Here is a 263,829-nt window from a genome sequence, read left to right on the forward strand (position 1 = left end):
ATAAACTATTTACAATACGCAGCATCTCTCACGCTCCGTTACCTGGCAACACAGGTAACCCCAGCGCGACCTCTGGAAGACTCCATTTCTGACCAAATGCTAGGGGTGATTGGGAAAGTCCATGTATTGGGAATATAATTTCTACAGTCTCAGCAAGCAATTTTGCCTTTAAAATATGACTAATAGCCGTCCAAACACAGCCCAGACGTGTAGGCTAAAATTTAGACTTTCAGTGAAAATTTAAAAGACGTCTGAAAATAAATCAATAAATGAAAGCAAACTGCTTGTAATCAATGTTGACTTTGCTTACATGATGTAATATCATATAATTATTTTGGCATACACAAATTATAACCACATAACCAAAGTTTATTTTGGTAAGTCTTAGCTGGACTATATTGAGTCTCTAGTTAACCTAGTCCAGGGGTGGCCAAACTCAATCCTGGAGGTCCTGTGTAGGTGTGTTTGATTAGGGTTTTAGCTAAACTATGCAGGACACCGGCCCTCCAGGACCGAGTTTGGGAACCCCTGACCTAGATGGTGAAACTACAGCTGTATAAAGACATCACAATAATCACAATACAACAATGATTTACATTTCTTTGATGTGGTAACCTGACAACAAGCTCTGTCCTTACCATCCTAATGCTAGGTATTAATAACTATCTACACCTGACCTAAAATCCAGTGCTGTCACTGTGTCTTGAAATAGCATGACTTGTAATATAAGTGAGCCATATGATGTTTTTTATCAAAGGGATTCAAATTGTTTGAATATATGATCTGTGGTGTATTTTGATCTTAAATTTCACATTCTGTGTACACCTGAGACAGGTGATAAAGAGGCATAATTGGACACCAATACAAGACACATGTATCTGTAAATAAATGCTTTCAATTTGACACAATTTTAATAGACAATACAAACATTAATAGGAATACAAAAATAACGAAATAGTAAATAATATAATAAATAATAAATAAAAAAGAATAAATAATTAGCCACTGTATGTTACATTTATACATTTGGCAGAAACTATCATCCAAAGTGCTCAGTATGTTTTTCTAGCAGTCTGGATGATTCTTGACAAAATCTAAATAGGAGAAACAAGAACAAGAACACTCAATCTTACTACTCTACATAAATCTAACTACACAAAGACATAAAGCACGTCTCTCTTACAAATGTAGTTTCCTAATCTGTCTGTTACCTCACACTGTGTATCTGATGGACTGAATCCATTTCACTGCCTTTCTTTCTAGTCCATCTTAAACCAGTCATGATCTAAGATCTCCTGGATCGTCGGCCGTTTAGCTGGATTCATGTCTAAGCACCGTTTAATCAGATCACAGAGTTCTGTACAAGTTTTAGGAGAGAGCTTGTTAGTCATGACACACAAATGACAATAACCCAAAGAGCTGTCATATGATGATAATATTGTCCATCCATCCATGTTTAGTGACCGATGTCTTTCACGGATACTGTGCATCTGATCAGAGATGTTCTGCCTCCGTTTGTGCTTTTCACTCACCCTTTGAAAAATATTTCTTGTTAAGCTGAAGCTTGTGAGATTTTGTCGCCTTTTTCTTCAGATAAGGGTAACGTTTATGCACCATGCAGTACAGCAACACTCCTAATGCCCAGACGTTTGTTTGCATGGCGTGGTACTTGGACTTGGCGTGCGCCTCGGGTGGGGTGCAATGCACAGCTCCTGTAGGCAAAAGTTATTTAGTAAAAGGGTCACATGATCAATAAGTCACTAACAGCAGAAAAACTCCAGCTCACCTTTAAAGCCTTTTGAATCATAGCCGTCGTCCGTAAGTAGATTTCCAAGGCCGAAGTCGATCAAGGTCAGCTTCATGTTCACTTGGTCCAACAAGAAGTTTCCTAGATGGACGTCAGAATGGAAAACGCCATGATCCAGACAGTGTTGCACTGCTTGGACAGCCTGGTACATCAGTGGTCGTGCTGTTGATTCACTCAGTGGTGTACGGCGCGAGTTCAAAAACTCCCAGAGTGTCTGACTGGGTTGAGGATACTCCAACACGAGTGCGATCATGTTGGGATCCTCGTACCAGTCATACATTTCGATGACAAAGGGGCTGTGGCATTCTTGCATTTTAAGAGTTAACCCCACTTCTGTAAGGAGCGGTTCGGTGTATCCAGGCTGGAGAAAATGAACAAATGACAGTTAGTTAGCAGAAGCTCTTGCTTTAGTATTTGTAAATATGATGATCTTTCTGGTTTAATAGTTTATTGGTGCGTATATTTATATTTAGTTAGGACAACTTACGATAAAAAGATATTTGTCGTCTTTATTTCGCTCCATTCGTTTGATGGCGACCTGCAAAGAGCAAAAAACACCGAGTTTATTTCTCCTCCTGACACTGCACAAAACTTTAAGGTTTGAGGATCTACAATCTTTAAATGTTGTTTTGATCAAGCGATTGTGTGTTGTTCTTGTGTGCATTACCTCTTTGCCATCAGACCTACGCGTCCCTTTGTACACCTTGCCAAAGCTGCCCTCGCCAAGGACATTACACAAAGAAAACTCATATTTAGACAGCAAAGATTCTGAAAAAAACACAAAAATAAAAACATTGAAGTGGTTAGGTTATGTTCACATAGCCGAAAAGGGATTAAATATACAATATGTAGATAAAAAGCAATGACAGACGAATAATTAAAAAAGGAAAACTACATCCTTGTTTTGCTCGTCTACGATAAGATTTGCTATCAGAGAAAATGGTCAATTGTGTTTTCTTACACCACTGACAGATAGCTTTTGTAGGAAATAGACATATTTCTTACGAACATAAGATATATAATTTATATAATGCTGACATTATATTCACCTCTAATAGTGGCTTTCTTTGGGCCAGACACCAGCTCGGCAACGGCCGGATTGATATCTTTTTCGAAAGAAGCCGGATTAACGTCAACCTTCAGCCCAGGTTTTCCCTCTTTTGGTCTTTGCTTTTTGGCGACTTTTGGTCCAGGTTGTCCGGCATCTTTCGGGCCGGGTTTTCCGGCATCTTTCAGCCCGGGTTTTCCGACATCTTTCGGCCCGGGTTTTCCAGCTTCTTTCAGACTGGGCTTTTCGGCATTTTTTGCCCTGAAAGTTCTGGAATCTTGATTCCTTGCCCAGAAGTGGGCTGGAATAGCACTTGATTGCAGCTCGGCACTGGCTGCAACTGTGCGGCTGTGAGCCATAAACTCACGAATGGCCGGATCCGCTTGGTCCATGGCAACAGGATTAGCTAGATCGGCGTTGAGCTGTTGCGTTCCATCAACAGGCTTCAAAGTTTTTTTCCGGAAGTTGTCAAAAAATTGGCCCTTTGAGGCCTTCTTTTTATTTTTCTTCGGACCAACGTGTGTCTTTGACTGAGTTGCAAGATCATCAACTTCCCTAACATCAGGGATAGTTGGACCCGCTTTAAGCTGTGGGTTCGGCATCGCTTCCACTTTGCCCTTCCGGAAATAGTCAAAGAACCCCTTTCGTTTGTCCGGTCTGATTGATTCCGGTCTGGCCAGATCAGCTTCATCCTTTAGATTAGGATTAGCTGAATCGGCATTAACCTGTGGAGAAGACCAGAGATAAGTTTAAGTAAAAGTACAAGCAAGTATAGGATCAATATTGCATTTGTGTATATAAGAGAGAAAGGGGGATAGAGAACAAATGATCGATGGGTTGGAATAAACTACACATTTCATAATGCATTAAAATATAGTAAAGATCCAGTGTAACAAAGTAAAAGACCTGAAATGTACTTTAGTAACCATCCTTTAATTTACTCCTAAAAATATCTCTTTTCTAAAATGTGACTTAAGTAAATGTAATGATGTAACTCACCTTTGAAGGAATCAATGTTTCCACTTTATTATTTTGAAGAAACGGGCACCTTGCAGTGCCAAACGTCTTCTTCAAAAATTTGCGGAGTTTGGATTTTTTGGGTTTGTCTTAACAGAAAAAAACAAAACATTATATGATAAACTATTAGAAAATTCATTACGACAAAGAACCGTGGTCAGTGATAATGCTTAATAAACACATTTGAAAAACTGTGGAGGTCAGTGTGAGATCTACAAGAGCACAGATTTGGTTTACACATGATGCCATGGGACAAACATAAAAACTTTTTAAAAAGTTTTAGTTTCCATCGTACCTTTTGCGCATTGCGCCTCATCATACACATCATCATTCATCATACATTCTCCTCCAACTTGCAAATTTGAACTACCGGCGCCCCCGAATTCTGACAATAATCCGATGTGAGGGATGATGTCAGAGCTCAGCACGGCATTCGGTAGACCAAAATGCACAAATCCATCATCATCATCATAGTCATCATCACTGAACTCAGTGATGACCAACTCCTCCTCTCCTCCTGCAATTACAATTCAATAAATAATGTTGTAGAATTAAAACGATTAAAAGATTTAACCAAATTAATATATTTTAACTAAAACTGGTCACTTTTTAAATCAATGTTTATTAAAGTATATAAAACAAACATTATATGTGCACTGTAAAAATGTCTGTAGAAATGACAGTATCACCGCAGACATTAAGTAACAGTAAACTATAAACTATAAAATAATGATATATAGCATAGATTTGATTTATTTTAAATTTAAAATACTCACATTACTTGTAGATTTGTTAACTTTGATAGTAATACCCATACGGCAATTAATTTATTGTAAAATATACAACAAACATTGATATTAAATATATACTTCAAAAACATACTTTATAAAATGAGCTTGTATTTAGCAATATATATGTTAAAACCAGAGCTTGGCATAGATTAATCTAGATTAATCTCATACAAAATAAAAGTAATTTTTTGCATAATATATGAGTTTGTGCTGTGTATAATTAGTATGTATATATAAATACACACACATTCATGTATCTATTTAAAAAACATTTACATGTTTATATATATTTATTTACATTTTTAGATATTCTAAATTATATATAAATTAAAAAAGGATATTTAAGAAATATTAAATATTATTAATATATATATATATATATATATATATATATATATATATATATATATATATATATATATATATATATATATATATATATATATATATATATATATATATATATATGTTTGTGTTTAAGTATACATACTATTTACACACATCAAAAACTCATATATTATGCAAAAAATTACTTTTATTTTGTATGAGATAAATCTTGATTAATCCATGCCCAGCCCTAGTTAAAACAAGACCTCATATTTCTATCTTAAATCCTTATTTTATTCATATTAGTTTATTTCTTAAACGGATGCAGGGCTGATGCCAAAATGGGTAAGAAAGCTGCCTGTATTGCCAAGAGAAAAAATGTAACACGAGCTCCCCCTGGTGTCTATCTGTAGACGTGCATTTACATATATACGTAAACTGTATGGATGTTGTTGAACTTTTAGCATCTTACCTGCTTTGCATTTCGCCTTAGCAAATGCAAGCGAAACATCCACCTCCTTCTCCTCCTCCACCTCACTTCCTCCACACGGATTTAAGCCACCGGCAGCGCGCCTGGTTTTCGACCGTAGTCCGGTGTCAGGGACAAAGTCGAAAACCGGCACAGCATTCGGAAGGCAAAAATCCGTGTTTTCGACATCTGCTCGTCTTGTGTCCTTAACGGACGATGTTAAAGGACGAAACATGATGTCTAAGAATAACTGAAGACTTAACTGTGCTTAGATTCGGTTTACAGAGGGTTGAAATCTAAGTAAACTGTCTGTCCGTACACAGTGCGTCAATCAGCTTAAAGTTGCGAACTTTTGGAAAGTCTGCAAAATTCACTTGGTAATCTGTACAGTAGCGTTCAGATCAGTCAAATGATACCGGGCTCTGTTTGCTGAGGCTTTTATAGGCACCGAGTGTGATGTCATAATGCTTCCATGACAACGACGCGTTCTATGAAAACAAAGCGTTCTATGTGTGTGCGCGCGCTGTGTGTGTGTGTGTGTGTGTGTGTGTGTGTGTGTGTGTGTGTGTGTGTGTGTGTGTGTGTGTGTGTGTGTGTTTATGTATTTATTTATTTAATGTAGATTCTTTCAATCCCTGCCACTACTTATTATAATAAAAATGACTTTGTTTTGAGTGTTGAGTGTTTTTCCAAAGCTTTTGCTAAAATGAGAGGTTGGAATGTTAAGAAGCTGCTTAAAATCTTTTGATATTAAATGATTTATTGTGATATTGCACTTAATTATTTTATTTTATTTTTTCTCAATATTAAAGTACATTTAATTTATGATTCCAGATTTGTATTTATTTATTCTCTTTTCATATAATATGTTGGCCTCTTATGAATATGTATGTCTCTTCATGTAAAATAAATACCTTTCCATTGTTGTATGTAAATTTTTATACTCAATAAAAATAAATCCTGAGACTCTGAATGTGATCTGTTCATATTGAGGATATTTAGTTTTAACATTCATGATATCTATCTATCTATCTATCTATCTATCTATCTATCTATCTATCTATCTATCTATCTATCTATCTATCTATCTATCTATCTTTTAGTTGAACAAATCCTGTAAACTACTTATTAACTCAATAAATGTGAGCTTCCAGATTTCAGGGTTTATCTGACAGTTATTTGAATAAATCCTGTAAACTGCTTTATAATTTAAAAAATGTGAGCTTTGGGTTTCAGTTTTTAGGGTTTATTTAAAGTCGCAATGAAATTGAAATGAAAAACTATATATGTATTTTTAATAGTGTGGTATTATTAACAAATGACTTATCTGTGAGCTTCATTATTTGTTAAAAATTCGTGTGTGCTCATAATCTTTAATCAAAAATGCAAATCTCCTCCCCTCCTTAAAACGATCTCTCTTCACTTCCGGTCAAAAGTATGGCAGGTGGGCGGGGTCCGGGAGAAGATCGCAGTGATTAGCAATTAGCAACACGACCCAACTTCAAACGATCCAATCAGATCTCGATGGACAAATTCAAATCCAGCCCTGCCTTATTTCATCTCAAAAGCCGTTTCATTCGGATATACGTCACCACGGGGAAAATAAGGCAATCGCTACTTCCGTTTCATGGCGACTTTAACTGTGTTTCTCAAACATTCCCGTCCCCTGGCTTACTTTCTGTAAGAACCATTTGTTGTAAAGTTCCTTATTGTCCACTAGATGGCGCTGTGTGACTGAATATTAATTGAGGAGCCTCAGAGTAAAGATTGACAGGTGCGGTTGTAATAGGAAAAAACTTTCTCGTTGTGTAACTTGGTCTTAAAAAGTAAAACACGTATATTAAAAAATAAATAAAACACGTTAAATAATATACATATATTTATATAACAACTCGGTGGGCCTGTTCGTCACAGTGGGCGTGGCCATGTCTGTCAGGCCCATCTGCACGGGTTAAAAAATAGGGCTGGTTTTTGATACAAATGTTTACTATTTTAACTACCCACATGTTGTTTAATTAATTTAAATGAAAACAAAATGTATTAGTATTATATATAATATTGACGTGTCAATAATATGATTCAGTTTAGCCAACCGGGTTCAGGGATTCCTGCCCAATCAGATTTCACGCCTTGTCAGCGGGCTCCTAATTAAAGGGATAGTTCACCCCAAAATGATTGTATAAAACTGTATGTATTTTCTATTAAACCTGTATGAATTTCTTTTTTTTTCTGATGAACACAAAATAATATATTTTGATAAATAATGGTAAGCACACAGCTGATAGTAACCATTGACTTCCATAGTAGGAAAAACAAATACAATGGAATTCAATGGGTACCATCAACCGTGTGCTTACCATCATTTATTAAATATCTTCTTCATCATCACAATACTTCCATCATATTTGTTTTCTTTAATATTGGCTGAGTAAGGTCATGTCAAAGATTGAAATCAATGAGTCAAATTAAACTTTCATGCTCCAAATTTCTTCATCATTATCATTCATTTTCATTTTTCTATAAACCCAAGGCAATATTAATCCTTTTGACAAACTGGTGTTAGCATTTAGGTCTTATGAACACTATAGGTTGGCTGTAAGGATGTGAGATGTTGAACAGGTGGTAAGAAAATTAAGCAGGAATCACAGAGAAACCAGATGGATGAACGCCACTGAAAACTCTCCTGCGATTTGTACAGCGAGGCAGCGTAAACCAGGAAGAATAACAAATTACTTAAAATCAGTCAAAATCCAGCTACCGCTTAAATAAACGTCCACTGGGGTTATCATCACTTTACTGTGGTCCATAAAAGAAACTCTCAGCTTGTAAGATATCAGATTATCTTTGATATCATGTCGTATGATTCCCTCCTCCAAGGAAGAGGTCAAATTTTACATCTTTAAACCACGGAAATGAGAAAAGAGGGCAATTTGGGTTCAAACCATAGTTCAGACTGAGTATATTAGCGTCTGTTTAAAGCTATGTCTGAGGTCGCTGCCATATTCGATGAATGAAGTGATTGAAAACTGCCAGCAAAGGAGACCGTCCCATGAGATGTGACCCACTTTGAGTCTTTGACATGAGCTGGAATGAGTTTATTTCAAGATTTTTGGAGAGATAAGCATATTTAGACATAACTACACTGGTACCCTGATGTGTGGTGGTGCAGAGGTTAAAGATTTGGGGTTCAATCCTCCGGCTGTGGCAAACCACCGACCCAGTTGCTGAGTTTCTAAATACAGTTAAGATGACTTTAAGGGTTCATTTAATGCACTTTTATAATCATTTTATTTATTTTCCCTCGAGTACATTTATAGTTATATTTTTGTATGCCAAACCAGTTGTAATTCAGTTTCCTCCCTTTTCAGCCTCTCTTTGACCCTTTAAACAGGCCACACTTTTAGGATTTTTATAGGCTACTGTACCCAATGCATAGATGCTATACACTGCATGATATTAATATAGTTAGTTTTATTCAGCATTTAGGAATAATGATATTTATCTATAACTGTATTAGCTCACCATGACCAAGCCAATAGGTGTTAATGTTTCTGGATGTCTGACGTCCAAGCAAGAAGACATTTTTGCAACTCAGTCTCTTTAGACTAGAGAGAAAGTTTTAAAATGCAATATATTTTCATTAACATTCAATTGTTAAGCAGATCCATAACAATATGACCGACCTCTTTTTTGCAAAGAAGCATAAACATTATGTGCTTAATGACAAATAAAGTCATGTTTTCATATACATGAGCATTTTTTGATCATGCTCTTATGTTTAGTTTCAGAAAATTTCACTTTAATGCCAATCGAAAGGTTATTAGTCAGTTATTGAAATGTCTAAATTTGTTGCTTTAGTTATTTTATGCTATTTAACAAATGCATGCAAGCTTTTTGACCAAAACCCTTAGGACAAGACATTTGCAAAATGTATTAAAGATGCGACCAGAAACATTGCAACAGGCCCTGTGATGCATGATGAGACTGCCACACGTTTTCAGGTCCAAGTATTCACAAGGGACTCAAGTTTGTCATTTCACATTCGTGTTTTGTGCCTTTGAGGACAACATTGACCTGGTGGTTCATGGATTTTGCCAACAAGCGGTACTTCTGAATGCCCTGAGGCCAGGATTAAGCGGATTTGAAGTGAAACCATTTGACGAACGTATAATGCGTGCGGAGAGCATTCGGTTATTATCATTATTAAAATTTTGACGGAGGTGACATATAGTGATGTTTTCATCTGAGCTATTGATTTAAGATTCATGGGAAAATTGATTTCCAAATTCACCACCTGTTCTGTACAGTACAGTGGCGGGTGATAGATATTTGAATTCTCTTTCACCTTCTCATGAGTTGTAACCTAAATATGACACCTTTCACATCATAAACCCTGTTGTCTATAAATCAGGGTAACACCAGTGCTTGGAGCGAGATATAAACCCTCTGCATCTCCCAGAACAACACACGGTGCCAAACGGCTCCACTTCACGGCTAGTTCTGGCAACTTCAGCCGGCAGCCCGGTTCATTGACTTGGATACTCTGCTGTTTTTTAATTCCCTCTCCGGTTCAACTTTACTGCCTAATTGGGTCATTTTGTAGTGACCACAGTGAAAATAGATCTGTGTTTAAACAGCTGTAAACTACAATTGAGCATCTCAAGAGCGCAGTGAACACTTTCAGAGAAAAGGTGCATGCGGACTGCCACAGTCCCCGTCATCTAATCAAAACTGACCGGTTTGTAAATCAGTAAATTTGATCTTGAAATGTTTAAAGCGGTGGTATAAACCACACACTTTCTTGGACTCATAAGCCCCTTTTATTTGGCCTTTCTCACCTTCGTATTTCTGTCATTGGCAGGACAATAATGTTTTCATTTTCTTGAATTCGCCAGTTTTGTCCAAAAGCTATTATTTGGGTTTGCCCGGAATGTGCCGAGATGAAGTCTAGCTCCATTGTCAGTATCTGTGACATCATTTTGATTACCACAGAAAATAATAAGATTCGTCATTCAGTAAAAAAAATATGGTTACCATACAGTACAATAGAAGTGCATGGGCTAGGCAATAAAAATAATAAAAAAGTGACAATGCATGTTTCGATAAACACGAAACTTAAAAAAGTGACAATGCACGCCATTTCAAAAACACGAAACTTTAAAAACAAGTTACAATCACTAACATGTCTGCCTAAATTTTATACCTAATTGTCTTTTTTTAATATTTGCCTCTCTATCGCCATCTCTGTCAAATTGCAGGTAACTTATCTTTATGCAATTGAAATTACATCAAACTAACATTTCTGGCAAAATCGTACCCAACATCCATCATTATTATTGGTAAGAAACAGTCTGAACACTAATTTTTATGTATTGCTTCATTTTTTACGGACTGCAAGATCAGAAAGTCTCAGAAACTACGAATGCCAAACATTTCAGGTATTAAAAATGGGATGAATTTTATTGTTCAACAGAGAGAACGCACATTAAGACATTTCATCCTGTCACATACACCGACCTCCTGTTTGTTATTACTTTCGGTTGACATTTACCATTAACGTGGGACATGGAATTGAAAGCACATGTGCATTAGTGTCACACATTATTGTTTTGTTAACATGAACGTTTCTACTCATTTTTCCCATGAATTGCATTTTAAAGACCTGTGATGTTGTGCTACCTGTACCGCCCCACCCAGAGGGTCACAGAGAGCCAGTAGACGATGAAGATGGATTGAGGGCCGTCGACAGCACGGGGAATGTCAGCGTGGGGGCAAACATGAGAGAAAATCTAATTATTGAGCCCCGTAGTGCTGTTGAAGACTCTGTGGCTTTCATTCTTCCGCTGTTAAACGGTATCCAATCTTTTAAAAGGAGCGAGAGGCCGCCGTCAACCCGGTATCCCTTTCAGTCCGGCCCATAACGGAGTCGAACGCATTCGGTTGAAATGTGAAGCAGCCAAGGTCGTCTGAATGTGTCTGAGTTGCAGAAAATGATTGCGTCTGGCCTCTGTGAACTTCAAGGGTTGTTTATGAATCAAGTCAGTTTGAGGACCTGCATATAACACACACATCATTACTTCAACAGTCAAATATAGATCAAAACAAGTGAATTCGTCAGGAATCGACAACAAGGATTTTTTTAATGAAGGTTATGTGTTGGGATGCACCGATACAACATTTAGGTGCCTATACCGATATTTGATCATTAAGATTGACATCTACCGATACAGATAGTTTTTACTGTTTGAATTACTATCCGCCCAATTCGAACTAATCACACTGATGCATTTTACAGTCCTGATCATCATTTTTAACAAATCGACCGATAGTGAAAAAGCGTTTATTTGCACATACCGATTATATGCCGATATATCGGTGCATTCCCACTTCTGTGAATGTTGAAGGTTCTTTATAGAACCATACAACCTGACAAAGACGTTTCCACAACTTATTTTTTTAAAAACGTGCCTTGGCCGTCAAGAGACCCACAGAAGCAGAACCGCAGGCTAGGACGTCTCGCCGTCTTCAGTGAAATAACAGCGAGGGTGCAGCGCACTGACAGATTTAGGTTCACATTTGTATCCAAAAGCACTCAAAGGAAATAAAGCCTATACTCGCACACAAACATCTGCCTCCCATTTAACATGTTACCTTAAACTGGACCACCTTAAGTGTCATAGTCTCTCTTTAAAAGCTCTCCGAGGGCCACGGCTCGACTTCATGACTCGGTTAAAATGGCCAGATTGATTGCATTCAATATGAATTGTATTGGGTTTAGGCATACATGAGGTGTTAGATTTCCACAAGGGTTTATGACTGTAGAAAATGGATATAATTGTTAAGATATCACTCTCTGTTTTTTTTTTTGTAAAATTGTGTAAAATGGATTGTTATGGGTTTTAAAGCTGAGGGACCATAAGTGTGAGAGAATGAGATTGGAAAGCTGTGTATACTCCATACTAAAGACACTTCATTATTTCTGAATGATTTTATTGGTTATGTAAATTAGGCAAATGGAATAAAACTTTATATAAAATCTTTTATATAAAAGGTTATTTTAAGGTTAAAATTGTTTTACGGTTTTATTTTTGAAGAAACCCATATTTAAGAGTTTATAAGCAGAGAAAAAATATAGATTTTGTTTTTTTTGTTTGCATATGGTTTGTTTGAAAGCAGAGAGTCTGTTCTTTCATTTGATATATTTGTTTATTTATATATTTTTAAAAGAAAATTTTCCTTGAAGGCTTTTTGTGAAACTTTTGTGAAAAAAAATGCTGGTGGCAACTTTTCAAAAAAGGCTGGCAGGGAATGAGTTAAAGTTATACAACAGGTCCTAAATATTGTACCCCAAAATGTACAACAGCAATGTGTTGTATAACCATAAAGGTACAAAAATTAACCTTTGAGGGTACCACTTTTTCCTGACAGTGTGGGGCGAAACTAAAGTATTTTTTAACAACAATAACGCAAGCTAGGCCAGGAACATCCAAGGATAAAGTAAATGCCTGATAAATAAAATCACAGATGAACACAAACAAATGCTTGGCATCACACTGCAGTCATGTTGTTATCTTTTAGTCTTTCTCATACATTTGCAGTTTTTCTTCCTCACAGCGGTCAATTGAATCTACTGTCTGGAGACTCTTTTGCCAAAACAATGATGAGATAAATATTGAGCAGAACCTCTATAATTCAGCGCACATGGATTTTCTTTGTTTTATAAGAAATACGAAATGGAAGCTGTCCAAATAACAACAGCAGAAATAAAATCAGGCCGGAGTTTCTGAATCCATTCACAGACGTACTGAGGAGAAACACATGTTAGATGATGATGACCTAATGAAGGGATCAACGTAAGGAACGGAGGAACCTGCAGATGAATTCCTTGGAAAACTGAGTCGTGACTCATTTATGGGAAAATTAGACTTACGGCTCTTGTCATTATGCAGTTACATCCACTTACTCGAAGGGAGAAAAACTCTGTGAGGTCACAGAAGGACTCGACAGATGTGGGATCTACCTAGGATCTGATCAGGAACTTGGTAATGATCTAATTGGATCATTATTTTCTCATTGTCCAATAGGAAATCAGATGATTTAGCACAGACAGAGGTCACATACACCGCCGTTCAATGTGAATGTGACACTTGCTGCTTCTTCTTTACAGACAGAGTTGGATTATTTATAACAGGTGAATTCACTTTGGGAAAATTATTTACATAAAATCCATGTTGTATGCACAGAATCGACCTGAACAAAAGTCACTTTCCGTGTTTATGCGTGCTTCCTATTCACAATCATCATATATATTGCGATATATGTATCATTATTGCTATGCTCATCAGTGTCGACCATAGACTATAAAAAAGACGGACGATGCGTCTCGACAGACTTCCGTTGTAAAAATGATGGGCAATGATGGACACTGACATCATCGATGATGTCATTTGGAGCCAAGTGATCGTGAAGTTGAGGTATCAAGGCCCTGCTTTTAACAGTTAAAAGTACATCAGCGTGGTAAAAATAAAACAATCTTTGGAAAAATTTATTTGAAGTGTAATTTAAGTTTAGGTTTGGCTCACATCCCATTCGTTTACATGGAGAGGGTGGAGTTTGCAGCCAGGCACCAGGGGGCGATCAAAATGTTTTGGCTTCGCCTTTCAGGACGTGTGTGGCCCTCCTTGTGTTCAAGATCAATTTTGTAATGAACAGATTGATTGCCAGATATACATGTGACTCTCAAAATCAGCAGTGTGTACGTGTCCATTATGACATCAGCAAGCTCCACCCCTCTACTCGCTTTTATTATGACGGGCCCTTTTTCCGTCAACCCTGTAATTACAGGCCATCTGAAATTAAATCAAGCTAATGCACAACAGACAAGCAGCTCCTCGCGGAGCGGTCTGACTGCTCGCAGGCGGGCGTCCGTGCCCGGCTCAGAAGGGAAACGATCTTCTCAAGCCTCCCATTAACTTATTTTCTTACAGGCGGGAGAGCTGTGGTCCAACAAACGCACGCTTCATTTTCAATGATCCGCCTTAAGCCCTGCAGGCTGTAATCGGTGATTGACAGCAGCGTTTTCAGCCTTTACCCTACACCAGTGCTTCTCTTTGCTTCGGGTTAACATCATAGTTGGTATATCAAGTAGCGATCCGACACACAATTGCTTATTTTACTAAGGTTAACAAAAATGACCCGAATAGAAAATGAATCTAATGAATCCATCTCACTGCAGGTTGTTTATTTTAAGTTAGGCCTATAGCTTAGCTGTCTCAACTATTCATAATCGTATGCATTTGATTATTTGCATCATCAGAACAGACCTGTGACCAATTTTTGAGTGGCGTTGGCAAAGGGTTCACTGAAGAAAAACAAACTAAAATGCATCCTCTCTTCCTTCACATACAACATTAAGAATCACGACCCTGCATGTCATGGCCATTGGGATTATACCACTTAACCCAAGACAACAGGGGTTACCCACAAAACAATGCAATGCAATGCAATGCATGAAGACCTTGACCAACAATCAACGACAATAAAATAAAAGCAAAGAAACACTTTTTAATGCTTCTGTCTGAATACAAATGATATAGTGTGCATCAGAGAAATGCACACTCAAGGATCACATCGCCCCATGATCCCAAACATCCACCCCCAGTTTCCGGCAGGGAATGTGCGTTCTGAACACTGTCCAGGTAAGGATTTAGGGGTTCCGATTTATGATCCAGGTGGGAGCCCACAGCTGGGGTCGGGATTAGACCCTGGACCGGAGCAGGAAGGTTTTTTAGGGAATAAATCAGAGGGACTCACATCAGTTGAGACCGCAGGAGAACACAAAGATAAGAGCGAGATGATCATCACTGAGAGAAATGAAACCATCAATATTATCAGATTTCGAGGTCTAGGGTCACATATTTGCTATCCCTAACACAAACATTAGTATTTGTGAGGTGTTTTCAAAAATCTGCTCTTAACAAGTTTAGTGAAGCATTTGATTTGAGTCCCTGTAGTCGAGCAGACTGATGGAGAGGAAAAAAGTGAGCACTGGTTGCCAAAGTCACTCCACACATCCTGTTTTCAAAGAGATGCTGATGTCAATGTAATGTTGAATTGGTGCTTAAACAGGCGGCGTGACCAGGACGCGGGCACAGAGGCATTTATATCATCTGTTGGCTTACACTTCAACGTAATGTATCCCTGACAAACCAACAGCAGAAACATCAAGAGCTCCGTGTTAAAGGTTTGACTTTAAAGAGACAAGATATTTATCTAACATCCACATGAAAACGCACACTACTGGGGAATCATGTTATTGGTTTTAGCGCAGTATGAATGAATGTAATTTAATCCAGAGTCACGAAAGCTCTGTGAAACTACCGTATAACCTTAACCCATTTAAAACTGTGCTTTATATGTCAGCATGTATTGCAGACACATCTGACTGATCTCAGTACTGATCCCACTGGGGCCGTATACAAGACTAAACACTAATGATGTTCGGTTACCGTGGATTAACCCCTGCGTTATAATTTACTAAACCCCGTGTGGAGAATTTCGCCAGCGTACCCAAATACTGCTGTATACACAGCGGGCAGCACATTTACTATTGTAGAAATTGGCTTACATGAACAAATACAGAGGTGAAGAGTCTTTATGAATACAGAAAGAATGTAGTCATTTAAACTTAAAGAGCTTGTATATTTTGCAATGTTGTGAGTCATCTGTTGGTTGACTTTTTGGAAATCTCTTAAAAAATAAGTGGGAAAAATACAAAACCGAATTTGTTGAAGAAGTGGACAGGTGTTAGTTGCATTTTAATTACCCTTGGAATTGCGTAAATTACGAATTAAAAATATGCCCAGTTTCACCAAAAAGGTTTTACGCTGGCATTAGGTGGTTTTGCAATGCATCCATCATGATCCATCGGCATGACTTTTGGAAGGACTTATCACCAGTGTGGGTAAAAAAGTAATCCATTACTAGTGACTAATTACATCTTTAATCATGTAATAAGATTACTGTACAAATTACTCTCTCCAAAAGTATTTAATTACTTATTACTTCTTTCTAAGCCCTATTTAGTAAATAGGTAAAAAATATTATAAATAATTACTGCTTATGAAAACTTAGTAAAGTAGTTGTTAGGTTTATATATTGGTTGGAATTGGACAGGATTAAGGTTTGGCAGAACCAGGCATTAAAATGTGCTTATAAGCAGTGTTGGGGGTAACGCATTACAAGTGACATGAAATACATTATAATATTACTTTTCTGAAGTAACGAAAGTAACGCAATACTTTTTAAATCTACACATTAATATTTGTTACTTTTATAAAAAAGTATAAAACTCCAACTGTTCCCGCTCATGCACGCATGCATAAATTGTGTAATTCTACGTGACTACATTCTGTTTAATTCAGTCAATTTTTTTTACCATATTAACTCTATGGTAAAAAAAATTGACTGAATTAAACTGAATGTAGTCACGTAGAATCACACAATTTATGCATGCGTGCATGAGCGGGAACAGTTGGAGTCAAAAACGTCAGGCCAGAGCTGGACATGTTTGCAATAGAAATATGCAATTTCTGAATGTAGAACTTTTCTCAGTCATAAAAAACACATGCAAGGCCTGAAAGAGATCAAGCCTCTGCCAAGTAAGAAAAAGTAACAAAAAAGTAACGCAAAAGTAACAGAAAGGTAACGCAAAAGAAACTTTCCATGAAAAGTAACTTAGTGACGTAATTAGTTACTTTTTGGGGAGTAACTTAATATTGTAATGCATTACTTTTAAAAGTAACTTTCCCAACATGGTTTATAAGTATTAACAGCCAAATACTGTTAATAATACTAATATTAATGCTAATAACCAATCAGTTAATAGTGAGAATTGTAAACTACACTAGCGTGTTACCATTAATCTTATTAACTCACCAAAGTATTTAAAGTAGGACACATAAAAACATGCATTTTAACCTTAGACTTTATTATGGGGTGCTTTCCTGGACAGGGATTAGTTTAAACCAGGATAGGCCTTAGTTAAATTAGGAAATATATCTAGGTTGAACAAACATGTCTTACTAAAAACATTACTTCTGTGCATTTTTGGGCAAAACAAAGGGCACTGATGTATTGTAAGATATGTCAGTACAAGTTGTTTTCAGTTTGGACAGTCCTTATATTTATTTTAGTCTAGGACTAGTTTAATCCCTGTCTGGGAAACCATCCTTAAATGTTGAAGTTAAATCCACTATTCTATTATATATAATTGATCTACAGTCCATACACAAGATTTAGTTCAATTACATCAGAAGTAACTGTCATTAAATTACTGGTCCCTTACTTTACTTTTCAAGGAAAAAGTTATTAAATTACAGTAAGTAACTAGTTACACCCAACACTGCTTATCACAAGAGAAAATAACATCCGTTAATAGAAACATTTATAAACAATATTAGAAAATATTGCAAAAGTTTTATGCAAATCTGTAATGGAAACCAGTTCAGAAAGTGAACAGGGCTTATGTTTACATTCATGCATTTGACAAACGCTTTTATCCAAAGCAATTTTCAGTGCATTAAAGCTATACATTTATCAGTATGCATTATTTCTGGAAATCAAACCTTTGACTTTTGGATGGCATAAGGAATGCTTTATCAATCTACAGGAACACAATTTAGTTAGATGACTCCTAAAAATAAAGAGGATATTTCAGTGATGTCACAGAAGAACCATTTTTGGTTCCCCAAAGAACCATTCAGTGTTTAAGAAGCTTTTACACTTTAAAAATGTCTGGGTTATTTTTGACCCATAATGGGTATATATTGGACAAAACACACCACTGGGTTAAAACTGCCCCAATGCTGGGTTATAATACCCTATGGTTGCATAACCACAACCCAAAATTGGGTCATTTTTAACCCAGCATGTGTCCAATATTTACCCATTATGGGTCAAAAATTTAGAGTGCATATCTTTTTGTTTTTATAGTCTGTAGATCCTTTCTCCATTACAAAGAGCCATTCAGTGTTAAAAGAAATTTTATATCTTATGCTTTTATGGTCAAAGAGCCTTTTGTTAACTCTTCTTTATGGTTTTTATTTGGCGTTGTGTAGCACTTTTTATTTAAGAGTCCGCATGCAGCATTACAGATACAGCAGGTACGACAAGAATATCCTAGATGATCTACTCCCTAGAATCACATGAAAACAAAGTGAGATGTCGTCTCGACACGCACAGGAAACCAGACTGATGAGAGCCAGAAGAGGTGTGAAACACATACAGTATATGTGAAGTGAAGGAGGTGGACTCGTGTCCCCCCGCCCGCCAGCGTCTGACTCGCCTTCAAAGACTCGACTTTCATATCAAATGTGCTGCTTAAAGTAACCAGAGAGCGGCCTTTTACTTTTCTCTAAATTAACCCAGGCAACTCAATTTCAGTGCGGTTTACTTCCACCACCGTCTGCACGGCCTGAGCACATGATGTCATCGCGGGGTTGCGAGCACATGTGTGGGGAAAATGAATAAGGTTCCTCTATTTAGCGGTAATTTGTAACAGATCTGAATGAAGGCGGGCGGCAGGAGTTCACAGGACTGTTTTCCCTCCAATTAAAAGACTGTAAACTCAAAACGCTCGGCTTTTTTGCAGGTGCTGCAAATTGGGGTCGAGGAAACTCAAATCCGACCGGTCTGCTTTAGTTTAGTAGAAATATACTCTTTAATAGTCTAAGTCTGAGGTGTAGTGGTTACCGTAGTACAATGACACACACTGAGCTTTGGTGCTTATGTGGGTAGTGCAAGTTCAAATCCGACTCAACGTTCTTCAGATTATAAAAAGGTAGGAAAGATTGAGAACTTTTGACTGAATGGTTCCAAATATGATTCTTCTATGGCATCACTGTGAAAAACCTCATAAACACCTTCATATAGTGATGCCATATACTGTAGAAGAGCCATTTTCTTTGTTAGCAGGGCTGGAAAGCTGCAGTCTGGCCGGTGGAAGTTGGATGCCGGGGCTTTGTGGCAACATCTACCATCAAGCTGCTAAAGCAGTTGGGCATCCATGGGCAAACTCTGCACCAGACCATCAAAAGAGTGGCAGATGCTGCTAAATACCTCATCCTGTGACTATGGTTAAGAAGAAAAGACCACCTGGCCACAGGATGATATCGAGGCTGTTTACACCTGCTATTAAGATGCGTTTTGGTCAATCGGGTCACAAGTGGATGACGCTAAAGACAGGTGTAAACGGGGTGTACGGTTTGAGCTTGTTCACTTTCGACCACATTCAGAGATAGTCGAAAAACAAATTCAACTGGATTGCTTTTGTGGTGTAAACGCGCATGTGGTTGAATGTGTTCGAACAGCCACAAAATATTGCCTACTGTCCGCCTATTTATCTTATGTGATGTACCGAGCACAATGTTTTACATCGTTTCTGACTTCTAGCGGGAACACATGGTAAACAGCGCTATCTTTAAAGGATTTCTTAAAAAAATCCAGATTATTTACTCACCACCATGTCATCCAAAATGTTGATGACTTTCTTTGTTCAGTCGAGAAGAAATTATGTTTTTTGAGGAAAACATTCCAGGATTTTTCTCATTTTAATGGACTTCAATGGACCCCAACACGTAATAGTTTTATTGCAGTTTAAAATTGCAGCTTCAAAGGACTCTAAACAATCTCAAATGAGGCATAACGGTCTTAGTGAAATGATTGTCATTTCTGGCAAAAAAAAAAAAAAAAAATACACTTTTAAACCACAACTTCTTGTCTTCCTCCGGTCCTGAAACGCGCTAGCGCGACCTCACATGATACGTCATCACGTCAAGAGGTCTCAGAGGCTGTTTACACTTGGCATTAACATGCGTTTTCGTCGATCGGATCACAAGTGGACGACGTTAATGCCAGGTGTAAACGGTGTTCAAAACGTTTTGAGCTCGTCCACTTTCGACCACTTTCAACCACATCCAGAGGTAGTCGAAACCACTTTCGATCGGATCGCTTTGGAGCTGCGGAACGCAATGTGGTTGAATGTGTTCGAACAGCCACACGCGACCGCCTTCTCGCCGCCCATTTTTCTAATCTGAGGTATTAAACACAAATTTTACGTCTTTTTTTGACTTCTGGCGTGAACATACGGTGAACAGCGCTATTTTTAGCCTTTTATTGATAAAACTACGGCGGGTGTTCTCCGTAGTTTCGTTTTGAAAGCGTGAAAGTTGCGCGGTCCTATTTCATCAATTGCGCTGAAAATTCTGAGAAAGCTCTAACATACACACGTACAAACCTCTGTGCAGCACGTTTACTTGCTAAACAAGCAGTGGACTCCGACATAATATTAGTTTGCATCCATATAAACTCATAATTACTCCCGCTCGCGTTTGAATGACAGCAGAGAGACTCGCCCACCTCACAGTATTCAGGACAGAAGTGGTCGAAAGTGGACAAAAGAGATGGATTTAAATACCAGGTGTAAACGTAATGTGTCTCTCTCGTCCACTTGTGATCCGATCGATGAAAACACATCTTAATACCAAGTGTAAACAGCCCCACAGATGACGTATCGAATCTACTCCCCAGTGTTTACAAGTGTAAAGAAAGAGGACCGTTCAGATGTTGTTCTATGTTGAATGATACTAATTAATGTCTTTGTGTCAGTTTATTGTTTAAAATAGTCCGCAAATGTGCGTTTAATTTATGTAACACAAAGTTGTGGTTTAAAAGTGCATATGTTTTTATTTTTCTTGCCAAAAATGACATTCGTTTCGCTAGATAAGACCCTTATGCCTCGTTTGAGATCGTTTAGAGTCCTTTGAAACTGCATTAAAAGTGTTGGGGTCCATTAAAGTCTATTAAAAAGAGAAAAATCCTGGAATGTTTTCATCAAAACATCTCGACTGAACAAAGAAAGACATCAACATTTTGAATGACATGGTGGTGAGTTAATTATCTGGCTTTTTTTTTTTAAAGAAAATGGACTAATCCTTTAAGCCACCATTCCACTGTACACGACATTCGGACACGACTGTCAGAGTTCGCCCCCTAGTGGCAGTCATAATGAAGTTTCAGTTTAATCATCAATTGCTCTAAAATATTTTAGAGAAAGCTCTTAAATACAGTGGAAAAGAAAACTTTTTGGAGTTTCATAGTTTTCTGAATAAATGTGTCATAAAATGTGATCTGATCTTCATCTTAAGGGCATTGACAAACATAAAGTGTCTAAAATAATTACACAAAAAAGTCTGATCTTTTATGTCATTATTGAGAAAAAAAATAAAATAAATAAAACTCAGTGCTTGTGGAAAAAATATGTGAATCCTTGAGTGAATGACCTCAAAAAAAAAGTTTTAGCACACCTGGAGTCTGGTTAAGATAATAAGTTTGGAGGTGAGGACTAGAGCTACTTTGACAGATAAAAACCCCTCAAACTTTTGGAGTTTGCTCTGCACAAGAACAACAACACCACGCTTATGTGAGCCATGCCTTGCCAAAATGGAGACGCTTGGGACTGTACAAAGAAGTGGGCGTCCAGTCAAAATGGCACCAAGAGCACAACGAAGACTCATCATTGAGGTAAAGAAATAACACGGAATGACAGCCAAAGAATTGAAGGCATCACTGGACCTTGCCAACATCTTCATTCATGAGTTTACAATATGTTAAACACTGAACAAGCAGGGGATCCATGGCAGGACACGACGAAGGAAGCCACTGCTTACAAAAAAGGATATTACTGCACGCCTGAAGCTTTCAAAAAAAGCACATTTACACTTCACAGCGGTACTGGCTAAATATTTTGTGGATGGATCAAACCAAGAAAAAAGTATTTGAAATTATAATATGAATAATATTTTAATATGAACCATTTGGAAGAAAACACAGCGCTATATCTGGCAGAGAAAGGGCACGGCGTATTATCATGAAAACATCATCCCAACTGTAAAGTATGGTGGAGGAAACATGATTGTTTGGGCCTGCTTTGCTGCATCAGAGCCGGGCCAGCTTGCAATCATTGAAGGGAATATTTGGAGAACCTGATATTGTTCTCCTATAGAAGAGGTCTTCATCATTTTTCAGGCCTTGATAGACGGAGAAGCAGGGAGCCCCAAGTATACAAAAGATTATGATAGTTACGTTAAAGATATTAAAATAAAAAAAATTGACACACTGCATAACATTTTACTGTAACTGAATAGTTTTTTTACGGGAACATTTTGAGAAAAATTGTTAATTTTTTATTATTGGCCTATATGCATTTTGGTTTGATGCTTATGTTCACTGTAAAAAAATTCCGTAGAAATTACAATGTTATTGCAGCTGGGTTGCCGGTAATTTACCGTAGATTTACATTTATGTTATTTACTGGGAAGAATTTGTTCAAAGTTCAATCAATTTTAAATATTAACAAGTCTTTATCTTTACAGAATCAAACTATACAATAACAGCCTCATGCAAAGCATTCTGGGAACCAGAAGTCATCATCAACCTTTTTCTGTTTTTTGCTTCAGATTTTGTTTCCCAGAATGTTTTGCTTGATGCTGTTTTTTTAGTTTTACTCTATAAAGACAAAGACTTGTAAATGTTTAATGTTCATTTAACTTTGAACAAAATGTTGCCAGTTAAAAACATAAATTTAAATCTACGGTATATTACCGGCAACCCAGCTGCAATTTCTACGGAATTTTTTTACAGTGTTCTTTTTTTATTATTATTATCAAAGTATTTTCATATCAGGGAACATGTTTTTAAATGTGTTTAACAAAGTTTGAAAATGCTGTTGGAGACTTGATGGTGATGACGAGCTACCATGGTGTAGTTAGTTCACTAATAGTCTGAGGATAGCTTTTAATTTTTAGTAAACGCATTTAGACTTTGAAATTCATAAGTTATGTTCATCTGTGAAGATTATCTTTTAGGACAAAATGTGCAAGTGCCAAAACCTTTTGTAAAACATTTACATAATGCAAAAAATTAATGACATTTTGTCGAGAGAACCAGTGTTCCACTAACTTCCGGGTTGGCCTAAAAAAAAACACATCATCCCTGTGGAAACCAGTAGCATTGCTGTAAAGAACCATTTCTAGCACCTTTATTTTTAAAAGTGCAGGCCCCAAAACCTTTAAATAATGAAGTGGGCTGATGTATGTGAATGAGCAAATGAAATAACAGCAAATAAAAGTTGATATCTAATAGGATAGGTCTACTTAATATGTGTACTCTTTCTCCTGGCTTTTGTAACCAAATTAAAATGCACAGGAATGCCTTTTCTTTTTTTGCACCATCTGCCAAAGTCTTCAAAGCAGAAGAAGGGCTCTATTGTCAGTATACAGACAGGACGTATAAGACAACAGTCTCAACGGCTTCTGGATTTCCTCTGTTGGCTACTGTGATGTAGAACAAACCTGTAAACAAGCTTTCAAACATCTTAAAAATAAGGACAGTCAATAATGACGTAAAACTTAGCTTTACTAGCCTTGTGAGTAAAAATGAATAATTATTTACAGTAAGTGTAATAATGGGTTATGAAGATGTTTCATGGAGGTGTTTATGAAGTTTCCAGCCTGAATCGGTCCATATATGGGTAAAAGTTCACAACGGTTTGAAATAATGCGGTAGGGTTCGGAGGAGATTTAAGATGGTTTATTTATATTTTGATTTCTGCATCAGCACCAGACCCTTTAAAAACCACTTGGCTAAGACTCACAATCCTGCAGATTCCTCGGAGAAGAGCTCATCTGCTAACTGTGGTCAAGATGAGACAGAGGAATCCTGGAAGATTTAGAAAAGAAAGATGGAGAGTGAATAAAAATCCTCAAATGGGATGCTTGGAAAATATTAATGTGCCCTTACTGTGTCAGTAATGTGTTTGGCTGCTACCGTTTGGAAAGACTCGACGATTGAAACGCAAAGCACCGCCCATTATATTTGGATTGTATGTTGAAAGCTCAGGGTTGGACTTTTGGTCACGGCCAAACTTCATCTCTGCTCACCTTTATAAGTCCGAATGAAAGTAACCCGTCATACTTATGAGTATAGTTTAGCAGATTCATGTGGGTAAAAGTTTGATCTTTATATGACAGTGACTTGATAGAGATGATAAAAGACAGAAGGAATCGTATTCATCTCCTTGTGTTTTACACGAATGCTGTTTGCAACCCATTTTACTTCTGTCACATTATTCTACTTCGACAGATCAATCTTTTCAAGACCAACATAAAACAGTTTTGTGTTAACTCAGATATGCTTTCCATAAACTATCATAATGAATTAGGTCAAAGTGTATTAGATGTTTGAAATGGGACACAATGTTCAGCCAGAATAATAAAACTAAGTTAGTCTGCCGGTAGGACAATCGGTCATGAGTTTTCTCCATCTGTAACAAACCTCATTTATTTAAAAAGTACAGTAAAGCTCTTTGTCTGAAGATTAGCATTTTAAATGACATTTTCAGCTATAAAGGGTACTTTAACACAACAACGTAGTGATAAAATTATTTAAATTATTTTCGTTCAGATGGATCCACAAAGATGACTAAAATGGCTGTAATCCGTGTGACAGGCCAGTAGATGGCAATCTTACTTTGTAAAGAAACACTACAGGCCTGCACACATATACATCCTTTTACAAAGCTATAAATACAAACAATTAAAGAAATATTCCACTTTCTTAAAAGAAAAAATTCAGATAATTTACTCAACCCCATGTCATCCAAAATGTATATGTCTTTCCTTGTTCAGTCGAGAAGAAAGTAAGTTTTTTGAGAAAAACATTCCAGGATTTTCTTCAATTTAATAGATTTCATTGGACCTCAACAGTTTACAATGCAGCTTCAAAGGACTCTAAAGGATCCCAAACGAGGAATAAGGGTCTTATCTAGTGAAACGATTGTCATTATCGGCAAAAAAAAATAAAAAGTTTAAACTTCTCGTTTTGCACCAGCCATGTGACGTGCCAGCTTGACCTCAAAAAATGTGAAACACACACTTCCAGATCATTTTAAACAATAAACTGACACAAAGACATTAATTATTATCATTACAACTACAACAACGTCGAAACGGTCATCTTTCTCTACACTTGCAAACATTGGAATGGTAGTTTTGCATTCGCCATGCGTGACCTTTCGACATGCTTATGCATTACACGAGGTCGCGCTGGCGTGTCACACGGCTCGTGCAAGACCAGAAGTCATGTTTAAAAGTGCTTTATTCTTACCAAAATTTTCTCTCGACTGAACAAAAAAAAAGAAAAACATCTTGGATGACATGGGGGTGAATAAATTATCAGGATTTTTTTAAGAAACTGGAGTAATACTTTAAGATTTAAGATACTTTAAGATGAATTTTGTTTTAACTAACAATGAGGTAGGTTTATTATTACTACAAGTGACCAAAGAGTATAAAGCAGCAACATTTTGTAAACTTTTTCAGGAAAGTATCAATAAACATATGCCTATATTTACATATTCGAGTCTTTGACGATTACATAGAAACAATAAAGGCAGTCTAAAAAATGTGCATATTAAAACCCATTTCAAAAATTTGCGTTTCCACTGCCCGAAAATAGTCCCCTTTGTAACTTTCAATAGCAGGGGACTATGTTCGGGCACTGTGCAATATCATTGCGCCTTTTGCAGCAATGTTACGGCAGCAAAGTCCTTAATTATTACGCCAGAATGAGAGTATAGTTCCTAACCAAAATCACAACTAAATTTTCTGTTGGTCTTAGTACACAATGTAACTACAGAAGATTCAAGTTTTAAATAGGAAAAATGTCGAAACTCTTTGGTTATTTTTGAGTGCGATGCTAATGGTCTAATCAGATTCAATGGATTATGCTAAGCTATGCTAAAAGTGCTAGCGCCAGACCGAGAGATCAGCTGAATGGATTCCAAAACTGTAAAAATCTAAAGTTTAACTCTAGGGAAGCTGGAAAATGAGCATATTTTCAAAAAAGTGGAGTGTCCCTTTAAAATGATATATACAATGTATACTGTGACTGCAAAATATCGACTTTTTGAAGGGAATAATGTGTGTCATGATTTGAATGTCTTAATCAGTGGATTACTTTTAAGTTATAGACCTGTTTGTAAAACCTGCACAGAAGCAGTTCAGGTAGTCTGACGGGGGTTTGGGTCAAACCGGTCTTGACGTGAGGGCATTCTGATGAAAAATCACCTGACAACACCTCTATTCACCAGCTCGAAATCCTACAGCTTTCCATAGCTCTCCCAAATGAACTTAGTGAATGAATGTTTCAGGGAGCTTCGGGTCTCCGACAGGGACTCTAATTTTTTCCACTTATGCGGGAATGTGGCCTTCAAATGCCCAGTCTCTCAACACCAACTATTTGCTGTTTGTTTTGACCATTTTCCCTGTGGGGAAGGGTGAGCAAAAGAGGGAAACGATTTAGAGAAAGCAAATGGAAACACTCGCCGTCTGCCAAGACTGCATCCATTTTCTCCTGAAACTATTCAAAATGATGCAATGGGACTGTTATTGGGTTTCACCGACAGGAAAACCACAGGTACACACACACACACAGGCGCTCGTACGGAGTCCAGGCTTGCGGGCGAGACGCGGCGTGATAGACATCCAGAGCTTTTTCTCCAGACAGTTTCAATGCCACCGTCTGAAGTCATACTCCAATTACAGAGAGCCGTGACGCAAAAAACTACAAAACACTTCATGATATTTCTCTGCGCATAACCTGAATATAACAAAACCCCATTCACTGTCCGCTGTCCAGCAGACCTCGTAAAAGATCACTTTCACGGCCGGGTAGACGCTCTCTGATGTCTCCTCAAGAAAGACCTTCTGACATGAGGCCGATTGGAGGAAGTCATAATGAGGTCATCCAGTCTTACCGACCGCTTATGATGTCATCTCGCAGACTGAAGGTTTTTCCTTGGAATGCCATTTTTGGTTTGGAGTGAGTGTGTCGCGTGTGTCTGGCTGGTCGTCCGTCTGCATGCCCATTAATGGGGCACCGTGGCCTTACATCCCCAAATTTTCGGGAATTTAAAGAAATCCTCTTTTTGCATTAAACGTAATTTAATGTTTCCTAATCTTATAAGAACGCAAGGGGAATAATGCATGTGTGTCTATTGTACACTTTCCTGCACTACTGTCGGTGTTAATTGATAACTGTGGGTTAATTTCAAAAGTGGAAACGTCAAATAATGGAGAGATGTGTGTTTTATGAGCTGTGATGTTGTCAAAGGACTTCTGGTTTATTAAGACATCCACTTAACATTTTGGTCTAGATGGACTTTACTGTATGATAGCCTGAAAGTGACTGCATGGAGATCAATGCTTAAAGGGGACATTTCACAAGACTTTAAGATGTCAAATAAATCTTTGGTGTCCCCAGAGTACATACAGTATGTGAAGTTTAGCTCAAAATATTATATAGATAATTTATTATAACATGTTAAAATTGACATTTTGTAGGTCTGAGCAAAAATTTGCAGTTTTTGAGTGTCCTTTAAATGCAAATGAGCTGATCTCTGCACTAAATGGCAGTGCCGTGGTTGGATAGTGCGGTATTATCCCCTTCTGACATCACAAGGGGAGCCAAATTTACTACCAATTACCTATTTTCACATGCTTGCAGAGATTGGTTTACCAAAACTAAGTTACTGGGTTGATCTTTTTCACATTTTCTAGGTTGATAAAAGCACTGGGGACCCAATAATAGCACTTAAACATGGAAAAAGACGGATTTTTTATTAGATTATGGCTCAGCTTCCACTTTGACATTTTGAACTGTGTTAACATAGTCAAGGAAACCATGCAATTGACCGCAAGGGTCTTAAATCTTTACAAATGTAATAAAAACAAAATGTTTAATGTAAAAGGGATTTTCTTAATACAAGCAAATCAAGGGGTCAAAAATATTTGACTGACGGCGAGCATGAAGCTAAAGAGTTTTGAGGTGTAATGATACTCAGAGGTGTCCAGACACACTTACTATACCAGTGGTCTCCAACATGGTGCCCACAAAGAGTCTGCCCGCCAAAGCACATTCTATTAATAGCCTTAATTTTAATATTTATGTATTACATATTTTTATATTAGCTTGGTTACTTTTATGTATGTTAACATTTGAAACAATATTAAAACATTTTTTTAGTAGACTATATCAAAAATAGCCCTCCAGATTGTTTCATCCATTCTAGTAGCCCTTGCTCACAAAAAGGTTGGAGTCCCCCGTACTACATTATATACTAATTTATTTACTATACACTACACTATACTAACTCATCCTAACCGTAACCCTAACCTAACCCATTAGCATTACCTTTAATCTGAGTTTAGCAGACCTTTATTTTATGTTTCCAAAAATAATCAGGCAACATTAAAATATTGAATCATCTCTCGTCCACTCAGGCATGCATTTTTTATTGCGATATATCTGCTCTCCATCTATTTCCATGAGCACAAGAGACATGATCTGCTGAATTACTGCTACCGCACGAATGTTTTCATAGCGTTGAGGGAAAACCACCGGAGCGCAGACCACGATTCCAAGTTATTTTTAGATATCTGACTCTCCTCCATAAAACCCAAATGTGCCGGGCATAATGGAAGCTAAAAAGATAAAAACATGTACGATACTATCCAGACAAATGGACCACTGAACTGGTCTATGGATAAACTCAACATTGACTAGTTAGATGAGCTTGGCAGCAAGTCACTGAGCACAATAATAATGTTTGGAAGCGAGCCGACAGTATTTGTGAAGGCTGAAGAGTATGATGGTATACCGTGCAATGAACGAAACATGAGAATGATTAAAAACATTGAGTTATAAGAAAATAAAGAGCTGGATGTGTCTGAAATAGACAAAGATGAATACGTTTTGCGTTGTAGCATGAAAGTTGCTATAAACATTGCCACTTGTTGTGGAAATGTCTTGAGTTTCAGCTGAACTACATCAGATGCTAAATATAATGCAAGACTGTTCAGTAACACTTTAAAATAGGGTTGTTTTTTTAACATGAGTAAATGCAATAACTAATATGAACTTACAATATGCTATATCATTTTTCAGCATTTATTAATATTTGTTCATGTTAGTTATTACACGGTTCAGTGAAATGCTTGATACTGATCGGCCAGTCGCAAGATTTACAGCTCACAGTTAACCACTCAAGTTACAGTTTAATATTACACAACCACTAAATATTCATTATTTTTTATAAAATATATGACGTTATACACTCACCTAAAGGATTATTAGGAACATCATACTAATACTGTGTTTGACCCTCTTTCACCTTCAGAACTGCCTTAATTCTACGTGGCATTGATTCAACAAGGTGTTGAAAGCATTCTTTTGAAATGTTGGCCCATATTGATAGGATAGCATCTTGCAGTTGATGGAGATTTGTGGGATGCACATCCAGGGCACGAAGCTCCCTTTCCACCACATCCCAAAGATGCTCTATTGGGTTGAGATCTGGTGACTGTGGGGGCCATTTTAGTACAGTGAACTCATTGTCATGTTCAAGAACCCAGTTTGAAATGATTCGAGCTTTGTGACATGGTGCATTATCCTGCTGGAAGTAGCCATCAGAGGATGAGTACATGGTGGTCATAAAGGGATGGACATGGTCAAAAACAATGCTCAGGTAGGACGTGGCATTTAAACGATGCCCAATTGGCACTAAGGGGCCTAAAGTGTGCCAAGAAAACATCCCCCACACCATTACACCACCACCAGCAGCCTGCACAGTGGTAACAAGGCATGATGGATCCATGTTCTCATTCGGTTTACGCCAAATTCTGACTCTACCATCTGAATGTCTCAACAGAAATCGAGACTCATCAAACCAGGCAACATTTTTCCAGTCTTGGTGAGCTTGTGCAAATTGTAGCCTCTTTTTCCTATTTGTAGTAGAGATGAGTGGTACCCGGTGGGGTCTTGTGCTGTTTTAGCCCATCCGCCTCAAGGTTGTGCGTGTTGTGGCTTCACAAATGCTTTGCTGCATACCTCGGTTGTAACGAGTGGTTATTTCAGTCAAAGTTGCTCTTCTATCAGCTTGAATCAGTCGACCTCTGACCTCTAGCATCAACAAGGCATTTCCACCCACAGGACTGCTGCATACTGGATGTTTTTCCCTTTTCACACCATTCTTTGTAAACCCTAGCAATGGTTGTGCGTGAAAATCCCAGTAACTGAGCAGATTGTGAAATACTCAGACCGGCCCGTCTGGCACCAACAACCATGCCACTCTCAAAATTGCTTAAATCACCTTTCTTTCCTATTCTGACATTCAGTTTGGAGTTCATGAGATTGTCTTGACCAGGACCACACCCCTTAATGCATTGAAGCAACTGCCATGTGATAGGTTGATTAGATAATTGAATTAATGAGAAATTGAACAGGTGTTCCTAATAATCCTTTAGGTGAGTGTATTTACAAATAATTAAACCAAATAGTGTGTTCATGACATTTAAAGTCTTCTGTGAAACCGAAAGAAAATGTGTGTTTTGTTAAAAACGTATAAAATATAAAATATTTCAAATCAATATTTAATGATCCTTACCTTACTTAAGAGAGATAAATAGCCGTGTAATAAGCAGGATAACGTACAGGCAGCTGGTTGTTATCGTGAAATAAACCCAGACAGTGTGAACAGGACCTGATGCGAAGCAATAACAACCGTCTGCCTCCACGTATCCCTTACTTAATAACAATACAATTGTTTATGTTAGTACATTGTGTATAACAGTTCCAACTTTAGATATTGAAAATGTTATGGTAAATACTGAGATTAACATGAACTAAGATTAATAAACGCTGTATTGCTTTAAGTTAAAATATACAACCTTACTGCTAAGTGTTACAGATATTAGCAATAATTTTATTTTATTAACTATTCAACACAAATAACTATAGACAGTTTCAACGGACACACGTGTGCTGACGCGATACACATCTAGATCCGAACTTTACTTTGGTTTCGTTTTTTTTTTATGGTCTGACTAGTTGCTAAACTGATCTCTTGAACAAATGCCTCGTTGAAAATAACAAATGTTTTGGTTTCCTAGGTAATCTATGCGTTTTTTATGCTTGTTATATAAATAAACTACGTTTAAAGCACTTTTTTGTTATTTATTCTTAGCGGAGTTTACCGGAAGTTACGTGCGGACCACGACAGCTGCTTGTTTATGTTGTTACTGTTGAAACAGTCTATACAATTAGAGAAGATATACCGAAATTGCAGTGAATAACACAATGATTTGCAATAACGAATGATTTTAATCTCTCAAAAAGTTATGCATGGCGTTTAATGTTGATGTTATATCATTTTCAGTTTGATTATTCACAAACGCAAAGCACTATCGTATCGCACATCATATAATTAGCAAGTTATTGAAGTTTTCTTCAATATTGCGAATATCAATAAACTAATATAAAAAACGTTACCTTGTAAAGATTTTGGTCAGACCAGTTATTCATCTACTAGGCAATAAAGCTATGTTAAGGTAACAGTACTTAATTTAATGCTTTAATGAGAAATGTGATCAAACGTGTCACCTCTAGAGAGATATTAGCAAATTAAGATTGAGCTATAAACGCTCTTAAGTCAGAAAGGCAAAGACAGACGTCTAGAACGAAGAGAAAGACCCGCAGGTGGACGGCCTCCGTGAAATCTGATCTATAACACACAGAGCCGTCTGATCAGCGACGTCTGGGCCTCTCGACGGAGGAAACGAAACCTATTCCCAAACGCTGCCTGCGTATAATTCAACAGAAAACCCCCTCGCTGACCTGAGGTAAAAAAACACACAGAGCAAATAGTCTTCAAGAAACACCATGTTTAATTAAAACCCAACAGGTCTTTGAAATACAAGTAAAAGTTTCACAAGTCAATACTTTGTAAAAAAAGAAAGACAGCACATCTGGTCGTTGACACGGCTGGGTGGACGCTTTGACAGGTAGCTTTAAACACTACAGGAGGTGAACTCACAACAAGTTTGTATCTTGTGTTGTTTGCTTTGGCGAGATCCGTCATCAACCGTTTGTTTCATTTCAAATTCTTCTTTCTTGTCCAAGGATTAGCGGTCGGATTTGATTTGCTGTGAGCTCGATAGGGAAACAGGCCTTCCCAAGGTTTAGGTTGTGAAACAGTGTCAGTTATGATAGACTACAGTCCTGTGGGAATCTAGAAGCAGCTGGATCTATTTTCTCCTAACATAAAGCAAAACATGGTTCGACGGCATATTACAATGCCATGTTCAATATCAGACCAGGCACTTGATTCCTGCCAGCAACGTTTTGATGTCCCCAGAGAGCGGCGAGACGGATTTGTCTTGAAGCATTTGAGTTTTAAAAAAACCTCACCGGTGTGTAATTTCTATCTTCGAGCTCCCGGCGTAGGGATGTTTTCTTTAGCCACGAACGCCGTCTCTAGGTGAAAAGACGGACCGTTCCGTCCGCCCCCGAGGAGAAAACCCAGGGCTGAGTCGGGTGAAAGGTCACATCCAAAACTCCCAGGTCGTGAGTGACGGTGTGTCCTTTCAAAACTTTAACAGGAACAATCAGAGGATTCTGCAACAGATCACTGTGAAAGAGAAACACACGTCAGAAACTTCAACTAGTTGGAGATTTCTCTGAATGACTAGTCAGTTGTAGTGGAAACCCTCTACTGTACATAAAAGAAATAGTTGTTCTCTCATGATTAATACTTTAAGATTGTTTAGCAAAACTGAAACCATAATTAAACATCTGAGTGTTAAATTAAAATATGGTCGCACACCAATAACTTCAAATAAGCTGAAAATATGTTTTTCTCTCACTTATGTATCATTTATTTATCCACTGGAGTCATCTTTGATGGATATATGAAGGGGTGAAAACCAGGGGGGTGTATTTATATTTCTCCATTTCACCCAAAGTATAATTTACGCCCTTTTGGTACCCAGCCCTTGATATGTGCTTTATGGAGTTTCAACATTTTGGGAGTGAAAGGAGGTGTTTTTAATAAAAACTTTTGTGTTCAACTGAAGAAATAAAAAGTCATCTGAGACGGCATGAAAAGGAGAACATTATGACAAAATTTTTAGGGATGCACCGAATATTCGTCCGAAAGACACTGAAACAATACGTCCAGAATGTTGTGATGACGCAAACAGAAACCGCGACCTGCATGTGCTTGTCTGAAGCAACATGTCTGCGGTGTGGGCGTATTTCAGTATCCCTGTGTCTCAATTCGTTCCATAACTCCCGAGGTCATGAATAAGTATATCGTATATGCAGGATTGGGCACTGATAACAGTTTACGCTGCGCCGTTCGAACTCCGTCTGTGTGCGCACGCACAGTGCATACACAGAGAGACGCGTTTCAAAAAGCAAGCAAACATAAAATCTTTCTGTTCTTGACAGGGCACATACAAACAAAATGATCTTCACAGTATTCTTTTTCTAATGAAAACATTTGTTTATGTATATTAGATTAAATTACAGTCAGAAACCGGTCTGTGCTTATTTGGTCTTAAAGAGACAGTAACCTCAATTAACCTACTTAAGTCTGTGTCATTAATGTTAATCCAACAACCCAAGACAAAGACAAAATCTCTTCTGTAGCTCTTAATAATAATAATTATATTTAATTTATACAATAAAGACAGTGTTACGATTAATTTAATTTGATTTCTGTAACTCATGCTAATTTCAGACTTTTCTTAATGTGCAACTTTGTTCTTTTTTATAATGTTTGTAATCTCTTTATTTGTTATTCCAACCCCTTTTTTGCTGATCCGAAAAAACTGTAATGTGATCCGAACTTTGATTTTTGTGATCTGTCACAAAGGTGAAAGTTAGTACACAGTCATAGACATGAATACAATGGTACTAATAATTGGCATAATTTATTTCGGTGTTTCGGTTTCCTCTTTTTCGGTTTTCGGCCAAGAATCCATAGAAATTATGAGAACCTATGACGAATTAATAATTGAAAAAAAAAACGGTGTTCAACCAAATAAGTGAAAAGACTGAATAAATTTGATTAAACAATAACGTTGTTGATGACGCAATCAAATAGTAACCAGCGTTGGGTGACACACCCGGCAAGAAGCGCTGCGTATAGGACAACTCGCAGGTATCGCACACCGGACGAGCACATTAAATAGCGCAATCTTAGTCAGAAAGAGTCTACATCAAGATGCAAAATATGCATTAGCAGCGTATGGATTTTGATCAAATACGATGTTATTTAATGTTAAACTATGAGTGGCGCTCTGCGGCACGGCAGGGATTTGAGCAGCATCCAGTCACGTCGGACAGCCGCCGTCAGAAAATAAAATGACATTCATAAAAAATAATGTGTTTGATTTTTAGATATATGGCGCGCCGCAGCACTTCTCGTCTGGTGTGCCGACCTCTTTGAGACCAGTGTGGAAGATTCTTTTGCTATTTTTGGCCAAATAGTTGTGACTGCTGCACATTCGGTGCTAATATGTAGTATCGTAAGAAAAGTACAGTAAGTGAAACAGTACAATATAAAAAATAATTTACAATACATGTTTTAAACTAATATGCCATAGTTTATTCTGTATGCTATCTAACCCCACGGTCACATGACTAACATATGAATGAAAAATTGTGGCTGATATTATTCTAGATTCATCACATTGGAAATCAAGGGTCAAACAAAAACATTGCATTGTGGGATACAGTTTGAAATGCTGAAAATTCAATTGTATTCGGCTTATTTCATCCTACACACCAAGTCAATATTTTTTTTTAAATAAATTAAGTTTTTTTTTTTATCATTTTGAGAGAGAGAGCGAGAGAGATAACAACTGTACTCACTTGTAGACCATCCCATGACAGACAATAACACTGCCATCATCAGACGCAGATGCAAACAGTGGGTAGTGCCTGTGATAGGCCACGCCCCTCAGAGCCTTTTTGTGGTGTCTGGTTGGACAAAAAACAAGACAGAGCGGGTTAGTGTCCCGACAGCAGAGGGATGTTGTGCAGAACCGCTGCAATTCCCAGTAGATGACATCCATTTAATAAACAGGGCCAGCATAAGCAACACTTTCCCCCGAATTCTGCCCCAGACCGTCAGAAACCCACACTGACTCACCGGAGAACTTTGTAAGGTTTCGTGGACAGGTCCAGATCAAACCAGGCCAAGCGAGAGTCGTAGCTCCCGCATATCACATTGTCGCCTGTGGAAAAATGGGTAAGACAGAGCGACTGCGTTAGGAAACGCATCAAATATGACTTCCCGAAAATGCTAACTGATGTCAGATGTCTTTCTGAACAACCAGAAAAACTCCAAAAACACTTAAAATTATGAAATATATAGATTCAATGCACAGTTTGTCACTTGGGAGCTTTTGCCAAATGCATTAATGCATATTTTCTATCATACGGCTTTAGAGGACTTTAAATACAGTGCACAGGTCATATTAAATATCATTACAAGACTTTTATGGCCTTTACATTTTTGTCCTTTCTGACAGTAAAACATCAACATGCAAACTCACCTCCTGGATGAATGGCCATGCTGGAGATCCACTTGCAGTTGGCCATCAGTTTCTTGGTAAGCTCCTGTTTGATGAGGTTGTACACCCGTACGTAGCGCTGCGTGGCCACAAAGAAATAGGGCCTGATGGGGTGGAAGGATACGCACTGGACCAGGCCTTTGTTCTTACGGAAGGGGTTCTGTGTCCGCCGTTTGCTCACCTGGTGGATAACCACCTGCAGATTACTGCTGTTGTCAGGCATAACGCAAGCCAGGTAGTCTCCTTTCCCATGCCACGTCACCTGCCTCACAGCCTTTAGAGAGAGAGAGGTCAGAGGTCAAAGTCATTTTGTGGTAAATGTGCAGAAAATTAATCCAATTATAACCTCAAAGACACGCCGAGACGAAATTTACAGCCGTTATTAACGCCGGCTTCGCCTCTACCAGTCTGCCAACCCGTGTCACGGCTTCTCCTCTTCCAGGAGTTTTAATTGGACACTAGAGGCGTCTTAAATTTCTTTCCATCTCAGGAAAAAGACGACCACAAGCTCGTGGGTTTTGCCAATAGTTAAAAGTCTCCTGGCTGCAGCCCATCCAAAATTGTGATTGAAAGAAAAGGTTTTTATATATACAAATAAAATATTTATAAAAAATATAAAATATAGTGATTTGGCTATTAAATAATATACAATTAATTTATTCTAGATGGATAACATTGTGTTATAATTAATTGAATAATTATTAAACATTTTAGTCGAAATCAACTCTTAAACCGAGTCCAAATGAAGCTGGATCAGTGTTAGGTCTCAAACTGTTTTCAACAGCATATTTGCAGATGTTTTTATCACCTTGGGGTGTTTTAGGGTGAGGCGGTGACCCTGTTCATGACCTTCACCCTCCGAGACAGTCCACTGAACCGACTGATCTCTCACTTCTTCTGGTTCCTCATAAGAGGAGATGAGCTGATCCGTGGCATTAGACACCAGCCGGTCACCCAGAGCAGGATTTATGAGGAGCACGGTGTCATCACTACACACACAAACAGATAATTTAACACATTTATCCATCAACAATATCCATCAATTTATCATCCAATCCATACATGACCTCTCAACCCCATGTACTTACCAACCACCCAGTCCTAGAGCGCCATCACTACACTATTACATTATTTTATTTGTTTGAAACGATTACAAAAAGGTCTTGAAAATAGCTCCTAGTACTTCATTTACTTTCATTTATTAATAAGGCACACCTGTCATTTCTAAAATATGTCTAAAATGCATCAAAATATATAAAAGGAGGCGGGGCTCTTACTAGTTGACAGCCACCAGGCAGATGGCAGGATTGGGGTTCCAGGCCACGCCCTTCACTGCTCCGCCCACCTCCATGGTCTTCAGGCAGCGCGCTGTACTGACCTCCCAGAAACGCACGGTGCAGTCATCGGACCCTTAGGACAAGATGAAAACACATTTATTTAGTGAAGTAAAGGATGTCATGAAGGCAAGTGTGACTGTTATACTAACTCCGCATTTGTGACTTTCAACAAACCACTAAGTTTTAGTGCTTTACTCATACCACTGTGACACATACACACAGAGATGAGCATAGATTACAGTAATAATATAACATTACTGAAGAGATACTATATTATTATTATACTATAAGAGAAAGAGAGAGAGAAAACAACACTAGCTGTTTTCCATTACCCTTTAAATTGCCCAAATTGACATTGCGAATTGAAAATACAGCCAATGGAAACACATGAAACTCGCAAAAAACACCCATATATCGCAAAAAAGTTTTTACACTCCCATGAGGTGTTTTTTTTTAGGCAATTCGGAAAAAGGTGTATTTTGCAAAACAGCAGTGGAAACAGTTTATTCATATTTCCAAACTACGTTGCAAATCGTCAATTAATGGAAACAACGTTATTTTGCAATAGTTTTTTGACATTTAGAAAATAACGCTTACGTTTTGCGCAAACCTGCAATGGAAATTCAGCTAGAGATTGAAAATTGCGAATTGAAAATACAGCCAATGGAAACTTTTCAAATTCACAGAAACTCCCATATATCGCAAAAAAGTTTTTACACTTGCATGAGGTGTTTTTTCAGTCAATTCCGAAAAGTTGTATTTCGCAAAATGGCAATGGAAACCGTTTATTCATATTTCCAAACTAAGTCGCAAATTATCGATTAAAATAATGCTTAAGTTTTGTGCAAATCTGCAATGGAAACTCAGCTAGAGAGGGAAAGAAAGAAAGAAAGAAAGAAAGAAAGAGAGAGAGGCTATATTTTTAAAGGTGAAAAATTGAGAGAGACAAAACATCACTAGCTGTGTTTTCAATTACCCTTTAAATTGATCAAATTGTCATTGCAAATTGAAAATACGGCCAATGGAAACACATCAAATTCACAAAAACTCCCATATATCACAAAAACGTTTTTTTTTTTACACTCGCATGAGGTGATTTCCAGGCAATTTGAAAGGGGGGTATTCTTTTTTTATTCACATCTCCAAACTACGTTGCAAATCATCGATTAATGGTAACTCCGTTATTTCACAATAGTTTTTTGACATTAAGAAAATAATGCTTAAGTTTTGCGCAAATCTGCAACAGAAATTCAGCTAAAGATGAGAAAAACTATAGGTGAGAAAAGAGAGAGAGACAAAACATTACTAGCGGTTGACATTGTGAATTAAAAATACAGCCAATGGAAACGCATCAAATTTCACAGAAACTCCCATATATCGCAAAAATGTTTTTACACTCGCATGGGGGGATTTCCAGGCAATTTGGAAAAAGTATTTCGCAAAATGGCAATGGAAACTACGTCGCATATAATTGATTAATGGAAACGCTGTCATTTCGCAACAGTTTTTGTTGACATTTAGAAAATGCACTGCGTTTTTGCAACTTAGCGTAGCGCGTCAAATGACGTCACGGGTGTTTTTACAGAAACTGTCATGTGAGACAGAGGTAGTGATAAACGCGATGTGTAAATCTATTTGTGATGCTCAATTTTGATTTTGTGGGGGATTGATAAATGAATGTATGGGAAACACTGCATTCCAACGATGCTCGCTTCCACACAGCGCAAATATAACAACATGCCTATAATCTCTCCCACTTTGAAGTGGTACTAAACTCAATGGAAAAACTAAAGCCAAAGTTAGGTGAGCTGACCCGACCTGACCCGTGGGGTACAATGCAATAGAAAAGCGCCATTAGTAAACCTACCAACCATCAGTCGACGTGATGTTTAAAATGACTTATTGCGAGATGAAAACTATGTTTCAGTCGTACATCATCAATTGTGTAATTTTGCAAGTCTTTTGTCGACATTTAGAAAAAATGCTAACATTTTGTGCAAACTGCAATGGAAATGCAGCTACTGATAATGTGTAAGAGATGGGGGGGGAGAGAGAGAGAGAGAGAGAGAGAGAGAGAGAGAGCAAGAGACCATACATTTCTAAAGCAGAGAGACAGAAGTATTGAGTTTTAACAAAATAACATTTGTGTTGTTGCTCATGAGTAGTTGACCATATGATTAGAAACTTATTTTGTACAGTAAGTATTTATAATCCTGTGGTTGCACAAAGTAAAAAACTTACGATGTTTCATGAAGGCATATACAATATAAATAGATGCATATATATCATAGTATGTGACACTTAAACGCATTATTTATCTACTAGAAGTGTAAAACGGCACCTGCTTCAAAGGTGACCCATGGAAAAACCTCATCCTGATAATAATAACGTATAATCTCATATGAACTTTTATACCTGGATCATTTATAAAGTCAGAAGTGGAAACGGGTCAGACTGGAGGGTGGAGTGTAATAATTCTCAAACCCATAATCACTTTTTAAGTATTGAGCAGTATGGTGACAGATATAGCAGTGAGGGACGGGCTGTGGCCGACTGAAGTCTGTCTGGACTCTACAGCTGTGGTGTCCTGTACAAAATCTACCCGCCCGCTCGCCAACACAACACACAACATAACACACAACATAACACACAACATAACACACTGCTGCATGTATGTGTGTAAGCGGATCGGTTTCAGGGGACACTGAGATTTTCCTGCACACATTTGAGCAGCAATGGTGACCATAAATATTGTAAAATGGGGCTGTAAGATTTGCCGTTATGAAAGGAAAAAGCAGCAATATAGCAAAAATTCATTATATAAGACAGCAATGATGGAAAATTAATACGTCTTGAAGCAGACATGACGTTCACAAACCATTTTTCTCACATAATGTGACATTTTTTGAGTGAAACAACATAAAAAAGGAGAGACAAAACACTACTAGCTGTTTTTCCATTACCCTTTAAATTGCATACATTTTCATTGCGAATTGAAAATACAGCCAATGAAAACGCATCAAATTCGCAAAAACTCCCATATATTGCAAAAATGTTTTTACGCTTGCATGAGTTGTTTCTCAGGCATTTAAGAAAAGGTGTATTTAAATGGAAACCATTCATTCATATTTCCAAACTACATCGCATATCATTGATTAATGGAAACGCCATCATTTCGCAATAGTTTTTTGTCGACATTTAGAAAATAACACTAAAGTTGTGCGCCATCCACAGACTGACAATCAGGAACACCATACCAAAAAAAAAAAGTTCAGCAGGAGTTGATTTAAACTTTCATAAATAGTGTGTTTAAAAAGGATCTTTATCGTGATTTGTCTGTACTAAACACTAACCTATGTTTCTTCCAGATCTTTGATTCCCGTCTTGCACAGTAAAGACGACATTAAATTCAAAATTGTCATTATATTTAAAACAAAAAAATTATCAACTAAAAATTTTTTTAACTCTGGAGTGTATAACAGCGTTGTGAGGCATCACGCAAAATGTGTGCGTCGAATTTATTTATTTATTTATTATTATTATTATTATTATATATTATGTTGTTTTTTTACTTTTTGTTATAGATAATATATAAAAAAAGATCCACACATCTTGTATCTAGTATTCTAAACAATTGCAGTTTAACATTGCAAGGGGCAAATGTTAATAGCTCAACTATGAACATTGCAGGTGCAAAAAAATTGCAAGTGTAAATAATCAACACGTGTATTTTTGTAATGCAGAGCTCTTAAACTTATTTAACTTTTATAAATTGTTTCATCTAATAATAATAACAATAATGCATTTTATTTATAAAGCAAAAGTAATTTGGGTCATTTCGTGCAGGGTACCTTTCTGTCGACTCAAGATGACCTGAATTTCAAATATCGTAATTACAATGTTAAAATTTGCTGCAAATCTGTATTAAATCGTATTCTTGTGAGAGTCCTGATTTATAGTGTGCTTAAAAGCATATTTTTTTTAAATTTTGGTTTCCTCAAAACGCACAGTGCATCTATATATGCTAATATTATAACGTAAAAAACAAATTGAGCCTTTGAAACACAACAAACAAGAAAATGCAAAATTGACGAGCAAGTTTCTTCAAACATTTCTTCTTTTATTACAAATTCTCCCAGGGTTTTTAAAGCCACTGGCTGTACGTTCTTTTCAATAAGTTTTTCCTACTGTGATTTCTAAATCTGCACTGCAAAATAGGAAAAACCCAGCAGTCGAAACAAAGACTTGGAACAAAAGAGCCACTACTGCTTTGTCAAAGCCCAACCCACTGATATGGAAGAAATTATCTCTATTAAACATACACACAGAAAGAAAGGAGGTCGTCAACCGCCATTTTAACTGTGGGAAAAAACATTTTATTACTGGTTTAATATATTTTATAGCTACACAAAAGAGCAGCCCCGTCTGTAGTGGTTTTGCATATTGGTTTAACAGATATTGTCACTGAACTGCCCTCCCTGATTTCTTTTTGCATAATTCTAACTGTGTTTTATCATCTAACTTTAATTTACACCAATGTGATGGATTTCCCCTGAAGCGACTCTGTGCAAAGCATTCTGGGAAAGCAGCAGGATCATTCTGCAGTGGTATTGTTACCTGAAGCACCTCATTCAAATGAGACGGGCAAATTCAAGCGTATTTTCATACTGTATGAATATCATTTGGTTTCTGTGGATTTGGCTGGTTCACTAACATTGAGTGAAATTGACTGCGTGCATTATTAAAACGATTCTTTCGTTCGAGTAATTTATATCCCCGAGTTAATAGCAATCAGATGGCCGACCCGACCGAGGGAATATATTCAGTATTATAGCGTGCATTATGTATCTAAAGAAACCCCGGACGCAAAATACAGATAATGATCAACAGACCATGATTGCACTCGAGAGGTTTTCCTCCATTACCGACCAAATCTTTTTATACCTACACACATTATTCTCACAGTAACGTGTCTTGGAAACCCTCTCGTAAGTTAAATGGGAATCAGATTTTCTTCTTAACGGCAAAACAGTTACGATGTTTGTCCAGGCTTCGAAATAACAAATAGCTGGTGAAGATGGACACGACCCATACAGGAGTGACTAACAATAACACTCGGCTAGCCAAAACCCATAAAAACGAGAAATCGAAGTCCGTCTAGAGGGTAGGAAAGAGATGGATCATAAGCACATCGTGATTGATTTATTTGTCGTTTCAGGCGTGTCTTCGCTCATCCTGGCCCTGCGAAATCTTGAATCGCTCTCATCTCTCGCTCGGCCTTGCAAATGTTCGCCAGGACTCATGACATCATGACGGGTAAGCAAGGAACGATTTTAGCAGCTTGTTAGCTACCGCTGAGGTAAGAGAGCTAAGACAGACCTTACCTCACACCTCAGATGAAAACCAGGACCCTTTTTATACAGACAAATCAGTCTGAACGTAAACATACAAGATTCCTAAACGCGATGAAGGATTTATAAACTATCATTATGTACAGGAAAATCTCTTTTGGTTCGCAAATCATCTTTATAATGGCTGCTGAGTATCACTGCTGAGTTTAAAGATAAAATCTGCATGCAATAGTGACGGAACTTACCAGATACAATCCACTGTCCTCCAGGTGAGACGCTGATGCTTCGAACCAAACTGGAGTGTCCACGATACACCTGTCCAACAAAACACACACATCAGATAGAAAAATAAGTGTTTCTGTGAGATTAGATGAGGACAGGCTAACTTGTTTTCCAGCGTGAATCGATTATTTCACATGCATCTGTAACTACTATGGGTGTGCAACATACTAGACTGATACAATAACAGGCTTAAATATCCCAAAACACAAGTCCACTTACAGTTCTCACAGACACGTGTTTTATCAACTATTTTATCAACTATCAACTAAGCTATTCTCCAAGATGTTTTATCAACAGGCTAGTTATCCTCCAGACAGTGACGGTCCGGACCACGTCTCTCTCATTTCAGCTGTGTGGGGCGCGTGCCTGCTCGTGGTGTGAAGAGCGTACGGCCTATTTTTTTTTTTGAACGACCTAGTTAAGGCGGTACAGTTTCCCAGCTAAGGTGGGCCACCCGAACTGAAAAGTGCTGCGGGAAACCCTGACTTGCTTTTCAAAAACCAGCCTTCAGTGCCCATGCATTCAGTTTGCATGCGCTTTGCGGCGTATATATGGCTTGTAAAAATCAGCGTCATACAAATTTTACAAACACTTTCACAAACACATTTTTGAAGGATGCAAAATATCGGCTGTTATCGGTATCGGCAATATATATATATATTTTTTAATGCCAATATCGCACACCCCTAGTTACCACCAAAACATTTTAGGCTTGTTTATTTCATTTGTTCATTATTAACTCTTTCCCCGCCATTGACGAGTTATCCTGTCAATCTGCAATACCGCTATTATCCACCAGGTGCACTTCCGCAACTTATAAAACCCAGGAGTATCCCCCTAGGTCAACCAGCTGCATGTCCGTCTAAGTTTTGAGGATCTCTGCATGTGATCTCTATCAACAGTCGTTTACAAAAATGGAAATATCTAAACTTTTTGCTCAAAATGTGGTGTTTTTGAAGAAACCTACCCATATTTGAGAGGTAATAAAAAGAGAACTGATGAAGGTAGGATATGTTCTTCATAGGTATATATGAAGAGAATCCATTTTGACAAATTTCGGTAAAAACGTGTTTTCTATACCAAGAAAGTGTCAAGATGAAAACCACTATTTTCTGTTACAAACTTTCACATAGCATCTTTAGGTTATAAAAACATAAAAAAATTCAAATCCATAACTTGATTTTCAAAGATTTATTATAAAAACGGATAATTTTTTATTCAAAATGCTATAAATCTATTGAATCAATATATAAATGTGCATTCATCTTTGCCATGTTATATTCATTTAGTTGACTAGTTGTACACACTAATTAAAAAAATAAACATTAATGTCATTAATCAAAACACTTACTTTGTCATATTAAGAACACTGTCATTGCTGCGGTTATACTTGACGTCGGCGCTTAACGTTTTTCACATCGATCAGCTGTAAAATGTTTTGGTCCTGCTCGATTTTCGTTGACTTTGAGTAAAATTATGGACAGTTTTTCATAAGATCCCCTGGGGTCAATGTGTTATCATGACAGAATCCTGATGCTGTCGGACCGGGCAAACAAGCACCCGTCTCCCGAGTGCCTCTTGCGTAAATTATTAGATGTTGATGGCTTACGTTTCTTTCCCGTCCCAGAAAACCACCACAGGTTTATCAATGCTATTAAAGTATTATTTTATTTTTGTTTGTTGATCACAAAGTACAAAGTAGATGAGGAAAACTAGGACTCTGTGCACTCAGTGCGCCGCCATTGTTTGTTTACATTGCGTGAATGGTGCGCTGGAATTTCTGGAACGGATTTATTGCGTTTTGTAAAAAAGGAGGAGTGGCGTTTATTGCGTTTTGGGAAAAAAGATGACAGAATAACACGGCGGATATTGGATTTTGCATAAAAATTAAGAATTTACTTTTTAATACTGACCTGATATAATACTGATTCTGGCAGTAACAATTTTTTTTCAAAAATGGCGTTTATTGCGCTTTGGAACTAAACTCTTCATATATATATCATGAAGATAGTAGAGATCATGTTACATGTACATTATATTTTGTACATTTCCTACCATAAATATATAAAAACTTTCTTTTTGTGAGTGGATGCAGTTCTAAGGACTTCATTTGGACACCTTTAAAGATGATTTTCTCAATATTTTGATTTATTTGCACCCACAGATTTTAGGCCAAATATTGTCCTATCCGAACAAACCATATATCAATGGAAAGATTATTTATTTCACTTTCAGATGATGTATAAATCACAAGTGACCCTTATGACTGCTTTTGTTGTCCATATGTACCAGCAGACATGAAAAATACTGATCACAGACCAGTTGACTTGACGTACCAGAGACTGTGTGGTTGGGAATGGCTGCAGGTCTTTTGGTTTGGGGAGTCTGGGGATCAAATCTTCTGGGTTCACATTCACCTAGAAGACAAAATCTTGTTAATATGAATAATACTTGTTGAAATTAAAACAAAGAAATGTATCTTCTTTATTTGAGATGTTTGTGTGGTGAAGACTCAAACACTTTTGTGACTTAATATTGGCTTAACAAATGGTACACGTTTAAGGGGGCTGAACGTGTCTCTCAAACAATAAATGACAAGTTTAAGTGATTATCTCTGAGGGCGAGGATGTCGCTGCGTCTCACCCTCATCTTGCGCTGACGTGGACACAGGTACAAGTCGAGACAGCGTTCGAAGCGTTCGTGAATGAAGCGCGAGTAAGCGGGAACGGCCCGCAGGCAGGCGAACTTCTTTGGCAGGAAACTCAACTTCCTGTCTTCGGGATCTTGTTGCTCCCATGCCAACCTCTGAATGAAACATACAGAATAAAAACGTTAAGGAACAAGTAAACCTTCGATGACAGCTGAACTAAAGAACAGGTGCAGTCAAAATTGGGGTCAAAATTTGCTTGTATAAAAAGATTAACATGCAGAAAGACTGCACGTGTTCACTACAGCATGTAAAACAAAATGCAAATGACTTATAAGCAAATTGTACAGGCCTAATGGAGACGGGCCTGGAAACGCAGGTGTGAATGTCCGGTTTGGGCGTGCAGCCACAATTTCACACAGCAGATGAACACAGCATTATACTTTCCTTCATGTTCACGTATGCTGTTGTGTTTTCCATGGTACACAAAACTATCTACAGTATATGACCTGTGTGTTATAGTACAAGTCATCCGAGGTCAAATATAGAGTATTTCTTATGACAAATGTTTATTAGGTTTCTTCAGACGATTACAGGTGCTTTCCATTGCCCTTTCGTGAGCCGTAATAGCCCGACATAAACCATGACAGTGCTGTTTGTCTTTCACGCACCTCTTCCTCGGACATCAGATACTCTGGAGGAGGATTATACGACTCCTCGTGACCGGGAAGTCTTATCTTGGGTGCGGGGATGTGCATCTTGTGTCGTCCCAGGATGCTGTTTGGGTCTTCTTTGGCCCACAGGTCGTAGTATTGCGGGGTGGTATCGACGGGTCTGCGCGGCTTGATCCAGCCCATTTTTATGGCATGGACCAACTTCCCGACCTAATACAGGCACAGTTATGAGTAAAAAACACAAGCATGTCAGCTCAAAGACACATAACACATCATTATTGTGATTGAAAGCACGTGTATACGGTCATTACACAAAACCCTATAGAGAAACACACATTACACCATCAGCAGTTTACTGCAGGAAACAAACTCCATACAGGGAATGGAGACGAAGCGGGCGGCATGCCTCCTATTTTTACAGTAACGTTTGCGGGTCTGATTTCTTTCAGCTTCAGAAGGCCATTATCTCGAGGTTTTAGGACTCTTTCCACTTTAAAAACCATGTGGGATCATTATTTGTAATGCAGCACAGCTGGCAGCGGTTACAGGACGAAACACAGCTATACCCGTGCCGATGTATGCAAATATATATTTTCAAATGTAGAAGGTAAAAATTTGTGTTTTGATGGAAACTCACCTTCTCTTTCTCAATGAGGGACGGGATGAAGCTTCGCTTGTCTTCAGGCCTGTTGGTGACCGGATGAATCATCACTTCACTGGAGAAATACTCAATCGCAGGCTGAAAAGATATAGAAATAAATAAAAAAAAGTAAAGTTGACAAAAACATTTAGCAGATTCTGTGTTCCTGTATCTTAACTGGTAGATTAAGGTCATGTGTTTGATTCCAAGGAACACACATAATGATAAAATTAGGGATGCAACTAACAATCAATTAATCAGGAGATTTTTTTATTAATAGGGCGATTATTAATTTATTAATTTTTATTAATCAGGCAATTTCTTTTCCCAATTAATAAAAAAAATCGCCTGATTAATCAGAAACAATATTATTATATATATCATTTGCCTGAACAATTGAAATAAAAAAAACCAATTTATAGAAAAAATACATTAATAACAATTATTATTATTTTGATTAATCGGGTGATTATTTTTTTCTCGATTAATCAGGGAGATTATTTTCCCCAATTATTCGACTAATCAGATAAAAACAAATATTATTATATATAATTTGCCTGAACAATCGAAATAAAAATAGCCCAATTTATAGAAAAAATAAATTAATAACAATTATTATTTTGATTAATCGAGTGATCCCCCTGATTAATTGGGTGATTATTTTTTTCTCGATTAATCGGGGCGATTATTTTCGGATAATCGGATAAAAACAAAAATTAATCAATTCGATTTTTTCAATAAGGCATTAAATTATGTTATTTACGTGTAGAAGTGCACTTTTAAAAGTGCAAAGGCCACACACTACTACTAGAGTTTTACTAATATAATATTTTAGATTTTAATATTTTACGCTTTACATAAAACGTTTTTAAAAAGTAGCTTTTAAAAAGTAAAACGTCTTAAAATGTAAATTCAGTCTTCATTCATTCATTTTAATCTTCAACTTTAAACCTTGATGAGTATTAACATTATTCATTAATAACAAAATAAATAAGCTATTATGACATGAAAGTGACAGTAATAAAAACCTGGATTTCCCCCTTTAATACAGATGCTTAGTTTGTGGTTCAGTACTATTTTTATGAAAACCCAACAACAAATAAACAAATACAAACTCACTAATATTAAAGGACAAAATTAAACCTTTATTAACCAGCGTTCTTTGCGCTTTTGCTTCCATCATTGTCAGGGTTGCCAGATCCCCATAAAAACCAGCACGGTGGACATTCAAAATTTGTCTAAAAGTATCCCAATGACTTTTCACAGCCAAACACCAACAACTAATAAACCAACTCCTTTAATCTCTAACCCGCAGAAAACCTGCAGAAACTCTTTAAAAGTAGCCCAATTTAGAACTTTGCAAAAGGCAGAGGACCTGGCAACACTGCCTTGCTTTTAAATAAGCTGGTTGTGCAGTGAGAAGCAGCAACGCCTGAAAAACGTGCAGCTCGCCCTGTATGAAGAAACAACATCTGACTTTAATTATAAGCGCACAGTTCACGCTGTATGAAGCGTGTCAGCACGATCGACAACTTATTTCATCAACGATTTTTATTAATTTTATCGATTAGTTGTTGCAGCCCTAGATAAAATGTACAGTATACCTTGAAAACACTGTAAATCGCTATGGATTAAGTTATCTCCCAAATGCATAAAAATAATCAAAACTAGTAATATTCAGTATTTAACTTGATGTAGAAAAGATTACACACTACAGACAGCATGCACACTTTAATGATCTTCTGCAGTAAAAATAGTATAGTAATATTTCATCTGAACACAGCCGATTACAATACTTTGTCGTTTTGCCGTCCTGTGTAGTTACCCAAAAACTGCACCGCTAAATAAACTTCTACAGTATCCGTCTCAAACAAAACTGTTTTCAGTCCCATTAAAACTAAAAAGCGAGCCCTGCAGTGTAAATGACAACATCTGGTCTATCAACATCACCAGACGCAACACTTGCGACGGGTCCCGGTCAGATGACAGGTGGCATTTTCACGCATATGAACTTTAAAGCCCTTCTGAGGTGGACTGTTGATCACACACAGATTCGACTCTGGCGTGACTCACTTCCTGTTTGCACCAGAACACACAGCGACGCACAATTAGCACTAACGCTTGTAAAGTCAAAGCCGTGTTTGCTAAACGGTGGCCATGACATAATCCAACTTTACGACCTCCTGCGTAGGTTGTTACTTCATCTGTCGGCGGTGAGTTTTTTTACCTACTGTGTGTTGCAATTATGATGTTGAGGAGGTGACTGACATGAAAATGTTTAAGTGTATAAAACCACATACCTCGTATTCATTGAAGTTGACGTCTCCAAATTTGCCCTCTTGCAGACGGTGCACGAGGTCCACCTGCTCATCCGTCAGGCGAATATCTGTGCCCGTCATCTTGTCCTTAACGGTGCGCCTGGACGTGAGCGAGACAATGTGTTAAACTTATAACATCATTCATAAAAAACTTATAAATGGAGCGCTCCTCACCAGTAATCTGGGTTTTCCATCTTGTCCAGAAACTCGTCCAGCTCATCCTTGTTTCTAATTGGCTTAAAGATCTTTTTGCCATCCAGGTCGTATCCGATGTGAGGATAATCTTTATACCACTCCATGGGAATGTTGCCGACGGTGTTGCGAATGTCCTGCGAGGAGAAAGAAAAAATATGAGTTCATCTGAAACACCACATCACCATCAAAGTTTACTTTTCCCTTCTCTAATAGCTGTAAAATAAGACTGGTTAGTAAGTCTTATTAAAAAACACTTACGTTTCCATTATGTTTTTTTATCTACATGAACAAAGAAAAATGGAAATTTGCAAAACTGTTCAGACCAAGGTTACATACAGGAGGCACCAAATGTCGGTGTAAATCAATTTTTTCGTAATTTCTAGAGCAGGTGTAATAAAAAAACAACCCGACCAATTTTCTCATCCCTACCCATGTGACAGGTTCTTTAACTTATTTAACTAGCAGGCATGCTGGAGTAAACGCAGAGCTCATCGCTCGCCCACTTTACAACGCACCACAATACCATTACACATCCTGAACCGCTAATAAACCAAACACAGCTTTGCTCTCAAAATAGAGATTTCTTTGTCTGGGAAAGACGACTGTGCCATACACACACGCGTGCGTAAGAGCAGACAGCTGAAAGTTCTCAAGGTTTGTGAGCGCCACTTTAAAGCGAGGCTTACACCTGTGAGCGATCTCTATAAAAACACCCCTACCATATCCAATTAGGTCCGAGTGGGCAACCCTGTCACGGTCTCAAACACAGCCGACAGCAGCTGCGCAGGCCACGCCCACACCCGACTCATCATCAAAGGCTCACACCCTGAACTCTAATCTGATTGGTCGATGGAGAGAATCGTGTCGATGTGATCTGGCAGCTTATTGGTGCAGATCGATCATAGGGATGTTCTGATTGGCGCCATTGTGATCAATCTGATGGAGACAAATCCACGGAAAATTCAATGTCTGGGAATTTTAAGTGTCTGGTGTGAATGGTAATCGTGCCAACTGGAAGTCAGCGCTGCCAAATCGGCAAACCCAACAGAAGCAAAGACAGACTCGCTAATCTGATATTTCCTGTCTGCAGGCGTCACGGATTGTCACTCAACCTTGGCAAAGTTTTCCGGATGGAGAAATCAGGAACGCTGACATAATATTTTAGTTGTTAACACAAGTTTTCTGAAGCAGCAGAACGGTGGCACTTTGGTATAGGTTTTTTTCTTCTGTCGAACACAAGAGAAGATAAATGATGGTAGGCCCATTGACTTCCATAGTATTTGTATTTCCTACTATGGTAGTGAATGGGTATTGTCAACTGTGTGCCTACCTTCATTTATCTTCTCTTGTGATCAACAGAAGAAAGAAACTCATACAGGTTTAAAACAACATGAGGGAGAATTGTCATCCCTTTAAGCCTCGTCTCTTTTAGCAGTTTAATGTAAAGTTTTCCTGTAGCTCAACTAGTAAAGAGTTGTGTTAGCAGCACAAAGGCGGCAGGTTTGATCCCAGGGAACACACAGAGATAAAAATGTATAGATTTAGTAATAAATTGCAAGTCAGCAACGTGACATGAACGCGTAACCTTAACAGATATGATTAAGTTACAAAGGTTTGCATATGGTGGTCTGTTCTGATGACAGTTTACCTAAAATTAACCTATTCAATTCCCAAAATAAGAAATATCCAAATATTATGCCTTGTTTAAAGCACCACAAAACAACAACGACCTGTATCGTGATATTTACCACATCGTCAGAATACACAGTCCTAGCAGCGAGATATCGGATTGAATCAAACATTATAATGACATAATAATCAGAATGGAATCAAATCAGACCACTGACGATTCGCAGCCATAATATTTATGACTTCATCTATACATTTTATCAGTTTGTGTTCCCTGAGATCAAATCCTTAACCATTATGTTGCTAATGCAATCTTCTACCTATCGAGCGCTACAGTAGTTTTGCCCCTATATTCACACCACCGGTTGAGCCAATATTGCTAGTCAAACATTCTCACACGCCAAAAAGTCTTGTGAAATCAAACTCACTAACACTCGACTCTGCACGTTAAGCCAAAAAGAAAAAGGTATTACAGTATTTTAAAATGACACACTTGACCTTTAACCCATGCAGATAGTTAAAGGCTGCAGATCGGTTCACTCTGTAGGGTGCACGCAGGGTCAGAGGCGGCCTTAGCTATGTTTCAACCGTTTCAATTGAAACGGGCCCCGCCCTAAAGGAGGGCCCCAGCCCGGCGCAAGAATGTTTGAACGTGGGGCTATGATTCCTGCACGGGGGAGCTCACATTGTCAGTGCCTGTGGATGTTAAGCAATCACATATCTTTCATTTTAAATCAATTAATTTCTGCTCTTTATTTTCTCTCGGACGTTCATACGCGCTTTAGCCTGTAGAAATCGGATTATTAATATGAAATGAATGTATTTTATAAAAAAATATATAGAACTGCATTAATATTTATTATATGTCATTTAAATTATTTTTAAAAGTAATTTCTTTCATTTTTATAAATCAATGTAGAATCGTTTACAGCAGCATCACAGTGCTTCATAAAAACTCTAAGAAAACGTGCACATGTGGATAATTCTAGAGGTTTAATTATTCTTTAGCATCGGGATCACTAGACGAGAGCTTAATAGCCTTATTTTTGTGAAAACCGACATTTCTTAAATGTGTTACCTGTCGTATTCATTCCGACAAATTTTCCGTCACAAATGGAGAAAATATCAATTTGAAGTACTCATCGCTATATGCCCTATTTATTCCCTTCAAATATCAGAGCTGTGCAGAGAGTTGCGCAATTGTGTCTCATTGCGTGACTGTGACCGCTAAAATACACTTGGAGAATAGAGCAATGAAAGCAAAGTCATTTTCATTTTATCTGGAGTGAAAGTTTAAGCGGCTCTATTCCCGCAAAAACGCAGTTTTGAATTCGACCATGCTCTCTCTCATCAGGCTTGTCTGTGCAAGTGCGATTCCAGGTTTTTAATAATACATTATTTTAGGGACTGATTTCAATGGTTTTTTTTTTGAATAATATTATTGGATTTTATACTAACCTTAATGCAGTATTTAATTGTATTTAAAATATGTGTATAACATCTGTGTGCATTTACTGACTGCCTTTAATATATTTTGTGCATGACGGCATTTTCCTCTAACGCAACATCCACACAATGTTCCATTAAATGAACATAATGACCAAGAACTTTAGATAAATGAGGGGTGATTTTTTTTTTACAGTGGCTTGGAAATCGTCTATTTTTGTTTTGCTCCCGCATAACAATGTAAACTGTTTTTATAATAGCCTATTGAACATAGATGCCGTCAGCTCTCGTTCAGATTTTTATTGAGCACGAGGTGACAAAATCGCTGGACAAAGATAAACTTATCAGGGAATTCTCAGCACCCAAACACAGAAAGGTGGATTTCTAATAAGGTTTAGGTGAAATCTACGCTCGCCGCCAGGTGAGCTGTCTACGGTGCTGAAAAAACGCGGAGCCCATCCTTATTTATAAGTTCGGTTCAGTGTCAGTCAGACACTTGTCTTGTTTGCTTTTGTTTAATAATTCAAGTTGAGGGGATGTTTGAGATGTTTTTTTTAAAGTCAGCCCAGACAGCTGAAAATATACTGCGCAAATCAATTAAGCAGAGAATTTAGCGTCCATGAAAGGGCGAGGCAACTATAATTGTATAGTTGTAATTAAATAAGGTTGGATAATTTCTTTTGAGCTGCCTAGGCTAAAAGTGCACGTAATAAAATAATATACCATTGATGCAAACCAACAGGAATCCTTGCTTTTTGCTCTATTATGCTTATGTTTTATGTGGGTAGGGCCTCCTATTAGTTATTGAAACGGGCCACCAGATGCTTAAGGCCGGCTCTGCGCAGGGTCAATGAGGTCAATCTCTGTTCTCTCAGTAGGACTATCCACGAGGCTAAAGCAACACTCACCTCACCTGCTTTCAATTCGGTAACTGAACACGGGCTTTATTAAACGTCAGTCAGGCCTGTCAGGAGATGTGGATGGAGAACGGTGTTCATTTGGACGATAAGCCTCTCACCACACGCTCTTATCTTCATACAGCTCAGACGGTGCTGGAGACGGTGAGATTAACTCACGAGTGATGGAGGATTGAGATCGGCTGACGCGTGTGCGTTCATGACAGAAGGTTCGAGAAGATGGTCAAACATCTACACGTCTGATATTTCCACACATCGTTAAACTCCCAAAGACTGGAAAAAATGCTAACCACCTGAGAGATTCAGACTGTCAGTCAAAACGTACGTGCACGATGCTCGAGAAGACAATCTACGTGACATTTAACCGCCTTGGAAAACTATTTGGCTAAACACTCGTATTGAAAGCACATACTTCCATACAGAATATACGCCAGTTTGAGAGATTATAAACTTACTTCTTTGTTGCATAATGGTTCACATCTGCATGCACTTGTTATCATTTATTTTTTATTAAAATAACTCAATGTTTTTGGTTCACAAACTACCATAATGGCTTTAAATGTTTATTTCATTCTGCAGTTAAGGTTATATTCATGCTTTTTTTTCCTTAGGTCTGACAAAAGATTAATTGAGATTAATCATGTGCAAAATAAAAGTTTGTTTGCATAATATATGTGTTTGTCTAAAAATGTATATATAAATACACACATACATGTATACATGTATTAAGAAATATATATTATATTATATACATGTTTCTTAAATACAAAAATGCATGTGTGAATATTTATATATACAAAATAATTACACACATATATTATGCAAAAAAAAAACTTTTATTTTGCATGCGATTCCTCTTTGACAGCCATAATTTTTTTTTACAACAAAAATGTTAGCAAGACGATGCCTGAAAAAGCTGGGGATAATATAATCACAGTGTTTCCGCTATATACATTCAACCGTGGCGGCCCGCCACTCCTAAAACATCCCCGCCACGCCTGCGGTTGTGGATAGAAGGGATACAGCAAACGAAATCTCGTTGGATGAGCACTGTTTTATCCTAATCCTTTAACCAAACCCAACTCTAAACACAAAATTTCACACGATTGTAGGATGTATTTGTATCCAATTTAGCCAGAACCGCTGTTTTCATCCTAATAATCCTACCTCCAAATCTAATCCTTAACTTTTCGGCATTTGCTGTATCCCTTCTAGACAAAACCCACAGCGTCAGCTCGCAAAAAAGCTACCGAAATGTCCGTTCTGCGAGACTGGCTGTCTAGAAATAAAATATTTTCTGGATTTGCGTTGTTCACTCATTTATAAATAAATCTCCTAAAATATCATAATTTCCTCCATGGGTTTAGTTTCATGCACAAATAGATTTAAATCAACAGAGGATTATTAAGCTACGTTTCTGTTTTGAGAAATAATAATAAATAAATAATAATAAGCCTATACGAAATATGTTGCACTTAAATAATTATTAAATTGACAAAACGAATAAAAAAGTATTTGAGTTTCTGTTCTTTTTTTGTGACGCGCTTTAAAACCAAACCAGCTTTCTGCACGTCATGTTTTTAATGATTATAAATAAGCACAAGGTTTTCTCCTTATTGTGAGTTTACACAAATAAAAATACATAATTTGAAGTTTCGAATGTTGTTTTACTTTTATCTTTATGACTATAAATTTAGGGTAATTTAAGCTGCAAGGTCATCACGCATATGATGTTCACCGGCGCATATCTACACCAACACAGCGCAGGGCTGCGAGAAAAGACATTATTAAACTTTTGATTTAACATATTACGAGTTTTTTGGACATTCATTTGGAATCACTGTACTCATATTATCAACTTATCTGGCCATTAGTTATTCAGTATAGGCTATAAGCGCAGCGCACTGCTGAGCGCTCAGCTGTCAGTCAATCGTCTGTGCTTTAGATCGACACTCACAAAGTTTCACATTAAATGATAAGATATTTGTCCAAAAACAAAAGGCTAAATACTGAATACTACTTATATGCAAGACATTAATAGTCAAATCTGTTTGTAAGGAAACTTACATTATTCCCGTGGAAGAGAAGAACGTTGGTAATAGAAACTTGAGGCAGACGGTGAGACTGTTTTATCTGTTTTCAGACGAAACAGCAGGGTCGGGGTACCCGCGGGTGAACCGCATAATATTTGATCTAACGGGTGTAATAGGCTATTTGCGTGTCATTTGTGTTGTAGATGCAGGTCGGAACTCAATAGACGAGTAAAATGCGGGTCTAACATCCAAGACCAAAATTTGACTCGTTTTTAAATGTCCCGTGCTTATTTGTGTTTAAGATCTGTCTGAAGACCGGTAAAGGTTTATATTTAACTGCGCGATTTGCGGTGTGACCGGCTCGGGGTCACAGTCTTTTTGTCAAATGGTACGGGTGTGAAATAAAATTGCTGCTGATGTCGGATAACTGGTCGGTTGTTCTGTCAATCACAGCGGTGCGGATTATCAAACAGGACTGCATGACTTTGTAACAGCTCTGTACGCTAAACACGAGGACGAACTTGCAATGCACACTACATTAAAACTACAATGAAATATCCGAACTACGTACGTAGCTGTGTAACGTTTTTTTAAGAAAATACAGTTTAGATCAAACATAGAAAAGCAATATGCTATAAATATAAGGAAAAGTAAATGACAGCATGAAAATTTTAAAAAAATACATGTTAGTTTACTGTAGCCTATATTCTACATTAATTTTTTTTACATTTATAATCCTCATGGGCGCCCCCTGCCGCCACAGCTGAAAAAAATCCTAGAGGAAACACTGTAATCCCAAAAACGAAATGCACCAATAAACTTAAACTTTGATTTTAAAAACATTAATCCTAATCTAAATATGATAGAGGTTGGATATTAGCAGGTTAAACTTCCCTAAATCTTTAAAACTAATGCTGCGTTCACACCAGGCGCTGTAGAGGTGTCAAGCGCGAGTGATTTTAATGTTAAGTCAACGTGAAGACGCGTTGATGCGCGTCTGGAGGTCTCACGGCGCAAATGTTTAGCGCGGCACAGAAGACTTGATTCCGCCTCATTCGTGTGTCTAGTTTTGGATTTAAAAAAATTGAACTTGTTAACCAATCAGGAGCTTGCTCTAGTAGTGACATGATTACAGGAAGGGAGCTGAGTTGCAAAAGCCCCTCCCATAACGCAAATTTCTGTGTGAATGTCTTGATGACTAGAATGAAGCGGGTAAACCCAAATTGTTCAAGCGGCAAACTAGACGCGGTAGACATGAATTTGATGCCTTAAATGCGGCTGGTGTGAACCCACTCTTATAGTTCACCTCAAAATGAAATTTAGCTCAACTTATTGTAGGTGTACCAAAATTAAACAGTTAAATATTAAATAATATCCTTGCTTTACTTCAAAAGACATTTAACTCTTTCCCCGCCATTGACGAGATATCTCGTCAATTAAGAGAAAACGCTTCCCCGCCAATGACGAGATTTTCTGTCTTTCCGCAATACCGCTATTATCCACCAGGTGGCGCCCTTCCGCAACTTTTTGAAACCGGAAGTATTGCCCATATGGCAAGCTGCTGCATGTCCGTGTCTGTTTTAAAGATCGCTCTGAATGGGATCTCTATGAAAAGTCCGTCACAAAAATGGAATTATTTTTGCTTTTTGCTCAAAATATGGTGTTTTTGCAAAAACCTACCCATATTCAAAAGCTGATTGCAAAAGAACCACTAAAAGTAGGATGAAACGTTTTTTTTTGTTTGAAAGCAGAAGGTCTGTTCTTTCATTTGGTATATTGTATGTTTATTTATTTAAAGAAGAACATTTTCTGGAAGGCATTAAACTTTGGTGAAAATCATGAAAAACGCTGGCGCTGGCTGGCAACTTTTTTTTAAAACGCTGGCGGTGAAAGAGTTAATAATCATATGGATTTGTTTTTGATGGATGGATGCACTTTTTGGAGCTTTAAAAAAACCGAAGCACTATCCAATGGCATTTTAAAGCTGAAAAGAGTAGAATATTAGCAAATTTTCATTGCCCTGTGTAAACAAGAGTGCTACTATTTTTATAATTTTCTTTTATCTAAATCTTGCAAATGAAGTCTTAAATAAAGCATTGAAGTGCAGACTGTGATGAGGTAATGTTTTATGAGGGCTCGCTCGTGAAATGAATTCTTTACAGGACATCATCAAACGCAGAGCAGCTTTGGTTTAGAAATGTGCCCCCTTTGCTTTCACACATTTCACAGGCCGCAGAATGAACACGACCCCCCAGATGTTCATGAGGAGCTCTCGTAAAGAGTCTGAGAAACCTTGGAGAACCATACCCGAAACCTCAGACCTCCCCCGTCTAAAGCATCACATCATGATGTCACATCTAACCAGATTCCTAAGGGAAGACTTTTCTCCATCAAACTGTGTATTATACAAACTATTTATTGACACATACTTAAGCATGCACTTTTCCTTCACAATTTTCACAGTTTTTTTCTACCATTGCACGGTATTGAGAAAATATGCGATATGCTATTTTACTGTAGGGCGTTGCGATAACGCCATTTCTTGCAATATAACTTTTCACCCAAGAAATGCTCAGGGTTCCCACACCTTAGTTAATACCTTTCAAGGACTTTCCAGGTCCAATACCATCAAATTCAAGGACTAAATGTGGGGACACATTTCAAGTGAGAGCAAGGTTACATCGTGTTACCTTTTAAGATACATTGTTACAGTTCCCTTTCGAGGGAACTCGCGCTGCGTCACTGCGGTGACACTTTGGGGACGCCTCCAGGGGTAAGTGCGTCTGAATGTGTATATCAAATTCAGCTTCTTGAGATCTCAACCTAAGATGATTTTAAAAAGTTTTGAAAGAGTGCGTTCATATTCGGTTTACTCTTTACCAGACAGTGATTTAAAAAAAGTGAAAATGAAAAATAAAAATTTCCCGAAAAACTCATCATTGACAGGGAAGCATATTCTCTTAATTGACTAGATAAATCGTCAATGGCGGGGAAAGAGTTAATATTATCATAACATTTTTGACTTGGGGGCACTTAGCGGCTTTTGCATCTGAGCTCCTCTTTTATATTCAGATTAAAAGATTTGCAAGATCAAGAAAAACATTTAACTCAACTATCACTAAATTTCTTATTCCTTCTCATTTTTTTGTAGATGAGAACTTTAGCAAATAATTCAAATCTGTCACTGATTTAAAAGACACGACCTGCCATTGAGAGTTTGTATGACAGTCAGTATGAAGAGACACAAGCTGCTGGGATCTCCAGCGGTGAATGATTGAACACATCTGATCATTAAACGGACGAATCCAACGTGCCGCTCTCTGATGGATTTTTTGGGATCACAGGCCAAGCCCTTAAAGTTCAGCCGCTGGCCGAGAGCGACGCTGGCTTGTCAGGATGCGTGATGGCAGTTGTGTGACAGGTCAATCCATCAAAACAGGTCTGAAGCGCTCAAAAACCCCAATAAAAACAAACCGAGAGCCGGATTGCCACTTTCTTCCACTTTTCCTGTGAAATCCGTAATCCGCTCTGCTCGCCCGGAGCGTGGTGTCAGGGAAGCGGAGGATCGGTGAGGAAAATCCTCTGGTCTGTCTCTCACTGTCAGGAGTACGGCTCATGTTTTCCGACACCGCTGACCTCCGCCTCGCAGAACTTCAGCGAAATTCCTTGGCTCCAGGTATGTCCTTGGAATTGAAGCATGGAAATCGCAAAAGCTGTGGGTTCATCTTTTGTGATGATGAGGGCAAATTGAAAGATTTATAATAAATCTCATATGACAAACAGTAATCAACTATGATGAGTAAAAAGAAGGTAACCCATATAAAGCCAGAAGGTTGTATGTTTGCGTCGTCTTGAATTTAAAGTCAACCGGAACAGATAAGCCGAGTTGGAATCGAGTCTAAAGTGATGGTATATTTTCCAAAAGCTATAGTAGGTAAACTGAAGACTGTGGGTTTTTACATGTGATACTGCATAAATCTGCAGTGGAAAAAATGGAAATGAGGAAATGTTTGTCTCAACTGTGCATCAAAATGGATCAAGACTTTAATATATAAGCGACAACAAAAGTAACAGCAAAAGAGAAAACAGGAAAAATGGGAAAAATAGCACAAGCAAGACTTGAACTCGTGTTAACTAAAAAAACACCACAGCTCAATGTGTCAATGGGTAGGACTGATAGATAACCTGGGGGGGGCAGTAGTTTACTTATTTATTTATTGGTTTCTTTTTTACTCATTTATGACAAGTCATTTGATTGGTGGAGAAAAATGAAGCAAGGGCAACACTGTCATGACTAGGGGGTGGCACGGTTCACAAAACCCTCGGTTCGGTTCGTATCACGGTTTTATGGTAACATTTCTAGGTTCTGTACAGTTCTTGTTGTTTTTTTCTTTAAATTTTTGACACTCCAGAAATGTATTATCTTTTTAATGTATTAATTATCCATAATTTAGGATACATTATTAAAAAAAGTTATATCATGTAATCATGCACAAACTGAATTAGACGTCATTTGAAATTGAGAGAGAAACATAACGTTTACACCTGTAATATTAAATCCGTCTTTTTGTCCACTTCTGTCCTGATTACTTTGAGGGGCAATTTATGAAATAAGATCACGCAACTTTCACATGCTAGCAAAATGAAACTACGCGGAAATCAGTCGCTTTCGTTTTATCAATGAAAGGCTAAAAATAGCGCTGTTCACTACATGTTCCCGGCAGAAGTCAGAAAAGACGTAAAACTTTGTGTTCAGTACTTCAGATTAGATAAATGGTCAGGGAGAAGGCGGTCTCCTGTGGCTGTTCGAACACATTCAACCCACAGACTGCAGTACTATCTATTGTTTTATTTCCGTTGTCATAATAGGTAACATGAAATAAAAAAAAATCCACACACCAAACTTATACGACGCTGGCGCATCCTCCAACTCCGGGCAACTCCGGTTTCTTCCCACTTTCCATTTCTGCACGTAACATGACCTTTTGCGTGATTCCCGAAAGGGAAACATGCTACCTGAGGTCACATACAGGGCACGAGGCTACATACATTGCGCATGCCATGAACTGTCGAACCGTGCGACGAAGAAGAGTCCGAATCACGCAAATTACAAGTTCAGGTGCTAGAAGGAGTCTAAGCCGTGCACATTCAGGTCCAAGCAAACAAGCATACTCGCTCTTTGGTCCGCAACGCGAGCCTCCGCTGATCGCGCGCCTCAACAAACTCTTTTGCGCACAGTGAAGCCCACAAACCCTCTCATGAGAGGAAAAGCATGCAATTAGCATGTTAATGTGAAACTATGATGATGATAATAATAATAATCACCATCATGAAAGCCTGCTATTGGCGAAATGTCTGGTGATCGTCAAAACATGATACTATCGTCTATCGGCACAACCCTGATCAAGACTAAAGACCTTTATAATAATTGAAAAAGTTTGAGCAATGCTAGGATTTAGTGGTTGGTTGCAATGATGCTGCTACGGTGCCCTATGTTGTAGGGCTGCACAATACTTAAGAAAAATGAGATGTCATAACTTTGATATACGGTATGAAAAAGCTTTGTCTCGGGATTGCTATCTGCACATTTGCGATATTTCAATAATTTTCGGTATCTTGCAGCCCTTCTATGTTGCTAACTGGTCCAAATTAAGAGATAAAAATTATTCAAAAAACTCACATACAGTTAAAGTGTAAAATATATTTTACATCTATCATTGTACGAACAAACTATACATGTGCAGTTTTTCTCCTAATCAGCCGCTTCACAAATCCACCGTAGAAACGGTTCTGCAATGTTGAGGCTGACAGCTCTGCCTAAACCTAGAGATCTCAAATAATGCACATTTTTAATATTGATCGTCAAACATAGACGAGGACAGACTGATTTAACGTTTTAAATCAGAAATATAATAATAAATCCCTCACGTTTCGCAAGGAAAGCCATAAGAAGCGGAGGGATGTGAGCTCCTCAGCTGCAGTGCAAGAGGCACAGAAACAGAGAAAAATTAAATAAAAAAGGCGCACAGGTAACAAAAGTTTACGACCACGCCAAATCCTGGCCAAATTACAGAAATGCCAATTATCACAGGACATCGGTGTTCAGTGACATATGGTAGGTCATCTGCCAGGGAATTTTTACTTTACAAATTACAGACATGGCCGATCCGCTCGGGATTAAGATCAGGTCACCAGGTAATACTTATCCCATGCAAATAGGGCTTTAGGGGCTGTTTATACTTTGTATTAAGATGAGTTTTGGTCGATTGGATCACAAGTGGATGAGAGAGACACATTTACGTTTACACCTGGGCTGGCACTTTAATCCGTCTCTTTTGTCCACTTTTGACCGCTTCAGTCCTTATTAGTGAGTGGATGCCCTTAGCGTGTTTTGCATCTGAGTTCTTCACACGCATGCAAGCACACACATTTATGTATGATTTGTGTGCATGTCTAAACATCTATGCATTATAAAAGAATATGTAATCTAAATGAGGAAATGTATGACATATTACAGCTACATTCCCAACAGTACCCCAAAATATCCCTCTGCTCCGTATGACAGGGTATTACATCATGAAGAAATCCAACCATTACTCGCACTCGCAAGAAAAAATTACAGCCACTTTCTTAAATGCTGACAACAACCTGAGGCCGTCTAGACAGAAGGGAAAAGCAGACGGCCTCAATCGGCTTTTCAAAAACCCTTTTCAGACGACAGGTCCAAACCACAGACAACACACTCCTGACACAAAACAAATATCAATGATCACTTCAGGACACTTTCTGAGAACGCTGTGTCACAGATCTGCATGGATGCCAAAGGTTCTGAGTCAAGCCTGCGCTCGGTTCTTACGTTTGAAGTCTAAAGAACGGACTTGAGGGAGAAAAGTCGCATCCTCCCATTGTCAGTAAGGATGATTCAGACGGAGCTCGCGTGTGTGAGTCAGGTCGAGCAGTAATCCGTCGTGGCAGAGAAGCACAGAAAAACCACCGCCTGACAACAGTACTGAATCGATGGTGTTACTGCAGATCCAGCAACTCATTCATTTTTCTTCTCCGCTCTCTTCCAGAACCCCCCCCATTATCCCACCAGCATGCTGTCACATGGGAGCACTGAATGGAAGTTGTTTTTGGAGTGGGAACTGCATGCCTGGAACTGAAGCATTCCCGCACGACTGCCTAGCTGAATCCTGGAAGCATGGAGAAAATTCGTATGTGTGTGTGTAAATATATACAGCACCAAGTACTGCATCACTTAAAAAAGTGTTTTTAAAATGTTTTATATCTTTTACTTCAGCGAGCAAACATTCAAAATCTATAAGATGCTTGGAACGATATCTGTGTGCATTTTAAAAGGTAGTCAGATTTGGTCAAGTTAATTGGTAAAAAAAAAACCTAGTATTTTTATTGAAAATAAATTGTCATTATGCTGCGTTTATCAAGTTTTTTTTTATCATGCCTAAATCTTCACAATTGTTTAGTTTGCAGCCTTACTGAAACAAACAGCTAAAAGCAGTCTATGCCAGTTAGCTGGTTTAAGCTGGTCTCCCAGCCTGGTTAATGGTGGGGTAGCAGACTGGTTTTAGATGGGTTTTTCCACTTTTTAGCTGGCCAAGCTAGTTTAAAGGCGCTCTAAGCGAATTGAAGCTATTTAGACCATAAAACATTTTTTGTTACATACCGGAAACAACTCCTCACTATCTGCTTGCTGCCTGTCCGCTGATCAAACTGTACTGATACATCAGTAACACTTTATGATGAGGTTGCATTTGTTAACTACATTAGCTAGCATGAACTAACAATAAACAATACCATCTTCATCATTTATTCACCTGTTTATGTTCATTTCAGCATAAACTGATTTTTTTATTTGTAGCTTGTAACTTTTAACATTAGTTAATGCACAATGAACTAAAATGAACAACTATTGCCATTAACTAACGTTACCAGGATAAATAAATGCAGATAAACTACATTGTTCAACAATTTTTGGTGAAGCATCTAATGCACCCAAGTAGATACTCTCAAACTAAGAGAGTTAAAAAAACCAAAGTCCTCGGAAAAGGGGGGCAGAGATGTAGACATGGTCAATGACAAGGTCTGCTTTCAATCACCATGCTGTGCCCAACATCTGTGACTCATCCTCCAGAAACGTCCCCTAACTGTTTTCAGACCAGTCTGGTCGAGCAAACGTCTACAGTTGTCACCTATGTTTTAGTCAGACACGTCATATTCATCAGGGTCTCTCCGAGCACCATCAGCATCCTCAAAAGTGGGTTTTGTAAAAATGGATAAGCTGCGGTCAGACCGCGCTGGATGATCTTCTGTAGCACATTTGGCCGCCCGTGAGCAGACAGATCGAGACCAGAGTCCCTCTGGTTTACTTTACAAGACACTCCTTTGTTTTCATGGAACTTATTTACGGACACGCTCGGATTGGCTGGCACCACGTGCGTCTAAATGTGATTTTGACATCCAGAGATGTTTTTAGTGACAGATTTCATTACGATACAGCGATGACATGGACATGAGCGATATGGTGACGGTCAAGATTTCCCGTGATGGTTTGTCAAAGCAAACAGGCAGAATAAATTAACACTTTAAACACAGATATATTAGATCCAGACTTTGATAATGCTTTAAACAGCTGATGGAGGACTCGAGGGCTGCGGATGTGGCGCATCCACTGTGGAGTTTGTGGTCTCAGTCTCTGCACAAGCAAAGATGATGGTCTATTAGAAAAGTGTGCTTGATACTACAGACATTAATGGAGGATTTAATGGGCAATACAGAACACGTTCATCTCCACCATTGAAACACAAACTCATCTGTCACCTCTCAGATGATGACCCGTGATAGTCAAGAGAGACAGTAAACTTCTTGATTGATCAACAAAGACCTACTTGATTTAAACGGTTCAACACAAACGTCATTGACCATCATTTGTCAACTGGCCCATAACTAGAGTTGCAAAATTCTGGGAATTTTCAAGGCTGGAAACTTGAGGAATTAATGGGAATATGTGGGAATTAATGGGAATAAACTGCGAATAAAAAAAACAACGGCTGATTTGTCTATAACAGGGAACGTAAATGTGGTTTAAAAAATATTTTCCCGTAAATTCCTGTTAAGTTTCCAATTTTAAAGATTTTCAAAATTGCCATATTAAGTTCCCATGGAAAGTTTCCAGAAACTTACGGTAAACGTTCCGTCCCTTTGCAACCCTACCCATAACTGAGATAACAGATATGACAAATTTTATGTGTTTCTTCAGATAAAAACAAGGGTAAGAGTGCATCAGAAACGATCTTGCACATCATGTTGGACCCTAAACTTGATATTAGGGGAGGACACAAGTTTGAATTCGGGACGCAAGAGTTCACGAACGAACGAACGAATATGGGGGTTGCGGGATCCGATATGCTTTGAGCTCAAATAGAGATGCATTAAAATCCATTAATAATTTTATTTTTTTAATTTGAGATGCACCGATATATTGCCAATAATGGGTATCTCTTGATAAAAGCACTTTTTCACACTATTGGCCGATACTTCTGTATCTATATCCTATCCTGTATCTATAGACTGTTTCATTGGATGCACGTGGGGTGACTTAATACGCGTCTGGTCCGAACTTTACTTCCGGTTTCAGTTTTTTAATGGTCTGACTAGTTGCTAAACTGAAAGCCGCTTGTTTATGCTGTTACTGCTGAAATCTCCCCTTAGGGGGCGCCAGAGTTCACATGGGGGGTGCGGAATACGATATGCATTGAGCTCAAATAAAGATAAATAAAATGTTGCATTAATCATTTTTTAAATAAATAAATAAGTAGAGATGCACCGATATATCGGCCAATAATCGGTATCGCCCGATAAACACAACTTTTCACACTATCGGCCGATACTTCTGTATCTATATCCTATCCTGTATCTTTAAAGACAAGAGTAAAAGTGCTTCAAAAAATGATCTTGCACATCATGTTGGACCCTAAACTTGATATTAGTGTAGGACACAAGTTTGAATACGGACTGCAACATCTACAAAATCTTCTGTCCAACTTGCTCAGTTTCTCAGCACCCAAAAACTAAAATGCACAAAACTATAAAAATCCAACAACTTTTTCCCAGTTTCTGTCCATCAGACACTAACAAATAAACAGAAACGTGTCAAAAACCACTTTACATCCTTAAAATATTCTTTCACAAATCAGCAGGGTCTTGCTGCAGACGTATATATAATGATTTGTCATCAAGACTTGCACATTTATAAAACCAATTAATTATAAAGTTCTCCAGGGGCAATTGTGGAAATCTAGCTGTGGCCTTTTCAAATTCAATCATGTGTTTAGGTGCATTAAGCGATTTGATTTATGAATTCACGTCGGCGCTGAATATTTTCCAGCGGCAGTGCCGATTTGACTGGTTTAACTGGCGTTTAAGATGCGGGAAGGAGAACTGCTTAGGCACGGGATTTATGGAAGCGGTTCGACGGCTTACCCGCTCGGCACGGGCCACCGAACAACAAGCCATCTGCAGACAAGCGGCCCGCGTCTCCTCCCCGCAAATGCAGGTTTGCATTTCGCTCTAATGGGATCATTTATAATCCCAGTATACAGGACCCGCAGTGGAAGGCAGCCACCTCCGCACTTTCCATAAGCTTCTTCCAAACAGAGTCATGTGAGAGAGCGAGCAAGAGAGCGAAAGATAGAGAGACATTAAGAGAAAAGGTAGATAGAGAGGGAGAGAGAGAGACATAGAAAGAGGTATAATGAGAGAGATGCATAAAGAGTGAATGTGGGTTATATGAGTGGCAGCTGTACGCGGGCCATTAGAACGCCACTAACATCGACCGCTAACAGCTTGCTGGAAAAATCTAAATTGGAAAATGATTATGGAACAATAATATCCAAACCCAAGCATCCTGCGTAAGGAATATGAGAGGAACCCAACGGGTCGTCCATACATAGCACTTTTCACCTTCACTCTTTCACTTCATTCTGAGGTCTTAAAAAAACAAATATAGCCACAGACACATACAATACAGATCTGAAGCCTGCGGAGCAAAGTGATGAAGTAAATGGAGTGCTTAAAATCATCATAACCGTAGTGAAATCAGTTCAATACAGCGGTTCCCAACCTGGGGTCCCCCCCTTTAGGTGCGGGATCCGATATGTTGAGCGTAAATTAAGATGCATAAAATGCCCCATTTATAATTTTATTTAAAAAATAATTGAAGTAGAGATGCACCAATAATCGGTATCGGTCAATAATAGGCATGGGCCGGTATAAGATTCTGGCGGTATGAAAACCTTTAGCAAAAATACCACGGTTTCACATTGTTGCGGTATTGCCATTGCAACACTAAAATGTGTTATTTTCAAATGCCAGGTACAATAAAGCCTTTAAATTATAATATGCTTTCAAAACATATATAATATTTTCGTAATATATATTAAATGTAAACATCAAATCAATCACATGACTTCATGATTTAATGAATTTTATATAAACACAGCTCATACCTTGGAGACGGTATCACAGAACATTTTAGTGGTTTTGAAACCTTGACTGTTTTAAACCTCGGTATACCTTGAAACCGGTAATCGGCCCATGCCTAGTCAATAAAAGCAATTTTTTACACTATCGGCCGATACTGACAACTGATAGTCATGGCCGATATATCCTGAAAAAAAATCAAAAGAGAACAGGAAAATGCAATGAATTTGATCTCTGTATATAGTAAATGTAAAGAAACATCATTACTTTAATGAATCTTCAGAATTTAGATAATGCAAGTTAATATAACCATTAAACTATTTGTATCGGACACAGTGGTTCCCAACCTGCCCCCACTTAGGGGACGCCAGGGTTCACGTGGACGGCACGGGATCTGAAATCCTTTGAGCTTAAATAAAGATGCATAAAATGTTCCATTAATAATTTTATAAAAAATATTTGAAGTAGAGATGCACCAATATATAGGCCAGTAATCGGTATCGGTCGATAAAAGCAAGGTTTTTTTTTTACTATCGGCCGATACTTTAATAGCAACCGATAGTGATGGCCGATATATCCTGTCAATCAAAAGAGAACAGGAAAATGCAATGAATTTGATCTCTGTGTATAGTAAATGTAATGTTTAATGAATCTACAGAATTCAGTTAATGACCCACCAAACTATCGGTATCAGCAGATATCAGTATGAATAATCAGCGATCGGTGGAATAATTAATATGGGTGCAGCTCTAATTTTAAGAGTTTTTTAATCATATGCTTACAATGCTTTTAAATATTTTCTTGTATAAAATCATTATTCAATGTTGCTCGTTCCATCTCAACGTGCCTGTCAGTGTTATGGCAAAATCAAATGGAAAGATAGATGTAGAAGATTGGGGGACTAAGACGGTTGCATTTGTACTTAGGGGAGTCCAAAGGAAAAATGGTTGGAAACCACTGCTGTAACACTTATCCAAAATCGCCTACTTCCATACTATATACCCGAGGTGAAAATTAGTATGCGAGGCGAGTATTATGTCCAAAGTCAAAGCATTTGAAAAACATATACCTGGATGATCTACCACTTACGGCAAGATTTTTAAGTGTGCATTTAATGAACTCTATTATCATATTGTTTTAATGATAAATACTTCATTTAATTCATTACGTACTGTCACAGTACACGATTTCAGATGCAGTGATGGTCACTTACTCCAATCAGACTCCATCTAACGCTATAAGAAAAACACGTCGGCCCTATAAAGAGGAGCTTTATTCAGATTACGTTTTACAAAAAAGTGGACCCGTGTGCGTGTGTGGACGAACTGCTCTGACTATATTACAATGGAAGAGATGAACTGGGAGGCCTCTGCTAAGCCCTTCTGTAGTTTCAGTCTGTTTATACGCTTTAACACTGTAAATGTACCCGAGAGAAAACACATCGTAAAAAAAACAAACGTTTAACGACGGAAAAATCACAACAAGAGCAATTTGGAAATGAGAACAAAGGGCTTACCCAGCCTAATTGCGTACATTTTTTCCTTTGGTATAACCCCTCTTCTCTATTGAATAAATTAACTGAAGTTATTGCTGTCGTGACCTCAGCAGGTTCCCCATGCGTGTGTTTGTGTGTGGAGCGCGCAGATGGTTAGCGTCTGGCTTAAATTAAGCGTCCTGCGGCATGCTGCTCTGAAAGCGATACTGGACTATTTTCTTGGACGCACAAATGTCCAGACGAATCCGTCGCCCACGGTTCAGCCCACGGGCGTGCGGCCGAGAGCCACAGAGCGATGCCCCGACGGCCGATCGCACTACAGCTCACCCTGGGTGCTTAAACAAACAGCGAAAGCTCTGCGGCCTGGGGAGACAAACGGAGCCCAGCATACGGTTTTGTGCGGATGGGGGGTCGGATTAAATGTCGCAAAGCGCCGGTGGGGTCGTGAGAGCTAATGGCAGTCAGATGGGATGCCGACGGGATGCTTTAAGAGGGGCCGGCCCTTATGTGACAGGTAGGTAACGAGTATTGTCATTGGTTACCCCAGAGGATGAGTTTTATGAGGTAGCGAACATTCCAGCTTGCGCCGTGGTCTCACTCAGCTCTTATGAATGTCGTCATATTGTGACCTGATTCCTGTAATGACTCGTCCCGAGGCGTACGGACTGCCATGGTGAGGTTTCTTTTTAATGACCAGGGGTCAAATCTGAATCTGGAAAGAAATATTGGTGTGTCATTGTGGTTGTAGTTGCAACACTAAATGCCATTAATATTTCATGCAATAACGTCTTTCCCTATTACTGTAAAGATCACAGTGTGGAAAAAAAGTCAAATTCCTATATGCAATAAAAACTACATATATATCTTAAGTGGATTTTTTTCTTTAGATTTTTAAGCTATAAACCAGATAACAACTACAGCACACCACTTTCTGCTTTCACATGAACATTTTTTTGAAACCAGTGTTATGTCCTCACAAATCTTACAAGAGAGAGAGAAAAAAAAAAAGATCAACAATACAGGCCTACGTCATGCTCCGGGCCGACAACGCAGGCGAGTGTCAAGACTCCGGGCCGACAACGCAGGCGGACGGCAAGACGCCGGGCCGACAACGCAGGCGGGCGTCAGGACTCCGGACCGACAACGCAGGTGGGCGTCAAAACGCTGTAACGACAACCCAGGCGGGCGGCAGGACTCCGGACCGACAACGCAGGCGGGCGCCAAGATTCCGGACCGACAACGCAGGTGGGCGTCAAGGCGCCGTACCGACAACGGAGGCGGGCGTCAAGGCGCCGTACCGACAACGGAGGCGGGCGTCAAGGCGCCGTACCGACAACGCAGGCGGGCGTCAAGGCGCCGTACCGACAACGCAGGCGGGCGTCAAGGCGCATTACGGACAACGCAGGCGAGTGTCAAGGCGCCGTACCGACAAGCAGGCGGGCGCCAGGACTCCGGACCGACAACGCAGGCGGGCGCCAGGACTCCGGACCGACAACGCAGGCTGGCGCCAGGACTCCGGACCGACAACGCAGGCGGGCGCCAAGACTCCGGACCGACAACGCAGGCGGGCGCCAAGACTCCGGACCGACAACGCAGGCGGGCGCCAAGACTTCAGACCGACAATACATGCGTCAGAGTCCAGATCGCTATTGAAAGTTACCAAGGGGACCATTTTAGGCACTGCATAATATCATTGCGCCAGAATGAGAGTATAGTTCCTAGCCATATCGGCCTAGAAAATCGCAACTTCTAGTTTTCTGTCTGTCTTAGTACACTTATTAACTACAGAAGAGTCAAGTTTTAAATAGAAAAAATATTGAAACTATTTGGTTATTTTTGAGCACGATGCTAATGGTCAAATAAGATTCAATGGATTGTGCTAAGCTATGCTAAAAGTGTTAGCTCCAGACCTGGAGATCAGCTGAATGGATTCCAAAACAGTAAGAATCAAATGTTTAACTCTAGGGGAGCTGAGCATATTTAAAAAAAATGTGGAGTGTTCCTTTAAATCAAATCATTTAATTTATTGACGGACTGTAATACGCATACGACACGAACACCTCAAGTGATTAAGAAACCCTCTAGAATGAGGTCAACCAAATCATTAAAAACATTTTCTAAGGTACACATCAATAGTTTCAAGCAGCAATGCATTTATAGACGGCTGTTTACCTCTTCTTGAGGACACAGGCGTGAAACTGATACGCTTCAGTGTGCGGACAGAAAACGTCTTACTAGCGACTGCTAAAGCAATTCTACTGGAAAATTGTTTTTTAAGAGGGAAAAAGACATCTTTTGGATTTTATTCCATGTGCCCTGAAAAGAGGAACACTTTATTCGGAACAGGACAGTCGTACACGTTTCGACATGCGGAAAACATTATTTCAATACAACTGTGTTAACTAATGATTTACTGTCGCTAGTTAAACCAGGTCAAAATTCCCTTTTACAAGAATTAAATTAAAGCGTTCTCTCCCACTCAGAGGAATATAAATCTCTTCACTCGCAGCAGCCATTACCAAACACTTTTCATTAAAAAACACATGAAACGCTTCAAGCTCTCCACGGACCCGCAACGTTTCAGGTGTTACGCGTTACAGTCCATTCTTCACAATTAAGGTTTGGGGGCTATGAAAGGCAAAGAATCGACAAAAAGACAAATCCTAGTAGTGTTAAGCTAAATAAACAATAAAATAAACACAAAACTGCACAAGTGAGTCTCACTGATTCTCCTGCGGTGATGGAGAGCTCGAGTCGGAAATCAGACATCCTGTCTGGCCGACCCGTTCGCCTTTTACTCGCATCACTCATTAATGAGGTCGCGGTTCAGAGACTAAACGCGAGACGACATTAATATGGATTTACCGCATGCTCAGAACGTCTTATTTTATCATGTCAGCCCCTCTGAAGCCTGCATTTGCAAGCAACCACATCATTACACCACACCAATGTTGAGCTTCTGTCAAAAATCTAGACAGCACGAGGAGGAAATGGCAAGCCACCATTCAAATCTTCATATTTTCCAAATGGGTAAATGAGTACATCAAGGATTGACCTTACCATTCATCCAAATAATCATTCTTAAAATATTGCTTTATTTTTTGGACTTTCTGACACCAGGAAAAAAAGATGAAATTAAGAATAGATGAAGACACTAGGTTAGATTCAAACCCGTGACTCATCACAGCTCAATGTGGATTGAGCCCATATTCAAGTAAATGTATTGCGACGGTGAAGTCAGCCACAAAACACACACACAGCTGAATAAACTGATTGTTTGTAATGATAAAGTGAAGAACAGGTGCTGGGCTGTGAGTTATGGTCCCAGTGGATGTTGTTATGTTGCCATTTCCCATCCCGTGACTAAACAGGTCCAGCCAGTTTAACGACAGTGTGTTAAAGTGTGAGACAAGCCACTCATCTTCATAGACAAACACTCTTTTATCAAAGCTATCGGACCGCTGAGCGGAAGGTAAAAAAATAATCACCGGGTCCTCAGATGGCTCAGATCCATGGGTAAGCTGAAGGTTACGGGCTCAAGGGGAGGACAGCAGAACGGCCCCACTTTAAACGCCTGCTATCTAATTCTTCACAAGCTCGGGTGGACTTTTATAAACCTCCAGTGAGAAGCTCTGGAGCGCGAGCACCGTATTACTGTAAATGAAGGGTGGAGGAAGAAAGAAATAAGAGTTGGAGGAGTATGAGGTGTTAGAGGAGAGATTAAACCAGATGAGAAAATGGATGAGAAGATGAATGAGAAGCAGTCCAAAAGTAAAACAAAAATGAATGCAATAAAGCAAGCAAAGCAAGGACAAAATTGAATTCCTTAACCGGTGGGACAAATGAGTTTCCTTCAATATTTTGCATGTAAATTTTACCCATATATCATTAGCAAGATTTCATATTTCAATACCTTTGTAGTAATAATAATAATAATGCAGTGACAGTAATTTATTAATTTGTGACAAGAGTATGCAACAAAGCGTTGACACCTAGTGGCCGTTGTTGGTAAAACCACTAAAAGTGTAACACAATTTTTTTTGTGATAACTGTATGTAGGGGTGGGCGATATGGGAAAATATCATATCACGGTTGTTTTAGGAAACATCACGAATTCACTATATCCCCCCCCCCCCGTGGTTCTTTTTCATAAAGTTTTTTTGCCATTACTGAGCCTTAATACAGCCATACATTCTCGACTCGGTTTTATACTCAACTCAATGAATATAGATTATAAAGAATATTATATTATATTATAATATATTCGAATATAGACTGAATGAATGAATGGCTCGCCTCTCGCTCCTTGGTAACATCATGCAAGGCAAAAAAGGGTGACATCTAGTGGAGAAGACTAGTAATTAAATTAATGTTAATTTTACGTTCAATGTTTGCGGAAATAAAATTGAAAAAAAATTGTGGCCTGTGAGAATCGATTGTGAATCAACCACAGAAAAAAATGATTAATCGAAAAATCGAACAAAAATTTGCCCAGCCCTACGGCCTGGTAGAGTGATAATTTGAATAAGAAATCATTTGTATTGCGTATGTGTTCAACACAGCCATCTGCGCGTAGCTGCGGTAGTATACTTTGAAAGCTCCTGACGCGTGTGCACACGCGAGAGCTAAACGCGGACCTTAAATAACTCGCCTTCATGTAGCGCGCGCCTCAGTTTGTCGCGTACTTTATGTAGGCACATTACAACGGTATTTCCGAAAGAGTGGATCGTGGAGACATTTTATTCGTTCACAATTAAATATAGTCATATCGCAGCCCCGGTATGATTGTATGTATAAAATATATACTTTATTGCATTATTTTTATTTACTACAATAAATGTAAACTGCTCTAACAAATTTAAAAGGTACCAATTTCACACCCAGACACTTTCGTGAAACACTTTAAAGTGTCTTCTTTGAAACAAAGATTAGGCTTCTAGACAAAAAAGTTATATATTTTTTTAAAGGTGTACAGCACCTTTTCACCCCCCCCCCCCCACTCAAAAAAGGGCTAAATACAATGAATTAAATAAAGGAAGCTGATAGTCTGAGCCACTGAGAGGCCAGCTGGACAATTTGCATAAGCAGTAAAATAGAGGGATGAAGAGAAAGAGAGAGAGAGAGCGAGCGAGGGAGGGAGGATTCATAGCAGACACTCCCACACCCTATAAAGCTCAACCACAGTGAAAGAGTCGGAGTAAAAGCACACGTGGGTTTCTGATCAGAGAGAGAGAGAGAGAGAGAGAGAGAGTCGGCGCTGAAGACAGACGGACAGAAGCAGTGTGTGTGTGTGTGTGTTTATGTAGAAGACAGATGTGGACTTCAGGAGCACCGATGGGATGTGAGTGAAGATCAAACAAGTTCAAGAGGAAAACCACCACTTTAAATCTGCTCTGACGGCAAACAACTAAATACAGAGATACTTGAGGCGATGTATGACAAGAGTTCAACTCTACCAAAGGACTATTGAGGGTAAACAAGTGCATGCTTGCACTTAAAAAAACAACAACAACTTTAGGCTCGAAACACTTTGATATCCACGTGGAGACGTTTGGAAGTTAACTATGTCTTTTGCGATGGTGCGACCGGCTCCTAGCCGTTACCTTTACTCTGAGATCTCCATGATGTCAGAGGACGATGAAAACGGCAGCGAAAGTTCAGGCTCCGACGACCGCTCGTTTTGCTTAGACGGCTCGGGGTACGATTTGAAAGTTGGAGGGAAAAAGAGGAAACCCAGCGCTGGGCGACTAGTAGAACTGCCACCCATTTCCATCGCCACCACAGGTTTGATGATACCCGAGGGCCGGCAACGCAACGCGGCCAACGCGCGGGAGCGAGACCGTACCAACAGCGTCAACACCGCCTTTACGGCATTGAGGACTCTTATACCCACAGAACCCGCCGACCGGAAACTCTCCAAGATCGAGACCCTGAGATTGGCGTCCAGTTACATCTCTCACCTGGGAAACGTGCTGCTGGTCGGGGAAGGCTGCGGGGACGGACAACCGTGCCACAGCGGAGGACCTTCCACTTCAAACTACTACCATCATCACAGTTCTCCCAGCCGGGACTCGGAGAACGCACAGCCCAAACAGATCTGTACGTTCTGCCTCAGCAATCAGAGGAAACTGGTGAGTAAGACGCAAGCAGATGTTGTCCATTAAACCTGTGCAATGATATGGACATGTCCAGGTCCAAATACAAGCTGAAAGAGGTGCGAAATATGGCCGAACCCTTAGGGAGGGGATAAGTGCGTGTGATTTATTCTGTGTTAGCGAAGGTCATTGAGGAGAAAAACAAATTGAGGCGAGAAGGTGGCCGCTGTTTTGGGGGTTTGCAAAATATGTCAATAAAATTTATTTAAAACTATTTTCTTTCTTACCATGCGTTACTGTAACACAGCACAAATGAAAGAGGTTTCAAATTTCAAACTGGCTTGTGTTAAATGGTAATGAGAAGCATATAATTATAATAAGTCTATAATTTGGTATCTGTAGCACAAATAGCTGGCGGTTTGAGACGGTCTGTCATAAAATGTCCAACACAGGCCAACTCGACTTTTAGTTCGATTCTACGTTGTAATTTCAGCCTTCCCAAGATAACGTTTGACATTGAAAACCATTACGTGCTATCTGAAGCTGAATTATGATTTCATCCTTGTCCTTTCCCTTCATGGCCGATATCTCAGTTACACTGAGTGCTGCTACTATGACCTCATAGACAGATACGACGAAAGATTGGATTAAATATAAACCCAGCGGAAAATATCCAATCAACAAAGAGACTGTCAGGTAACATACAAACACATCATCCATCGTCCCTCGGAGAGGCCGGCCGGGCTGACCTTAGCCAACAACACAGCACATTAAAAATAAAACCGTAAATCACACCACGGCCGTGAGGAACACAACGACACCGAACCCAAAACAGGGGAAAACTGTAATTTAAGCTGTCAAAAGTTGAAATATAACATGCACTCAAAAAAAACACACACACAATAACACGCTGCCATCACACAAGAGCTTTTTTAGTCGGGTATATCATCACAATGTGCCTTTACTCCTCAACCAACCTGAAGTGCTTCCAGAAGCCATTTGACTAAAACGAAAGTGGAAAAGAAAACACGAGAGAAAATTTTAAGCACGTAAAATCCGTAAAGTATGCAGTAAAAGAAATAAACTACAGAAGAACGGTAAGGGCCGATTCGGCAGCGGATACGGCGCACTGTACGGGTGAACAACAACAAACCTGGTTCGGACCATTTATGACAAATGAGCAAATGGGAGGCATAAATATGCAAATGTAAATGGTCCGTGATCTATATATCAGGCCGGTGAACATCTGCTGCAGGTTTTTTTTTTACTAAGCAGCCGTGCACCTTTCTCAACGTTTCGCTTTGGCATCCTGTGTTGTTCTTCCCATCTGCCATCTCGGCCAATTAATATTCCTGTCGAGCGTGACACGCAACCTGCGAGAGCTTTAAGTCGAATGTAAATCATTTAGAGAAGGTTTGAAAAGCTGAAAGCGTCGGGGTCATTCAGTGACTTTTGAAAGTATAATGTTTATTTACATCAAAATTTAAAGGGATAGTTTACCCAAAAAATTGTCTCGTGTTGTAACAAACCTGTATAAATATCTTTGTTCTGTTGAACACAAAGGAAGATATTAGTAATCAAGGAAACACAAGCACCATTGACGTCCATAGTTGGAAAAATACTACTGAGGAAGTCAATGGTGCTTCAGTTTCCTTGTTTACTTTACAATCATACAAAAATCCTCATTTTCTCACCCTCAGGTTGTTACAAACCTCTATAAATTTCTTTGTTCTGCTGAAAACAAATTAAGAAAAGAGAAGCACCATTGACTTTCATAGTTGGAAAAATACTACTATGGAAATCAATGGTGCTTCTGTTTCCTTGTTTACTTATATCTTCCTTTGTATTCAGCAGAACAATCTTTGTATCCAAACGGTTTTTGAGCACCATTGACTTCCATAGTTGGACAAAATACTACTATGGAAGTCAATGGTGCTTCGGTTTTCTTGATTATTTCCTTTGTATTCAGCAGAACAATGTTTGTTACCAAATGGTTTTTGAGCATCGTTGACTTCCATAGTTGGACAAAATACTACTATGGAAGTCAATGGTGCTTCTGTTTTCTTGATTACTTCCTTTGTATTCATCAGAACAATGTTTGTTACCAAACCGTTTTTAAGCACCATTGACTTAAATAGTTGGAAAAATACTAATATGGAAGTCAATGGTGCTTGAAAATGGTTTGGTTAAAAAACATTGCTTAAAATATTTTCATTTGTATTCAGCAGAACAATGTTTGTAACCAAGCACCATTGACTTCCTTAGTAGTATTTTTCAAACTATGGAAGTCAATGGTGCTTCTCTTTCCTTAATTTGTGTTCAGCAGAACAAAGACATTTATTTAGGTTTGTAACAACCTGAGGGTGAGTAAATGATGATTTTTGGGTGAACTATCAGTTTAACTTATTTAAAACTTAATTTAATCCAAACGTAACATTAATGGTGAATTGATATTTGTTCATTATGAGCATCATCTGTATCAAATGCACAGGTACAAAGAGATCTGTCAAATAACGTCGTGTTTGGGCCTTTTAATATTTTAAATGAAGTGAAATAACATTTTATTGTTCATCATTGAATTACAATGTCACAAACTTACTGTATATCTAATTCTTTAATAAAAAGTCCAATATTGCACAAACACATAATATCAATGAGTGATGCAAACAAACTTCACAAAAATACCCTTTAAACAACCCTCCTGTCAACTTACCATTCAAAAGGTTTTATTTGTTAAACTGTTTGTGGTTAAACCTCTGTTTTAAATCACCCCAAAACCACATAGCTGGAACAACAACAGGCCAGAAAGGCCAACACTCCCATTTCAGTAACCTTAATCTGTACAAACTAAATGATAGATCTTTATAAGACCGATCGAGAATGACGCCCATGTCCTCGGGATTCCAGTGGCAAGCAGATATTTGAAACAGACTTTGTAGCGAGGCTTCAGAAGTTTCCCTATGCACTCCAAAACCACACTCCTTTCTTTTACCCCTACTTAGGGCTCATTACGCCATGAAAATATCGCTCGGCCAAAAAGACGCACGACTTTATTGTTTCTAAAGAAAGAGGAAGATGAAAAAGCACACGCACACCCGAGCCAAGACGTGGAGGTATAACTAAACTCAAAAAGTTAAAAGTCAAAAAGACAGCTGCGTCAAAGATCTCACGTTTAAATCAAACGCAGGCACAAAACTGCTACTTTTGCCTGCGAACGTTTAAGAATAAAGCAGATTTGTGTGCCTATATAAAAATGATAGATATTATCCAAACTGAATTTTTTATTTTTGACTTACGATTGAACTTTCCATATAGGCAGAATATGTACAGTTCAATGGCTTACTAACTCAACACAGTGAATATTTTCTACACGTCACCATCCTCACAATTTTTTATCACAAACACCCCATCTGTCAGTCGGCTTTTGTGTTTTAACACCATTTTACTTTGCTTATACGGCTAAACCGCACTAACCATCAGCAGCGGGCGTTATACAATATTAGATTTCTCGCAGGTAAGAACGTGGGTTTGCGTAAACACACAAGCTTTGTAAAGTATTTTAACCACCGCAGTTATTTTCTTTCTGAACGTCTGGGACAGTTTGGTGCATTTTCCACACGGTTACGCCGTCTGCTTACTGCGGGTAAGAGATCGTGCAATCAAAACGCGGGTCATATTTTCTGCACAATTATCGAAACGTCTCTCATTACTAGCATATGGAAATGTTTAAGAGTTTTTGCTCTAACAGGAGCCCAAACATTTGACACAATATGAAATTATTTCAAGTGTTAGCACCGCACGCTAAAGAGCCAGAACTTTTCCTCTGTAAAGTGCCATTTCATTCAAACCAATCTTGAAAGATTTGGCCAAAAGCGAGATCTTATAAAACTGCCAAGTGTGAATACTTCAATGTGTTCTGGAAAGGCACACGAAACCGGGCTGGGCCTTTTACCACAGGTGCGGCCGTACGCTACGTAATCATAAACGTTTGATTGTTAGACTTAGCGTAAATATTACCAAACACTATGAAAACAATCACGATAATCTAAACAGCGCATTCAAAGGCGGTGAAACCGATATATAGGGATTAACTGAAGCAGAAGACTGTTTTTAATAATCCACTCGCCCTGTCATCGCCCGAGCTAAAGTTACACGTCTAAACACGAGCGTACACACACGAACGCAAGCGCGACGTGATCTTCGGCGAGCTGTCAACCTGACGTGAAGCCAAATATTTGTGTTAACAGGATCATTGACGTAAAAGGCTTAAAAGAAAGAGGGAGAGATTAAGTGAGCAGCAATTCATTGATTTATATATTTAAGGATTTTTACCGACTTGTTTCCTGACTTAAAGTACCTGGAAATAATGTGTTTATAAAGGACTTCAGAGCAGGGGAGCGTACGATCAATCTGGCCATTTGGACCAAAGCTCCAGCAATAATAATTTCTTTACGGTGTGTCAGACAGGATATGAAAAGCAAATGTAGGCAAAATCCTATTAGTTTGCCGTAAGTGATCCCTGGAGTCGGAACGCTGGTGACTTTAAAGTGGCACTGAGGAGGGGCTGGAAAAAGAAAGAAAGCGAAAGAGAGAGAAAATGAGAGAGTCAACTTTTAATATTTATATATTTTTGCTCTATTTTATTTCTCAATTTTATTAGAGAGAAAGCAAGCAAGCAAGCGAGAGAGATTATTTTTAAATGAGATTCGGATGAGTTAAGGTCGAGCTCCGCCTCCTTCCATATGCTCCTGTTATAAGCAAAGCAAACTGGGAAATGTGAGCCGTGTGTGTGTGTGCGTAAAGGTGAGAGGAGAGAAACAGCAGGCGTGTTAATGCATCAACCTTCAAACTCCTCAAATCAATCATTTCATATGTCACTGTGTTTTAAATTAAACACATCTTGTAAGGCATTATAAAAGATAAAAGTATATCTCTTTAAAGAAATATAAATGGATTATGAAAATGTTTAACTGCTGAGAATGAGACTAGAATGTAAGTTTCGTAACTAATCTACTATTTCCTTTCATTGCAGGGCAAAGACAGAGAGAGAAAATCGGCCCTGAGGAGTTAAAGCACGACGCAAACGGATTTACCAAACATCAACGCCAAGCATTTACAAAAACTGTGTGTGTGTATATATGCAAATATCAATACATATTTAATTATTTGTATGTCGCCTTTGGACTGGACCGAACGTTTTATTGGTGGAAAAAAGTACAACTGGAAAAAGCGAAAGCTTGACTTACAAGAGCTGAACGTTTTGCCACAAACCTCCAATTTCCAGCTCTTCTGCACAACAACTCAGTAAAGATACAGCAAACGCTTCTGTCCGACTACAGGAAGCTATTCGCCAAAGACTATCCAAAGAAACGTTTACAAATGATCATGGTGATACGGACACAAATTTTGCAGAGCAAAACGTGGAATTTGTGGTGGAGCATCTGGGCATTTTTAGAATCAGAGGGACATCGAAGGCACAAGTGGACTCAATTTGACACAATCACATTATTTCCTACGAATTTGCTTAAGTCAAAAACAAGACACTTAGCCTGACTATGAAATGACAATATGTTTAATAAATGCTGTATATTGTATGTCTAATATGGCAAATTACATATATTCATTGTTGGTTAAATTAAAAAAACGAAATAAAAAACTAAATGTCGAACAAATGGAAAGAATTAATTTTAAAAGTTCAAATTTTACTTTTTGGCCTGACTCACATCATCTCTCACAAAGACTTTAAAAGTTTGGACATGTCTGCATGCATCTGGCTGGCCTGTAATTTAGGCCAACACCTCATTACAGCTACAAAAACACAAGTCGGCCAAATAAAGATCAAAATATCTCTGTATAACATCTTACATTGGGGGTCCAATAACCAGAACCATTTCATTTCACATTCTCCTGATTAGAATCTAGACACAACCTCACCCTTCTTAAAGTTCAGGAAAATAAAAATCTCTACACATACTGCTGATATTATCTCACCTTCAGAAAGCAGAACAGACATCTGACACATTTACTCTTACAATAACTGATATATATACACAGTATGAAAAGTTCAGATGCAAAACCCTCCAAGTGAGTCTGACATGTTTTCTTGTAAATGTGGTTCTTATGTTGAGGTTCAGTAACTTCAATGCCAATGAAAAGGTTATTAGTCAGTCATTAAACTGCCATATTTTCACCAATCTCACATTTCATTGGTATTAAACAAATTTTAACTGTGATTTGGGATTGAAGTGCGATTTTTCTGACAGAAATTGTGGTTGCAATTCGATTTGCACTTAAAAACCTTTTTTAAATGGTTAGAATTTTTACTGTCTTTCACTGCAAAACCCTCTAAGTGCACAAATCATTACTCCCGTCTCTTCACTGTATTTAAAAAAAAAAAAAAGCTAAAACTTTTGGTCAATATCGTAATATATTCTGTAAATCTCCTTTATGCGGGTAAACAAGCTCTTGCACTTCCATATGCAAGCGGCCTCGTTCACCCAAATCCTCTTGTGTGCACTTTGCTACTAAATCATCGTGGAATTTAACGAATTCTGCCAACAACGCGATATTTATAAATGGATTTACGCCGGAATTAAGCAGATTTAAAGCAAAACTATTTAATGATTGTATAATATGTGGCAAAATCATTCAGGTAATATCATTATCTCCCTCTCCCTTTAAATAGTAAACCAGATCTTATACTGATCTCGATTACATTAAGGTAGCGATATGATGTTCTCTTTATCGGTATTAAACTTCTGTTCTGTAAATAAAACGTTTCAAAAACTTTTAAATGTTCACTATTGGCCAGGCCGAGTGCCGTTCATCCACCTCATGTGTGACGGTTCTGTCTGGTTTTCATCGAGACACGAGTACATACAAGTTGAACCAGACGATCGAGCAGAGGTGGACGGCACAGGAAGCGTTCGTCCGTCCGTCAGACAGACTGCTCTGTGTGTCTGCACAAATGAGATACACAGCTTTTGTTTCTGGTAGAGTTGCACGATTTCGGAGGGGAGGGGGGCTGACACTGCCGTATTTGGGTTTTTGCAATGTGAAAATTCAGGTTGGTTTCGCCAGATTACTTGAAAAGCCCTTTTTGAGAAGTATCATTTGAGAATGATTTTGTAGGACGCTGCATTATTTTGGAAAATAACGTTTTGATTTCTGCGTTGCGTTTCTCTGCGATGACAATTGGGGAAAAATCATTGCACTTATCATTTCGTCGTGCACACACAAAGCCTGCATTTTCTCAATATTTGGATTTGTATATTGGCCAAATATTGTCCTTTCCTAACACACATCAATAGAAAGCTATTTCATTCAACTTTCAAACAGGATCTATCAGTCAAAATGCCTTTAAATGTTTAAAATTTGTGATGTGACTATTGCAGGCACCCATATTGTGGTATCAATGTTTGAACGATATGTTGTGCAGCCCTAGACTTAAAAAAAAAAAAAGGTGAGAGGAAGTGTAGACAAAGAGCTTTGACTAGAAAACCTGTTCATCCTGTGATGGCAAACTAAAAATCTTCAGACCCAACGCACCGTCATGTTCTGCTTCTGCACAAAGTCATGAACGAAAGTCATCTCTCTCTCTCTCGCATGCGCGCGCACAGACGGGTAGATATCCCGCTGAGTGTTACCCCTCTGTTCACCCGCGCTCTGTCATTCTGTCAACCCCTCATTTCTCATCAGCTCACACCGTACAGCTCAGTATTGACACACGTGAACTCGGTTACCTGCTCAAACTCTCACATGGACCTTAGGTCAAGACACTACAGAAATGAAGGTTCATACATTTGGCAATAATTAGCAATAATCACTCATTAAAAATATACTTTCTCATTTTAAAAATGAAACTTGTAACTTTGTCTTGAAAGATAAAGTTTACTGAAAAATGAAAGTTCTGTCATCATTTCATCATCCTCAAGTAGGCCTTGGGCTGTGAGATTAAGGAAAAATATCGAATTGCGATTTTCTGCCAGAAATTGCGGTCGCGATTCGATTTGCGGTTACATTTTGCAATGTGCATCTGCCTTTTTAGATGGTTAGATCTTACTAATACTGCTTATGGGACTGGTGATTTAGCTGCATTCATTCTGGGTTTAAAAAAATATTAAAAAAGAAAAAAGAAATTAAGAACAACGTTTATTTAATAAAATGTTAAAGTGTATTTAACTTGGACTACAGTATTTAAATGAAGGGTTCATTATAGCTGCAGTTTTAACAAAAAGTTAAAATATTTAAATGGGTAACTGAGTTTAACTGGAAAGATTTGGATGCATGTTTATCTTTTGTAAACAAAGAACTGGAATTCTCAACTTCATAATTATCAAAATATTAAAAAGCACCTTTGGTCCGATTCAGGTTTTTAAATTTCCTTTGGTGTGTAAGTGTGTATTAGTTCATGTTAATGATATGCAAAAGGTAAAAACCCCAAAGTAAACAATGATGTTATCATTTCCAATGTAAATCTCTTTTCTTGGTCTACAACAAACACACGGATTGTAGGCAACAGTTTCATTCCTGGGATTGTTAATGTAGACAAGACCGACATTATCATAATTCATCCCGCTTCGGCCTGTAAGTTAACTCCTGTTAGCATTGCATTGTGAGCGAATCTTTCAAACATGGTAAGGAGCGTCACATTTCCTGCTGATGTTAGAGGTATTCAGGCCAATCACAACGTACAGATTAGCTGGCCAATCAGGAACGCTTTCAAATCTGTGCGTTTCAGGAAGAGAGTGAAATCTGGAGCTACAAAAATGTATGGTATGTGGAAAATATTTTTTTTAACCACAAACCACAGAAACACATAAAATTATACCAAATACACGAACTAACCTTGTTTTTGGAATAAAATAGGTGCTCTTTAAATACATTTGGGATTTTTAAAATGAGTAGGAAATGCGTTCAATGTCATGTCATTTTTATTTTAAGTGAAATCAAGTGCGTCAAGTTTAAACGCATTGTCCGTTTAGGGAGATGCACACGTGAAGTCGTGCGATGCAAAGACAGGCGTGAATTTTAAACAAGCATTGAGAGACACAGACTGTGTGCGTGCATCAAGTTCGAGAGACGGTCTCAAAGCTTCTCTGCATATGTATCATATCGCAACCTTTCGCGATTTGCCAATCACAACATTTCACATCCCAAGTGCGTTTTGAGTTTGATTAATCGCCCAGCCCTGAGCAGGCATGCATAACGATTAATCGCAATTTTTTGTTTACATCATATATGTGTTTGTAATGTGTATAATAATTATGCATATATAAATACACACACATGCATGAATATATTTAAGAAATATTTAAGTGTATATACAGTTATATATAATTCTGCAAATGATTAGTCGCGATTAATCGTTATGCAGACCTACCCTCAAGTTGTGTTAAACCCAGGGTTTAAACCGCAGCACTTTCAGTTTGGGCAGCCCGCCTAAGCTGGGAAACCCTAACGCCTTAACTAGGTCGTTAAAAAACACTCCTTTAAGATAATGTAATTAATAGTGGGAAATAATCAGTTTTTACCATTTTTGCGCTATCTATCATCGTTCGCCAGACGTTCTACAACACCTGCTTTAGTTTGTGTTTATTAACCCTTTAGTTTCACTTCATCACGCAGCTATTCCTGTTAAAGGTAAAAACATTTAATTCATTAATGATCTAGCATGTGATCATTTTCTGTCATAGTTTCTTCAAAATTAAGTTTTATTTGAGTGTTTTAAATAAAAATATTTTAATTTTCATCATAACGCGTACGCCCCAGACGTTTGATTACCACACACACCCTGCCCCCTTGCCCAACCCTATCACCTTAACTAACAAATTTCCTGCAGGAAACCCTAAAACCTGTATAAATTTCTTTGTTCTGCTAAACACAAATGAAGATATTTTGAAAACTGTTAAGATCTGGGGCACTACTGACTTCCATAGTAGGAACAAATTATATTATGAAAGTGAATGGTGCCCCAGATCTGCGTAAATGGGCTGGGCTGTAATCAAAGCAAAAGGTGGCCACTGTGATGGTCACTCGCTTTATCAACTCAACAATATTTTTGTTTTAAATATTAAAGTACTTTAAGTAAATAAACACATGAAATTCACACATAGGAATAAAAATACTGGCTAAAAGATTTGTAAGGTCAATTTGAAGTTTGTCGAAACTTTTGTCTGGTAGGTTACACAATACATACAGACCTTCTCTAACGTCAAGTCACAAATTGGACACAACCATGAACCAAACCTAAAAAACACAATTTTCCCCTCATTACCGGCCTAAACAATTTAAAAACAGCAGAGGCCAACGAGTAGAACAGACAGGAGAGTTCTTTCCACAAAAGACTGGATGTGGGGGTAATAATCTTGCCTCCCCCGGGTCTCCCGAGACCGTCTGGAGGATGACTAACAGATGACAGCTGTGCAGGCCGTCGTCCGACCCGATTCGGTCCTGCTCAACATCAGCGATCCTCTCCCGTCCACCCTTCACCCGGTGCCATGCTGTCGCTGGTAACTGGTACCAAATTATGAAGATGAAGGCAGAAGCTAGAATCTAGAGGCGATTCCCTCACCTGACAGACCCGCAGCTGTACGCCCGGTCAACCACCCACTTTTAATTTCCAACCTCTTATACAGCTGAAGGAAGCAAAGCCCATAAAAATAAATCCCGTCATTATTTCTAGAATAGCAAAACCGCAATTCTGCAAAAGAGGTCGATGAAAGGTCAAGTGCTCATTACTTGCGGCGAGGAAAAAGATGGCGGGCGGATGAGCAGCGCGTTACAGATCGGCCCGTGCACCGCGCCAGCCTGATAAATAATCTTTGCACACAGGCTTTAACCTTGGAGGATGCTTGTGGAAAGTTTGCGTTCTGGCAAAGCAGGTTTCAAATGGGTTTCCCACCTGTCCTCCAAGCATCCGGTACATCATTCAGAGAAAGTCATTATTTATTGAAAATTAAATGTCTAATGAGACCCTGAAGCTTTTCTCTACCATGCCTCTTATGGTCGTATAACAGAAGTGAACTTGACTTTTCCTATCGATCCTTCACTGAAACATCTCAATGTCCGGCCGTGGCCGCCGAGCATATTTTGGACTTAGATTTGTGAATAGACTCAGGAGTGGGTTGATGGACGGCAAGCGATCTGAGGTGGTAACGCGCCACATTTCTTTATCCTCGAGTTATTTTTCCACTGTCGAAAACATGCAAACACGAATAACACAATGTGGAAAAAATGTCTCGGATGGTGGGGAGGCACAAGCGATGTTCCTAAACATAGCGAGCTGCCTACAAAGGCAAGATTTTAAGATGTCGTGGACAATCTTTCAACATGAAGTTTGTTTAAAATTGGCTTGTTTTGGCACTGCATATATCTTTGGTTAAGAAGACAATCCCAGCACGCATTGCGATGAACTGAAAAACTAATTTAAGCAGGTTAAAGAAAACTATTTCAAAAGTATTGACACAAAACAATTTAGTGTAAATGAAATTGCAGTCCTATGCATAAGGCACGTCAGATGCTTTACAAAAAATGTGTAAAACATAACTGTGATCCAATCTGGGAAAAAAACATCATATGTTTTTTTTTTTAGGTTTTGATACCATATACTTGTCAAAAACAAAGTTATGGTCATCTGAATTCAGCTCATCGCTGTAATTTTCAGAAACTGAATTTTGAAAAAATCTGATTTAAACAGAGACAATTATTACAAAGTAAAAGTCATGTTACCGTGGTAAAAGACTTATTATAGTCACTACACATCTTATTAAAGATAAGAAATGGTCACTTTGACCCTAAGGAACATACGGCACTTAAACACATTTGAACCGCATCTGTTCACTTTCATTGTATTTTACTTTTACTTTTAGTAAACTTTTACTTTAATTATCATGGGCATAGTCTCTGAACTTTTAGTCATCCCTGTATCGTTAGATGGCACAACTATTTAACATTTAGATTAGCAAGCACCAATATCAGCATGATTAGGGTAGCCTGGGTGCCAGCTGAATTTAACCCCGCCCACAACATTGAAGAATTGAGTATGACAACATCAGGCTATGACTAGGGTACCTTCATCGGGACTCCTCCTCTTCAGTAAAGTCTCCATCATCGGATCCTTTATCTCTGGATGTGTAATAATCCATTATAACATCGTTTAGGGCACTGACATCACCAGGATTAATTAGATTTATGCGATCATGTTTATCATTAGCAGCTAATTGTTTAGACTCATTGTTCTCATCACCGCTTATGATATTTTTGTAACTTTGTGTGCCATAATCTACACAGGAATATGTGCATTGCTACACCTTCAATCTACATGTTATGTGGTTTATTTTAATGGGTAAACTGTTAAGAGAGAAAAGAAATGGGCGACTGTACTGCACCACTGCGGGTCCAGGCGGATACTATTGGATTAAAGACGCAGTCTTTTCAGCTTGTCATAATAAATCGCTTATTTTTGCACTAATTTTGGCTGGATATTTTCCAGAGATGATAGACAAGATGTTATTAAATAATAATTTAATGAAAACCCAAGTTTAACAAAAACATTTATTTTTATTTTTCTGAAAATGTTCCAGCGCGACATCCGACAGGTTTTCACAGAACCCATCACAATTATTGGTAACACTTTACAATAAGGTTCATTAGTTAAAGGTGCAGTGTGTCATTTTAAGAAGGATCTCTTGACAAAACTGCAAAATAATATACAAAACTATATGATCAGGGGAGTATAAAGACCTACCTTTATAAACCATTATGTTTTCATTACCTTAGAATGAGACGTTTTTATCTACATATACAGAGGGTCCCCTTACATGGAAGTCGCCATTTTGTGCCGCCATGTTTCTACAGAAGCCCTTAAAGGATGATGGCATGTTTGTCCGGTGGCAGGAAACGTAGCTTCTCTATGCGTTTTAAAAATGAGGGGTGAGCAGTGGACTAAGCCGTTGGTTGCAATGCGCAACCTCACCACTAGATGCCAGAAAAATTTACACACTGCACCTTTAACATGAACTAATAAAGAACTCCACTTATCCAGCATTTATTAATCTTTGTTAATGTTAATTTCAACAATTACCAATACTTTAAAATCTTGTTAACGTTAGTTAATGAACCATGATGTAACATGAACAAACAATTATAAGCTTTATTTCTATTAACCAACATTAACAACGATTAATCAATACTGTAACAAATGTATTACTCATGGTTTGTTCATGTTAGTTAATACATTAACTAATGCTAACTAATAAACCTAATTGTAAAGTGTTACCCAATTATTTATTTTGCTTATGAGTGTTAATAAGAAATATTGACATTTTCTTAAAAACAAAAAAATTACAGATCAGCTTAAGTGAGATTTTTGTATGATCAAGGAGTCCTACAAAAGATGATAATTCCCAGATCAGAGCCCTTCATCATCAGATCGGTCCGATTACATGAGGAGACAAAAAAGCTGCAACATGTCCAAGATAGCAAATGTATCTTACAAACTGTTTTAAAGCAGGGTTCTCAACCTTTTATACTTCAAGGCCCTCCTATTGCCCACAACAATACTTGAAGCCCCCTTCACAATTTATACCGAAACAAATATTCTAGAGCTTGGTTTAGCTTATTTTAATGCTTGTTTTGTCTTATTTCTAATAATGAAAGTCATCCCGAAGCCATTGGAAGTTTGTTAAGGTTTCCTAGTGCAGGGGGTTTCAGACTGGGGTTCAGGGACCTCCAAAAAGTTCCAAGGGGTCCTCAGAAAATTTTAAGAGAAAAAGGACAAAGCAAAAATGGAGAAACGTCAATGTGTAGCAAATTATTTAAATTTGTAAACAATTTGCTGCCTTTATAAGGTCACAATAACTTTATCTAACACAGTTTAAGTGTTTCTTTATAAAAAAATATATATTGATATATATTTTTAAGAAGGGGTCCCTTGCTAAAGGTTCATCATATGTGGGGGGTCCTTGCTATCAAAGTTTAAAAAAAACCCGGCCCTGGAGGACACGAAACATCTGAAACAGTGAAAAAGCAACGGGTGGTGACACCAAATACAGATGTAGTTTATTGATAAATATCATTTACTAATGGGTTTATCCTCATTATACAGCATTTTAGCACAAAGTGCAATAAAACTTTTTAAAGTGCTGTAGTTTCAGTTTAGATTTCTGTTCTGTCTCTAATTTGAGGTATCTGTGTGAAATCATACTGATCATAAACAAAAATCTCACTTATTTCAGTTAAAGGTAAAGAATGTGTAGACATCTATATTGCCATTTCTAACACGCACACTAAAGCAAAAGATATAAATTATAATCTTAAAACTTCTTGTTAGATTTACTTTTGCACATTTCTGTCGTATGTTAGCGTCTAGCTAATTTTGTGGTGTTATCTCACTCCAATTTTGAAGGTAAACGTTCGAAACATCTTCCAATGACTCCACATCTCCATTCCTGTCATCGGGGGCCCCCCTCCACCCCAGGAGCCCGAGTCGGCCCCCGCTGGCAGTTGGTTTCAATCAGAGCCTTCTGGCAGGATGCATTCTGGCCCAACTGGGAGCTGTGGGAGCTGAAGACCGGATAAAAAGGAAGTCCTAAAAACTCTGGAACGACAGGTGGCTACTTTGGCTGCTCTCAAAAAAAAAAACTTCCCTCTCTCCCGGCTTTCCAACAACGCCCACACTCCCACCTCCACACACCTGCAAGAGTCTGCAGCCTGGGGTCCCGCTGGCTCTGTACGACCAGCACGCGATTTACCCGACGGCCTCCCCCCTCCGACCTCCCAGCCCCAGCCCGCTGGATCAACATTCCCCCCTGACTTAGAAAAACACATCCCAGCTTCTCCTTAAATAGACTATTAAAAAGAAATTTCCCGCTGACAGCGGCGTGTCAGGCCAAGATTCCACATAATTTACCAGCAATCTGTCAATTTTATCAGCCGATTGATTTCAGCCGAGCTGAAAGAAGACCTTTGTGTCTGAACACAGGAACGGTTTGAAAATCACTTCATTCTATACCGATGAACAAAACTTCTCAATTCATGAAGACTTCTCTGGCCCGTCGCCCAGACCGGTGCGGCGCGTTTGCTGATCGATAACATTTTTGGCTGTAACACAAAACACCAAGGCCAGAAACATAATCTAGACATACGTGCAATACAGACGTCTTACGTTACTGTATTGGTAACAAACCTCAGCCTTTAAGTTTATAATCAAATGTCTGCTTGAAATATTGTTATACAAGCAGCTAGTTGACAGTTTAACCATCTTACTAACAGGAAACCATTGCAGTAGTAGTTAAGCATTTGCGATAGTTAAGAAGGGATAGTGCAACAAAAGTTGTTTCATTTCTTTGTTCAACTGAACACAAATTAAAATATTTTGAAAAACACATCTGGGGCACCATTCACTTCTATAGTATAATTTTTTCTACTATGGAAGTCAATGGTGCCCCAGATCTGCTACATCAATACAGCCAGAATTAAGATCTTTTTAATAGTTTCTCCCCTCTCAAACATTCAAATAACGATGCATTCAGTCAATGGTTGGTTTTGAACAGGTTAGACGTTAACTTGACTACTTTCCAGGTGGAGAAATTACCGGCATGACTGTGATCTGGAAGGCATGGCGTGGGTGTGAGGTCTGTATGGGACCAATGGCTCCCGGTGGGATACAGCCCTTAAATCCCTCTTTACCTTTCTGCAGGGGTAACAGAACACCACCCACATTCACTTTAATCTAATTTGATAAATCTGAAGAACGCTTCGATACAGGAGAACAAAACCACTCTTTGTTTTTTAATAGCGCAGACGTTCCGTAAAATCAAGCCTGCGTTTGCCGAAGCACAAAACATATTAATCATTTTCTTCCCCGAAACATTCAACCTAATGGCTTGCCGAGGGAAAAGACAAAAAGCACGTAACGTATATGAACAAGAGACACCGGCGGTACTTTTAATACGACGAAAGCAGAGGAATAAGACCATGATGGCCAGAAACACAGTGTATTGTAAAAATGACATGAATTAATTTCTTATTGTTTTATTGGCGGGTTTTGTAGCAGTAATACCTTCTTGCAGAACTAATAGTTCACTTTAAAATAAAAAACACTGCTAACACTTATAATATGAATTTCTTCTGTGAAACACAGGGCAGAATGTTAGAGACTGACAGCCTCGGTCACCATTCACTTTTATTGCATCTATTTGCATATATAATGAAAGTGAATGGTGACCGAACCAGCCAGTCACTCACATTCTGCCTAAGAAAGAATATTTTATGAGCTTAGGATAAATGATAACACATTTAAGTAAGGATATTTTTGGTAGGAACTTTGTGAATGCATCTGTTTGCATGTAAGTGAATGGTGACCGAGATTGTCCATCACTTATATTCTGCGAGAATATTTGATGAGCTTATGATAAATGATTACAAATTTAAGTAAAGAACAATTAATTTTTTATGAGCTTAGGATAAATTATAACACATTTAAGTAAGGATAACACAAAAAATATTTTTGGTAGGAACTTTATACATGCAAATAGATGCATTCACAGTGTAAGTGAATGGTGACCGAGATTGTCAATCACTCACATTCTGCCTAAAAAAAGGATATTTTATGAGTTTAGGATAAATGATGACACATTTAAATAAAGGATAACACAAAAATATTTTTGGTGGGAACTGTGTGAATGCATCTTTTTTCATATATAATGTAAGTGAATGGTGACCGAGACTGTCAGTCACTCACATTCTGCCAAAGAAAGAATATTTTATGAGTTTATGATAAATGATAACACATTTAAATAAAGGATAACAAAATTTTTATTTTCAGTGGAAACTATGTGAAAGCATCTGTTTGGATATGTAATGTAAGTGATCGGTGTCTGAGATTGTCCATCACTTATATTCTGCTTAAGAAAGAATATTTTATAAGTTTATGATAAATGATTACAAATTTAACTAAAGTGGGAACTGTGAATGTAACTGAAATGATACAGCCTTGTGTTAGCCAAGCTAAGGTAACAGGGGTTCAATTTCCATACTGATAAAAAATAGCTCAAATGCACTGTAAGTCACTTTGGATAAAAGCATCTGCCAAATTCATAGCCGTAAAAATATTTACTGTCCCTTTAACTCTGAGGTCCCCGAGCAGAAAAGGCTTCGTTCTAGGCAACATTTTTTGCAAGTTGGGTTGGAAGAAAGTAACAAAATCAAACCACTGGAATGATGATCATTCATAAGAGATATCGAATGCTCATTTCACTCAGGCCCAACTTTTACGTTGTAAACGTTTGGACCACAGCACAGGTCAAAGGTGAAGAGTTCAGAGCTCAACTGCTGCTGGGCCGCCAAGGGTGAATGGACACGACCCTCTGGTTCCGGTTTCATAAATTGATGCGATTTTGCTCCCGCAACGGAGAGCCAGCGTCTTCCCATACGTCCGTTTGGAATGCAGAGGTCCGTAAAAGCAAACGCAGGCCAGAGGAGAGTGTTGACGGCCATGATTAGCAGTTTTAAACGTGGAGTTTGGAGGAAAGCAATGCTCTGCAAACGTATATATTGCTTATGGTCCTAATTCATCCAAGCAGAGCATTTCTGTCTACAGCACTCGGAGACGAACGACTCAAATCGAAAATCTCTTCCTCCACAGAGGCTCTTGCAACGTTTTGATGCCAATCAATGAAGGAAGCATAATTGGAAAGACAGAAAAATTATGAACACTAGCAGTGGTATAATAGTACGGTCGTTTCTCTGCAGCTGAGAGACGCTGGGTCACAATCACGCTGTGCACTCCACAACTATAGATTCAATGATATCGCACAATGTTGTCAATCCTTATAAAGATGGGATTGGGAAAAAGTTCTTTTCTAAAAAAAAAAAATCGAAAGTTTTTCTATTTTAACCGCCATCAGATTGACCACAATCATTTGAGATCCATCTGGAACCCATCAGACGGCTCTTGGAAATGCCCCAATCACAAAATTTAACTTTGGGATTACCGAAATTTAGCGAGGAAAGCAAATAAAAGTTTCACCTCCAGACGCGCGCACCGTTTCTCATTTTCGACAGATTTCATCATATTTCCGTGGAGTGGGTGGCACGGAGCGCCGAGGGGGAAGGCTGGATCGCGTCTTAACTCGGGAGAAATCTGGACACCTTGACCAGGTCGTGTTTGTTTTACTTTGCACAGGAAAGCAAACAGGGCTCTTTTCTTCAGACGGCGTGGGCCGAAATCTCGCTCGAATCTTGGGGTGGAAATGACAAAGTCAGCCATTACCTTCCTGAGCGAGATCTGGCCACCTGAAGCAACTTAGAGCTTGAAAACTCGACACCACAAAGCCTCCAGAATGTGTAATTATTCAGACTTCATTTGGCACCGGAGGAAATCACATTAAGTAGACTCATCACATGCTAGTCCATGTCCCAGGTTTTACTTTGTAAATTCAACCACATGTATGCAAACCCAAACCAGAGTAAAACTAGCAATTGAAATAAAACGGCTGGCATGCAACCGCTGAAGTCGCCGGACTTTATTTGAAAGGTGCCCTGATTCAACAAGAGGATGTAAAGTTTCCTCCACACCTGAAGGCTCTCTGTGGTTCACGGGACCTGAAACTGGAATCAGACTGTGGATGTAATTAACAGACGTGACCTTGATCCGCTAGCTGTCACCAGAGCTTTACATTACAGCACAAAAGACCCCCATTTACTGAAACCTCCAAAGAGCATTGCACATCCGTGGCTTACCGCACACTAGAAATAACATTTCGGCTCTGCGACTGCAGATACAGATCAGAAACAGCGCCCTCTATGGAAAAAACAAAAACATGACAAAAATTAAATTTGTATCTAACTTGTATATTATCTGATTGGGACTGTAGTTGAGCAAACTGACTGATCACATGGATTTTAAATATAGGTCATGTGTATATTTAAAAAAGCACCTATTGTCCGATTAACGATTTTACATTTCATTTGTTGTGTTATGCTGCGTTCAGACCAGCCGCGGTAGAGGTGTCAAGCGCGAGTGATTTCAATGTTAAGTCAATGTAAAGAAGCATTGACGTGCGTTTGGAGGTCTCGCAGTGCAAAAGAGGCGTTTAGCGCAGTAGACGCGAGCCCGCCTCATTTGCATGTCTAGTTTGCACAAATGGCGCGAATCGAGCGTTGTTGTATCAAATGCGCTAGTTGAAAAATTTGAAATTTGCAAAAAATACGAACCCCAAAGTAAACGATGATACGAGTTATCATCTTCAACGTAAATCTCTTTTCTTGGACAAACAACACACAAATTTTAGGAAACAGTTTAATTCCTGGGATTGGTGATGTAGATAAAACCGACATTATCATAATTCCTCCCACTTTGACTCACAGCCTGTAAGTTAACTCCTGTTAGCAAGTGAATCTTTCAAACATGGTAAGGAGCGTCACATTTCCTGCTAACATCAGAGGTTTTCAGACAAATCACAACGTACAAGTTAGCTGGCCAATCTGGAGCTACAAAAATGTACGGTATGTGGAAAATAATGTGTTTTTTAACCATAAACCACGCAAACACATTGTATTATACCAAATACACAAAATAACCTTGTTTTTTTAGCTATGTGCTCTTTAAAATAAGTCGCTTTGGATAAAAGTCTCTGCCAAATACCTAAATGTAATAATTCATATATCTGGACTAGGGATGGGCATTCGATTAAATTTTTTTAGTCGATTGTCGGGAGAATTAACGACCGACTATCGATTAATCATTAATATATTTATAATAAAAATAATTATTTAACTTTTATAATTAAAAAATGTTGAATACAAAAATACAGCGTGTTTTCCTCCATGAGACCTTTATTACAAGATCAACTTGTGGCAAACAGTTAAACTACATTTAGTTAGACAAACGGACCATATATGCGCTTGAATATGCGCTGCTCTAAAGCAGCGGAACCTGCAGCTGCGAGCCGCATTCTTAAACAGAGACCTCATTTGTTCCGAAAAATCATGACCTCTTCATGATAATTTTTTTAAAATCAAAATGGAAGGTCACAGATAACGGAGTATGGTGTCAAATATTGCACCCTGGTGGTAAAATGTTGAATTGCTGCCACACAATGAAATTCATTTAATTGCTTCAAAACACACGCTACACTAGGCAAAGCAACCTGCATTAGATAATAAAAGTATTCGATTTATCAATAACAAATTAACTTCATCGACTAAATTCTTAATGATCAATTATCGATCGTCGATTAATCATGCCCATCCCTAATCTGGACATCTTAAACACTTCACCATAAATGTTTATCTTTAAGCTTCAATATATTTCATGATTCAACATCATGTCTAGGGCTGTCACAATTATGAAATTTGGCTGACGGTTATTTGCCCGTTTATTGCTTCGACATTTAATTCTCATACATTATTTTGTTTATGAAATCATTTTCACAGATTGTTGTGGTTATTTAAATTAAATCTTTTGCAAGGCAGTAAATATTTATACACATAACACATTTTTAAAAGTAATCTGATACGGTCTTGTTTATACAGGCGCAGCAGCTCCCCCTTGTGTTTTTAGAGAGATGTGCAATCATTGCGGTGATCTGAAATCATCGCGATGAGCTCAAACAATTGCGATGAGACGATTATTTAATCATAGTGACAGCCCTAATCATGTCTTTTATGTTTTATGTGATCTAAACGGAATTCCTGTTTTTTTATGACATCACAGCAATGAAGTTGTTAATCATTACTTCAGACGAGAGCATGACATCCCTCATCCATTTCAGATGTTTATCCAACACTCTTTTCATGAAACACTTTAAAGTAAGGTTGTATTTGTTAACATGCATTAGTTAACAAGTTGATCAGCATTTACTGTATTCATCTTTGTTAATGTAAGTTAACGCAAACAAAACACAATGTTAGTTCATTGTGCATTAACTAATGTTAACAGTTACAACTTTATATAAAAAATGTATTAGTAATTGCTGAATAACTGCTGATAAACTATTTTGTTCATTCTTTGTTAGTTCATCTTAACAAGTGTTACTATCTAATGTACTGGTTAAACATTCAACAACCAGACCAGCTGACAATACAGGTCCATCAGGTCAATTCAGGCCACCAGGTGAGTTTCAACAATCACAAATGACCTATTTGTATATTCACTTCACCTGGACGCACGTACTAAAACGCACACATCTCTCCTTTAAGGCTACTGTGTAGGGCTCAGAAAGGTCTCGGCGATCAGTAGCTACTTGGCGGCAGGAAGCCGAATTTGCGGCCGGGAGCCAGAGCCCCTTTTCCCCTTAATTCCACAATGTGTCTTCATTCATCTCACGGAGCACATGGAAAAGCCATTGCAGGGGAAAAGCCCCTTCCTGCCGGCTCAGTCCCGGACAGACGCTGCGTTCTCCCATATTCCCCATTCGCTGCGCTAACAGGAAACAGCTCTTTATTACAAAGGGGGGACGTGAGGTTGAAAAACAAGGGGATTTAGAAGTCTGGAGTTTTATTTGTAGACAACTTGTGTCGAGAGCTGCGATGGGACGGAGAGGCAACCCAATATGCCGTCCCCAGACGGGATGGGGAGGACGCTCGTTTATTACAAAGGGGACCACCTGGTCGATCTGTAGAGATCAGACCAAGATCTTTTTTTAAGATCGGCAAACCACTGAGATTCACACCAGGAACATGAAATAATTATAAATCTGAATTGAACTACATTTATGCGAGATTAACCGAGTAGCCTACACTTTTGGCTGTAGGATGATCAATAAGTTGACTTATCTGTAGCGTTTATTCAAGTGTATTTATAACAGAAGCTACCCAAAGTGGACAGCTGTGCTTCAGGACGCCAAGAGTCAAACTGTTAAGCAACAAAACTCAACTCTAAACATAAAACTGCTAAAATTGTGCATTTATGAAATACTGTCCCCCAGATACAGCCATCAAAACAACGAGTTCATAATACATTACAAGACAACAACTTGTCCTTTATTGGACTGATGAATGGTCCACAATATGATCAGGGACATTTATTAAGACAATAAATGGGCTCAATACAGATCATTAAACTAGTGGAGCTAGCTGTCGTCTCCGTGGATGAAAAATAAATGAAAAAAAGTGACAAAACTCGTCGGCCATGATGCAAAATAAAAAGTCGCTCTGGGATCGTAGATCGACCCAAGAACAATAACACTTCGGCAAAACATTCCTGGTCGGAAGCAGATGGCCAAGAGCTCCTCTGGATGGCTGTGTTTAGGTTGTACGACCTGGCAAATCACCCAGACCGCATTGTGGCAAGGTTCAATGATTTTCAATGAAGCATGTAAATTAAAGCGCTGAAGAGGAATTCTTTAATGGATCTTCATGTACATTTGAGATGTTATCATAGTGTGAGGTGCATCATAAAGTCCCCTCACCGAAACAAAGCAACGGAGACATTACAGAATTGTGGTAACGTCTGACGGACGTAAGGGAAAGTGTATCAAATACTGCGGTTTCCAGCGATGTTTTTCCCTTTACATGACACATTGCACAACTAACCATATTCCCATCTATGGAACAATGAAGCAATCGTGTCCATACAAATATGCTGAACAAGCCATTGGCTATATTTAGAGTCAGATTTATCTTACCAAACAGCACTGAACAGTTTCACTGATTAAAGCTTAGATCAGGTAAATGCAAACTTTAAATTTAGTTTAGTATATCAATCCTTTACATTTACCATAATTATTACTTTCCATGTGAACTTCATCTGGGGAATTTTGGAAATATTCTAAATTGGAAATTAATACAGGGTTCCCACACCTTAGTTACCTTCAAATTCAAGGACCTTTCAAGGACTTTCCAGGTCAAATACCCTCAAATTCAAGGACTAAATGTGGGGACACATTTCAAGTGAGAGCAAGGTTACATCGTGTTACCTTTTAAGATACATTGTTACAGTTCCCTTTCGAGGGAACTCGCGCTGCGTCACTGCGTCTGAATGTGTATATTAAATTCAACCAATGGTGAGGCTTAATGACAAAGACAGGGTGACATGGGAGTCAGGAAGTATATCGCTATCTGAAATATTGCCAAAGACGGCGTTACAGGGACACAGGAAGTATGGCAAGGGAGACGCAGCATCTCGTTCCCATACGTAACCAGAGAAGTTTTCATGTGTCAAACACAACTATGCAAAAAAGCATTTTGGTATGAATCAACATTCGCATACAGAAGATATAAGCATTTAAAGCGAACAATGAAAAAAAATTAAAAAGTCTAGAATTTTTATGATATTATCCTACACTACACAGGGAATAATATGGATTTTTTTCCAGAAAACTTCTTGCATAAAATAGATTCAAGCACTTTCAATGACCTGTATCTATGCATGTATATTTTCAAAAACTTCCCAGGGCCTTGAATTTTTCCCCCAGATTCACAAACTTTTAAGGACCCGTGGGAACCCTGAGTAATTTGACTGCGAGGTAAAATATCACGATACTTCAACATTAATTTTTTCTCACCCACTACTTCTACAAAAACGCAGACATCTGGAAATTCAAACTTGCCTATGTTAGCTGGTGGACGGCCGAAATTGTAAATCTTACGCATCCAAATAAAAGAGTTGAAAGTCAAATGTGCCTCAGAAACAAATGAAAGCATGCAAAGTGACATCGCAACACATGCAGGTGCACAAACACCCAGACACACGGATGACGTGTGGACTCGCTCAAGTGTAACAAGGATCTTAATACAAATTTGCATCGCTGTAAAAGACCATTCATTCACCCAAGAACAAGAAAAGATGAATCAACCAATAAAGAAAACACTTCTGCCTTACTTGATTTTCTAAATGGATACAAATGATATCACATAAGCTGAACAATTCAAGTGCAAAGATAAATGGAAAATTTACATTTTTTTATTTGCCAAGTTCCTTAAATGAAAGCAGCACTTCAGAAGTTTCCCAAACCAGGAATTCACAAGGTCAAAGTCACAAATTTGCTTATATTTGATTATTGACCTGTGAACTGTAAATATTATCACCTCATGTAACCTGTCAGTATAAAAGGTGTACTGCCATGGATTAATAAAAACAACATTTTCATTGTGGTCTCAAAGGGGACGGTTGTCCTGACTCGAGTCACATGGACAGGTGTAAACAGGTGCTTACCTCTTCATCTGATGTGTCCTGCTCATATTCATCCACCTGAGATGAAACGTTGAGACCTCCATCTCTCTGTGATGTCACACTTTGCTCAGCATCCTTTTCTCCTGATGTCTTCTTCTTCTTCTTCTTCTTCTTCATCTTCATCTTCTTATCTTTTGAATCTTTGATGTCACTCTGTAAAAACAAACACAAGCTGTCACATAATTCACAAGTTGCAAAATAAAAACATTGTTTGAGTTAATAAATGGGCTTGTTTAACATGTCCAGGTCGTATTTCATCCTAAAAATATAAAAACAAAGATTTTTTTAAGGGATAGTTCACCCAAAATTGAAAATTCTGTCATTATTTATTCACCTTCATGTTGTTTTAAACCTGTATGAGTTTCTTTAAACCTTCAACTGTGTGCTCATCATCTTTTATCAAATGTTTTCAATTGTGCTCAACAGAATAAAGAAACTCATACAATGAAATGCAATGCAAGACAAGGAAATGTGTTTATATTTCCATTAAAACTTTACGTTGTGACATTTTTATGATGCTTAACTCTTTCCCCGCCATTGACGAGTTATCTCATCAATTAAGAGAAAACATTTGCATCAAAAAACGTGTCCCTGATGAGTTTTTATGTTAATCTGTAATACCGCAATTATCCACTAAAAGACCTAAACCAATTTATAAAACTGAAGCAAAAACATTATTTACTCATTTTAAACTCTGTGTATGTTTTGATAATCGTTCTGAATCTGATCTTTAAAAAATTCACAAAAATGCAATTATTTTAGCTTTTTGCAAAAAATATTTTTAAAGAAAAATACCCATATTTAAGAGTTTATAAGCAGAGAAAAATATAGATAGGATGAAAATTTTTTATTTTCGTTTTGTTTGTTTATCGTTTGTTTGAAAGCAGAGGGTCTTTTCTTTCATTTGATATATTTGTATGTTTATATATTTATAGAAGAACATTTTCCTGGAATGCATTTTGTGAAAAATGCTGATGGTCAACTTTTCAAATAAATGGCTGGCGGGGAATGAGTCAAGCACCATTCTCATTACTCTAATTCACTAAGTTACATTATTGACACTAAAAATCATCCCAAGATAAAAAAACATCATGAAAGTAACACATAACTACCCAAACACTACCTTTTATGTTTTTTTTAATAAACATTCAGCGGATTCCAGACAGCAGCTTTTTACTACAGTATGTTTTAAAGATGCAGTTTAGTTTACTCTGGGTGATTTACACGCGTGTTGTTGAAAAGCAGTCACCAGAACCTCACATCCGGCGCGGGACGCTGGGACTCACCTTACCGGCTGTTATTTAGCACAGCCCATCACTCAAGATGAGACCAAACGGACAGAAAATCTCCTAACAGGGTGGAGAGGAAGAGCGCGACTCCCACGAGCCCGTGATGGGGCAGGTGAGCAAACCTGTGCTGATTTACGGCTCCTCGATGTCCTGCTATCTCTTAGACTGCAAAGCTCAGAGAAACACTTCCTCCCTGAAGTCTAGTTAAATCCACATCAAGACGGCAAAGACCCGCGTTCCTGAATGCCTCGCGCGGCCCGAGGGACGGACAATTTTTCCGCATACACCGAAGATCTAAAAACAAGCTGAAAGCTTTAGAAAGGGAGGTCTGGGGAGGAATGACATCGGGTCGTTTGAGTCATTAAAGTTTAGGCCAAATCAGGACGTGAACTAGAAGGATAAATGAAAAACCTTTCAGAAAAGTGTGTTCAAAATAAAAATATATATGTATATAATGCCATATCTGAAATATCACACTGTGAATGTAAAAAATGAAAGCAGTTTAGAAAGTAAAACTATATTATTAACCTCCACATACGTGGTCGTGGACATCACATTTTTGTTGTTTGCACCATAATACTTAATTGTGTGTAACTGGAACCTGTTGAACACAAACGTGGACAATTACACTGCTTCATGTTCAAAGAAAATTATTTGGTTATTATATGTATTGGTATAAATATAGCTGGAAGAAATCTGAAAAAAGACAAACCAAAGCGCAGGTCTGATATTTTAAGAAATACAAAGACCTTATGGTTTCAGTTTACCTGGTTATAGTCTGTAACTATAAGAGACAAGTCTTGGTTTGACTTGATTAAATATACTGACATTTAGAAATAATTTAAAAGCAAGTTTTAGCTTGTTTGTTTCAAGTAAATCTAGTTTTAAGGATGATTTTAAATTCAGCACTAAAAACAAGGGTTTGATTTAGGGCTGCATGAGAAAAATGCGACATGCAATAAGTAAGGGATAATCCACGGCCAGCCATGCATTAAAGGGTTTTAATGCACGACGTAGAGGCGAAGAACCACCCGACGCGTAGCGGAGGGTGGTTGCCTCTGCGAAGTGCATTAAAACCCTCTAATGCATGGCTAGCCGTGGATTATCCCGCTTATACCTTGGTTATTTGCCAAGTTAAAGCTGTAATTAATGTTTACAGTGTAATTTTAACCGACAGGTAAAAAATGACGGTCATCTTCTTAAGTTAAGGCTCGCACTCCGTCCGCTTTAAATAAAGTAGTGCCATTGTATTGCATTTATTTAAATGAATTATCATATTTATTTAAACTCATTAAATAATTTATGAATGACAGCCAACACTGACAGTGACAAGGCAATCTTTATTTGAACTAATCATTTATTTAAATGAATTATGTAAAGTGTGAAATAAAACCGACGTCTCTAACCACGATTACTATATAAGGACACATTACATTTATTGAAATGGATTAAATTAAATGAAAACAAAAATCAAACAGTTGGAAATCTCTCTCTCGCTCTCTCTGCAAGTGTTACTGTGTTACTATGGTTACCAATGTTTATAGTAGTGGATTAATATCTAACTTTAATCAAACTGACTGGAACTACCTGTGCGTTAAACGGTTTTAATGCACACCTTCCAGCCAATCAGAATCGAGTATTTATATAACTTAAACAATAAAGCTGTAAAACTTAATATGTTCAAAAACTGAAAATCACACAAACTTTCTCATCGTTGATCATTTTCAGAGCACACACAAGCACGCATTTTCTCTTTGCTAAAACTTTGACCAGACATAACATTTGTAAGTATTCAAAATACACGTTTTTGCTAATTAGGTGTGACCGGAGAACAAACTAACGCAGGGTTAATTGCAACACGGCTACTTTACATATTTATACACGGCTGAGCAATCTGGGCTTTTGGTCATTTTCTCTTATTGTCAGAAGATCTCCTGTGAATTTATGAAAAGTTTTGACGTGTTTTGGTTAAGATATTGAAAGTAAATTTCATCATCTTATGTTATTTTTTATTTCTGAGTTGTGTGTGTAAGTCACCAAATCCGGTCTTATTTTAATCACTGTCTTGTTATCTAAAACATAACAGCATTTTGAAACATGTCAGCAACTCCTAGTAACCGATAGCTGTGATTGAAAACATTTTTACACAACGGGGTTAGTTGTCACACAGTGTTACCATTAAGCCTCAGGTATATAATGATAATGAAATAAAAACAATGCAAATAATATTTATCAAAATGATAACTGTTAATACAATATCAGGGGAAATAAAAAAAATCTATTTCTATGCATTGCTGCAGAATACAAAAATGATTAGAGGAAGGATGATGTATGGATTAGGGATGGCGAAAACGAAAAAAATTCTTGACCGGCCACCGAGCCTCATTGGCCGGTTGAAACCGGTTAACTGATAGGCCTATAGTTTAAAATATGCTATGCTATTTAAAATAAACAGCCATTTCGAGCCGCGCCTGCAATTTCGCAACTCGCATCTCTCTGCGCTCTGCCTCCAGCTCACACACACACAGACCTCACAATACTTTTTAAATCCCCTACAGCGCGAAACATGAGTCCCGCAAACGGCGCCGTGCTTAGTTTCGAAATAGTTTAGGTACTAGGTGATCGCGTTGAACTTGAAAATAAAGGCGTTTGTGAAGCTCATTTGAAAATTGCCGCGGCTCATTTAATAAAATGACAGATCAGCAAGAGACTGCGCTTTAGTTTGGGGTAGTAATATTAAAGACATAGGATGATCATCATCACCTTTTCTGTTACCACTGAAATATAGATGTAATGTATTTCCAAATCTAAACCCATCTTATGCGGAATGTTGCCTAATAGACTGCAACACGATAAAACCAATGGATTAAACGGGCACCTTCAGAATGTGTAAACGCACCGGCCAAAGCAGGTCTCGCACTGTTTTTGTTCTAGAATAAATGCAGCAAAGATATTTAATGCTTGTATGAGGCATATAGGCCTACGCTGAGTTTTATTTATTTATGATGAGGTGCGTTCTAATTAACAATGCAATGCAAGTGAACGCGCAGTGCCGGCGCCTTCATGCACGGACCGGTAATTATATACTCTGCTATATTTGCTTTTTATTTAATAAATACATGCATTTGGTTGATTAAACATTTATTAAAATTAAGATACAATTTATACAAAACGAAATTCACTTCAAAGAAATGCTTTCTACAAAGCAAAACTTAATAAAGTGGTAAAAATCATGGCTGAGGATTTACAGAAACAAAACTTACTCTGCACTTTACTGTTAGCCTAAAAGACATAAATGTTAATAATTTGGAACACAACCAGGAGAGACTTTAATTTTAACTAGATATGCAATTCCCAAGGAATTACCAGTGCATGAAAATGCAAAAAGTTGATTGACAGAAATGTAAAAGAAATTTAGTCTAGTAGTTTACCTGGCTGTTGACATGTTTTAGTGTGAAGCTAGCATGATTTAAAAAAGTTATCATGATGAAATATGATGCTAGCATGATTAGCATGATTCAGCATGACGTTAGCATGATGCTAGCATGATTAGCATGAAGCTAGCATGAAGCTAGCATGATTAGCATGATGCTAGCATGATTAGCATAAAGCTAGCATGATTAGCATGAAGCTAACACGATGCTAGCATGATAAGCATGAAGCTAGCACGATGCTAGCATGATTAGCATGAAGCTAGCATGAAGCTAGCACGATGCTAGCATGATTAGCATGAAGCTAGCATGAAGCTAGCACGATGCTAGCATGATTAGCACGATGCTAGCATGATTAGCATGAAGCTAGCACGATGCTAGCATGATTAGCATGAAGCTAGCACGATGCTAGCATGATTAGCATGAAGCTAGCACGATGCTAGCATGATTAGCATGAAGCTAGCACGATGCTAGCATGATTAGCATGAAGCTAGCACGATGCTAGCATGATTAGCATGAAGCTAGCACGATGCTAGCATGATTAGCATGAAGCTAGCACGATGCTAGCATGATTAGCATGAAGCTAGCACGATGCTAGCATGATTAGCATGAAGCTAGCACGATGCTAGCATGATTAGCATGAAGCTAGCACGATGCTAGCATGATTAGCATGAAGCTAGCACGATGCTAGCATGATTAGCATGAAGCTAGCACGATGCTAGCATGATTAGCATGAAGCTAGCACGATGCTAGCATGATTAGCATGAAGCTAGCACGATGCTAGCATGATTAGCATGAAGCTAGCACGATGCTAGCATGATTAGCATGAAGCTAGCACGATGCTAGCATGATTAGCATGAAGCTAGCATAATTTGCATGAAGCTAGCATGATGCTAGCATGATTACCATAAAGTTAGCATGAATTTAGCATGAAATTAGCATGATCCTAGCATTATTAGCATGATGCTAGCATGATTAAGATGATGCTAGCATGATTAGCATGAAGCTAGCATGATTTAGCATGAAGCTAACAAGATTTAACATGAAGCTAGCATGATTTAGCATTAAGTTAGCAAGATTTATTATGAAATTAGCATAAAGCTAGCATGAAACTAGCACGAAGCTAGCATGACTTAGCATGAAGCTAGCATGAAGCTAATATGACCCAAAGACCCAACCCCCATGTCTCTATGATGTCCGGATCCAGAGATATAAGGCTTTGTTTATTATGTTGCTAGGCTGCTCATATTTGGTTGCTAGGGGCGTGGCTTAATACCTCAATAAGGATGGTGAGAGACTGATTGGATGCCTGAGTAAAATGAGCCCACCCCCATGTCTCTGTGACACTGTGCTGCAAAGATATCCATCTGGGCATTTTATAATTGCAGTCTATGGGAGATGTTGCTAGGGTGCCCAAAATGGTTGCTAGGGGCGTGGCTTGATAGCTCAATAAGGATCCTAAGGGACTGATTGGATGCCTGAGTAAAATGAGCCCACCCCCATGTTTCTATGACACTGCGCTGCAAAGATATCCCATCCGGGACGTTTTTAGTTCCTTATATGGGCATGATTCCTGCCCCATTATAAGTCTATGGGGAAATTTGGGGACCTCTTACACCCCAGGGGTACAACTTACACCCCATTGTGAGGTATGTTCTTACAGAGCCTGCCAGCCTCTTCAAATGTGGCAAGTCACAAGTTTCTGTGAAATTCTAGGTCTGAGCTACGACTCGTCAAAGTTTGTCTCCATGTTAAGTCAATGGGATTTTTCGGCTGCTTTTTCGCCCCTGGGGCAAAGACCGTACCCCCGATCGCTTATAAAAGTCATAGCACACTATTCCCGAATAGTCCGCACGTTTGAGAGTTTGAATGAAGTTTCTAAGTTAAGCGGTTCGAGCCGTATTAATTGCGGAAATTTGGTTGGAAGAATAATAATAATAATAATAATAACTAGATAGGTACATTTCCTGAAGAAAATGTGAGTGGTGCTTGCCGTGGCAAAATTCTGGGGACCATATATGATTAAACTCCAAGCCAAAAGTTAAACGATCCAACTCCCGTGTCTGTACGATGTTCTGATGTGGAGATATAAGGCTGTGTTTATCCGGTTGCTAGGGTACTGTATTTGGTTGCTAGGGAAAAATTTGGCATCCCATAATGATTACACTCTGAGTCCCGAGTCATACGGTCCAACCCCCGTGTCTCAACGATGTTCTGATGCAGAGATATAAGGCTTTGTTTATTCGGTTGCTAGGGTACTGTATTTGGTTGCTAGGGAAAAATTTGACATCACATAGTGATTACCCTCCGAGTCATGAGTCAAACGGTCCAACCCCCGTGTCTCTACGATGTTCTGATGCGGAGATATAAGGCTTTGTTTACTCTGTTGCTAGGGTACTGTATTTGGTTGCTAGGGAAAAAATTGGCATCCCATAGTGATTACCCGCCGAGTCACAAGTCAAACGGTCCAACCCCCATGTCTCTACGATGTTCTAATGCGGAGATATAAGGCTTTGTTTACTCTGTTGCTAGGGTACTGTATTTGGTTGCTAGGGAAAAAATTGGCATCCCATAATGATTACACTCCGAGTCACGAGTCAAACGGTCCAACCCCCGTGTCTCTACGATGTTCGGATGCTGAGATATAACTGTTTGAATTTTATGTTGCTAGGGTGCTGAAAAGTGGTTGCTAGGGGCGTGGCTTAGTAAGTCTTTAAGGATCCTGAGAGACTGATTGGATGCCTGAGTAAAATGAGCCCACCCCCATGTCTCTATGACACTCTGGTGCAAAGTTATCCATCTGGGCATTTTATAATGGCAGTCTATGGGAGATGTTGCTAGGGTGGCCAAAATTGTTGCTAGGGGCGTGGCTTAATAGCTCTTAGATGATCCTGAGAGACTGATTGGATGCCGGAGTGAAATGAGCCCACCCACTTTTCTGTAGGACATTGTAAAGCGAAGATATCCCAGCTGGAACTTTTTTATTTCCTTATATGGGCATGTTTCCTGCCCCATTATAAGTCAATGGGGCACTTTTGGGTGCCTCTTACACCCCAGGGGTACAACTTACACCCCAATGTGATGTATGTTCTTACAGAGCCTACCACCCTCTTCAAATAATGTAACCCACATGTTTCTACAAAATCCCTGAGCGGAGCTATGACCCGTCAAAGTTTGGCGCAATGTTAAGTCAATGGGATTTTTCGGGTGGTTTTTCGCCCCCCTTTCGGAAATCCTGCACCCGATCGCTTATAAAAGTCATAGCACACCTCTCCTCAATAAGCCGGTCGATTTGAGCCCTCTTTCATGGGTCTACGACAAACCGTGCGGGACGAGTTACGCGCCGAAAAAGTGTGCAGACATAAGAATAAGATATAATAATAACTAGATATTAAAGTTTGAGGACAAACTTTATGTTGGCTTGACAAAGCCTGGTCTGAACGTTTAAGACAGTTTGACAGAAGTTTGACAGAAGTTTGACAGAAGTCTGGTTTAGTAGGCTATCTTGTTGTTAGTATGCTTAAGTATGAAGCTTTTTAAAATAAAGCTAACATAATTTAGCATAAAGCTAGCCTGATTTAGCATGAAGCTAACATGATTTAGCATAAAGTCAGCATAAAGCTAACATGTTTAAAGGCCCAACCCCCATGTCTCTATGATGTTCTGATGCGGAGATATAAGGCTTTGTTTGTTCCGTTGCTAGGGTACTAAGTTTGGTTGCTAGGCAGAAAATTGGCATCCCATAATGATGACACTTCAAGCCACAAGTAAAACGGTCCAACCCCCATGTCTCTATGATGTTCTGATGCGGAGATGTAAGGCTTTGTTTGTTCTGTTGCTAGGGTACTAAGTTTGGTTGCTAGGGAGAAAATCGACATCCCATAATGATTACACTTCAAGCCACAAGTAAAACGGTCCAACCCCCGTGTCTCTATGATGTTCTGATGCGGAGATACAAGGCTTTGTTTGTTCCGTTGGTAGGGTACTAAGTTTGGTTGCTAGGGAGAAAATTGGCATCCCATAATGATCACATTTCAAGCCACAAGTAAAACGGTCCAACCCCTGTGTCTCTATGATGTTCTGTTGTGGAGATATAAGGCTTTGTTTGTTCAGTTGCTAGGGTACTAAGTTTGGTTGCTAGGGAGAAAATCGGCATCCCATAATGATCACACTTCAAGCCACAAGTAAAAAGGTCCAACCCCGTGTCTCTATGATGTTCTGAAGCGGAGATATAAGGCTTTGTTTATTCCGTTGCTAGGGTACTAAGTTTGGTTGCTAGGGAGAAAATTGGCATCCCATAATGATCAACCTTCAAGCCACAAGTAAAACGGTCCAACCCCCATGTCTCTATGATGTTCTGAAGCGGAGATATAAGGCTTTGTTTATTCCGTTGCTAGGGTACTAAGTTTGGTTGCTAGGGAGAAAATTGGCATCCCATAATGATCAACCTTCAAGCCACAAGTAAAACGGTCCAACCCCCGTGTCTCTATGATGTTCTGAAGCGGAGATATAAGGCTTTGTTTATTCCGTTGCTAGGGTACTAAGTTTGGTTGCTAGGGAGAAAATTGGCATCCCATAATGATCAACCTTCAAGCCACAAGTAAAACGGTCCAACCCCCGTGTCTCTATGATGTTCTGAAGTGGAGATATAAGGCTTTGTTTATTCCGTTGCTAGGGTACTAAGTTTGGTTGCTAGGGAGAAAAATGGCATCCCATAATGATCACACTTAAAGCCACAAGTAAAACGGTCCAACCCCCGTGTCTCTACAATGTTCTGATGCTGAGATATAAGGCTTTGTTTATTCCGTTGCTAGGGTACTAAGTTTGGTTGCTAGGGAGGAAATTGGCATCCCATAATAATCAACCTTCAAGCCACAAGTAAAACGGTCCAACCCCCGTGTCTCTAAGATGTTCTGAAGCGGAGAAATAAGGCTTTGTTTATTCCGTTGCTAGGGTACTAAGTTTGGTTGCTAGGGAGAAAATTGGCATCCCATAATGATCAACCTTCAAGCCACAAGTAAAACGGTCCAACCCCCATGTCTCTACAACACTCTAAAGTGAAGATATTCCATCTGGGACGCTTTTATTCCTTTATATGGGCATGTTTCCTGCCCCATTATAAGTCAATGGGAAATTTTGGGGGCCTCTTACACCCCAGGGGTACAGCTTACACCCCATTGTGATGTATGTTCTTACAGAGCCTGTCAGCCTCCTTAAATGTGGTAACCCACAAGTTTCTACAAGTTTCTCACTCGCAGCTATGACTCGTCAAAGTTTGTCTCAATGTTAAGTCAATGGAAATTTTGGGGTGTTTGAGCCCCCCGTTTAGGAATTCGGAAGGTCCCATCAGTTAGAAAAGTCATAGCATAAATCTACGGACCAGTCTTAAAAGTTTTGTAAAGTTTTGTGGGTGTAGCTTGAAAGCTCTAGGAGGAGTTACAGTCAGAAAAAGTAGGGATCAGAATAATAATAATAATAATAATAATAATAATAATAAGATTAAGATGAAGAACAGTATGTTGGCTTTTTCAAGCCAACATAATAATAATAAGTATGAGCAATAGTAATAGTGATGCCTTGCATAAATGCAAGCACCACTAACTAGATAGGTACATTTCCTGAAGAAAATGTGAAGTGGTGCTTGCCGTGGCAAATTTCGGGGGACAATATATGATTATACTCCAAGCCAAAAGTAAAACATTTCAACCCACATGTCTCTACGATATTCTGATGCGAAGATATAAGGCTTTGTTTATTCGGTTGCTAGGGTACTGTATTTGGTTGCTAGGGAGAAAATTGCCATCCACTAGTGATTACACTCCGAGTCACGAGTCAAACGGTCAAACCCCCGTGTCTCTACGATGTTCTGATGCGGAGATATAAGGCTTTGTTTACTCTGTTGCTAGGGTACTGTATTTGGTTGCTAGGGGCGTGGCTTGGGAGTGGCCAATTATGTGCCCAGTGATTACACTCCGAGTCACAAGTAAAACGGTCCAACCCCCGTGTCTCTACGATGTTCTGATGCGGAGATATAAGGCTTTGTTTACTCTGTTGCTAGGGTACTGTATTTGGTTGCTAGGGGCGTGGCTTGGGAGTGGCCAATTATGTGCCCAGTGATTACACTCCGAGTCACAAGTAAAACGGTCCAACCCCCGTGTCTCTACGATGTTCTGATGCGGAGATATAAGGCTTTGTTTACTCTGTTGCTAGGGTACTGTATTTGGTTGCTAGGGGCGTGGCTTGGGAGTGGCCAATGATGTGCCCAGTGATTACACTCCGAGTCACAAGTAAAACGGTCCAAACCCCGTGTCTCTACGATGTTCTGATGCGGAGATATAAGGCTTTGTTTATTCGGTTGCTAGGGTGCTCAAATTTGGTTGCTAGGGGCGTGGCTTGGGAGTGGCCAATGATGTGCCCAATTGTTACATCCCTAGTCACAAGTAAACGGTCCAACCCCCGTGTCTCTACGATGTTCTGATGCCGAGATATAACTGTTTGTATTTTATGTTGCTAGGGTGCTCAAAAGTGGTTGCTAGGGACGTGGCTTAATAAGTCTGTAAGGATCCTGAGAGACTGATTGGATGCCTGAGTAAAATGAGCCCACCCCCATGTCTCTATGACACTGTGGTGCAAAGATATCCATCCGGGCATTTTATAATGGCAGTCTATGGTATAGGTTGCTAGGGTGCCCAAAATGGTTGCTATGGTAACCTTACACCCCATTGTGGGGGACGTCCTGACAGAGTCTAGCACCCTCTTCAAATTTAGTAACCCACATGTTTCTATGAAATCCTGGCTCGGACCTATGACCCGTCAAAATTTTTGCAATGGTAAGTCTATGGGATTTTGCCCCATTGACTTTTCATTGGGGCACTTTTGGGCACCTCTTACACCCCAGGGGTACAACTTACACCCCATTGTGATCCATGTTCTTACAGAGCCTACCACCCTCTTCAAATGTTGTAACCCACATGTTTCTACAAAATCCTCGAGCGGAGCTATGACTCGTCAAAGTTGGGCGCAATGTTAAGTCAATGGGATTTTTTGGGTGGTTTTTCGCCCCCCTTTCGGAAATCCTGCACCCGATCGCTTATAAAAGTCATAGCACACCTCTCCTCAATAAGCCGGTCGATTTGAGCCCTAATTTATGGGTCTACGACAAAGCGTGCGGGACGAGTTACGCGCCGAAAAAGTGTCCAGAAAAAGAAGAATAATAATAATAACTAGATAGGTACATTTCCTGAGGAAAATGTGAAGTGGTGCTTGCCGTGGCAAATTTCGGGGGACAATATATGATTATACTCCAAGCCAAAAGTAAAACAATTCAACCCACATGTCTCTACGATATTCTGATGCGAAGATATAAGGCTTTGTTTATTCGGTTGCTAGGGTACTGTATTTGGTTGCTAGGGAGAAAATTGGCATCCACTAGTGATTACACTCCGAGTCACGAGTCAAACGGTCAAACCCTCGTGTCTCTACGATGTTCTGATGCGGAGATATAAGGCTTTGTTTACTCTGTTGCTAGGGTACTGTATTTGGTTGCTAGGGAAAAAATTGGCATCCACTAGTGATTACACTCCGAGTCACGAGTCAAACGGTCCAAACCCCGTGTCTCTACGATGTTCTGATGCGGAGATATAAGGGTTTGTTTACTCTGTTGCTAGGGTACTGTATTTGGTTGCTAGGGAAAAATGGCATCCACTAGTGATTACCCTCCGAGTCATGAGTCAAACGGTCCAACCCCCGTGTCTCTACGATGTTCTGATGCGGAGATATAAGGCTTTGTTTACTCTGTTGCTAGGGTACTGTATTTGGTTGCTAAGGAAAAAAATGGCATCCACTAGTGATTACCCTCCGAGTCACGAGTCAAACGATCCAACCCCCGTGTCTCTACGATGTTCTGATGCGGAGATATAAGGATTTGTTTACTCTGTTGCTAGGGTACTGTATTTGGTTGCTAGGGGAAAAAATTGCATCCACTAGTGATTACCCTCCGAGTCATGAGTCAAACGGTCCAACCCCCGTGTCTCTACGATGTTCTGATGCGGAGATATAAGGCTTTGTTTACTCTGTTGCTAGGGTACTGTATTTGGTTGCTAGGGAAAAAAATGGCATCCACTAGTGATTACCCTCCGAGTCACGAGTCAAACGGTCCAACCCCCGTGTCTCTACGATGTTCTGATGCGGAGATATAAGGCTTTGTTTACTCTGTTGCTAGGGTACTGTATTTGGTTGCTAGGGAAAAAATTGCAACCACTAGTGATTACCCTCCGAGTCATGAGTCAAACGGTCCAACCCCCGTGTCTCTACGATGTTCTGATGCGGAGATATAAGGCTTTGTTTACTCTGTTGCTAGGGTACTGTATTTGGTTGCTAGGGAAAAAAATGGCCTCCACTAGTGATTACCCTCCGAGTCACGAGTCAAACGGTCCAAACCCCATGTCTCTACGATGTTCTGATGCGGAGATATAAGGCTTTGTTTACTCTGTTGCTAGGGTACTGTATTTGGTTGCTAGGGAAAAAAATGGCATCCACTAGTGATTACCCTCCGAGTCATGAGTCAAACGGTCCAACCCCCATGTCTCTACGATGTTCTGATGTGGAGATATAAGGCTTTGTTTACTCTGTTGCTAGGGTACTGTATTTGGTTGCTAGGGGCGTGGCTTGGGAGTGGCCAATGATGTGCCCAGTGATTACACTCTGAGTCACAAGTAAAACGGTCCAACCCCCGTGTCTCTACGATGTTCTGATGCGGAGATATAAGGCTTTGTTTACTCTGTTGCTAGGGTACTGTATTTGGTTGCTAGGGAAAAAAATGGCATCCACTAGTGATTACCCTCCGAGTCATGAGTCAAACGGTCCAACCCCCATGTCTCTACGATGTTCTGATGTGGAGATATAAGGCTTTGTTTACTCTGTTGCTAGGGTACTGTATTTGGTTGCTAGGGGCGTGGCTTGGGAGTGGCCAATGATGTGCCCAGTGATTACACTCCGAGTCACAAGTAAAACGGTCCAACCCCCGTGTCTCTACGATGTTCTGATGCGGAGATATAAGGCTTTGTTTACTCTGTTGCTAGGGTACTGTATTTGGTTGCTAGGGGCGTGGCTTGGGAGTGGCCAATTATGTGCCCAGTGATTACACTCCTAGTCACAAGTAAAACGGTCCAACCCCCGTGTCTCTACGATGTTCTGATGCGGAGATATAAGGCTTTGTTTACTCTGTTGCTAGGGTACTGTATTTGGTTGCTAGGGGCGTGGCTTGGGAGTGGCCAATGATGTGCCCAGTGATTACACTCCGAGTCACAAGTAAAACGGTCCAAACCCCGTGTCTCTACGATGTTCTGATGCAGAGATATAAGGCTTTGTTTATTCGGTTGCTAGGGTGCTCAAATTTGGTTGCTAGGGGCGTGGCTTGGGAGTGGCCAATGATGTGCCCAATTGTTACACCCCTAGTCACAAGTAAAACGGTCCAACCCCCGTGTCTCTACGATGTTCTGATGCCGAGATATAACTGTTTGTATTTTATGTTGCTAGGGTGCTCAAAAGTGGTTGCTAGGGGCGTGGCTTAGTAAGTCTGTAAGGATCCTGAGAGACTGATTGGATGCCTGAGTAAAATGAGCCCACCCCCATGTCTCTATGACACTGTGGTGCAAAGATATCCATCCGGGCATTTTATAATGGCAGTCTATGGAATAGGTTGCTAGGGTGCCCAAAATGGTTGCTATGGTAACCTTACACCCCATTGTGGGGGACGTCCTGACAGAGTCTAGCACCCTCTTCAAATTTAGTAACCCACATGTTTCTATGAAATCCTGGCTCGGACCTATGACCCGTCAAAATTTTTGCAATGGTAAGTCTATGGGATTTTGCCCCATTGACTTTTCATTGGGGCACTTTTGGGCACCTCTTACACCCCAGGGGTACAACTTACACCCCATTGTGATCCATGTTCTTACAGAGTCTACCACCCTCTTCAAATGTTGTAACCCACATGTTTCTACAAAATCCTCGAGCGGAGCTATGACTCGTCAAAGTTGGGCGCAATGTTAAGTCAATGGGATTTTTCGGGTGGTTTTTCGCACCCCTTTCCGAAATCCTGCACCCGATCGCTTATAAAAGTCATAGCACACCTCTCCTCAATAAGCCGCTCGATTTGAGCCCTCTTTCATGGGTCTACGACAAACCGTGCGGGACGAGTTAGGTGCCGAAAAAACGTGCAGATGTAAGAATAAAATATAATAATAATAATAAATATGAGGAATAGTAATAGTGATGCCTTGCATAAATGCAAGCACCACTAACTAGATAGGTACATTTCCTGAAGAAAATGTGAAGTGGTGCTTGCCGTGGCAAAATTCTCGGGACAATATATGATTATACTCCAACCCAAAAGTAAAACGTTCCAACCCACTATCCACTAGTGATTACACTCAGAGTCACGAGTTAAACGGTCCAACCCCCGTGTCTCTACGATGTTCTGATGCGGAGATATAAGGCTTTGTTTACACTGTTGCTAGGGTACTGTATTTGGTTGCTAGGGAAAAAATTGGCATCCACTGGTGATTACACTCTAAGTCACAAGTCAAACGGTCCAACCCCCGTGTCTCTACGATGTTCTGATGCGGAGATATAAGGGTTTGTTTACACTGTTGCTAGGGTACTGTATTTGGTTGCTAGGGAAAAAATTGGCATCCACTAGTGATTACATGCCGAGTCACGAGTAAAACGGTCCAACCCCCGTGTCTCTACGATGTTCTGATGCAGAGATATAAGGCTTTGTTTACACTGTTGCTAGGGTACTGTATTTGGTTGCTAGGGAAAAAAATTGGCATCCACTAGTGATTACATGCCGAGTCACGAGTAAAACGGTCCAACCCCCGTGTCTCTACGATGTTCTGATGCTGAGTTATAAGGCTTTGTTTACACTGTTGCTAGGGTACTGTATTTGGTTGCTAGGGAAAAAATTGGCATCCACTAGTGATTACATGCCGATTCACGGGTAAAACGGTCCAACCCCCGTGTCTCTACGATGTTCTGATGCGGAGATATAAGGCTTTGTTTACACTGTTGCTAGGGTACTGTATTTGGTTGCTAGGGAAAAAATTGGCATCCACTAGTGATTACACTCTGATTCACGAGTCAAACGGTCCAACCCCCGTGTCTCTACGATGTTCTGATGCGGAGATATAAGGCTTTGTTTACTCTGTTGCTAGGGTACTGTATTTGGTTGCTAGGGAAAAAAATGGCATCCCATAATGATTACACTCTGAGTCACGAGTCAAACGGTCCAACCCCCGTGTCTCTACGATGTTCTGATGCGGAGATATAAGGCTTTGTTTACTCTGTTGCTAGGGTACTGTATTTGGTTGCTAGGGAAAAATTGGCATCCCATAATGATTACACTCTGAGTCACGAGTCAAACGGTCCAACCCCCGTGTCTCTACGATGTTCTGATGCGGAGATATAAGGTTTTGTTTACTCTGTTGCTAGGGTACTGTATTTGGTTGCTAGGGAAAAAATTGGCATCCCATAATGATTACACTCTGAGTCACGAGTCAAACGGTCCAACCCCCGTGTCTCTACGATGTTCTGATGCGGAGATATAAGGCTTTGTTTACACTGTTGCTAGGGTACTGTATTTGGTTGCTAGGGAAAAAATTGGCATCCACTAGTGATTACACTCTGATTCACGAGTCAAACGGTCCAACCCCCGTGTCTCTACGATGTTCTGATGCTGAGATATAAGGCTTTGTTTACTCTGTTGCTAGGGTACTGTATTTGGTTGCTAGGGAAAAAAATGGCATCCCATAATGATTACACTCTGAGTCACGAGTCAAACGGTCCAACCCCCGTGTCTCTACGATGTTCTGATGCGGAGATATAAGGCTTTGTTTACTCTGTTGCTAGGGTACTGTATTTGGTTGCTAGGGAAAAAATTGGCATCCCATAATGATTACACTCTGAGTCACAAGTCAAACGGTCCAACCCCCGTGTCTCTACGATGTTCTGATGCGGAGATATAAGGTTTTGTTTACTCTGTTGCTAGGGTACTGTATTTGGTTGCTAGGGAAAAAATTGGCATCCCATAATGATTACACTCCGAGTCACGAGTCAAACGGTCCAACCCCCGTGTCTCTACGATGTTCTGATGCGGAGATATAAGGCTTTGTTTACTCTGTTGCTAGGGTACTGTATTTGGTTGCTAGGGAAAAAATTGGCATCCCATAATGATTACACTCTGAGTCACTAGTCAAACGGTCCAACCCCCGTGTCTCTACGATGTTCTGGTGCGGAGATATAAGGCTTTGTTTACTCTGTTGCTAGGGTACTGTATTTGGTTGCTAGGGAAAAAAATGGCATCCCATAATGATTACACTCCGAGTCACGAGTCAAACGGTCCAACCCCCGTGTCTCTACGATGTTCTGATGCGGAGATATAAGGCTTTGTTTACACTGTTGCTAGGGTACTGTATTTGGTTGCTAGGGAAAAAAATGGCATCCCATAATGATTACACTCCGAGTCACAAGTCAAAAGGTCCAACCCCCGTGTCTCTACGATGTTCTGATGCGGAGATATAAGGCTTTGTTTACTCTGTTGCTAGGGTACTGTATTTGGTTGCTAGGGAAAAAATTGGCATCCCATAATGATTACACTCTGAGTCATGAGTAAAACGGTCCAACCCCCGTGTCTCTACGACATTGTAAAGCGAAGATATCCCATCTGGAACTTTTTTATTCCCTTATATGGGCATGTTTCCTGCCCCATTATAAGTCAATGGGAATTTTCGGGTGCCTCTTACACCCCAGGGGTACAACTTACACCCCAATGTCATGTATGTTCTTACATAGCCTACCACCCTCTTCAAATAATGTAACCCACATGTTTCTATGAAATCCTCACTCATACCTATGACGCGTCAAAATTTTTCCAATGTTAAGTCTATGGGATTTTGCCCCATTGACTTTTCATTGGGCATTTTTGGGCACCTCTTACACCCCAGGGGTACAACTTACACCCCATTGTGATCCATGTTGTTACAGAGTCTACCACCCTCTTCAAATGTTGTAACCCACATGTTTCTATAAAATCCTTGAGCGGAGCTATGACTCGTCAAAGTTGGGCGCAATGTTAAGTCAATGGGATTTTTCGGGTGGTTTTTCGCCCCCCTTTCGGAAATCCTGCACCCGATCCCTTATAAAAGTCATAGCAGACGTGTCCTCAATAAGCCGGTCATTTTGAGCCCTGTTTTATTGGTCTACGACAAACCGTGTGGGACGAGTTACGCGCCGAAAAAGTGTCCAGATATAAGAATAATAAATAAAGATATAAATAAATAATAAGTATGAGCAATAGTAATAGTGATGCCTTGCATAAATGCAAGCACCACTAATAAGCCCAGTAAGAACAGTACAGCGCATTTTCAATGCACTGTAATTATTGTATTACTGTATTTTATTTACTATTCGAATAAAGGAATTTATCAAAAAATAGCCTGTAGCATTTACTTTTCGCAAACCTTGTGAACATGCGAAACCAAAAGCAGTGACCTCGCGCCAAATGTTTTTTTATTGGTTTATAAAGTACAAACAGACCAGTTATGAAAAACTGAGTGTGAGGGATTTGTTCACTTCACACAAAAATATCTTGGAAAGAAAGAGATGACTAACTGTAGTAGGGTTTAGTCCACTGTCTATAATAGCCTAATTTACAGATCCCTTTTTTTAACCGACAACCGACAACTTTGACCGGTTAACGTTGATACGGTCAACCATCGGTCAAACGGTCATCGGTTAACATCCCTAGTATGGATGAATGTGTGGATATCTATCCATCATAAATAGATATAGAAACAATATCCACCTTTAGTATACAGACAGAATTTGATTGAATTATTTGTGTTTAAATAAAATTTTCTAGCAGGTGTTACAACAAACCCTCTGTTTGTTACAATCAACCCCACCTATGGGGTAACGTTTGCACTCCTGTCACTTTCGGTATAATTGTACAATAATGGTAGATCACGCAAACAAACTTTAAGTGTTCATTTGTGTTGTTTGTGTAAAAAAATTATTCATCTTACTTGAATGATAGAGGCAAAGCCAAAAAGTGTTACTTTTCCCTACTACTGTATGTATATTGCGATACACACATCAGTGCTAATTTGTTTCATTTACATAAATCAGTCCTTCTGGGACTCAACTCCAAATTTCAAATCAATTATTTTATTACATCACAGAAGTCTGTGATATTGTTTATACAGCAAAAGAAAAACGTCAGGTTATTTCGGAACAAATCTAAAATTATATATATATATTAAAAAATGAATTAATAAATTTATTCACAAGTGCAAAGAGGTGGAATAAACTTGTTTTTGCTCACAACTATGCGTGCACCGTAATAAAAAATAAGAATGTGGGAGTTCAGAAATCGTGATAGATGATTTGACCAGATGATGGTCAACCAGCCAAAACAGAAGAGCTCACGATGTAGCTGCGGATAAAAACAAGCCCCTCATATCGTCTGGAGGAGCGTGGCTATATGCCAGCCTGACCACAAACACGCGTGGGCCGAAGATGTTGCAAACCAAAAGCGCGGCGATGAGGGTTTGAGCCTTGAACGTTACGAATGACATACGATCTATGAATCAGAGCGGGAAATGAATGCACTGACAGGCTTTTGGAGAACACCTCCTCACCTCAGAACATCCGTTTCAAATTCATTCTAGCACCTCCGACGGCCTTTAAATCGCACACGACCGCTCGCGCACGAACCCTGCAGCCGGTGAAGTGTTTTTAATGTCTGTTGGCGAAGCGTCCCAGGTTCCGCTCAGAGGGCCTCGGGTCGCCCATTATTTCACTCGCTTCCTCTGAACTGCGGTTGAGTTATTGAGTGAGCTGTGGAAGGAAGAATCCGACGCCACTCATCGTACTTCACGTCCATACTTAATTAAGACCATAGCTGGTCAATTAAATCACTCATGATCTAAAAAATATCCCCCCATAACCCTCGCTTAGACCGCTATAGGAGCACGTCACGCGTCCGGTGATGGAAGTGGACCAGACGTTCCTGCAGCAACCGTCGTGCGTGGGCACGCATTAAAGAGAGCGTTTTTCACTGTAAGACGAGCCGGTCTGGTCCTAACTAACCCACCGCCCCCGTTCCCGATGTCATCTACCACCCCCGCACCCGGCGTGAGCGGCCGCTGCTGGATCAGACACACGGCTGCAGGGGTTCTCCCGGGAACCGTCACGTCTCCGGCAGCCGCATTAACTTCTGCCTGATGTGCATCAGTCTGAGCCATGATCCATCTCTCAGAAGACCCTCAACAAAAGAGCAGAGGAAAGAAACGGCGAAGGGGGGGGCGGATTAAATAGTTGAGACAGGAACAATACGTCCCACGGTCTCCTGGCAACTCCAAACGGAGATTTTAAAGCCGTGAATTTGATAGTGTCCTGTGGAAAGTCAGACACTTCCGATGGATTGAATTGAGCTCAACTCACTGACCCCAAACTTTGCACTTTAAATGCTGTTTATCTCACATAAGATATTTCATCAAATATAATTTGACATGAACAGATACTATAAAGCTAATAACTTCTACGTGCTAACTTTTTTAACAGAATTGCATTAAGAAGTTATTACATTAGCAAGATTTGGAAACGTTTATAATGCATCAACAAAGCTGTCAGTAGATTTGAATTTGATACAAGGATGAATGATCAAATGGGTTAATGGAGCGGGTGTAAACCATCTCAATAACCTCAAAATGGTCAAACATTAGATGAGTAATAGACCTGGTCTAATCCGATTTTGGAGCTTAGTCTCAATAAATGTTCTGGGTGGCCTGAGAGAAGTTGTTTAAAGTTGTGAATGTTAGCAGTCAGACTCATTGCCGAGTCGTAGACCTGACTGACAGCTGTTGAGTTATGAGTTAGCAGCAGAGTAAAAGCAGCTACGGGTAAATATTGACAGTCACCTGGTATATATCATAATCATCTGATTCTGACTAGAGATCAAATAAACTAACACACAGTGACAATAACCATCTCTACCAACACAGAAGAAAAAAGTTATGTTTGTGTGTCAAGATACACTGAGCAGAAACCAGTGAAAAGCAGACAGTGGGATTTATCAGTGATGCTCCATTAGGGGGCGATAGAGAGGGACGTTCAGCATCATCAGAAGTTTGGACTACAGGTCTTCTCATGTCCAAAAAAAAGTGACCCGAAATGACCTGAATCACTTTTTACTCAAACCCGACGTGCATAAATCTTTTTTTTTTAAGAAATACCCAACTCAAGACAAAACCCGAGAAAATTAGACCCGAACCAGTGGCTATTTTTTTTAACCGGACTGAACCCGAATGAAAACGGCACTGACGTGTGTTGTCAGACAGAAAGAAACCCCAATTGATTTAAACTGATTGACAGGTCTGGCTCAACAAAAATCAACCTACCATCAGCCACGCGATGTCGTAACCCCCCAACAGAAGAGGGGTTGAAAAAAGACACTGACACACAACTCGGGTCAGTTCGGCAAAAATACATTCATTTTAAAATTACTCGGTTCAGATCTCGGGTTCAGAGTCCCCAGTGTTTAGATCAGTGGTTTTCAAACATTTTACGGCATGTGGGCCCCTTGTGTACGGTTAGGGATGGGTATCGTTAAGATTTTAACGGTATTACTACTCTTACTGATACTGCTTAACGGTCCGGTACTTTAACGGTATTCTTATCGGTACTTTGGCCAATGTTAACATTTGATCATGAACCTACGTTCACATGATTAAGTTAATTATGTGTCTGCATTTCATTATTACAAATACATTTTTGGATATCATTTCTAAATAATATACATATATTTGTTAATGCACCAGCGTGAAAGCTGCAGAAAAAATACTTTAAATAGGATATTTATCTGTAGGCTATTTTGTAAACTAACTTGAAGTGCTGTGCATTTAGCCAAATAAATGTTTACATACTGAATTTTCTTTATTTGGGATTTTAAAACAAGTAGAAAATATGTTGAATGCATAACGTAATTTCTCCCAAAAGAAGTCAACAGAATTTCAACGTAAGGTAACCAATTATGGATATTGTACATTTATTTTAAATGACGTGAACAACATTGATTCAACATGATGTTAGCATACAGTACATGCCTGACAGGCGCGGTGGGCGCGTGCAGCAGGTGACGCAAATTATGGGTCCTCCGAGGGTTAGACCGTCTCATTTCAGTTCTCTTCGCGGACTTCTCAGGCTGCCACCTTGACAGATCGAGTGCTCACCTTTTAAGGTCGTATGCTTAGAAGGTCGCAGCCCTTGAATTGGGACACAGTTTCTGTCTGCACGTAATGCACTTTTAAAAGATGCTTTGACAGATTGCTTGTGTTTCCGCCCTTACATGCAAACATCTTGTTGCACTTACCTGTATGACAACGAGCGTTGTCTGCATCAACTCTAGTAAAGTATAACCGTAGAAAAGTATAAAAATTGTCAGTCTTGTTATTAAGCGGGAGTTTTCGTGCTGTTATGCGTATGCATGCGCCGCGCTCAGACAGCCTCCGCGGCGCGCATGAGAGATCACGCAGATTCTCAATGAGCAAAATTTTTTTTTTTTCCATATTTATTTCCGCAAACATTGAACATAAGATTAACGTTAATCTAATTACTAGTCTTCTTCACTAGATGTCACTCTCTTTTTTGCCTTGCGCGATGTTACCAAGGAGCGAGGAGCAGATCATTCATTCATTCAGTGCTTAAAATTGCGGTTTCAGGTGCTTCATAGACTTTGATGCCACCTTTACATAAAAAGTCAGAGGTATGGAAGCATTTTAGATTTCGCAAGAAAGACGACCACGACAGTGTTGTGGCTTTTAATTTCTTTTTATTAATTACCCACTTGTAAACTGCTGTTTACTGTTCTTTTTTATTAGGGCCCGAGCACCGAGGAGCAGGCCAGAATGGCCTGCACCGAAAGGTGCGAAGCCCTATTGTTTTTGCTCGGATTTATTATTATTTTTTTTTTTTATTTTTTTTTTACGTTTCAGGGCAATTTGGGGGCCTTAACATACTCAAAAACTCTTGAAAATTGGCAGAGATGTCAGAGTCGTCGGCCATTAGGACCCGGCAAAGGCTGGAATTCGGGCGTGGTAAGGGAGCTCTGTAGCGCCCCCTGTAATGCAAAAACAAACATTGGGGCACAGATCGGGCAAAAATTTACGCACATGTACGAGAGTTGGTACGCATATAGATCTCATCGACCCGAACAACTTTCACCCTCTAACATTTAAGCTCCGCCCAACAGGAAGTCGGCTATTTTGGATTGTTTAAAAAATGCATGCATTGAACTTTTAAATACTCCTCCTAGAGGATGCATGCGATTGACACCAAACGTGGTAAACATGATGCTGAGACATTGTACTTGCTAAATTGCGAAGGGATTTTTGATATCTCGAACGGTTCTGCCATGGCGAGGCAACGAATTTATGGCGAATTCAGAGAAATAGGAAGTGTCTAATATCTAAGGCAAAAAATATCTTATTGTGATGCCATGCAGGGTGTTTGTTCGTCTGAAGATTCCGATCTCATCGATGTGCCTATTGTGACTCCCGGGTATAGCGCCACCACCAGGTGCCAGGAAGTGTGTCAGTCACAAAGCTGGATTTTTTTGACAGTTCCATGCGATGTTCTTTTAAATACTCCTTCTAGGATTTTCATGCGATTGACACAAGAAGTGGGCAACATGATGCCGAGACATTGTAGATGATAAATTGCGAAGGGATTTTTGATATCTCGAACGCTGTTCCCATGGCAACCTGTCAAACTTTGCTTTCATTTTAAAGGCATATTTAAGCCTTACAGTTCCATGCGATGTTCTTTTAAATACTCCTTCTAGGATTTTCATGCGATTGACACCAAAAGTGGTCAACATGATGCCGAGACATTGTAGATGATAAATTGCGAAGGGATTTTTGATATCTCAAACGCTGTTCCCATGGCAACGCGTCAAAATTTACTTTCATTTTAAAGTCATATTTAAGCCTTTCAGTTGACGCCGATGTTCTTTTAAATACTCCTTCTAGAATATTCATGCTATTGACTCCAGAAGTGGTCAACATGATGCAGAGACATTGTAGATGATAAATTGCGAAGGGATTTTTGATATCTCGAACGCTGTTCCCATGGCAACCTGTCAAACTTTACTTTCATTTTAAAGGCATATTTAAGCCTTACAGTTCCATGCGATGCTCTTTTAAATACTCCTTCTAGGATTTTCATGCGATTGACTCCAGAAGTTGTCAACATGATGCCGAGACATTGTAGATGATAAATTGCGAAGGGATTTTTGATATCTCAAACGTTGTTCCCATGGCAACGTGTCAAACTTTGCTTTCATTTTCCAGCATATTTAAGGCTGACAGTTACATGCTGTGAACTTTTGAATACTCCTCGTATGGGATTCATGCGATTGACACCAGAAGTGGTCAACATGATGCTGAGACATTGAAGATGTTAAATTGCAAAGGAATTTTTGACACATCGAACGCTGTTCCCATGGCAACGCGTCAAACTTACTTTTATTTCAGGCATATTTCAGGCTCTTGGCAGCGTAGATTAAGTTTAAATTTGGCACACACATCTGATTTGTCGGCTGTTAAGTGTTGACAAAAACGTCAGATAAAGGCGTGTCTATTTAGTGAATGACTAGCGCCCCCGTTTGTCTAAAATATGGGGTTTCTTTAACCTACTGTACCTAAATGGGTCAGTAGCAACATGAAATAGTACACTGATATGTACCCACTTGATGCACATGCCCACCGTGCATCGTTTTCTCGGAGGCACAGTGTAGCGGTAAACAAACGTGCGAGGGCCCGCCATCGCTGCTTGCAGCTATATTTAATATAGTGTTTGTATTAAATCCTTATTCATTGAGTTTAATCGAGAATCGAGTATAAAAACTGACCTGAGAACCGGAATTGAAAATTTAATCGAATCGAGTTGATAGCTTGTGAATCGAAATCGAATCGATCTGGACAATCTGAATCGATACCCAGCCCTACCTGAGAGCATTCGGTTAATATCATTATCTAATTTTTGACCGAGGTGACGTTTAGCAGCTTTTGCATCCTAAGCAGGAGACACATCAGAGCAGATCTGAGATCAGATAGAATAACAGAAACATTATCTCCTAAACCAGTCCTACTAAGAAAAGTAGAAATTTGAAAAACTGAATAATAAACTACCAAACCTTTTAAAACCTTTTAAATGCTAAGGCGAGTAACACTATAACTACAGCAGCTCATATAAAGTATTAAACTTTGGTTTGTAAGATATTAGTAAAGCTCATCATGCACTGGGAAGAGATGCACTACAAAGTCTAAATAATCTGACTTTTTTAACGAAGAAGGGATCATCTTGGGACGAGAGTATTATAAGGTGCGCCCCAAATCGCATATTTGTGGACTGTTCTACGTATGAATAGTGCAAGTAGTGTATTCACATTGGAAATTACAAAAAGAAAGTGCGCTTTAAGTAACCAGATGATGCACCAAATAAATGAAGTGAACAACGCTGGACACGTTATGTACTGAACGGTGTAGTTTTGCTTACGTGATGAATGAGAAACGGAGCCCTCATCTGAGAAACCGCTTATATAGTTAAGTTTACTTAAAAACTTTAAGTGATCCATTTTGGATGACACAAAATGCATACACTAGATGGATAAGTACTTAGTTTAAGTGTTTAGTGCATAGTATGTAATTTGCCATATTCTTTTATTCAGTATCTCATGTAACTATCTGCTTAGTTGGTTTTCAGTACCTGTGGTTTAGTGAGATCTTTTGTAGACAGCTTAACATCTCCATCTGTCTTCTCATCTTCCTCTACATCAGAGCTTTTTAGCCCAGGGCCATCATCATCATCATCATCTTCGTCCTCATCATCATCGTCTTCATCATCACTGTCACTACCTGAGTCTTCAAGTCCAGAGAAGACACTCTCTTCACTGTCTGAGAGATCAGCTTCACCTTCATCATCATCATCATCATCTAGATGACCATCTTTACCACTGTCCTTATCAAAGATGGGCAGCTGTGAACGATTACATGACAGACGACAGTGAGCTTCACGAAGAAAATATGACTGCAGTAAGCAATAAACAAGCATCCTTATATGAAAATACCTATTTCAATATAAACATATTTAAATGACTAAACAGCAGTACAGTACAATATAAAATAGTAAACACTTTTATCAGTTTATTATAGTTCATACCACAGAATACCACAATATGCATTAACAAAGTGTAAGAAATAATTTTACAATATATTACAGTTCACTATAGTAAATACCAAATTATACTAAAGCATTTTGTCTTATGGGTACTTTACTTCTTTATCTATGAGGTAATAATGGTGTTTATCGGTTTAACGGGATGTAAAAGATGAATAGTATAGTGCACGTGCAGCAAATAACAGATACATAACCATAATCAATACAAAAAAGCTTAATATTCATCAATTTTCTATACACAAGATAAAAAATAGACAACACACACAAGACACAGTTGACAACAAGCAAAGTGCACAAACTAAGTTAACATTGTGAAGACGAATGCATTTATTACACATCTACGTGTCATAAAATGTAATATAATCGACCAAATTATGAATTTCAATGGTATCAAACATAACAGTACAGCATCCGCACTAGTTACATAAACACACGTGCAAGCATTTTCCTTTTAAACGCGCTGTACTTTATAAACGGTTTGACTTTTAAACAAAGATTTACTTGTTTTTATACCTGTTCATCTTCGTTTTCCTCGATATTTCTTTTTTTACTCTTTATTTTAGTCATTGTTGAAGTCGGCGCCGGACGCATGCTGCTGCGATGACCACGTGGGTTTCAACTACGTCAGAGGTCAAAGGTAAAAACACAACGCAGTCAAGTTAATTTTATTTTTCCCAACGCTTTTCGAAACGCAATGATTTTGCATGTTATCGTAATTAAATATATATATTTTAAATACGTAAAATGTAATACTTTGATTATTTATAATTGACGTTAATATTTGGAAGTGAACGCATACTGAAAAAATATCTTAAAATAAAAATTAATTTTTGTAGTTACATTTAAACAGATTTAAAGCAATCAATATTCGCTTCCCCAATTGATTTAGTGCTTTAAAGTATTTTAAACTTGCGTTTATCTGGTTTCCGTCGTCACTGTGACGCCATCAGAGAGCGACGTTATTCTGCGCCTGCTTGTGCTCTACGCAGTTCGTAGCGATCTGGATTTAATGGAAATTTCCACTTCGTCAACAACACCAAAACATTTATTCAGATTAATGTAATCAGAAATATCGATCTTTAAACGAAATCTGAAACGTCAGTGAAGAAAAGCAGAGTCACAGTCGTGTATTTGAACGGAACAATTCGCGTTTGTGCAGAAACACGTTTGAGTTTGTTTGTAAGTTTGATCAGAATCAGCGACTCGTTAGAGAAGTTTTAGGAACGTAAATTATCATTAAAAATAATCAATAAATCATCTATGATGGAGTATCACAGTGTCGGTCCAGGAGGAGTAATGGTTACTGGTAATAATGTACCTGCTTTTCTTACAAAACTCTGGACTCTGGTGGAGGATCCGGACACAGATCTGTTAATCTGCTGGAGTCAGGTAAAATACCAGTTATTTATAGATTTGGGTTTCTGAGGGGTTTGTAGTTGATAGGTTAAACGATTTTATTTATACCTTTTACAACCAATGTCATGACATAAACTCAGATTTGGAGGGGCGTTACATTAAAACCATTGTGATGTTTGTTCAGTGAGGCCTTTGTTGTTGTTTGGGTTTGTTTATATCTGTTTGTAATGTCGATTCATATGTCATGCGCCACTTTAGGGGTAAAACAGTGTATCACAACATACTGAAAAAAATATAAATCACTGAATTAACTATAGATTAGGGCTGTGACGAGACACTTACTACACGAGATTGTGTTCATGACAATGAGACGACATTTTTGCACATTTAAAAAAAATCCTTTATAATAAAATATATGAATGCAAAAAAGTCTTTAATTCAACTGAAATCATATAATTTTGATTTTTTTTTAACTTAATCTAGGACTGTCACTAACAATTGTTTTGGTAATTGATAAGTAATTTGACTTTTTTGGTAATAAAAATAGACATAAATCAGGAATAACTTTGAAAATGACACTATAATGATGTGGCAATAATAATTAGTTCAACTAAAGAATCAAAGCCAAGTAAACAAGTGGTTTTAAAACATTCAAATCATGTAATAAAACAACATTAGGATTATTATAAACAAGAGGGCGCCAACGGCCTGGCGATTGTTATTTTACTTTAATTTTACGTTAAGAACATGCTTTCTTTGGGCCAAACAATGTTTAATCCACTTCATCTTTAATATTTGTCCACATATATTAGATATTTAATGTTTGTCCACTTTACAATAGAAATGGTACAGCAATTTTTTTGCAAGATCATGTAGACATTAAGGGTCTTATCCTGGTCCAAGGCTAAAATCTTGTTGTGCTGCTGCCTTCATTTAAAAACGTCTTGGCACTGACGTATCCTAACATATATCAGTGTCATTGTTTTGTCTCAAGATGTACACCAGTATTGTTTTTGTAATGTATGTTTGTGAAAACAACTTAAATGTCCAATTTAACTAAGGGCTAGTCTTGGATTCAGCTAAACCCCGAGGAAACCGTCCCAATAGCATGAAAACTTGGAGAAAGGTTTTAAATCGATAAGACGCTCCACACATTAATGATTAACAGTCAAACACAGCACGCCTCAGACTTTAAGGACCGGTTTCCCGGACAGGGATTAGATTAGTCCTAGACTAAAGCAAATTTAATAGCTGTTCAAACTAAAAAACAACTTGCACTGACATATCTTAAAATACATAAGTGCCCTTTGTTTTGCCTAAAAATGAACACAAGTAATGTTTTAGTAAGGTCTGTTTGTTAAAATTAGTTATATTTCCTAAGGCTAAGACTTGGCTTAGGCTAATTTCTGTCCGGGAAACCGCCCCCATATGCATTCCCAAATGAACATTATTGGAAGCAAGGGATGACTGTATTGGCTGATCATCGCATTAAAGGTGAAGTGTGTAACTTTTAGAAGGATCTCTTGACAGAAATGCAATATTATATACAAAACTATATTATCATTGGTGTATAAAGACCTTTCATAATGAAGCGTTATGTTTTTATTTCCTTTGAGTTGTTTTTGATCTACATACACCGTGGGTCCCCTTACATGGAAGTCACTATTTTGTGCCGCCATGTTTCTACAACAGCTTTAACAGACAAACTTTTTTTACTAAGTTGTCTCCTGTGGTGGCTACCGTAGCTTCTCTATACATTTCGGTGAATGTTGGACTGAGCATTGGTTGCAATTCGCAACATCAGCACTAGATGCCGCTTAAATGTACACACTGCACCCCTTTAAATGACTTAATTGGTACTCGCTAAATCTCCTGAATGCGGCCACAATTTGAGACCACTTTTACACAGTGCGAGCATATTTACAACCCATTGCTCATGTGGGCCTGCAAATTTGAATTTCGCTCACTGTCTTTACAGAAATATTTGTATTTTCTATGAGGGCATTGGTATTGGTTGATCATGACGACAAGAATCGGTACTCTGAGCATCCCTATTGGAAGCCTAAACAAAAAAACACACGCAGGCTAAAAGGCTTTGCCACAAACTCAACTTAATACTGATATCATGAGACAGCTTTTCTCCTCGACGAGACATTTAGTGATGTTTTAATATGGCATGAAATCTTGTCACACCCCTACTATAAATGACTATTGTATGTCAGAGTAGTTTTATAGTTTGCTGATTTATATTTAAGTATTTATATGTTAATAGTCACTGTAGTCATTACATTCGGTTTCACTTCTTGGATTTTAGATAAGTGTCATGAGAGGTCTCAGAATCTGCAAATGTGACCCTTTAGGGGTTTTAAACAAGATTAATTAGAGGACTTTCATGTTATTGGTTAATACACTTTTTCAACTGATTGTAAATGCAATAAATTTACAGTTAAGTTCTGTTAAAGGGATTTTTCACCCAACAATTATGTCATGGTTAACGTTGTTACAAACCTGTTTGTCTGCTGAGCACAAAAGAAAATATTTTAAAGAATGTTTGTAACAGATCTGGGGCACCATTCATTGACTTTCATTGTAGAAAAATAATACTATGGAAGTGAATGGTGCACGAGATCTGTTTGGCACAATATCTTACTTTGTGTTCAGCAGAACAAAGAGATTTATACAGGTTTGAAAAAACTTAAGGGGAAGTAAATCATTACAAAATTTTTATTAATGGGTGAACTATCCCTTTAAGAAAAAGCTGTCTATGTGTTTACTGTACTTTTTGATCTGTTTTCAGAATGGAACCAGCTTCCATGTGTTTGACCAAGGCCGGTTCTCAAAAGAGGTTCTTCCGAAATACTTCAAGCACAATAATATGGCCAGTTTTGTTCGGCAGCTCAATATGTGTAAGTAATAAAAATTAGGTTTTGTTTTTTGTTATCAGCTGTCTTTCATTACAGCCTAGATCATTTTATAAAGTTTGATCTGATGAGTGGTTGAGAAGATGCAGAATAATTAACTTAAGACTTTGAGTAATCTTTATTATATTTTTTCAGGTTAACACTTGGTGTAAAATTGCTAGCAGAAATGAACATGCAAAATGTTTGATAGTTAGCATTAGCATTATCCCTTATAGTTGCATGTATGTACGGTCCTGGCTTTCTGTGGTCGACGGTAAAAATCCCAGGATGTCCTTCGGAAAAGAGTAGAGGTGTAACTCGGCATCCTGGCCAAATTTGCCCGTTGGCCTATTAATCGTCTCCATATATACTGATTGGCTTTATCACTCTGTCTCCTCTCCACCAATTAGCTGGTGTGTGCTGGTCGTTCTGACGCAGTATGGTTGCCGTCGCATCATCCAGGTGGATGCTGCACATATGTAAAGCGCTTTGAGTGCTGCAGAAATTGGTTATAGAAATGAAACAAATTATTATTCTAAGTATATGTATTTTAAATGTATGTGTGTGTCCCGTTTCTAGATGGTTTCCGCAAAGTTGTCCACATCGAGCAGGGTGGGCTTGTAAAACCGGAGAAAGATGACACAGAATTCCAGCATCCGTATTTTATCCGTGGACAGGAGCATCTGCTGGAGAATATCAAGAGGAAGGTAACAACAGTAAGTGGAAATCCATCACATCTCATATATGTCCCTCAAGAAACATCTGACTGTCAAGATTTATTTAAGTATTTAAAAACTGGGCTATATTTGTCCTCAGAGGACCTTGTGTTGCTCGCCTATAAACAGCCTCTTGGTTTTAATAATTCATTAGTCTTTAAAGGGCCTTTTGACAACAATCCAAAGCAGCTTACAGTATTCAGACTTCAGAGGGAGTCTGAGGTGATGTTCTTAGGATGTCATCAGGGCTTTTGTCTCAGGACTTTAGGGTTTGTGGGTACTTTCCTGTGGTTTAGTTGCATTATTTTCTCGTAGTGGATTTTTTCATAGTTAATAAAGTGGGATTATGAATGATCTGCTTTCACACTTAATTCCAGCTGTGGTCTTTCAACAGTACTGTATGTAATATATGTTCTGAACCGTGTGTTTTATATGTACTTGATGAACCTGTCCATATTTGCATGCTGTCGTTAGAAAAGTCATATTAAGTTTTTATGTAAAGTGCACATATTGCCGCAAGTTCCAGTTTGCATTAAAGAGCACCTATTATGTTGCTAACACAACGTTATTTGGTATAATACAATGTGTCCATGTGGTTTATGGTTAAAAAAAACACATTATTTTCCATATAATGTACATTGTTGCTCTTTTATGCCTTGCCTCCCAGAAACGTGTTGATTCTGTACAAAGCTTATCGATCTGAAAAGTGTAGTGTCCTCGGATTGTCCAGAATGTTGTGATTGGCCTAAATACCTCTGACGTCAGCCGGAAATGTGACGCCACTTATCATGTTTGAAAGATTAACTCACAATGCAATGCTAACATGAGTTAACTTACAGGCTAGATCTGAAGTGGGCGGGATTATGATAATGACCGTTGTGTCCATGTCAACAGGTCCAGGAAGTAAACTGTTGCCTACAATTTGTGTGTTTGTTGTAGTCCAAGAAAAATGATTTACGCTGGAGACCATAACTTGCATCATCGTTTGTACCTTTTGCATACCGTTAAGATGTACTAATACACACTTACACACCAAAGGTGTGTGTAAAAAACATGAATTGGAAAATAGGTGCTCTTTAATAATTCCCAAACACTTGGATGGCATATGCACTGCAAAAAATTATTTTCAAGAAAAAAAAAATTCTACGTATTTTTGTCTTGCTTTCAGTAAAAATATCTAAAATTCTTAAATTAAGATGCTTTTTCTTGATGAGCAAAATGACCCAAGAAAATAAGTCTAGTTTTTAGGCCAAAAATATCAAATTTATGTGATTTTGTGCATAAAACAAGCAAAAAAATCTGCCAACGGGGAATTTTTCTTGAATTTAGCGTTTAGGAAAAATGTTCAAGATTTCTTAGCTTACCCCATTGGCAGATTTTTTTGCTTGTTTTATGCACAAAATCACATAAATTTGATATTTTTGGTCTAAAAACTAGACTATATTTTTGGGTCGTTTTGCTCATCAGGAAAAAGCATCTTAATTTAAGAATTTTTAGATATTTTTACTGAAAACAAGACAAAAACACAAAGTGTTTTTTTTTCTTCAAAAAAATTTTTTTGCAGTGTGTATTCCTGGACCGGGTCGCAGGGGTATATGTGTAGCAAAGGCCAACAATACATTGTATGGGACGGTTCATTGGGACATTATAATAAGTAAAGATCATGTTGGATGAAGATGTTTATTAAATTTCCTTCTGTTAAAATATAAAAACATAATTTTTGTGGTGGATGCAGCTTCTCTAAGGACTTCATTTGGGCAACTTCAAAGGCGATTTTCTCAATATTTCTCAACATTTTTGCACTCCATAGTTGCATCTCAGACAAATATTGTCCTACCATACATCAATGGAAAGCTTTAGACAATCAGCAGTTTTTAAATATCCATTCAGCAGTCTTGCATCGTTTACTTGACTGGTCCTGTGCATTCAGTACAGCCTTTATTTTAGTGCTGCCGGTTTCCTCCGGCCCGTTGAATCTGACAGATTGAGATAATCTTTATCTTCAGAGTTGATGGATGGCCATCTGGAGATGTTTGTATTAGAGGTCTTGTGGCATTTAATCCAGTGTCTCTCTGATGCTCAAGATGAACTTTCCACTCTACGATTTATAGTCTTTTTTCTCCAGGTTCTGTCCAAACGTCCAGCTCGGACGGATATCAAACCGTTAGCACATGCTTTCCACTGCGTGAGAGTTCACAAACGGGTCATTTACCTCTGCGGTCTCGCACACATACAGCTCGGTTCATATCTGACTTTGACGTTTTCATTGTGTCCTTCTGCAGGTGTCCAACATTAAGCACGAGGATATGAAGATCAACACCGATGACGTGTCCAAAATAATCACAGATGTCCAGCTCATGAAGGGCAAGCAGGAGTCGATGGATTCGAAAATCTGCACCCTTAAACAGTGAGCCACATAACACTTACACTGGGTCATCATTACCAACACTGGGTCAACATGACTTACTTTTTCTTTGTAGTTACTGAGAACAACTAAGATGTTTGTGTCAAATGTAGGCATCAGTGATTCACGGGTCAATGTATAAACAACCCGCACAACCCGCACCCGATCTACGTTTTCAACTAACCCGCCCACAACTCGGACCGCAAAAAAATAAAATAATATCGTACCAGACCCGCTTCCTGGCCCGCATTTTTAAAAGTAGTAATTGTTTAAAATCTTTATTTCAAACGACCCAACCAACCGCGGAAAATTTTTTTTTGGATGACTCGTAACTGCGGGTGACCGCAAGCACCCGTTCATTTTGGATCAACCCGCGCATCACTGATAGGCATAAGATGGAAAACATTATTTAACAGTTCACCCCATCACTTTTAACATTTTGTGAGCATTGTTGCTCATTTCACACTTGTCAAAATCATATTTATTAGTTACGTTACACACAACAACACTCTGGTGTCCTATTTGCAAAACCTATGTCTTGTAAATATTTTGTAAAGTACTTAACTCTTTCTCGTCAATTAAGAAAAAACGCCTTCCTGCCAATGACGAGTTTTTACAGCAATTCATATTTCTGCTATTATCCACTAGGTGGCTCTCTTACCCAAAGTATAAAACACTGAAGCATCCACTGATCCAAAAACAGTAAAAACTCTTAATCTTAAAACTCTGAATCTTAACAAAAGTCCTTTACAAAAATGCTATTGTCAAAAATTTGTATTTTTTTTAAGAAACCTACCCATATTTGAGAGGTGATAAAAAGAGAACAACTAAAGATAGGATAATGTTGTTGTTGTTGTTTTAAAGCAGATGGTCTGTTCTTTCATTTCATATTTGTATGTTTATATATTTAAAGAAGATTTTTTTCTGGAATGCTTTAAACTTTTGTGAAAATCATAAAAATACATGCGCTGACTGGCAACTTTTTTTTAAAATGCTGGCGGGGAAAGAGTTAAAAGGGTACATTTATAAATATTATACATCACCAATTTTCGGTATGCCTCTTATTTACTATAATTATATATGTGTTATTGGACTCATATCAGCCACATTGCATTGTTTTATCAGCATTATGCCCGCACAATATTTGTCAAAACGATGTTTTGTCTTTCCGCAATATAAATTGCGATGTGAGAAATACTGGATGACTTCACTGAATGGCATGTAAAGCTCTGTTTGAGAGGATTTAACTACTGCCTTGCATTTCTTGTTTAAATTACAGATTATTTTACTGAGAATTGTTATTAAATGTGGTTTGAAACCGTTCTCATGTAGTGTAGCACTGGCAAAAGCATCCGAAAAAGTTTTCCTTTTGATATCAATGTTTTTAATATTCTGTGGTTTAACTAATGCAGAGGCGCATATTGCAATGTCGCCGCTGATACCATATATTGGGCAGCCCTAATCAGCATCATAAACCCGGTTAGTCATCGGTCTGAAACGGCATATCAGCAGCTGATGTGAGGCTGTCAAAGGCATGTCATTCATTCTTTCCCACAGTTTTACTGCTGGACGGGTCACTCGGATTCCTTTCTGGCTTTAGACATGTTCACAGTCACATGATAAGCTGGTACACACAGGCAGAATTTGGCTGATGACCTCAGCATAGAAGCCACACCCACCTGAGTAACACCATAGGTGTTGACAATCAAGTCACACAGGTTTTTAAGAGTTAGTAATGGAGTGAAGAGATTTATTTGAGAGAGGTCTGATCCCCTTACAGGAATCCACAGCTGCCCCTGTAAAAGCCCTCGTCCATCTGCTGTGGGGTGCGGGGGGCAAGAGGGGTAACTTTTTTTAAGAGGCTCTTACTGCACGCTGCTTTTTAACAGTCAAGCTGAGAGCTTCTCTGATCCTTCATGACCACAGGAGGTCCTTTAGACTTCATCAGGAAAAGTGTCATAAAACTTAATATATCATTTATAAATTAAAATCTGTTTATTATTTACAGTTCATAGTTTTGTTCAGCAGAAGGTCTTATGGTCCAGTGTCTTTCAGTCATATGTGTTCATGAAAAACAAACACAGCTGCTTGTGTCATTCATTCGACTGTCTCGATCTTCATCTTCTTTAGCATCGTTGTGATGTGAATTTTTCTATTTATGGGACATCAATGTGATTGCTCTGCAGTCTCTGATTGGTCATTTGTTTGTGGCCCTTTAAGGTCACATTAAACACAGTTCAAACAGTTTTGGGGCGGAGTTTAAGAGAACCAGACCTCCCTAAACCAATTCTGTGGTCATTAACATTGCAAAATAAATATCATTGGGAATAGAGTTGGTATTAATATTTTAGTTACTTTTTAAATAAAGCAAGTTACTTTTCAGTTTAAAGGTGACATAGAATGATTGAACAGGGTATTTATCCTTGTTCTGTGATGCGACATGTAGACAATTTTTTTTTGTTTGGGTCTGTAATGCCTTAGAAGCTTCCTAAAAACCTCTCTCAGATAGCTCTATTAGGGTGGGGGATTTTAAACAAGTGGTTTTGCACCTATTTGGCTCCCCCTACTGGCTTAACTTGCAATCTCATTACTGATTGGCTGATTATGCTGCCAGTTAAAAAATGTAGCCAATTATTTTAAAGCCAATTATAAGCATCAGTTTTTCAGATTGGGCTGTTTTCTGGCTGACATTTCTAAAAGAGGAATTTCTATGAGATTGAGATGTTTAGCATGGCTAGCACTTTTTGTATGTTCGTGAATGCGGGTAGACTACCATTAATCAACATAGACAAGGTAAAAATGGTTTTTCATTCTCTGTCCCCTTTAATTAATTCGATTTAAAAAAATAACGTACTGAATTAAACCAAATGTAGTCACGTAGAATTCTGCACTCTATGGGTGCGCGCCTGAGCGGGAACAGTTTGAGTCAGAAACGGAGATGCCTGGCCAAAGCTCAACATTTTTGCGATGGAAATGTGTAATTTCTGAATGCAGAACTCCTCAAAAAACACCTACAAGGCCTGAAAGAGATCAAACTTTAGCCAATGTAACAAAAAGTAACGCAAGTATTACTTTCCATGAAAAGTAACGCAATTAGTTACTTTTTTGAGGAGTAACTTAATTTTGTAACGCATTACTTTTAAAAGTAACTTTCCTCAAAGGATTATTTCCACTTTGCTAAAATATCTGATAATTTACTTTCCCACACTGTAAACGCTGATTGCCGCTATTTTCTTAAGTTTGCAAACTTAAAAGTTTTGAGTACTGACAACTTCATTTCAAATAAAAAAAATTTATTTATCTAAACTTAGTTTAAGTCTGACATAAATTGTAATAGTAATTTAACTTAAATATTTGGTGGCAACTGATTGCCTCGTTTTTTTACAAGTTTCCTGTACTCAAATACTTTACAACTTAACAGTACACTGTAAAACCCGACAAGTTCAGTATACTCAAAATATTTAAGTAAACCAACTACCATTTAATTTTTGTTTGCAAATCACAGAAACAAATCATGTGACTCATGAAAATGTAATACTAGTGAAAGTGTGTTGAGACTGAGCTCAGTGCTGCCTTTCATATAGTAAATGTTTATATGACAAAGCAACACGTTATTGACTTAAACCCAAGCACCCACACTTTTGAACAATGGTAAGCACAAAAATAAAAAAATAGCAAACTCTTCTAAATCTCAAACTAAAAACCACATAAAATAAAAATGCTGTCGTATTGGGGGCTCATGCAAAGCATGCAGGGAACTGGAACCTCCTCAACCAATCGTGTTAATTTAACTTTTAACTGAAGTAAATTCGCAGTGCCAGATTCTTTCTTAGCTTACCTGGCAAATTGAACTCATTACAACCACCAAAAGTTTGTAATTATTTTCATCCAAGAGCAAATTAATCCATTTGAAACACGTCTGAGTGCCCGTTCAACGATGACCTCACCTTTTTTGTATAATCCGCCACTAGAGGGCGCTTGATATTAAAATATTTAATTATGGTTGAATCTATTTTTTAAGTTCCCTTAACTCTTTAACTTGGTTGTAAAAACTCAAAAAAATATTTACTGTTAACTTAAATCTATGGTAGATGTTGAATGACCTCAGAAATAATATTTAGCTAAACTTTTTGGCACATTTTGAGTACCAGGTATTTTAAATTATAAGTAAGTTATACTGTTTGGGTTAACAGTGCATGTCATCAAAGATGTTTTTGTCTTTCTTTGTTTAGTTGAAAATAAATAAAAACATTTTTTGAAAAAAAACTATAATGTAATTTCTTCTCGACTGAACAAAGAAAGAGATAAACCTCTTGGGTGACATGGGGGTGTATCAATTATCGGGATTATTTTTATAAAAGTGGAGTAATCCTTTATTGTACTACAAAAACATTACACAAATTTTGCGGTCATCATTATTCAGTTTTTTTAAACATCATTACATATAAAGATCTCCTGAGTTCTCCTGCCACGCGCAAGGAAAAAAAATACACGGATAGTAAAATCAATGTCTTGCTTTTTGTCTCTCTCTCTGTCTATCTATCTATCTATCTGTCTCTTTCTTTCTCCCTGTCTGTCTGTCTTTCTTAGTGAGAATGAAGCTCTGTGGAGAGAAGTGGCCAGTCTTCGACAGAAACACTCTCAGCAGCAGAAAGTCGTCAATAAGGTAAAATACAAAAGCCAGAAATGTCAAACATGGTAAACATGTAAAACTCTTGATGTTAACTTCCTTTCTTCTGCTTTCACAGCTCATTCAGTTTCTCCTCACACTGGCGCGATCCAACAGAGTCCTGGGAGTCAAGCGAAAGATGTACGTTTCCAGTTCAAAATCTTTCTTTATATAAAAAACATGTTGTTTCTGTCTATCTTTATACCTGTTTATATTTATAAGATATCTGATTTATTCTGTCTTTCTGTGTTTGTTTACAGACCTCTCATGTTGAATGACAGCAGTACCACACATTCGATTCCCAAATACTCCCGACAGTTTTCCCTGGAGTCTTCTCCTGCTATGTCTGTGAGCAATGCACCTGATGTCCTATAACTCTCTCCTGAATTTAACAATCATTACTCAACTAGTTATTTCGTGTTTATGTAATATTGCTTAATGTGTGTGTATCCAGCCCTCCACTACAGCTTTCACAGGAACAGGCGTCTTCGCCTCTGAAATGCCTGTGAACACGGGGCCAATTATATCTGACATCACTGAACTTGCACAGTCCAACCCTGTGGCCACAGAAGAATGGATTGAAGACAGGCAAGTGTTTGTTTTTTGTCTCATAGGTGCTGTGATTGAATCTCACATTAGCCTGTCAAGTGCATGTCCTGGTTCAAAAGAAATCAAAAAGTAAGATACTATAATTTACGGAAATTTTTCAAACCATACAGGTTCAGGAAAATGTCATCTTTAAAGCTTTTAAATAACCATCTATAAACTTCATGACAAATAGAAGCAGTTATTACAACAATCTTTTTTAAATCACAGAACAAGCCCATTGGTTCACATCAAGGAGGAGCCGTCTAGCCCCGCCCACAGCCCTGAAGTAGAGGAGCTGTGTCCTGTCGAAGTGGAAGTAGAGGCGGCGTCAAGCATACCTGTGGACACGCCCCTTTCTCCCACAACCTTCATCAATTCAATCCTTCAGGAGAGCGAGCCCATCACGGCCCCGAGCCCACCGCCCATCGAGCAGAAGTGTCTGAGCATCGCTTGCTTGGACAAGTGAGTGTTTAATTTTACAAAACAATACTGCACATGTCCTTTAAAGTTGAACAGTTTGTTCTTTTATATTAAAGTGATTATAGCGAATTTAGTTCAAGGGGTGTAGTTACCAAAAAATAAACGTACATGGTCACTTTGTCCCATGGAGCACAAAAGGACCTGTCTAGCATGATATGAAACCACGAATGCAACAGGTCTGAACTTTTTCAAGTGTGAGTTTAAGAGGTAAGATATAAAGCTAACCAAAAAAATATAAACCTAACCAAACCAAACATCTGCGCAAGCGCCCAGCCAGGGTTGCCAGATTCTCTTATCAAAACCAGCCCAATGGACATTCAAAACTAGCTCAAAAGCATCCCAAAGACTTTTCACAGCCCAAATAGCAATAACTAATAAACAAAATCCTTTCATCTTTAACACGCAGAAACAAAAATCAGCTCGCTGAAACAGTTTAAAAGTATCCCAAATCTAAAGTCCGCAAAAAAGCAGAGGACCTCTCATTGAGTTCATGCTTTATCTCTGGATAAATGTACAAAGTCAACGTTAAGTTGGAGAAAGCTGCTCTTAAAAAGTTTTCAAATAAAGTCACTTTCCAAAAGGTGCACAATGCTATTTTATTGCTGTATGTAATGTTATGAAAGACATGAACGCCGCAGAAAGTTCACCACGTGATCCCATTACCTTAATAATGCGTGTTGCCTTCACATTGCATGTTTCTGTGACGAGAATCATGTGATGCGTAAATAAGAGATAAATATAAGACATAAACTTAAGCACAATTCTCTGCACATGTGCACAAGTTATTTTTGCATTCAATTAGAAATATTAATAGTTGACATGCATATTTTTCTTCGTACGATCGTATCACAGATCAGACTCGAAATTTGCAACCGATTGACCTTAATCGTATTGATTTAAGGTGTTTACATGAAGGCTTTTCAATGCGATTAAGCAATCAATACGATTACAAACAGAATAATGGGTTGGATATGAATGTAGCTGAGTGCTTAATGATTAAAATACTAAAAATGTGAAAATGATGTTGGACACCAAATGTATACCTACTACAATTATATAATCACCCACACGGGATCTTTATCCCTAACCATAACTTCAGGAAAATGTTAAATGAACATTTTAAATGACATTTATTCCTCATTTCTTTCTTACATTAAAACGTAACGGTTACTTTTCTGAAATAAGACCTCAGTGATTTATACGCTGACAAATGAGACCTCCAGAGGACCCAGGCTTCAAAATGAGACGTCAGTGGAAATTACAACAATTCATTTCCAGTTCTGGTCCAACACACCTGCCTGTAATGTCACAGATGGGATTTATGCGCATTTTGTAGTATCGAATAAGAAACGAGTGATGGAATGCCAAATTTTGAATTAAAATCCTATAATTCACAAAAAGTTTTTACACTTGATTTTTGATTTATGCTAAAAATGGGAAATGGAAATACATTAGCCAAATAAATTATGACATAGCAAACATTAAACCCACGTGCCTGATCATCTCGCTGTATCAGCTGACGTTGTCTTTATCATATATGGGGCTCGACGTCGTCGTAATGCCCTTGCTGTTAGTGCCTGCATCAAAAATACTGCATTCCTTCTTTTGTGCACAGCATTTAGTTTAGCAATTACAAGCTGTACTACTAGTAAATTCATAACTTGCCCAATTGTAACTAAATGTAGTCCTGTCTCCTGCCTTGTTTTATTTACTGTTGGTTAGTAGGTTACTATCGTCATTCGAAATAGAAATTGATGATAAATGCACCTACTTAGCTTTTTTTGCAAATTTTGAAAAGATTCACTTAACGTATGGATGGAAACCAAGACCTGGTGCTATAGACTCTCACTGAAAAACATCTTTTGTGTTCCATGAGAAAAGTGACACGGGTGAAATGTTAAATATTTCTTTTACAAATAAAACAAATCAAACTGGACAGCTGAAAAACTAATGTTTGGGTTTGATTTTAAAGTCATGTAACGGGCAGACGCATCGCTCCTCTTAACTAACTCTTCAGCTGGACTTGTTTGTAGAGTTTGGCTGCTTGGTTTAGTCTGGCAGGCTGATGTAGTGACTAATCCTAATGTTTTTCCAGAAAGCCAGTACATTATTTTTATGTTTCTATATCTCTTTGCCCATATGGCACTGAATTTAAGAGTCTTTAGTTTTTAATATGTCAGTAAAGTGCTAACGTATACCTGAATGTTCAGCAAACTAGCCAAAGCTGTCCGACGTTTCCTTCAGCTTGATCTTTAATTGAATTTCCTTAAAGCTTCGAGCAGGATTAGATTAGGATTGATTAGAAAAAAAGCTTTTAGTTTTGTACACCTAATAAATGTTCATCGGAGCAATTGTTTTAACAGTCCTCGCCAACATGTACAAGCACTGGACGATGTCTGGCAGCTATAAATCTCGTTCTGAATGATCTGCGATTCGACGCTACGCCCTTTAAACGCTGCCGTTTCAGCTCCAGGCCCTGTTTAAAGCCCCTTTGAATGTCTATAGCGCCCCCTATTGCTGTATCCATGTTGTGCTTCTGTCTTTTCAGTTATCCTCAGATGTCTGAGATCTGTCGCTTTTTCTCCAGCCTCCCCACCTCTTCTCTTCACCTCAGGCCTCATTCCGGGTCAGCATTTCAGTCGCCCGAGCCGTCCCCAGAACGCCTGACGCTGTGCTTGATCGGATTGAATCTAACCACACATAGCTCACGTTCCCGATCTATCTGCCACAGTCATACTCGATGCTGATTGGTCCGCTCAGGAGTGCTGGTGGCTGTCCCGGGTGTAAATAGGGTGTCCTGAGCTTTAGTTTAAGTGCTTCGATTGATGTGCAGTGTGGCATGGCACGTAAACCGTAGCGCATGTACAATACATACGATTACCCAATCACCATTTGATCCCTGTTCCCCTCCTGCCTCTGATTGGATGCTAATGTGATGAGGTCAGCAGCCCACCTTTTCCCTCATCATCACAGTTTTGATCTTTCTGGGGACCGGCCTCTGAGGAGTGTGTTTAAATGCTTTCTGGTTAAAGAAATGAGCTTTGGTCTACGTTGAGTCCGATGTGTTTAAAGTACATGAGAAGTTATTTTCTCTGTTTTTTTTTTTTACTGCAGGACCGAACTCAGTGATCATCTGGAGAGCATCGATCACGGCTTGGAGAACCTTCAGCAGATCCTAAACGCTCAGTCTATTAATTTCGACAGCTCACCCTTGTTTGATGTAAATACTTCAATACGCTCTTATCATAGATGTGATGACTTATGATTTGAAAATCATCTTAAACGGTTTGTTGGGTTTTATAGATTTTCACATCTGCCGCCGCCGACGTGGATCTCGACAGCCTGGCCAGTGTAAGTTCATGAAACGGCGTCATTTTTCTATTTATTTTTTATTTTATGTAGTACTCTTGGCTTAACATTGAGAAGAAGCTTTTTAACCTTTGCTCACAGTTTATTGTTTACTATTAAAGGATTAGTCAATTTTCTTAAAAAGAAAAAAAACAGATAATTTACTCACCACCATGTCATCCAAAATGTTGATGTCTTTTTTTTGTTCAGTCGAGAAGAAATTGTTTTTTGAGGAAAACATTACAGGGTTTTTCTAATTTTAAAGGTGCAGTGTGTAATTTTTAGAAGGATCTCTTGACAGAAATGCTAAATAATATACAAAACTATATTATCAGGGGTGAATAAAGACCTTTCATAATGAACCATTACGTGTTTATTACCTTAGAATGAGAAATTTTTATCTACATACACCGAGGGTCCCCTTACATGGAAGTCACCATTTTGTGCCGCCATTTTTCTACCAAAGCCCTTAATGGACTTTTTTTTCGATGACATGTTTGTCTGGTGGCGGCTACTGTAGCTTCTCTATGTGTTTCAAAGGCGAGGGGTGAGCAGTGGACTAAGCTGCTAGATGGTGCTAAAATGTACACACTGCACCTTTAATGGACCCCAACACTTAATAGTTTTAATGCAGTTTAAAATTGCAGGACATGTTTCCTCAAAAAACATTTATTTTCGAATAAACAAAGAAAGACATCAATATTGGATGACATGGTGGTGGTGAGTAAATAATCTGGATTTTTTTAAGAAAATGGCTTAAACTCAAAGTGCAGTTCAGTCATTTATGTTACGCTGAGCTCGTGTGATATAAACATCGCTGTCATGATGAAATTAACTAAGTGCAAAGATTGTAAACAATCTTGTCTGACCCGTTCACCAGAAAGTATTTGGCATAGTGTCAAACAGAATTTGCGTTAGACTTTTGAATTGTCCTTCATTTTGACGGACATGGTCGTACAAATCCTGTCCTAATCAATTATTATATGTCATTGCATATTTTAATGATAGTAATAATTAATAGCTTCTGTTTTCATTTTTAATCAGGAACTTATAAGCTAAGCATATGAATACGAATAAATGCTTGTTTTTCCTGCAGTGACAGCGGACTGAGCGGAGGCGTTAAAACACGCCACCTTTGTGCCTGAACAGGCAAATATGAACAAATCAAATTACAAGACACTACTGTGATTAAAATATCAACAAACGTGTAAAAATCTAAACTCAAATGACTTTCTGTATGACACTGACTGTACTGGATCTGTAATCCTGATCCACATTGAATAAACGCATTAAGGCAGATTAATGTCATCAGATTTTATGTCTTTACAGATGACATCACACTGAAGTGTGTTATACTTCAGCAGCACTGCGCAGATCTATCAGCGGATGACATCAGAGTCTTGCGAGAGAGTTTCGAGACAAGTGCTTACTAATCGCTCTCTCGCAGAACTTCTTGTAGATCAGTCTGCGCAGCGCTGCATTTAGTGAAATGTTCATCAGATGAATAAAGGCAGAAGTTTTCTATCTAGTGTGTAGTGTTTGTGTTAAAACTGATTTCAGAGAATGTGATTTGCATGGATGCATTTTGTTTTTTCTTTCATTCGCATTATTCATTTATGTAAACAACAATCTATGGTGCCGTTACAGATCCAGGATCTTCTGTCTCCTGATCCAGTGAAAGAAACGGACTCCGCTGCAGACTCATCCGATTCAGGTATTTTAGTTTAAAACTTCAACATTTGCGGCATTTGTTGTGGGGCTGCATATTGATTAATCAATAATAATGGAGATATAAACACACACACACATGCATGTGTATATATTTAAGAAATATTTACATGTGTATATACATTTATATATAATTTAATATTATTTATATTTCTTAAAATTATACATGCATGTGTGTGTTTACATATGCATAATTATTATACACGCACATATATGAGATAAACTTTTATTCTGCAAACCATTAGTTACGATTTATCGTTATGCAGCCCTAATTTGTGGTGTGATATTCTCTGATCAAGCAATATGAAGGTGTCTTTAGTGATGGCGAAGTGAAGCTTTCTCGAACCACAAAAGCTTTGGCACAATTGTATCGAAAAAAGTTTCAAATCAGAGCTCGACGAGGACATCTGCTGGTGAAAGTGGGGGAAAGCGCCGTGTCCCAAAATGTTTTACAACCATCTCAAAAGCAAAAAATTAATTAATGGAAAGATGAATGAATCCATATATTAAATACATGACAACAATCCATTGCATACTCATAGTAGCTTAAAAAATAAAGATTTTGTATTGTGGATGTCGAAATTTTTCCTGTTTTAAACAAATCAAAAACACAAAGGAAGAGGATGTAAATAAATGCAGGTGCATGCACACAAAGTCATACACACATGATTTATTTTCCAGCTTATTACACTACTATCCAAAATAAAATAAACAATATGACATGACTGCTGATTGGTGTGCCTGGGTGCGCACGGCAGTGAACAGATATATGCTACAATTAATGAAAAAAATTTGGCATAACAAATAAAATATGTGACACTTATGTTGACACAACCGGGACATCCCAGTATAGGTTACTTGATGGAAGATATGAAAATATACAAATTTTAGGCTTAAATATTAGGCTTCACCCCAAAAGCCAAATATATTATCAAACTTCTATCAAACTATAAACTCAACAGAAAATGAACATGCAAAGCAATACACCTTTACAACCCTGGGCACTCCTCAGGTCAAGCATTGAATCAAAAAACGAAGCAGTCATGTGGGAGTGTGTGAAACAAAGCTTTGGACGTCATTGGTCACGTGATTTTGTTAGCATCTATACAACGCTTAACTAAATATCTTTTCATTTTTTTTGACGCATGCATCAAAGCTTTGGTGTCACGACTAACATCACTAGGTGTCTTGTCTCAAATGTGGATAAGACTTTATTGACAGTCATTTAAAATTAAATAAATTGTGGACAATCATCAATATTTAATAAAAAATTATTAACGAGCAGATTTTAACTTTCATTACTTGGTTACTGTAGCCATAGACCGTAAAAAAATATGGACGTAGTGTCTGTGACATCAACCATAGGTTTGTAAAGAGCTTTTCTGAAGCCAACAGTGGGCGGAGCCTGCGTCACCATCTTGTCTGCGCATCACTTACGGATAACCAAAAATGGATAAAGAGGCGGGGTGTGAGTGAAGATGAGGAGGCTGAAACCACGCCCCCTAGCTCGACTCTAGTGACAGCAGCGGCTGTTCAACTGTCACTCAAGTGGTCACACCCTTAATTATGCAGAACTTTAAGGCTTAATATAATTCAAACGGATGAGTTACAAAAAAATTCACCCCCTCACAGTTGTCATGAAGGGCAAAATTAACTATACAGACCAAAAACACTTTTTGTACCAGGTTGTAAACACATTATTTTCTACTGTGAAGTTGGACATTTTAACATGGAGGTCTATGGAAATTGACGCCTCTTTGGAGCCTCAAGCGGCCAGTCGATGAATTGCAGTTTAAGTCACTTCTGTATTGACTTCATCAGAGAGATCGAAAGGTTGCCCGTCGAATGTAACGCTGTCTTGGATTTTGTCAAAATCATTTCGTTTTTGTAGGAACGAACATTACACTACAAATAGACTTGCATTAAATTTATGTATGTTTAGTTCCAAGTAAAAATCTGTGTTAAAGTCCCCCTGTAGTTGATCATTTTATTACTTCCATCTTTGAGCGTCATAACAATGCATATGTGAAAGATTTAAAACAACTTGAATATAACTCTACACCCTTGCCTCATTAAGTATGAGCGTATCAATGAATATGCTAATTAGCCCCGCCCCTCTTCAGTCGGCGGCTCGGACCTTAGATATACATGTACATAAATGCAATCGAGTCGTCCATACATAACATCTATAGCTCGAGCTACTAATCCACTCGTTCAATTGTGATGATGTTATTGGTTACATGTTTGTGACGTAGGAAACCAAGGCGATTTCAATCCGTGGGAATGAGTCTGTCTTTGGAAACTCAAATTTTATGGAGAAAATACTCAGCAATGCTGATGAATGATGAATTAGCACATGGTTCGTCTTAAAGCATAATAAAAACACCACAGAGACATATAAACAACAGTAAAAACTTGAATTTAACTTGAATATTTTCTTTCAGGTAAGCAGTTAGTTCAGTACACGGCTCAGCCCCTCATTCTTCCCGACCCCATCGCCACGGAAACCACTGGGAATGAGTTGCCCATTCTTCTTGAGCTAGAGGATGACTCTTATTTTGAAACTGAACCTGCTGAAGATCCGACCATGTCACTTTTGAACTTCTCCACGTCCCCGTAACCCTAAACTATTATAGAGAGTGGCATTGAAAAGGGATTTTTGTCTGTGTGGGTTTTGTATAATTTTATTCTCTGCATTTTATTTTATGGTCACATTAAACCTAGCCATGGTAATATTACACAATATTTCACTTTTAGTCTGGGGAGGTTTTTCTTAAAACCAATCGAGAAAATTCAGTATTCCTTTCAGAGAATTGATGCATCAAAGTACGAAGGTTTGTCATTCAGATCTGGATTTATATTACTTATATTTTGACCACACTGGATTTATATTAAGAGAAGTGTTGTTAAAGTATACAGTACAACCTTATAAACCTGTTTGACTCCCATATACACCTGTGTATAAAATCCTGAGTTCATTTTCCTGCTGGTCTGGTTGAATATTATTATCAAATGTTTGACACCCGGGTCTCATCCTGTCGACTACGCCAAGTTTTTAATATTTTCTTTTGCAGTATGTAACGTTGCATCATCTCATGGATGTGAGGTTAAAGCAAAAAATTGTAAATATATATATATATATATAAATAGAGAAACAACACAACAATTGTGTTGTACTTCATTCAGCACCTTCGTTAGCCGGAAAACACGTTTGATCTGATCAGACAAACATAAAACGGACAGTAAATTAATGTTACCTAAACCTGTCTAACACTCACCCGCTGTCTTTAAAGCCATAGCTGTTACTCATCATATAATGTGTGATGTTGGATAATAATGATGATGGTTATGTTTTATGAGAAATATGCCAGTTGAATGTGCATATGTAGTAACATTTTGTATTAAAATAAGTCTCTATTTAACAGTGCAGCCACAACAGGTGATCAGTGTATATAAGAGATCCAGACATATTTAAATATATAAGCTGACAAAACACTGTTTTGAATTACATATTTCACATGACTGAAATCTTCAACAGGTGTAATATTTAATTGGCAGGTTTTTTCCTTTTGTTTTTCTTTAATAACACGAGTTTGTATAATGGCACCCATCACCTCGGTACAGGAATTGATTTAATAACAATTGAATTTGAAGATTTGTGCAATAATTCACATCTTTGCGTGCTTTGCTGAATTGGATACTAAAATACCAAAATGAAACTTGTATTTTTTTGTGTGATTTGTACACATGTTGAGCCCTAGAGACTTGTATTAGATTATTTTTGGATGGTGGTTGCAGGAGATGAACTAGGAGAAGAATGTCAAATCATCTTTATCTGTCATAATTTTAGTCATTGGATGACTGTCATAACCAGAGAGACATTAATATTAGACAAATTATTTTATTACGCATGTGAACAACACTTTGTGTATTGGTATGTTTTAAATAAAATGTTTTTTGAAAATAAATGGAAGTTTGTTTATTTGAAGATAACTGGAGGAGTTTTGCATGCTTTTTAAGTCTGGTCTTCTCTACAGGGTTTCCACGGGTCCTTGAAAGTTTGTGAATCTGGGGGAAAAAATTCAAGGCCCTGGGAAGTTTTTGAAAATATACATACATAGATACAGGTCAAGTGCTTGAATCTATTTTATGCAAGAAGTTTTCTGGAGGAAAAAATAGTGCAGGATAATATCATAAATATTCTAGACTTTTTAAGCACACGTGCTAAAATGTTTGCTTTAAATGCTTATATCTTCTGTATGTGAATGTTGATTCATACCAAAATGCTTTTTTGCATAGTTGTGTTTGACACATGAAAACGTCTCGGGTTACGTATGTATCTGTTGTTCCCTGAGAAGGGAACGAGACGCTGCGTCTCCCTTGCCATACTTCCTGCGTCCCTGTAACGCCGTCTTTGGCAATATTTCAGATAGCGATATACTTCCTGGCTCCCACATCACCCTGTCTTTGTCGTTAAGCCTCACCATTGGTTGAATTTGATATACACATTTAGACACACTTACATCTGGAGGCGTCCCCAAAGTGTCACCACAGTGACGCAGCGCGAGTTCCCTCAAAAGGGAACTGTAACAATGTATCTTAAAAGGTAACATGATGTAACCTTGCTCTCACTTGAGATGTGTCCCCACATTTAGTCCTTGAATTTGAAGTTAACTAAGGTGTGGAAACCCTGTCTCTAGGTGGACCACCTTAAACTAGTATTGGACCTGCAGTTCTTTCAAAACACTTGAACACCATGTGAAACACTTGAATTTGATGTTCAAAATAGATGATCCATTTAATGTAAAGATTATTTTCAATAAGACATTCAGCAATATACAATTTTTGATGTTTGAAAAGATTATTGCTTCAACATCTAGGCAAGAAAGCAACATTACAGGGGATAAAAAAACGAATGCATTTACACAGCGTGTTTACTTGGATTGTACGAAATGTCACAATATTGATCAAATTGAGCTTTGTCATTTCAAATTTCTCTCCTCTCGATTGTACTAAAGAAACAATTTAAGGGCACTTTTATAAACAGGCGCAATATAAAGTTAACTTACAGTATTATCTGAATGTTTAAATAAAACAAATGGACACACGAACACACACACAGACACACAAAGACATCGGCTAAAGTCTAGCGAGCGGGTTTACGATTCCTCTGCCAGGCGTTCTGGTCTATACACTGAAACCTGTAACGCAGTAACTTCACACGAGGCTTCATGTGAAAGTCAGCAGGTATCTTCCAGTTCCACATTTTCTGCACCTTTCAAAAAGCACAGAGATCAGGGGAGAAAGTCAAACTAGTTACAATACAGATATTTGCAGATATACAGATAGAAAATCTATCACCAAATCTGAAATAGTTAGGTTTTCTTTATCATGCTGATGTTATTGAAACAGAAGTGATGGATCTGCACAAACGTTCATCCTCACCTTCAGGACCCTGACCTGATGTGTGGTACTGTTCACCTGCTGATACTGGACAGAGCAAACAAAACAGAGAAAACAGAAGAGCCGTTCAGCACCTGCTTTTACTCGATCTATCTCTCATTCATATATTTATTCATTAGTAAAGAAAATAATTTATGTGTAATAACGGGTGTATGTGTAAACCCTCATGAGGCTTACCAGCTGTCTGTGTCTGTTCTGTAGCACCAGGACGGCCTGCTGAAGAAAAAGTTAACAAACACATCGTGAAGCTGTGATTCTCAACCCTGACTTGTATAGCATGTCTGTCGTCATATTAGAAATACTCAGAAATCATGTACTTGCATGCACAACAGTATTTTATATGCATATTTTCTTATTCATTCTACATCCTCCATTTTTGTGTCAGGTGACTTGCATTTGCATTCACCAAAACTAACTGCAACCAATATTTTTTGTGACCCAGTCTGTGTAACCCAAAAGTTGTGATTTACTGTTTTGTAAATTAAATCATCCTACATAATGTAAAGCAGGTGTTTTCAAACTTTTTGATGGCAGAGACCCCCATCTATGCTGAACCCATTTCCTAAAATATATATCTATATTTTTACAGAAACATTTAAACTCGTTTTTATAAATAGTAATTTTGATATTTTGATAAAGACAGCAAATTGTTGTCTTTGTCTTTTATCTCTTTAAATTTTCTGGGACCCCTTTGAAACACTTTTGGGGGTACCCGGACCCCAGTTTGAGAACCACTGATGTGCACATATAATCGTGATATCTGTAATATTGACTGAGTAAGATCGCGTCAAAGATTGAAATCAATATGAAATCAAACTTTGATGCTCTTCATCTCATCATTAGTTTATAAGACTTTCAGATTGCATTTACAGACAGGGTCACTTATGAATTTGGCAACCCTTCATCTTCTGTGTCTTTATGGGATACAATTAGGTACGACTAATGATTAATTGTCTGTTTTATTGCTTTGACATTTAACTCCCATATTTTTAGTTTTTGTTCATGAAATTAAATCTTTTGCCAGTTTTACCTGGCATTAAATATTTATACACATAACACATATGTAAAAGTACTTATTTAATAAATATATCTTTCAAAAACTGAAAATTCTTCATAAGATTCTTCACAATAAAGTGTCTAAAACAATTACTGAAAATAAAAATGCAATCAAAATAAACTGACTATACCAGAACAGGCCTTAGTATTATATTTAGTACTGGACCACACGTCTGTAGTGGCTGCAAAAATCAATTCCTTACAGATCCTTAAGAATGGCATCCTTCACTTCCCTAAATTTGGAATTGTTGTTTTGCCAATGTATGTTTGACCTGGCAGTTCTTACTACTTATCAAAGTTTTCCAGCATTTCTTTAAATGCCATTTTTTTCTCACTGTACCGAATGGCTTTGACATGTGACACTGTCAGTTAAAGCAGTGGTTCTCAAACTTTTTACGCATTCAGCCCCCCTTGTGTACGGTGCACTTCTTCGCGCCCCCCCAAAGAAAATTTAGGACAAACATTTTTTTTTAATTAAACTACATGTTAAGTTATACAAAGTAGTGCTGTTGGTTAGTAGCCTTATTTATTTTAGGTTTAATTACACAGAATTCATGATAAATGATTCATTATAAAATGTCATAAAACTGGGGCCCCCCTGGCACCATCTCGCGGCCCCCAGTTTGAGAACCACTGAGTTAAAGAGCTCTATCTGAAACGGTTTTGTTAATACAGGAACTGCAGGCAGCTCCCCCTTGTGTTTTTAGAGAGATGTGCAATCATTGCGGTGATCTGAAATTATTGCGATGAGGTCGATTATTTAATCATTGCACCATGCTTCTGGTTATTTCTTATTAAGGTTTTGAATATACTAATTTTGTATTTTGCAACCTTATATATGAAGGGCAGATGTTGTATTCTTTAATAATGATGTGATGCGAGTTAAATGAGGTTTGTTAGATGTTGAGGTGGCACCAGGACATCATTAAAAACACTGAAATCAAACCAACTACTTTCATGTGTAATTGTGTCACCTGTTAGTTTAGTTTAACATGGATTATCATTTACCATCTGGTTTAACAGGATTAACCCGGTTATGTTGCACAGAAAACGAGGGCGGATAAATAATAAATAATTATTTTAATAAAAGAAACAAATCTTTCAAATAAGTTGTAGATGTCTTATGAACTTACTTGGACTCCCGAGAGTCCCTTGAGGTTCAGCTGAGGCTAAAAAAGATTAAAAAAAAAACAGCAAATAATTGATTTACAGTTCGTATAAAGTGAGCTGTTATAGTCGATCTGTTACACACCTGTGCCCATGACATCTGTCTGTGAAGAAACTGCCAATGGATCTCCTGTGGCTGAATGTTCACAAAAAAATCATAAGAAATGATATTCTGCAAACAAAGCTTTTAGATGCTTTCAATCATTTAATTGATTGGTTTTGTTTACTTTAGTTATTGAATAAACTTACCTGGACAGCTCACCCATCCCATGTGATTTATTCAAATGTAACATACCTGGTAAATGTGTCTGTACCACATCACTATGTGTCTGTGAGGCATCTGAAAATGATATAATGTTGAAATGTAAGAATCCTACAGTTGTTTTTGATAATTATCATTTATATCCTCTGACATCTCCTGACCTGTATATCCAGTCCCCGTCTCATGCACAGAATCTGCTTTTCAGAAACACACGCTACACATGAAACACCTGCATGAGTGATAAACTGACATGTGTCTGTATGTGCTGAGATATTCACCGCTACCTGTATACTTTAGCAATCCATCAGTCACAGCTAAACGGCCTATATAACAGAAATGAGACAGATTTCATCATTTTTTTATACAAGCAGTGCTGCTGAAATCATAGATGTGCAAAGAAAAAACTCACTCATATCTGTCTGAACATTTCCATCTGTCACAGATTCACCGGGTGCACCTGTTCACAGCAACATCAGACGGCTGTTTGTTTTTACTCAGATTATAACATGTCATTTGAGAGATTATTAAAGATTGTACCTGCCGTATCTGTCTGCACACTCGCACCTGTCAAGCTGTCATGACCTTCGAAAAACAAAATTGAGACAATTTGAAAAACATTCAAATCATTCATGAAAAGATGGAGATCAGCTGATCATTGCATTAAGACAACAGATCAATAAAGTTTGCTTACCAGTGGTGTCAGCGTAAGGACTGAGTGTGTGATCATTTACATCAAGAGTGCCAGCTGAAATAAAACACAGTAAATAAGGCTTTTTAATTTAAAGATATATTATTTCCTTTTTGCTCTCCTTAAAGTACAGCTTACTACACCTCACTCTTAACTCTTTCCCCGCCATTGACGAGTTTTTCCAGCAATCTGTATTTCCGCTATTATACACCAGATGGCACTCTTACCTAACTTATAAAACACTGAAGCAACCCCTTGGGGCAAACAGTAAGAACTCTGTGTATGTTTTGATCAAAAGTAATTCACAAAAATGCAATTATCTCAGCTGTTCGCTTAAAATTTAGTATTTTTGAAGAAACCTACCCATATTTGAGAGGTATAAATTAAATGTTTTTTTTTTTTTTTGAAAAGCAGAGATTTTCTTTCATTTGATATATTTAAAGAACATTATTTTCTGGAAGGCATTAAACCTTAAAAATCATTAAAAATGCTGCCACTGGCTGGGAACTTTTTAAAAAAAATTAAAAATGTTAAGTACTTTTCTACATTCCCATCACTTTAAGAAAGGGGGTATTCATTTTTTACACTTTTTTTGTGTTATGCTTTTAACACCCTTATCATTATTATTAACATTGTGTGTCATTTTAACCCATAAATATATTTAAACTAAATATATTTTGTAGAAAGTAATATATTTCAAAATGTATTTTTAAGGGCAAGCAAATACTTTTCTAATTTTACAATCCATACGGCAAAAAAGCATTCTTTGCAAAAAAAAAAATATATATATATATATATATATATATACACAAACTAATTTTATAAAGAATATTTTTGAATTTGAAAATATATTTAATTTTAATCTTTTTAAAACTGTTATGTTTACAGGTTCGTAACACAAACAAAGTAGATATAGTATGCTAGATATATATTTTTAAAGCTTTAAAATGTATTTATTAAATGTTTAAAAAAATGCCCAAAAAAAGATATCGCTGAAAAAAATGTTTGTAAAAATATTTCAAAATATATTCTAGCAAATATAGTTTTTTGCCATTTTTTGTATATTTTGAAATTTAAAAATATTTTTTGCCATATGGGAACACATGTGTCATTTTGTGTTGATTTTGATGTGTGTATTATGGCACAACGCATTTAGTGTGTTGTCCCTAAACTAACACTGATTGTGTTGTTTTTAAGAGTCTTTTTCTGTTATGTACAACATGTTTTATAAGGCAAAATTGTGCAAGGCAAAATGAAATGTTTTCTTTCTGTTGCAGTTCAATGTTGTCAGAATCAACAACTTGCCATCAGATATTTTTCCTGGGCTGGGAAGATTAACTTTGTGCGCTTTGCTTGCAACAGTATGCTTCTCAATGAATTACAGTGAAATGCCGCTACATCCAAAAGCCAGGGGGCGCTCTCATGCAGAAACTCAATATGTGCCGCAGAAGAAGAACCATACACACGCAGCTCCAGGAAATGCCTTAAGCATATATTTATATTGCTGTTCTTTAAATCAAGTATTTTCATGATAATAAAGAATATTTATAATATTTATGTTTGACGAGAGTTGCTTTTCAAATGCACGTTATAAACGACTCAAACTCAGTGATTTTAGATTGATAAGGACTTCCTACTGATCAAAGAGAGTCATAATACATGAAAGAGCTGTGCAAACATCCCCTTTGAATCGATTTCAGACGGGTATTATTAGTATGAATCGTCCCTGCCCTGACAGCCAAGAGAAGATACGTAAACTATGCATCATGGATAACAAATCAGTGGACTTTCAGTTTTGTCATAGCTTAGAGTGATTCAGTACCAGCTGTGTGATGCGTCTCCATAGCAACAAACTGATGCTCAGTTACACCTGTTCAGATAGAGAATCATACATGTGAAAACATCATCTCCAGGATAGAGTCAGTCTGTCAATAACATGTGTGTTACGAGTGAAGCTCCTGCTTCGCTCCTCGATCACCACTAGAGGGAGCCAGCCCCTGGGTATTAGTGTTATTCAGACTACGTTTCCCATGAGCCCACATACCTGAACTGATTTCGCCTGCACCTGATTCCCATCACTCTGCCTATTTAAGACTCTTAGCAATGGGCTCTCTTTGCGAAGTCTTGATTTGCTCTGGCATCATTTCTAAGCGTTATTATTCTGTCTGATTACCCCGTGCCTACTTTGGAGTGTTTATTGACTATTCTGATTGTCTGCCGCCTGCCCCGACCTCTGCTTGTGTTTTGACTATTCTTTGCCCGCTGCCTGCCTTGACATCTGCCTGTTTACTCACTACGAGATTGCCTTACCCTCCATATATGTGTTTGCTGGTGTTTGACCCTGCCTGTACGACAACGAGTGAAATAAAGTTTGCAAATGGATCCTCAGCCTACTGGAGCTTCATTACAGAAGACTTCGCCGCAAAGCGATCCAGCGACCGTCTCTCAAATCACTACGGAGTTGTCGGTTCAAGCTCACCAGCTAGCAGCACAACAACAACAACTCGGACACCTTAGCACCGTAACCGAGGAGTTGGTTAGGACTTTACAAAGGTTACAGATCTCTCCGTCCGCAGCGACGAATGCTTCATCGAGCGGAAGTGCTCATTCAGCATCGGCTACTGTGAACCCTCGATTAGCCTTTCCTGAGAAGTTCAACGGTGATCCAGCCAAATGTAAGGGCTTCTTATTACAATGCTCTCTGTTTGTCTCGCAACAACCGGGTTTATACCCCACGCATGCAAGCCGAATCGCATTTGTGTGCAATTTACTCACTGATAAAGCGTTGGACTGGGCTACTGCCGTTTGGAAGGACGACGGCTCGATTTTCCCTACCTTTGAGGTTTTCTTGGCTAAATTTCGAGAGGTGTTTGAACATACTGCCGGAGGAGAGAATGCAGGTGAGCGTCTCATTACCATTAGTCAGGGTGATCGCATAGCTGCGGATTATGCTTTGGAGTTTCGCACACTCGCTGCTCAGACTGGGTGGCCCGAAGGCCCTTTAAAACTGATGTATCGACGCGGATTAAACCACGAATTGCAAGCGGAATTGGCCTGCCGTGATGAGGGGAGAGATTTAGCAGCATTTATTGACTTATCTATCCAGATAGATAACCTAATCCGGTCCCGTCGTCATTACACTCAGCCCAGTTTCTTCCCGACTCCCTCCGAACCCATGCAGCTGGGTTATACTCATCTCACTCAGGAGGAGAGAGATCGAAGGATTAAGAATAATCTGTGCCTGTACTGTGGTAAACCTGGACACGTTCTGGCTACCTGTCCCACCAGACCTCCTCCTCGCAAAACCACCATGGTGAGTGCTTTAATTCATTCCTCTCAACGTAACATAGAAGTCCCAGTTCAAATAGTCACTGATGAAGGATGTATCTCTACCTCTGCTTTAATTGACTCTGGAGCTGCAGGAAATTTCATGTCCCAAAGTTTTGCTCACTGTCATAATCTACAATTAACATCTTGTCCATCTCATTTAACAGTCGAGACGATAGACGGAAAACCCATTGGAGAGGGGAATATTGAGTACTGTACCGGCAAAATTCACTTACAAGTTGGATCTCTGCATCACGAACACATCACCTTTTACATCATCCCCTCTCAACATTATTCAGTAATTCTAGGACTGCCATGGCTGGAGGAACACAACCCCCACATTTCATGGAGGGAACACCAAATAGTTAAGTGGAGCGATAAATGTCTCTCAACCTGCCTGTCATCCATTCATCCTGTTACTTCCCTTAACACTATCATTACATCTGAGGATTTTGCAACATGTAAACTACCTCCAGAATATGCTGACCTCAGTAGAGCCTTTAGCAAAGAGGGCGCGTCTCAATTACCACCACATCGCCCAAACGACTGTAGTATCGAGCTGTTACCAGGCACCATACCACCTAGGGGGCGAATTTTCCCTCTCTCTCAACCTGAAACCGAGGCCATGAACAAATACATTGAGGAGGAACTAGCTAAGGGATTCATCCGTCACTCCGTCTCTCCTGCGTCATCTAGTTTTTTCTTTGTGAAGAAGAAGGATGGCACTCTTCGACCATGCATCGACTACCGAGCTCTCAATGATATCTCGGTAAAATTCAGGTACCCACTACCACTAGTTCCAGCAGCCCTAGAGCAATTACGTACGGCAAAATTCTTCACCAAGCTTGACTTGCGATGTGCTTACAACCTTATTCGTATCAAGGAAGGAGACGAGTGGAAAACAGCCTTTTCTACTAAATCTGGTCACTACGAATACTTAGTGATGCCCTTCGGCCTTTCTGTCAGTCCCTCTGTCTTCCAGTCTTTCATCAATGATGTGTTTCGAGACATGTTGGACCGGTGGGTCATTACCTACATCGACGATATTTTAGTATACTCCAGTAACCTTGAAGAACACATCCAACATGTAAGAACAGTATTAAAGCGTCTCATTCAATACCAACTGTATGCCAAAGCGGAGAAGTGTGAGTTTCATCAGACGTCAACATCATATTTAGGATACATCATATCATCGGATGGAGTTGCAATGGATGAATCTAAAGTCAAAGCTGTACTCGATTGGCCCAGACCGCAAACCCTTAAGGAAATACAACGCTTCCTGGGATTTGCTAACTTCTACAGACGCTTCATCCGTAATTTCAGTACTGTAGCAGCCCCTCTCACCGCCATGACCAAACGCTCAACGTCCCGCCTCTCTTGGTCTCCTCAAGCTCTAGATGCCTTTCAGGAATTAAAGAAAAGATTCACATCTGCACCAATCCTTCATCATCCCAATCCAAACCTACCTTTCATTGTCGAAATAGATGCTTCCAACATCGGTATTGGTGCCATTCTTTCACAACGTCACGGATCACCTGCCAAAATGCACCCTTGTGCTTTCTTCTCACGCAAACTCTCAGCTGCAGAACGCAACTATGATGTGGGCGACCGTGAATTACTGGGCATGAAGGCCGCTTTCGAAGAATGGAGGCACTGGTTAGAAGGGGCTCAGAATCCTTTTACAGTTCTCACTGATCACAAAAACCTGGAATATCTTCGGATCGCTAAGAGAATGAACCCCCGACAGGCAAGATGGTCGATGTTTTTTACCCGCTTCAACTTTTCAGTCACGTATATACCGGGATCAAAGAACACTAAGGCTGACGCTTTGTCTCGCTGCTATGAGGACTCCGACCCACCCAACCCTCCCAGAAACATCATCTCTGAGACCCTCATTCTTTCCCCCATCCAGTGGGATATCATGACAGAGATCAACCAGGCTAATGCTCAATCTCCACCACCAGCTCAATGTCCCCTCAACAAAACCTTCGTAAGCGAACCTATCCGTGAGAAGCTCATCAGACTGATTCACTCATCACCCAGCACAGGTCACCCAGGTATTACAGGCACCCTTAATATACTACAGGAGAAATTTTGGTGGTCATCCATGTCTAAGGACACCATTGCTTTCGTCAATAACTGCTACACCTGTAATACATCCAAATCCTCCCATCAGCGACCTGCCGGACTACTACAACCTCTCCTCATTCCACAACGCCCCTGGTCGCACATAGCGATAGATTTTGTCACTGATCTCCCCAAGTCCAACAATCACACAGTCATTCTGACAGTAGTGGACAGATTTTCTAAAGCCTGTCGGCTCATTCCCCTACCCAAACTCCCCACGGCTTTTCAAACAGCTGAAACCTTATGCAACTGGGTCTTTCGATTTTATGGACTTCCCGAAGACATTGTATCCGACCGAGGGCCACAGTTTACCTCTAAGGTATGGTCTGCCTTTTTTAAACAGTTAAATGTCAATATCAGTCTCACATCAGGATATCACCCACAATCCAATGGACAAACTGAAAGGATGAACCAGGAACTTACTCGCTTTCTCCGCTCGTATTGCAACCAGAACCAACAGGACTGGAGCAGATATTTAATGTGGGCCGAATATGCACAGAACTCACTAACCAAATCCTCTACGGGGTTAACTCCCTTCAAGTGTATCTTAGGATTTCAACCTCCCTTCTTTTCTTGGTCTGATGAACACTCTAATCTACCCGCCATTAACGACTGGTTTCAAAGAAGCGAAGAGACCTGGGAACAAGCTCATCACCATCTCCAACGAGCCGTCAGGAGACAAAAGGTTCAGGCCGATCGCCACCGCAGAGCCAATCCCGAGTACAGACCCGGACAGTGGGTCTGGCTATCCACCAGAGACCTGCGTCTCAAACTACCCTGCAAGAAACTCAGTCCCAGGTATGTGGGTCCTTTCAAAATCTCTAAACAAATAACTCCTGTATCATTTCGTTTAAATTTGCCTCCCACTTATCGCATCTCTCCTACATTTCATGTTTCTCTGCTGAAACCCGCTGGTGGTCCGAGGGAGGAGCAGGAGGACACGACCACTGGGCAGGATCCCCAGCCCCTGCGCATAGATGGTGAGGAGGCTTATCTGGTCCACGACCTCCTCGATTCCAGACGTCGGGGTAATAAATTACAATATCTGGTCGATTGGGAAGGGTACGGTCCCGAGGAACGATCTTGGGTGGAGGTCAGAGATATCCTTGACCCATCACTCATCACACAATTTCACCGAGACAATCCTGGGAAGCCGGCCCCTCGACCTCGTGGTAGACCCCGGCGTCATCCGCCTCCTCGCTTCGGGAGCCGCTCGCAGGGGGGGGGTTCTGTTACGAGTGAAGCTCCTGCTTCGCTCCTCGATCACCACTAGAGGGAGCCAGCCCCTGGGTATTAGTGTTATTCAGACTACGTTTCCCATGAGCCCACATACCTGAACTGATTTCGCCTGCACCTGATTCCCATCACTCTGCCTATTTAAGACTCTTAGCAATGGGCTCTCTTTGCGAAGTCTTGATTTGCTCTGGCATCATTTCTAAGCGTTATTATTCTGTCTGATTACCCCGTGCCTACTTTGGAGTGTTTATTGACTATTCTGATTGTCTGCCGCCTGCCCCGACCTCTGCTTGTGTTTTGACTATTCTTTGCCCGCTGCCTGCCTTGACATCTGCCTGTTTACTCACTACGAGATTGCCTTACCCTCCATATATGTGTTTGCTGGTGTTTGACCCTGCCTGTACGACAACGAGTGAAATAAAGTTTGCAAATGGATCCTCAGCCTACTGGAGCTTCATTACAATGTGATCGCTCTAATGGGTTTTATTGCTTTATACCAGAGGTGCCCAAACTAGGGCCAAAGTTGGCATGCAATGACCTTTAATTTGACCCCTCATGAGAGAAGGTAAAAAAGGATAAACGTCATTGACGCAGATGTTTATTTTTCTAATTAAACATTTTCTCAACTGTAACATTTTTTGCATTATTTACAAAAATGTAAACTAAAATTAAATGCAAGGAATTAAAGTGAATACCGTACATGCATACTTGAATGTGTATAGCATGCATCACGAAACTCAATGAACTCGGGTACTATAGGCTTATAATGGAGAGGTCAAGGCAGTGGCACACAGAATAAAGGATAATCATTTAAAAATGACTTGGACAGTTACGTTAAATAAAACAGCATTATGTTAGGAAAAAGTTTGGACACCTCTGCTTTATACACACTCATTTCAAGACTGGCAGTCCTGGGAGAATCAAATCCAGACTCTTTTATATGTTTGTATAAAGTTTGTTGTTTACCTTTTATTTTGTCCACAACTGGTTTGTGCCGACCGTTTCCTGAAACCCAGTGAATAACTTTGATAGTCAAAAAAGTGTGTTGATGGACCATGATGGTCTTTACAATTGAAAATGTCATTAATGACTCACCCTCATGTCGTTCCAAACTCGTAAGACCTCCGTTCATCTTCAGATCACAGTTTAAGATGTTTTTTATTTAGTCCGAGAGCTTGTTGACCCTTCATTGAAAATCTAGTAACACTATACTGTCCATGTCCAGAAAGGTAATAAAAACATCAAAATAAATTTTGGTCCAAAAATAACAAAAATTACGACTTTATTCAGCATTGCCTTCTCTTCCGCGTCTGTTGTGAAGCGCACTAAAGTCACGTGACTGCAGTGACGCGGATGACGTGTTATCCTCAGACATGTGTGCAAAGTTTTTTCCAAACTTACTGTAAACGAAGCTCAGGCGCACAAAAAAAAAAAAAATGCTGGGGCGCACCAGATAACACGTCAGCCGTGTCGTACGTCATTTGCATCACTGCAGTCACGTGACTTCAGTCTCGCGCATGTGCTTCACAACAGACATTGAAGAGAAGACAATGCTGTTATTTTTGGACCAAAATGTAATTCAAACTGACCCACTGATGTCAAATGGACTACTTTGATGTTTTTATTATCTTTCTGGACATGGACAGTATACAGTGCATAGATTTTCAATAAAGGGTCATAAAGCTCTCGGACTAAATATAAAACATCTTAAACTGTGTTCCGAAGATGAACGGAGGTCTTACGAGTTTGAAACAACATGAGGGTGAGTCCTTAATTACATCATTTTCATTTTTGAGTGATTAACCTAGGTTTATTTAACCCAACAGTTGAGTTAGTCCATACAGTATTTACCCAATATTAGGTTGAAACAACACAGCATAAGTAAACAGGAATTATAAAGGAAACTTTACTGTAGCTACGTGCCTCTAAAACAATGTGCAAAAATGCATGAGATGTTTTAATGGAACATACTATGATAATGTTATTCATGTTACAATGTAAATCATGCAAAATAAAATTTTTGCTTTAATTTCAGGGTAATATTTGACCAGGACATGTTTTCATGCAATTTATCTTTTTCAATAGAGAAAGGAAAAGTCTTACCATTAGTTTCAGGACGGTCCGCACCGTTATTATCCAATCCACCATCTGAAAAATCAAACCTTGCAGTCATGCAACATATCATTAAACTACTACAGACGCTGTGATTTACAATAAGTGAAATACCTGAATAATCTGGGAGGAAATGATCTGGATGTGCTAATGTGTCCAAGATGAATGAAGAATCTGGAAAATTAAGACATTCAATCATGCAGTAATCCAGCATTAAACCATACAGACTCAGGATCAGTTTACTACCTGTTGTGTCTGCTGCTAATCTTGACTGTTCACCATTATCAGATACACCTAAAAACACAAGAGATCAGATCTGAGTCTCGTAATCTAATGATGAGATCTGGAGCATTAAAGTTTGATTTCAGTCAATGTTAAAGATATCAAGTCAAACACTTCACTTACTTATGGATGGGGAGAAACCATGGTTCCCATTGTCAGCAGATGGATGAGGCGGTCCTTCTGAAATTTTGGAATAAATTCATGACCAAAAACACCTCACAAAGCATTTACAACATTGATCCGTCTGTGTAATTCACAAGTACCACAGTGATCATCATAAACGTCTCTGAAAGCTTTCATTACTCTTCCCTTTAGCTGTATAGACTTTATTAGTGCTGGAAAAGGCCAGGATTGATTCCTGATGATGAAGAAATGACTACTGGGGTAAAAGCTTTCTACACTTACAGGACCTGAAGGAGAACCAAGCATCAGCCAGGAGGAGCTATTACCTGGAGGAACGTCTAGAACCGAAGCACCGCTGGACGACTGCCCTGGACTCAATCCAACTGCTGTGGAGAAATAAGACGGGTTTGACTCACATCAGCCATATTTCAATAAATGATTGTGTTGGCTGGTTTATTTCATGATAATAACCCATCATTAGTTCAGTGTGACGGCTGGACGGGTGAGGATAAGCTCTTGGCACCGCACACGGGCCATTTTATACAGTGTGCATGAATGTAAATCACTTGCATTTAACTAGTTATGCATTAAACTTCATGCCATGTAAGACTAAATGACGTGCACGCTCACCTGTGGAATCCACATGAAATTCAAGTCCCGTATGATCTGTTGAGACAGCGTCAGTTACTAAACATGTGGACGGAGGATCCGAGGAAGCGTCTAGTAGTAAGTCTAAAAGTGTACCTAACCCACCCGTTTGGGTGTCTGGACCAAAGTTTTCACCCATTTCACCTGCAGAGAGCGACATTCTCACTTCATTCAGACACTGGGAAATCATTTTAAGTAAAGTCCTTACACTATATCATAGCATGAAATGGATGCTCACCCATTAAACCAACAAGAAAGTCGTGGCTTGACTGATCTACAGTGTCTAGAATTGAAATCATAATTCAAATAAATTATGAGGCTGACGTTTATTTGGTTCTGCTTTAATATTTTATTATCTTAAAGTGGACATTTCACAAGACTTTTTTTAAGATGTCAAATGTCCCCAGAGTATATATGTAAAGTTTTAGCTCAAAATACCACACAGATGATTTATTATAACATGTTAAAATTGACACTTTGTAGAAGTAAGCAAAATATGCCGTTTTTGGGTGTGTCTTTACAAATGTAAATGAGCTGATCTCTGCACTAAATGGGGTTGGATAGTGCAGATTAAGAGGTGGTCTTATTATAATAAGATCCCCTTCTGACATCACAAATGTAGCCAAATTTCAATGAACTATTTTTTCACATGATTGCAAAGAATGGTTAAGTTACTGGGTTGATCTTTATCACATTTTCTAGGTTGATAGAAGCGCTGGAGACCCAATTATAGCACTTAAACATGGAAAAAGTCAGATTTACATGATATGTCCCCTTTAATGCTCACTCTTTGTAAGCTGCTTTGGAGGAAAGCATCTGCTAAATGAATAACGTAAAACAATTCAATAATCTAAAGTTGTGAAACAGAAAGGTTCTTCAGATGTTAAAGGTTCTTCATGGAACCATTCTGCCAAAAATGGTTCTTCTATGACATTCTTGGTTCTTCTAAAAATAAAGTAAAGCACTTTTGAAAATTGAGCCTAATTTGGCTAAATCATATGAATTCCTATAAAGTGAATCATACAAAAACAAACGATTATTATTAAAGGGACACTACACTTTTTTTGATAATATGCTAATTTTTCAGCTCCCCTATAGTTAAACATTTGATTTTTACCCTTTTGGAATCCATTCAGCCGATTTCCGAGTCTGGCGATAGCACTTTTAGCATAGCTTAGCACAATCCATTAAATTCTATTACACCATTTAGCATCGTGCTAAAAATAACCTAAAAACTCTTCTGTAGATACATCATGTATTATATGGCTATTACGCAGCGCCTGAAAATAGCCCCTTAGTAACTTTCAATAGCAGGGGACTATTTTCGGCTGCTGTGTAATATAATTGCGCCAACTGCAGCCATGTTCGGCAGCAAAGTCCTAGATTATTACGCCAGAATGAGAGTATAGTTCCTAGCCATATCTGTCTAGAAAATCACAACTTAAAAAATTTTTAATTTCCATCGGTCTTAGTACACAATGCAACTGAAGAAGAGTCAAGTTTTAAATAGCAAAACTATGCAAACTCTTTGGTTATTTTTAGCATGATGCTAATGGTCTAATCAGATTCAATGGACTAAGCTAAGCTATGCTAAAACGGCTAGCGCCAGACCCGGAGATCAACTGAATGGATTTAAAAAAAAAAGTGGAATGTCCCATTAATATAAAAACAATAATGAAACCCCATGCACCCCAATGCCACAGGGGTGAAGGTAAATCGTACAAAAATCTACAAATGTGGTCGTATGAATTTATACGAATTAGCCACCTCGTAAAATACATATGAATTTCTGTGAGGTTGTGTTGGAAAATTCTTTTTTCCCTGTAATTCCAAGATAGGAGTTTGTGCCAAATGTGTCAAACACATGAAGCAATGACACAGTCATTATTTTGTAAGATTTAAATATTTAGAAAATCAGTTTTTGTCTCTGTGCACACTACAGATGATATGTAAAATCATATTTTCACACCTGTTCCTTGTATCGGAGATGAGCCTGGCATAAAATGATCCAATCCTGCATAAAACAGTAAAGTTATGCCAATTTTCATTGGGAACGGTCACAAACGTTTTCACAGAGAAATAACACGAGCTCATTTTTCAAGAAAAATATTTCAAAAGAAGTCTGTTAGGTTTGAAATAATAAAACAAATAAAGTCAAGGTATTTGAAGACCTGTATTTAACCACACCTGTGCTTTTCTCTCTGTTTGAAATGACATTCACTAAAATCACCTTAGGTTTATGAAAAGTCACAGTAAAATGATTCAGATGTTTATTCTTTATAAAAGATCAAAGATGTTGCTCACCTGTGAACCCTGTTTCTCCTCCATTCATTAGGTGTTTGTGTCCATTACCTGTCAGAGGACCACAGTTATCTCCTGATTTTGCCAAGCGGTTGATGATTCTCAGGGCAACATTATATTGACAACGTTTCAATCAACCAATCAGATTCAGAAATAAGTTTACAACCAGGATTAGATGCTTCTATACCATTGTTATTTCACTCATTATTTCCCTCTTATTTTAGGGTTCAGTTATGGTTAGGTTTGGGGTTTGGGTCAACATAATATGTTGCCCTGAGGACATCTCTCACTTGGCAAAATCAGGTGGAGCCTTGATCTTATATGATATGTATTATATGCAATACTAGAGCATAATACTCACCATTGGTTTCTGTCTCTGGGATTTCTGAATTTAAAGACACAAATGACACAATCATCATTCATCACATGCATTGAAAGAATTGTTGTTGTTAACCGTGTGAAATGTAAGGAGATTCTTCACCTGGAGATTCAATCTGAGAGCCTTCATGTGCAGAGTCACCTGATAAAAGACAACATCATCAAATCCTGAGAAACCTTCAGAAGAAAACACAGTTGAGAAGATATTCACATACCGTTTTCAGATCCTTCTGGATGTTGATTGACAGCCTCTGACCCTACAGAGTCAAATGCACTGAGTATATATTCACTGTTACACATGAAAAGCTTTCCAAAAGTTAAGTTAAGCTCCAATGGCAATGCTATTTGATTTTATTGCCATCAAATTAACTTTAACCACCATTAACCCATTGACCAGTTATCTCATCAATTAAGAGAAAACATTTCCCTGCCAATGACGCTTTTCTGATGAGTTTTTACGGTAATCTGTAATTCCGCTATTATCAACTAGATGGCGAGCTTTCCAAATTTATAAACAACTGAAACAAAAACTAATTTACCAACATTTTAAACTCCGTGTATATTTTGAGAATCTGATCTCTAACTAAATTCCTTTACAAAAATGCAATTATTTCAGATTTTTGCTCAAATTTGGTATTTTTAAAGAAACCTACCCATATTTTAGAGGTTATAAAAAGAGAACAAATATAGAAAGGATGCAACGTTTTTTCCATTTTGTTTGTTTGTTTGAAAGCAGAGGGTCTTTTCTTTCATTTGATATATTTGTATGTTTATATATTTATAGAAGAAAATTTTCCTGGAAGGCATTTTGCGAAACTTTTGTGAAAATCACAAACAAAAGCTGGTGGGCAACTTTTTTAAAAAAGGCTGGTGGGGAATGGGTTAAATTACTGTGTTAACTATTGGCAAAAACTAGGTAAATGTTTTATTAGGTAAATGTTTTCATTATTGTTTTTACATTGCAAACCAGAGAAAAAGGTTTAATAGCTGATAAAGGTTCTCATATATATGACCCTGGAACACAAAACCAGCCATAAGTCGCACAGATATATTTATAGCAATAGCCAACAATACATATGGGTCAAAAGTATCAATTTTATATGTCAAAAATCATTAGGATATTAAGTAAAGATCATGTTACATGAAGCTATTTTTTTTATAAATTTCCTAGTGTAAATCTATCCAAAATGTATTCATCATTAGTAATATGTGTTGCTAAGGACTTAATTTGGACAATTTTAAAGGCGATTTTCTCAATTTTTTTTATTCCCAGATGTTCAAATAGTTGCATCTTGATCAAATATCATCCAATCCTAACAAATCCAAATATTAATGGTAAGATTATTTTTTAACTGTCAGGTGATGCTTTTTAATCTATCTCAAAAATTAACCCTTATCATTTTAATCTCAGATGTTTCTCCTAAAATTGCTTATAGGAGAAAAAAGTTAAAAAAAAATTACAATATATAAATAGTATGGGGATGTAAAAAGAATTGTATAATATTTTGGATTTGTGCCAATGTAATGAGATATGTCTGAGTTCACATTAAAATCTTCAATAATATAAAATAATTTCAATTGCAGACCAGGCAAGTCTAAGCTTCGTTTGTGACACTGTTGTGATCTCTTTCTAAAGGAAAAACATTTGAGACACAAACGAGTTTTCATTTGCATTCAATTAAATCTCTCTAATGTCTGGGATAAATAATTGTGATATTAAGAGATTTCATCTGTGACTAAAGAGATGTTGATGGTCAGAATGCATTACAGTGTAAACTATGAATAGCTTTATAAAAATAAACTTTGAATTGAACTAAATTGAAAATTTGAGCTCTTAGGAGTACCTGATGTTTGTGATTGGACCTCAGAGGAAACTACACCTGAAGCACCTGACATCTGTCCTGTTGATGGTCGACCAATCGCGTGACCTGATGACCCTTGACCTGATGACACTATGACATAACAAACACATCACTATTGCTTAAAACACATCATCACATGTAGTTACTGATAGTAGTTTCTGTTTGAACCCAAACTGTGATCTCTTACCAATAGAAATTGAAACTGTGTGGACGCCCCCATCTGGCCCTGAAAGGCATCATGCAAAAAACTTATTGGGAGTTGTACATTAGAGCATTTCTTTAAAATGTTATATATGTGTTTCTAAATGTCATTACCAGGGACTTTAGATCCTAAACCTCCATGAGCACCTGTTCCTCCTGCTAATATATTATTTTCAGATGTGTGTTATTTCTCATAAAGTATTCACATTAAATTTCAACACCAAGCTGTTGTATTCCTGCTGTTGTACTGCGCTTTTATATTAAGACATTTTTTTATAAACCTATTAAAGTCTGTGTGCCCTCTGTTTGTGTTTCGTAATCCTGGACGAGCCCCCATATAATGTTACGTTATAAGAAGGGGTAACCGTAACACTATTTATTAAAAATCTTTATTTAATGTGTCAGGCAATACAAAGAACAAGGCACACGGACATAACAAACCACAAGTGTCAATGCAGTACCTGAAGGAATTAATTCGGATTTGGATCCATTCTGTCCATTGTTACTTGAACCTGAAAGTGTAATAAATACAGTGACCGAGCAGAAAATGAACTAGGCTTAAAAACCCAACAAACCCAAATACATTACCATGAGAACTTGGTCGAGAATATCCGTCTCTACCGTTACTGCCTGTAAACCATACAGATGAAAATCGCATGAAGCGTTACTGCACAGAAATGAAACGGTTTCCCGGACAGGGTTTAGGTTAAGCCAGGACTTAGTTATGTTAGGACATTAAAGTAGTTTTTACAAACATACCTTACAAAACATTACTGGTGTGCATCTTGAGACAAAACAACAGCACTGACATATGTGTAGATACGTCAGTACAAGGCATTTTTAAAATAAGGCAGCTCAAACATCCATTTAAGTCTGGGATTAGGATACGCCCTGTCTGGGAAACCATCCCAATAACACAATACACATCTTAAAGCAAAATAAAAATCTGTGGCCTAATAAAGCAATAAAAATAGCTCAATATTTTCCCAAAAGGCACTTGCATATAAATGGCAGACGCTTTCTCAAAACTTACTTGACTTTCTGTGCCATTTTAACATGCATGCCTTTGGCAGATGCGTTCATGCAAAGCAACTTATTTAAGGTAAATGCACTTGATCATTAGGTGAGTTCCCAGGGTTTGAAACCATAATCTTTTCTGATGCAAACATAATGCTCTATCAGCTGAGCTACGGAAACACAACTTATCATTTCTCAAATGATGTTAAGATGATGTTTAGTGTTCACACAGGTGTCCTGCAAAGTTAGTTCATCATATTATCATAAAGTTTCCTAGGTAAAAATTGCATCAATGTCGTGTTCACGTATGAAAAGTTCAGAAATAATTTTGATACCCAAGCTCCCAAGATGGGCGGATCTCAAACTTTAAAAATTGCAGATGGGAGAAGGATTTGTGCAGTGGCAGGTGCACTTCAAAAAATGCTGGGACAAACCCAGCCGTTGGGTTCAATTTAGCCAGGAAATGTCTATATTCGACACAACAGTGGGTTAAAACAACCCAACCCAGGTTAAATTACAACGCAACAGGTTGGGTTTGTCTCTTTTTGACCCAGTGCTGGGTTGAAAATATCCCAACATTTTTTTTTTGTGTATGCTTTATTAATTTTTATCTGTAATAGCTTCATTGCCTTGTCTTATCATTAAAGTAGTACATATTTGTGTTCAAATAACATTTTTCCAAGACACACACAACAACAAGCTCGCAATTACGACTTCGGAAGTGGGAATTATCACTACATTTCCTATATTACATCAAGGCAGCATTAATGCTGTTGCTAAATACATCAATTAAAGGTGCAGTGTGTAATTTTTAAAAAGGATCTCTTGACAGAAATGCTAAATAATATACAAAACTATATTATCAGGTGTGTATAAAGACGTTATGTTTTTATTACCTTAGAATGAGACGTTTTTATCTACATAAACAGGGGTCTCCTTACATGGATGTCGCCATTTTGTGCCGCCATGTTTCTACAGAAACCCTTAATGGACAAACTTTTTTTACTAAGTTGTCTCCGACGATAACATGTTTTTCCGGTGGCGGCTACTGTAGATTCTCTATGCTTTTCAAGAGCGAGGGGTGAGCAGTGAACTGAGCCGTTGGTTGCAATTCGCAACCTTACCACTAGATGCTACTAAAATTTACACACTGCACCTTTAAGGTAAATGAAACGCTAATCAGATCCAGATGTGTGTGCATGCGTACAGTGAAATAATTTTAGAGGTTTGCATAAAATCTTAACTCATCTTATGTCGTGTTTGAGTCGGCTTGTGAGATGCATGAGAAAATGTGATAGGATTTCTCTCATAAGTTAAGCATAGTTATCATAGTCTGCATGCAGTCTATAGTTTTATCATTAATTCGTGTGCATTGCAGTTAAAAACAAAACATTTGAATCTCTTCATTTATAATCTGAAATGTTGTTCATAGTTACCACTGGCTCCAGATGAAGATGTTGACGGGCTGCTTAATGCTGTAATGACAAAAACACTTTATTGTGGTTTCTCAGTTGACACGAAAATGACATCGTCATATTTGATATCATTTATAAACCCAAACCCCATCAGTATTATCTACATGTGTAACCTTTCTAAAGTGTGACTTGTGTGAAAGTTTCTCTCGCGCTAGATCAGGTTGACACTTACAGACTTGGCCAGTTTGCGTAGCACCATTCAGCTTGTGACCTGGGAAACAAGACCAAAGGTTTTTGTTAAAAGATGGATTGGACTTTGGGAACTCAAAGAAAGGTCTGAGAGGTGGCCATTGAGCTTTTAACAAATTCACCTTTCAGAGGCCATGAGACGCTAATGCATTTAGAAAGAAGTTGTTTTTGGGTTATCGAGTAGAGTTTCCGTACCATTTGGGGATTCGCCCAGGACGGAGCTGCCAGGTGAAGGACTCATACCTAGAAAAAAAATAAAAAACCTTTTTTTGCTTTCAATGCACCTGATGTTTCAGCTTTCCACATTTATTAATATATCAATGCCCGCACCTGCTTCCTGAAGCAGATTAAAGACTGATTGAGTTTGTTTAGTCAGGTGCACCCAGTGAACTATTTTTTCAATGCTATGAGGTTCAGTGCTCTTTAAAGAGGATTAGCTTCACCTTACCCGAGCCTTTGGGTGCTGAAGTGGCCTGCTGTGATCCAACTCCTTTTGGAAATGAAAGAGGAACAAGAAACATAAGATTCAGAGAGATCACGTCTCACGTGTCAATCAATCTTTTCTGGCCAGGTGGCCCTATGGAGAGGACAAGTGCTTTTTGTTATCAAGTAAAAACTAATTTTACGTTCCTTTTATGTGCATCTTAGATTTTATTAGATCTGAGTTATTTTGTTATTGTTATTCAGCAACATTGTTTCCACTTTTTAAAAATTTCTTTAAAACATTAGTAAAATTATACTTTAAAAACATGGCATTGGTTTTCTCACATTATTACCTTTGGTACTGTAGTTGCACAGATGGTAATACCATAGCACTGCCATAGTTATATTTCAAGGTATTATTAAAATACATCTATGAATACAAAGGCACGGTACATATGATCCAAACAAAACCATGATTTAGGAAATAAATATGTAAATTATTGTACTTTTGTAATGGATGTCATTGTGTGGTATATAACCCCTTTAAAAATACTTTTATGTATTTTAATCAGTCATGGTATTGCAGTACCACGTCCAAAACATATAATACCGTGGTACTTTGATAAATACTATAGTAAGATGAATACCATGATATGACTGAGGTTTTATTATAATGGTGGTAAGTTGTGAACTTGTCACCCACCCTTCATATGTTGAGCTTTGGAATCGTCATCATCTGTGAAGAAAAGGAAGAATCGATAGAGTTTATAAGAGCCGCTAAACTCTCAGCACGTTTGACCTTCTCTGCTTTCTGCTTGATTCTTATCACAACTACACAGGATTTCAGTGTCTGATGCTTGAATTCACTGCTGAAAGTTTGGTCTTTTCTCATTTTATGGTTTAGGTTTTATCAAATGGATTTATGAAGCTCATTAGATTAAGTTAGAAAAGGAGAATCATTTATGATGTTTAATCTTCATCAATATAAATGATTCATCTTTGCTGGTTCAGATGTTGTATTATGATACCACTTCCTAACGTAGTGTAACTGGCCCTTATCCAGAGATTGGAGAAATAAAAGACCTTCATCACCTACCATCATCTTCTTCAGAAAGTTCTTCTTCACCTTCTTCAGCTTCAAAGTCATTCTCTTCGGGCTCTTTATCTGTTTTATTGTGAAATATAAAGTGTTTATATTTACGTGGCCGTGCGTGTTAAACATAAGGATATATTGTTACATTGAGTCCTCTGGGGAAAGAGGTCATACCTTCAACAGGAGCTGTTGATACAGTAGACACCAAAAACACAACAGCCACCGAAGCAATGACAAGATTTCTGTGAATGCAAAGCGATAACATTGCACAATAAGCAAACAGAAAAATATCAAGACTATCAGATCGTGCTAACTATAAAGTAAATCCATCTTAAAAAATTCTTACGTGATGCACATCAGGTGATATATTTTTTGTCAATTCTTTATGTGAACTTCAAGTAAATGTCACAACATTTCTGGCACTGAAAATGCTATTGAGTGCTGATCTATTTAAACTATACACCCAGATATACACAATCTGCATATTTATAATCTGCATATAGTATCCTTGCAAAACATTTTCCTCCCAACCTTAATAAAACAAACAACTACTTATTGGTAAATATGAATCCATTATTGACTAATTATCATAATGCTCGACAATGATGCATGATGTCTATTAAAAAGCAAAAGCAAGTGTAATGAAGGATGGATTATTGACTTACCGTGAGAGCATCTTTAGCACAGGTCTATGTGGGAAACTCTGCTGCAGACATAAAGTAACCAGCAAACTTGCTTTTGATGGGCTTATGCTTGAGTGGCCACCAAAATACATTTTATACTCTTCCATCCCCCCATCTTTACAAGGGGCAGGACTTCATGTTTAACCCCAGCCCATGCCATACAAACTACACCCACCATCTTCCAAAAATGAATTTTTGAGACATAAATATGAGTGTTAAGTTGCATAAAAAAATGAATGAATGAATGTCGGCACAATAAACGGCACAATAAAGCAGCTCAGCCAGTGGAGGGCATAACCATACAACACAACACCTGCTGTACACAACATCTCTCAACCTGTAAGACAACACAAAGAGTATGAATCTGAATCAGATCGAAGAATAAGTCAATCTTCATTGATGGAGGTTTATCAGAACCTTTATTAGACTTTAAAACTAGCTGTGATGGTTAAAAAAGTAAAAAAAAATGGTCCCAAGGTCACTGGGTTAGTACCCTGGGTTAGTAGTAAGGCTACCCACCCTCAAATTCAAGGACTAAATGTGTGGACACATTTCAAGTGAGAGCAAGGTTACATCGTGTTACCTTTTAAGATACATTGTTACAGTTCCCTTTTGAGGGAACTTGTGCTGCGTCACTGGGGTGACACTTTGTGGACGCCTCCAGGGGTAAGTGCTTCTGAATGTGTATATCAAATTCAACCAATGGTGAGGCTTAATGACAAAGACAGGGTGACGTAGGAGTCAGGAAGTATATCGCTATCTGAAATATTGCCACAGACGGCGTTACAGGGATGCAGGAAGTATGGCAAGGGAGACGCAGCTTCTCGTTCCCTTCTCAGGGAACAACAGTTACATACGTAACCCGAGACGTTTTCATGTGTCAAACACAACTATGCAAAAAAGCATTTTGGTATGAATCAACATTCACATACAGAAGATATAAGCATTTAAAGTGAACAGTTTAGCACGTGTTCTTAAAAAGTCTAGAATTTTTATGATATTATCCTACACTACACAGGGAATAATATGGATTTTTTTCCAGAAAACTTCTTGCATAAAATAGATTCAAGCACTTTCAATGACCTGTATCTATGTATGTATATTTTCAAAAATGTCATGAATTTTTTCCCCCAGATTCACAAACTTTCAAGGATTTCAAGGACCCGTGGGAATATTATATATATATATAGTCATGTGAAAAAATTAGGACACCCCATTACATTTTCTGTTCTTTATTAAGAAATATTTACATATCACTGGATTTCATCTTGTTTTTTTTTGTCTGGAAAAGAAAGTGATTTAATTGCAGGTAAACAACAAAAACCGACCTAGTTTTACTCATTAAACAAAAGATTGACAAAAATGTGAATTGTCACAGAGGAAAAAGTTAGGACATCCCAACAATTATTCCCACTTATATTGTCTAAAATCACACACAGGTGTATCATAACAGGTACACATGATTAGAACATTGATACGAGGAGGCTTGCCCTATTTAAATCTACTACATTTGGTTTGGTGTGCTCTTGGCTGTTGAAGTGAGAGTGGACCCCATATTGAGATAAAAAGAGCTATCCGAGGCCTTCAGACAGAAGATTGTAGAAGCTTATGAGTCTGGAAAGGGATTTAAAAAGACTTTGAAATCAGTCATTCCACTGTCCGGAAAATAGTCTACAAGTGGAGGACATTCAAAGCAACTGTCAACGTGCCCAGGTCTGGCCGTCCAAGCAAGTTCACCCCGAGAGCAGACAGCAAGATGCTAAAAGAGGTCACCAAAAACCCTAAAATTTCATCACAGGACCTACAGCAGGCTCTTGCTATTGTTGATGTAAAATTGCATGCCTCTACAATTTAGAAAGAGACTACACAAGTTTAACTTTCATTGGAGGAAACCCTGCTCTCTAAGAAAAACATAAAGGCCAGACTGAAGCTTGCCAGAGAGAATTTAGACAAAGACCATGACTTCTGGAATAATGTTCTTAGGACAGATGAGTCTAAAACTGACACCACAACAGAGGACATGTTTGACATAAACCAAATACAGCATTCCAGGAAAGGAACCTCATACCAACTGAAAAACATGGAGGTGGAAATGTCCTGGTTTGGGGTTGCAGCAGGACCTGGCCTGTTCACCATCATAAATTCTACTGTGTATCAGGGGTTGCTTGAGGAACATGTGAGACCATTTGTAAAAAAAAAATTAAGCTGAAGCGGAACTGAATCCTGCAACAGGACAATGACCCAAAACATACCAGTAAATCCACCAAGAACTGGCTGAAAACAAAATGGAGAGCAGAGTCAAAGCCCAGATCTGAATCTCATTGAGATGCTGTGGGCTGACTTGAAATGGGCTGCACATGCAAGAAACCCATCAAATATCTCACAGCAAAAAAAAATGGCATTGAGGAGTGGGGCAAACAATGTCAGAGACTGGAAGATGGCTACAAGTAGCGTCTCACTGAAGTCATTTCAGCCAAAGGGGGTAACACTCGCTATTAGAGGGCAGGGTGTCCTAACTTTTTCCTCTGTGACAAATTCACATTTTTGTTAATCTTTTGTTTAATGAGTAAAACTATGTCAGTTTTTCTGATTAACCTGCAATTAAATCACTTTGTTTTCCAGACAAAAAATAAAAACAAGATGAAATCCAGTGATATGTAAATATTTCTTAATAAAGAACAGAAAATGTAATGGGGTGTCCTAATTTTTTCACATGACTGTATAACCAACCCTTGTCTATGTGTACTGTGTAGGCCTTGATGAGACTATTTCCAGTGCACTAATGTATTGCTGTTCTTGTGTTGCTATAACTGCTTCTATTGTTTACCTCATTTGTAAGTCGCTTTCAACAAAAGCGTCACCTAAATGACTAAATGTAATTGTATATATGTAGTACCATTTAGGTACAGATATGTATAAATTTGGTATGTATCTCTGAGGTACTTTATGTACTCTTTATGTACAAAGTTGTACTTTTTGAAACGGTACCACCCCAGTGACAGAAAACATTTTCTCTGACAGTATACATTGATTGTATCTGATTATAATTTGGTACTCATTTGATCTATTACTGTATTTATATACTGCAGTATGGTATGTAATAGTAGTTGTACAAACTATATACATTAACTAATACCATACTTTTTGTAAGAGAGTATTGTCCAATTTTAGGAAACAAAAAATCGGAGGAATTCCTGTCCACTCGCAGGAAAATTGAATTCCACATCCGTTCCACTTTACAATGTAACTGAGACCAGCAGTCCTTCAAATGTATTTCTTTGATAAACTCGACATGATGTTGATTTAAAGCTAATGAACTCTTGCACTAAACAAGCTTTCATTGTTGCACTGAAATTAAAATCTCTCTCTCTCTCTCTCTCTCTCTCTCTCTCTCTCTCTCTCTCTCTCTCTCTCTCTCTCTCTCTCTCTCTCTTGGGTTGATCTGTAGCATTATGTTACAATGGTACAGTGTATAAAACATGTTAGCTCACATAATTTTAACCTTATCTATTTAATCCTTTAATGCATGATCATTTTTACATACGGGTCTTTAGTGACCTGGGATGTTAATTTAACACGGTTAGATCTCAAAACTGCCTAAATACTACAAAACTGTCCTAAAATTTCATTAACAATTACAGAACGATAAATGAAAGCTATCATAATAGTCAGAGCACTGCAACATTTGTATCAAATAATTTCAGTCTATTCATGCACTTTACAAACTCACTTATCCTATATAATGGGAGGGTCAGAGGCTATCCCAGCATCTTGGGTCACAGGCAGGGTATACAGTACTCTGTACAGATGGTCAGTCCATCGTAGGGCACTTACAGCCGCACGCACGCACGCACGCACGCACGCACGCACGCACGCACGCACGCACGCACGCACGCACGCACGCACACACACACACACACACACACACACACACACACAGAAAGACTTCTTAGTAGGCACAGCCCAGGAATCCTCATGCTGTGAGATAACAGTGCCAACCACTGAATCACTGTGTTACCCATCATTTTAGTCACCATAATAAATGTAAGGGTTAAAGATGTTTGGGGATACTGGAAATGAGCATCTGCTGGTGACTATCAAAGTAACAGGGGTAAGAAGCTATAAAAAAAAGTTATATTAATACCCATCAGCTGGTCTCGATGCCAATATTTCTCTTCTAGTTTCATGTCCTGTGTATCCCTCATTCCTGCAAGACTGGCTGCTTTCAAACAAAAGATCTCTGTTAGGTGGTGAAACCATATCGCTCCTGGAGCCAAACTTGAGATGAGATCAATCTAACCAGCGTGGATGCTGAGGTCACGCGGTACAGCAACACTGCCCACCACTGGTGGCGCTGTTTTAAACACCTGACGGTCTTTTTATTATTTTCTTTTAATATAAGGTAATTTTTGTCAAAATAATTCTGATTTATGAATTTTATGAATTAAACTGAAAAAGTTTGATATCCTGAGGATTTGTTACAAAATTAAATATTTTCTGATGTGAATGTTGCTTTGGAGTAAGACAACCTTCTAAGCTAAATAAATATATGTAAAACATATTTTTAAACGCATTTAAGAAAAAAAAATCTCATCCATTAAAAGTAAAAAAAAATTTTTTAGTGAATAGCGCAACTCGGATTTCGAAAATGTTCCATCTCAACCCGGAAATGATGTCTGTAACGTCCATAGGTAATGGCGCTCTTTCATTGTTCCTAAACACTTGAAATGTTTTTGTGTTACTAAATAATTTGTAACGTTAATGTTTTAATGTTACTTAATGTTTTCCATGTTACTTAATTCAGATTTTATTTCTGGTTTTGAGTTGGGAAATATCCAAAATTCGAGTTATCTGGAACGCATCATAACCCAGAGCCATAACGCTCATCTTTACACAATAAAAGTCGACTATGGCATGCCTAAAGAACAAACGCATTTTCAAAAAAAATCTTTCTGCATCTGAGACTGATAATAATAACATATTTTATTAATTTTAAACCATTGTTATTACTATTATAATTATCCTATATTTTTTATTTATATAATATTTATATTCAGCGTGCGATTTGTGAAAAATCGCATAGAAAGGTTACTTTTACTGTACAACTAGCTGGCATCCATTTTAGAAACTTAATAAAACAATTACTGAACCTGTAACATGCCAGAATGCATTTTTTCTTGATGCTCCAGACATGCAAAAACACTTTGTTTATAATCATAATATTTAATAGAAAAAATGCACAACGTACTCTCAATAAAACAATAAACAGGCTCTATGGGGAAGTTTCCCGGACTTTAGATTAATCTAGGACTAGGCCTTAGTTATTTTAGGAAATTTAAGTAGTTTTTTACAAATTAACCTTACAAAAAACAACAGTGGTTTGGTATTATTATGTTAAAATATGTCAGTGCAAGGTGCTTTACAATTAAAGCAGCTCAAACATGCATTTAAGTCTGGGACTAGGATAAGCCCTGTCCAGGAAACCACCCAATGCCTATTTAGACAAGACGTCGGCAGACAACTTAATCTCACAAAGTTCCGTGGTATAGTCATAGTCACGGAATTTTTTGCTAATTATTCCGTGGCATTCTCGCGGATCTCCGCATTTTTCCGTGGCATTCTCACGGATTGCTTACTCAACTGCTTTTTCTTATTTTCAAACCATTGTCGCTTCGGTTTAGGGTCAGATTTGGTGTATGCGTTACTATGTCACTTTAAGTATTGGTTTATACTATTTTTTTCTGATTTATTCTTTTATATTTTCTAAACTTTAAACAATTGTCGCCTGGCGTTGGGGTTAGAGTTGGGTTTGGGTAAGGATGTCATTTTATGTAAATCTAACCCTAAACCAAAGCGACAATGGTAAAAAAAAAATAGGACAAAAACAGTTAAATAACCAATCCATGAGAATGACACGGAAAAATTAGCAAAAAAATCTGTGACTAACCCACAAAAATTTGTGAGATTGTCAGACTAAGAAAATGTTTTGATGATGGATTTCAGACTTCATTTTTGTATTCCTGTGTCATCCTGGGAGTTCCTCTCAATCGTAACAATGGTAGTTTCTGCTGTAGGCTATTATTCTCAATGTTATTCCTTGTATTTGTTTTGTGTCTGTCCTGTAAAATATGATAATATGCTGCTTGGAATTCTTTTCATTATTAACTTTTTTCATGCTGAAATAGACTATTGGTGTTTGGCGACATTTGGAAAATCCGGGCATGGATTAGAAAAAGATATAGATTAATATGATCATTAATTACAAATGGGGCGTACATTTTGTAAAAACAATTCATCAGAGAGAGGGATAGCCTATAAAGACCAGAGGGGGGTAAATCTTATATGTTTAATTTATGGATTCATAAGTAACCAAAGATGCCGGGACTACGCCTCAAATATCCACTGATTGCTAATTTGAAGCTAATTTTCTGTTTTCACAAGCTTAAAAATCAAATATTGTTTTGAGGAAACACAGTTCCTCAGAGATTGTAAGACTAAACCTTACAAAAGTGCATGTAGGCGAATTCTGCTGTGGTCAATCACAAGCTCACACACATATACACATGGAGTCTCAGATGTTTTCCCATACAGATTCCTGCTCTCTTCTCATATTTCTCATCTAAAGCTCTGTTAGGACTTATTGTTTCAGTGGCCACGAGCCACCTCTGATCGTCCTAAAGGAACCATTCTTGTTTAGAAACCCGATCGCTCTGAAATGACTACAGCACTGGAGGTTTGGGTCACTCAAGCGCTCTGTAATGAATCACCGTGGGCTCAATCTAATATGTTGTGCAGAAGGACTGAGAAATAATGTGGACAGGTGGACATTAAACTTCTCATATCCTGCCCGAACATCTCACGTGAATATCTCAGATGGGTTTTGGACACTTTTTTAAAATCCCATTGGACTTTACTATAGCGTTTTCTTAAATAAATGAATATATGTTGATCCAGTAGTGCTATCATATTTTTTACTTTCTTACAGACTTGCACAGAAAAAAATTGCAAGCAAATGTCCCTCAGGCAGTTCCCTTTAAAAAAGTCCTATGTGCACCTCTGAGGTACTTTTATAAACTCTTTAGGTGCAAACCCTGCTGTAAAATCCAGCTACACCAGCATAACCTGGTACGCTGCTGAAAAAACCAGCATGGACCAGCATGGGAATTATGCTGGTCTATGCTGGTTTAGCTGGTGGTCATCAGCATACCAGCACCAAAACACAACATATGCTGGTCTTGCTGGTATGACCAGCATGGGATGCTGGTGCTAATGCTGGTTTGGTGCTGGTTCAGCTGGTGCTAATGCTGGTGCTGATGCTGGTCTAGTGAACACCAGCTAATGCAGCACCAAAACACAACATATGCTGGTCTTGCTTTTTTCAGCAGGGTAGCTGGTTTTGGCTGGTTTAAGGTGGTTGTAGCTGGTTTAAGCTGGCCCCCCAGCCTGGTAAAGCTGGTGGTTCAGCTGGTCTTCCAGCCTGACCAGCTAAGCCCAGGTAGACCAGCTTAAAAAGTGACCAAAACACAGCTAGACAAGCTTGCAAATCCAGCTTAAACCAAGCTGGAAGACCAGCTAAAACCAGCTCACTAGCCTATGCTGGTCTAAGATGGATTTTTCAGTAGGGAAGGTATATCAGCTAGGGATGGTACATCTAGGGACCATTATTTTTCTGATAGTGTGCATTGAGTGTTTTTTTAAATATATTAACCCATGCCGTTTTGGACTAAGTTTACAGCAACTGGTTTTGCATTGTAAAGTCATATAGTATATTTGTAAACCTCATCTCACTTTTGGATATTAGAGAAACAGTAATCATTTAGAATCTTATATTACACAGAATGAGTGTTTCCCCCATGTTTTTGAGTTAAAGGTAGCTCTATTCTCACAGATATCAACCATTACATCAGAGTAGATCTTAAACCTCTTACGCCTTAAATTAAAGTATAATATTTCTAAAGGCTTCTCGTGGTCTTCCGGCCCCTTCGAGGCTGTTGGGAAAATGGGCGACTAATGCACTGTGAGGGTCAAGCTTCACTGGACGTCTCTATTTTGAAACTTGGCCTTTGGTTTCACCGGCCTCTCGTAAAATTTGTGAAGGTACGGGGGTGACGGGTCATTTACACACAGAGACCCGTGAGTCACGCTCGGACAGGCAGGGCAAAGCTGCTTTGTTCTGAGCTGTTTGGTGGCTTTTGTCTGTGATACACCTTCCTCTTTCTCCTCATCCTCCTGTTCCTTCACCCTAGGGCCTGGTTTAGACCACCAGGTTTAGCAGAGATGTAACACGAGATTGAGTTGTGATCCAAAGAGCTGGTGGTAACACACGTGGAAACTTAACTCTTTCTCTGGGTAAGGGTCAAGAAATCTGGTCTGCTGGTTAAATCTTTAAAAAAAATTAGATTAGATAAGACTTTCTTTGACTAAACCACTGAAATATGATCCAATTTATAAGGGTATTAACACAATCTGATAACATTTAACACTTAAAGGGACGGTTCACCTAATAATTGCAATTCTGTCATTATACTCATCAACACAGGTTGTTATAAACCTGTATGAGTTTTTTAATCTTTTGAACAGAATAGAAGATATTTTAATTAATGATATTAAACACAGTTGGTGGTAGCTATTGACTTCCATAGTAGGAAAAACAAATACTATATTACCATCATTTATCAAAATATATTTTGATTAAAATAAATACAGGTTTATAACAATATGATGGTGCAAATAATGATGTTCATGGGTGAACTATCTCTTTAAGTGTAGCCTTGCTCATTTTAAAATGTTTGGTGTTTAAATATGTTAGTATAAATTTTTAAATTACAGAATAAAACACTTGTTTTTACATTATTCTACGATAAATCTTATCTAATGTTTTGTTGAATGTTTTGATTTTTAAAGTCTTGTGGATAATGTATAAATCATAATTCATATTTCATTTGAAGAAATCTTATAGAAGATTGAGATAATAAAATGTAAAAAATATTATTAAGGTTCATGTTAAAATCTGATTTTAATACAAACTTCTTTTGTTTTTGTTTTCTTTCTTTTTTTTCAAATTTGAGATTAATCATCAGGAGAAAAATCTTCAGAAAAGACAGCACAAAAGTCTGCAATTCATCTCTATTTAATCTCATTGTTCAAGAGAAACAATTGAAACAGTTGAAAATAAGAAACTTCATGTGCCATTTTTCTACACATGTTTAAATTTACACAAAAATAATCCAAAAGTCATGGTCGCGGATTACCTGACAACCCTTTATTAGTTTGCTCCCTGTGTACATGTTAAACCACTTTGAATCTATACAACATTTTTTTCAGTTTCAGTTTTTCAAAACAATCTCTGCTATTACATTGCTAGTTTATTAGTATTCTTTCAAGAGTCTATTATAAATTGTCTGTACAGTCTTAAATCATTTTTTGGGTGGGTTAAACATCATTGTGTGACATTTCAAATAAATCATTTTCATTGTAGCAGCTGCAGTCTTTCAGATAAACAAAAAGTATCTCATTGTCAAGACACCACATGGAAAACAGAAGAGGTCCACACTGTAAAAAAATGCAGCATGAAGTTAAATCAACTTGGTTTTGCAAGTCAATTCAGCCTACTATTTTAAGTTTTGGCTTGTGAAAAGTTGACATAACTTATAAAATCAAGTTGAAAATGTTTAACTTAATTTTTTAAGTTAATATACTGTATGTTGATTTGACAAAACTGCTGTATATTTTTACAGTGCATGACTCTTGAGTTAGTACTTCTGCCTAGCTTTAATCTGTCACATTCAGTAAAATATATTTAAACCCTGGAACCTTCACCACATGACAAAGAGAAAGAGGGGGCATCAATGGGGTGACATTTTATATCTTGACCTTCTTCGTTGCTTCTTTTACGTCTCTCTAGGAAAATTCTGGAATAGGAAAAAAAGCAGAATTCATAACTGATATTTTGTTTCATGAATGTATTAGTTTTGCAGTTTAATTGCATTCTTTCCAGATTATTAAAATAAAATTACTAAAGCATACAGGACTCAAGGGGGCGATAGAGTAACATTACATTCTCAATGAAACTATGTTTGTGTAACGTATTAATACTTTAATACTTATTAAAGTATTAGTTTATCTTACATAAAAATTGAATGTCAAACTGAATAATGTCTTTGTGCTGTGTGTGAGAAGAGCTGTTCTCTTGTGATTGCTCACTTTTAAAGGGATAGTTCACCCAAAAATGAAAATTCTGTTATGATTTGCTCATCCTCGTGTTGTTACAAACCTGTATTAATTTCTTTGTTCTGTTGAACACTAAAGAAGATATTTTGAGCAATGTTTATACCCAAACCTTTTGGTTTTTAGGACTTATTACTATTTGTAAAGAAGCAAAAAAACAGAAGCACCATTGACTTTCAAAGTAGAAAAAAATATTACTATAGAAGTCAATGGTGTTTCTGTTTTCTGCTTCATTACAAATTTCTTCCTTTGTGTTCATGCATACATGTTTGTAACTACACGAGGGTAAGTAAATGATGACACATTTTTAATTTTTGTGTGAACTATCCCTTTAAGAGGTTTCAGGATGCTGCCAATAAAGCTGTTTTGTACACAGGGGGACACGTCAGATGATACCTGTTCAATCTCTTTTGTATTGTCCTGATGGTAAGGATCTTGGCAAGGGGGTACTCAAGTCATGATGCGGCCCTGAGAAAAAAAACATTTGATTACAAATCTTACCTTTCATGCAATCACATTCTTTCTTATCTCCAGAGGATTGTTCAACACAGAGATTGTTTGAAGAATCTCTACAGTGTCAGTACCTTGTGTTGTGCCATTAAAATGACCGTCTGCTTTAGTTGGAGCATCTTTAAACAAATAAAAACAACATGTTGGTTATTGTCTATTTGTCCTCTGGAGTACAGTAATGTACGGTATATCCAGATCATTTCATACTTTTACATTTGCATATCAGGCAGACGCTTTAATTCAAATCGATTTACAGTTCATTTAAGCTAAACTTTTTTTTATCAGTGTGTGTTTGTGTGTGTGTTCACTGCCTTGTAAAATATGATATTATATCAACATGCATTTTTAATAAAAAAAAACTTTACAAATTGTTTTCTAAGTTATGTCAACTGATCAGTCAAAACTTTAAATAGTAGGTTGAATGCAATTCAGAATTGCATAATTAAGTTGTTTAAACTTTATGGTTCATTTTTTACAATGTGGGAATCAAACCCATGACCTTTGCATTGTTAATGTTCATACACTGTAAAAAAACAATACAGCATTTTTTTGTGTTACTTTAATTTAACAAATTAACTTAAACAATTTCTACTTTTTTATATAAGTTATGTCAACTTATCACCGTTAAAAACTATTAAAATAATAGGTTGAATTGACTTGCAAAATCAAATTGTTATAACTTCATGCTGCATTTTTTTTTTACAGTTAGTGTATCAGCTGCACTGTAAACAAAATGCAACACGAAGTTAAAACAACTTGGTTTTGCAAGTCAATTCAACCTACTATTTTAAGTTTTGGCTTAAAAATGTTGGCATAACTTATAAAATCAAGTTGAAATTGTTTAACAACAAATATACACTAGTCAACAATTGAAGTGGATTAAAACCTTTTCTAAAAGTTGTCTTAAAACCAATACCCAATACCTGATTTTGTCTTAGGACAACTTTGATAAATGTTTTTGATCCACTTCAAATGATGACTAGTATATACTGATTTGACAAAAATGTTTTTACAGTGTGTTGTTTATGATGCTGTAAATATGGTATAGGCTTACCCTTTTTATCATCAGTGTCATCATCATCTAAACAAAAAAATATATATAATGGAAACATCAGAATTCATTGTGACTTTTGCACACAGTTTCTTTCAGTCAGACAGTATTAATCACACTAGACGGCACAATCTTTACATTTAGACCTTGAGAAGAAACTTACCATTCCCTTGGCAAGTTTTTCTTGACTAGATTTATGTATTTTCTTAATTGCCCTTATGAAAATTAACCCTATTTTTTGGTGTATTGATCACTAGCAAAACCATGCAGTAACTATGTTTTTTTGTTTGTTTTAACTGCATGGTTAATATTCGTAAAGGTGCGTGAACATGTGACATAAGTGCAAAGGGTTTAAAGACAACCATTTAAAGAATGGTGGCTATCTGCATCAACATTTCAGTTTTTTATTGCCAAAAAGGAAACTTTTTAAACATTTTCACACGATTCTTACAAATATCTGCTGAAATTATGAGACATTTGAGATTTTGAGACATTATTACCATTTGCTGTTGACTCAGTAGATGCTACAGAGACACCGTCCTGATCACCTAGAAGATAACACAAAGATTATTGTTAAGTATTGATGTCTACTTGCATTTAAGCATTAAAAGCAGAGATGGACAGCAGTGAAGTACTTTTACTTTCTTCTGAAGTACATTTTTTAAGAATCTGTACTTTATCTGTGTTTTCTCCACTACATTCAATTAATTAATTACGTTTTAATACTGAAGTAGGCTATATTAAAAATTTACTTGAGTAAAAGTGAAAAAGTACTAGATTTTTTAAGGAATTTGGTCTTGAATTTAATGAAATGTAGTTGAATATAAAAGTATTGAATGTAGTGAAATAAACGTTTTCCAAAGAATAACACTTTGACCAAGTACATAATAAATGTACGTGCTGTCCACCTGTGTAAAAAAGTGAAATTGTGACTCCATTACCATGAGAATCAACATTTGAGTCTTCCTTTGTCTCTAGTGATGCGCTGTCTGGGGAATCTGAGGAATTACAAATACATTCAGTATAAAACACTTTACAGATAAAGACTTACATCCTACAAATTAAGTCCTACAACATGATCTCACACAGATCAGTCTGATTCAGTGTTGGGAAACTTTTACTCAAAAAATCTAAATGAACATTAAACATTAACAAGTCTTTATCTTTACAGAATAAAACTATAAAATAACAGCCTCATGCAAAGCATTCTGGGAACCAAAATCTAAAGGAAAAAAACAGAAAATGGTTGATATGGATTTCTTTTTCCCAGAAACTAGAGATTTAAACTCGTATAAACAAAAAACAGCTAATGGGTCGAAGACTTGGACAGTACTGTTGGTGTGACAATATTAATGGATCTAATGATATTGAGGTTTGGAGAAAAAAAGTATAAACCACTACTACTGCCACTTATCATTGCTTAACACACGGTTGGCAGCTGATTTCAAACCTGTCATGTGCTGGAAGATCATCTTGTATCTTCAATAGTCCATACCAGCTTATAGGGTGGAGAGGCTTGTTTTGAAACATGCTAGCTAGTCAAGTTTGGACCAGCTAATCACAGACTCAACACACAGAGAAACCCACTACCATGTTTAATCTCAAGTTGAATGTATTTACCTTCTTCTCCTGTTTCTGTGCTGTCTTTATCACTCTTGCTGTCACTGCCGTCACTTTCTGTGGACTCGGTGCTGTTCTTCTCGTGCTCTTTGTCTTTGCTGTCCGAGTCCAGACTTGAGTCGTCATCGTCAGATTTGTCTTCTGTCGCCTTCTCATCTGACTGACTGCTCACAGAATCATCTTTTGAAGCGTCATCTTCCTTGTCCTGCTCGTCTGATTTGGACTCATCTTCTTTATCCTCATCCTTATTGCTGTGGTCACTTGTCTCCCTTGGCTCATGCTTGTCTTTGGTGTCCTTCTTCTCACTGTCCTCATCGTCGTCTTTCGTGTGTTTGTCTTCAGTGCTCTCTTTGTCATCCGATGTGTCAGAAGATTCTTTCGTGTCTTGCTCGCTCTCTGAGTCTTTCTCTGAAGTGTCTTCATCGCCGTCCTCATCGTTCTTCTCAGTGCTCTCTGAGTCTTTCTCGGAGGTGTCTTCATCGGCATCCTTGTCTTTCTTCTCTGTGCTGTGTGAATCTTTCTCAGAGGTGTCTTCATCGGTGTCAGTGTCCTTGTCTTTCTTCTCCGTGCTTTCTGTGTCTTTTGCATCTGAATCTTCATGAGAGGAATCATCAGAGGAGTCAGAGGAGTCTTTGTCCTCATCGGTATCCGAGTCACTGTCTTTGCTGGAGTCTTCATCTTCTTTCTTTTCATCTTTGTCTTTATCTGCTTTGTCTGAATCTGTATGTAAAAACAAATGATATATGCAATTAAAATTGAATTGTGTCATTTTTGTTCCACAAGCATCACCAATATTAATGGTGGTGGAAAATAATGGAGAAGGGGACTCATTTGCATATTACAATTGAGTAGAGATGGGAGCTAATTAGCATATTCATAGTTCTGCGTATACTAAATGAGGCAAGTGTAGAGTTACATTTAAGCTGTTCTAAAGCATAAAGAAATGACTGTGACAGGTACAACTTTTATTGCTCAAAGATGAGTTTTAAGTGATACAATTCTTGACTACAGGGGGACTTTAACACTCAAACTTAGCCATATTCACTAAGCAGGTTAAATGCAAATGAAAATTAGGAAAGTAATGAAAGTGGTCAAATAAAAAAGTTTGCTTGTATTTTGCTATTTAAAACTAGACTGTAATTTAAGAAGGATCACCCAGATCAGACCAAAAACTAAGACCAAATTTATTTAACATACTTTGATATATACAAAGTGTACTAGAAGATGATTTCCATATCAGTGTACTATGGTATTTTAAATAACCTCTAAAGGGGTTGTACTATAGTACTTCTTTGTAGACGATCAGTACATTATTTACTTTGTTAAAACAAAGTCCTGTATGTTCCATATTCATTAATAATGTTATTTTATTACTAACCAGCTTTGACATTTAAAAAAACATGCACCAAAATACCACTCCATCTTGCTGAAAATTAAATGTATATTTACTGTAGTTTGGCGTGTTGTCGAGGGTTCTTGCTAGAGGGAAGACAGCTAGGACCAAATCTCGCGAGAATTCGGCCGTAGCTGTATCCCTTCTAGCCACAACCGAAGCCGAGCGTCACGCTTTCGAGGTGCATTGCGGGATTGATAGTGGGAAAGCGATTGAAATATGCAGTAATATGGGATTGTTAACAGTATTAATGAGATTTTTGTTACACGGTAAGTGACCTCAGTACAATGTAAACCAAAGTATACAGAAGTCAAACCGCACCCAAATGCTGTAGTATACTTAAGTATTTACTATAGTAAAAAGTTGAAAAATGTAACATACTATACTATATTATAGTAGTCATTACACTTTGTTTATGCACCGCAAAGTCTTGTGTAATTTCAGTGTTGTTGCTTGGATTAGGATCGCGAACCATGGCTGCTTTGAATGACCAAGCCAAGTCCCGCCCAAGAGGCCATATAACTGACACTTAAACCAACCAATCACGTTTCGGTTTGTGTCGCGTCATGTTTAGGAGCTTGTCGATTTCGTTCATCATTCACAAACGTCTCTCTCTACTTTTAAGTTTATAACAACGATATAAAAACACGTTACAATATCTTGCATACTTAAAAAAGGCAACGTTTATTTGATCTTGCTGAAGCACGGTCACTAATGTAAACACGACATCTTTTTGTGACGTGAGACTCCCAGAAATGTGAGTAAAGTTAGTTTACTGTTCAAGTAACGTTATACTACACAATTTTTTACACATTTTTGCAGTGTTTTATTGTCTACAAGAAAATCATCACAAGAAACAAGTGTAATATTTTTAATTTCAGTGATTTTGCTCGGGAAATATAAACATATTTTTTTAACTGCCTTCAAATATTTTCTGACTAAGTAGTTGCGGCACCGTACCGATGACGTCAAAGTACCGCGAGAGCGATTCGGAGAAATCTTATAGAGAAGTCTAATTTCGACTCGCTCTCGCGGTACTTTGACGTCATCCGCCTGTCAGTTCTTTCGGCACTGCATGCCTACTGTTTACCTGCCGTGTCTGGAAATATTTTGTTGTGGTCATCACCTATTATATTGTGAGATATTATAAATAAAATCGGCTGTTACAGTTTGACAACTCTTGTGATTTGTTTTAAGCTCACCATCAGAGTCGTTATGTTCATCTGTTTCATCTGAATCCGTGTCATGTGAATCTTCTTTTTTTTCTTTATTAGGACAAATACACAACTGTTAACTACAGGTTGAGACACATCAACAGTGTAAATGATGATTATATTTTTAAACTAAGCCTACATTATTTCACACACACACAAGAACAATGAGATTATTATTCATAGTAAATTAATTGCTGCTACCTGGTGAGCTTTCGCTTGTATCATCAGATGTGTCTGAGTCTTTCTTTTCATCACTATCTCCCTCTGAACGGACACAATAAGTACAATAGTTATGGTTTTAACTGTGAAGTGACTTTGATTTAACCAGAAGATTGAGTTTCTCATGATGTTGTGCTGGGTTTGGATGAAAATTCCTCTTAAACAAACACAGTGCCTGCTTAACCATTAACTAGTATTAGCGGGAAGTTGTAGTTTGTGCAATTTTGTTAAAGGCTTAACACACTAATACCCTAAAATCTGATTTGTTAACAGGAATGTTGTTCAGGATCCAGGATTATGTCATGTACAGAGAAATAATGGTAAGCAATGCATGAGAAACTAACCTGGGTCTTTATCCTCCGCTTCATTCGTCTCTGAAAAGCAGACAGACACATTTAACAAAGTAGCTATATATTCATTACAGCTGTTTATAATCTTATATATTTTATATGTCAGCAGCTTTTTACACACTTTTAATTTCCTTAAATCCATTTAAATAATGTATCAATAAAGTTTAAAGCTTTTAAGTTTTAGTTTCATGATAAAGGTCTTTATGATTGTTGTGTTGTTGTATTATTGCATGTATTTGTGTCCTTTTGGAAGCTTAAAACTTGTCTTTTTTGTTAAATAAGAGTAAATAAATGACATGGTTTACATTTTTGTGTAAACATTTCCTATAAGACACGACAGGAAAACCTTTTCAAGAGATTTTTTGTTTACCTGTTGACTTATCCTTTGAATCTGCATCATGATGTTCATCATCTGAAACATTAAATGTCACATTCTTCATCATCAACATCATCATCATCTCTCATCATGCTGATGTTAGTTCTTAATTTATAACCTTTACCTGTGCTGTCTTCTGTTGATGGCTTGGCTGTGTTTTCATCTGTAATACATGGGAGGTCATTTGGTCAAATTATTTTATACAAATAGTTTCTTTGTTATTATTAAAATGCACATTTCAGCCACCTGAATCATCTTTCTTTAGTTCTGACGCATCTCCATCTGGTTTTTCATCTCCATCTGTTGTGTCTGGTTTAGAAAAATGTAAATCATGAAAAGAGAAGTCATCCACAAAAATGTACAAAATAAATATGTTATTCAATAAAAAGGATGTTTTTGGTATTGTGCAGAGATTGGCATTCACTATGTTTCTACTGAGATTGCTTTTATTAAAATGTCAATGGCCTTGGTTTGATGTGCATGAATTTTGGATGACTGTACATAAAACTTTTACAAGCATACTTTGGTCATTGTTGAGAGTAGCAGATGACTGTCATATTTATACAACATGATATTTCAATGGTACTGTAAGGTAATGAAGTTTAATAAAAACATGTTATTGATTCGATGTAAGTGATTTATGCTAACAGCATGGTACTTTTTGAATATTTAAAAGGAAGTAAAAATGGTGCATGTTTTTTGAGGGATGAATTTGTATAATTTGTTGCTTGTGTGTTTTGGGAATCTTGTCGATCATACCTTTGGAGTCTGGTCTGTCAGTGGATTCATCCTTGCTTTTTTCATCTGAAATTAATCAAGCTGGTTAGTTTGGGTGCGGTTTTAACCAAAATATGTTTAAAGGGGCAGATTGACTCTTACTGTTTGTTTCTGATGATGTGTCAGCAGGGCCATCGACTTCTTCAAAAAGAGACAATAAATCAAATGGTAAATTTAAGATGGAAATGTTTTACTGGTTAATTAATGTTCTTTACTAGTATAGTCTACTAATGTGTGTGTGTGTGTGTGTGTGTGTGTGTGTGTAATATATATATATATTTTACAAAAGTGTTGTTCTGTTACACAATTCTGTGGAAAAACTTTGTTTTATATCTCTTGTACCCCTATAGTTATTGTTTCTTTTCTAAATCTACAACTTTTTAAAAGTGGCCTTTATTTTTATACTTTGTTGATTTTTGTGCTCTCTTTTTGTACTTTTGTGATGTGTTCATAGATTCTTAATTTATTTTCTAAATTTTATTACTGACCTGGTTTATCTGTTGTGTCACTTGAACCTAAAATCAAAGAGATGCATGGGTAGATGTTGAGGACAATGTGTGTGTGTGATGTTATTATAAACGTTGTTAAATTAATTATTGACCCTCTCCATAACCGTCTCTTACCTGTTTGTTTCTCTGATGAATCAGGGCCATCTGTAGTTCCTGCTAAAGAGACGATTTTACATTTGGTTATTTGAACATCTGTTTATATTATCTATGAAATACATAAACTAAGATATTGCCCTTTTTAGTTTGCTTTAAAGTAAGTTTAATAGCCGAACTGACCTGGATCTTCTATCACATGAGGAGCTGCATTTAAATGAACTAAAAGACAGAAAACATGCATAACTGGTGTGAAATGAGAATCATTGATTATTCATCAACATCAGTTTTGAATGTAATTAAATTGAAATGAGTAGGTTATTGTTAAACATCAATTTTTCTTTTAGGGAAAATGCATGACATTTTTATGTCCTTTTGTCTTTGTAGATAAGATGAGATGACCTACCAACCATGATGTCCAACTGTGATCCAGTATCTGAGGTGCCATGACATGAAAATAAAATTACAAAACACAATTGGCAATACACACTACATCAATCTTATACAGTATCTATGACTGCTCAGAAGCACTTATACTTAAATGTAGACTACAATAATTGCTAACATGCAGTAAGCCTAAAGCATTTTTATATTAAATTACGAATTGCATAGCTGAGATCAGAAGATAGTTATAGAAAAAATAAAATCTTCATTACAGATGACAGAATATGTATGGCCTTTCTACTGAATGAGAAATCAGGAGACTCATTTAAATCTCATTGCTTTCCACAGTCGAAACTATTGCTGAAATAAAGAGATTAAATTGCCTTAGTTTTACTTACCATCATTGTCTGTTGAAACTGCATGAAACATCCAGAAGAAAAGACAGACAGAGGTTAATGATGTGAATGCATTGAGCTATACGAGTCGGTCTCCTATAGAGGCCCAGTTTAATTCTAGCAGCACATGAACAGAACTCTATTGTGTTGTGTAAGAGCTCTGATTTCAGTCTCATTAAAGGGACACAGCAAATGTTTCATGTTACCAAAAGAGAAGATCACAAATAATCATTTAAGGTGTGCGTGTAGCCCATATATGTGGCAAGAACAATGAATTGTAATTAGTAAAAAAACCGTATTCACTAACCCATTGCTATGCATACTGATGGGACTTGCTGTTCTTTTGTTGCTCTAATTGCTTTTTTAATTGTTTACCTCATTTGTGAGAGAAAAGCGTCTGCTAAATGACTAAATGTCATGTAAATGAGTAAGTTTTCTTACCTTGTATTGGTGCAGCAATGGAGAAAGCCACTAATCCAAAGACCAGCGGGATAACCAATGTCCTATAGAAGTGAACAGGGAGAAATAAAGTACTTTATACGTATATATGTGTGTGTGAAAATGAAATATAAAGTGCTGTTTTAGTGCATGTATTACAATAATGTATACTATATGTATACATTTTAAAGAGATATATAAAATATTTAATTTAGCATGGTTTAGTGACATTGTTAGCAGTGTTACTTCTCATTATGCATGCATAAGTAGTCTGTTTTACATCTGGACCTGATGCACCTGATAGTTTTGATCACACAATTAAACATCACTGTGAATATTTAACAAAAAAGGCAATTTTTTATGACAATTTCTAATTGAAATGCAAATGAATGAGTTGTGATGTACTCACCTGAAAAACATTGTAAAGCTTCAGTAAAATGCAGAAGGAGATTGTCTGAAGTACTAGAAGTTTTAGTGCTGTATTGAGCTCCTCTAAGATCTTTTATACCCTCTGTAGAGGGGGTTGAGCTAAAGACCAGAGGCGTTACATGAGAACTTCCAAAAGTTCTTCTCATTAAAACAGGGTTAAGAAATCAGGCGGTGCGACTATTGTTTACAGCTTTTGTAAATACGTCTGCTTCTGTGGCGTACTTCTCCTTTGTGATTGACTTTTTGTGATGGTGTTTTATGTCTTAATGTTGTGAATTTGACGTCCTGTTCTTGGAAAAAAAAACAAAGGGTGTCACATTAGCAGAAAATGTTCAAGGTTTTCCGTTACAGGGATTTTTTTATGTCTTTATATTACATATTCCCTATAGGACAGACTTTTGTAAATACATCTTTCTCTGCTGGAGTTTCTGCTGTCTGTAATGTCTTTTGTGATTGACTTTTTGTGATGGTGTTTCTGTCTTGAATGCTGTGAATTTGCTGTTCTAAGAAAAAAAACAAAGGGTGTCACATTTGCAGAAAATGTTCAAGGTTTTGTGTTACGGGGAGTTTTTATGTCTTATATTGGATGTGTATTGGACCTGTTCTTCAGGACAAACACTGTTAATACTTGGAAGAAGTGAGAGGTACATTGTTAATCTGATTACACTTCTCTTTCAGGGTTCTTTTGTATTTGAACATGATTAAATATCTGATTTGATTGCTAAATATAGCATAGCCATTTGACATGACTCAATGACAAAACATAGTTGGCTTTAGAAAAGTTTAATAAATGTGAAGAGTTGATATGCAAAATGCTCTAAGTGCGTCTTGATGTGTTTTCTTGTGGATTAGCATTTATTTTATCAAGCTCAGTGATTTTACTTTAATGGCAATGAAAAGGTTATTAGTCAGTAACTGAAATGCCTTATTTTCACAGATGTCACTAAAGTGAACTGTATTTCGCTGCAAAACCCTCTAAGTGCATGCAAGCTTTTGACCAAAAAAATGTCCACTTTTTAAAACAAATCCACTTATTTGGACAAGAAAGTTGCAAAATCACAAAAAATGTTACTAAAAACATTGCAAATGACGACAGTCAGAAGTTAAAAGGCAAAAATTAAGAAACTGAATGTGTCATTTTACGGACTTTTTATGCTATTTTATTGTATTTTTGTTGGTAAGGATTTAGTATTTTTGAATGGCCCGAGGCCAATATTAAGTGGATTTGAAGCAATGAACTTATAATTTGGTTAATATCATATCTCATTTTTTTACAGATATCTCATACAGCAATACATTGTTTTGAACAAAAACGTGTTTTAAATATACGCTAAATACATTTTGTAGAAAGTATAGCTTAATTAAATACATATTTGAATTAAATAACAGATATTTAGTTTTAACCTTCATATATTAACATATATTTTAAAATGTATTTCAGGGTCAACAAATACATTTAAAATTTTACAACCCATACCGCAAAAATTATATGTTTCCTGTCCAAAATATAAAAGTTGTATAAAATGTATAAAGTATAAGAATAAATGTATAAGTATGTATAAAATTATATTTTTGCAGTTGAACCTACACTGCAAAAAATTATTTTCAAGAAAAAAAAATTCTTAGTATTTTTGTCTTGTTTTCAGTAAAAATTTCTCAAAATTCTTAAATTAAGATGCTTTTTCTTAAACACTAAATTCAAGAAAAATGCTAGAAAAATTTGCTTACCCCATTGATTTTCACATTTAGTTTCTTCCCATTGATTTTCAAGAAAAAAAATTCTTAGTATTTTTGTCTTGTTTTCAGTAATTTTTTTAAAAAAATTCTTAAATTAAGATGCGTTTTCTTAAACACTAAATTCAAGAAAAATTCAAGAAAAAATTAGCTTTCCCCATTGGGAGATTGTTTTGCTTATTTTATGCACAAAATCACTTAAATTTGACTTATCTTCATGTGTCATTTTGCTCATCAAGAAAAAGCATCTTAATTTAAGAATTTTTAGATATTTTTACTGAAAACATGACAAAAATACCTAGATTTTTTTTCTTGAAAATAATTTTTTGCAGTGTTTATTTAATTTTAACCTGTTATGTTTACATGTTTGTAAAGTGTTTCTTCCAATGCGAACATAAATGCTTTAAAATATATTTATTTTAAAATATACATAAAACAAAATATTGGTGAAAATTTTTTTTGTAAAGATATTTCAAAATATATTTCAGTACATATTTTACAAATATTGTTAATATTGTTTCAAATGTTTTGAAAAATCTATTTAGATGATTCTGAATTGATGAATAAAACATAATCTGTATAAAAGTTGCGTAAACATTTATTATATAATTTTTATGGAATAGAAAAATATTTTGTGCATAACATTACACATACACTAAAGTTTGTTTCATACGACGCATGGCCGTCTAAACTGATTTGCTAAACTGAACTCAAAAACAAATACCTTGTCGAAAATAACAAACGTTTCAGTGTGCTAAAGATGGGGGGAATGGCGATCATTAATCAGCGCTATTTAAAGGGAGGTTTCTGTAGTTAAGATTATATAGTTTTAACATTAGCTCAGTGTAGTTTTTGATATGCTTTAGCTATGATTTAAACTAAGGTAATATACCTGTTATGAGAAATAATCTACTCTGAAAGGACTCTGTTCTTATTGATTTTTTGCGGAGTTTACAGGAAGTTACGTCTGTTCCACAAAAGCCGTTTGTTTATGTTGTTACTGCTGAAACCGTTTATACTTTTATAACTCGATCTTAAGTCTTAAACTCTAAATAGTTTCAAATTCTTTTACAAAATATCCCAACCATGTCTGTAGCTCAAATAGTTTTGGAGCTGCAAACATTTTAGTGTTGGCATGTCATTTTCATGGTTGGTGCTAAAAGTGTGGTGTCGGATTAACAGAGGGTTCTTGAGAACTATCTTTGGTTCTCCAAGAACGAAAGTTCTTAATAGAACAATTTCTTTCTTACCATTTTTAAAGTCTTAAAGGTTCTTTAATAGGAACCATATCCAGACAAACAAAGTTTTTGTAACTTTTCATTTTTAACTGTGTGGTTGCCAGGGCAGTGCAGTGGGCTTGCTGGGGTGATCTGGGTCATAGCTGAGTTGTTCCTTACTGGCAAGAACCATTAACTAATTAACTTACTCATCAAACATCACTATTTATTGGCTAGTTGATTCCCACAATAATGAGCTGCTTTTATGAAATGTAGTCTGCTTAGTTATGCTTTTTTCATGTTTTTCATTATTTTTGTGTGCTTGAATAATTTCACATGATTGCCAGATGATGCATTTGTAAACTGAAGAACCCTAAACAAGCCTTTCATCTTCACACATACCTGTATTTGCATGATGGTCGTGGCTCTTTAAAAGCTTTGGTTTCTCCACGATGGCCGCTTTGCTGAGCTGTGCAACAAACAAAGCCTCTTTGTCTCTCCATTGAGAAATTTATTGGGCTTAAAAACATTGTTGTCCCACATTAAATTGCATATTCTCTTTAAAGGTTAATCATTGTAAACCCATTCACATTTAACAGACCGTTGAAGCGTGCATCAAAGAAGCTTTAAGTATGTTTTAATATGCGAACGCTCAGGAAGATAAGTAAATGTTTTAGTGTGGATGTAAATGAGCTTTTGTTGAGGAAATGAGTCCATTGGTGCTAAATGTCTCATCAGATCTCTATAGGGTAAGGTGGCCTTTTAAAGATCTCCTGATGACTGGAGATTTTGGGGGAGTTCCCCGCTGCCATTTGGATTTAAGATTCCTTTAAAACTGTGAGACTGTTGTGGCCATTAGCATGGGATTATTGACATCCTGTGATGATGTGGATGTGATGTCACTACTTGACTAACTAGCAAAAAAGACTTTATGATAGTTTAGAGTTTCCAAAATGAATAAAGTTTTTGAAAATGTATTATATTTTCTAAAGCTTACATACAGTATTGTCTATAAAATGTGGTCAATGAAATATGTGTAATTTCTTGGCTTCAATTATTTATTAAAACCATTAATATGATAATTTAAAATGATTTCATGTTTATACCACATGCAAACAATTTCATGTACCTAAAAACTGATCTCTTTATGATTTAAGAGTCATGCACTTGTTTTCTTTTAATATTTGATCTTTTAATATTTGCTCTCCCTTCCATCACAGTAAGATTTCGTTACTGATGATCCAATATGAGCAATATGAATGTTGAATTTTCCCAGTCTCTCTCTCTCTCTCTCATTTATTTGCCAATCCTGTATTTTTCACTGATATAATTGTACACAAAGTACCACCGTGTAAAGTCTCTTCCTGAGGAACAGGAGGTAAAGTCCGCTCAATTAAAGATGCAGGGCACAGTAAAGTGTGGTCTTACTTCATTGTTGTGAGCTTTAAATTTCCTTGACATTTTTGTGGAAAACAGCCGGCGATCATTGATATTCTGTGTTCATCACCTTTAAACCAACCGCTAGCTTTTACTGCTGTTTGTGTTGCTCTATAAACAAAGGCAAAGAAACCAGAAGTCAGTGCTCTACTGTGTATTGATGCAGGCTTTAAAAGACTGGATTGGAAACTGCATATTTATCGTCATACGTCATGTGATTTAAATGTTAACTGTGATCTTAAAAATCATTTTTTCTGAAAATGTATGGTTAAAAGGTTATTATGTCATCTTTGTCATCTCTATTGTATTTTTAAACCTTTACTTTTTGACTTTTCCTTGAAACATTTTGACTTAAAGTTACTTTTAGTCAGTTTAGAAGTGTCTGCCAAGTATTGTACCCACACTGTTCCTGTAAAACTGACCTAATGAGTGTTTTTTACTATTAACCTTTTAAAAACCTCTCAACCAAATGGTTGAGCACATTTTTAGTAAATATTTTTTATTGAGAGTTAGTGTTAGTTACTGATTGAGCTCTCTTAACCATCTGGTTGAGTTATGTTAAAAAAATCCACAACATTTCTTCTTAGACGAATGTCAGAGACAAAGAATCACCCCTGCCATGTGAACTGTTCTGAAACTTTGCAAGGAAAGCACACTGTAAAAAATACTTTGCTGCCGTAAAATTTTTTGTTAAATCAACTCAGATTTACAAGTCATGTCAACAAAGATAAGTTGTTACAACTTATAAAATATAGTTGAGAAAAGTCAACTTAATTTTATAAGTTATAACAACTCACCTGTAGTCAAGATAAATAATAGTAAGTTGAAATGACTTGTAAATCTGAGTTGATTCAACAAAAAATTTTAAGGCAGCAAAGTATTTTTTACAGTGCATATTTTTGACATATTTCACTGTAAGAGCCCTAACTTTACAAAATTATGTTACTTGGTGCCACGAAAAACGTTAGTAACGTGCTGTACTAACCGGTCACTTCATGGTAAAGAAAAGCTAGCTAATGTTTTTTCAGATCATTAATTTCTGTAGTCAGAATGAACTATTTGCTGAGAAATATAAATTTTTTGATCATTCCCAGCTATGAATATGAAACCCAGACAGTTAAAGGGTTAATATGTGAAACACTGGTAAAACTGTTCTTAAATAAAATAAATGTTATATATTATTTACAATTTTATATTATTTAATTATATTTATTATTTATAATATTTTTTTACTAAATATACACTAAATTTATGTGCTACTAAATATATATTTTCATATAAATTAATCTATTAAATAAACAATTTATGTATATATATATAAAAAAAGTTCTCCCTACAATTTTATGTTATTTAGCATATTAAACTATTTGGGGTCAATCTGACCCCAAACATTAAAAGTGTTACTAAAATTTGAACATGACAGGAGGGTTGAAATTCATCAGGTGAAACTTCAAGAAGCTTCTTGATAAAATGACACGAGTACGGTTTTGAAATTTCTAGGCATAGGGTGACTGCACTTCAGATGATAAAATATAACAGAGTTTGGATTTATTTTGGATGCTTTAAATCACCAACATCACTCCCACAGTTACATTTGGATGAGTTTATTATTATTATTCTGTTATTTGGAAAATGTTTATTAAAATAAAGAAAGAGTAAGTGTTTCAAAACATGTGTGAATATATTTGAATGCAAATGTTCTAATTGATTCAGATGTCGTCGGTTGCTATAGGTGGTGTTTGCTATAGGTGTCTTTTGTTGTATTTGGTGGTTGTTTACTGGCACAGGTCTATAAAACATCCTAAGTGTTTATGATAGTCTTGTCCAAATACATGGCTCGGGTGTCGGGTCCCTCCTTTAGCGCAAGTCTGTGGAATTTCTAAAAAACAAACTTCATGATATAAGGAGCTGTCATGACTTTAGCACAAACACTGTGAGAGATGATTTAATGTAATGTGTTTAGTGAATTTCTGATGGTTTGAAGTGTTTGTTTGTACAGTGTCAGATTTTCACGTCCTTATGCACTCATCTGTTTACGAGGGAGTCAATGGTAACAGCTTGTGAAATGTAAGAATGTCTTACAGCTCGTGGAGTAAAAAGACTGTTTGTGCTCAAGTTCTCCATCTCTCCCTGACATCCATTGAAGTCCACATCCAATGACGGCGAAGATTCTGTCAAATAAATTTGACTCATGTTTATATTTGTGTGCTCCACACACTCCTTATAGAGTCTCACTGAAATATTTTGTATTATTTTGAACCGCTTCTATTCCAAATCAAATTATTTGTCCATAGGACTCAAATGAATATAAGTCCTATATCTTCCGTCTGATTTCCTTAAATGAATTGCAAACATTTCACAGCAAGCAAAAACCGAGAAATGACATGACAACTTGGAGATGTACTATATTTCATCATGTAAGCAAAGTCAACAGGTTTTCAAGGCTTTCATTTCTTCTACATGTTCTTAGCGGATACGCATAGTTTTTGTTGGGCTATGGTTAGATTTTCAAATACAGCCCAAATTTTGCCTTGTTTTAGCCAAAATTGCTTGCTTGTTTATATTCTTATGAATATGTTCCCAAGTATGATAGAAATTTCTATACATTCTTTAGAAATATTTGACAAGGGCTTTTTGTTTTCTTGTTTTGGTCCGACCATAACTACTGAAAAAACTTTACTTTTTTTGTAATACCTCACATAACCACAAGGGTGCAGCACAGAGTTTATGCCTTCCTCTGCACTTTTTCAATCAAATTAAAATTTCAAATAAATATGTAGTAAGTGTACAAAGTGTGACACATTCCTCACAATTTACAAGTCAGTCATTGCAAAAGAGGCTTAACTCTTGTGGTTCCTTCAGGCCCTTTGCCAAGAGGGGGGCATCAGGGGGCAGTGCCCCCCCCAGATGACACAGCGTGCCCCTTAATCATTTAGATAAAACATGTTATGTGAATTTGATCATTTAAATTATATAGTGCACTGAACGCTTTCTTCAGCAGTATTTAAAGTACAGAAAAAAGGAACTACTAGTCTTTAAAATATAAATCAAAATTGAATGCAGTATTACATATATAAACGTAATAATAATAAAAAAAAAATATTTATAGTGGAACACACCTCCAAAATAGCCCCTGTAATCTTTTTTTACTCCCCACATTATTTATTCAAATGCAACAACCAATTGCAAGCCTCCAGCAGTATACCTTTCAATATGTTTATATTGGTATATTATAGATGTAGTTCTGTTTATTAAAATTAGAATATGGTTTGGTTATGGTATAATACATAGTAGATATAAATGATATGAGATGATTATACAGTAAGCATACAGTATTGTAAGTTTATATCATTATTTTGTATTTCTTCTGAGCAGCAGCACATTATATATTCAGTCTTAAAATAAAATTTTGCGGTTTTGTGCCATCATAAACTCATTTAGCTCATGTTATACTATATAAATGTAAGGATCAAGTTCTTATGAGATTTTACTACGCCACATACTTGCTACTGAGATTTTACTTTACAGACATGCGTTTGTTTATTGCTCTTTGGTATGTATTGTTATTTTTAGTCTACTGCGTTGTTGGTGGAACTGACAAGCAGCGTTTTTAACATAGCATCTGATGCACGTTCCTATGCGCTATGGATCCACATCCGGTTTTCATTGGCATGTGTCACTAAAACTTGTGACATGTGTCACAAGCTGCGTTTCCATTGCAGATTTGCGCAAAACTTTAGCGTTATTTTCTAAATGTCAACAAAAGACTATTGCGAAATGACAGCATATCTATTAATCGATGATATGCGACTGAAACATCCTCTCGCTCATTTTAAACATCACGTCGGTTTACTATCACATCCATCGCACTAGGCATTATTTTAACCGATGAAGACGTAGTGTTATTTAAACATTAATGCCAAGGAAAATGTCTTATACTAAGGTGCGGCAACGTATAGATTGTTCCGTGGGACGCACTTCTGATGATGCAATTACGCATCTGGTCAGAACTTTACTTCCGGTCTCTGTTTGTTTAATGGTCTGACTAAACTCTTGAACAAATACATCATCAAAATTAACAAATGTTTTGGTTTTCTAGGTAATCTATGTGTTGTTTATTTTGCTTGTTATATAAATTAACTTATTTAAAAGGACTTTGTTGTTTTTTATTTTTAGTGGCGTTTACCGGAAGTTACGTGTGTTCCACAAAAGCCGTTTGTTTATGTTGTTACTGCTGCAACCGTCTATATGTGTTTCTTGAAAGGTAATAGTAGATTATTTTAAATCAAACGATCTGAAGGACTGTCATCCAAACATTATTGCAAGGAAAGCCTCTTATATTTGGGAGCAGACACATATTGAGGTGTTTCTTGGAAGTTTTAGTTCATACCGCGTCATCTTCAAATAATAATTTTGTGACTTCCTTGCATCAGGTTACTTGAAAATGCCAATAAACTGCAGTCAAAAACCACCTCAAGTAAGCGTAAAAACTTTTTTGCTAGTAAAGGAATTTTTATTTGAAAGTTGGCGCTTCCATTACTTGTTTCTGATGCAGTACTTCAAAATGCACATAAAATCAGGGTGATGAAAACCTACTGGCCATTTCTCAATATCCGATCTTGCGTTTTTGTTTACATTGTAGGTGTGATGGATGTGTTTTGCTGTTGTTGTAGACTGGACAGCGTTGTGTTTTGGTATTTGTTGTAAAATGCAACTTGGTGAATTTCAAATCTGTTTTAGTTGTTTAGTCTGTTTCTCACTTTATAAAAAGTGTGCCCCCCACAAAAACGAAATCCCCCCACCCACCCCCTGTACGTACTGGGTTCCTGCATGTAAGCTCAGAAGCAGATATGAGAGAAACCCTGTAGTCACAGCGCTGTTAAACAGAAGGGCTTTGTTAAACCCTACACGTCTAAAACAATGTGGCCGCAACAGGTTGTTTTTCATGTTCCTGTGATGTTGCTCTGATAGCAGCTATATATAACTGCGCTTTCAGGCTTTTGATTGAAACTTTTATTAGACAGGACAGATTAAGGGTTTAAGAAGTTAATGAAATGTGGATTATTCCACTTATTGCGTTTGTATTATTTGTTTGAGGATTTTTGAAAACCCCATGTGAGAAGCATTGGCTTACCTCGTCCATACATTCCTCTTTAGATTCCCTCCTAGGGTGAGCAGCACTTTAAATCTTTCTCCGGTGACTTCAAAGCAACCAGGTTCAATTTATAGAAAAATCCTCTTTTGTCATTATAGATGACCCCACTTGTATGTATTTGTATTGTGAAATTCACAATACATTTGAAGGAATATTCCAGAATGGATTACAGCAGTTTATTCAACATATTTGACTTTGATTTTGATTTGTTCCTCACAAAAATTATTCAGGGGATCTGTTGCCACAACTTAATTAAATGCATTGGTGTAAGTTAAAAATTCTTAATTATTGATTTCATGAAACATTTGAAGCAAACCTTTTAATTGAGTTGTCCTGATATAATAATGTTGATAATCAGTTTTGGGGGTAACGTATTACGAGTAACATATATTACCTAAAAGTATTACTTTTCTGAGGTAATGAGTAAAGTAAGGCATACTTTATAAATGTACACATTAATATTTAAGTTACTATTTAAAAAAAGTAATACAAGTTACTTTTCCGTTTAATTAATATGATTTTTAAAAATAATGTACTGAATAAAACTGAACGTAGTCACGTAGAATTACGCAAACTTTGTGCGTGTGCGCCTGAGCGGGAACAGTTTGAGTCAGAAACAGAGATGGTAGGCCAGAGCTTGACATTTTTTGCGATGGAAATATAAAATTTCTGAATGCAGAACTTCTCAGACATAAAAAACACCTGCACAGCCTGAAAGAGATCAAGCCTCAGCCAATGTAACAAAAGTAACGCAAAAGTAGCGCAAAAGTAACGTAACTTAAGTATTTGTTTTTATGAAAAGTAACTAAGTAACGCAATTAGTTACTTTTATGGGGAGTAACTTAATATTGTTAAGTAAATTTCCCCAACACTGTTGATATTCACATCAACTTAATATTGTGTGTAACTTCCACTTAAATATCTGCGCTATTTTGTTTAAAACTTGTTCACTGTATTAGCTTGACAAATTTTTTAGGCTTTAGGTTCCCAGCATGCTTTGCATGGTACTTGAAAGTGAGAGTAAATGTAGAAATATGGTGTGATATTATAAATTTCTATAAATAACATGAAGGTGCATCAAGATGAAAACATGAGAAGACTTAGGGGGCGTGCACACCAAAGCTTTAACGTCTGCAGCCGGTGCATGTTTTCAATTGTTTCCAATGGAAGCTCAGCGTTTTTCAAAACAGTTTTCTTTCACTCTGAAAACCACCACTCGCCGTTTTACGAGAGTTGAAAAATATTCAGCTTTGGGTGAAAAGCTCCGCTCGTCAATGTCAGTTCTCACACAACCGTCCAATCACAGTGGAGGAGGGGGCGGGTCAAGTATCACAACAACCAACCGGCTCAGAACATTAATAAGGGGCGGGACGCATTAAAGCTTTTTTACATGGATTAAAACGGCTGGAGGACGCCGAATGCCGTTTTTTCAGCTGATAACGTTGAGTGCTGTTTTTCAGCGTGGAAGAAAACCGCTAGCTTAAAAAATCAGTGTAAAAAAGCTTTGGTGCGTTGCCCGCCTCTTATTAATGTTCTGTACTTTTAGTATTTAAAAGAGTTTCTGTTATGTTGTTGATTTTTAAAGTTGCCATGAAATGCCAAGTGTTGTTAATTCAATAGGCTGAGGGTTTTTAGTACTTTTGTGTGAACTAGTGTCTATGATTGAATCAAATTTAATATAATGTGAAATACAAGTTAGAACAACTTAATTTTTATGAATGAGTATTCAACTTAATAACTAGTTTTAACACAATTTTCTAAGTGCATCCAACTCAATATAGTTTGTTGCAAGTTGCCTAACTTGGCTTCTCAAAATCTGGAAGAGTGCATTGGATTCTTAAAAATAAAGATACAACATAGAAGAACCACTTTTGTCTGTATAGCTCCATGAAGCTTTAACATCTGAAAAATCTTTCTGTGTTACAACAGTTTCTTTGTATTAGGAAAGGTTATACATATATTGAGAACCATATCGCCTCTCTTTCTTTTTAACAGTATGCATCCCTGGTGATGTTATGAGAAGGAGGTTTACAGTCTGTATGGCTGAGAGAACAGAACAGATCTCAGTGGGTTAATGTGGCAGTAAGAGTGGTACTGAGGATTGAATTCACCTGTAGACGTGACAGAAGAAGTTCACGAGTCATTACTCTAAACGGGTATCGGCTTTAGTGTGAGAGAATGACATGACCTTTACACAAAAGTGGACACATACAGTGTATGGTATAGAGTTATAAAGAGTGAATGAAAACCTCATGTGTGTCCTGGATATCAGGTGTATCTCTAAAGTAAAAAAAAAGACTTTCCTAGAATTTTTGTCTTGTTTTCAGTATAAATATCTGACATTTTTTTTAATCAAAATGCATTTCTTGATGAGCAAAATATTTTTTTTAACTAAGCAATAAATTGGGAAAATTGATAAGCAATTTTTTAATTATTAAACTAACAAAATAATATATATCAACTATTCTGTATGTATTTATAATCATCTAAACAAAAACAAATGTACAGTGGAGTAAGAACATTTTTAAGAAGTTTTTAAGAAAATAGTTTTTTTTCTTACCCCATTGGCAGATTTTTTAACTTGTTTTAAAACAAAACAAAAATACAAAAATAAATAAGTAAGAAAGTAATTTTTTTGCAGTGTAAATACTGAATCATTGTTATTTATGCTCAACTACAGCAAAGTATAAAAACTAAATGAACAAATCGATGAATCAATTTACATTAAAACTTTATGTTCACAACATATTTTTTTTGTTTTTAGAAAACTTTTAGAAAAGTTTATTTATAAAAGATTTGTACATTTCTTTTTGTTTAGATGTTTATAAATACAAACAAAATAGTTGATAAATATATATTTTTTTGTTATTTTAATAATTAAAAAAAAGATTATCCATTTTCCCTATTTATTGCTTAGTTAAAAATCTTTCTTTTTATTATGCGTAATCTGTGCAATAATGAATCAACACTGTGTTTCTATTTACCATAGTCATTTTATTTAGGGCTACAATAAAAGACAGAAATGTTTCAGAATAACACATTGTTGATTATAATATTTGTAACTTCAATAATGTTAAATACTTTGTGTATAAAAAAGTGACTGAAAACAAAGATAGAAACACTTTTGATTTAAACACTGACATTGTGAGGAGGAGATCAAAGGCTTTTGTGTGTTTTTTATAAGAGCTTAAAGTCTTGGCTTATCTGAGCACAAAGTCATCAGGTTGCCAGCACCAGCTTTTATCATCAAGATTTTGTATCCCGTAACTTTATCCTGTATTTAATCAAGGAAATAAACAGCTATATGTATATATAACAGCTTTTACAATATTAAAACAGTATATTGTCGAGTAGTCTGATCTAAAATGAAATGAACTATTTGCATTGATGTAGAGTTTGCTCAAATATTTGGCAAGCACAATGATGTAGGTCACATTAACAGAGAGCTCACAGAAAATGAGCCCGCAGAATCTGTGCCGAATGTTTGTAACAATTCACACAAACACAAAACAAACACACAAATAAATCAGTACATCACAGAAGATAAAGTCTAGTTCACGATTCTCAAAACATAACAAAAAATGCCCCTGCAAACAAAATCAATAATGTTTGTTTGTCATCTTATATCACTGCCTCGTCCTTGCTTTCCTGTCTAAGGTTCACATCTCAAGGACGAAGGTTTCTTGTTCTCTTTTTTGATGCTGGTTTGCTGCGTTTACGTGCTGATGCATTATGGGATTTGGTTGCCCGTTGGACTGGAGCCGGGGCGGGTTTCACAGACGCAATCTCCTCTGAGTCCGGTGCTTCTTCCTCTGAAGAGAAAAAGATATACAACAAAAGTTCAAATTGTAAAGATACACTGATGCATATATACTGTCTGTTTTTTATATCATCTGACATTTACCATCATTGTCTTCCATGCTAGATTTAGCTGCATCTAGAGATAAATAAACAAACAAACAAATAACATTGAATGGTGAATCTCACACTGATATATCCATGTCATTTTTTTTCTTTATTAAAATTAGCAGTATCAATTCAATTCCCTATCAGTAGCAGGCTACTTTACAGTTACACTACATAAAGTATTTAAAACTTTTTCCCATTGCACACTGTAAAAAAATCCAACTTGGGTTTTGTTGAAGAAACTCTGTTTTTAATTTTTTTCACTGAACTGTTTAAGTCAAGAAAAGTTGGGATAACTAAAAAAAAAGTTAAAGTGAACAATTAGTGTGGCCAACTACTATTTCAAGCTGAGAAAACTCAAAGCTGTACATTTGTTAATAAAATAGCAAACACTATGAGCATGCTCAGTTTAAAGGCATTTAGTATGATGTCATTTTTAGCATTTATTCCAGGATTGAATGTATATTTTACTAACTAAATGCAATAGATGAGAGGATCTTTTAATTTAAATGGAAAACAACAGGAACACATTTAAAATTAATAATAAATCAAAAGTCTTAGTTCATATAACTTTATGACTAGTAAATCAATACACATAATCTTTTAAGTTTACTGAATTTAAAATTGTAAGTTCAGAATGTTTAGAAGAATACCCATAATCCTTTGCACCTCAAGATTTAAATTTTACGTTTAAAAAAAAATAAGGACTGATAGGGCATCTAAATAGTTGTTATTTAAGACGTAATATGTATTTAGCTCTTTTTAGCTTTACTGATGTTATTTTGGTAAATTATAAACTGTAAAAAAAAAGTTCAACCTATTATTTTAAATTTTGACCTGTGATAAGTTGATATTACTTAAGTTGAAATAGTTTAATTTAATTTGTTAAAGAGATAGTTCACCCAAAAATGAAAATTCTTTCATTATTTTTACATCCTCATATTTTTAATAAATAATGGTAAGCAGCACACAGCTGATTGACTTCTATAGTAGGAAAAAAAATGGGGAATGGAATTCAGTGGGGACTGTCAACTGTGTGCTTACCATCAAAATATCTTCATCATTCAGCGCAATACTTTCATAATATTTGTTTATAATATTTATGTTAATATTTCAAGATACATATCAACAATGCAGGTTCGTGTGTATTTTTGTGGAGAATCTAATTTTTTCAATAAGTCATGAATTCATTGCATTCTCTGAGTTATAATATTATAAGCTATATTAACTCTAAAGTACATGAATTTAACAATTTAAATTTAGTCAACATAAGCACTAAGTTAAGTGAACTAAAAAAAATATAAGTATTGGTGGACCAACCTCCTTTTCTTCTTTTAATAGGAAAGTTGGTTTAACCTAAAGCGAAAGGTTTAGTGGACTTTTATTTATGGTTTCAACCACGAAAGTTAAATATACTGCTTTATTATTTCAACTATTTTTTACAGTGCATTTATGACTTTTTTGGGAGGGAGATGTGCCTAAATGTAATAAAAATTAAGTCAAACTTGTTTTTTTTTCTTTACATGATGTTTATGTTGTTACAGTACACATAGGATACAGTATATCATACTATCTGAATCGTACATACAGTATAACATATAATAACATATACTTACCAGCTTTAGGCACATCATTTACTTGAGGTGCTGGAAACAGAAAGAGACAGATGTTAAGTTTATCTTTCAGTCTGTTATTGTTAGAGATCTTTAACGTTTATATTATTAAATCTGATCCTCACCATTATTCACCGTCTCTGCACTGCTGGCATCTAAAATACACCATAGATGATTAGAATAGCGTTCATGTTTATTTTTATTATTCACTATCAGAAGTTCAGCTGAAATTATATTTTACATTAAACGTGTTATTGTGCTTTAATATACCTGCATTTGCTCCATTATAATGCAAAAGCTCATCTGGATGCAGAGGAAAGAAAAATCATCAAATTAATCATCAAATACTTCCAAGAAAAGAAACATCTGAGAATGGACAAAGATGTGCATGTGTGTTTAAACACCACAAGAGGGCAGACTTCAATACAATATCAGAATAAAAGATACAAAAACTGTGGGCCGATACCCTAACTAAATCTTTTTTTCTGAGATGTAGACTAATCTCTCTATCACAAACAAGTTCATCTTCAAATGTTATTATGAATAAAAGTTCTTATTCACAGTAATTTACAATAGTTTATCATTATTATCATTTCTAGATGTCCTTTATCTTAAAAAAGGAAAATCAGAATTTAGTTGAACTGATTTGACAGAATAGATTTAGCTGGTGATGTCTATGGGTCTGTTTTCCAGACAGGGTTTAGATGAATCCAGGACTAGGCCTTAGATATATTAGGACATTTAAGTAGATTTTACAAACAAACTTTACAAAAAACAACTGTGGTTTGCATATTAAAACAAAACATTGACATTGTCTGATATATGTTAAGAAATGTCACTACAAGGTGTTTTGAAATTAAGGCAGTTTAAATATGCATTTTAGTCTGAGACTAGGATAAACCCTATTTTCCCGGTCTCTGTCCGGGCGTTTTCCCGGACAGAGACTAGTTATACCTTAGTTTAATTAGGAAATATAACTAGTTTTAACAAAACATGCCTTATTAAAAACATTACTTGTGTGAATTTTCAGGCAAAACAAATGGCACACATGTATTTTAAGATATGTCAGTGCAAGTTGTTTTCAGTTTGGACAGCTCTTAAATTATTTTAGTCTTGGACTAGTCGAATCCCTGTCCAGGAAACCACCCCAAAATGTTTGCCTTGTGCTATAAAATAGGTTGGTTAAATTGTAGTACTAGTAAAATGTATTTCTCGTGTTTATAAGTCATAAGTGTATAGCCACATTGTGCATTAGTCAAAGCTGTGGTTGACATGCATGCAGTGTCGCTTTAAATCTTCAGTTTATCCCTCAGGTCATCCAGGTCTTAACTCATCACATGTTTTTATCTGAGAATAACAATTCACCTGACAGTCTTGTACACACTTTACATTGTGCACAGTTTAAATACTAGACTTTTTCTGTCTAGCTCTTCTAGTAGACTATACCAGTGGTTTTCAAACTGGGGGCGGGGCCGTCAGGGGGGCCGCGAGATGGTGCCAGGGGGGCCCCAGTTTTATGACATTTTATGAAATACATTAATTTATCATGAATTCTGTGTAATTAAACCTAAAAAAAAATAAGGCTACTAACCAAAAGCACTACTTTTTTGTATAATTTTAGAGTTTTAGAACAGTTTTTGTCACAATTTTTCTTTGGGGGGCCGCGAAGGAATGCATAGTTTACAAGGGGGGCCGCACGCTGAAAAAGTTTGGGAACCACTGGGCTATACTGTATGTGAGGGTTAGTAACTCACCATTAGGCTGGTCAGGCGAGACCAAGTTCATGCTTTCTGTGAAAAACAAGAGAAAACAGCCAAGTTAGACGCAGTTCAATTGTAAGATTGAAAGTCTTAGTATTTTAAAGTCAAATCCCTGCTTACATATAGAGCTCATCTATCAATGAATAGAAAACTCAATACCTTGTCAGACCTTAACATATTTAAAAGAAACCTTTCTAGAATAATGACTTAGTATCTCATACAAAAAACGACTTTAATGATATTTGTAGTAAAAACATCACAACTTGTATTTTAACAGAGACAAGCAAAGTACATGATATTATCAAGTACAGAAATTATTTAAGGAGTCTCAAATTACAAAAACCTACCAATAATACATAAACTTAATTTTAATGATATTGCCAATGATATTTACAATTGATTTGTAAAATTCTCCTTGCATTGCTTTTACCAGTGGATGATGCCAGCATACAGTTGCACGCGCACATACACATTAGAAGTCATTATTTTGAGAAATTTTCTTATTAATATGTCACTATTATGATAACGTTATGACACACTGACTTTAGAAAATCTAAACATTTTCATGTTTTAATGTTAAAATGTTTAATGTTAATCAATGGTGCATGTTTTCCTCTCATTCCTGGGGATATTGGTTGTAAAAAGATTGGTGGACTTTGTTATTTTAGGACATTTAAGTAGTTTTTACAAACAAACCTTGCAAGAAAGCAATACTGGTGTGTCTTGAGACAAAACAATGACATTGATATATGTTAAGAAATGTCAGTACACGGTGTTTTTTAATGAAGGCAGCATTTTAGTCTGGGTCTAAGCCCTGTCCGGGAAACCACCTATAGTGAGTTAAAATGAGTCTTACCTGTCGGTGCCTCGTCTGATGTTGAGTCCTGATCTATGGTGTAAAGAGAGAAATCTTCGTTAAAGGTTTATCTTCATTTGCTAAAATAGTTGCAAAGTATGTAAAGATGGGATGTATACCTGTGGCAAACATGGCTTGGGACCCACCATCCACTAAAACAAACAAAACTTTCAGTTAAAATAAATGAAATATTGTCATTTGAAGTAATGCATATGTCATGTTGGAAGCATTATTGACAACACAAACACATAAAACATCTGCAACAAATAATTTATCAAATTGTTAGATGCAGGGTTTTATATTAAAAAGACGACTGATGCATGCATTACGATGTATTCAGCCAAATTACATATGAAATAAATAATGATTTTCTGTGAGGGTAGTATACTATTGTAAATTTTAACAGTAAATAACAGATTGTTGTCTGTAATCTCTCTTGAGCAGATAATTGTGTACTTTACCTGCTTCAATGTCTGCTTCAACCAAAACCAGAGCCAATGAGCAGAGGACGAGGATATTCCTGTATAACAGAATAAAACAATTTCAGATTAAAAACATATAGCAAGTGGCATCCAATGACATGCAGATGTGTTTACTGTATGGCAGGAATGAAGCCGTTTTACATGCAGTACCATAACAAATATGTTAAAGATCTATAAAGTGTCTGATGTCTCCATGCAATTGAATGAAGGAAGTCACAACTAAAAGCATAGAAAACCAAGGAACCAATGTTATACTATAGTTTTGGGTTTTCAAACGAAAGTGTAAAGTTTTAATACACAATATTCACATATTTACATTTAAAAATACTCTCCTGGGTCTTGAAATAGATTATACACATCTAGGTGAATCCTGGAATGAGAAAGTTTGGGAATCCCTCATGCATTAACTTTGGAACGGTGGTCATCATTTATTTATTTAGTTTTTCTAGTTTGTCACTTTTTTGTCTCTTTTAACCTTGTAAAGCATTTTGATCAACACCTGTTGTTTGTAAAGGTGCTATATAAATAAACTTTTATTGTATTACATTTATTTAATATTTAATACCTTTTTAAACCCATAATACCCAACAGTTGGGCTATAAATCAACCAACTATGGGTTGAAACAACACATCATTTTGGTAATGGAAATCTATTTAATGCACTTCATGTTTATTAAGATGCATTTCAGTATCATAAAATACTAAATATATTAATACGGGTTTAAATAGCTATTCAAAACAGACTCGATCAATGATTTCACAAATTAGATTTAGCTTCTTAGAGTAGTTTGCATGTGTAATATTATGTAATTCCCTTTGGTGTATATTAAAGGTCATTAATTGGTCTTTAATATAATTTCATTTATTTACAGAAGAACGCATGATGTTTTAATCCCAGTCCATACATTGACTCATTATAATGGATGCTCAGTATTTTGTTGTGAGAGGAAACTAAAGTAAATACATGTGATGTTTCGAGTGAAATGATGCGATGTGTCTTACCTGGTCAGCATGGTTGGAGGTCAGAGATGGGCTCTCGCGGTGTACAGTACACAATGTAGTATTGCACTTGATCTGGTCCTGTGTCGACACTGTCCGTCAAAGCCTTTATAGCTCTTCAAAGGCTATTGAGATTGTGGGAGGAGAGACGTGGGGAAAACAGCTTCATCTTGGATTACATTAATTGCGTAGCTTAATGTAAGGATTCATTTGTCTGTACATTCCCCCGATCGTTTCCATTAAAGGAGTAACCTTTACGTGACACTAAACCTTTTGTTACCTGCTGCATATTTAACATTTAATGTTTCTCTATTTCCCACAGGACTCAAAAAAGTCCCTGATATTTTCTCTCTCTCTCTGTGTAGATGGAAGTGTTTCTTTAAACAGTCTTTACGTTACAGCTCCGGCGTAATACGAAGGTTATGGTTAACCTGATAGTTATGCAGACGTCAACATGTCATTCGGTGGGTTTTTGAGTCGTACTGAATGGAGGGATTCCCTGGGTCATTCAGGGCATTATTTGAAGGGAAAGGTAAACCTAATTGCTCTGTAAAGCAATAGCAGTCTGGCAGTGGATAAATAGATATTTTCCTCTTTAAGAGGCTGCTGTTGGGGAAATGGCGCTTGTTTTTTTGGCCTCTTGTTGTCATGATGCCAGAGATAAAGTTGCCGGCTGATGATGGAGGATTTAGTGCTCAGCGCTGCAGGAAAGATCCGTGTTCAGGAAATTCCACTTCTTTCCTACCTTTTTTCAGATTAATTTTGATGGAGAGAGAGAGAGAGACCGTCTCGAAAACAGTGTCGGGTAACGTCTCGGGCCGAACGCGTGACCTGTCGTTTTTGGGTACAGTGAGTTTCAGAAATGTTCCCAGAAAGGTTGGGAATTTCCCTGAAGGTCAGGATAAGACGTGGAAGGAATGACGTAAAAAAAAGACGTACAGTGATGACAAATGAAACATATTCAATAACCAATAGCCAAATAATTCAAGAAGATATGGATGATGTAACAAACTCCCAAATAGCGCTGTCACAATTATGAAATTTGACTGACGGTTAATTGTCTAATAAATTGTGACGATTATGAGGATTAAAGGTGCAGTGTGTAATTTTTAGAAGAATCTCTTTACAGAAATGCAAAATAATATACAAAACTTTATTATCAGTGGTGTATAAAGACCTTTCATAATGAAGCGTTATGTTTTTATTACCTTAGAATGAGACGTTTTTATCTACATATACCGAGGGTCCCCTTACATGGAAGTCGCCATTTTGTGCTGCCATGTTTCTCCCTTAATGTACAAACTTTCTTTTGTTGTCTCCGATGACATGTTTGTCCGGTGGCGGCTACCGTAGCTTCTCTATGTAATTAAAAAAACGAGGGGTAAGCAGCGGACTGAGCCATTGTTTGGAATTCACCAGCACCTCACCATAGATGTCGCTAAAATTTACACACTGCACCTTTAATTGCCTGTTTTGGGGCTTTGACAATTAAATCTTTTGAAAGGTTTACCTGGCAGTAAATATTAATACACATAACACATATTTAAAAAGTAATCATTTAATGAATATATCTTTCAAAAACTGAAAATATTTCATAAGAAATAAACACAATAAAGTGTCTGAAAAATAACTGAAAATAAAAATGCAATCAAAATAAACTGACTGTACCAGTAGCCATTCCTACTAAGGTCTTATTAATACTGGACTACGTCTGTAGTGGCTGCAAAAAATCAATTCCTTTCAGATCCTATAGAGAAGCATCTTCCACTTCCCAAAATTTGGAATTGCTGTTTAGGAAATATGTGTTTTACTTGGCCATTCATTCTGCTTACCAAAGTTTTTCTTTAAATAATGTTTTTTCACTATATAAAATGGCTTTGCAATGCATCGCATTTCACTGTCAGTCAACGAGCGAGATTAGATACGGTCTCGATTATACAGGCGCTTCAGCTCCCCCTTGTGTTTTTAGAGAGATATGCAATTATTGCGGTGATCTGAAATCATGCGACGAGGTCAAACAATGGCGATGAGACAATTATTTAATCATTGTGACAGCCCTACTCCCAAAACTAAGACGAAATCTCTTGTGCATCCCAACCAGAGACTCATCCGTCTGTGGGCATTCGATCTTTTGGCTATTTCTCCGTTTATCAGACCGAGCTACTGCCAATGGAAATGAATGGGCCGTCTTTAGACAAGACAGGAAGTCTGCCCATCTGGGTTTTACCTTTCGTGAATTTCTATGGAAAACGGACCGGGCCGCTCTGGAGCAGAACCGGGGTTAGAGTTTTGATAATGGGAGAAAGTGTTCCTGTGTAATAGAGTTACATTTGACATGTCCTCCGCTGTGGTATTTAGGAGCAGCCTTATACTATCAAAGGAGCTCTCTGTCTGAACACTAAAAGGATTTTCTCTTTAAAAGCGTAAATGGATAATTAACCATTGAGGATCCCTCGCTAGACCGCATTACGGCCGCTTCGCTGTCTTTTCAAGAAACACATTCGTGAGGGAAGTCTTTGAAAGCTGGTAAGGTCAGATTTACATGTGTATGTGAAATAGGCCCATAGGGCACACAGGACCTCTGGATTTTCCTTTTGAACATGGAGGCTGAAAGGAAATTACAGAGACCATACAGAGTACATAATGCATTCATTCGTGATTGAAAAAAGAAACAATCCAAGGCACTTCAGGATGGAGAAAACCACCTCGCTCAGGTTACAGGACCATCAAACCTTTGTTTGTTGTGGTGTATTGGTCAAGATTTCAAAAGCAAAGCCATTAATAAACATACAATTAAATTAATTAAGACCAAGACCAGAGGGTGGCAAGACCAGGACAAGACCAAGACTTTTAGGGGCCGAGACCAAGACAAGATTGAGACCAAAGACAGTCTAAGACCAAGACCATCAAAAAATGGATGGAATTACATCTTGGATATTGTGGGCTTTGGATTAATTTTGTTGACAGATTTCTTTTTGGACAATCCTCCATTAATCATACCGGCACAACAGTAACAGAAGAAATCAAATAAGATAAAAGTCAGTCATTGCTTTTAAAGTCAGAAGTTGTTTTTTATCTAATCACATGAATGATATTAACACAAAAATCCAACCCAGTCTCACGGAGTTGCATATAAGTGTGAAAATCGTGCAATACATACGCCAAATTCCAATTTGGCATGTATATGATACGCCAGTCCTTCCCATTCACTTAAATAGCGCATCTTTTTTTGTTGTTTTATTTATTGGTTTCTCCATTTTTTTTTACCATTGTCGCTTGGGTTAGAACAACTTTTTGTTACATAAAAATGACCTAAAACCCCAATTCTAACCCCAACTCCAAGCAACCGTGGCTTAAAAATAGACAAAAACACGGAGAAACCTGTATGTTAAATAATCTCCTTAAAGGTGCAGTGTGTAATTTTTAGAAGAATCTCTTGACAGAAATGCAAAATCATATGCAAAATTATATTATCAGGGGTGTATAAAGATCTTTCATAATTAATCGTTATGTGTTTATTACCTTGGGATGAGAAGTTTTATCTACATACACCGAGGGTCCCCTTACATGGAAGTCACCATTTTGTGCCGCCATGTTTTTACAGAAGCCCTTAACAGACAAACTTTTTTTCAATAAGTTGTCTTCGACGATGACATGTTTGTCCGATGGCGGCTAACGTAGCTTCTCTATGTGTTTCAAAAGCGAGAGGTGAGCAATGGGCTGAGGCATTTGTTGCAGTTCGCAACTTCACCACTAGATACAGCTAAAATTTACGCACTGCACCTTTAAGCAAATCTCAAATCTAACCCTAAACCCAAGCAAAAATGGTTTAAAAAACAGAAAACATTGAGAAGCCAATAAATAAAACAACAAAAAAGATGCACCGCGGCCTTTTAAGTAAATGGGAAGGACTGGCGTATCATATGCACGCCAAATTGGAATTAGGATTTTCACAAAAATCAGACAATGCACAAGCAATTTATTGTAATTTCTGCAGTTGTGGTCTCGACCGATCTTGAAATAAAATCCCGAGACTAAGTCTGAGATCAAGATGAGATGGAGACCAAAGACAGTTGTGACAGAGACAAGACCAAGACCATTTAAAAATTGACAATTTTGAAAGCTTCACTTACTTAACAATGGATTATATATATATTTTTAAAGAGACCTCGCATTAATATTTAAAGAGATAATTCACCTAAAAATGAATGAGAAACTTCTCATTCTCATGTGGTTTTAAACCTGTAAACATTTCTTTTTCTGATGAACACAAAATGTTTAATAAATGATGGTAAGCACACAGCTGACTGTAACCGCTGACTTTCAAAACGACAAAATTACTGTTTGTAATAACTAGGAAAAACAAATACCATCATTTTTCAAAATATCTTCATCATTTATCACAATATTTGTTTATTAAGTCAGTGGCGGCTTGTGACTTCTTCTTTCGAGGGTGCACGATGGGAAGTTCGTCACAACAAGGCTGTCATTGTTTGTCATTTCAAAAATGTGATTTGCGCGTTCATTGATCCTATGTGCATCACGTGTCTTGTCAAAATAAGTGCCTGCTGCAGACGCGTCTAAAGGGTTTATGATCAAAAAGAAACTCACGTTTCCCAGATACTCGTATAATCTCATGTGTTATCAGAGTTTACTGTTAAAGGAGTGTCTTACGTGTATTTTGTGAACATGAGCATCTCTTTTATCAAAAACGCTTTTGATGTGTGTGCAGCAGGCATTTTTTTGACAAAACATGTAATGCAAATGGTTCACATGACGCAACAAGCACATATTTTGACAACACGAGCAACACACATGACACTCCGAACACATATTTTGAATTTGTGCCCCTCAGAAGAGCAGTCACGAGCTGCAGAAGTCAAATTTTGTGTTCATCAAATTAAAAATTAAAAACTCATACAGGTTTAGAACAACATGAGAGTAAATGATGACAGAATTGGGTGAACTATTCCTTTGCGCCACTAAATATTGACAGCTGAGATATCAGTATGGTTAAAAACCTTTTTGCATGGCAGTGTTGACATTTCAAAATTAGAGAATGGTTTTGTAATAAATAAGAAGCAAATATGAATGTTGTATGATTTGAGATGGTATCAGCTTTCCTGATCGTGTTGCATAAACCCTCTGCCAACTGAATAAGTGAACTGTCATAATTTCAGAGCAATTTCCATTGACTTCCATCATCATGGAAAAATTATACCAGCACATACCAGACAGGATTTATTCAGTGGCTGATGAGATTGAATCACTTTTTAATATAGACAGAGTATCACATGAGACTGATGGAGCTCAGGAATAATCTGTGGTCAATTACTCAGCATTAGATCAAGTAGTTTGAGGTATAGCTTTACTTTAACAGGTATTCAAATACAAAACTGTATTCATTCATATTTCACAGATTTTCTACTTTAAACTCACTGAACAGTTTGATTCAAGTTTGGTGTTCTGCAAAGTAGTATATTGTTTTCTTTTTATGGTTATTATAATAATGGCTAATAATAAATAAATAATAATAACAATTCAAGATGTTGTGAATCCAACATTAAGTAAAATGGTTTTACAAAATAAAGTTAACTCTGGGAATTTAAATGTGACTGTCATTTAAAACACTGATTCAGATTTACTGTCGAAATCAATTAAGTTTCTTTCATCACTTCTCTTTAGAGTTCACATTAGGTTAGATTATAAATTGTAATGGGTACATAAGTTATCTGTCATCCGGTAAATCTTCGCTTTTCTTGACAGTCATCAATTACAGTGTCAGACAGGACATTATATGAGCTTTATAATCTGCTAACAGTGTCACACTTCAGATCTGTTTCTCTGGTATTTTAATGAATGTTGGAGGTGTTGAATAGCCAAAGAACATTTCTGTCAAATAAAAGTCCATCAGCCTGGCATCCTATTCATTCTGCATTCAGTCATGTGATACTCAGACCTACATGACCTGCTGAATCACTTGCATTGCTAAAATTCTTGTCTATGAATATATTACATTCTCAATCAGATTAAATATCCATCCATCCATCCATCTACCTTGCATGTGTACGTGCACGTCTGTTACCTTAACATTTATGCATTTGGCAGATGCTTTTATTGAAGCAACTAACATTGCATATTTATTCAGCATGTATGTTCCTTGGCTTCGAACCCATGACCTTCTGCAGGCTCCGTTATAAGATTATTAGCATATAGCGTTTGTAAAATTAAGTCTCTTACAGTTTTTCTCAGTCGCTTTGGTGCATTTCTCACATCACTATTTACATTTGCACAACAGTTATAATGCAGTTCTCAAAACAATAAGTACAAACTGCAAAATCTAGTTGATAACCTGCAAAAGATTGTCACTTGCTCAAAATGGATAGTTCATTCCTCAAAGCAAGTTTTCATGTCTATGAAAGTGTCAGTGTCATCAAGATGAAAAGTCCTGACACCATTGTTTATGAACAAGTTTATTGTTTTAGTCATGTTTTCATTATGACAGTTTACTCTATAAATGTTTTCCAATGCAAAAAAGATCAGATCTTGGTGACACTGTACACCTGAAAATGCTCAAGTCAGCACTACAGTATATACTATTTGCACAACTATTTGAAAAATACAGTAAAGTTACACATTACTGTATTTAGTGATAACTGAGTTCAAGACACTGAATATGTATGTTTCACATTTTTACTGCAATTCTAATTTGTTCACAGCATTGTGCAAAAGAAAAAATACACCATTATTTACAACAAACATAAACTCCCTTTAAGTAGAGCTGTGCACAACTGTAAACAATATTTCAGTACATATTGGAACTGAACATACAACATACATAGTACTGTAATCATTCTTGCACATCCAGACGTTCATCTCTGTCGGGCCACGAAATTGTTCAATTTAGAAGACGTTTTCTGGAAAAAAAAGAAATCTGAAAAAAAAAATTGTGCTATACAGTGCTATCTTTTCTGTGTCCCCATGACATGGTCTGTCAACAAATTATATACAAACAGTAAAAGTGTAAAATGTAAATCTTGTCCAGTCTCTTGCAATCAAACACATACACTAAGGTGTAATATACAATTTACAATAATTGCCATGAAACCTTTAGCCATAGTTTACATTAGAACATCCCTCCAGATTAAACTGTTATTAATGGCTTTTGCATGCAATCCATGGTGTTTTGCTATTTGTACGAATTGTTTTGAGAAATGCACTTACTGTTTTGCATATGTCGAGGATGATTCGAGAAATGTACCAAAGCGACTGACAAAAACTGTCAATCAGAAAATACTGACACATATAATTGTGTAGGCCTGCCACATGGCTCAACATTTTGACTGTCTTGTTCATGAACAATGACACAAGGACTTTCTTTGTGATTTTGATGGGACTGACATGTTCACTGGTGTAATAATTTAGTTTTAAGAGATAAACTAAAGATTACAGGCTTTTGCAGGACATCCATGATGTTGTGCAGTTTTTACAAATTGTTATGTGAAATGCACACATTATTGTGCAAATTTTAAGAATGATTTGAGAAAGTCAAAAAGTCTCAAGTCTAATAATCAAATTGTGTTTTCGTAGGAGCATGGAAGTTTAATAATGTCAATAAGAAATATATCAAGGTTATATTTTCATATAATGATATTTACATTATTTAGGTTTGTTTGTTTTATTTTTTTTACAGACTGATTTATATTTAACGAGAGGAAGGCATTCGTTTTAACTGGTTGCGCAGAGTGGAAGCGCTGGTTTTTGACCATCATGGCTTTAGTTGACAGTGGGAAGCTTTGAAATCAGAGCATCTTTGTGCGGAAGTCATTTTGAGTGCGCGCGCCGCTGTCTCGCGCCCCCTGTAGGACCGGAAGAGAGTCGCGTCTCCTCGCGCTAACTCCGCCGCCATATTACCACAGAGCTGAGAGGTAATGCAAACCGCCTTTAATTGCAACGATTTATGCCTTATAACACGAACTTCTACCCCGTACGGGATCATTTAATCACTGCATGGACCGTGTGGAAGTTTTATATTGTGTTTTCTACTTCCTTGGGTCTTTATAACGTGTTTAATCTGTAGATATTGAAATGTTAGCATGGCTGTGGCTAACGTGATGATATGCGAATGATATCAATGAGAAACTCGATGAATCGTTGGATGTTTCATTGTGCTTGACGTCTAAATTATGTCTGAGATAAGCCTAAGTGTAGGTTTATTTAGAAATATACAAGCAGTATGTCTGCAAATGTTTAAAACTGATGAAAGGTTTTAGTTTAGCCAACTGATGCTGTCCATTCAGATCTGAATGAGTTAAAGACTTAAGTCTGATCTTATGATTTTATGATTTTATTATTTTATTTAGTCTTTTATTCCATCATGAACATAAAAATATTATTTTATCTTCAATCCATTATTCTAAATCTTTTTGTGATATATATTGAAGCTTAAATTGTTGTTACAGGCATATAAGTGGTTTATTTTATTAAGTGAGATATCTAAAATATTGGAGGTGTTGGGTTTATAAGAGATTTGAATCAAATACAGGCAGTAAAGTTAAATGTACAAATGAACTATTTTGTTTTGTAAATAAGAGTCCATTATTGTGATGGATTATGGGGAACTGGTTTGATGGTTTAATCTGAGGAAAAATTGACCCCAAAACAATTAATTTCACATTTATATATTATTTCTTCTTGGTGTCCGTCTTAACATGGTGCTGAATAACCTAGTGTGCTGCTGACAACCTAGACAACTTTATTTGGTAGACTTAAACATGACCAAAATGCTAGGTAGGCAGCATACAACGATTTAAGACACAAATATGGGTTGGTTTCTGAAAAGTTATCATCGGTAACTATATGGTCATGTGAAAATACTGTAGTGTATGAATATTGTTTTAAACTTTTAATTAATGTGGTCATAGAGCAACAACGTTTTATATTAAAACAAACAAAATGCTTATTTTATAAATCTGGTTAATGCTATCAAACTAAATTGCAAAATCATGAATGTTTTTAAACAGGTCTGCCATTGGTTTATTTAACCAGTAGTCCTGCCTCTAACAGAGTAACACGCTGCGTCCGAAACCGCCTACTTCCATACTATATAGTAAGCGAAGATTAGGTGAAGTAGTACTTTTCGCCTACTATATAGTATAGAAGTATGCGGTTTCGGATGCAAAGATAGTGTTTATGATTCATGTTTAACACTAAGTATAGAAAGCATACCTCAGCAGCGCAAGTATTTTCTGTTGTAATTTACTTTACGTGACTGTAAACAGTGGCTCAAGGTAATTAATATTCATGAGGTAAGACATGGCTATTTAAAGTGACCACTCCCGGCGCTTTGCCCGTGCATCACATCAGAACCGCTTAAAAATTCTTTGCGGTTCCTTTTAAAAAACAACCGGTTCTAGGTTCCCAACCCTAGGTTTAACACACAGATTTTATTCATACAAATCATATGGGATTTTTATCAGTTGTGATTTTTAATGTTACTCGTTTTGTGTTGCCTTGTAGGTGTGCAGTGTTTCACCCTCTGGCCAGTACCGCGGTAATCCAATCAAGATTCCAGAGGCTGCCTGCAAGCACTGTTTCAGGTAAAAACGAAGCAAAATTTTAATAAAATAAGCTCATATTTTACTCATCCTGAAGCCATGCATGGCATTAACTTTCTTATTTTAGTCTAACACAGTTTGAGTTTTAATTGATAAGATTCTGTCTCTTTTCAACTTTATAATGGCATTGGATAGTGCCCCATTTTTTAGCTCCAAAAATCCATACAATGTTGAAATGCCTTTTGAAATAAAGCAATGAGTTTTTTTGTAATTTTGGGTCAGATGTCAACCTTCCTTCTGACCTCATTTCTCTCATGAACATGCATACGGCTATACTTTATAAAGTTTGAAATAAAATGATTCCTTATGAAAAATTGGGGCACTATCCAATGCTATTGTAAAACTCATACTGTGTTTGACTGAAAGAATAAATTTATACACATCTAGGATGGCTTGAGGGCGAGTAAAATATGAGAGTTTTCATTTTGGGTAAACTACAGTAGTCAACATGAGGATTATTTTGAAGACAACTTTTATGAAAATTTTTTATCCCATTCAGATGTTGACTACTAACTTTCTCAAAGCAGTGGATAGCTTATTATAAAGTTGTGTCTAATATTTGATCCTCATCCATGTCTAGATTAGATCAATTTTTGGGGGGGGGACTGCAATACAGACAATGACTGCTAGTGAATACTTCATTAAAAACATGTGATATCAGGTTTAGTACTGTGCTCAGCCATCGCCAGAGTCGAGAATCTCTGGAATGGTGCTTAGACACAAAATCTCATCTAACAAAAAATGATCCATTGTAGATGATGTTTAATATCATTGTGTGTGAATTCAGAATGCCTGCTTGACATCTGCAGTACCCACACTTTTCAAATTAATCAATATTATTCAGAGAATATGTTTGTTTTAATCTTGCACAGTATATCATTAGTAGGGTTGCAAAATTCCAGGAATTTTCATGGTTAGAAACTTTTCATGGGAATTAACGGGAATATATGGTAATTAGTGGGAATATATGTGAATTAATGGTAATATATGGGACTTAACATGAATATATGGGACTTAATGGGAATAAAATGAGTTCAGCTTTGCAGCGTTAGCTTAAGCAGGCATAACTAGGTATTGTTTAAGAAAACTGAATCGGATTGGTACATGGGTTCAAGTACTTGCCGATTCCGATGCCAGAAGTTTTTGTTGTAACCTTCCCTATAATATGGAACTTAAATGTAGTTTAAAAAATCTTGCAGCATAATTTTGTTTAAAACAAGAATAAATGCAATTTCAGTTGTTTTTCTATCCTGCATTTTCCTCAGTCACAAGAATGTTGGATGAAATAAATCCAGGCTTGATGAGTGCAAGTATCAGGATTTTTTTGATGAATAAAAGTAAAAATAACAGATTTATTAAAACAAGAACAATTTATTTTAAATATTTTTGTTTAATAATACACACTACCGTTCAAAGGTTTTGGGTATTTTTTTCCCTTTTTTTATAAACTTGATTTTTAAAGGGGCCATGGCATGAAAATCTGTAGGTCGTTGAAATTTGGCTCTCCTTATGATGTCACAAGGAGCTCTTATTTTTATAATACCGCCCCTTAATCTGCACTATCCAATCCCAGCACTGCCATTTAGTGCAAAGAAAAGGAGAGAGAGAAAATAATTCACAGCAAAATTGAGTTTCAATTGCAACAAACCACTCATTTGCATTTAAAAGGACACACCCAAAACGGCACATTTTTGCACACACCTACAAAGTGGCAATTTTAACATGTTATAATAAATTATCTGTGGGGTATTTTGAGTTAAAACTTCACATAATGTACTCTAGGAATACCAAAGATTTATAAGACATCTTAAAAAAGTCTTGTGCCATGGCACCTTTAAAATTTGTATTACCTTGCACACATGTCTGCTTATGACCAAACCAAATGTTTATGTATGTTTGTATATGTATAAATTTCCAAATAGTTCTCCTAAAAAGTTTCCAATTTGAAATATTTCCAAAATTCCCCAGATGGAAACTTTCCAGAAACTTTCCGGCCCTTTGCAACCCTAATCATTAAACATATTGGGAAGCAGACTTTCTGAAACCCCTGTAAATTTGGCAAAATCTGTGTGTGTTTTCAACCCTGAAAGAATGCACTGAAATCTTTTGGCCCGCGGTGGTCTCATCTTTTTTCCTATCTGGGCAGAGTTTCAGTACCTTGATCCAATTGAACAAACAACCAGGGGTCCGTAAAGCCCAACTTCTTAATCATCCAGTCTTCTCTACTACGAACCAGGTCACGAGTTTAAGGCCCTCGTGCATTTATAAGAGTGTGTTCGATGTTCGGTTGCTTTTGGCCTGATAAGTCATGTATTGATTCTTTCCTGTGTTATCACAGCCCTGACAGGAGCAGCCACACATCCAGATCATGTCCGGCCCTGTCACGAGTCGATCTCGCGTTTATCCAGACGTCAACACACAGAGACCTCGGGAATACTGGGACTATGAATCTCACGTCGTAGAGTGGGGGTGAGTGGAAAACCGGATGTTATGCATGTGATAGAGTAAAGTTAAGGTTTTGATTTGTCACTGAAATAATTCAGGCCTGCGTGATCAAAGATTAAATGTTAAACATGTTTTTCTTGTATACATATGTTTGAGATTTGATGTGGTGAATATTGAATCTGTTTTAAGAGAGACACCACAGAGGCATTGACATGATATCAGCGATGTCTTTGTTTTAGATGCTCAGATTTGGTGTTTATTGTGTTGGTCTTGTCTACAGGAATCAAGATGATTATCAGCTGGTGCGGAAGCTCGGCCGAGGAAAATACAGTGAAGTGTTCGAAGCCATCAACATTACAAACAATGAGAAAGTAGTCGTCAAAATACTCAAGGTGAAGAGCTGACCATCTCTCACATAAGATTGTTGTTCACTGCAAAGCCAGTTTACTGAATGAGACCCTAGACTTTATGTCCCATCCTGGTTTCATTTTCAAAGTAGGTCCTCTAGATAAGCTTGTTTGTGTTATGGCAGAGAAGCAAGAATGGTATCGACACCAAAGCCGTTGGCTGGTGTTCAGATCCACAGGCGCCTGAGCGATTCCTCCTCCTGAGAAAGCTCTAGATTCTCATGATAACACTCGACGAGCTGAGAGCTTCTTTTCAAACAAAGTGATAAATAGTTTTGAAGATTAGTGGCGTTGTCCTGTAACGTAACCAGCCGTGTTTAATGAACTTCCCCTACCTGGAGACACGAGGGATGAAGCTGTAAAAATGAGTCTAGACGCAGTCAGGTCAGATAACCTCAGTCAGTCGACTTGTTTCAATGTTTTAGGAATTTTCAAAGATTGGTCATTGTCCTGGTCACTGGTCTTATCAGTGCATGATATTTAAAATACTTACACTTTATTAATGTTTCTTTAAAACTGCATCACTTTCTCTGATAATGTGAGGAAGGGAAAAAATTAGGGCTGCAACTAACGATTATTTTAATAATCGATTAATCTGTCGATTATTTGTTCGATTAATCGGATAAAAAACAAAAAAAGCATTCATTTCCAACCCATTATTCAAAACAGAACTAAAATCTTTAGAAATTGCACAAACATGTTGCTCCTTGAACATACCTGAACTGTCACAATAATAATAAAATAAAATAAAAATGGACTAACACAAAAAAATACACATGTATGCTTTACATCTGCTAAATATATAGAATTTTTTATGATGCATTTCCCATTAAGAAGCCTTTTTCTAAGAAGCCCTAAGAAGTTTTTCTTTTTTTTAATTAATTAAACGTCTCTGGGTCACGCGACACATCGAATCGATAATGAAATTCGTTGCCAACTCTTTTAGTAATTGATTTTTATCGATTTAATCGATTCGTTGTTGCAGCCCTAGACAAAATACATTTATACAGTTTGTCTACTTTTTATTAGGGATGCAGATATACAAAATTTCTATGCTAATACTGATTAGGGCTGTGTATCGCCATCAATTTCCCGATACAATACGTGTCCCGATACGATGCGCATCACGATACAAGACTATTTTGAATAACATTTTTTGTTCAGAATTTAGTAACATTATTATTATTATCTGTTGATTGTACATTGAATAAGCAGTGTAGTAACAGTTGTGTTTTTGCCATTCATTTATTAGCTTTTGGGGTAACATAGAAATGCTTAAAATCCCAGAGTTAGTACTTATGTTTTTTTTTAAGCATTATTCTACATCTATGAATATATCTATAAACATGCAGTCAGAGTTAATACTATTTAGTAGAAATCATATTATTAATGTGACCGCTATAGTTTGAAGTAGCTCTGTATCTCTTCTCTAGACGTACACTTTTCATATGCAAATCTTTGTCGTGTTTCTTCTCAAATGCATTAGTACTGTTTTATAAGAGAGTGGCTAATAAAGCCCTTTCCAGTAGTATACGCTAAGATATCTGCACTTTCATACTGAACTCATTGATTTTAAATACACACAAGCAGGCGCGCGAGAGCGGGAGTATGCAGATCGCTATGCAGACATGTGCGCCAGCAAGACAGACACGCAAAGTGAAAGTATACCCCGCTACCTTTAACTCTACGTACTCCACAGGACACGTGCGTCCTTTCCAAATGGATCACGGATCAACAGCGATTCGTCACGTTACTTTCAAAAGTGCATTCGAATCGATACGGAAGGTGCTGTATCGATGCGCGCATCATCAGGCCTCCATGACGATGTATCGTCGTACAGATATTTTGAACACAGCACTAATACTGATGTTCAATTACTTGGTCACAAAGAAAATCTTTTTTTATATTATGGTATTTTTTTTTTTTTACAAATGACTTATCTGTGAGCTTTAATATTTTTATACATTTGTATGGCTTCATAATCTTTAATCAAAAATGCAAATCTCCTCTTCTCCTTGAAACGATCTCTCTTTACTTCCAGTCGCAAGGTATAGCGGGAGGGCAGGTTTCCAGGAAAAGATCGCAGGAAATCATGCTGATATATGTTCAATTGTTCATTTTTTGTGATAAGTTTTAGCTAGTAATTTGTTGCTATAGAACTTGGGTTGTTATGATTGACGTGTGATTGACAGCTTCTCTGAGCACTCTATTGGAGCTTCGAGGGAAGATTGAAGATATAACTAACTATTAATTTCACGATTTCTGTTATTTCACACCGACCGAGTTAATGTTTTTAACTTACCTAATTTTAGTAAGCCAGTCAAATGAGACGTTCAAGGGCGTGGTTATATTGTTCCCTGAGAAAGGATTGAGACGCTGCGTCTCCCTTGCAATACTTCCTGCGTCCCTGTAACATCGTCTTTGGCAATATTTCAGATAGTGATATACTTCTTGGCTCCCGCGTGAATCTGTCGTTGTCATTAAGCCTCACAATTGTTTGAATTTGATATACACATTTAGACGCACTTACCCCTGGAGGCGTCCCCAAAGTGTCACCGCAATGACACAGCGCAAGTTCCCTCAAAATTTTAAAAGGTAACACGATGTAACCTTGCTCTCACTTGAAATGTGTCCCCACATTTAGTCCTTGAATTTGAGGGTATTGCACCTGGAAAGTCCTTGTAAGGTCCTTGACTTTGAAGTGAACAAAGGTGTGGGGACCCTGTTAATAGTTTTATGTTGTACTTTTTCTTTCTGTGTGCAGCCAGTAAAAAAGAAGAAAATCAAGCGGGAAATTAAAATTTTGGAAAATCTTAGAGGCGGCCCCAACATCATCACACTTCTAGACATCGTCAAAGATCCTGTGGTCAGTCGGTTACCTACACATTTCTCTACTTTTATTTTGTGTAGCTACAAACGGTTTAACTCCATTTCTTTTCATACTGGTGCTGGCATATTGCAATGCACTAAACATGTATTATTTCAGAGCATAAGTGTTACATACTTGATTTGTCATGTTATACTTACATCATATGCAAAAATATAAATCACCCTTTATTGTGTCTAACTCGAGTCTGTCTGTATGTTTCTCTCTGAAGTCTCGAACCCCAGCTCTGGTTTTTGAACATGTGAACAACACAGACTTTAAGGTAAAACTTCAGCTGGCTTGTTTTTAAAAGATTAAATGCATCAAACCTAATCGTTTCAGCTCAACCTCTTCTTCTTGTTTTTCTTAAAGCAATTGTATCAAACGCTATCAGACTATGACATTCGGTTCTACATGTTTGAGATCTTAAAGGTAAGCTGACATCCTACACATTCAGATATCATGAAGGATTAACAACTTATTGCATGCATGTGTTGGTTTACTCTATCTCTCTTTTAGGCTTTGGACTACTGCCACAGTATGGGAATCATGCACAGAGATGTGAAGCCACACAACGTAATGATTGACCACGAACACAGAAAGGTACCACCTTCCCACCGCCCCATCACATCGGCCACGTCTGATTGGCTGAGACGCTGATTGAAGACGAGCTCCCTTGCACCAATCAGGAAACAGCATATTTGTTGTCGTAACAATAAGCAGCAAATCTTAATCTTTTCAATGATGCTCTTGTGTGGCGCTGATCATAAATCACACATTTGTAGTAAGCAAGATGTGATTCTTCACTAACCGTCTGTGTTTGTTGTTTAGCTGCGTCTGATAGATTGGGGTTTAGCAGAGTTTTATCACCCCAGTCAAGAGTACAACGTCAGGGTGGCGTCTCGATATTTCAAAGGACCTGAACTGTTGGTGGACTATCAGGTGAGAATCAGACGAGATGTAGATTTATCTTTACTCTTTCTATTTATTCTTCACTGTTTAACATTTGACTCATATGTTTGGAAAATCTGTTTGTTTTGTCTCCAGATGTACGACTACAGTTTAGACATGTGGAGTCTCGGCTGCATGTTGGCAAGCATGATCTTCCGGAAAGAGCCGTTTTTTCACGGACACGACAACTACGATCAGGTGAGAGCTTTTGAGTTTAAAGCCATAAACAGTGAGTCTACTTTAATCTTTTTTTATATTTTATAAGGATGTTAGAACTGGGGAGTTTGTTTGACACCAAACCAAACATCACAAGTGTGTGTTAAGGGTGTGTTTTAAATTGGGCTCGTCACTGGGAAAGCTAGTGGCTATGTGTGTGATGCGCTGCTGCCCCCTGCTGTCTGTCATCATTACTGTTTTTTTTCAGCTTGTACGGATTGCCAAAGTCCTGGGTACAGAGGACCTTTATGACTACATCGACAAATACAACATTGAGCTCGATCCACGGTTCAACGACATTTTGGGAAGGTATGTGTGTGATGCATGCTTGTGTTTATTGACGTAGTAGTTTATTGACATAACTCAATCTCAAGGCAAGTCGTGGTAAAGTCACAAAATATTTGATTTATTTTTTGTATTCATGGACACAATTTTCTGCTTTTTTTCCCTTGTCATTGAACACCAATTTCTATAAATATTTTTTTGTGTCCGTAGCACAACTTTATTTTTTTGTGTCCTTTTATGAATTTTCTAGTGATGTCAATTGATTAAAATAAAAATCTAGATTAATTGATTGCCATGAGTTAACTCGTGATTAATTGCAAATGTATGTTTATTGTAAGTGAACCATACTCGACATAGACATGTTTTTAAGACAGTAGAGATGTTTTTAAATAACTTGTTTGTCTATTAAACACATGGAAAAAAGAAGATAGAAAAAAACGTGCATCATTTGTGACCCAAAGCTGGAGTTGGAATTTATATTTTGACATTTTCTATTAAAAAACTTCAAAGCAATGCATGAATTGTTGAAATTTGACAAAACATGATAGAGCTACACGTTTTTGTAGTTGACACAGTCAGCAAAGTTAATTTTGAAAAAAAAAAAATGACACGATTCCACCTAATTTGCGCGTCTAGGTCTCACGAATTGAGCTTTGCTGCGGGAAACACGCGATTTGAAAATCTGAACTTTGGCGGAAAAACGCGCCGCATTAACCAATCAAGAGCTTGCTCTAGTAGTGACGTGATTACTGGAAGCGAGCGGAGGTGCAGAGACCTCTCCCATGATGCGAATTTCCTCGTGAATGTCTCTGACTAGAATTTCATGCGCGACTTTCATGCACGAATGAAGCGAGTACACTAGTAAAATGTTCAAGCGTCCAACTACGCGCGGTAGACGCCTCAAACACGTCTTGTGTGAACCCACAGTAAGGTTGCGTCTGCTGAACTATGTGCTTAGGCCAAGGGTCAAACAGAAATTGTGCATTGTGTTAATTTGGTGTTAAAATTAATTTGCGTTAACGCATTATTAACACGTTTATTTTGACAGCCCTAGTATTTTCTCTTTTTTTGTCGCTTGGGCTTAGAACGACTTAAGTTTTTTTAGACATCCCAACCCTAAGTGAAAATAGTTTAAAAATCGGAAGAAAACCATCTAGAAACCAATACATAAAATTACATCCAAACCCGAAATCTAACCCCAAGTGACAATGATTTAAAAATAGAAAGAAAGAGGAAAAACAAGTTATACAATGACGCAGAAAACTGGAGTGACATGGAAAAGACATTCATGCTCAAAAAGCAGAAAATCGTGTCCATAAACATGAATAAATAAATGAAATATTTTGTGACTATACCATGAAATGCTTTCAGGTTGGGTTTCATATTTATTACATTTATTGTTGACTCTTTCCTTTATTTTTCTTCTCTGTGTCCAGACATTCTCGGAAAAGGTGGGAGCGTTTTGTTCACAGTGAGAACCAGCATCTGGTCAGTACTGAAGCTCTGGATTTCCTGGACAAACTGTTGCGCTATGACCACCAAGCTCGTCTCACCGCCCGCGAGGCGATGGATCACCCGTACTTCTGTGAGTGTCTGACCTCTATATCAGAAGATACGGGAATAAATTAAGCAACGTTGTAAATCTGTGTATATGTCATTTGTCAGATCCCATAGTGAAGGACCAGGCGAGGATGGGCTCATCTTCAGGACTGTCCACTGGATCCACTCCAGTCAGCACATCCAGTATGATTACAGGTGAATCCTGACAGCTTCCGACTTCATCCCAGCATCAGTCAGTTTTTCTTTATATTTCACTTCATCCTGATCTAAAGTCGTACTCATCTTCTGAATTAGGATTGTTCTTGTAGAAAATCTAAACTGCCTTGTTCACATCCGCTATTACGTTAATAATGATGTAATGGTGTTTGATCGTCCGTAGGAGGCGTCACATCCATGTCTTCAGCCCAGCCGATGGCCAACATCGCAGGTTCTCCTGTCATCTCGGCCCCCAGCGCTCTCGCCGCTCAACTTCCCGCTGCCGCCGGAGCTCAACCCTGAACAGACTCACTGACTGTCTCTCTGTTCCCCCCGGCCACATTTTTATGAATGTTAACAAACTAGAGAGAGACTTGAATAGCTTTCGTTTTTCCTTTTCTCTTTTTCCATACAATAATTATATATTGAAGCTCGGACACACTGCATACAGTTGTAATGTTGCGTCAGTGTCCGACAGTCTATCCCTAAGATGGTGTCTATATAGAAGCCACTACAGTGTAGAAATTCAGAAAAATGGATAATAAAATTTATTTTATATGTCCTTACATTGGTTTGTGTCGTTTTTAATAATGCCAGAGTTTTTCTAAAGGTTGTTCAGAATAACAATAAAGAGGACATCAGACTTTTTCCATGTTTAAAGGCTCTCTAAGCGAATCTGCGAGACGTTAGGTATTGTTGACGTTTGAACTGTTTTCAAACAGACGGAGCGTAGCTAACTCCTCCCCCTCCCTTCCGTGCTTTCATGAACGCGCCCAACCCCCACCCCCAAATCCTTTTTGTCGTTTATTGGCTGGAATACTTTGTTTTGTTTTGTGCTGCTAGGTTTGGCCACTATGTTGATATTGCCGTTTGTGAAGCCTGGGCTGTCTACAAAGATCGAGTTTTTTTTACAGTTTGATCAGCGGACAGGCAGCAAGCAGATAGTGAGGAGATGTTTCCGGTATGTAACAAAAAATGTTTAATGGTCTTAAATGCGTCAATTCGCTTAGAGCGCCTTTAAACCAACCTAGAAAATGTAAAAAAGATCAACCCAGTAACCCAGCAAGTTTTGGTAAACCATTCACTGTGAGCATGTGGAAAAAATAGGTAATTGAAATTTGGCTCCCCTTGTGATGTCAGAAGGGGTTCTTATTGGAATAATACCGCCCCTTAATCTGCACTATCCAATCACGGTGCAGCCATTTAGTGCAGAGAGCAAGAAAATAATTAACAGCACAATTAAGTTTCAATTTCAGCAAACCAGCATTATGGTGTTTTAACATGTTATAATTCATTTTTTGTGGGGTATTTTGAGCTAAAACTTTACGTGTGCTCTGGAGACACCAAATATTTATTTGAAATCTTAAAAAAAGTCTTGTGAAATGTCTTTAAGGTTTTTAAGCATGTGTATTGGGCATGTGGCAAGTTTTTTTTTTTATTACTGATTAACCCTCAAACGGTTCTTGAGGTCTATATGACCCCAAACAACATTTCATAAGTTAAATAAGATTCCCTTTTTTGTGAATTTTTGTAAATAATCTATCTTTACATACACAAAAAAAACTGGGCTTGATTCGGTTGTTCTATAAGTATGCAAAAAAATTGTATTAATCTGTCCCTTGGGGTCAATATGACCCTAGTTGAAAATGAATGGGAAATGCAAAAAAAACTTTTTCCATTTGTCAAAAAATAAATATAAAAAACTCCAGCATAAATCTGAAAATTTTGACACAGAAATGAAGGCCTGGTACTTGTGTGCAAATGAAATACAGAAAACACATGCTCACACACACAAAGACACATAGGTATGACTGCCACAGAGAGCATTTGTGTGGAATTTGGCAAATAAAATCAGTCACAAATGCAGAAAAAAGATATGAAAGGGTGTGACCTAATGCACACACATGTACACTCACAAACACACACACACACACACACATGCTCTCTCTCTTTCTCACGCACACATATACAAACACACAGGTATGACTGCCACAGAGAGCATTTGTGTGGAATTTGGCAAATAAAATCAGTCACAAATGCAGAAAAAAGATATAAAGGGGTGTGACCTAATGCACACACATGTACACTCACAAACACACACACACACACATGCTCTCTCTCTTTCTCACGCACACATATACACATATACAAACACACACAGGTATGACTGCGACAGAGAGCAGTTTTATAGAATTTGGTAAATAAAATCAGCCACAAATGCAGAAAAAAGATATAAAGGGGTGTGACCTAATGCATGCACATGTACACACACAACACTTTCTGTGGCATTTTGTAAAAACAGACATTTCAAAATGCATCAAAAAATTCTAATATTTGATCTAATATTTAATTTTATTGTCCTTTCTAATGTTTATATAAACATACATTTACAAAATATCTCACTAAAGTAGTGATGTGAGCAGTTGTCCATATCCAGTAAAATGAATGGGTCTCTATGGGCATCTGCTGGTCAAAATGATTTAATTCTTAATCTGTAATGCTTTTTTTAACAGATGGGTGAATTCAACAGATAACATCTATATCAATATCTAAAAACAATTTAAATCAAATTTAGATCATAATTTATGTGAATATTATAAAAAATGTATATTTTTCAGGCAAGCTAATGGTGTAGTTGAGGAATTTAGTAGTAAACAGGTACAAAAATACTTCAAATCTCTCAAAACACAGCTTTATTGTATAGATTAGAAGTAAACAAAAAAAAAAAGATATATTATTTGTATTTTTGAAAATGTATGATTTTCTTACGATTATGCTTTCAATTTTGGTGTCTTATAGACCCCAAGGGCCAGAAGTGTAAACAGAAAACGAGGAGCATTTGATTGCAAAATCTAATTTGGAAAATAGATCTCTCTTATATATTTAGAAAGCACACAGCAGAAACCCTTTATAGGATTAAAGGCTTGTATACATTGTGATATAAGTTACAGGTTCATTGAGTATCTTCATAATGTTTTACAGTTAACTAATAACATGAGTGTACAGTTTAGTACAAATCAGAAGTGTTTTTTTGAAGAGCTTAACATTTCTTAGCTTTTTCAAAATACCATTAAGGGGTTGTTTCCCGGACAGGGATTAGACAAGTCCTAGAATAAGTCCAGACTGAAACAGACTGAAAAAATGCCCTTTGTTTTGCCTCAAAATGCACACAGGTAATGTTTTAAGGAAGTAATGTTTGTTAAAACTAGTTATATTTTCTAATTAAACTAAGGCCTAGTCCTGGATTAAGCTAATCCCTGTCCGGGAAACCGCCCCAATGTATTTAAAATCATTTAGTTCAATTGATGTTAGTAAGTAATACTGATATTTGTGGGGTATTCAGCAAAAAATCTAGGCATTAACCTTTGTGTTTTCAGCCACAAACAATCTTAAATAATTTCTTGAGAGATTTGACTCTAAATTAACTAAACCGAGGCAGGAGCTTCACACACAAATCTTTTCTTATCAAAGCAGTAACCATCACTCCAGAAATCAGTGTCTCCAGCTATATGTCCCAGACCAGCACAGTCCTCCCCTCCTGGATGACCTCTAGTCCAGTTATCCGGTTCTCTGTCACCATTCGATCGTTTTATCCAAAATCTACAGAAAGAAAAACAAAACTTGCACCTGAATCAGCTTTATGTATAGACCAATTTCGTGTTTGCAAACAGAGATGACGTTTTTTGTGGGCGGAGCCAAACTAGTTGCAGAAAGTGACTGCTCCGCAGTAGGGTTGTGAAGTGTTTTAGCATTAAACCGTGATTTTTATGGATCCGGTGTTTTGTCGAAGTCTGATTCCTTTATGTTTCCCTTCAGTGCAATGTTTCTTATAGCATTTTAATCACATTACGTTTATTTTTTTAGATAAAAAGTTTAAATGGCTTGGCTACTGATATGCATGTATGTAATGTATATGTATTGTTCTTTTTTGCTAAATCAAATATTTTTACAGTCTGAATCGCTAAAGTACATGTAAAAGCAATACTATCATGTATTATATATAATAGCGTTTATTAAATATTTCATAATTTTCCTGTTTTTTATTATTTCTTTCTTAAGTAACATGATAAAAACGCTATAAGAAACACATGGAGGGAACAGACTTCGACAGAACACCGGACATCTTCTCTACTTATTTTCTATTCTAATTATTAAAAGATTTCCAGATGATTTCCTCGCTCCATTCTGTCCGTTTAAGGGCTTATTGTAATCATAAACACCTACGTTTATCTTCAAATGATGTCTTTGACGATGGTATTCTATAAAAATGAAAGCCATCTTTTTTGGCATTCTTATTCTGACACTTAACAGCACAACCGGACATTTTCCAGTGAGTTATCTTGCTCTTTTCACTCGTGTCTAAGGCTCTGTTTACACGTACATGGTTATTTTTAAAAACTGAGAGATTTACCTTCGTTTGTGCCCCTCGTTTACACGCAAACGGAGAACTCGCCTCTGAAACCGATTGTTTCTAAGAACTCCGGCCAGAGTGGAGATCTTGAAAATCTTCGGTTGCACGGTTGCATGTAAACTGAGACAAACGGATGTTTAAGCAGGCAACGTCACAGAGTATGCGCCAGAGCTCGCACCTACGTCAAAAGTGCGACCCATGTTTACATGTGACTGCTACTCTGAACGCTTCCAAGATCACATTTATGTTCGTGCAAACTCGTTTCGTGTGTTTGTATTTGCAAATACAGCTGCTCCATTATGAGGAGGAGCAGAGACGAGTGCTCTGAGGTCAGCAATTTTACGAGTGTTTGACTTCATGCGGCGCTGCAACGGATGATGTCAAAGTACCGCGAGAGCGATTTGAAATTAGACCTCTACGTATGATTCCTCAACTCGCTCTCGCGGTACTTTGACGTCATCGATCACCTACTGCAACAACTCCTCCCTCCAACATGAAGAACCAGTTTGCGTCACCACCAGCGCAGCCGGTGATTGGCTTACGTGGGCTTGAGCTTCTCTTGACGGCATATATGCACGGGTACGTGTAAATAAACACTTTTCTGAAAACTGACGTGTGTGCACGATATTATTTTTGAAACCGGAGAGGTTGAAATGTCCGTTTATGAAAATAACCGCCCACGTGTAAACATAGCCTAATTCATTTCCACTGTTTTTCTGCAACCGCATTGCGCGCGCAGCTTGCAGTGACGTAACTGTGACGTCTACTCTAAATTGGTCTATAGTTTTACATGCAAACTCGTATTTTAAAGAGTATTTAGCTCTTACTCCATTGAATCATTTAATGGCTGGTTATTGACCCAAACCCAACGTCCCTCAGTCTCCATATCATTAAGTCCAATCCAGTGGGTCTCTTTAACTTTAGAGGTCAGAAAATCCTAAGAGAAGTAGAGATGAATAGATGAAATATTATCAGCAATGCTGTCAGATAATAATGTAATGATGATTAATCTCACCTGCTCTGCTTCGCTGTTTATGATCACCAGATGTCCTCCTAATGTCACACAGTGATCTCGACTCTGGGTCCAGTTCATCATGACTCTAGAAAAGTAATAACATTTTCCTCCAGAATGAATCCAGTCAACAGCACAAAGTGCACAACCTGTGCTCTCTATAGAGAAAGAGTTCAGATCATTCATTTTAGGATCATTCTTCATGTTTGTGTCATCATCATAAGGGTCAAAAATTCAACTTCGGCACTTACCATTTAATCTGTTCAGTTTCCTAAGTGTCTCCTCATGCTGGATACTGAGTTCTTCCGATTGTTTTTTATAATCTGCACCAAAGGCCAAAAAAATAATGAGAGTGAGTATTCACTCAAATGCATGGTTCATTTTTGACCCATGCGTTGGGTCAAAAAAAAATACAAATCTATTGGGTTGTTTCAATCCAAAATGGTGGGGAGTTTTTAACCCACTTTTGGGACAAATACAAACATTGGATACATTTAATGCAATGTCTGGGTTTGTCCATTTTCACCCAAGGCTGAGTGCATTTTTGAGACTGAAATATATAATAATCTTAAAAAACAGTCCTAATTAAAACCAGTATGTGTGTTCCTGGGCTCAAACCCACGACCTTTGCATGGCAAATGCATTGCTCTACCCGTAAAACTACACAGGTATATGTATAGAAGTACTGTAAAACACGATGCATTACATGCATTTCCTAAAATCTATATTGCATTCTCTATAGCAAAATCTCAATTTTTTCTAAAATCTCTATTGCAAAATCTCTATTGCACTGTAAAAGACGATCCATTACATGCATTTCACAAAATCTCTATTGCATTTAACTCTTAAACACTATGAACATTATGGGAATCCCAGCAACATTTAGTCTGTATGATTAATAACAAAACAGCAGAATGCATTGATAAAAAAATATGTAATGGACAATGTGATCTACTGTGTCCATGAAATAAACTTTACTCACTTGTGCTGTTAATCTCTTGTGCAGACAGTTGCATTAAAACTGTGTCATGCTGTTCGTTCAATGATTCAAAATCTGCAAGGTTATTATTGTCTGCAGGAAAAACAATATAAGCGGCAGTGATGAGACTTCAAGACAATAACCCAAAGTTCATTGACAGTGAGTAAAGTGTTATACTCACACAGGATGCCCAAAACACAGAGACCACCAACAGCAAGAACAACAGAGACGCAAAGAACCAACAGAAGAACTTTACTCCACCTAGATTGAGTCCCCTTAACCTGACCTGAAATTAAACATGACAACTTCAAAAAATACTTAAATGAACATAGGGGCGGTTTTCCGGACAAGGTTTACATTAATCCAAGAGGACATTTAAGAAGTTTTATAATTCCTCACAAAAAACAATAACTGTGCATTTTGGGACAAAACAATGTCAGTGCAAGGTCATTGGTTTGAACCCAGGGAACACCCTTGATAAAATGTATAACTTGTAATGCACTGTAAGTCGCATTGGATAAAAGCATCTGATTAATTTAATAAGATGTTTTTAAATTAAGACAGCTCAAAAATTGATTTTAGTCTGGGACTAAGCCCTGTCCGAGAAACCGCCCCTTACTTGTCTTGAATACCATCATCTATCAATTTTAACATCATTTGTAATGCATCGAATATTGCTAACATATATCATATAAAGGAAGACCTGGAGCAGTTTTACACACCGACAAGGTGCATGGTATTAGATTAACATAATTACATATCGGGCGGTGTCCCAGACAGGGATTAGACTACTAAATTAAATAAATGTACGAGCTGCCCAAACTTAAAACAACTTGCACTGACATGTCTTAAAATACATTTCTTTAGCCTCAAAATGCACACAAGGAATGTTTTTAGTAAGGCATGTTTGTTAAAACTAGTTATATTTCCTAACGTATAGCTGGCGTAAGCTAATCCTTGTACGGGAAACCACCCCTAAACTGTCAGAAAAAAAGTACAAAACTGTACCTTTTTTTGTGGCTGGGGTGGTACCCCAAGGTACCGTTTTGTACCTTTACAGGTATATAACATAATACAATGTTGTACCTTTTGGGGTACATTACTGTTCCTTAAGGATCGATTTTGTACCCTTAAAGGTACAGTTAACTTTTTTGTACCCCTAAAATTTAACTGGTACAAAATTGTTTCTTAAGGTACACAATAGGTCCTTAAAGTATAATATTGTACCCCATAAGGTACAATATTTCAATGTGTTTTATACCCATAAAGGTAAAAAAATTTACCTTTTAGGGTACCACCCCAGCGAGAGAAAAAGGAACAACTTTGTACCTTTTTCTGACAGTGAAGATGTTTATAAGACTTGCTTCAATGTCAAATAAAGTGAATATCTTAAAATATTGACTGACGTAGATCAGTTGTTTTTTTATATCTGGTGGAGTTTAAACATAAACAGATGGACCTGACTTTAGTCTTTAATTATTCATTCAATTTACTCAATTTTTTTAAGGTAAGTGCTTGCAATAAATTTATTTAAGCAACATTTAAACAAAAAAATAAATACAATTAAAAACATTTGTTTAAACATAGCTTAAATAAATTGATTGCAACTACTTACCTTAAAAATTGAGTAAATTGAATGAATAGTTTTTTTCAGTGTATTTGACATCTTAAAAAAGTCTTGTGAAATGTTCCCTTTAAATCATAAAAAAGATGAAGAAATTACTAAGACAAACTGGTATCAACATCACACAAGGCTCATTTATACAGGAAATATTGAGATTTTTGTGTCACGCACAGTAAATTTGTAAGATTGCAGCACTCATTGACACTCATGATATACAGCATCTCATTTATAACACCAATCCTGTCACCTCACAACCCACAGTGTTTAAAGCAACACTGAAGAGTTTTTGCTCTTTGCTGCCCCTACAGGTTGAAAGCGGAATACCACTGTCTTAAAAACCCTTCCTTTTCTTTGCAGGCTCCGCCATGATGACAATTGAAAAGCTGCATGAACGCTAGGTAATGGTATCTTCTTTTATATGTACCTGACGAGTATGCTTCAAGTTTTTGTAGTTTTCACTCGAATTACATTAGAGATGATAACTTGCATCATCATTAACTTTGGGGTTTGTACCTTTGGCATATCATTAACATGAACTAATACACACTTACACACCAAAGGAAATGTAAAATCATGTATTGGACCATTGCTGCTCTTTATACTCTGGGGACACCAGAAAGATATGTAACATCATGTAAACATTGTCTCCTTTAATAATTTAAATACATAAATGTTTACCTTGCACTGTAGGAACAGTGGGTCAAGCAAGTGAAATTTGTATAGACGGTTTCATCGGACACACATGCGGTGACGCGATTATGCATCTGGTCGGAACTTTACGTCTGGCCTCTGTTTGTTTAATGGTCTGACTAGTTGCTAAACTGAACTCTTAAACAAATACCTCGTCGAAAATAACAATTCCTATGTAATCTATGTCTTGTTTATTTAGCTTGTTATATAAATTAACTAAAAGGTCTCTGTTGTTATTGATTCTTAGCGGAGTTTACCGGAAGTTACGTGTGTTCCATGAAAGCCGTTTGTTTATGTTGTTACTGCTGAAACCGTCTACAGTGCATTGTGCTGCACACTTCTTGCTAGGGCTGGGTAATGGCAAAGGCCTCACGATACAATACATATCACGATACATGATGTGTATGCACTGTATTGCGATACAATGCAATACTTTTTTTATCGAAAAATAAAAAATTAAGCTGAACTTTTTTTTAACCTTTTTTTTAAATTCAAAGTGCTTCCACACTTTGAAAGCTGCAGGTTTTTCTGCCCTTTTCTCACTCCTGCTAACTTATGACACATTGGCTGAATAGTCGTATATGACAGACAACCGGACAGCGTCAACTACAACAGCGGCGGAGGAGGTCGTTTGACACACACAGAGGGATTTGATGATTTTTTAAAAATATCGATAGTAGAGATTGAAATATTGACACACTATTGTGGAAAAAATATCACGATAGTTAGCATTATAGTTAGTTAGATATTTTTGCACAGCCCTACTTCTTGCACATAGCAAGCTTTCAAGAAAAAAGTGTTAGAAAAGTATGGGGTGGGGGGGGGTATGTGACCCAGTACAGCTTTACATGTGGCAACGCTCCTGCTATAGTTTGCACCCTGTACAGATATTTTTAGACTTTCTCCTCTACTTCACACTCCTCTCTAGTTAACCACAGCTGTGTGATGTGTTGAATTTTCATTGTCTTTATAGGTGAAAAACCAGGGGCATTCACACATAAAGCTTTGCCATATTAACTTAAATTTACACTGAGCCTGAGTTAAAGGGGTCTAGTGACACCCCTGATCATATTAATGTGTTTTTAAAATCTTATTGCATGGTATGGTGAGACATTTACTGTGTTTACAATTACATACAAAATTAAACTGCATAGGTGGAGTTTCATGTTTGTTCTTTGGGGGACGAGTTACTCAGTCTACCCATTGAAATATTAAGATTAGACAAATAAAATGATCATATTTATGTAATAGCTCTGGAAAAAAAACTAAACTCCCACTATGTTGAAACATGACACTGATTCCTGTAAAATGAAATCAAATATTTCTCAGATCATTGATGCACTGCAAAAGCAGTCAGATGTGCCACACATTGGCTTATTGGCAGACCACAGAGTAAGTTGGTTGAGGTTTACACCTCAAGATGTGTTTTAAAGCGGAGACTATATCAAAAGACCCAACTCATCCTCTATGTGATCAGTTTGTTTTACTGCCCTCTAGGAGACGATTTTTAATGCCTAGAGCAAAGACAAATATTTATAAAAGATCCTTTGTACCCTCTGCAATCGGTTTTATTAATCAAAAAGGTATGTGATTTAATATAATGTTATTTATGTGTTTTGTAGTATGTGTTTGTATGAGTGTCTGGTTTTGCTGGAAAAAGACAAATTTCAACCACGGTTGACAATAAAGGTGTTAAATCTGTGGAGTATTTATATATTTATATGTCAGTAATATAACACTTGACTGAAGCTTTAAGAGTTACAGTACTGTACATCTATGTTGTATAAAAGTCACTGATTCATGCGTTGAAGAAATATTACATTGTAGCCGATGTTTTGTGTATTAAATAATTCATCCAGTTAAGTAAACACAGCTCATATATTTTTTTTCAAGTCTAAATGCGTTTAAATTCTAGCACTGATGAGATTTTTGAAAGATTTGTTTTTACATATTCTCATAAATGTAAGATGTGTGCATGATAAAATGACATTACTTTACATAAAGTGAAGAATTGCAGGTTAGATAAGTAAATAATATTGCTTAATCATTTCTGAATCAATGCTCTTACCTTTGGGTTGTGAGCATTTGCTACTGGATGTAGTTATTGTTTTTATATAAGTAGAATTCTGATAGATTGAATCCATGCTGAACACCTGAGGGCTTTTTCAGTCACTTTTTGAGTATAAGGAAGTCAAATCTTATTAATACAGACAGGAAATATAACAGTCAGGAAATAAAAAAAAAAACACCTCAGTTTCTATTCAATCTCAGATTTCATCTTTGACACAGCAACATTTTTGCCTGGTTTAACTTTATTTTTTTAGTTGGTTCTTTATGATATGTTTAGGATATGGTTGAATAATTATAATGATTTTTGTTGTCACTGAAAGGATTATCAGCGTTTAATTTAATTTTGTTTTGTGTTTTTTTTTGTAAATTGCTGTATGTTAATGAAGATCAGATATTTAAAGCAGATTTCCAGGCCAATCAGAAAGAATTTCAAATATATTGCATTAACACATTGCTTAGTGCCTTGCCGCCTTATTGGGGTATAGTTTCCCGGACAGGGATTAGACTAGTCCAGACTAAAATAAATGTAAGAGCTGTCCAAACTGAAAACAACTTACACTGACATATCTTTAAATACACCAATGCCCTTTCTTTGGCTTCAAAATGCACACAAGTTATGTTTTTAGTATAAGGTATGTTTGTTAAAACTATATTTCCTAATTGAACTAAGGCATAGTCCTGGTATATACTACTCACTGTCCGGGAAACCACCCTATAATTTAATTGTTTGTATTTGCATTAGTATTAACATATAATACTCCAGTAAGGAAAATAAGTGTTTGAACACCCTGCTATTTTGCAAGTTCTCCCACTTAGAAATCATGGAGGGGTCTGAAATATCGTAGGTGAATGTCCACTGCGAGAGACATAATCTAAAAATAAAATCCAGAAATCACAATGTATGATTTTTTAACTATTTATTTGTATGATACAGCTGAAAATAAGTATTTGAACACTAGAATTCTGACCCTCAAAGACCTGTTAGTCTGCCTTTAAAATGTCCACCGCCACTCCATTTATTATTCTAAATTAGATGCACCTGTTTGAGGTCATTAGCTGCATAAAGACACCTGTCCACCCCATACTATCAGTAAGAATACAACTACTAACATGACCAAGACCAAAGAGCTGTCCAAAGACACTAGAGACTAAATTGTACACCTCCACAAGGCTGGAAAGGGCTACGGGTGAAAAAAGGTCCACTGTTGGAGCAATCATTCAAAAATAGAAGATGCAAAACATGACCGTCAATCTCCCTCCGACTGGGGCTCCATGCAAGATCTCACCTCATGGGGTCTCAATGATCTTAAGAAAGGTGAGAATCCAGCCCAGAACTACACGGAATGACCTGAAAAGAGCTGGGACCACCGTTTCCAAGGTTACTGTTGGTAATACACTAAGACGTCATGGTTTGAAATCATGCATGGCACGTAAGGTTCCCCTGCTTAAACCAGCACATGTTCAGGCCCGTCTTAAGTTTGCCAATGAAAGTCATGTGGTCAGATGAGACCAAAATAGAACTTTTTGGTCATAATTTCACTAAACGTGTTCGGAGGAAGAAGAATGAGGAGTACCATCCCAAGAACACCACGCATGGGGGTGGTAGCGTCATGCTTTGGGTGTGTTTTTGTGCACATGGGACAGGGCGACTGCACTGTATAAAGGAGAGGATGACCGGGCCATGTATTGCGAGATTTTGGGGAACAACCTCCTTCCCTCAGTTAGAGCATTGAAGATGGGTCGAGGCTGGGTCTTCCAACATGACAATGACCCGAATCACACAGCCAGGATAACAAAGGAGTGGCTCTGTAAGAAGCATATCAAGGTCTCCAGACCTAAACCCAATAGAGAATCTTTGGAGTGTTTCTCAGCGACAGGCCAGAAACCTGACTGATCTAGAAAAACAACAGGAAACGTTTGACCTCTGTTATTGCAAACAAAGGCTACTGTACCAAATATTAACATTGACTTTCTCAGGTGTTCAAATACTTATTTTCAGCTGTATCATACAAATAAATAGTTAAAGAATCATACATTGTGATTTCTGGATTTTTTTAGATTAAGTCTCTCACAGTGGACATTCACCTACGATGACAATTTCAGACCCCTCCGTGATTTTTAAGTGGGAGAACTTGCAAAATAGCAGGGTGTTCAAATACTTATTATCCTCACTGTATGCACAAACAGAGCCCTTACTGTACCGAGTTTGATTATTCATAGCATCTGAAATTACACATGTATGACCTCTCTCTCTCTTTCTCTCTCCATTGTAAAATTGTTGTAATATGCTTATGACTCAGGTGAAGTCGCTGTCGTTCACCAGACAAGTTTGAGATGCAGCTTGCGAATATTCATTTGAACTATGGTTTTGGGAAACACCAAATCGTTGAACTTTGTCAGTAATGAAACTTATTGACAGTAGTTGGCTAAACTGGTTTGTAACCGGAGTGTAAACCAGATTATCACCAGTAGAGGGCAGCACTGACCATAAATCTTTAAGATGGTTTGTAACTTTACAATCTATTGAGATTGACATACTATAGGTTTTAATAAAGCAAAGATTAAAAAGCACATTTTAGAGTAAATAGAAAGTGCAAAATCACCAGTGTTAAATCTACACTGCTGGTGTTTTTTTGGGTACCACCAGGCAAAATACAGGCAAAATTCCTCTGGAGTCAAAAAATGTCTAAAATTTAAAAGATGAATATGATACAGTACAGAATCTGTCACATAAACTTTTTACCTGTTGGAACATTGACAATATTCCTCCTCAAATGAACAACACTTTTGTATTTTAATACTCCTATATAAAGTGGGCATATTGAGACTCAGAAGTGTTGAAGTGATGAGCTGTGTCCTGATGCATTCATTGTTTACAAATGAAAAGCATAAATGTGTACGATCAGTTTGATTCAGACTCTTGCATTTGGGTAAAACACACATGAGTCAACATTGATTGCTGTTGTTCTTTGTTGGTAATGTGTCTAAACATAAACAAAGGTTAATAAAATGTGACATTTTTGCGTCTTTCGGATGAGACGTTAAATCGAGGTCCTGACTCCCTGTGGTCGTTAAAAATCCCAGGATGTCATTCGCAAAAAGAGTAAGGGTGCCCCGGCATCCTGGCCAAACTTGCCCATTGGCCTACTAATCATCACCATATCTCCTAATTGTCTCTCCACTAATAAGCTGGTGTGTGGTGGGCGTTCTGGCGCAATATGGCTGCCGCTCGGTGGTGGTTGAGGAGATTCCCCCATTCATATGTAAAGCGCTTTGAGGTCTGCAGAAAAGCGCTATATAAATGTTACAAATTATTTTGTACTTCTGACATACTAATATTCATCTTACCAATTTCTGGTCTCCACAGCAAACAGAAAAATCTTCTCTTTACTGTTCTGGAGGGCATACTGTGTGTGTGCGCATGTATGTATATCTATATTTATTTTTTCATGAGTAACTTGTAACTCGCTACTTGAGAATTATTTTCATTGCATACTTTTTTACTTTTACTCAAGTCAATTTTGAAATTTACTTCTACTTGAGTAATTATTTCTTTAGTTTTACTTTTACTTAAGTAGAGTTTTTGTCTACTCTTTCCACCTCTGTTAAAATCTTCATGAATCCAGGCTGAGTTTGCCACGTTTAGTCTAAATCATAGCTTGCAGACAAGCAGCCTATAGGCCACTATTTATTTTGGTAGGCATTAGGTAAACATGTCTGCTGATAGTTAGATTCTCACATTTCGTTTTAGCAAGAAAAATGAATGATTGAAGTAATGCATCAAATTTGTTACTAAGGGGACCATTTTCAGCTGCTGCGTAATATCACTACGCCTGCTGCAGCCATGTTACAGCAGTAAAGTCCTTGATTATTACGCCAGAATAAGAGTATAGATCCTAGCCATATCGGCCTAGAAAATCACAACTTTTTATTTTCCATCAGTCTTAGCACACAATGTAACTACAGAAAAGTCAAGTTTTAAATGGGAAAAATATCAAAATTATTTGGTTATTTTATTATGACACTTAAAGTCAGATGGTACACTGCAAAAAAATATTTTCAAGAAAAAAATTCTTAGTATTTTTTGTATCGTTTTCAGTAAAAATATCTAAAAATTCTTAAATTAAGATGCTTCTTCTTGATGAGCAAAATGATCTAAAAAAATAAATCTAGTTTTTAGACCAAAAATATCAAATTTAAGTGGTTTTGGGCATAAAACAATGAAAAAAATCTTAAGAAAAATTCAAGAAAAATATGCTTTTTGTTTTATGTACAAAATCACTTAAATTTGATATTTATTGCAAAATGTTTCATTCTTCGACGTTGAAAAAAAATTACACCCTAGAAAAGTCTAATTAAGTCAATATAAAAATGTATATTTAATATTATATAACTACTGTATCAATAAAATTAGACTTTTCCAGCAATCTCTTCAGAATATGATGATGCTTATTCAAGTTTATTACTGTACCTTTTTTCAATTATTCTCAGGGTTGGGTTCAGTCATCTGACTTTCTCAATTCAGATAAATATTGTACATTAAATATTTTTAAGCAGAGTTATCAGCAGACAAATGTAAGTTCATAATTATGTTCATAAAAATGTATTAGTCTGGTAAAACATATAGGGACGGTTTCCTGGACATGGTTTAGATTACTCCAGGACTAGGCCTTAGTTATATTAGAAAGTTTGAATAGATTTGAAAAAACCTTACAAAAACACTACTGGTGTGCATCTTGAGACACAATAATGGCACTGATAGATGTTAAAATATGCAAGATGTTTTTAAATGAAGGCAGCACAAACATGCATTTTAGTCTGGACTAAGCCTTGTTCAGGAAACTACACCATAGTGTTTGAATAACTGAGACATCTCAAAATGTGTTGCAAACATTCAGAGTCTCGCCAGTATCGACTCTTATTTATGGGAAGTGTTAAAACATTTGTCAGTTTTCTGTAAAACATCTGTTTTTATTCTGAGATCAACTTAACTGGAATTGCATGTGTATGGGGGTGTGGGGGTGTTTCTCTCTCTCTCTCTCTCTCCCTCTCTCTCTCTCTCTCTCTCTCTCTCTCACACACACACACACACACACACACACATGCACGTTCTGGTTTCCATGTTTTTTGGGGACATTCCATAGACGTAATGCATTTTATTCTGTACAAACTGTATATTCTATTCCCCTTACCTGCCCCATTCCCTAACCCCAACCATCACAGGAAACTGTCTGATACCTTAGATTTTCAAGAAACATCATTCTGTTTGATTTATTAGCTTGTTTCCTCATGGGGACATCAAAATGTCCCCACAAGGTCACAAAAATACTGGTATTCCTATCTTTGTGGGGACAATTGGTCCCCCCAACGTGATAATTACCCGGCCGCACACACACACACACACACACACACACACACACACACACACACACACGCGCACACACACACACACACACACACACACACACACACACACACACACACACACACACACACACACACACACACACACGCACGCATGTATACAGAATAGGTGTTTTTCTCTTGGATTGAACCCATAATGCATTAAGGTTAATGTGTCTTCTGCTAGTCTAACATGAGTTGGACGATATGCTAGTTTACGAAACAGATGTGTTTGGGTGTGCGTGCGTGCGTGATGGTTGCAGACTGTCTGGTTGAAATGCACAAACATTATATTTCATCTGTAGTGTGGTTAGAGTGCCAAAATCATATTTTTGTCTATAATAATGATTCATTTAATTGTGTTTTTAAAGCTCCCGTTCTTTCTGTGTTTTTGAAGCTTTGATTGTGTTTATAGTGTGCAATATAACATGTATTCATGTTTCACGTGTTAAAAACGCGGTATTTTTCACATAATTTAGTTATCTGTATAGCTCTGTCCTAAAAGCGGGCTGATGTCTTCCTTGTTTTATGAAGTCCCTCCTTCAGAAATACGTAATGAGTTCTGATTGTGTAATTTGTTTAGTGTGTTGTGATTCGATAGCAGCTTAGCTGGTGACTGACGTATTCCTGTGGGCGGAGTTTAGTCAAAAAACTGTTCTAGTGACGTCATTTAAGCAGGAAGTAGAGGGCTGTAGTCCAAACCGGCCGTTCGCTGTAGGCTTTAACAGGCGAATTCTATTAAAGAAAATATATCGCCTTTATATGAGCTTTATCATTTTAAAGGTATTATTTATGCTATTATAGAAACATTACACACTGACTAAAAAATGGGATTAGAAAGAATGTGACCTTTAAATTCAAAGAAAATTCAGAATAAAGTGTGCAGTGATATTGTATATTTACTGCACTTTTTCAAATACTTTGGGGCAGTTTCTCCAACAGGGATTAGTCCTTGACTAAAATATATGTAAGAGCTGTCCAAACTGAAAATAACTTGACATATCTTAAAATACATCAGTGCCCTTGTTTGGCTTGAAAATGCACATGAGTAATGTTTTAGTAAAGCATGTTTGTTAAAACTATATCCTGGTTTAAACTAATCTCTATCTGGAAACCCTCTCCCCATGTTGTTTATTACTGATGAAAGAAACTAAGTTAAGCTATATAGTGTACATTACGTCTTCTAACAAAAGTTCTGCATACAAAAGAGATAAACGCATAAATTGCTGCATTAAAAACTTGGTTAAGTTTTAAGGAACTTAAGTCAGTAGAGACGGTCTGTGTTTTATCTGTAGACGAGACGCTGCTGTATTTTTATCGTTCTTACTCACTGTGTCTTATGGGAAAACCAGCATCCATCTTATGAAACATGAGACAGACCAGTAGATTTTTTATTATTTTTTTATTATTTATTTAATAGGTACACTGTAGAAATGACCGTATTACTGCCAGCTCTTTTCCAGTACTTTACTGTAGATTAAAATTTATGTTACTAACTTTATGTAACTAAAATAACAGCCTCATGCAAAGCATTCTGGGAACCAAAATCTGAAGGAAAAAATGAAAAATAAGGATGAGGATTTCTGGATTCCAGAATGCTTTGCATGAGGCTGTTATTTTATAGTTATTTTATTCTGTAAAAGACTTGTTAATGTTTAATCTTCATTTAACTTTGAACAAACTGTTGCCTGTAAATGACCTACATTTAAATCTACGGTAAATTACTGCTGCATAACTACAGCTTATTATTTGTACAGGTTGTATTTGTTAACATTAGTAAGTGCATTCGCTAACATGAACTAACAATGAGCAATATAGTTTTACAACCTGTATTCACCTTTGCTAGTTTAAGTTAATGTTTGCTCCTGTGATTTCATTGTGCATACAACTTTTGATTTCAAAGAGAAATATAAATTCTATATTATTTTATTAAATTATAAAATAAAAATATATACATTTAAAAATATATATTGAATTAGTAAATGTTGAAATGACCTAAGATTAATAAATGGTGTAGAAGTATTGTTACAAATGTTAACAGGTACAACTTTGGATTTCAGAAATGTAGGCTACTAGTAAATGCTGAAAATAACATGAACTTTTAAAGATTAATAAATGATATATTAGTTCATGATATAGCTAATGCATTAACTAGTGTATTTCTTAATGCATAAACAGTCATAGTTTTTTTCTATATGACATTGTTTACAGTTCATTAAGTAAAGCAGTCAGTTCTATAGACTACATTGTTATGAATTTCTAAGATTAATCTCACTGCTAGAAGTTATGTGGAAATCCTGCAAATCTCCTGAATCATTTCCAGTTGGAGTTGGTAAAAAAAGACACAGTCTAGACTAACAGCGCCAGTCGAGATCACTAAAGTCTCCCGTCTGTATAAAAAAACACAAACTAACACATCTCCCGAGAAATCATCTGTTATACAAACATTACTGGATTATTGTACATGATTTCTTTGAATTACAAATATAGATTAAAATTACCCAAGAACAGCTGCAGATATTTTGTCAGCACATCAGTTTTTCTTTGATATTGGGAAATATTTACTGGAAGACATATTGTGTGATTTGGTAATAAATATGTCCATTAATTCTGTGTTAATAAAACCATTATTAAATATACAAGTGATATTACTTTAAAACTTTGAAACAATGCAATTGATTTCTTATAAATTACATGTTTTGGTTAGGGCTGTCAAAAAATTAACCACGATTAATCGTTTACAAAATAAAAGTTTGTTTTTGTATAATATATGTGTGTGTGCATGTATAATTATTTTGTATATATAAATACAAACACACATGCATGTAGCCTATTTAAGAAACATTACATGTATATATAAATATAGTTTATATATTTAGATTTTGAACTAAATTATAAATGTATATATGTGTGTATTTATATATACATAATAATTTCACACAATACACACAAATGCAAACACAAATTTTATTTTGTATGTAATTAATCGTGATTAATCTTTTGACAGCCCTAGTTTTGGTGTAACCAGACGTGTTATAATCAATCTTCGGCTAGTGAAAGTTCAGAAAGTTAAATCCACCCACCTTTCAGCTCTGATCTTTAACTTCATAACAACACCTTTGACTAAATGTCATTATTGTTGTCTTGAATGAGTATTTTGACTTATTTAGGCTCTAACATGATATCTAGATGGGCAACTCACAATGTTTTGACTCATGGCACAACATGCTTTATGTGTAGGCTTGCGTGCTTTTGAGAACACGCGCACGCACACGCACGCACACAGATAATAACCTAAACTGTTGTCCATACAGGCAAATATATCCCCAAATGTGTTACCACATTTACCAAACAGATTAGAAAAACTTTTGACATGCATGCCCAAAAATGCAGTCTGGAAAATGATGTGCTGTTCAAATAGATCCCAATAATGCTGCCCATGTAGTGCTCACTAACTTTTGAGATGTTTATTAAGTTGGGATGTTGTGGTTTATTGCAGTTGTTAAAGTTCAGATGTTCTCTACTCTACATAGTAAACTGCGTTGTTTTGACACACAGACAGACAGCAACAGGAAAAGTCTCGCTTCCTCCTGTCTGAAGATTTCCTGTCTCACTGTGACTCATGTCGTCTGTCTCTCGTGTGAAGGAGGACCCGAATCACGCCGATATAAAAGCCTCGATCCGGATTGAATCTCGTTCAGACTGATGAGACTGTGAATAGATGTGTGAGTGATGGAGAGATTCTGTGGCTTTGGATTACTTCTGCTCGGATGTTTTCTGATGTCCGGTGAGTTCCGCTTGAGTTTAAACATCAGGGCGACGCGGCGCGTAATGAGCGGCGCGTCGACGCGGGAAGGTCGTGGATTATAACGGGAACAGTTCGCTTATTTTCTATAGCGGATGGGTTATTAATACTGTATTCAGATCAGTGTTTTCCGTTTAATGTCTGACACATGTTGACATTTCCGCATTCATGCTCGTCTGCGATACATTTGAAAAACTTCAAGTTTTAAACAAACACAAATCTTCCCGTTTTTCTCATTACTGGCGTATTTATTAGTTTGGTAACATCTTGACCTCATAAAACTTTTAATTGTCATTATCTCATATTCATGAAGATTTGATTTAACTTGGTAAATTTGTATTAAGACAAAATGAAATGATTTGACAGTAGCTTTATGACTCTTGTGCTATGTCCTAACAGATGTTGATGTACTCCCAATAGACACCATCACAGAAATTCTATTGGTTTTATTGGCAATTTTATTGGTTGTAATGAAATATGGCCCAAAACACACTACAGTGTATTGTTTTTTGTTGGTCTCTAATGGTTTATATTGGTTCTATGTATTGGTTCTAATGGAATATGGCCGAAAACACACTACAGAGTAGTGGTTTTAATGGTAAAAGCTAATGGTTCCTATTGGTATTTTAATGGAAACCATTAGAATTGTCTGTAATGGTTTTATTATTTTTTTCAGCAGGGCTCTGATTGAGTTTTTATTTACTGTGTAATATTATCACGTGATTGGATTTTATAGATGTATGTAAAACTAAGTTCTGTGTCCACTAACCTTCATATTACAGCAGATGTTTATGTTTATTTTCCTGGCAGGCTCTTTCTTGTTGAAATGACTTCCAGCACAATGTTTAGACAGTGACGTCATTCTGCATTAGACCCTGTCTGTTCAGAGATTTTCTCTTGAACCTGTACTTAATTTTCTTTAAAGGTGACGTACAATATAAAACTGTAGACATAGTTGAATAATAAGTGTTGTGTTCATGGTAAAGACATCATAAACCTCAACCACGATTGTTTCCTCATTTTTATGTAAACCTCGTGCATGCAAAAGACAACTGGAAAACAAACCAATCTCAAAATAACAACTGTGACATTACAGTCCAGATGTACGCCCCAACATTAAATTAATTACAATGTTGTTAAAATGCTAAAAACAAAGTTATAACTGCTGAGTTAACGCTATATGCTAGTTAATGCTAGTTAATGCTATATGCTAGTTAATGCTATATGCTAGTTAATGTTATATGCTAGCGTTTAGGCTGAAGTTCTACTATTGTCGTTAACAGTTACGTTTTGCAGGTCCATACTGAAAAAAACACAAACTTACCACTCCATTAACAATCTCCAAACAATTGATTATTCTTCAAAATCTGATTTTGAGTCTTATGACTCAAACATAAGATCTGTTTACACACACACAAAGCTACTGAAGGAGAAACAGCCAATCAGAGCAGAGCTCAATATTATTATTCATGACCCTTTCAAATAAGGTAATAATAGATAATTTCATTTTAAAGGCAATAAATGGATATGTAAAACTGAATTTTTTGCACTTAATAAAGCCACAAACCTTCTATGTAGATATCAGAGAATAATTTAACAAATTATTACAATGCATTCTTTGGCATCTTTAAAACATTGTCAAATGTGTTTGTGGGCATGGGATGGTTTTGTACTAAAACAAAATCTATATTTACAGCCAAGCCATCCTGAAGCACGTTTCTTTATGGTTCGACAGATTCATTTACAAAGTCGAAGGTTTTCCTCACTTTAAAAACATGTGGTGGTCTTCATTAGATAATAAAGCAATAAGCCCCAAGAAGCACCGGGTTTCCCAATAACGATTGAACTTAGCTCTTAAGAGCGCTTTCTACGAGCTACTTAACGAACATTCGTTGTTCATTTACGTGTGTTTCCCAAAGATGCAAATTAAACGATCGCTCGCAGCTGGGTTTTAAGTGCTACTTACGAGTCGCTATCCGTTTGTCAAGTGCTGAAATGTCACCAATAGAATGACTCGAATTTGTAGCAGAAGCTTGTTTAGGCTAATGATCTTCAGCTGATGTGCACTAATGTTTTTTTATAATATTTTTCATTATTGTTTAATGACTAAATATTATAAAATCATTAGTCATTAAACAATTATTTTTTTTAAATTATTTTAATGTTTGAATAATTTGTGCATAATGAAATATTATTTTCCGTATTTAGTTAGGACTCGTCCCACTGCGAAATTCCTTCTGCATTTTATGTAATAGTTTAGATTATTATTATTATTAGTTTTTTTATTATCTATGTTTATTTATTATTAGGGATTATTGCATTGTAACGTACATATTTATTTGGTTTCCTTAATCAGATGCCATTTCACTTCAAAACAATTATTTTTTTTACTGTAGATTAATTATAGAAGCAATTGGTAGGAACCATTTATCAATTTAATAGTACCAACTATTACCAAAATTATAATTTAATTGTAATTTAATTTTGATTTCTCATTTTAATTTTAAATATATTATATTAAAGTAATTTAAACAAATAAACAAAGAAGAACCCAATAAATAAATAACAACATAGCCTACATTTAAAACATTACATTATCGTCATTGCAGGAGTGCAATTTGCTGGTTGTCCTGCAGGTGACCTTGTAACTCTGTTGTCTTACGATGCACTTATGAATGAACGATTACTCCAGACCACTCATAGATCTACGATGATTTTCAAGTGCTACTTAAGTTACGAAGCTTTTGGGAAACGGCCCGTAATTTTAAGATGATTCGTACGATCGTTTTTACGATCAACTTAGCCTTATGATGCTTTTGGGAAACCCGGCCCAGTGCATTTAATAACAGCTAAGGGGTGTTGTTAGGCCCCCTTAGCTGTTATAAAATGCACTGCAACCCCACTGCTTCGCGGGGGTTATTGCGTTTATAAAACGGTGACTTCATATGCATAACATTAGCGGGATTTTATAAAATAAAACACAAATAAGTTGTAATTATATTAGTATAAATATTACTCTTCCGCCAAACAAAGTAGTTCCTCAGAATCAAGTGTGACTGAAACAGAGCGCAGTTCCCAACCAACACAGACGCAGCAAAGACACAATGAAAATATGATTAAAGACTGTGGTGTTTATTTTTTATAAATTCATCTAATTTATACATTAACATTTATATCGTGCAACTGTTGAAATGATGATCAAATATGCCACCCAGTTGCCACCCAGTTTTAGTTTAATACCTTGCAGAAAAATGATCTTCTTTAAATAAACATAAAATATCAAATGAAAGAACAGACCATCCGCTTAAAAACAAAAACAAAACAAAAAACGTATCATCCTACCTTCATTTGTCTCTTATCACTTCTGAAATTTTCAGCTAAAAGCGGAGATAATTCCATTTATTTGAAGAACTTTTGTAAGAGATCAGATATAGAGCCATCAAAACTTACACGCTGTGTTTTCAGTGTTGAGTGAATGCGTCAGTGTTTAAGTTGGGTAAGATCACCACCCTTGGATAGCGGAAATATGAATTTGATTTAGAAACTCCACAGGGAGATAAAAAGGTTTATCTTTATTGATGAGATGACTCAACAACATTTATTGAAATTTATCTGGATATCGCCATAATTGAGCAATTGTAGACAAATTAAAGATATGATTAAAGACACTGTTGTTTATTTTCATAAATCAGTAGGCAGCAACAGTGGCGCAGTGATACTCCTGTAATGCGGTCTGAACCATGGGTTTACCGGGGTATTTTATCATGGCTTCAGTTAGAACGCATTTCAACCGATCAGAATGAAGAACCAGAACTGCCCGTTTTATAATGTGCATTAACATTATTGCTCAGTGTTTAACTTGTGTGTGTTAGTTCAGATGTACAGTAACTATAAAGAGGATTTTTAAATAAATACAGTATGTGCATTCATGTTGTTAATGAGAGAGTGAAGGTACGTGTATGAATGAACAAGATGTGAAGTTATCAAAAGAGAGGTTTTAAAATCATGATTTCTGATCCGTCTGTGTCACAGGTGCATCGCTTGTGCTTCATTCAGCCAATCCGCCAAGTGTGTGTAAATCATGTGATCCTCGGCCAGGCAACTGCATGTCCCAGCACTGTTCATCAAACTGTGACGTGTCACAGACCTGCCCAAATCCACAGGACGTCTGCGCTGCTGTCTGGTATGACTACACGCGTCAACATGCATCATGCAGCACACAGGCTTAATGTTCAGATATATTTTAAGAATCACATCCTTTAGTGTACAGTTGAACACCGTTCGTACATTTGCTGTATTATATTGTATATGACTCTTTCAGGTGGAGAGAAGATGGAGTTGTCACTTTAGAAACCATGTGTCATGACCCGACACAGCCGCTGTACGGTGTGATGCTGGAGGACGTCAGCACCTCTGACTGTTTGTTGACATCCAAATATGTAAGAGGTCGTGACGTCCGTCTGTGTGCCTGTACAGAAGACGAATGCAATGAACGTGTGCTCCTCAGTAAACCGTCAATCCCAGATCAAACTAAATGTGAGTATGTGTAAGAGATCATATTCAAGTTTCATTGTGAGGAAATTCATGTAACACAGTGAACAAATGAAGAAGACCAGATATTTATGGTTGCTATAAATCAATAATATCTCTCTATCTTTCATCGGCAGCATTTTTAGAAAAAATCAAAAGGCCTAACATATTCCCAGAGCTTTGTAAGTTTTGTGACATTCGGTCTACAACCTGCAACGGCACAGGAATCTGTGAATCCTCATGCGATATCACGGCCATCTGCACCAGTCCCGATGAAGTGTGCGTCAGTGCATGGTACGTTCATAGTTTTACTTTACTTTTAACAACTCTGTCATCTAAAACACTGATCATGAGAATATCTGAACATGTGCAGGACCAAAACACAAATGAGAAAATTGTTGACATATAGTACGATTATTAGATAGATTTGATCACTGGGTATTTTGGAGACACACGTGAGATCCATTAGAGACGGAGTGGTCTCACCTTCAGCCAAAAGCTTTGATGTCAAGTTAAATCGAGCAAGTGGAATAAAAACAAAATATAACGGAGCTAAACGTGTGCCATGTTAAACATGTAATCTCTGTGTGAACCACCAAAACTGATAATGTATAGATAATCAGGAAAAGTCTTAATTACTCCACAGGAATTCCGGTCTGTCTTCTAGAAAATCCCGCAGGAAATCTTTCCAATTCATCACAAATACAACTCTGAGTTAAAGGATTAGTCCATTTTCTTAATAAAATCCCGATAATTTACTCACCACCATGTCATCCAAAATGTTGATGTATTTCTTTGTTCAGTCGAGAAGAAATTATGTTTTTTGAGGAAAACATTCCTGTATTTTTGTCATTTTAATGAACTTTAATGGACCCCAACACTTAACAGTTTTAATGCTGTTTAAAAGGACTCTAAACGATCCCAAACGAGGCATAAGGGTCTTATCAGCGAAACCATTGTTATTTTTGACAAAAAAAAAAAAAATGCACTTTTAAACCACTACTTCTCGTCTATCTCCGGTCATGTGACGCGCCAGCGCGACCTCACATAATACGTCATCACGTCAAGAGGTCACGGATGACACCCCAGTGTTTACAAGTATTGAGAAAGAGGACCGTTCTGACGTTGTGGTATGTGGAATGACATTAATGAATGTCTTTGTGTCAGTTTATTGTTTAAAATGGTCCACAAATGTGCGTTTTATATATGTAACACGTGACCATTTGACGTCATTATGCAATTACGTGAGGTTGCGCTGGCTCATCAAACGAACGGAGATAGACAAGTTTTAGGTTAAAAGTGCATTTTTTTTTCTTGCTAAAAATGACACTCGTTCGGCTAGATAAGACCCTTATGCCTCGTTTGAGATCGTTTAGAGTCCTTTGAAACTGCAATTTGAAACTGCATTAAAACTGTTAAGTGTTGGGGTCCATTAAAGTCCATTAAAATGAGAAAAATCCTGGAATGTTTTCCTCAAAAAAAAAAAAAAAAACATGACATGGTGGTGAGTAAATTATCTGGATTTTTAAAAAAAATGGACTTATCCTTTAAAAAACATTAGAAATAAGAAAAATTTCTAGTTTTGGGTTAAAAGTGCATTTTTTTTCTTGCTAAAAATGACACTCGTTTGGCTAGATAAGACCCTTATGCCTCGTTTGAGATCGTTTAGAGTCCTTTGAAAATGCAATTTTAAACTGCATTAAAACTGTTAAGTGTTGGGGTCCATTAAAGTCCATTAAAATGAGAAAAATCCTGGAATGTTTTCCTAAAAAAAAAAAAAAAAACATGACATGGTGGTGAGTAAATTATCTGGATTTAAAAAAAAATGGACTTATCCTTTAAAAAACATTAGAAATAAGAAAAATAAATAAGGTTGATGTTTAACACTCAAAGTCGTTTTCTGTATATGTGACGATATAGTCGTGTTACAATATATTTAAAAAAATGAAAAGTTTATGCGTCTGGCAGACACTTATGGCTGTGATGTGATGTTAGTCAGTCATCCGATCAGATCTCCTCTCAAGAGTGTTTATGTTGTGTTTCAGGAGGAGAAATGATGGGAATACTGTTGTGGAGACTGTGTGTCATGATCCAGCACTGCCGTTCCATGGACAATATCTGCAGAGTGTGGATTATGACAGCGACAGATGTCTGATGAAACAAGTGAAGAGTTTGGAGAACTTCTACATCTGCTCCTGTAACTCTGAAGAGTGCAATGATAAACTCATCTTTACTGACAGTGAGTCACAACTAACCATGTGTGTATGTGAATAGCTTTAATGTGGTGGCACCGTGGCTCAGTGGGTATCACTGTTGCCTCACAGGAAGAAGGTCCCCGGTTTGAGCCCAACTAGCCCTACTGAAAAATCCAGCATAAGATGGTAGCTGATTTTAGCTGGTTTAAGGTGACAGTAGCTGGTCGAAGCTGGTCCTTCCAGCATGGCAAAGCTGGTCAAGCTGGTGGGTCAGCTGGTCTTCCAGCATTACCAGCTAAGTCTAGCTAGACCAGCTTAAAAAGTGACCAAAACACAGCTAGACCAGGTTGCTAAACCAGCAAAACCAAGCTGGGAGACCGGCTAAAACCAGCTCACCAGCTTATGCTGGTCTTAGCTGGATTTTTCAGTAGGGAGGTCAGGTGGCCTTTTTTGTGTGAAGTTTGCATGTTCTCCCTGTGTCAGCGTGGGTTCACTCCGGGTACTCCGGTTTCCTCCCACAATTTGGAGATGCCAAATTGTCCCTGCCCCTAACCTGTGTATGGGTCAACTTGTCTGAATACAACTTGTGTATGGATTAACTGGTTCTCGCCATGAATATAGCCGTAGATGCTGGAATGGTGTAAAGAAATAGAGGAAGAAGAAGAATAGCTATAATAATGCTAATATACAGTTTGTACATTATACAATGCATTGCGTCTATGGAGTTTACAGTCCCTGTAAACCACATATGCCAACATGTGTGTTTATATGTGCCTGTGTGTGTGTGTGTGCGTGTGTGCGTGCGTGTGTGTGTGTGTGTGTGTGCGTGTCTGTGTCAGTGTGTGCGTGTCTGTGTCAGTGTGTGTTTGTGCGTGTGTCTGTGCTTATCTGTGTCGGTGTGTGTGTGCGTCTGCGTGTTTGTGTGTGTGTCTGTGTGCGCGTGTCTGTCTGTGTCAGTGTGTGTGTGCGTCTGCCTGTTTGTGTGTGTGTCTGTGTGCGTGTGTGTGTCTGTGTTTGTCTGTGTCAGTGTGTGTGTCCGTCTGTGTGTGCATGTGTCTGTGTGTCTGTGTATGTGTGTGTGTGTGTGCGTGCGTGCGTGCGTGCGTCTGCATGTTTGTGTGTGTGTGCGTGTGTCTGTCTGTGTCAGTGTGTGTGTGTGTGTGCGTCTGCGTGTCTGTGAGCATGTGTCTGTATGCATATGTGTCGTTGTCTGTGTGCGTGTGTCTGTGTTTGTCTGTGTCGGTGTGTGTGTGCATCTGCGTGTTTGTGTGTCTGTGTGCGTGTGTTTGTCTGTGTGTGTGTGTGTGCGTCTGCATGTCTGTGTGGATGTGTTTGTCTGTGTCAGTGTGTGTCTGCGTGTGTGCATGTGTCTGTATGCGTGTCTGTGTCGGTGTGTGTGTGCGTCTGCGTGTTTGTGTGTCTGTGTGCGTGTGTCTGTGTTTGTAAGTGTGTGTGTGTGTGTGTGTGTGCATCTGCGTGTCTTTGCATGGGTCTGTGTGTGCATGTGTGTGCCTCTGTGTGTGTGTGTATGTGTCTGTTCGTTTGTGTATCTGTGTGTGCATTGGTATGTGTATTTGTGTCTGTCTGCATCTGAGTGTGCGCCACCCCCTGTGTGTGTGCATTTGTCTTTGTGTGTGTCTGTGTGCGTGTTTGTCTGCATGTGTGCCGGTGTTTGTGTCTGTGTGCATGTGTGTGCGTTTGCATGTGCATTGTTAGGCTTGTGTGTGTGTGTGTGTTTCTGTATGTGTGTGCATCTGCATGTGTGTCAGTGTGTGTGTATTTTCTTTGGGTAAAACCCTTGTATGCAGATGAGTCTACAGTAGACGTTGTTTTAGTCTTATGTACTGTAATTACTGCTGTCTCTCTCTCTCTTTCTTTCTCTCTCTCTCTCTCTCTCTCTCTCTCTCTCTCTCTCTCTCTCTCTCTCTCTCTCTCAGACTTGTGGTTTCCTGTCTAGGTTGCATTCTCGGAATACAGTATCGAAGGCAATAATGTTATGCTAATATGTTGTTTTGTTGTGTGTGGTGTATTTGCATGTGACCCGTGTTTACAATACTCTCACAGTACAGAAGATTTCAAACGTGTCCAGACAGAAGTGTGATTCATACGGTATCACAGACTCTAAGATTAACTGCATGATTAAGAAAGATTTATTGCTTGGAGCAGTAAAGACACAAATGAATCATGAGTTGATGTTACAGTAAGAATATAGAGACTCAAAACTCTCATGACCATGTGCATAATGCATAAATGTAAAGGTATGTGTTGTGTAGATCTGTATGTTCACATATCCCATGTTCACAAGACTCTGAATTGATGTAGATCTTCGGTTTGCTCAGACAGTGGGTTTGATATCCTAAAGCTCAGTCTGATGTAGAAAGATGGAGCTTAGTTCTCTACAACGGGGATTTCCAAACTTGTCTATTATGTGCAAGATGAATCATAATTTTTCCTGAAAATGGTTTTGCTTACAGATATTTTTCCTGTAGCTTCTTCACCAGATGAAGAGAAGAAAGAAGTTCTGCCTGTGTTGTTGGTCACTCTGGTTCCTCTCTTGATCACCGTTCTTGTTATCGTCTCGTTCTTCTACTGGTATCACGTTTGCCGGCAGCTCAAGGTGATCGATCACAAGAGGAAAGGAATGGACAGCGAGACGTACGCCATCATCGGCCACGAGGACAACCGTTCTGACAGCAGCTCCACCAACGCCAACAATCTGAACCACAACACGGAGTTGTTGCCCATCCATTTGGACAGTGTTGTCGGCAAGGGTCGTTTCTCTGAAGTCTACAGAGCCAAACTCAAGCAGGGGGTCACAGGCGTCGGTGAACCCTTCCAAACGGTCGCTGTAAAGATCTTTCCCTATGAAGAATACATATCATGGAAAACAGAATGGGAGATTTTCTCCGACGTGGAGCTTCGTCATGAGAATATTTTGCACTTCTTGACCGCAGAGGATCGAAAGGTGGAACGGCAGTATTGGCTGATAACGGCCTATCACGAGCTCGGGAACCTGCAGGAGTTTCTGTCCCGTCACATCGTGAGCTGGGAGGAGCTTTGCCGATTGGCCGGGTCGATGGTGCGGGGCGTGGCACATCTACACAGCGAGCAAACGACGTGTGGGAGAGCAAAAGTACCAATCGTGCATCGAGACCTGAAGAGCTCCAACGTTCTGGTCAAGACGGACCTCACCTGCTGTCTGTGTGACTTTGGACTTAGTCTGCAACTGGATAGCGCAATGTCTCCTGAAGAACTCGCAAACAGTGGACAGGTGAGACCACGATGCTGTTGTCATTATCTGTTGATTATAATTGTGTGCGATGGCCGAGGGTAGGGCCGCAAGGTATACCGCAATAACCATCAACAGGGCAAAACAAATATATAAAAATAAACAAAACCCTGGTATATCGCAATATTTCAATAGCTGCATTTCCATTACCCTTCAAATTGCGCAAATTACAATAGAAAATTGAAAATGTGCCCAGTTGATATATCACAAAAAGGTTTTACGCAAGGTGGCTTTTCAGGCAATACGAAAAAGGAATATATTGTAAAACTGCAATGGAAACCTACAAACTCTTGCTGTTTTTTTGCCGCGGCACCGTTTGAAGTCGAACACACACATCCCATAATTTTTGGAATGACTTATCGCGAGACTACAAAATACCGGTTAAAGGGGTGTACACACCAAACGCGAATTTAACAATTTGTGTGAGTAGATTACATTTAAAGACACAAATCCCATCTGGGCAATGCGAATGATGCGAATTGGGTGGCGCGATTGCAGTGAAAACAGGTAGTATTCAGTTCTTCGCGCAAGTTGAAAATATTTAACTCAAAAAATTGGCATGACACGAAGTTACATCTCGCGAGTAATCTAGAGAAAGAAATTGCAATGCTTCGCGTTTGGTGTGTATGCAGCATTAGTCGCATGACATCAGTTAATGGAAATGCCATCATTTTGTAATAGTTTTTTGTCTTCTTTAGAAAATAACAATTAAATTTTGCGCAAATCTTAAATGTAAATGCAGCTAGTGGTTTGCCTTAACCGAATGATTTCAATACTTCAAGAAGTTAATATAAACAAAGTTTTAGGTTGATCCAGGCAAGACAAAGAGAGTGATGTTTTCATTTTCCCAGAAATAACATGAAACATATGTTGATTATATATATTTTAAGTTTTTTTTTTAAATACTTTTATTTCATTTGACAATCTTGAAGCATTATCATATCTCATACTGCATTTTCAAGCAAGTTATCACATATCGCATTTTCTTCAATATAATGTAGTCCTATCTGAGGGTTTATACAGTATAGACGGTTTCAGCAGTAACAACATAAACAAGCGGCTTTCATGGTCAACTTGTAACTTCCAGTAAACTCCGCCAAGAATAAATAACAACAAAGTCCTTTTAAAGTAGTTTATTATATAACAAGGAAAATAAACAACACGTAGATTACCTAGGAAACCAAAATATTTGTTATTTTCAATGAGGTATTTGTTTTAAGAGTTCAGTTTAGAAACTAGTCAGACCAATAAACAAACAGAAACTGAAAGTAAAGTTTTGACCAGACGTGCAATCGCGTGACCACACGTGTGTCTAATGAAACCGTCTCTATACGGTAGTATTCAACAGCCAAAATGTACAAAATTGACATGTGATTTCTTCAAACTTATGTCTTATGTCAGGTTGGCACAGCAAGATACATGGCTCCCGAAGTGCTGGAGTCCCGAATGGACCTGGAGAACACTGAATCCTTCAAACAGGCTGATGTTTACTCTATGGCTCTTGTTCTGTGGGAGATTACGTCCAGGTGCAATGTGATTGGAGGTGATATATGTAAATCAAATAAATTATCTGGAAGACCTTCAAAATATTGATCACAGACACAAATACTGAATTCATATAATACAGAATAAAAAACAGGTTATGCCATCAAACGGTGGTTTGGGTTTTGAAACATGTTTTGGTTAAAAAATACACATTATCAGACGTCACGCAGGTGATAAATCTTTCTGTTTAAAGATGATTTACTGTTGTAGTATAACAGATTACTTTGCTTGTGTGCAATGTGTTAATATGATGTTATACACACAGATAAACATACCCACTTCTTGTCTTACTTTTCTTCTCTCCGTCCACAAAAGCTAAGGGAAGTTTTTGTTCTGAAATTAAGAGGAAATGCATATTTCACATCAAAATAAGTGGTGTGAACTCACACTCGTCATGTCACATAGCTTACTTCCTGTGCACCTGCACTTCCTGTTTGAGTTGTTGTTTGGTTTTCATTTATCATTCCTCCTGTGACATGTCACTTACCAGCCTCATGAAACAATTTCCATAATGCATCTCTGGTGTCCCCGCCTCCTTTACATTTACAGCTGTCAATTAAATCCCTCACGAGCTGTTTTAAAGGGGTCCTAGCGTGAAAATCTGATTTTTTATATTTAAGTGCTATTATTGGGTCCCTGGTACTTCTATCAACCTAGAAAATATGAAAAGGAACAACGCAGTAAAGTTTTAGTAAACCATTCCCTGCAAGCATGTGAAAAGTTAGGTCATTTAGATTTTGCCTGTTTTGTGACGTAGGTAGCAAGTCTTATTATACTAATACTGCTCCTTAATCTGCACTATCCAACCACGGTACTGCCATTTAGTGCAGAGAGAAAGAGAGAGAGAAAAAAATTGACAGCACAAATTAATAAAAAAAACATTTTTTTTTGCATTTCATCAGCTCATTTGCATTTTAAAGGACACACCCAAAAACTGCACATTTTTGCTCGCACCTGCAAAGTTTTACCATGCTTTAAAAAATCATCTGTATGTTTTTTTTTAGCTAAATCCTCACATTCACACTCTGGGGACACCAAAGACTTATTTTGCATCTTAAAAAATTTCATCATATGACCCCTTTAAATTGGGAGAAAACGTTTTTAGGATAATGCAGAAATGTTCTTCTGCTTATAAATTTATTCATTTAATCAAAAATGGAAGATTTATGTGTAATGTTTCAGGTGTATGATGTGAATAATGGGTTGTTTGTGTTTTTCTGCAGATGTAAGGGAATATAAACCTCCGTTTGGGACCCTCAGGGATCATCCATGTATAGACAGCATGAAAGATCATGTGATCAGAGATCGACAGAGACCAGAGATGCCATCCACCTGGAACAGCCACACGGTAAAAACTAAACCCGACTCGTGTAATCGGATATCAGTTTGAAGCCTTGACTGCTTGCAATATTCAGAAGTGACCGTCTTTCTTTCTCTCTATAGGGTGTTCAGTTATTGAGTTCTACTATAGAGGAATGTTGGGATCATGATCCGGAGTCACGTCTCACAGCTCAGTGTGTCGTGGAGCGTTTGAATGACATCAGCAGTATGATTGATGTCCTCCCCATCAGCTCAGAGCAGAAGACCTCAGAAGATTCTGGAATCTAAATCAATACCGTTTCATTATGATGTGGGTTTTCATTGGATGACAAACTGGAAACGCTTTACAGAAACAACCTATACATTCAAACTCATATTACAATGGAAATTATTTTTATTTAGCTATGAAACTTATACCATAATTAACAAAAATCTGGTATTAAGAGCTCTCTATGTGATCCATTTAAACTGTGAGGAGGAGACTGATGAATCTGATCTTTATGTAAACAGTGTTTCAAACCAAAGAGTGTTTTTCAACTCCTGCAGCCAATAGGAGAAGAGCAGTCATACCCAATGGATTGTGGGATATGATGGATACATAACATTCATTTTGTCCTCTGAGTCGACCTGAAATTAATGTGATTGAAAATTTTACATCTGTGCCAGTGACTCTTAATGAATGATTATTAAGCCGGACATTTTAAGATAAAGGATAAGAGGGAGAAAACATATAAAATCAAGATGAATTTGTAGCAAAAGTATGTTTGTGATAAAACAGTGGATCTCTAATAACTTTGGTGCACTTTATCCCAAAAGACATTTGTGACCCTGTCTATAAAAACCAAGCTAAAGATGAGATGAGGAGCGTCAACATTTGATTACAGATTGATTTCAATCTTTGACATGATCTTACGCAAGTCAACATTAACATCAAGATTTTTTTCAATGAATGTTCTTTACATTATGTAGGATGATCACCAAAAAATGACTTTAGTTGGGTTTTCACAGACAGGGTCACATTTATAAATGTGCTGCATTTTCACACTCGTGATGCTGTTTATCCAACCAATGTGAACAAAGTTGTCATTTAACCTGAATAATTCTGTATTACACAGAGATGTGTTTATAGTATCTCATTATACACACCAGGCCAAAAACTTCCCAAACAGCAAATACATACATTTCTATGGCCAAAAATATATTTTAAATATATGCTAAATGCTTTTTGCAGAAAGTAATGCTCAATTGAATATTTATTTAAATTTGGAAATATATTTAGTTTTAACCTTCATCAACATATATTCAAAACGTATTCCAAGCAAATACTTTTTTCATTTTACATTCCATATGGCAAAAATGTATTATTTGCCAAAATATATTTGAAATATATACAAGTTCATTTTATAAAGTATATTTTTGAAGTTGAAACTAGCTTCAATTTTAACATTTTTTAAACTGTTATGTTTACCAGTTCCTATCATAAACAATGTTTTTCTTCCAATATGATGTGAATAAATTTCCTTGGATTTAAAATATAGAGGGCTTAATAAATGTTTAATGCTTTAAAATATATTTCAAAATAGACAAAAATATATATCTGTGAAAAATATATGTTTGTAAGCATATTCCAAAATATATTTCAGCAAAAATATTTTTGGAGATGTTGAAATATATTTTAAAAATATATGTTTTTTGCGGTATGGGTTGGATTTGTTATATAGTATTATATTTCTCAGGTATTCCAAACAGTATTTAGGATAAAACTTATTAAAATAAATGTTTTTTATTCAGGACATGTATAGTCAATGTGTATGTTGGTTTAAATAACATTTATAAATCATAAAATTAATGACTCAGATTAATTCATCCTGTTATGAATGTGTTTGTGTGATGTTTGATTGGTTTCATTGGCCATCTTTAAGGCAAGAAGGGCAAGAAATTAGAGTTTTTCCACGAAATAGATGATAACATCGGCAAGGTGAAGGCTGGCAGGTTTTAATGACTACAAAATACGAAATCGGGTGTTGTGTTTAGATCGCAAGGGCCTTGTAGTTTTTGTTCAAATGTTAATTTTTCTTCTGTTGAGAGGTGATTTAAATGTTCGTGTCTTGAAACAGACGGAAATTTGACCAGCTTGTGCGACTTAATGCAGCGCTACAAGAACTGACAGGCGGATGACATCACGGTACCGCGAGAGCGAGGCGAAATTAGACCTTTCCG

General features: G+C 37.4%; 11 protein-coding genes and 1 long non-coding RNA gene across 20 annotated transcripts; 4 read left to right on the forward strand and 8 right to left on the reverse strand.

Annotated features, from left to right (window-relative positions):
- Positions 1-1,050: 1,050 nt before the first annotated feature.
- Positions 1,051-2,448, reverse strand: LOC135773315 (serine/threonine-protein kinase pim-3-like). Its single transcript, XM_073812699.1, has 4 exons — positions 1,787-2,448; positions 1,533-1,712; positions 1,212-1,357; positions 1,051-1,094 (listed from the first exon to the last, which is right to left on the reverse strand). The coding sequence occupies exons 1-3, from the start codon at positions 2,118-2,120 to the stop codon at positions 1,260-1,262; spliced, it is 612 nt and encodes a 203-aa protein (XP_073668800.1). The 5' UTR covers positions 2,121-2,448; the 3' UTR covers positions 1,051-1,094; positions 1,212-1,259.
- A 22-nt stretch (positions 2,449-2,470) lies between these two features.
- On the reverse strand, positions 2,471-4,678 carry LOC141281059 (uncharacterized). Its single transcript, XM_073812698.1, has 2 exons — positions 3,855-4,678; positions 2,471-3,580 (listed from the first exon to the last, which is right to left on the reverse strand). The coding sequence occupies exon 2, from the start codon at positions 3,455-3,457 to the stop codon at positions 2,831-2,833; it is 627 nt and encodes a 208-aa protein (XP_073668799.1). The 5' UTR covers positions 3,458-3,580; positions 3,855-4,678; the 3' UTR covers positions 2,471-2,830.
- A 27,601-nt stretch (positions 4,679-32,279) lies between these two features.
- bop1 (BOP1 ribosomal biogenesis factor) lies at positions 32,280-125,362 on the reverse strand. The gene is made up of 16 exons (XM_065284498.2): positions 125,262-125,362; positions 124,278-124,547; positions 98,714-98,884; positions 49,419-49,573; positions 49,227-49,344; positions 46,924-47,025; positions 46,284-46,496; positions 45,609-45,770; positions 45,302-45,382; positions 42,929-42,998; positions 37,273-37,405; positions 36,804-36,984; positions 35,978-36,269; positions 35,572-35,656; positions 35,292-35,399; positions 32,280-33,042 (listed from the first exon to the last, which is right to left on the reverse strand). Exons 1-16 carry the CDS (start codon positions 125,337-125,339, stop codon positions 32,889-32,891), a joined length of 2,373 nt encoding a protein of 790 aa, XP_065140570.1. The 5' UTR covers positions 125,340-125,362; the 3' UTR covers positions 32,280-32,888.
- scxa (scleraxis bHLH transcription factor a) lies at positions 73,681-80,600 on the forward strand. The gene is made up of 2 exons (XM_065281603.1): positions 73,681-74,589; positions 79,586-80,600. The coding sequence occupies exons 1-2, from the start codon at positions 74,023-74,025 to the stop codon at positions 79,622-79,624; spliced, it is 606 nt and encodes a 201-aa protein (XP_065137675.1). The 5' UTR covers positions 73,681-74,022; the 3' UTR covers positions 79,625-80,600.
- A 321-nt stretch (positions 125,363-125,683) lies between the features above and the next one.
- Positions 125,684-146,905, forward strand: hsf1 (heat shock transcription factor 1). 3 transcript variants are annotated; one of them, XR_010543681.2, is made up of 15 exons: positions 125,684-126,137; positions 128,902-129,010; positions 129,584-129,720; positions 132,003-132,127; positions 136,715-136,790; positions 136,873-136,934; positions 137,054-137,141; positions 137,248-137,381; positions 137,610-137,843; positions 140,410-140,487; positions 140,976-141,081; positions 141,165-141,212; positions 142,857-142,923; positions 145,193-145,296; positions 145,382-145,522. XR_010543681.2 is itself a non-coding variant. In XM_065284473.1 (14 exons), the coding sequence occupies exons 1-14, from the start codon at positions 126,009-126,011 to the stop codon at positions 145,555-145,557; spliced, it is 1,569 nt and encodes a 522-aa protein (XP_065140545.1). In that variant the 5' UTR covers positions 125,684-126,008; the 3' UTR covers positions 145,558-146,905. The 3 variants fall into 3 exon arrangements, 2 of the variants coding, with proteins under 2 accessions (XP_065140545.1, XP_065140554.1); XM_065284473.1 differs by lacking the exon at positions 145,193-145,296 and having other exon boundaries at positions 145,382-146,905; XM_065284482.1 differs by lacking the exons at positions 140,410-140,487; positions 145,193-145,296 and having other exon boundaries at positions 145,382-146,905.
- Positions 146,906-147,739: 834 nt separating this feature from the next.
- LOC135771378 (uncharacterized) lies at positions 147,740-153,442 on the reverse strand. The gene is made up of 12 exons (XM_065281592.1): positions 153,396-153,442; positions 151,577-151,630; positions 151,423-151,467; positions 151,295-151,342; positions 151,170-151,208; positions 151,047-151,079; positions 150,919-150,963; positions 150,709-150,759; positions 150,590-150,625; positions 148,578-148,616; positions 148,383-148,427; positions 147,740-148,212 (listed from the first exon to the last, which is right to left on the reverse strand). Exons 1-12 carry the CDS (start codon positions 153,415-153,417, stop codon positions 148,178-148,180), a joined length of 492 nt encoding a protein of 163 aa, XP_065137664.1. The 5' UTR covers positions 153,418-153,442; the 3' UTR covers positions 147,740-148,177.
- A 7,179-nt stretch (positions 153,443-160,621) lies between these two features.
- Positions 160,622-161,448, reverse strand: LOC141281070 (uncharacterized). The gene is made up of 4 exons (XR_012335484.1): positions 161,411-161,448; positions 161,107-161,166; positions 160,781-160,837; positions 160,622-160,669 (listed from the first exon to the last, which is right to left on the reverse strand). It is a non-coding gene; the product is annotated as an uncharacterized lncRNA (long non-coding RNA).
- An 18,716-nt stretch (positions 161,449-180,164) lies between these two features.
- Positions 180,165-191,144, reverse strand: stm (starmaker). 4 transcript variants are annotated; one of them, XM_065284440.2, is made up of 22 exons: positions 191,016-191,139; positions 190,610-190,671; positions 190,172-190,189; positions 189,796-189,825; positions 189,573-189,611; positions 189,411-189,452; positions 189,276-189,302; positions 188,890-188,928; positions 188,770-188,814; positions 188,257-188,319; positions 188,135-188,173; positions 188,005-188,046; positions 187,629-187,658; positions 187,267-187,329; positions 187,054-187,116; positions 184,459-185,178; positions 183,780-183,836; positions 183,339-183,386; positions 182,842-182,868; positions 181,862-181,906; positions 181,674-181,745; positions 180,165-180,961 (listed from the first exon to the last, which is right to left on the reverse strand). In XM_065284440.2, the coding sequence occupies exons 1-21, from the start codon at positions 191,024-191,026 to the stop codon at positions 181,678-181,680; spliced, it is 1,578 nt and encodes a 525-aa protein (XP_065140512.1). In that variant the 5' UTR covers positions 191,027-191,139; the 3' UTR covers positions 180,165-180,961; positions 181,674-181,677. The 4 variants fall into 4 exon arrangements, with proteins under 4 accessions (XP_065140512.1, XP_065140503.1, XP_065140521.1 ...); XM_065284431.2 differs by lacking the exon at positions 181,674-181,745 and having other exon boundaries at positions 181,779-181,906; positions 189,411-189,449; positions 191,016-191,144; XM_065284449.2 differs by lacking the exon at positions 181,674-181,745 and having other exon boundaries at positions 181,779-181,906; positions 184,459-185,163; positions 191,016-191,144.
- Positions 191,145-203,595: 12,451 nt separating this feature from the next.
- On the reverse strand, positions 203,596-210,280 carry LOC135773307 (uncharacterized). The gene is made up of 10 exons (XM_065282795.2): positions 210,198-210,280; positions 209,175-209,233; positions 208,833-208,865; positions 208,714-208,746; positions 207,852-207,887; positions 206,368-206,400; positions 206,223-206,252; positions 206,101-206,130; positions 204,483-204,515; positions 203,596-204,390 (listed from the first exon to the last, which is right to left on the reverse strand). The coding sequence occupies exons 1-10, from the start codon at positions 210,206-210,208 to the stop codon at positions 204,245-204,247; spliced, it is 444 nt and encodes a 147-aa protein (XP_065138867.1). The 5' UTR covers positions 210,209-210,280; the 3' UTR covers positions 203,596-204,244.
- A 7,737-nt stretch (positions 210,281-218,017) lies between these two features.
- Positions 218,018-229,302, forward strand: LOC135774356 (casein kinase II subunit alpha). 2 transcript variants are annotated; one of them, XM_065284411.1, is made up of 14 exons: positions 218,018-218,122; positions 219,714-219,793; positions 222,150-222,280; positions 222,537-222,648; positions 225,428-225,529; positions 225,762-225,812; positions 225,902-225,961; positions 226,049-226,132; positions 226,361-226,471; positions 226,577-226,678; positions 226,905-227,005; positions 228,418-228,566; positions 228,647-228,773; positions 228,921-229,302. In XM_065284411.1, the coding sequence occupies exons 3-13, from the start codon at positions 222,180-222,182 to the stop codon at positions 228,745-228,747; spliced, it is 1,074 nt and encodes a 357-aa protein (XP_065140483.1). In that variant the 5' UTR covers positions 218,018-218,122; positions 219,714-219,793; positions 222,150-222,179; the 3' UTR covers positions 228,748-228,773; positions 228,921-229,302. The 2 variants fall into 2 exon arrangements, with proteins under 2 accessions (XP_065140483.1, XP_065140475.1); XM_065284403.1 differs by having other exon boundaries at positions 228,647-228,736.
- A 2,217-nt stretch (positions 229,303-231,519) lies between these two features.
- On the reverse strand, positions 231,520-239,631 carry LOC135771363 (CD209 antigen-like protein C). 2 transcript variants are annotated; one of them, XM_065281573.2, is made up of 7 exons: positions 239,521-239,631; positions 235,320-235,424; positions 235,142-235,231; positions 234,411-234,482; positions 234,163-234,317; positions 233,975-234,084; positions 231,520-232,336 (listed from the first exon to the last, which is right to left on the reverse strand). In XM_065281573.2, exons 1-7 carry the CDS (start codon positions 239,594-239,596, stop codon positions 232,162-232,164), a joined length of 783 nt encoding a protein of 260 aa, XP_065137645.1. In that variant the 5' UTR covers positions 239,597-239,631; the 3' UTR covers positions 231,520-232,161. The 2 variants fall into 2 exon arrangements, with proteins under 2 accessions (XP_065137645.1, XP_065137654.1); XM_065281582.2 differs by lacking the exon at positions 235,320-235,424 and having other exon boundaries at positions 239,521-239,623.
- Positions 239,632-248,490: 8,859 nt separating this feature from the next.
- On the forward strand, positions 248,491-263,144 carry tgfbr2a (transforming growth factor beta receptor 2a). 2 transcript variants are annotated; one of them, XM_065284382.2, is made up of 9 exons: positions 248,491-248,712; positions 252,763-252,913; positions 253,052-253,266; positions 253,398-253,554; positions 255,306-255,499; positions 257,930-258,726; positions 260,146-260,287; positions 261,513-261,637; positions 261,733-263,144. In XM_065284382.2, the coding sequence occupies exons 1-9, from the start codon at positions 248,658-248,660 to the stop codon at positions 261,895-261,897; spliced, it is 2,001 nt and encodes a 666-aa protein (XP_065140454.1). In that variant the 5' UTR covers positions 248,491-248,657; the 3' UTR covers positions 261,898-263,144. The 2 variants fall into 2 exon arrangements, with proteins under 2 accessions (XP_065140454.1, XP_065140463.1); XM_065284391.2 differs by having other exon boundaries at positions 248,492-248,712; positions 257,945-258,726.
- The last annotated feature ends 685 nt before the right edge of the window (positions 263,145-263,829 follow it).

The sequence above is a fragment of the Paramisgurnus dabryanus genome, chromosome 19, assembly GCF_030506205.2.
Source record: "Paramisgurnus dabryanus chromosome 19, PD_genome_1.1, whole genome shotgun sequence".
Lineage (NCBI taxonomy): Eukaryota > Metazoa > Chordata > Actinopteri > Cypriniformes > Cobitidae > Paramisgurnus > Paramisgurnus dabryanus.

Bases quoted from the DNA above. Each gene is read 5' to 3' on its own strand.
- LOC141281059 (XM_073812698.1), bottom strand. From the start codon at position 3,457: ATGCCGAACCCACAGCTTAAAGCGGGTCCAACTATCCCTGATGTTAGG.
- LOC135771378 (XM_065281592.1), bottom strand. From the start codon at position 153,417: ATGGAGACGCATCACACAGCTG. The intron at 151,631-153,395 runs GTACTGAATCAC...GTTTTATTTCAG, and splicing joins GGAGACGCATCACACAGCTG to CTGGCACTCTTGATGTAAAT. The intron at 148,617-150,589 runs GTAAGTTCATAA...CTTTTTCTTCAG, and splicing joins AGGGACTCTCGGGAGTCCAA to CAGGCCGTCCTGGTGCTACA.
- LOC135774356 (XM_065284403.1), top strand. From the start codon at position 222,180: ATGTCCGGCCCTGTCACGAGTCGATCTCGCGTTTATCCAGACGTCAAC. The intron at 222,649-225,427 runs GTGAAGAGCTGA...TTCTGTGTGCAG, and splicing joins TAGTCGTCAAAATACTCAAG to CCAGTAAAAAAGAAGAAAAT. The intron at 226,679-226,904 runs GTGAGAGCTTTT...GTTTTTTTTCAG, and splicing joins GACACGACAACTACGATCAG to CTTGTACGGATTGCCAAAGT.
- LOC135773315 (XM_073812699.1), bottom strand. From the start codon at position 2,120: ATGCAAGAATGCCACAGCCCCTTTGTCATCGAAATGTATGACTGGTAC. The intron at 1,713-1,786 runs GTGAGCTGGAGT...TTTTGCCTACAG, and splicing joins TGATTCAAAAGGCTTTAAAG to GAGCTGTGCATTGCACCCCA. The intron at 1,358-1,532 runs GTGAGTGAAAAG...AAACTTGTACAG, and splicing joins CAAGAAATATTTTTCAAAGG to AACTCTGTGATCTGATTAAA.
- tgfbr2a (XM_065284382.2), top strand. From the start codon at position 248,658: ATGGAGAGATTCTGTGGCTTTGGATTACTTCTGCTCGGATGTTTTCTG. The intron at 252,914-253,051 runs GTATGACTACAC...TGACTCTTTCAG, and splicing joins GACGTCTGCGCTGCTGTCTG to GTGGAGAGAAGATGGAGTTG. The intron at 260,288-261,512 runs GTGATATATGTA...GTTTTTCTGCAG, and splicing joins CAGGTGCAATGTGATTGGAG to ATGTAAGGGAATATAAACCT.
- LOC135773307 (XM_065282795.2), bottom strand. The intron at 208,747-208,832 runs GTATACATCCCA...TTTACACCATAG, and splicing joins CCAAGCCATGTTTGCCACAG to ATCAGGACTCAACATCAGAC. The intron at 204,391-204,482 runs GTAAATGTCAGA...TTTTCTCTTCAG, and splicing joins TAGCATGGAAGACAATGATG to AGGAAGAAGCACCGGACTCA.
- hsf1 (XM_065284473.1), top strand. From the start codon at position 126,009: ATGATGGAGTATCACAGTGTCGGTCCAGGAGGAGTAATGGTTACTGGT. The intron at 129,011-129,583 runs GTAAGTAATAAA...TCCCGTTTCTAG, and splicing joins TGTTCGGCAGCTCAATATGT to ATGGTTTCCGCAAAGTTGTC. The intron at 137,382-137,609 runs GCAAGTGTTTGT...TTTAAATCACAG, and splicing joins GAAGAATGGATTGAAGACAG to AACAAGCCCATTGGTTCACA.
- scxa (XM_065281603.1), top strand. From the start codon at position 74,023: ATGTCTTTTGCGATGGTGCGACCGGCTCCTAGCCGTTACCTTTACTCT. The intron at 74,590-79,585 runs GTGAGTAAGACG...CTTTCATTGCAG, and splicing joins TCAGCAATCAGAGGAAACTG to GGCAAAGACAGAGAGAGAAA.
- stm (XM_065284422.2), bottom strand. The intron at 189,453-189,572 runs GTCAGTTCGGCT...TCGTCTCTTTAG, and splicing joins TCATGTGATAGAAGATCCAG to CAGGAACTACAGATGGCCCT. The intron at 183,837-184,458 runs GTAAATACATTC...GTAATTCCTCAG, and splicing joins CACAGAAACAGGAGAAGAAG to ATTCCCCAGACAGCGCATCA.
- bop1 (XM_065284498.2), bottom strand. From the start codon at position 125,339: ATGCGTCCGGCGCCGACTTCAACAATGACTAAAATAAAGAGTAAAAAA. The intron at 49,345-49,418 runs GTGAGGAGCGCT...GCTCACGTCCAG, and splicing joins ATGGAAAACCCAGATTACTG to GCGCACCGTTAAGGACAAGA. The intron at 47,026-49,226 runs GTATGTGGTTTT...ATATCTTTTCAG, and splicing joins TCAACTTCAATGAATACGAG to CCTGCGATTGAGTATTTCTC.
- LOC135771363 (XM_065281573.2), bottom strand. From the start codon at position 239,596: ATGGATTCAATCTATCAGAATTCTACTTATATAAAAACAATAACTACA. The intron at 234,318-234,410 runs GTAAGTGCCGAA...CTTTCTCTATAG, and splicing joins GAAACTGAACAGATTAAATG to AGAGCACAGGTTGTGCACTT. The intron at 234,085-234,162 runs GTGAGATTAATC...TACTTCTCTTAG, and splicing joins TAAACAGCGAAGCAGAGCAG to GATTTTCTGACCTCTAAAGT.